The 288,358-nt window shown below is 40.4% G+C and overlaps 1 protein-coding gene, 1 long non-coding RNA gene and 1 other non-coding gene across 3 annotated transcripts; all 3 read right to left on the bottom strand.

Moving 5' to 3' along the window:
- Nucleotides 1-22,049: 22,049 nt before the first annotated feature.
- LOC134211686 (homeobox protein araucan) lies at nt 22,050-128,464 on the bottom strand. The gene is made up of 5 exons (XM_062688814.1): nt 127,657-128,464; nt 54,219-54,590; nt 43,435-43,541; nt 24,493-24,800; nt 22,050-24,367 (listed from the first exon to the last, which is right to left on the bottom strand). Exons 1-5 carry the CDS (start codon nt 127,753-127,755, stop codon nt 23,631-23,633), a joined length of 1,623 nt encoding a protein of 540 aa, XP_062544798.1. The 5' UTR covers nt 127,756-128,464; the 3' UTR covers nt 22,050-23,630.
- An 18,668-nt stretch (nt 128,465-147,132) lies between these two features.
- Trnaa-agc (transfer RNA alanine (anticodon AGC)) lies at nt 147,133-147,207 on the bottom strand. Its single transcript has one exon. It is a non-coding gene; the product is annotated as a tRNA-Ala (tRNA).
- Nucleotides 147,208-215,563: 68,356 nt separating this feature from the next.
- On the bottom strand, nt 215,564-216,787 carry LOC134215914 (uncharacterized). Its single transcript, XR_009980362.1, has 4 exons — nt 216,552-216,787; nt 216,417-216,489; nt 216,218-216,359; nt 215,564-216,159 (listed from the first exon to the last, which is right to left on the bottom strand). It is a non-coding gene; the product is annotated as an uncharacterized LOC134215914 (long non-coding RNA).
- Nucleotides 216,788-288,358: the final 71,571 nt, after the last annotated feature.

Here is a 288,358-nt window from a genome sequence, read left to right on the forward strand (position 1 = left end):
GACTCAATATTTAAGACGTCAGGCTCCGAGTGTAAATGTAATCAGATATGAATCAGATAAGTATGACTTTATCAAAAAAGTAAATCCGTGGTGCGGATTCCTAGGGCCCTTATGAAGTCTTTTTAGAGCGCTCGTAGATGGCTTTACTTGAGTTACCTTTTCAGCTAATCAACGATTCCTTTTTCGTGGCGCTCACGGAGATGCAGAGCATTCCTCGGTTTTTCATAACAATGAGTGTCAAACTAAATTTCCTCTCCTAATAGCAGTTCGTCGAGCTGATTGTAAATAAGGTTGTGGGTCCCGGGTCCCGGGTCCCGACCCTCCTGAAAAAGATCGAATTTGGAAGGAAATGATAGCCTTTTGGTACAACTTTTTGTATGAGAAAGGAAAAGATATTTCTTCATACCTGGCAAACTGTTAACGTGAAAATTTTGCGATCACATTTCTGAAATACAATCTGAAATACCGTCGTGCATATTAGAAAAAAGCAGATGATTCTTCTAGTGAGCAAATGTATGCTATGTATTAACAACCCTCTATCTGCGTACACGCCTGGCAAATGTGGGTATATAAATGAATATCCCACTAGATAAAAAAATATATATGCATTTATTTTCTGGTTTTGAGTTAGCTCAATCCCACAATTTCTATATTTTTATATTCTTACTGATATAAAATTGATCAGATTCATGAACACACACTCCACGATGAATTCCTTTAAAAGCGGCACAAATGCTGGGATATTACCTTTTTCCCAAATGTATAAAAACGGGAATGCGGCAATTTATAACATACTGGTTCTTCTGTTACTGTAACTTTGTTGGTCGCAAACCAGTTATTCGACTTCGAAAAAATGAAATCAGAATTACATACATAACGTAAAATTTTGATTTAAATGGACCTTGATTTCGTTTCGTTTCGAGAGTAGTTCTTTATTTCGTTTCGTTTCGTTTCGAATCAACATAGACATTTTAAATTTCGTTTCGTTTCGTTAGGGAAAATGTGTTATCGCATACCCTTACTAAGTTCACTAAATTTATTAAATTTAGCTGCATTTTACAATACACATATTTCTACACAAATTTCTTTAAGGAAAATACAGAAAGTTATATTTTTGATGTAACTTTTCATGTTTGTTTGCTCAACATGCTGGAGCGACGCTAGCATACTGTCCACAAAACTTGCACTAGAACACTCAGTTGGGCAACAAAACAACTTCTCTCAGTAGTTGATATGATATAAAATTGCTTCCACCTTCAAAAATGTAACGTTTTCCGAAAATATGTTTCACTGGTCAAAACGCCCCAGTGTAGGTAGGCCTACATGCCCTTACCAACTGAACACAAGCACAGCGAGCTTGCAACTGATGCTTCCAAATTATATGAAAGTTATTGAAATGTAATTCAAACTTGTTTAAATGGACTTATGTTGGTTTTTCAATGTCAAGCTTATAAGGATTTGTTACTTTTTTATTATGGGATTGATAAAATACTAATGAAGGGCTTTGAAACGTCGTTGGTTAAGGTGGAGCGTATTGCCAAGGCACTTTTTAAAATCCATTTTTTCACGACTTTTCAAAATAGTTTTATTACCTGTCAGTGGCGTAGCCAGAAAATAGGTCTGGTGGGGGGGGGGGGGGGGGGGGGGGTTCTTAACATTTTTCTTTCGAAAAAAAAAATTCTTCTGAAAATTGTGTCTCTGAGGGGGGTTTAGGCAAAAACCACCCCCGTGGCTACGCCACTGTTACCTGTGTTATCTGTAATATTTTTATATGACTTCTCACGGGCAATGCATTTGCGACTTCCTGGACTATCACAAGTTGGCATAGATTGCGTTGAAAAGTAAAGAGTTATCAAGGAGTTACCTTAGGGGGCATATTATACCGTCTTAGCCTACTATCATTCGAAAACTTGTGCTCCTCATGCTCCTATATTAATTCCTTTCGCAAAATGAATGTTTGGCGTTATGGGACTTCTTTCCCTAATGTTATCAACTCAAGAATCAGTAAATCTATCTAGTGCAGCAGTAGACTATCCTGGACACTCGTGAAAATTAGAAAACGTACATTAAATAAATATTTTTTTCCATTACTTTTCACGCATGAATGAGACATCTTTTGTCTCACAGGTAGGTACCAGATCATTGAATTTCAATTAAAACAACAAGCGACAAAAAATGTTTAATATAACTGTATACGCCTCAGACTCAGTTGTGTCTGCAACAAAGTCAACTTGTATTCAATGATCCAGTTTTCGCATCGAACTCGGATGTCATTATCATCATCGTTGGTTGTAAAACAAACTCGGTCCACATTTTTTTTCCGAATTACCAATAAAATTATCAACCGCATGACAGCCAACGTCGGCTTTGCTTTGGTTTTGAGTCCACTAATAATACGTTGTAAAATAATGTAAATTGTGATTTTATTAGAGGCAACCCAGCCAGCCAGCAGTCGGTCGTCTCTGGTTTGTGCACATTGTCATACACGAAGAACGACAAGAAATTAATAACGTTGTTATGATGAAATTATGAATAAATGATCGGTGCACGGCGGAATATTGAATTCGATTAAAATCCTGACTTCTGCCGATCCAATTCCGATGGCCACGAGAAGAACGAGCCTTGATGGCAAGCTGGGAGATCCTGCTACCTCTTACCCATCAATCGGACAGCCAGAGCTCCTGAGAGCAGATTCGTCCGTAGGTGAATAGCACGGAGATGGACTTGATTGAAAAATCAAACAGAACACTCGGCAAAAATTTAAAATAAAAACTATGACATCAGTTGTTCCGAAATGATGAGAAAACATAAATTTTGAGTAGTTTTTGCTCGTCTTCTGCATCGATACCATGTCGATGAATGAAAAAACATGACATATGTTATGTCGGATGGATGTTCGTTGGCTACTTGGCTGTTCTGGTTCTCCATTCAGTAGTGAGGGCTGGAGTCTTGAAAAATTGAGATTTCAGCGATGGGTAATTTATTCATTGAATATCAATAACAATAATAACCGAGCTCACCGAATACATTCTTGTTGGATGTTCACTGACGACGTACATTTTTCTCAACGATATTTGATATATTAAATAATTTATAGACTTCCTGTCAGATGGCGCCGAAGAATATATAGTGGAGGATTCAGTTCTTTCCTGCACTTGATTTTTTATGATATTTGAAATGCTATTTAGACTGGATCAATTATGAATATATGAAATCGATAGTAATATTATGAGTTTTATCATTCCTTGTGGAATTTTTTTTTGAGTGACCCTCCGCTTTCCCCACACCAAAGCTATCATTTTAAACAAATGGGTGCTTCTAGTGGGTTGTAACCCTTTGAAAAAGCTCAGTTAATATACTAAGTGAATAAACGTAATTCTAATTGATTTATAAACTATTTACTAATTAATTAATCGTATTTTACATAGTGATCTAAATTGTGAAGTGGTGGTATACTAAATCATAAGTTGAGGAATTTGATTTCTTAAAGAATCTTTTGATGATAGTTTTGAAAGAAGTATAGTTATTTATTTCTTGGAGATTTCTAGGCAGTTTATTGTACTTCGTTGGAGCTATAAGGGAGAACCGATTTGGTTAAAATTAGAAGATACACGAGATCGGAGATGAGCCAGCCTCGGGCTGAAAGTCTCCTAAATAAAGACAAAAAAAAAAAAGATACACGAGATCTGACAAGATGGTTGGCTTGTCTGGGATTATGATTATGAGACTGTAATGAATATTATGTTGTGGAAAGTCACAGGATTTGTGTAACATTTTATGTAGCATTAAAAGAGTTCGTTCTTCACATATACCTAAGAATGGCAGTATATTATGAGGAAAGTATGTGTATACTAGAACCGACGGATAGAGGAAAGGTAAGTTATAGATCAGTTTTAGGCACCTATTCTATAGCGTTTGCCGTTTTTTTAGTTTTGACTTGCACGCTCTTCCCTATGATATAATTAGATAATTTAGGTGCGAATATATATGAGCAAAATAAAACAGGAGCAAAGCTTTTCTGGAAAGAAAACTCCGAACCCTGTATAAAATTCCACGAATAGAGGACATTTTGTTTGCGACCTTTTGTATATGATAATCCTAAGATAGAGTAGAGTCCAAATGTATTCCGAGGTATTTAAAACATTCGTCTTTCTCTACTTCGTCAGCATAGATTTCTCCACTTAGGTGTGATAGATTTGGAATACTTTTCCTTGGAGATCTCAATATTGTTGATGTTATGAGATTTCATCATAAAAATTAATTAATATGACGAAACCCGACCGAATTTGGTCGTATATCAGTTATAATAAAACTTATACGACATGTGTGTTGCTCGGGTGTGGAAGTGCTTAATGAACACTAAGCTGCGAGGCGGCAATGTCCAAGTGGGGGATGCCATGCCAATGAAGAAGAAGAAGACAATTGTGAAAAATGATTTTGCCTAATTTTTTTCGTCTTTTGCACCAGTTGTCGCACTAGTAGTCCCATTATGGCCAATCCCATAAGAAAAAATGGGATTTGCCATAATAGGAACCAAATTTAAAAATGGTGCCACAACTGGTATATGCGTTTCTATTATGAAAGCTGTATTGAAAAGCATGATACCGGCTCCGTAATGCTTCACGGAAAATGACTCTTCTAGATAAATGCAAGTTTTTATAAAGAACTGCCAAATCGTATGGATTCTTTCTTCCTCCCTATCCCAGCCAGCAAAAGATGTTTTGTACAACGGTCACAGCGACAATTTTTCTCCGTAGTTCACAACCTTTTTTGTTGTTAACAAAACAGATAAGTCGTTTTGACAATTCGACATTGGGAGGATTATAAGATCAATGGAAACATCTGCAGTTTTTTTGGAGTGAAGAACTGAATAAAAATCATGAACAAATCCACGAGATCTCAATTTCTTTTCACTAAAACATATATTTTTCTTCATCAGTTCAAAGTTAATAATATTTAATAATTATTTATGTATACAAAAAAGTATTCGCGGATTGGCTTATTGCTTCAGAGAATGTTTTATATATGTATTTTTACTAATCCGTATGCAGTTCTTTGTCATTGAAAACATCTTTCAAGTAATTTGGAATTGAGTGCCGACTTTTTTGTATATTTGGATGATATTTTATTCTATTCGTCCATTAGAACCATCTTTAGCTTGCGTATGTTCCGGATTTCATGCTTACGGTCTATTTCTTCAGAACACAATAAATGAGACCTGCACCTCAAGCTGGCAAAGGAGAACTCAGACTCTTTTGACCTATTCCTAAAGAAGGTACAGCGGGCCAAAGAGTGTGAAGCGGATAGGAAGAGGAGACTGCACAAGAAGAAATTGACCATTCTACGAGGGAAATCAGCGACGGAAGGTAGAACGACTAACCCAAGAACAAATGATCGAGGGATTCGTCGTTAACCGTTCGACACAGCAGTTTACGGAGGAACAATTAGCACACCTCAACAAGGGGTTGGGGTATGCGACAACCCAGGAAGCGGACCTAGAGCAGATAATCGTGGATACTGAGACAGCGATTTCACTAAATGTTGATCAACGGGACCAGAATAGTGTGAGAAACATCGTATCAGACGCCATCAAAGCAGGACAGCATGGGACATCGAACAAAGACGAGAGGAGGATTTTAAAGGAGCTGAAGGAGAAACCAGTTTACTACATGAAGGCGGACAAAGGAAACGCAGTGGTGATAATGGACAAAGAGGACTACGATGAACAGATGACGACAAAAATCAACGGGGGACCATACAGGCATTTGAGAGTGGACCCACTACCCGAACTAATCAGACTTACGGGTAAAACGAGAAAGGAATGCAAGATGATCATCGGAGAAGCCCGGGTTAAAATGACGAACCCTGTACAGAGATGCGAGAAATAGTTTCATCAGTGGGATCCCCTACCCAAAACATGGCCAAGTGGTTAGTCAAGGCAAAATGGTAAATGCATCATGAAATATTCATGATTACCCTTGAAAAATTGGAAAATGCTCCTTAAAAAAGTGATAATTTTTCCTTGAATTATCTAACAAATTACCTTGAAATAGGGACACGGCAGGTATTTCCGTCCATAGTCATAGGGGATAAAACCATCGAAAGGAACGTTCTTTAGCTAGAACTCCACTATAGCAGAACGCATCTCCTGAGCTTACGATTTGATACGGATGAGTTTGTCAAAAAAGTTTCTCTTTTATTGGTTTTCGAGACTATGACGAAAAGACGAAAATACCTGCCTTAACCCTATATAAAATGCTCCGTAAACATTCGAAAACCGTACAGTAAAAACGAAAAAAATGTACCGTAAACGATTAAAAATGCTCCTTAAAAAAGCAAAGATTTGCTGCGAAATTAATGATAATTGCGAAGTATATTGACAAAAGAATTATTATAAAATAGTTCAGAAGGTACCTCAAAATTGGCTATCATAAGTCAAGAGTATGCCGAAGCCGTTCCCCAGCAGATCAGTTGTAAACACCCAGGAGCTCACCAGTTTACACCATATTGGAATCAAGAAACATCGGAGGACATGATGGTATTATTCGACGTAGCGGCATTGTTCCCAAGCGAGCGTTCCAGTGAAGGACGCTCTGATCCTTTTGGAGGATTGGCTACTAGCACAAAGGACGGACACAGTATGGCGAGGAAAGGTAAAGATGTATCTCAATCTCAAGCTTGCAAGATTAGTTCTCATTCAAACTACTTTACATTCCGTGGAAGCTTCTACAAACAAACGAAGGGTGCACCGATGGGAAATCCGCTATCACCGTTTTTGTGCGAATTATTCATGACGAATTAGGAGGACAACCTAGAGGAACAGAGAGTACTGTCCGAGAAATGGTGGAGATACGTGAACGATATTTTAATCAGTATCAACCGGAAAAATCTACCCAGGATTTTGGAAGCGATAAACAACGTGCATAAAGACATCAAATTCACCCACGAAGAGGAAAAGGAAGGTAAATTACCTTTCTTGGATCTACTGGTTATCAAGGGACCAATTGCAACATTAGACTTCGAATTCTACAGGAAGCCCACCAACACCATGAAAATCATCCCATACACATCAAATCATTCGTATCAGCATAAAATGGCAGCTTTTCATCACATGATGCACAAGATGCAGACGATCCCTCTAAGCGAAGGAGAAAAAACGAAGAGCTACAACACATCATGGAAACAGCGAAGATCAACGGATACAAGGAAAGAACAATACAAGCAATCATCAACAAGAAGCAGAAGAACCTACGGAATAACGAACTGACAACACTGACACCGATCGATGAACCGCTGAAGAGGGTATCGGTCCCCTATAATCAACACATCACCCACCAGCTACGCCATCGACTAAGAAAATACAGAACATACAGAACAATACTTTAAGAGATAGTGTCCCATAATTGTGCAAAACCGCCTGCTTAAGGGCAGAGTTATGGGACAGTTTTGGAATTAATAATTTCCAATAATTTATTCCATAAACAGAGTGAAACTCAGCTGAATAGTAAAGAACTAACCTTAATGATGACGTTGGTACCATTTTTTCGTTTGGAGGTAAAGAATTTTATTACTTCTTAAGCTCATGATCGTCAGAACCTCTTCTTGAATATGCTTCTGCCGATGAACGATAATTCTTTTCATTCAAAGTTAATTGCCTATGAAAGTAGGAAAAGCACCTGTCTAGATAGCGTACTGATTTCGTGAGATCAAACCCCACCGAAGGAATTGGTTACCCTCCAATACCTTTTCCGAATTAAATCTATCACATGTTGTACATATGCATAAATCGAGTTTCAGACATAGTAAAGTCGAGTCAAGTACGAGACACTGAAGACGGCCTCACTGTTGAGCTCGAAGTACGTATCTGTCAAAGGTACAATAAAGTAGTGGAATCAAATGGAATTGTACAAACTCGTCTCATGACAAGTAAGGTACACTGGGGGAAGTGAAAAAAGGGGGTAAGTGTAAAAATCGACTCGAAAAATTGGAATTGTACATACTTTACAGATTTTACCACATCATAACATTCTGCAAGAATATACTTTGATGCTCACACTAATACTATGTTGAAATTTGTATAATACATACACTAACACGGTTAACGCTTGAACTGTAATTTTAAGTTTCGCGAGAAGTTGGTTTTTGCATTCAAAAAATCAATTCTTGTTTGCACCAATTGTTCTTTTTGCCTTTCTCGTACAACTGAGTTGTACCGAAAGGCTATCATTTCACTCCGCAAACGAACTTTTTATAGAAGCCTATGAGACCCATAGTATTATATACCAATCGACTCAGCTCGACGAGCTGAGCACATGTCTGTTTGTCCGTGTGTATGTATGTGTGTATGTGTGTGCATAAAAGCTATAAAAAACATTAGACAACTTTTCGTATAGTAATCCTTAACCGATTTTCTCGCAACAAGTTTCATTCGACATGGGACAAAGCCTTGTTGATCACTATTGAATTTTATAACGATCGGTCATTGCGTTTAAAAGTTATGAAGAAAATGGTACATCGGACCATATAAACCCCATATAAGGTTGGTGTCTTAACTAAATGCGAGAAAGGCCCCACCAACGCTAGGTGGATTAATCTGGGTTTTTCAAGTGAATTTACATCACAGGTGACCATTCTAATACAATTAAACTAATCCCATTCAATTGGTAGTGGTTTGTACCAAGAAAGCAAATAATTTAAAGATTTTACACTTACCCCTGGTATCAAACACTGCGGGGGAAGTGGATAATGTTCTAATTACGCAATTTTTTCTTCCCTCCAGGGTTTATTTCGATAGCTGTGAATCTTATTATGTTCCTTCTTTGTTATCATTGTGATTCCAGTAGTGGTTAGACTTATATAATTGAGAAAATGCCTGATAAATCCACCTATCGGTATTGATGCCTTTCACATGTTTTACATATGAAAAACCCAGATTAATCCACCTAGCGGCGATGATGCCTTTCTCGTGCATCGTAAAATGTACTGAAAAAATCACATAAGAAAGGTCAAAAAAGCACTTTAGGGGAATAGATCGCATATTTTCTATCATTTTGCATGTTTTTGCATTAATTACTATGCATTCCCACCATCCTTGAAAAACAATTTTTTTTTCGATTTTGAAATTTTTTTTCCAAGGGGGACCCTTGGGAAAAAACAATGATTTTTCAATAATTCCGAAATGCAATGTCCGATCAGGCCAATTTTCAATAGCAAACAATGGGACCGCATTCCCCGTCGAATGCGACTTGTTGCGAGTAAATCGGGCAATGCTAAGTTCCAAAAAGTGTGTCTACAAAATTTGTACACATACACACATACACACACACACACATACATACATACACACAGACAGACATCACCTCAATTCGTCGAGCTGAGTCGATTGGTATATAACACTATGGGTCTCCGAGCCTTCTATCAAAAGTTTGGTTTTGGAGTGAAATTATAGCCTTTACGTATACTTAGTATACGAGAAAGGCAAAAATGTATAAGAAAGGTAAAAATAGCACTTATAGGTAAATATATTGTATAATTCACATTATTTTTTTTCATAACAAGTTTCGCCGTTGAATGCATTTTTTTGCGAACAAATTGGTTAAGGACAAGTGCTTAAGAATAGCTGATAATTTTGTATGTGCTTTGCGCACACACATACATACAAATACGCACATACAGACATCTTCTCAATTCCTTAAACCAAGTTGATTAGTTTATAACCCTGTAAGGCCCATTTTTTTCTTTTAAAAGTTCATCTTTGGGGCGAACATATAGACTTTACGTACATTACGTTTTCGAGAAAGCAAAACCAGCCCTCCCCTAGCTATTACGAGAATTCCTTGAGGATCTATTCCGTTAAGGTAATGAAATTATTCCATAAAAGATACTCAGAGCAATTATCGTATTGATTTAAGTTATATGTAACTACTCATCACTATTGAAGGTCAAGGTAACATGGGTTTTCCACTTACCTTATTCTACTAGGGTAAGTGGAAAAACAACTCCAAATTTTAAAATCTATTTCCATAAATTTCAAGCGACCAAAATGGTATGAATTACCGCACAGTTGATGCAAAATTGACTGTTTTTGATAGTTCATTTTGATTGAATACATTTAGATCATTTAAACGGGTTTTACACTAATTCAAACATGCACTATCGATTTTTCCTTTTCCACTTCCCCAGTGTACCTTAAATACATTCCACTAAAAGCTTAAAATAATTTTCGTATTATAGTAAAGATAATTCATTGACAGCTGCGAAATATAAATTCTATATTTGCACGGAAATAGGGTAACGGTGCTAATAGCGGAGGTATTGGTAGATCCACAGAAGAAAATATTTCAAAAAAATCGCTAATTAAGCGACATTTACAACTTTCATATCTTAAGCAATAGATAAACTAATAAACATGCTTGTAAAAATAAGATTGATGTTATTAAATATTATCTTCTCCTTCTTCTTCATCTTCTTCTTCTTATTGGCATTACATCCCCCACTGGGACATTGCCTTCTCGCTGCTTAGCACTTCCACAATTATTAACCGCGATGTCTCTGAGCCAAGTTACCATTCATGCATTCGTATATCATGAGGCTAACACGATGATACTTTTATGCCCAGGGAAGTCGAGACAATTTCCAAACCGAAAAATGGCGACACCGGGAATCGAACCCAGCCACCCTCAGCATGGTCTTGCTTTATAGTCGCGCATCTTACCGCTAGGCTAAGGAGGGTCCATCAACAACTACCAAATATTGCTTGTACCACTAATGGCTACACTGTTCCTTCAGTGATGACAAAACATAATTTGGGTTCCCATAGTAGTGTTATCCCCTGATTTCTTATGAGACTCGTACAGTTGCTCTAGTGTATGTATTGCAGTTGAAAAATCTCATTAAAACCCCAGTACCTGCACTATTGGTGCTACCACCACTAAGGGTACGGTTACCCTAGTATTTGATTTCCGTCAAAAGCTAAACTGCCGTGCCAAGCATAGTTGTCCCATGTCATTTTTTTTACAATGACATTCTCACTGTGCTGGCGGTGTCGCATTTGCTCAGACAAGTTATTTCTCCATCAGACATCATTGCTAGGCCAGTAATCCTTTCTAGTTCTAAATCCGTTGATGGATTCTTTGGTTGGCCACCAGGGCAGTAAGAAGGCCATCAACTAAAAACTGTAAACTGATTGCAGCAGATGATAGCACAATGATGGAATCAATACCAAATTAACGTCGATTTGTCGAATCTGAGAGCCCTCTCACGCAAACCAACACCATCAACACGTAGACCTCGGCTACCTGTTGGTGGTGTTGGTTTGCGTGGGAGTGCTCTCAGATTAGACAAATCGACGTTTGAATCTTTGTTTACAAAAGCATATAAGTCGTTTTAAAAATTTGGTATTGGAATAATATTAAAAAAATGCATGTGGAAAAAACATCGGTTAGCTATCTTACTTGAAATACAAAAGTGTCTCATATCATTGTGCGTTTAACCCGGTTCTGTCAGACCTCATAAAAATAATACAAATACAAAAGTGTCTAATATCATTGTGCGTTTAACCCGTTTCGGTCTGACCTAGAAATCAAAATTGAAATAACCCGTGTAGGCTCATTTTTCGTCCGATTGCCATGAAATTTTCAGGGAAGAAGCGTCATCATGTCTATTTTTTGGCACATGACTTGATTTGACCATGGTGCCAATCCGGCCGGATTTATTACGGGGGGGTCCTGGGTCAGATGCAGTCAAAAACGGGTCATTTTTTTAAAACCATTGATAAATGAACGAAAGTGACCAGAATGCTGATGCAAACGTGATCAATCATCATTGACCAGCATCAGAAGTTAGTTTTGATACATTTGAATCACCAGGACATGGTTCCGGATGTTCCGGGAACCTGGTTCCTTGGGGTATCCCTGGGGTGGTGGACACTTTTCAAGTGAACAAAACCCAGTCTTGCGACATATCAAACTTCATGGTTTTGGAAAAGAATCCTAATAGATGAGTTTTTGGGAGGTTTTGGACACATTGGCCACATCCGGAAGTGTTCCCGGGATCCTGGTTCCCTCAAGGAAGTGGACAAATTTCGATTAGCACCGAAACCCATCTTGCGACATATCAAACTCCAAGATTTTGAAATACAAGCTCAAGAGATGAGTTTTTGAGTGGTTTTGGACACATTGGCCACGTTCGGAAGTGTTCCCGGGAGCCTGGTTCCCTCAAGGAAGTGGACAAATTTCGATTAGCACCGAAACCAATTATGCGACATATCAAACTCCATGATTTTGAAAGACAAGCTCAATAGATGAGTTTTTGAGAGGTTTTGGACACATTGGCCACGTTCGGAAGTGCTCCCGTAAACCTGGTTCCCTCTAGAAAGTGGACAAATTTCGATTAGCACCGAAACCCATCTTGCGACATATCAAACTCCATGATTTTGAAATACAAGCTCAATAGATGAGTTTTTGAGATGTTTTGGACACAGTGGCCACCTTCGGAAGTGTTCCCGGGAGCCTGGTTCCCTCAAGGAAGTGGACAAATTTCGATTAGCACCGAAACCCATCTTGCGACATATCAAACTCCATGATTTAGAAAGAAACGCACAATACATGATTTTTTGAGAGGTTTTGGACACATTGGCCTCGTCCGTAAGTGTTCCCGAGAGCCTGGTTCCCTCAGGGAAGCGGACAAATTTCGATTAGCACCGAAACCCATCTTGCGACATATCAAACTCCATGATTTTGAAAGACAAGCTCAATAGATGAGTTTTTGAGAGGTTTTGGACACATTGGCCACATCCGGAAGTGTTCCCGGGATCCTGGTTCCCTCAAGGAAGTGGACAAATTTCGATTAGCACCGAAACCCATCTTGCGACATATCAAACTCCAAGATTTTGAAATACAAGCTCAAGAGATGAGTTTTTGAGTGGTTTTGGACACATTGGCCACGTTCGGAAGTGTTCCCGGGAGCCTGGTTCCCTCAGGGAAGTGGACAAATTTCGATTAGCACCGAAACCCATCTTGCGACATATCAAACTCCATGATTTTGAAAGAAACGCAGAATACATGATTTTTTGAGAGGTTTTGGACACATTGGCCTCATCCGTAAGTGTTCCCAAGAGCCTGGTTCCCTCAGGGAAGCGGACAAATCTCGATTAGAACCGAAACCCATCTTGCGACATATCAAACTCCATGATTTTGAGATACAAGCACAATACATGGTTTTTTGAGAGATTTTGGACACATTGATCACGTCCGAAAGTGTTCCCGGGAGCCTGGTTCCCTCAGGGAAGCGGACAAATTTTGATTAGCACCGAAACCCATTTTGCGGCATATCAAACTCCATGATTTTGAAAGACAAGCTCAACAGATGAGTTTTTTAGAGGTTTTGGACACACTTACCACATCCGGAAGTGTTCCCGGGAGCCTGGTTCCCTCAGGGGACCGGACAAACTTCGAATAGCATCGAAACTTATTTTGGGGCATGTCCAACTCCATGATTTAGAAAGACAAGCACAATACATGAATTTTTGAGAGATTTTGGACACACTGGCCACGTCCGGGAGTGTTCCCGGGAGCCTGGTTCTCTCAGCGAAGCGGTCAAATTTCGATTGGCTCCAAAACCCATCTTACGACATATCAAACTTCATTATTTTGCTGGACATTCAAAATCATGAAGTTTGTTACGTCACAAGATGAGTTTCGGTACTAATCTAAATTTGTTTACTTCCTTGAGGGAACCAGGTTCCCAAAAACACTTCCGGTCGTGGTCAATGTGTCCAAAATCTCAAAACAAAATTCATGTATTCAATTTGTCTTTCAAAATCATGGAGTTTTATATGTCGCAAGATATGTTTCGGTGCTAATCGAAATTTGTCCGCTTCCCTGCGGGAACCAGGCTCCCGGGAACACTAACGGACGAGGCCAATGTGTCCAAAACCTCTCATAAAATCATGTATTCTGCGTTTCTTTTAAAATCATGGAGTTTGATATGTCGCAAGATGGGTTTCGGTGCTAATCAAAATTTGTTCACTTTTCTGAGGGAACCACCCAGGTAACCATAAGCAGTAAAATAAGCCATACGTGCGACTATAAGGCTACCACAGAGCTAACAAACTTCATACTGGCTCTATAATAGCCCTATATAGCCGAAAAGGCGAAATAAAGTGCTAATGGTTACCTGGGCCGGTTCCAGGAACACTTCCGGACATGGCCAATGCGTTAAAAACCTCTCAGAAACTCATTTATTGAGCTTGTCTTTCAAAGTCATGGAGTTTGGCATACCGCAAGATGGGTTCCAGCGCTAATCGGAATTTGTTCGCTTCCCTGAAACCAGGCTCCCGGGAACACTTCCGGAAGTGGCCAATGTGTCCAAAATCTCTCAAAAACCCATCTATTGAGCTTGTCTTTCAAAACCATGGAGTTTGATGTGTCGCAAGATGGGTTTCGGTGGTTATCGAAATTTGTTAGCTTCCCTGAGGGAACCAGGCTCTCGGGAACACTTACGGACGAGGCCAATGTGTCCAAAATCTCTCAAAAATTCATATATTTTGCTTGTCTTTTAAAATCATGGAGTTTGACATGCCCCAAAATGGGCAAGATTTCGGTGCTAATCGAACTTTGTCCGATCCCCTGAGGAAATCAGGCGCCCAAAAACACTTGCGGACGAGGCCAGTGTGTTCAAAATATCTCAAAATTTCATCTATTGAGCTTGTTTTTCAAAATCATGAAGTTTGATGGGTCGCAAGATGGGTTTCGGTGCTAATCAAAATTTGTCCACTTCCCTGAGGGAACCAGGCTCCCGGGAACACTTCCGAACGTTCGCGGGAGCCTGGTTCCCGCAGGGAAGCGGACAAATTTCGATTAGCACCGAAACATATCTTGCGACATATAAAACTCCATGATTTTGAAAGACAAATTGAATACATGAATTTTTTTTTAGATTTTGGACACATTGACCACGACCGAAAGTGTTCTTGGGAACCTGGTTCCCTCAAGGAAGTAAACAAATTTAGATTAGTACCGAAACTCATCTTGTGACGTAACAAACTTCATGATTTTGAATGTCAAGCAAAATAATGAAGTTTGATATGTCGTAAGATGGGTTTTGCAGCCAATCGAAATTTGACCGCTTCGCTGAGAGAACCAGGCTACCGGGAACACTTACGGACGTGGCCAGTATGTCCAAAATCTCTCAAAAATTCATGTATTATGCTTGTCTTTCAAAATCATGGAGTTGGACATGCCCCAAAATGGGTTTCGATACTATTCGAAGTTTGTCCGGTCCCCTGACGGAATCAGGCTCCCGGGAACACTTCCGGATGTGGTAAATGTGTCCAAAACCTCTAAAAAACTCATCTATTGAGCTTGTCTTTCAAAATCATGGAGTTTGATATGCCGCAAAATGGGTTTCGGTGCTAATCAAAATTTGTCCGCTTCCCTGAGGGAACCAGGCTCCCGGGAACACTTTCGGACGTGATCAACGTGTCCAAAATCTCTCAAAAAATCATGTATTGTGCTTGTATTTCAAAATCATGGAGTTTGATATGTCGCAAGATGGGTTTCGGTGCTAATCGAGATTTGTCCGCTTCCCTGAGGGAACCAGGCTCTCGGGAACACTTACGGACGAGGCCAATGTGTCCAGAACCTCTCAAAAAATCATGTATTCTGCGTTTCTTTCAAAATCATGGAGTTTGATATGTCGCAAGATGGGTTTCGGTGCTAATCGAAATTTGTCCACTGCCTTGAGGGAACCAGGATCCCGGGAACACTTCCGGATGTGGCCAATGTGTCCAAAACCTCCCAAAAACTCATCTATTAGGATTCTCTTCCAAAACCATGAAGTTTGATATGTCGCAAGACTGGGTTTTGTTCACTTGAAAAGTGTCCACCACCCCAGGGATACCCCAGGGAACCAGGTTCCCGGAACATCCGGAACCATGTCCTGGTGATTCAAATGTATCAAAACTAACTTCTGATGCTGGTCAATGATGATTGACCACGTTTGCATCAGCATTCTGGTCACTTTCGTTCATTTATCAATGGTTTTAAAAAAATGACCCGTTTTTGACTGCATCTGACCCAGGACCCCCCCGTAATAAATCCGGCCGGATTGGCGCCATGGTCAAATCAAGTCATGTACCAAAAAATAGACATGATGACGCTTCTTCCCTGAAAATTTCATGGCAATCGGACGAAAAATGAGCCTACACGGGTTATTTCAATTTTGATTTCTAGGTCAGACCGAAACGGGTTAATAACTCTGGGGGCACTGTACTCTTATGAATACTTATGGGTCATTCCATATGAAGTGACCGAGAAAAAATGCAAACGTGCAATCGACTTTCTTAGAATTGAATGAAATTTTGACCAATTGTTTATGTATGGGTTATATCCCAAAATCCAAAATTTCGTGATGATTGGACCTCCCTCTTTTCGGACAAATGTATGGAACTCATTATATTGTTTTGTTAATATCTCTGGAACTTTGAGGTCTATATTGAAGGTAACTATTCGAAAGAAGATTTTCGAAGGAATTTATAAAAAAATATTTTTTTGATCTGCAGTGTTGCCAAATGAACAATTTTTAAGTTTTGTGAGGAAAAATGCATTTTTTACCCAAAAATTAAAAAAAAAACCTCACCATTCTTTGACCATTTGTACATTGGAAACGCTTGAAATCCCGAGGGACTATGTTCTGATTTTGAGATACAGGATTTAAAAAAATGAAAAGTTCTTTTTTCACTGTGAACATTGAAGATTTTTACTAATTTCCGAACATACACACATATACGCGTTGACACATACACAACTCGATTGGTTGCTTCCCAACTTCCGCATCGCGTTTGAAATTTATATGGAGATTAGTACGGAAAAACGTTTTTTTTTTGCATTTTTGTTCCTAGCAAAAAAAAATTTCGGGGAGAAATCGCTTTTCGGGAAAGAAAAACAGCCTGGAGAGTGATAATCATTTTTCGCCCACTTCGATTGCCGCCAAACGTTGATTTGCTCTTTTTCTTTCATATTCGAGTCTTTTCGTGGCACCATCAATGCAAATGGTAGTAGCTTATGTGGAACAAATAACAAATCACAATAACATCATACAGATAGCGTGGTGGTGTGGCTAGAGTAAGCGCATCCCCAAAGCTATTATTGTTACTATTCTGGGTTCAAATCCCGGCGCGGCCATACAATTTTGTAATTGTTCTGCGATAATTCTCGCGAAAAGTGAGTGAGAGGTAAAAGTAATAAAACGAAAAAGGATTTTCATCTAATAGGCAACATTTTCGTTTATCTTCCCAGGCTAATTCTGGAGAAAAGATTGATGGGCGAAAGATGATCCTCAACATAAACAATGAAAGTATTCTTCCTTGGCCCTAAAAACGCTTGCTTTGGTCTCATTGAAACGAAAAGGCGTGTTACATGTTTTACAATTTATTTTGAGCAAACAATGTCTTTGAATTCTTGGCAATTCCAATAAAACACTCTAGCAAAAAGGGTGAAGGTTAGGTATGCTTAACAAAATTTTATGTGATTGATAAGTTCCATATGAATCATTTAACATTCAAAACTCCATAACTCGAGAACGGCTCATGGTACCTTGAGGTTTCGAGTGTTTCTTATACAATATTTTCTGGAGAACACGATGCTGGTGTTATTTTCCAAATAAAAATATACTCATTTGCAGAAAAATAGGATTTTATACTTAAAACGCAAAAACAATAGAGTTGGCAACACTTCTACTAAAAATCGATATTTTTCTCAAAAAGTTTGAAGAATTCTCTTCAAAATGCATAAGAAGAAGTTAATTGTAGCTTTAAAAATGTCCGAGATATGAGTTGTTCAAAAATAAGGTTTTTACAAATCGTCAAAAACGGGGGTGTTCCGTTCAAACAAAAACGGGCCACTTTTAGAACAACAATCTCAGATGAGGAAGTGTTACACAGTCACATCATTACATTCCTTATAAAACCAGGGGTGGCATTACGTATCTCGATTCGAACGAATTTCTATCGAGTCGAACATGTTTGGCATTACGGCTTTCGATTCGATCTCAAAAACGACTGATCGTTCGTAGATTCTCGAGAAGGTACAATAATATCGAGATGTTTTGGCATTATGGATACTCGATAGCACATTGGAAAACGACTCAAGTCGAATGAAAACGGCTCGTCATCTTTATTCGGAAGCTACGTTGTGCGACAGTTATTCTTTACTGAAAGTTTTAAATTATATTTTTTAATCTTTTTAAAGGTAAAGAGAATAAATGTTCTATAAATGTATCTCGAAGGGAAGAATGTCGTTAGTATACCAACTTTTATATTTTCCTGTCAATATACTATCTCTAATTATCCCGAAATCCGCGTAATAACGACTTAAACACCGCGTAAGAACGACTCTGGGGTAAAGACTGCTTTAATGTCTTAGCTTTAACGATTTTCATGGGTATTTTTACCTCATGCAACAGTTAAACAATATAGCTATCTGGTGCCATCTAAAAATTGTAAAAAATCTTAATCATATTTATAATATTCACATCTCGAAAAAAAAAATGGTGAAATTTCGCTGTCGAAAAACTCATGAGGCCTTCTAATGGGCAGCTATTAGGGATCAACGCACCACGCGTCTGCGAATCAGCATTCTGGTATGGACAGTGCGTGGATACGCGTACAGGGTGTCGACTCAAATTTGAGAATAAAATTCCCTGACTTTCCCTGACTTTCCAGACCATTCCTCAAAAAAATTTATTCTTAGAAACGAATGAAAATCTCTGCATGTGTCAGGGTTTGCAGAAATCGCTCTCAAAAAATAACGAACAACGATAAAAGAGAGGCAAAAACTGTTCCGAATCATAACAAGCCATGATAACAAATTTATCAAACTTTTATACAAGTGCGAAAAAAACAGAATCGGATAGGCAGCCCCCACAGAAAAATGGTGATTCTCGCTTTGTTTTCGCTCCTCTCGTGTTGGTTACTGCACAGCTGTGTAGAACAAGTTGAAATTCATCATCAGAGTCAGTGCTCCCCGCATTTGGAGCTTCCAGAAATCCTTCTAATGCAATAAAAAAATCGTACGGATTAGGTATTTTCGTGAACATCGATAAACCTCCATTGGCTCTCAAGTATGATTACGGAGTAAGCATTTTTTCACTCTCTGTGGAGTTCATAGGCTTCTAAAATTAGTTATGGATCAATCCTTACAAGCTCACATAAATCTATGCGGCACTTACAGTAAGCCCAGCAAAACATTCTAACCACTGCAATACTTTAAATAATTTGATCTGAATTATTTATTTGAACACAGTCTTCAATTTATAGATTCTTTCACGAAGACTTTCTATTCAAATTTGAGCAAATTCCATACAATCTACCAAGTTTTTGGAGCAGAGCTTTTGAAAAAATCTACTGAACATCCATCGAAGAATTCCAGGATAAAAAACTATCGAGACAGCTTTTTAAATCCCTTGGGATTTTTTTATGTATCAGTGAGAATTCTGAGATAATTTCTGGAAAAAAATCTCATAGATCAACCAGAATATTTCCTGATAAAATTGTTGTATAAACATCAGCAGCAAATGTAACACTGAAAAATTACCATTGATAACAACATTATCCGCCTCTTGCGTCCAAGCATGATTATGGAGTATCGAGTAACGTTTAATTGAGACCTTCGCCACCTACGTATATGAGGTAGACCATATGATGCTTTTATCCACTGTCATTCTCTCTACATGACCATTATTTTGACTAACTAAGGACATGAGGATCGACCAATGACTGTATAAGCCCATTATCAAATGGAAGTTCCGGAAATGTTTTCAAAACATTACCTACAGAATCTTGTTTGGAGATGATGCCGATACTGTGGAGTGCCGTCACAGGTCCACAGAGATAGTATTCGTCGTTTTCTTTTAACAAGTTTCCTAGTTGATTGTATGTTGAACGGTTCTGAACTATGGCCTATTTCAGTCATTTGATTCAGTTTCGACTGCTTTCACGAGATAGTTTTCAAACATTTAGGCATTACATTTTCATCAGAAGGTAATGTGATATATAAGGTTTTTCATTAGATTTGGTTATCACGATAGATCGCATTATATGAAATTTACCTATATCATAAGTACATCAACAAAATTTTATAAGGAATGCCTCTCGCGATTGATGATTAAGTATTTGATCAAATTTTCTGAACTTATTTTGTTAAATGGGAACATGACTCAAATGCTACTAATAACGAAACTGCAAAAAATTTAAAACGACTTCGACAAAAAATCACCCAAACTAAATAATCTAAAATATTGAAGGGGACTTTAAAAAAAATTGGAACAGGTCTGAACAGTGACCATTTGAGCAACGTGGCTTTGGACCTCTGTTATTGCTTAGAGATTCATAGAAACAAATTCGATTACCATGGGGAACATAGAAAGGGCTCGAAGTAGACTTTTAGTCTAGAGACTGCCAACAGCTACAAAAAAAGCTTTATAGCTTAATAGTGGAGGTGGTTGTCGAATGTAACTGCCTCGAAGTATTGTTTATCGGCTATGCAGTCTGATGACCAGTTAAAGCGCAATATTAATTCTGATCCGACGTTTCAGTACCTTTATTAGTCTCTTTTCAATAGATTAAAATTGGTTCAAAGTTTCATTGTCATAAGTGTCCTTAGTGTAGTATATTAAAAATAAAATAAAAAATAACACTATGTAAAAAAATAAAAAAAAAACCACTATAAATTATCAATATTGGGTTTGTGATTTTTTTCCCTGACCTCAATCAAAATTCCCTGACTTTCCCTGACATTCCAGGTCCAAAATGAAATTCCCTGACTTTCCAGGTTTTTCCAGGTAGTCGACACCCTGGCGTAGTACATTGTAGGTTAGTTGCCTTAGGACGTTTTGCCTTGCCGAAATGTTAGATGTTTCATCAAAATATGGAAAATTTCGGTTTTTCCAACATTCCTATCTTTTATTTTGACACTTTTTTCACCTAACCTACATAATTTTTAGTCTAGCTTCGTTACAGCCATGTCAAATACGGTAAATATGAGGGAATACCCAAAAGGCGTTTTGCCTAGGAAAGGGGGGGGGATGCGTTTGGGGCATCTCTCCTATGTACCAAAATCCACGTAAAAATAATTGCGTAAAATAAAAAATGCGCAAAAGGTGACCCAAGTGCATTTAAGTAAAACACATTAAAAATCAAGGTAATTTATTATTAAATCTTTCTTTAACTTTTTTTAGTTTTTTATTTAGTTCAAAATTGGATCTGTGACATTAACGCGAGTAAACATTAAATTTATTATGTGACGTAACAATATCTCAATTGACAAAACATATCTGCATAATGTTTAGTTGCAGCCGATTTTGCAACTGCTCAGTAAATATTGCTAAATTTTCTTGTACATATAAATTAACTGCCAATCCATGCGCTGAAGGATGCCTTTCGAACAGGCAACATGCTACATGCACACGGTAAAAATGATTAATACAACTTTGTGTTCCATTCACACAAAACGGGCCTCTTTTGGAACAACACATATATGAGTGAGAGTTACACAGTCACAAAAATGGCTCGTGTGTTGTTATTGAAGCTCGGATTTCAATATTTTCAACAGCATTACATATCTCGTAAAATCAGGGATCTGCACTTACGTTTACTTGATAAAAAGGTCCGTTAACACGACCGTACGAGGCATTTTTGTGGCTGTGTAACTTTTGCTCATTAGAGTGTTGTTCCAAAAGAGGCTCGTTTTGTGTGAAAGGGAGGCAATATTGTGTAAGTCTTTTTAAGCGTGCAGACCAATTAGGACGAGAGGTACGCTTTACACTAACTCAGAGATGAAAAATTCCATTTCGCGTTATTTTAATAATCGTTTATCTACAAATTAGTCAGATGATATAAAGATACTTTTTTCCACATGGCACTTACCACATTATGTACCATTATAAGGGCGCATTTGGCTGAATTCACTACACAACTTACCTTTTCCTTACGGCTGTTCCTGTGAATTGATCATCAAAGCATTTCTTTCATCGCAGCAGTGAAGTAACACATGTTTTAATGTTGTTGACTTTTTTCATTTGTCGTTTTCTTTATTGCAACTAGTAACATTATGATGGTTTTCTGTTTGTTCTTTTTTGCCTTTCCTTTCGGTATGATAATTTACAGTTTACAATTACTTTAATTATTTTACCTCAATAATATATATAAAGTTAAATTTCCATATATACGCTTTCCACTTTGTATTTAGTTAGTCAAATTCACTTAAATGTCGTCGTTTTACACAGTTGTAATTTTCCTGCATTTGAACACTCCACATAATGCTTAAGTAAATTTCTCAATAAAAATAAATAGGATGGTTAAATAATTAACTAATGTAAATTTTATACAGCTCTTTACAAATGTTGTTGATTCGTATTCACGCGTCACTTTCTGGTTGTGTGTGGCTTTACAAGTCTTATTCCTGTAGTCTGTACCTTGAACGATGGTCAAATTATACAAATCACCTTGTTCGTCTCTTTTGCTCTTTTTTTTTCTAGAAATGCGGACTACAGCCGTTCCTATTGCGGTCTAGTGGGCAGAAAACGCTATTTTTGAACTAGTGAAAATGGCTTTAGCGGGATTCCCATGATATGTTCTCAAGTTACACTTCAACAGAGGATTGAAACACAACAACTAGCTAGCGGGAGGTAAAGTAACTGAGTGATAATCAGAAACAAGATTGACTAAGGAAGAAAGGAACCACTTCTCAAATATACGTTCAATAAAAGAACGATTCGCGATAAAAAAGGAAATGAAAAATAACGTCCATTCATTGCGAAACTGCTCGCCTTCTTATCGGTTATTGTTTAATACATTTTAATATCACATACACTATTTCCATTATCTATAATTCTGTTATTTACAACACTTTCGCTTATCCATTCATTATTTGTATTTATACAAACGTTTTATTACAATGTACAAAAACAGTTCCTTTTTTTTATTATTCGACGAAAAGCTCACAGCGACCGAGCTATTTGAAGACACAATAAACTTAAGTGTGGGAGATAGAATTTCTCAACTGAATCTCGTGCGTCTCATGTTTTTCGTACGGCAAAACTTCTGTTTTTATCTCTTGGGCATTTTATGACTAATTCGTTGCACTTTAGTGTTTTTTTTTCAGTTTTTGCATATGGAACGAAATTGCCACGAACAAGGCCGAGAAGTTAGGGGGTTGAAGAAGAGATAAATGATTCCTGGCCGTTATTGTTTGTTTTCGCGCCTCCATCGTCTTCCCATTCGCAACATGTCTCCGAGTAGGTCGATAGATTTGCCGACGGCTTTTTTTCCCTGACACCGACCGCTTTGAAAAGTGGTTTCTATACGTTTGGGTTACCAATCTATTTTGTTCATATTGCCGAAAAATAATTATCGGAAAACTGAGCGTTTGTTGCTGTTCATTAAATATTGGAATTAAATATTTTTGAAAAAAATAGACGAAAATCTTTCGATTTACTCGATTTGTGACGATTGAGAATGGGAAAACTTGTAATCACATTTATCATTATTGTCTGATTGTTTTCGTTTTCAAATCGCCAATTTCTAAAACTGTAGATTGGAATTATAGTAAAATGGCTTACTTGATTTCCAGATGTCATGGCTTGGAAGCATTCGTCACGGGTATCAGTTTGTCGGTGGCGGGCGAGGAAGGAGTCAGGTTCTCTGGGCCGGAAGAGGTGCTGGACGCAGGCGATGCACCCGGTTGCGGTGCCGTAGTTGGATTACCGCTGGTGGTTAAACTGAGGGGTGCAAACGGGGGCCCGCTTCCGGAAGCTTTCGATATCAGCGGGTTGATGCCGACGGGGATTCCGTTGTGGGCTAACGTCGCCCCAAAAGTTCGCTGGTAGGACTCAAGGAGTGACACTTCCGGTGATCCCGGCGTTAGGTGCGGCCCGTAGAGATTGCGATAGAACTCAGGCCTCATGTAGGGATGATGGTGCAGCGGGTTAATACCGCGGCCTGCCAGAGGTGTTATGATTTTTCCTGGTGATGGATATCCAACTGCCGTCGGTGATGAAGATTCGGAATCTTTGTTCTCTTTGCTGGCCATATCGGCTAACGACCATATTCTTGGTTTGCTGGGATTTGTACTTCCGCTGGGGGTGTGGTTTACTTCAGGTGGGGTTCCTATCGTGGATCGCAAATGGGGCGGGAAGTTGGAGGGATGGAGAAGAGGGTGCCCATGCATCGGCCGATCATAGATATCTGGTGAATTCGGACCACTACCATTCCGCGATCCGTTCCATTCACTGTTGCCCGGCCGATCCAGCATGTCAAGCCTTGAAGGCCGGTCACCATCTTCACTCGAACCAGTACCGGAATCTTTGGAATCTATCAAAATGGGAACACAAAAGACATAATATAAGTTCATGTCACATAGCAATGCGAACACACCTTTACGCTAAATTGTGATTGGGTCAACCAACTATGCCATACAAACATCCCAGTAAACTTACCTAATATTTCTTTATCATCCTTCAAGCTCTTGTTATCGTCGTCGTCATCATCCAGGTTGACATCGTCGTCCTCCACCCGGTTGCGGGGCTCCCAGGTCATCTTGTTCTCTTTTTTGAGCCGCCGCCTCGCGTTCGCGAACCACGTGGACACTTGCGTGAGGGTCATTTTCGTGATTATCGCTAGCATAATCTTTTCGCCTTTGGTAGGATACGGATTCTTTTTGTGCTCGTTGAGCCACGCTTTCAGCGTGCTCGTGGTCTCCCGGGTGGCGTTTTTCCGTCGCGCTCCGTTCAGATCCATTCCGTAGCTGTAGATGGCGCGCGAGTTGGTCAGCGTGCAATGGTTGAGAATCGGAAATGAAAAGAAGGGTGGAGGAGGAAAATGATTAATTTTCTGGCTAGAACCACTAATTGCACAATATTGTGTGAGGTGAACAGCCGAGAACGAAGTGAACCAGTGAGCAGCAAAAAGTCAAAATGACCGTGTGGTGTGAAAATTCATATTCTATTCCGTGGTCTGGTCGGTTTCAGGAAGAGTGAAAAACTTTCTATAATTTCAAACAGCCGCTGCCAGCAGTTTTTGGTCATTCTGTGGTGTTTCACCAGCACAGAAAACCGTAATATTGTGGTTTTGTTTGTTCGTTCGGACTTTTTGACTTGCAGCAGTCGCTATGACCATCCGTCCCTTTATTAACGACACAGGCCTAAGAGGTGAGAAACCAAAGAATCGGTGGCACGACGAGTAATTGAAAATGTTCCATGTAGAACATGTTGATTACCGGAGGACAAAAACATTGCAAGCCCTGAGTCTATGAGGTACAAAGACATATGTAGAAGCGATAACCCGAAAGATGGCCATCATAGATGGATGATAGAGTCGGTCACATCCGATTGGTAAAGTCATAGTAGGTGTGAGATCCAGCAATCGGTGAATAAGATTTTTTCATCCAACAATTCAACACCGTTCACTATCCCATCTGATAACTGTGGCAACCGAACCATGGCAAGCTATGATATGCGCATTGTGCCAATGTCACGCCTTGGGCGCCATTTCGTTTCGTCGTGATACAACGACGGATGCGAAAAATCAACGAACCAAGAGAACATCATGTTACCTTCGAGCGTAACAAGCTTGTACTCCGTGTTTTTTTCCAACAAGCTATCGCAAAAGTTTTATCAATTTTCGCTCTTCGCCCGTACAGATTCAGCGAAGAAAGAAAAGTCACACATTTCAATGGCGACGGTGTCGGCGGTGGCGGCGGCCTCGGCGACGGCCGCGACCAAGAAGCGCCCTATTAAATTGACTGCGTTTCTTTTATTACACCCCGAAATAAAAGAAACCAGAGTTCACCGGGACTGAGACAAACGAGACGGTGGAGAATTGGACCACTGGTTCGGCTGCCGCCACCGTAGAAGTGACGCCATGTTTTATGTTCTTCGTTCAGCCGGTCCTTATCATCTCGATTTCGGGCTTCACTTGAAACCATACACCTTCTCGCTCGATACAGTTGCAGAGAGGGTGTACGACTCAGTGCAGGATAGTGAGAAGATGGAAAACCGCAGACTCGATTTGATTCTCAATTGAATAAACATTAAAGCAATTATCAAGCCAGGCATGAGTTGGTTTGGTAAGCACCAACACAGGCAACAAACTACATGCTGCTAACTACAATGCGCTAGCAAGGCCGGGATGGGACCAAAAGTGAACGAGGACAAAATCGAAAATATGCGGCCAGAATGCGAAGCCAAATGAATGATGTATGAAAAATCGTTAAAAGTGGTTTTCTTCACTGAGAAGGACTTGTATTTTTTCTTTTTCAAATCCTCGAGATAACTTCTTTTTGATGATAATCGTGTATTACCTACGCTTAGAAATGTAAAGCAATCGATCTGTTTCACTTGAGATTCTATCAGATGCGTAACTAGGATTGGAGATAACGAACTGTAACATTTTTATATGACAACAAGTTTTTTAGTTCTGCTCGACATGGTATACCACCCTTTCATTTTCATTTGTAACGATCGCTGACTTCTAAAGATTGTTGATAGTTATACAAGGGAGCATACACTTATTACGCTAGGGCTTACTTACGAGATAACAACAATGGATTATTGATATCATAAAATCAACGTTTTCTTTCTTTTTTTTTGGAATATGTCAAATGCACTTGAATTATGTACATGCAATTATTCACATTTATTCGTCTGATAGAATGCAGGAAAAAAGTGCTGAGATAAATTTTACATTTAATACAAGCAACAATAGCTGCACCCCTCTATCTTATGTACGCCAATGAGCATCCGGACGAGCATTCTTCAAATGGGATACGGGATAGAGATCTCATCAAAAGAGTATGGAAGTGCGTAAAAGTCATAATTTGAAGCGTTCCTTTTCTACCCCAATCACCGTCTTTTAGCACTTTAAGCCCCATAATCAAGTGTTTAGTGTTCTGTTATTTTCCAGTGGCTGCGGTTCTCGATGCCTTCTGAATCCATAAACAGACATTTTCTGTCGAATCCACCCCAACAACAGCGACATGTCGGGCCTGCACGGACGGCACAAGACCTAGAAGTTTTACTGTCTCGGTGGGGCATACGATGGCCACGGGGACGACCACGATGATGGCGGCGCAACATGTGAACAGAGAGTGAGCCACTTTTTTCATAAATTTATAATGAATGGTAATTATAACACATAATCATCTATCGTCGCTGAAGCGAGCCAAGTGGTGGCGTTCCTGCCTGTTTCCTCCAGTGGGTAATGGTGAGGTGCTCTGAGAACTCTGGGTAGGCAAACAGTTCGTTTAAAATTTAAAAGCATGACGAACAGGCGAGACCGATGAGATCTTGCAAATGAAGCGAGAAAGTGAGGCAATTTGAATGCGCTGCCGCTCGTTGAAAGCGAGAGAACGCTGGATTCGTGCTCGGTTTGTTAGTTGCCAGCCAACAGAATCGATTCGGTCAGGTTGCAGAACGTCTTTCCCGCCACGCGGCGCGCTCACTGCACCGGGCAAGACTAATGAATCGAACGACTGTATTAGGATGGAGATAGGATTGACTGCGTTTTGCACAGGATGTTTTGTGGCCGATTCAATAGGTAATAAATTGATAAGTCATGTTCGATGAAGGATTGCTCGTTCTTCTGATGCATGAGTTCGATGTGCCACAGTATGAAGCCAAAAATATGTCAACGTCTAAATAATGATAAATATAGCATTAGTATCTTCTATTGAACCGACGCAGACGTATTTGGTTGTAGTAATCAACGAATAAAAGAGAAATGTTCTGATCCTACATATTTTTGACACGAATCAGTAGTTATTCCTTCCCCTGAATTGAACTACGCAGCATGAACAAGGGTTCGCTTTTGTGCGTTACTATGATCTAAAGTCAGTCTAAACTTCTAAACATCTAACTAAACATCTTTATGTATAGAGTTTTACATTACTTGACCCTTAATTCCACAGTTTGACGAATCGAACTGAGACTATTAGTGGAAAGATCATCATTATTGAAGCAACACGAGGGCCGGATCTAGCTTCGTGCCACAATTCAAATGTTGTCCTGGGGTGTGGTACGAAGCCAACGGGGTCAGGACATGAACCTCTCCAAAGCTTCCCTTTCTCTCATTCTGAGCTCTTTCCAACGGCCCAATATATGCCCAATTCACATCAAATCACTACAAAGCATATTCGGAGTGGGGAAGGGTCGAAAGCCATATAGGTCATTTAGCTGAAAAAACATTTGCCGAATAAGTCATTTGGCCGAAGATACCGTTTAACAGAAAAAAAAAAACATTTGGCAGAATGGGACATATAGCTGAAATGTCTTTTGTCCGATTAGGTTCTTTGGGCGGAAAGGTTGTTTGTCCGAAAATGTCATTTGGCCGAACGGATCGTACAACCAAACGTGTAGTTTACTAAACGAGTCATATGGCCAAACAGTCATTCGGCTTAACAATAGTAAATGTCGAAAATGTAAAGTGATGGTATTGTTAATCGAGGAGTGAGATGTAAGAAGTGAGAAATGAAAAGCGAGAAATAAGCAGTGCAAAATGAGAAGTTTCACTCTTCATTTCTCACTTCTCAATGTAACAAGTGAAAAGTACATAGAAGTGAGAAATGAGAAGTGTGGAGTGAGAAATGAATCTTCTTATTTCTCATTTCTCACTCTTCATTTCTCGCTTCTGAGAAAGCTTCTGAGAGATGAGACTTATCACTTCTCACTTCGCACTTTTCACTTTTCACAGCGAGAAATTTCTCATTTCTCACCTCTAACTTCGCAATTCTTTTTTCTGCCTGTGAAAACAAACTTCCCACTTCTCACTTTCCACCGTAAGAAATAATTTGTTACTTCTCACTTCGCACATTTCATTGCTTTATTCTAACTTCTCTATTAATATTAATCACTTCACGCTTTTCATATACACTATTGTTCGACCAAGTGACATTTTCGGCCAGGCCACTTTTTGGACCGTATGGATGGCCTTTCTTTAACATATTAATGTTACCATATGCTATCTTAGGTTTATTAAAAAACAGTAGCTCTTCAGTAAGATTATGATTGGTATACCGACCCTCGACCCATGGTCACATCAATCTTTTACCAAATTAAACTTTTTCGCATTTTTTAACCTGGTTTCTTCAGATTTTTATTGTCAATTTTTTTTCTCTCTTTTCATTTGTCATAATATTTTCAAACTTGACCATTGGAATCGACGTAAGAAGATAAACAGTGCGTCCAGATATTAAAAAACACGAGCTCTATATTGAAGTTGCTTTGTGGCAAAGCTCTATCTTCTTATATATAAAAATGAAATGGTCTGTGTTCGTATCCGCATAACTCGAAAACGACTGGATGGATTTTATTCATTCCTTCAGCAGATATTTTCGTTATCGTTTCCGACGGGTTTATATGATATTTCCCCATGCGAAAATCACGGGTAAGATGGAGTAAATCGTAAAAACCTAAAATTAAGAATCGTATGGAAATTTGGAAATTTGGAAGTTCACAACGCGCATTTTCGCCTACTATGCAGGACAACGTCTGCCGGGTCGACTAGTTAACTATATAATAATATATAACTTATATTGTACGAAAATGCCATTTACACCCTTAGTTTGTTTTATCCTTTCTCATTTCTGGAGATGATCAATAAAGCTTGAAAAATTGAAAAATAAAGATATTTGATGTGATACACGACCTGGACTAATTATCATATATCTAAGCTTCGTATTCAGAGTCAACAATCAGTTTAACGAAACGAACTGATAAAAACGATCAAACGGCATTTTCCAAAAATGGGATTGGGAGTCCACAATTAAAGTCATATCAACAAAGATGTTTCTTTTTCACTAGTTAAGAGAAAAAGTGCTATGGTTTATTCCATATTGATAGAAACTAAGTACTGCCAGCAAATGCTTTGTTTTGTCTAAATGTTTGTTTAATCTCAACACATTGATCGTTTCCCCACCGAATTCTCAAGCCGCAGAAGAGTTTTCACCACGACACAGTTCCATCTAGGCTAGTTAAGGAAACTGGCCATTTCCCTTCATCAGCCATAACAACCAGACGCCACCGGCCATAAAACGCACCGAAAAATAGACACACTTTTGCTGGTTTCTCCTACGTGTTCGTCCCAAAAACGCTTCTCAATCCGGCGAAACCTTCCAGCTAGAAACACGTTGTCTGAAGGGGTAATTAAACGCAGAACAATACCTAATAACCAGCAAGTAATTTAGTGACCATGATGATCAAATTATCATACTTTTATCTTCGAGTTTTATGTTCCAGCCTTCTCCGCCGCAGTGCCCCCTTTCGACTCATTTACATAACCAATAAAAAGCTAAAAGGAGTTAAGTGCAGTGCGGCGAAAGAGCTCGCCCCTAGAAGAAAGGTAGCTTCCGCTTATTCTCACATTCTTCGACTCCACCGGACTACAACCGGTACGGAGGCCAAGCAAAAACGTCCTACGTCAGAAAACCGGCAGAACAATATCGGACAGTTTAGCTGAATGCAGACGCGATACAATCTGATTTCTAGGAAAGTCACGCATCTGCAAACGAATTGTTATTCTTGGGTTTGATCGAACGAATATCAAATGCCAGCAGCAGTTTTTACGATTGGAATGCATTTGTAAAGAGCCGACTCAAACTCGACCGGATGATCAGTTTTGGGAACAGTCGCGTCACGCCGCACCGGCGAGGATACTTCGATGTAGCTAAATTACGCTCAACATATTGTCGGTGTTGTCGTCATTTTCAGTATGCACCGCTTCTAATTAGTAATCCGAGCCCACACCCGGCGAATGGCCCGATTCCACCGCCCTTACACAGCAGCAAACCGCGTCGCATTCCTTCGAAAGAAATGGATTTGTTGCTGGTGCTTTGTCTTATCGGCCAACCCAAATGCGACTTGTCAGCGTTATGTCTTAATAATAATAACGTTTGATTAACAATTAGCCAAACGTGGACACCGGCGATGCACCAAGTTCACCGTCGTCGCCCGTCAGACGGGGAAGTTTCAGCTGAATCGAACAAAAGATATACCTCAATCACGCTGCCCACTAAAAACAGAAACATGCCCATGTCATTTGGTTGAGAAACAAGCTGCAAATAAGCGAAAAATCGATTGTGAATATCAATGAAGCTGCAGCAATCAATTCCGTCCGAATGAAAAAAGCATAAATCAAATATGGAAACAGGGAATCATACTCCTAAAAAAAATACTGCCGAGCTGCGTAGTATGGCCTAACAGGTGCGCAACGTGTTTTCCGTGACAACAACGAACGGTAAGTCGATCATCGTGTATCTACGCGACTACAGCCGGGAGGAAACTATTTTATAACAATCGAATAACCATAAAACACGAATCGTTCGATTTTGCATCGCATTAAAATTGAAATGCGTTGTTCGCCCTTCATAGCAAGATTTTTGGTGTTCTGTTTTTGCTGGACGATACAAAGTTTTCCTGACAAAAATGTGCTATTTAAGCATGTTTGCTCATCAATCGATTGTGCACGTACGACCGTTTACGATTGAATGTGACCCGATTCGATATACATATGGTGCTACGCTCCCGAAACGGTATTTCGTACCTTGTATGGTTAATAGTTTCTGGTGAAATAAGTATGGCCATTTTTATCGCACTATTTAAAAAAAAAACTGCATTTCTTCTTAAGTCTTCCAATATACTACTTCGTCATAGCGTTTAGCTATAGAGTGTGTGAACCATTTTATTTGTAAAATCATTTCAATCACGACTTATATAATCATCCAATCCTTAAACCATAAACAAGAATATAAATTTCTGTTTTTATAAAAAATTCTCAAAAAATGTTAAATAAGTTAGTTATAGCGTTATAGCAAACATCTTCATGCATTACTGTAAACAAATATATTTTTGAATAGGGTTAGTTACTTTGAGAAAATCCCTCACAAAAAATCTAAGATGAACAAACGCTGTCACGGACTGTCAGATGCATTCAGCAGCTTCTTATGTCAAAAGTTTTGATATCTTATATAAATATGTTGCATGATTTATGTTTTACGCAGACATTTCTAGTGTGACGAGTATACCAATACATTCGAGCAGCTAGATATTGAACAATCTTAAATAAGTATTTTATTGCTGATATAAAGATCATTATAAAACATAGTTCCTACATCCAACCGGTGATTGTTAGATTTTCTAACAATTATGTATAAGAACCTACCAAAACCTGTATAAGAACTGGGAAAATGCGAAAATGAGACCATGCTATTTTGTAAGCTTTTCTTACAATAGTTGTTTGTGAGCTTACATTTTTTGTATAAGAATCTAACAATTTCGCATATGTCCAGTTCTTATACAGGTTTTAGTAGGTTCTTATACATAATTGTTAGAAAATCTAACAATCACCGGTTGGATGTAGGAACTATGTTTTATAATGATCTTTATGTCAGCAATAAAATACTTATTTAAGATTGTTCAATATCCAGCTGCTCGAATATTTTGGTATACTCTTCAAACTAGAAATGTCTGCGAAAAACATAAGAACAGAATTGTTAGAAAATCTCTCAGTCGCTAGTTAGGTGTACGCAGAACTTGGGTGAAGCAGTTGATAGTAAACGGTAACAACGGTGACAAAAAGTTTTCAAAAATAAAACAATAAAACAGTCGAAGAAATAAACTGATTAAATTTTTCCTACTAACCCACAATTTGCTAAAACCTACCTAATTTACACATCGTGTAACTGTCAAAGCCACTCCGTCATAACACGGGTGACCTGTAATACGATTCTCCCTTTAATTTACAAATCGTGTCATACCAAATATGAACAAAATTTCGGCTGGCTTCCATTCCACTGCCGCCACCGCCACCACCACCACCACAGACATACAGACTGCATCTGAGCTCATTCATCATCGTCACCGCCAGCTCGTGGAATCGTTTTCCATTATCATGAATTTTTAAGCACATTTCCATCGGCGCGGTAATCCTTTTACTCGTCGCTGCCTTGTCAACATAGTGCTTTTTATGTAACTGGGGCTGTTCTGAATTTCCCTCTGATTAACAACGGGCAGAGCAGCGGTAGAAAAAGAATGCTTTATATAACCAATTGCTCATTTTTTTGTTGCTTTCGTTACATGCTGGTAGTCAAGTTACATTACACAGCAATTACGGAATCGGTGCTGTCGGTTTCATTGAAATCAGGTTTGTACGAAATTGCAGCCACAGAACACTATGAAAAATACGGAAGCGTAATGTCGTTGCTGTGTTTGCTGCATAATTTAAATGTTGCTCTCTGGTTGATGCTTCATTAGACCCATCCAGGCAGCCTTGTGATGGCACGACGCGTTGCCACCGACAACAGCTCCATCCACCAGCTTCGTCCAGATCTGATTGTAAGTCTCGTAATTGTTAGCTGTGTCTAAATTAATTTCACTTTTCCGTTTCCGGATACGGAATCCTCCCTCGCTTTCAAACAAAAGAGAGGCACCATTCTTTTCCATCAAAAGTCAATCAAAATACAGAAAATTTGTCATGTTTGAAATTTACTGTTCAATTTCAATCAGCCATCATTTATCACTGTTTAGAAGTCATCGCCTGCTTTGTTAGGCCGCGAATAACACATAGGAAGCTGCTCATCTCTGATTTCCCTTCTCGCTGGTTCGTTCGTTCGCGCCGCTCGCTGCTGTCTGTGACACACCGCACATTTCCCTATCGTCGAGTCCTTCAATCTAATGATGGCAACGGATGATGGAGCGCAGTCACAATCTCGATGATAGATTTGCGATTTGAACGAATGGTTTCGTCAGAGTAAATGAATCAACTTTTCGATGTTGGTAGCATTGATGATAGGACGTCTGTACACAGATATAGCCATCGGCGATCTATTCTAAACGTACCGAACAATAGTGTCGCTTCCTATTGTATCATGTCCTTTGGATGGCAATCGGACAAACGGTGCGAGAAGCAGACCTCAGCGTATGTTCGGTACCACGACAGCAAAGCAGTGTTGCCAAAACAACAATCAGTATCTTTCTCAAATAACGAAAAGCTTATTGCGTCATTGGTTTTCAATTGTTTGACTTTTACATATTTTGGATTAAAAATGTTCAAAAATCTACTTAACTATTTTGAATTTTAAACCTGGTAAGCAAATTCCGAGGTAGAACTGTAGATCTGGCAACGGCCAATAACGATTGCGAATGTCTCCGTCTGTCAGAACGACGTCGACACTACAACGCGTTCCGATGATCCAGTCCGTCAGTCAGACCGAGTAGTACCTGCAGCTGATGGGGTCGAATTGAGAAAATCAAATTCAAATAAATCATCAAGATGATATCGCGCGGGAAGGATTATTCATCATTTATGTGTTTCTATATTTATATATGCACTATTGAATCGGAAAAGGCAAGCGATTGACCATATTTTCGGCCTGGCGGCATCCGCCGTTGTTTATCTGCCAAGTGCAAGTGGCGGCCCGATGTGCGTTTAACAGTCGACCGGCGCTCAACGAACGATGGATGTCAGCTGCGAAACTCGAAAGTCGCACATTTGTAAGCAACGCAAGACTCTTCATCAATGGGTTATTTACAGCAAAATTAATCCAAAACCCACATTCTTCTTCGAGAGAGCGGGCAACAAATCACATGCATCTCGCATGTACACGTTTACATCACCGCGCCTGAATGGTTGACAAGACCTTTTTTGTAAAGCCTCTTTGATGGTGGTGTAATTTTGCAACAAATTGAACTTAAATCTGTCAGAGTCGGACATCAAGGATGGATTCCGAAACTGTGGGACAACGACTAGGACAATATAGTCGGAAAATGGACAACCAATATTTCACCAACCATTCAGTTTTTTGGTAAGCAGAAATGCAAATCAAATTTCAGGACATAAAATAAGTATTTTAAAAAACTTTAGGGAAGAAGGTCAAATAAAAATCAAACAACTTCTTCCATACTAGCCACATGAAAAGAACTTAGACCGCATATAATGCAAAGCATAATTTCGTTGATACCTTTGCAATTAAAAATGATACAATGCAAAATTGGGCACTAAATGTTTGTCCCACAGTGAAGGGGATTCGGATCGAATGTTGCAGTCCAAGCACTGTCCAGCCTTCCTGGTGCATGCAATAAAACTATCCAATTGATTGGCCTGCCCTGGGAAGCGGTCGTCTGACAGCGTGAAGAAAACTATTAATTTGTAATGTTTATTATCAAATATGTATTAATTTAGCAAAGTCTACATATTTGTCAAAGTACACCACTTGACCGCACTCGCGTGCAGGAAATAAGCCAGTAGAATCGACCAACCAGCCAGCCAGCGCTCGTCTTCCACCCACGCGTGTGCCCGCTTTCGTGTCCCGGGTCCTCCGTGCGCACCGGTTTAACCATCACAGCAGCCAGCGACGACCGGTCACGTTCCGCCAATTTGAGCCATAGACAGAGCGGCAAGACTCGCAAAAATGAGCCCATATGAGACCAGCCGCGTTAAAGAACGTGTAAATTGAGTCAAACTACACGGTGACTAATGCAAATTGTCGACACGGTTCACTCAGTGGTGTCTCCGAGGATTTATGTATGTGTGAATGTGTGTGTGTGCGTTTGCTGCCAATTGAGGAGCGGAAAGCCAGCCATAGTCGGCTCCACTCAGTTTGGCGCGCTGTAGATCGTGGAATGTTTTATTTGCTTGTTTCCAATGTGCATTGTACATGCCGGAATACTAATTTGACTAGTACTAGACGTTAATCAATTATTTTATTTAACAGACTATTTTACACCATCGATTTGCGACGCGCAGCTATTCACTTTCAATTGTTGGCCTGCGTAATGTGGCTTTGTGGTGTGGTGCAATCATTATTTGGATCTATATTTTGCATGTGCGGCAAAACAAACGATTACTAGTTTTATGTGAAGCTGTGACAAACAGCTTTAGATAATACAGCATAGAACCGATTGATTATTATCGATTAAAATTTAAGTCGTCTCTGCCAATCGCCGGAAAAGTCAGCGATGCAAGATCATAAATCCCTTGCCCCAGATTTCCCAGCTCCAGCATCGTAATTGATGAAATTTACGCCCTCGATGTTGTCATAGCAGCACGATTATTCTCATTAGGTCTGGGGTAACACGTTAGGAATTAATTAGATCGAAATTTTGAGATGCAGGTGTGAAATATATAATGACTCGACGGAACACTTCCTTTTCCATCTCTGTGGTGTTCGTCATCCTACCTCTTGTTTGCCCAGTCCCGCCCCATAGCTTTCGTGAGTGTGGCAAGATCGAAACAGTGCGATAAATTTACGTTTGTGACCCGGAATAAAAGAGCAACGCTTCGGGAAGATTGATTTATTCACCTTTCCACATCACAACAACATCGCGCCAGAATGTTGCACGCTTCCGACCCAAACCTGGGATCGGTGAACATCGACAGCACGGCCAAGAAAAATGTGACAAGGTTGCGGGAGTGATCATTAGCTGCGTCCCATCGGGGCAACGTTTGCTTTGATTTATCAACGCTACCATCATCGCCGAGGAAACCATAGAAACGAAAACATGTTCGATATTTGATGTATTTGAGGGTCGATAGAACTAAGCGACGCTTGACTTGAGTATTGGTCCTGTCTTCAATTTACGCCCTTATCGGAAGTGTCATTTGACAGGTCCATGAAAAATTGAAAGGTGTTGCGCCGATCATCCAGTCGAGACAGGAAAGCTGTCTCCATCGGAGATATTATCAGGGATCATTTTCAAATAAAAAAGAATCAACTATTACAACCAATCCTTAGTAGGCGATGCCAATGGATGTGGCAACTTGGATACTTCACCTGTCTGATGGGGATCTATCATCAACGTCAAACAAAGCCGAAATCGGCGGATAGAATTTTTATTATTTTTTCTCGCCTTTTTGTTTCCACCTGGGACGTTTGTTAATAATACCGGCAACGGCGCAGTAGCACGTTGATCGACCGAATCGAGCACGACAAAACGTATGATAGAGATCTCTCTTTTCAAATATGTTTTGATAACATTTCGAACATGCATAATGGGTTCGACACAGTTCATGTCGTGATTTTCGATTGTACTTTGTTTCGAAAAGTCGTGCGCACTGTTACGAAGAATGATTCACTGCACTGTATGAGCAAAACAATTGACTCTGGTCATGGGGTGCAAATGAGGTCCATAGGGTAGCTTCTATCGTGTTTTAGAAAAGTTAGTATAATAGTCAATTGCAATAATTTTAATCTTTCTTATATATAAAAATGAAATGGTCTGTGTTCGTATCCGCATAACTCGAAAACGGCTGGATGGATTTTTTTCATTTCTTCAGCACACGCAAGAAATTTGACCAATTAATTGTATGTGCCAGTACTCATACTTTGCTAAAATATCAATTCTCATCAATTTCATATGATTCTCATGATCATCATTCTTACCGCACATACCCTGTATTTGAACAAGGCATAGATTGAATGATCTTATGAATGCTTCTAACAATTCACCCACCAACGAATCTGAGTATCAAATCAATGAGACTATAGACGAATACGTGCGGAAAAATGGCGCTCGAGAAAAGTTATGGGGTCAAAGCCAGCAAGTGTTTTGTTGGCGACTTTTTTGCTCGAGTTCTTTTCATGCTGAACTGGTAAGTATCTTCGATATTAATTTGTTGGGAACAATTTGAATAATAGGTGCTACATTCGAAAAATTTATGAACAGGTGCCGGCTTCGCATCCGCCGAAATAAAACTTGCGTGGAATTTCCGTAGCAACTGAAGCATCGTCAACGCATCCAATTGAATGAATTTGGATTTTCAACGCGCAGAAATCATTCGTCAGGATTACGTACTTTTGTTCCGGTAGTTAGTAATGCTTCAAAATCTATATTTGCAAGAAAAATAATAACGATAATAAGCGTCGGAAGTGAAAAGTGGAAGCACAGTGGAACGTTGAAAGCTAAAGTAAGGGGCGGTACACATATTACGTAACCACTTATGGGGGGGAGGGGTCGGTCAATATCTTACGCTCCATATAAATAAAAAATCATTTGTATGAAAAAAATCTTACATGGGGGGAGGGGGGTCAAAAACCCAGAAAAAATGCTTACGTAATAAGTGTACGACCCCACGTTATTGTAATCAGCAATTTTTTTGCGGAAGAATGAATCGCATTTTTATTCTTAGTTGCCAAGCTGAATGCATTTCTGTAATCAGTCCCCGGTGTTTCATTTCTTACCTCTGTCGCTTATGATTTAACGGATTATTTTCCTGCGGATTATTTTTCATATTGCAAAATAAATCAAATTACAATGCGCTACTATTATATATTTATGCTGTTAAATATCTGAGAATAAAGTATGCCTTTTCAATTTATTTGTTTTCCTTACATAGATTTATTGTTCTGCAATATTAAACAAAAAAAAACCGAAAAACACAGAAAAATTATCGATCAAATTTATTTAATCAATAAATAAATTTCATTAGTAAATACTATCAAAAGTATGTGCCAACTTTATGGATTCCATATTAGGCACACATTACTTTGATGAAATCAAACATAGGAGAAGATTCATTGGCTTCACACATACTAATCATTGGGAAAACCCCATTGCAAAAATCCATGTGGGTTGGCACATACATCTGCAGAAACATTCGTTATAGTTTCCGACGGGTTTATATGATATTTCCTCATGCGAAAGTTATTAATAAAGTTGAGTAAATCGTGAAAAACTAAAATAAAGATTCGTATGGAAATTTCGCATGGACAGTGAATAACGCGCATTTTCGCCTACTATGCAGGACAACGTCTGCAGGGTCGACTAGTTTTTAAATAAAATGCAGCTAAACCATTAAGAATTCTAAATATAAATTATATTTTTATGCAATATGTGAAAAATAATGTAATACAATTAAGGGTAATGTCTCCGGTTGTTGGCCACTCTGCATTAGTTTTGACTTTTGGGGGGGGAAATGCTTATCTAATCTTCCGGTCAATGTCATCATATAGTGCATATACTCCTGTATATATACGATTGTGATGCATCACCAGTGCTACGATGTGCACGTATTACCTGGCAATCTAACTGCATTGATTGTCTGCCTTTTCAGAATTCCCAATAAAATTCCGTTGAAATATCACAAATGATGGTAATTGTTTGTGGAAAGGAAAGAAAAGTGCAGTGGGTACTGGCCAAGTTCCCTTCTGGCGGTGCTAAAATGATAACAATGCCTAATTCCATTTAAATCTTTTAGTATCATTAGTGATTAGCACGCGTTATTATTTTACGTGGGGGGCATGCATGGAACATATTTTTTAACGCGGGTGTCAGGCGGCTGATCCGTGCTCGACCAAAATAGTAAAATTTAGCTAGAATATTTTAATTTTGTTTGATTGTTTGCTATTGAATTTTATATCAGAAATCGCGAAAATACTTGAAATAAAACTTTGTAAAAGTTTAGTATAATTATCTTTAAAAGGCATGGTTTGATTTTTGTATTCGATGAACCTAGAAGAATCGTTTTGCTCACTGAGCAGAAAGTACAAATTTGGTAAATTTAGATTTGTTCAACGGATATTTGTTGATAGATTGAGGTTAAGAAATCGTCTGTAAATTATTTAAAGAATAAACTGTAAATAAAATTGATATTAGCATACTCTTTCGACAGCCGGCTGGCAAGAGTTTAAATAAAAACAGGTAAACAACATAGTCTGTGGGTCGAATTGCCAGCTTGAGGCAAACCTCCATGACCTACCTTACCCTACCAAACCACCAACCCGTAGAACTTATGAGGGCGTCGCCAAGTCGGGGCCTCTCGTTAAGTAAGTTCTACATCAACATTTCCTTTCCTATCCCTAGTTACGGTAAAGATGGGCGTGGCCGGGAGTAGTAATCCTCATGCTTATGCCATTGTTATCTTAGATTGGAATCAAGGGTAACTCCCCACCTTGATTTCCGATAGCAATCTGGATAAGGATTCCATAAGAAACATGAGTATCACTAGTGTCCAATCTACGAAGTATACCGTAACAACGCTAACGCTAACGCTAACGCTAACTCTGCATTAGTTTTGACTTTTGACAGATACGGCAAATCGGAGTATTGTCAAACTTGTGGTTTGACAGCACACATAATCAAAGCCAATACCGGAGCTTGCACACGCATATGGTTCCTTGCTGCGAGCCAACTAAGAACAATTTGATTGTTTCTTTTTCTTTTTTATACCTTGTGATTTAGTATATTAGGTATACTGTATGATTTGATATCAAATTTCAGTGAAATTTTTGTGTTGTGTAAATTTGCTAAACAAAAATGTCTGCCATTTCCAGTTGTGGATTTGGGCACCTGATTTCTTATGTTTAAAGTATTCGGTCTGCCATAAAATGGTCCAATATCGTCGTTGATGTAAGCGTAACATATTTGAACAGTTTTTTGGGATTTTATTTTGTGAAATTCCTGTCATGTCGACGCCAAAAGCATCATCCGAGTCTACAGGAATCAATCGCTACCATCAATTTAAGCAATGGGCCAACAAACGGGTTCAAAAATTGTTTTGGCCAATAAACATCTCTAATATAAGTGTAGTTTTGGGAGATAAGTTCGATGCTTGTTTTTTTTCCGTTTGTGCAAAACAATTCGGAGAATAGTTAGTTGAATCGGTCCAAAATATGTTTATTATTTGCTACGTTTTGCCATACGTTTTCGTATTTTCAATTCCTTGTCCCAGTGTTGGGAAAAACTCAAAATCTCAAAATGCATGAACGATTCAAGTCAATCGTGAGTTGAAACGCACGCAACTCAGCACCGAAAAACTCATGGCTGAGTTGAATGATTAATTTGAATCACTGCAGGGTTCTGTTGTTCTTCATCGTTTAAACAATGAATTAACGTTTGTCGTATACTACAATGGATACTCTTACTTGTGTAAACAATAAAATGCCCCCAAATTATTTAGAAAATGAGGGAAACGATGGCGTTGAAATTCGTAAACGAGTTTTCTTACGCTCGATAATTGAGGTTGGTGAATGATTTTACTAACACTGGTGTAAAGACAGAGGTAGTAAAGTATTGTCAGAAATTCAATTTTGTTTTTACCACCAACCTAATTTGAAATTTGATGAATTTTATTTAAAATTTGGAAAACACTTTGACTTTGATAAAGTCAACAAATTTCTAATGATGGTCTATTTTAGTAAAATGCTAATTAAAACACAATTTTGTCGAACTAAATCTTTCACAACTTGTTGAATTGCACAAATGGATAAGTAAATAGTAAATAATTTCCAATCCGGTTGGCCAATAACCGGAAAGTTGGCAATTATCTGAACTGACTAATTTGTATGTTATATCTGTTTGTCTGTGCTTGCTTATTAATTGTGAGGTTTTCATGCTATCTTATAATTTTTGCATTAGCGAGGTCAACACACTAAAACTGCACAAACCACTCTGGCCTTAGTCTGAAAAATGATAATAAATATTTCAAGTAAGTTATTTTATATAATTTTAAATAATTTATATAATTACCGTCGTTTTAACATTTACAATGATAGTATGCAGTTCAAAAATAAAATATCTAACTCAACTCTTTGTTTAATATGTATTTTTTGGTATTACCATAGATTATTATCAGTTTAATATCTACCCATCAGCAAACATTAAATCTTAATTCACTGACATACAAAATTAATAAAAGTGATATTTATCAATAACCAGAAATAGCGATTTAAAGGTAAAAAATGTCTAAGAATTCGTTTGTTTCGTATACCAACAATTGATTCCGATTTTAATCGATTAAGTGGCGATACGCTGCGCTATAAAGCGTACAGCGCTGGGCGATTGTCATTGCTCGAATGAAGCAAAAAAGTGCGACATTACCTGGAAGTGGCCCTGGAATGAATATAAAATCCAATACTGTTTCCATCAATAATTCATCGCTGACCAAAAGAAGAAGTCCCATCATGATCGATATGACGAGTGCTGTTGTATCGACAGCAATCGCCTCACCCAACCCACTATGTCCGACCGTATTGTGTGTATATGTTTATGAATAAATATCTATATTAAATAATACATTAGCCATATAATTAAGACACTTTTGATGCGCGACTATTCGTTTGTCGCCTCGGGGCGGCCAAATGTCACCGCAGTCAAAAGACACATGCATTGGCGTTGTCAAACCATTTTCGAACAAGCACACGGAACAAAACGATGAGTAGTGTAGAAAAAAGTTAACATTTCCTGTCCCCGTATGTAAGTTCCAACACCGGCAACAATACGCGGACGCGCGGGTATGGTTAGCTCCGATTGCCATTCTGAGTCGAATTAGCATAAAACAAAATTGAACAAAGTACGCCACACAATTTTCCTATCGAAGTGTACTAAGGAGTGGTGATATGGCGGCAAATCGGCAAATCACTCATCGCCTACTTTGCCCTGTGGGTCTATCGGAGCTGATTTTGCTGCCAACGAAATGGTAAATATTTTGTTTTAACAAGTGTTTTCTGAGGAAAAACTGCCGCTACGTGCCGCCGGCGATGTGTCGCTAGTTCATAGGAGAGATCAATCACTACGTGAAGTTATCGGGTACTGAGTAGCGGCGATGCAAATGACAGGAACTAAGGGAACTGCACAGAAACACGCTGCTGCTGGTGCGAAGTGATCAAAGAGTGGCATCCAAGATGTTTGACGTACTTGTGGAAATTCTTGAATAGATGGCGGCAACCAGACCATACCATTGGCATCGGAACATGTTTGAGCTTCAGCAACTGACCAGGAGTTGATTTTGCTACTCCGAGCTCCCCAATTCTCTGCGGTAGTCATAAATGTGTCATCAGTTTGTTCTTCTCCAAAAGAAACAACTCGGCAAAGATCACAGACGTTTTCCGAAAGTCAAAATATTATGCTTCGCTCTCTGATCATGGAGAAAATGACATATATTGGTGCCCGGTTGCTGTAAAGGCGGATGGAAGGGAGTTTGATTCAACTTGTCAGTTTCATCCTATCTCTGACAGCCAACCTCGAAAATATCATTAAAAGCCAAAGCCTGCAGCGTTTGACGAAATCTGCTGCATTCTTTGACAAGCGAAACATCTTCATAAATTTGTCGTAATTTCGTAAATGAGAAATCGTTCCATGTCTCTCTCGCACGCTAATGAGACTACGACGAAAGGAAATTAATTAATCACAGTACATGAATCTGTGAGGAGGAAACATGTGTTCTCGATTTTTTTTCCCATTAACCTTACAACTTTAGGCCACGAAACAACAAAAACGGAGACGCGCGACGATGCGCCCCTCCGGGCGAATTTCCATACCATCACAGGGAGCACAAGAAGAAGGAAATGTTCCATTAGACGTGCGCGCAAAAGAGTACAAATTTCAATCGCTGACATCAGTCAAGACCGACACGCGGAGGAGCGTAAAATATTGATAAATTTAATTAAAACTTACGAGTTGAAAGGGTAACCGAAGGCAGCATCGTACGGGTGGTAAACGGAGGGGTAAGGCCACGGTGCACCACCTGCTGCTAGATTTTCCTTTAGGTCGATACCGGCAGCCTGCAATAGAGGAAAAAGAAGGTAAAATCATAGACGGATTGTACTTTGCAAGTTGAGAAAACGACTCTGAAATCAAACGGGTGCAAATTAGTCCGTATTTATGGTCGCGATTTTTTCCTAAGTAGATATTTCTGACTCTGATTTCCAAAAGTCTAATTTTGCGCCTCGTCAAGATTCGATTTTAAGATTAGTGTTGAAGTACTTGTTTAAGAATAAAGGCAAGTGTAACTATTTTGAGTCATGTCTCTACGGCAGGTGTAATTAATTGCGCATATCGGATGAAAGTTTAGGTTCGACTTAGTCCAAAGTTCGTAACTGAACTGAACGTTAAAAATGTCGGGGTGTGTCGAAGCGCAATAGTCTGCCGACAATTCCTGTCGTTTCTTCACAAAAAATAATTAAAAATAATACAATGTAGGTATCAGGAGAACGATTAGCTTGATAATGCACAGAATACATTGTACTCATAAGGCAAAAGCTGTAGTTATTAGCTCATATATTGTTGTCGTTTCACTTCACAGTTCACACTGTCCATCAATATTGAGGTTTTTGATAATAAGGAAGGTCATCGATGTCAGGAAAAGACTACCAATGTTTGGTGTTCTTTGCACGAGCAACGACTGATTATCCGCTGCCTACCGTTTTTGTCTCAGCGATAAGCAAGCTGGTGCGCATACGAGGCGTTTACATGGAATCTGACACATAATTAATTTCGGTAATACAAATTATTAACAAGCGCTAATAATTCCGACCAGCCATGATTCTTTAATCTGGCGTTGGAATTACGCTGCAGTCTGATGCTCATGCTAAATCGTATACGGAGGCTGATAATGAATGTGTTCTATTTATTTCTGGTGAAATGTTTGATTTGATGGACGTGACGCTGCAATAAGCATAAATTATCAAAAATATTAGAGTTTGTTCGATTTTTTAGTAAGAATGAACAACAAGAGTGCGAATGATTCATTCGTTAAATTAGCATACATCTGAACAGATAACACTGAATCAACAATTTGACGCAAGGCCACATCTCTCCATCCTCGATTGCGCCCCATACTAGTTAATTCAATCTGTACTTAGACATACCCTGCTCATCGGACCCTTCCTGGTATGGCTACTTTCTGGATATGGACTTTGCCGTAGATATTTTGACGTTGGCTTTCTCAGTCTAACTTAATTAAGACGGCTAGTTATGGCATAGCCCGACGTTTCTGTCCCGTGTATTGGACCTTTTTCAAGAGACATAATGATAGCATATAAAAAACATATTTTGATTTTGATATCAAATTGCAATCATAATTTGTTTTCAAATATGAATCAACATGATTGATTATTGAATATCCACGGTCCACACAGATTAATGAGCATTTATATGAAATAATGTCCACGCTGGGAAAGGGGTCATCTAAAACTGACCAAAAATTGACCAAAACCTGTCCAGGTGGTGTATGGACAGCCCCATATCGAAACATTGCTTCCTATGCGGGCACGTTCCTATTTTCCGCACGGTTCAGTCTACTAACATTTAATTTGTCTTCGAAGCATTCACCACCATAGTCCAAAATTTGCTGCCTCACATTTCAGGCGGGTGTAAAAAACTACCAACATTTTCAAATAATCGTTGTCGGCCGACTATGCCCATAGCCCATTATGTTTCTAGCACCTGCGAAAAAACTGTATCTATTGAAAATTATACCTCGGCTGTTACATCTGGCTTTCTGCATGACACCTTCTAGCACAGCATTGGCATACAGACGCGAAAGTCCATAGTCCTATGTGGGATTCTAACGAACCAGATTGCTCGCCTGGAATATTCACACAGTTTTGTACACAATCCATAGTTGCTTTTAGCAGTCTTATAAGTTTCATGGGAAAGCTGTTCTCGTTCATGATCTTCCATAGCTCTATGTGCCCAATGCCATAGTATGCCACCTTGAAATCGATGAACAAATTGTGCGTTGGAGCCTGAAATTCAAGGTCACGAAAGGATTTTCCGTACAGTAAAGATATGGTTCGCAGTCGAGCGGCCGTCAACGAAACCAGCTTGATAACTTTTCACTAACTCAGACAGACAGATGACAGACGGCGGAAGATGATCTGCGATATCGCTTCGCAGGCGGCATTCGTTTCCATCGTCCGCTGAACTGGCGTAGTCGTCTCCTCTGCTGCCTTGACTGAGTACACTTAGCATCATTTAGGTGTTCCTCGAAGAGCAGCTTCAACATTTCGATCACCATACGTTCGTCAGCCAAGATGCTCCCATCCTTGCATCCCTGCACATCTTGACACGCGGCACGAAGCCTTTGCGGGATACGTGTTTCTTGATAACGGCACAGCTGTTCCGTTTCCTCGTACTCCGCTTTATCCATGCGGCATTTCTTCTTCTGAAAGTCGGTTCCACTGATGACGTTTCCGTCTATAGCGTTTCACGTTCTGACGTGTCCCTTACTACAGCGCGACTGCCCGTGCTCCGTTCTTCTTGTCTAGAATCTCTCTGCACTCTTCGCCGAACCAATCGTTCCGTCGGATTTGTCCCACATACCCTACGTTGCTCTCCGCTACGTCATTGATGGCTGCATTACCTGTACTATAGCACTGCCGTAATCTGAAAAAGTGACGTATACGCCATTTTCCAAAAATGGTGTTAACGAGTACTACTCATCGAGCTCTTTAACAGAAAAATGGAAAACATGCATGTTGTAAAATGGCTGTTACGTCACTTTTCCAGATTACGGCAGAGCAGTGCTCAAGAGGAGCGCAATCGAGCTAACCCTCTTCCTACAGCAGCACTACGATGCCCAATCCGCGGATCTTAAGCACATCGGCGAGTATACGTGTGCTCCCGATGAAGTTGAGAGTAGGCCAGTTCTACGAACCGAGATTCCAATCGATAGTCCTTTTTCATCGCTGTTGTTTTCGCCGATTTTTCTGTTTCGTATTATCATGTTGAGTGTTCTTATGGGCCAAACACAATTGATACGTTTGCGTGCGTTTTGACAGTTTTCCCATGGAAAAACTGTCAAAACGCACGCAAACGTACCAATTGTGTTTGGCCCATTACTTGTTTTTTCATAGCTAGCTTGCAGGGAAACTTTTAACCATTTCCCCTAAATTTCCGGTGGACCATTGTACTGTGCTGAAAATCCCTATCTGGCGCTATGGAGATGATTATCCTCCTCTAACATCCTATTGTGAGCCGTACCTCCTTGGTAAATAGGCGATCGGTTGCTTGGGATTGGGTTAGTGCGCTTTTAGCGGCACACGGTCGCTTTTCCCCCGTAACGCTGGGTAGACACATTTGCGTGGTGTGTTACGGTGTAAGATCTACCACGGTCATATTGTCAGCTACAAGCAAATCCTGATCCAACGTATACTTTTCCCAATATCCAACTCCGTAGCACTTATGAGGGTGTCGCTGAGTCAGGAGCCTCTCGTCAATTAAGTACTTCATCAACACTTCCTTCCCCTCCCAAGTTACGGTGAAGATGGGCGTGGCCAGGAGTAGTAATCCTCATGCTTTTGTGATTTTTAAACTAGATTGAAATCAAGGACCACTCTTGATTACTGATAGCAATCTGGATAAGGATTTCAAAAGAAAAACATGAGTATCAATAGTGTCCAATCTACGAAGTACACTGTAACTATGCTATGTTATGCTATGCTTGTAGCGGCACACGGTCACTATGATGGAGCCTGCTTGCGGATACAAGCATTTTTTTAAAGACGTTTAATAGAGCCCACTGTCCTTGGCATCACATCCTTGGCAAGCCCACAATTCATAATTGCCTAGGGCTTTAAGCCCTTGTACATAGTTCCAGCTGGGCAAAAGATGTGATTTTATCATTTTTAAAATTGTATGAATATCTACAAAATCAAAATTCCAGGTACATAACAAAGCTAGTTCCAAATGGTCGGGCTCTGCAACACAACACCAAACAGCTTTTTGACTGACTTATGATATTTTGTTTTGTTGGATATCCTCACTGATTCCTCAGTTATGGGGTTGAGGGATATCCGATCAAACCAATCGATGAAAAAATCTAACATTAATTTTTTTCATCTCTCTACACACTCACGATATGTAACATGTCGCGAGAGACGTTTTTCGCAAGGAGTTGTACACTGATTACGTAAGCACTTATGGGAGAGGGGGGCTGTCATTTTCTTACGTTCCATACACCCCCGGAAATAATTACAGTAATATCCCGATTTTATCACCCCCTGGTGAATTTTGGGGTGATATAACAGGGTATGTGACAAAATTGGAAAAAAATATTTCCAATTTTTTAATTCATTCCACAAATATGAATCATTTTATGCCAGGCGGTGAAAGTTATTTCATAAAAATCAATGTTGCTTGTGGTATTATTTACGAAAATAAAAAGAATGACAACATTTTTTGGGGTGGCAAAATCGGGTCGAAAACGTTATAAAATCGGGTCGAAAACGTGATAAAATCGGGTCGAAAACGTGATAAAATTGGGGGTAGACAAAATCGGGGAGTGATAAAATCGGGTCAACACTGTATAACACATTCGCTGATTTTCATAAAAATTTTAATGTTTGAGAATCAAAATCTCTATTTCTAGCGATTAGATTGAGGACATATTTGGCGTTCCAGTCTAAAATGACATACATTTTCAATAAATGGTTGTTTCGCATGCATGTTTACTGAAAAGGCACGTAAATAATTATAAAGCCACCACTTTTATACGGAGTTTCATATAAAAGTGGTGGCTTTATAATTATTTCCAACTAAAAATTGCCTTTTCAGCAAGCTTGCATACAAAAACAATCATTAATTGAAAATTTATGTCATTTTGAGCTTGGATGCCAAATATGTCTTCAATCTAATTGCTAGAAATCGAGATATTGATCATAATCATTTTGTATAAAAATCAGCGAAAGTGTTATAATGATTTTCGGGGGTGTATGAATAAAAATCAGTTTGCATGAAAACAAAATCATATATTGGGTTGAAAAACCCAGAAAAATCCCTTGATTAATTCCTTTAAAAAGCGCCAATTTTGTTTAAGCACCGATGTGCTTGAAGCGCCTTTAATCTTGTTTCACACCGCTGTGTGAAAAAAATATGGTCAACAAGGGTATTTGAGCGAGAACAAAGTTATCATAGCTTGTCTGTCTCAGAAGGATTCAGAAGCGTCAACTCGTAATTTGTGTACCACAAGATGAAAAGCGTTACATACTGTAATAAAATTATTTAAACGCAGATAAGCAAGAATTTATTTGTATCGGGAAGGAGGTGGCCTAAAATCCATCATGACCTAACAAAAACAACCTACAAAACACCTATTTTCCGTGAATAAATTCATCAACATTTCAATGATAGATGTTGCCAACAGTTATTATCTCCTGAGCAGGGGTTAGATAAATGTGATGATACGAGTGCGCACTGAGGGCACCTGCACCGTTGTTGTCGGAAACCAATTTGTCAATGAAGCATGAAACGCCTTCCAAAAGCCTCATTCCACTTCCAAACCGATTATCGCCACCTTTTTCGTTCGTGTATGTAAATCACCTTAAAAGCTTTCACGAGAATGCACCTGTAACAAGCCGGTCTTCTGGATTGCTGGATGGTTCATCCAAGCTGTGAGACGAAGCAGATATATGTACAGCTGAATGCCATCGAACGCTGCCGTTGCGCTCGCCGCCTATCCGATACGATGGAAAGATACGCATCTCGAGAGCCCATTTGAACGTTTGACAGTTAGAATTCACGAATCTATCTTCACCGTTTGCTAACACGAAACGACCATAGGAATTTCATTCATTCAGTCAAATTTCCTCCGAAAGCACTTGCTGGCTGCTATTTCCCGAGCAAGACAATGAATGACTCCAATAATATGCATTCAGTCGGAGCAGTTCCGGATAAACGTGGCATTTCGGGGCGACACACGGCTACCAACGCCGTGTGAGAAAGAGATGAAAAACGAGAAGGTAATAAAAATTACTTTTATGTACATATAATTTATCTTAACTACCTTCTTGACGGCAGTTCACGGAAAAGGATCTCCCGGTAACGCGTTCAGAGCAGAACTTCCACCTTGGGTTTCCAGCCTGACGAGGGGCTGTGAAATGCGCACATGCATAATTTATTAATTTTAAGTGAAAATTTTTCGAAATTCGTTTCTTTTGGCCGGTTAAACATCTCTTTCCTCTCATTTTGTGGATAAAAGCATACAACAGCTTACTTTTACAACCTGTTTATGGATGGAGCCAGAATTTTATAGCTCTATTTAAGAAATGGAAGTGAGGGGCTTTGTGCGTGTGTTTATTCTTCTGTTAGGCACTGGTGGTGGCGGTGATAATTGCTACTTGGAAAGTCAGTACTACTTAGAACTCCCTGAAGGGATCAACACAGCAGAGGTGTGCGAGATATTCTATCAGTACTGTGTGACAAATCCTTGAAGAACAAAACAACAAGTCGAACGTCGTCGTACGGAAAGTTTGCTGATGTAAGGCAGATCAGAAACTTGTTATAAAACACATAGAAACGCTTCGCAGCCAACGAGCATCAACAAATCAATCTAAATCATCCGCTAATTTGCTAAACAATCGCGTGTGAGGTCCTCCAACCCGGCGAGTAGCCCGCCCGGTGGTGATGCTATAGGAGTTGATCTTTCATTCGTTCCACCCCGAGAGCTTGCGATCGCGCACCCTGATAAAGCACGCGATTGCGGATGTTTGTTTACTGAGCAGCACACACAGCAAACCCGTTAACATCATAAAGTCTGTCGAACACGGCTTAAATCGGTGTAAACATAAACTATCCTCATTCAGAACTCGCGGTAGGATACTAGTTGTGGTAGGCACTGCCGGCTGTAACGCATCGGGTCGCTGATTGACCGCAGAACGCCGACGCTTTCGAGAACGCCAATCGATTCCATCGTTTAAGTGTCTCTCTCTCTCGTTTGGGGGTTTGGGCTGTTTTGGCACGAAAGTCACGTACTGTATGTGCAGTTCGGTTCAATAATGTTCACAGCTCTTTTTCGTCTGATTTCTTTTTTTTTTACGATTTATGAATGAAGCTTCATTTTTTGCTTGTCAAATTACGCATGAGGTGCATATCTACAGTAATTGATGTGCGTCGCTCGATGGTGTAAATACTACCAAAAGTCAGGTTAAATAAAATAAGCACTTCTATTATTTACATTGGGGCCACTTTTTACGGGGTTTGCTTTTGCTTGTTTTTGCCGTCTGGATTTAATGAAACATTGAGATGACCCCACGAGAAAATCCACACAAAATATGAAAAATCATATGGTGTTCAAAAACATGTAGAAATTGAAATAGACCGATAAGTTGATGAAATCCATTCGCATAAAAAGTGTCTCCAGCGTAATAATATTTTTGTGTTGAAGCCAAAATTTACTAAACTTTATTTTTTTCTCACATCGTGTTATGAATAAACAAGTAAAATGACATAAGGCCGATACACCCAATGCACCTTAGCTAAACTTACGCACTGTGACACTGTGACGTGTGAGCTTCCTCTACATAATTAAGAAATTAAATGAAGTAAATTCGAAGAATAGATAATATTTAGTTCCCTGTGAAGGTCAGGTCTAAAGGGTAACTTCCTTAAATGACGTATATAGCAAGCGCGGAAATAAGTTTTCACCTTCCTATCAAACTTATCAAGCTCACAGTCTTTTATTCAAGTAGTCACTAACTTCGAGTACTTTCTATGTTCTACGTTATCCATGGACACGCCCCGATGAATGTAAAAAAATAAATTTCATTCCGTCATCGAGAAATGTTGAATGAATATGTCTGAATCAACTCCATTGATCAGCACTGCTGGTCACTCAAAGTGGTGGACAAAAGTAAACAAAACGTCAAATATTTATAGTAATCATGAATTTTATTAACACGATATGAAATAATGATATTGTCCAGATTTTCTCCCACCCGTAACCGTATGTCCTCCAAATGAGTGGCGAGTTTGAATTTCAATACCAAAAGCAGGCAATGGAGAAGGAAAAAAGTCGAACAATAACAATCGAATTGAATCATCTGGCCTGCTGAGCCCTACTCGACAACTGTCCCAGGCAAAGCTTGCTGTGATTTCTCGCCCCGAAAGAAGTGTGAATGGAATGCAACACAACGCACTGACTGGCCTGATGCTATTCCCGTTCGGTTTGGTGCGTTATGAAGAATTAATGTGCCAGCCAGCAACAACGACTTCGTTTGTGGAAAAGAAAAAGACCATGCGAACGGCCTCGGCCGAAGTTTGGAATGACAAGCGAAACGATTTCCGTTAAGCAGAAAATTGTCAATTCGACAACAACAATAAACAATCGAGCGGATTGAGTTTAAACATGAACTTACGAGCAGATATTCATAAATTTCTCCTCCAGACAAGCCCCCACATAGGGGCGAGCACGGGACCGGGAGAATCCTACTCGGCATAACCAATAAACAAATAAACATCATATTTTATTAAATTAAGACATTATTTATGCTAATAGATGATAATTTACTTTATTGATTCAATCACCGAATGATGATGGGATATTATATATATGGCACGATTTTCGTCCGATTTGAATTTGAAAAGGCAATCCCAGCAATAGATGAGAACACGGTGGAGAACACAAATTCATAAATTTTTATTTTAATATTTTCATTCTCCTCCTGTGTGCTCGGAACGACCTGGTCTGGGGCTCCGGCGATCGTTCAAATCCGTGGGAGGCTCAAAGTGTGCATAATAAAAATGATACCTGTTCTGTTATCCGAAGCTTCCAGACCCACCCTAGGCATTAACCGGCACGCCGGCTGCCATCTAGTAGCCCGAACGAGAGCTTAAGCTGATACTTGTTCATGTTCATTTCAGATTTAATTTTTTTTTTCGATGGCTCCCTTGATTTTTTGTTGAGGTCCGCGCCGACCGGAGAGCATGCCATGGTGATGAAATTTCTATGTCTCAGTCAAGAGGGAGCGAGATGAGGCACGAAAAAGTTTTTGACCACACAACCGACACATGCGTGCGTGATTTTGTTTAGGGAAAGGGTGGGGGCTCTATGAAGATTATCATGGGTATTTGGCAGCAAAAAATTAACATGTCATCCCGAAATTGTAGAAAAACTCAATAATGGTAATGATATTCACATTTCAAAAACGTGGTAATGTTCTGTTGCCGGAAAACTCATGAGAGCACAACGCTTTCGTGTCGGCTAATCTCATAATCTCAGAGACGCGTGGTACACCCTACACAGATAAAAATATGTTGTGATTTTAAATGTGTTTTCATGCACATATTTGGAGCATGCAAATAAACATAACATTCAATCGATCTCACTATTCTTTTAAATCGAAATAAATGTAAACGGTGCTCGCTTGTAAAATTCAATCAAATTTAATAGAATATTGAATATTAATCCGTTTGATGGGATAAGCTGTAATTTTACACATCGTTGAATTTTCAAAATTATTTGCTGTGTAGGGAACGTTATGGGGTCTCTTCCCATGCGAGGACTTGTACATTGTAGCACTGATAGCATCCCAGAAGCAATCGGTGAATAATGCTAATTGCCAATTGCAGCCTAACATGTATCTTGGAATAACAAATCTATCTTCTTATCAATCAACATTATTGGCTGCACTCATAATCATAAACAACTAATGAGTTACCCCCAATAGACGCCTATGGTTCAACCGCGCGCCCCGACCCCCGACATTCAAGCGCACAAAAGATGGCTTCCGACTGCAAACGAAAACTATCATTTCCAATTTAAAATTCATGCTGCTGACGACTGACCAGAACACTGGAAAAATTATCAGCTCCTGTGTATGACATCTATATGAACATGTTTCGTTAGTCCGTCTCTTCTGGTATTCACGCAGATTCGCGTAATTTTTCTGCGGTCATTCGCGTGTGAATATGAATTTCACATGTTATCAGCAGAATTGTCAGGAAGCGAGAGTTTTAGGCACCCGGGGATATGTAGCCGTATATGTACATATGCCGCCACTCTCCGGTTGAAAGTTTTCCGGTGCTTCCTTTTTTCCGCACGACTGTTTCCGACGGCTGCCACTAGACCATATAGTGCTGCCACCGCACCGTAGCGTAGTGGTGTCTGTGTGCATGGTTAATCCTAGGCAGGACCAAGCGAGATGTGGTCACTGCGATAGAACTGTGTTGAACCGATGTAGACACAATGTTTTTTCTTTGTCCTCGCTCCAGGCAAGAGGCGGCGGGCAAGAGCGGAGGGGATGGATGAAAAGTGTAACATGGCGGACCAGTCAGTGCCATCGTCGGACCATCCGTTTTGATTCATTTACTCTGTTTCCACAATGTTAACATCCCATGTGGTATGTTACATTTTTGATAACGCACACATTGGATGCAAAAACTAGAAAACGTAGTTATGATCCGTGGGGGAACCGGTAGGTGAATTGTGAAAAATGAAGCCCCAAAACGGCATTATATCTCGCTTGTTTCCGGTTGCAGTAAGCGTGAATGATTCCAGAGCACTGAAGTAACGGTGGATGGGCTTTGGGAAGACTCATACAAAAGGAAGCATATTCTGGCTGTGTTTTCCAAAGGAGTGAGCAAAGTAAGGAGGTGCGACGTTTGTGGGTTCGATTATTTCATGTCGATATGCAGCGTATGCGGTCACTATTCGATTCAGTCGTGACAGATTCGATACTTACGGCTGGATTTGCGTAGAACGGCGCCTGATCGGCTCCTATCGCAGGAAAATACGCGGCCATCGTTTCCGGACTGTACGGCGCACTGTACATGGATAAAGGTACACCGCCCGGGCCAGCGATTCCCGCACTCGCTAACCGTTGGTAGTTGATTAGATCGTACTGACAAGAACACACCGTTTGACCCGAGATGGGATCAGTGAAGATTGGTCGACCGGTATCACAACATCGTCCGCTGCCGGACGTGGGCGGGCCGGAAGTCGCTGAACACGGAGATGTGCTGCGGGCTCCTGGAGGCACTGTTGTCGTTACTGCCATGGTCACTGGAGCTGCAGGTGGTGAGGATGGCGCTGAAGGTGCTGAAGGTGTAGTACTCTGAAAGGAAAGAAGGGAGAAACAGCTTATTAAGTTTAATTGAGAAATCAGTGAGTTATTGCTACGATTGTGAGATCTGAGCTCCACACGTATTTTGCATTTTTAGCAAAATGCGCGGGTACAAAGCAAGACCATGCTGAAGATGGCTGGGTTCAATTATCGATGCACGCTAGGAAATTTTCTCTACTTTACTGGGAATAAAAATATCATCGTGTTAGTCTTCTGATACATGAATGCAAAACTGGTAGCATGGCTTAGAAACCTCGTAGTTAATAACTGTGAAAGTACCGTGAGGTGACAATGTCTCAATGGGTATCTTCTTCTTCTTATCGGCATTATATTACCGCCTCGAAGCTTAGTGATCATTTAGCACTGTTATTAACTGTTAGGTTTCTTAGCCAAATTACCATGACGATACTTTATGCGCAGGGAAGTCGAGAGAGTTTTCAGCCCAAAAATTTCTTAGATTGCACCGGGAATCGAACCCAGAAATCTTCAGCTTTGTCTTGCTTTGTAGTCGCGTACCTTACTGTGAAAAGGATAAGAAGGATTTCAAACTTCGATGTGTCGCGTGCAAAAACGCTTACATTATTCGTAGGAATTTGATTATAAAATATTTTCACAAAATGCAACAGAATAAAAAAACTATTTATTGTAAAGTATACGCGTCTTTATTAAATGTACAGATGGGGTCTGTTTTATTATCTCCATTTTATGATAGATCAAACAATTATGTATGACAGTTTTGTTAAACACAATGTAGATACGGCACTAACATTTATTGCGTACTTCCCACCAACAGTACTCAATAGATAACATACTACGAAAGTTCAATGAAGGTGGAATGAACCCAATGTGATGAGGATGGAGCAAAGCACGCACTCCCATAATTCCAATAACAAAGCATCATTCAGCACAGTAAGTAACATACTCGGTTGCGTTCTCTTCGAGTATTAGCAAAACGCGAAAAGTGAAGTGAATACCATAAAAATCACACCGCGAGCTCATCGAACAAAATCGGAAAGAAGGTTGAGGCTCACTGCAATAAAACAATAAAAAACAAGATGAATCCACCTAGTAGGGACGGTATTCTTCGTATGTTTTAAGGAGGATAGTGAAATATATACACATGAAAAAAAAATTGTTGATCCCCGTTTGGCCTTGTGAGCAAATTCTTTTAATTGCCAATCTATAGAAGACGTGTTCAAATTTTTGGGTGAGAAATATGTACATACTGAGAATTACATACAAGTCACATATTCATGGTAGACAAAGAAAATCTTTCCATTTCAAAATCAAGCCACGTTCCAGTTGGAATGTAAAGCCATTCAAAAAGAACAAAAAAAATGGGACCTTTGAAATTCTCCCAACCTTGTCCATAAGGGTACGTGCAAATACGTGGTCTAACAAAACACGACAGCGAATTAATTATTAGAGCTTGAAGAAGAAAAAAACATTTTTGGAGTGATCTTATAGCATTTCAATACAAACAGGGCAAAAAAAAACAAAATAAACAGAATAAAAATCACTTCAATGTAATATCAATAAAACAAGCTCTTTCCTACGTTTACTTAGAAGCATCAGTTTTTGCGGAAAATGTCGACTTGTACAGAACCGTAAGAAATTGTGAAGCGAGGGTAAGACAAATGATGCGCAGAATTGTCGACCAAAGTTTTCGAGTAATCACTGGAAATCAGTGCAAATGTTATGTACATAAACAAGTTTATTGGCACAGATGGCGAAATATCGGTTTTTTCTCCATACACATTGGCTGGTTCTGTCACTCACGATGCGTACCCGAAGTTGACTCTAATGGGTCGTAAAAATCGCACATACGGATTAAAGAGGCGCTTCAAGTGGCTCTGCACCAATAAATGGAAGGGAGAGTTTACACACCCGGAGCTGTTTGTTTGATCAATATACGAGCTCACGCACCACAATGGGAAAATGTGCCGGTTGGATTGGGGACCTCACCTACCCTGCGTGAAGCACAGTGAAATAAAACGCTAAATCAACAAATTACGCTGCCTGTTGAAGTTGTTGGTCTAGTCTAGTTTGACGCGAAGCTAACAAGATACCGTCGGTGAATGTAAAATCATGTTTTGTTGGCATGAAGGGGTCCAAGTTCTAAGTGATTCAAACCGAAACAGATCGCTTCATGTGACGGTCTTTCATGAGGAGATTTAAATATTCAGGATTTTTTGGCCTGAAAGCAATATGTCCCCTTTGAACAAACAATACACGTTGCGTTGAAATGATTTTTCGTTTTTCCGGCCACTATTTAAATCAATTTAACTCAGGTGAAAATATTATGGTTGGTTCTAGCTGAACGCAAACAAATATTGTACAAAATAAACCACGATGCATGTTCCAACCAACTGCGTTACAGGAGACTGTACTGCACAGTCCGGTATTCGTTTTCCACCCACAGTCCGGATTTGGATGCAACACGGTTGTTTTTGCTCCTTTTTTCTACCTTCGCTGGGCATCTGGCACAGCCTGCTTTGTTTGCTTAGATGGTTACAAAACCAACACATTTTAGCACTCCGGCGTCGCCGAAGTTACCTTCGGTCGTTAGCGGCGCGAATGATCATTCCCTCATAGTCCTGTCGGCGCTTTTCTCTCGTTGAAAGGTCTCAACATCAAATCAATATTTATTGTATGCATAGATCGTGTTTACACATCAGCATAGGTTTTTCGCTTCAACACATATTCGAGCTCTTTTTCTCAGCTGCTTGAAGGGTTGTTTCATCAGCTCCACCGTTGTCAAACATCATTCATCAACCACACACTTTGGCATCTGAGTGCTTCTTATCGCTTTGTACGAAGTGTAAGTCCTTCCCTTTATGAGGTCAAGGTATCAAGATTTCAAGATTTGTGTATTCCTATCTTCCAGTCGGTCGGTTGTTCTTTCATTTTAGTGTCAACTTTCATCGTGAGAGGCGTGCAGCAGGGTGCGGCAAAATCTTTTTGATCTTCTTACTTTTATCAACATCAGTTCTCGTTTTGATCGAGACGAAGATCATTTTGAATAAATAAAAACTAAAAACAAGATTTTTATTGAAAACAGCCATTTGTCGATTTTATTTACTTCTTTCCCTTCTTCTGTGATTTCATCGGCGTTTCAGAAAAAGGTCCCCCCACGCCTCTCGCCACTATACCGATGTGTGGTTCGAGGAAAGACACTTTGGGTAAACGACAGATAAAATATTAATACAACACGAACCAGTGCTTTGCTTACGGTCGGACATGGACGGCTTCAGCTTGGGTGCCGCATCATCCACGTCCACTGCTCCATGGTAACGGGGAACTTTTTGTGATATTCTAGACGCCGCCACCTTGGATGTCAGGCACAAACCACGAGAAAGCCACGATGTCTATCAATTATCAAACGGAAAGGTTAATACGAAAATCAGCTGGTTAATTTTTAATGATTCCTCCGTACCGCCCCTTCTTTCCATGGTCCGACATGGCATGGCCCGGCCAATGACAGACGGCAGCTCCAGTTTGAACTCAATTGAAAATTTATTGACTCGAAATTGGATTAAGCTTCTCCGGTCGTAAACAATTGTCCATAATTCATTTGGTTGTCGCGCGACTTGTTTTAAAGCTGTCACCACCATTACGATGGAAGCATGGCGTTTCTGATGGTACCATCATTGTCTCACGTTTCGCTGCATTCTGTCATAATCGACAGCTCGTGTCAGCCATGTTGTCGCCTGTTCTCGTCAGTGTTAATTTAAACTATTAGTTGATGCTCATAAATAAATTTATGCCGCTCTTGTGGTTTGACCAAGATCGTTTCACCGAAAACTGTTGCTTGCTGTCGACTGACTGAGAAGCTTGTTTATGGAATCAGTAATAATAAACCATTAGCAGCCATTTTCCGTTTAGAAGACAGTATTTTGAAACATGAATCTCACACCGTTTATCACGATGTCACCCTGCATGTTTGCAGTCTCCTGCTTTACAAAATGAGCTAATCAGCTTATGCAGTCCGGAACTGACGTCAACCGACAAGCAAAATCGCGTATTCCATAAAATTATCAATTTCCACCAAATGCCATTCTATTCTTCCTCAAACCTCCACTACGATAAGCACCCGTAGACGCGCGCAGAACACTCTCCGGGAAGCAGTATTTATCACCGTTGCGTCGCTTCCGTCCCTCTGATCCTGCGGCAAATTGGAACCGAGTCAACGAGTGACTGATGGCACCTAGTGTGACATCAATGCTCATGAGGATGGGTTTTAAAAGGCAACTGGACTCACGAGCACACTCACACACAAATACACACACCGCCGATTCGCACCCTGTCTGCGCCGTAGACCCAGGTTTATGTATTGTTCTACATCGTCGAACAACCGTTTTTTCCTCATTCCATCCGTGTCGAGTTCTGATGGTCGTAATAGGCTTGCAGCCATAGCGCTGACTCGACACGTTGTATGGATTTGAAAAATTTTGTTTATACCATGAAATAATATGATAATCGGATTACGCTTTACATTTTATGTTCCGCCACTGCTAGGCTTTGCCTCTTCCCTTTTGACGTTCAACTCGGATCGGGCCTAGTGGAAGTCAACGCTTTTTCTGATCCAACGAGTGGATAATCACATTGGACTGAGTTATGAAATATATTACGCTTATTGGATGAAAACGCGACAATTCAACAAATATCTGTATGATTCAGTATAAGTAACACGCTCCTTGAGACATCAAACAAGCTTAATCATTCCGTTATCAGCGCTGCATTGCCCGTGTAACCAAAGAACATCGATCGTCTACAAAAGTGGGAATTTGTTACGCTGGTACGGTGTTGTTCGATGTTCGCGAGGCTTGTCCAAACAGCGTTCCACTATACCAGGCGTAGAATACAGCACTTCAAATGGATATAACAAGGAGCTGGAAGCTTCTCTATTTTTCCACTCGTTGCTTTTATCAGTAGATTGTCTTCGAATTAGATAGCTGTCGGAATATTCGAAACATGTCGGAATGATAGATCGGAAACGGCAGTTGGCCAAGTGTTTGATGTGATGCGCAGTGATTTCTCACTCGATGCATGGCTAGTTGATGGCTTGGCAAATATTTGATAATCGCTGATAAAAAGGAGTACAGCGCTCGTGTAAATAGCCGAATGCATGTTCACAGCGGTGAACCAGAGTCTACCGCGGCATTACCCGTACCTATTGAAACGTAGGTTTGCGCGCCTATTATAGACTACACCCGAGCGTGCGGTAGAGCACAACATTATGGAGCTGATAACAGAATTCTAATGATGTTTAAAATAATGATAATATTATTCTATCAACGAGGAACCCGTGTGCACTGCGGAACGCAACAGAACTTGTCACAAAACATGCGGTAACGAGAACGTGTGTTAGGCCTCGCTTCTGTCAACCAATTTCATTTACCGCACCAAAATCACATCCAACCTGCATTGCGTCCTCTACTGGACCCTGCCGGACAGGGACGGTCGGGCGGTGCCAATAGAGTGCCGTATGAAGTGTGACCCGTTAATGCCGGGCGGCCGAATTCGTGTCATCGACTGCGTTATCTCCGCGGGCTGTGACAGTTTCAACTCGCGCACTAATCGTGATATCAAGCTTTACGGTGCCTTTCACTGGCTTCTGCCGATGGTAGCACATTAGGCTAGTGGAATTATTGGTTTTCATGTTCGAAATCATATCGAAATTGATTTTGTTTTCCAAGTTAGTCGAATCGTATATGTATGCCAAGAAAAAAGGCGGATTACAAGAATAGACAGTCCAATGAGTTTGATTGTGCGACAGAACTCGATGTTTGAAGATTTTGTTTAAGATTTGATTGAGATACAAATTATAGGCGACGATATTTGGCACATTTGACTTTTTGACAATGTCAAACGTCAAAAGCAAAACGAATCGTCTTTTGAAAATGGTATCCCTGTTTTGAATTTGGTCCAGTCAAATTAAAAAAAAATTAAAATTTAACCCATGAGATAGTTGGTGTTTAAATAACGAAACTTAGACTTAGTTGAATAGCGGAACAGGCGTCTCACATAACAACCAATTCTAGATGTGAAGTTTGTGAAAAACAAGTGTTTGCCAGAAACATTCAAGGTAGAAAGTATTAACAATTTATCTGTATATGGTTATGTTTTGCAAGATGGTGATGGTTTTAAAATTAGATTTGAATTTTAAATTATTTCTCTGGTCCAAATATTTTCAGCAAGATGATATCTTTTTTTTCTTTTCTCGTATTTCACTTTCACACGGCTATTACATTTCGAAAATTAAAGAATTGAACTAAAACCATTTGAAGCATATTTACTAGGTAGAAAAACTATTTCTTATTATCATCGTAGTCATAAACACGTTGCTCTATTTCACTACCCTACAGATTACGTTCCTTAAAATAAATTCTATATGCTTTAATTGATCAATTGCGATATGAAGTTGATTTATCGTGTTAATATTTACAATCAACGGTGCTTCCATTTACTTAGCAGTTTGTTGACAATTTGAACAAGGATTTGCTTGTAACATCGATCGAAGGCAAGAGCTGATAATAATCCGATAAACAATCAGAACTGTGGAAAATTCGCGAAGAAAGTTCGATGAAGCCACGACAAGCACCAACAAAAGCCTGGGCATCACGTACGAAGCTGACTGTCCCAGCCGTCTCCATCCGGCAGCAACGTGAGCCAATGTGCTTGAGGAGAATGTGGTGAACCCGAGTGTACACATCAACGCGTTCGCTGAATCGGAAAATATGCCCGATAACAGCGCGAGTCGTGTCAGAACAAAGTGAAGCAAAACGCCACAGACGCCTGACATGATAGTGACATTTAAATGCATTTCTCGTAATTAATAAAACGCCGTCCGAGCTGAGTGAGCGGCGATAGGAGGAAGGCGAAAAATATGCCAAGTACAAGGCGGTTTGGATTTAATATTCTTTTTTTCAGCGAGTCTTGAAGTGCAACTACACTCCTCATTTTAGAGTTGCTGCGTGCGAGTCATCATTTCTGTCTGTTTTCAGATTATTTTCAGACGTAGAAGAAGTCTCACACCTCAGCAGAATTTTCCGCCGGGTTATGGTTCCCATGTACTTAGTGCAGCGGGATTTTTTTTGCCATTTTAGTGCAGAAATCCATTACGGGTTGTAAGTTAGCCTTAGCATTATTTTATAATGTTCAATAGAATGCGGCAACAATATTTTCAACATTTTCAGAATCATTAAAGACATTGTCAATAATTCAACAAAAGTTTTAAACAAATAATAAATTCTGGTAGGATACAAAAAATTACAAAGCGAGAATGAAATTTGAGCAATTTGTTTATTCAATTTTCCAAACATTTATATTAACGATAGTTGACTCCTGCATTTTCTATACCGAAACAGAGAAAGATAATCACCTCAAACAATTACTGCATTTATATGCGCAGTTGGGCTTATGACACCTTTCAATTCACCCATTCAAAAGCTAAGCCAAGGAACGGTCAACCTAAAACTTCTTTTCTAGAGGATCAACACGGACATGGGCAGCTGCAACTGCATCACAGGCCATTCCACTCAGAGTTGTCAAACGCTCATCTGCCAGTTGGTAAGCCGTCCAAAACGAGAAAATTGCTCCTTTTCAATTATGCTGGAAATTAGCAACCCGAAACGAACCATGCCATCCAATTGACATGTTGTTTCAGTGTGACACAAATGGGACCAAACACTGGGCTGCAGGAATCCTATCCAGTTTGCAGTCAACCATTTCTAATCTGCTGAAACCCTGGCCTTCCATCGATCATCGAAAATGAAAGTGGCAAAGTAGCGAACGACAAGAAATTCATCGAAAGAAAGTGAAGCAGAAGAGCTTAATCGTGCGGAACGAAGTCGAAAACAGCAAAGTACTCAGCGCTGACATAGAAACATACGAACAATTAACCATTTTTTTGAGAAAACAAAATATAATTCGTTTAATTGTATTCCGCCCAGACGAACAATGGTATCGGCAAAATTGGCTATCGGAACACTAAGCCAGTATTGATACAACTTTTCACACTGAGCAAACGAACATACCTCGAACATACAGGAAAATTGTTAACATGATGTTTCGATGTGCACGATGAAAAAACGGCTATCGGTCTACACTCGGTGTTGGTTGGTAAGAATCCGCTGGAAAAGCGCGCGAAAATGGCGCAACATGGAAATTAAATAACAACACTATTTACCGAGCTCAAATCATATTTTTGCCGCACTGCCTCGCTGGAATGGCAGGAGCAGGACAGCTACCACGTATCCATTTAACTACATCATTAGCTCGCCGGTTCGGATCAGAGTAGGCTGAATTCGCGCACATGTCTCTGTCTACTCTGTGATGTGCCCATTGGAAGGTTCTGCTTTTTTCGCTGCCCTGCCATCAGGTTGCAATTTGTTTCCAGTCCTCAGGTGCAGGAACGCGGGGCCAAACGATTCGGTTCCGATATTTCAGCAGAGCGTAAACCCATTTCGCAAGTAAAACGTTCTCGCGCTGCATTATGCGATCCAATGTCACTGTTGAGAAAATCTAAAGTTGATTGCGATAAGGAAAATTGTTCCTTACTCAAGCAGATACGCCCTTTTGAAGCAATGCTGCCAAATTTAGAAAAAAAAAACCGTAGAAGGTCTATGCCTAGGACTGCGACTGTACGCGTCAGCGTTGCGGGACAAGCGGAGTCGAAACGGATCGGAAAAATATGTTCAATAAATAGCTTGTTTGTACACGGGTTTATATATGTAGGTATTCCGCCAGTTGCATGGCACGCAAATTTTGACTGACAACTTATTAACTATACAATTGAGGGAACGAACGAGAACGGGTTGTTTTCAATTTAGCGTGCTCTCCGGCTATGCGGCTCGTTATAGCAATGTTCTGCCGTAGGTACTGAGGTTTGTCGGGGAATCGTCGGCGTGTTGCGGGAATGGGATGTGGGTTTCTGAACAGTTGTTGAGTTTGTGTAATGTAACGAATTTACAGGATTTTCATTTTATGTTGAGCCGATAGTGCTTTGTGTATTTGTTATTATTATTTTTATAACTCGCTGACGATTGTCGGTTATTGGTTGACGCACGGGGAAGCGCAGGGGAGAGTGGCATTTGGCGGGTATTGTTTGATGGCAAAATGAATGGCAATTCTGGTTGCTGCATGCAACGATATTCTATGGATAAACTATGTTTGTCTGCGATGGAATTAAAATGTTTTTTCACGGTGTTCGGGTCAGGAACAGGCAACATTCCTACATGTGTCATGTAGGAGTTTTTATCAAATTATATTATTATTTCCTACTATAATGAGATTTTAGCTCGCGTTTTGCATGTTTCCAGTGGATTTTGATTGGTTGATTTTACACGATTCCACGCGATGATACACATGTATTGCTCTATGCTAACATGATGCGAATGACTTTTTGTGTGTCATTAACATAATTAGTTGCGAAGAGTTGACATTGAGTTCATCGAACATTGTATGAAACGTTTAGTGACGCGACAAAATAAAATATAGGTAAAACTCTTAGTTTAGTGAGCCTGTTTTGATTCGTCTTTGAAAATTTTCACCATTATTGGTTGCATACAATGGGCGGTTGTAAAGCAAAGAACGGTACCCTACCGACCTAAATATTCATGGTTTCAACCCAGCTGCAGCAATAAAAAAAAAGAAAGTGTTGATATTCCTCCATATAAAAAATAATAAAAGTTTTGATCAAACATGGAACCTTTTTTTCCAAAATTTAGTATACTTTAGCATTTCGTCAGTTATTAATTGAAAACTTTTCTATGTTAGCTATTGCACGTGCATGTAACTTGTTAGCATGCAAAATGGATACATTATGCTCTGGGTGTCGGGTGTTCCATCCCGAAATCATTCTGGACCGGACCGAGAATCGAACTCGCCTTTTCCGGATTGGCAATCCAGCACTTTAGCTTCCAAGGCTCTCTGGAGTCCCCATAGTCATTTTAAACGTATTTTATTTTGCTTAGGAAACGCCATTTTAAATTTTGCCGATCGGATGAAGGAATGCTTATTCAAATGTTTGAAGTATGCTTATTCATATGTTAAAGATTGGCACCTACAGGCTATTTGAACCGCTTTTGTTTTTTAATGATTTATTCTTAATTATAACAAATCGCGTTAATTATCTATCAATTCAGTAAGTTGGGTTCGATAAAGAATAATACACACATAAATCAAAATTCAAGTGTCGCGACATTGACCATAAGGCTTTTGGTGATCCATTCAGCCCAGATCAAAGACACCTTGTTTATGTTGCCTAGCAACGCGGCCCAAAAATCTGATTAGCGCAGTAGGCTATCACAAATTACTTCTTCCACGTTGTTGCACACGGCCATCAAGTATGCATGGCTGCGTCCGCTAAATTAATAAATATATGGTCGACCATATTTAAGTACCCTCGTCAAAGCTAGGTCTGCTGAACATAAGCGGAGCAGCAAAAAAAATGGAAAGCGCCGTGGTCGTTGTCACCGTATCGCTCGGAAAGTTACCGAGTAGTCATCAGTCGCGCCCGTTGGGGGACATCACCTAAAATGCTAATTTGATCCTTTGCATGTTTCGCACTCTCGCTGCGCCGGATTTTTTGTGCGTCCCAGGCGCTGTTCCCTCTATCGTTTCGTCTCTAATGTTTCCAGTTCCAAATCCGCCGTTGTTACACATGTATCAAAAATTGTGCTCGGTTCACGCCGTTCATGGTCGTTATGATGATGATGAATGATTACAGAACGCAGTCTTGTTATTTTTTACTTTTTTTTGTTTCTGCGTTAATACTCGCTGCTTCGGTTGTGTGTTTTTAGTTTCCTCCTGGTCTCTTGTTCGCGCATCATGGCGAGAGGGGAGGAAACCCTCTTAGCGCTAAAGACCCATGGAATATGCTTTCATTAAAAGGTTGCAACCTAACCCGTCTGAGCATTCATTCCGCTTGCTCATTTTATTAACAAATATCTTGTACGCGCTGTATTTAAGGGCGTGGTTATGCTTAATAAGCTTGCTTCCATTTTTATTCCGCTTTTTTTCATTCTGGTTTATGAGCTGCCTTCTGGTTGGGGTGTTGATTGTTGAACATGCGCAACGTGCTCAACTCGCTACTGGTTTTATTCATACTTCGAGCAAAATGTTGTGACAGGGAGGGCAATAGTTGAGCAGTGCTTTCTTGTGTAAATAGATTCTTGTGTTTTCTATGGCAGATAAATATCATAATTACTTTAGGTTTACAAGCCAGAAATACTAAAGAAAGTATATTGTTGCTCCTTACTGGCAAAACTTTTGACTACTGGAATAATTCCGTATCACAGATTTGGATTCGCACTTCATTTATGCATTGCTTATCATTGTTGCTGGCATGCCAAACGGATTTTCCAGAGAAGTTTAGAAAATTTCTTATTTTACATGGACCAGATCAAAATTCTTGCCCAATATTGATCAACTTTGTTGCCTTCACACAAAACGGGTCTGTCTTGAATATTATTCATTTCTCAGACTACATAAGGCCGGAGTGGCTTGTGCAGTACATAAAAGTCTTCTCCGCAGTTTTCCAATTTTTCCGGTGCGAACAATGGATGATTCCATCTGAACCCTGCCATAGATAGTACGCAACAACTCGACAACTCCAAATGCGCGTTGATCCTCCACGAGCATTGTCCAGGTTTTGTGTGCATAGAGGACTACCGGTCTAATGAGCGTTTTGTAGATAGTCAGTTTAGTACAGCGGCGAACTTTCTCCGATCGGAGCGTTTTGCGAAGTCCAAAGTACGTACGATTTCCCTGCCATGATGCGTCTCCGAATTTTTCTGCTGGTATCGTTGTAGAAGGTCACCAGTGAGCCGTACTTTGGCGAATACTTCAACCACCTCGATTTTGTCACCACCGAAGCTTGTGGTCCATGTGGTCCATTTAAGTCCATTGGGCAAGCTGCTAGAGTACACAGTGAACAGAAGAGCACTCAGGCAAAGTCCTTGTAAGTCTTTATTATGACTGTTTGAAGATATTTCTGACAGGTCTGATGATGAATCTTAATTCACCTATTTACTTCACTGCCGTTCTATGCAGTGTTGGTAGAATAAATCCCAAATCTCAATCATTGAAGCCTTATGCAAGAGCTAACTCTCTTGCGATTCAACAGAAAGAGCGTCACGCTCGAGTTTTATTTCATTTATTTCATCTTTGGTTCTAAACCACACAGACTTAAGTATCCTAATCCTATTTTTGAAGACAAATTTACTAACATTATAATCAAACATATCACATACATCGTTAAACAATCTACAACATCTGTCAAGTGGTTTGTTGTAACCGTAAGCAGTGCGGTGTGTCGGGGTCAGAAAGCAATCGGGGATTGCGTAATCGGCGGCTAGGTGCGTGGAAGTTGATTTCCCGGAGCACGCTACTGCAGTTAATGTTGTCACGGATCATGTCAAAAATAAAAAGTCGTTGTAAATACATTCGGCGTTTGGAGAATGTTTGCAAACCAATGAGCGTACATCTGTGCTCATACGGTGGCAGGTTATCGGGATTGGTCCATGGCAGCTGTCGTAATGCGAATCTGACGGAACGTTCCGGGATGCTTTCTATGCGTGATGCATGAATCGCATGATAAGGAGCCCATATTTGAACTCCGTTCTCAAGAATGCTTCGGACCAATGAGCAGTATAGTGTTTTCAATGCATAAACATCATCGAATTGTGCAGAGTTGCAGCGCAGGAGCCATGCATAGTGTTGGCTTTAGAGATTGTCTTTGAGATGTTCTCGTTGAACCGAAGCTTACTGTCCAAGGTAAGGCCAAGATCCTTCATGGAGTTAACTCTCATAAGCGGTAACTGGTCCTTCGAATAGGCAAATCTGATTGGTGAGTGAACACGAGAAAAAGTAATGATTCTTCATTTGGTGGCATTGGCTTGCATTCCGTTTAAATGACACCACGATGATAAGCGCACAATGTCGGCTTGAAGTGTACAGCAATCTAAAGCTGACTTCACGACTCGGTAAATTTTCAGGTCATCCGCAAAAAGCAATTTGCACGAGTTTAGCTGATCGCAAACGTCGTTGATAAATAGCGCAAACATTAAAGGTCCTAGGTGACCCCCTTGTGGAACGCCAGACGGAATCTCGAATTTATCGGAAGTGGCGTCACGAACCTTAACGAAGGCTTTTATTGAAGTCAAGTACGAATGAATTCAGTTGACGATCCACGATGGTAGACCAAGACGGTTTAGTTTCAAAATAGCAAGATCATGCGGAACTCAATAGTCAATATACACAGCATCAACTTGTTGCCGCTTCTCGATGCATCCAATAACACTATTGGTGAAGCTCATCAAATTAGAGATCGTCGAACGTTTTTGCATGAATCCATGCTGGAATTCTGATGTAACGGATTTAACGGCTGGATAAAGCTAGTCATGCAACAGTCTTTCGAGTACTTTGGCCAAACAGTTCAGGTTCGAAATGGGCCGATAATTTTCCACGCTTTGTATGTTGCCGGATTTGAAGATCGGTGTAATTGATGCGTGCTTCCAGGCATCAGGGAACACGCCATCCGCGAGTTATCGGTTGAAAATTGTCAGGGCTGGGACAGCCAGCGAGGCTGCACAGTTATTTATGAACGACGGTGGCATCTGATCTGGACCAGGTCCCTTCGAAACGTCAACTGCATTAAGAGCGTTTAAAACCGTGTCAAAACTGAGGTTTAGCTGCGGTAGATGGATGTTGAAGCTTCGTAACTCATCTAAATACTGTTGTGGCGGTGAATGGTAATCTGACTCAAACACACTGCGAAAGAACTCAGCAAAGAGATTTGCAGAAATGTTACCGGCGGAAGAATTATGATTACCATAGAAGACGTTATTCGGAATGCCAGCTGACCTTTTGCGAGTATTCACAAAAGACCAGAACGATGAAGGGTTCTTTTTGAGGTTCCGTTGCATTTGTTCAATGTACTCACGGAAACGAACTTCATGCACGCTGTTACACTCAGCTTCCGCAAGTTGAATAGCATACTTATTCTCAGTTGTCCTGGAACGAAAATAACGTTTACGGGCCTTGTGTAGGTTCCGTAGTTTGCGCAGCTGCGGGTTCCATCATGGTTGTTGGCATTTTGTAGACATTCTTCGGGTTTTTAGCGGGACATTGTCACGAATTACTTGGTAAACATTGTCATAAAAAACAGTCACAGCATCATCCACCATTTCGAGGTTTGACAAACACGTCCAGTCCAATGCAGTTAATCTAGCGTTGATTACATCAAAGTCACATCGTTCGAAGTTATATTCGTTCCGTGCAGCTGAATTCGACTGCGGGAGTTGCAAGTCTTCAGAGGAACATTCGAGCGTCAAAACAAATGGCTTGTGGTAAGGATAGACTTTCAAAATGGCAGCAGGTGATTCAAACAGTTCAACTCGATCAGGATTACTGACGAAAACTAAATCGAGAAGCCTACCATTCGCATTAACTAAATCATTGATTTGCTGCAGTCCTGTGGCTAGTAAAGACTAAACTACTGTAAGTTCTTGTTCCGACGAGGAATTGAGAGGCAGAAACCCATGCACTTCATCATCGAATTCCCAGGTCAAATTAGGAAGGTTGTAATCGCCCATGACTGTCATGGTATCACGAGGGTCAGCTAACTCGAGGAGACGAATGAGAGATTCACCATGCTTAGCGTAAATATCGGCGGGACTGCGCGGTCGAATATAGATGCAACACAGACAGATGGACTCATGTGGTAGCATAGCTTTCACAATAACTTGCTCAAGATCATCGCTGCCTTCAAGAAATACGGCTTTCGAATTCAACTCGGCTCTCACTGCGATTAGGACACCTCCCCCACGCTGAAATACACTGGTGCGAGAGTTTCTATCACATCGGTAGATGGTGTAGTTGCTTGACAGTTCGGAGTTCGAGATGTCGGAATAAAGCCATGTTTCTGTGAATACGATGACATCAAAATCACAGGACAGCAGTGAATCGAGAAGAGTGCTTCTTTTTGTCCTCAATCCACGGACGTTTTGGTAACAAGTGGTAGCGGAATGAGGAAGAATAGATACGACAGTAGGAGAGACTTCACGAACGGAGGAAGCTTCTAAATGCTTTTCACGCAGAATCGCATCGTTTCGCTCTTTCGCCGTAAAATGCTTTCGCTTCAAAAAGCGACAAAACTCAACCGAAGTGTATTTTTCGTTTACGTTTGGATTAATTATACATTGTTTAAAACAAAGAATGTTACTTTGATAAATTCTGAGATGAAGAACAAATACAAATCTTGCAATGATACAAATCGAGTTGGGTTTGGTTTTGACTTGCGCTTGATTTGAATCGTGGATGAGATTTGAGAAGTTGATTTCGTCCTGTAACCGTTCGGGAATGTTCATGAGGATTAGCTAAACGGTGGCTTTAGCGCCACTCAAAGAGAGACCACCGGTCGTGTTCGATTTGCCTGACTTTTGGAGACCTTTTCGAACAGGGAAATTCTCGAACGGTTCGCGGAATACTCGTAATCAATTTCGTAACGCATGAACTAACTATGGCTCTTTTTTCGTACGAATTCTAGGGAAGGCCTACGGAATGTTCACTCATTCGAGTAAGGAAACGAAACTGAAACTTAATTTGATTAGCGAGTATGCTTTATTTGCCAACTGGCATTAAACGTAACGTAATTCAACCAATTCAAGAATTCAATCAAAACACTATATTTTAGATCATTCATTCGCATTGGACACGTATTTAACGTACGGAATGGAAAAGAGCAAACATGGCCATGTAATAAAAAGCTCTTCACGTACCTGCGCAGGATTTTGATGACTCGGTGCTGGCGGGAACGATGAGGCTATCGTTGTCTCGATGATGGCGACGATTACTTCGAAGATGGCGGTAACACGATGGCGGTCACCGGCGGGTCCGTACTGCGATTTGGCGCGCAGCGATGGAGATGACCCGTGTGCGATATGGCCGATCTAAAGGTGCGGAGTGAGTGGCGGCTGGAACGGAAGCTTCCGATTTCGATCGGAGAGAGTGTTGTGGCACTTGGCCTGAATCCCAGGACGATCGGCTCCGCCGAATAGAGGCACACGTACCCAAGCGACCCGGCTTCGCGTACCTTTCCGGTTCACCGAGCGGGGAGAGGTGCGTCCTCTATCCTTTGTCTAGGATCGAGGTTCGTGGCGTGCAATTGACGACACGCAGAAAGACGAACCTACACTCTCTAAACACTGGTCCGAAAATGTAACGGAATGGACCTTTCCGTCGGCGGTTAACGACCGACGTGGAATATTCGCTACGATTGACTAGCGATCTCACTCACCTCCGTTTGGCTACCTACTTGAGGCGGGCCTTCGTTGGACACACGGGTCGGACGGTCCTCGGACGGTCAACGGACGAAAGCGTGGTGAAGTACCACGAACGGAATCTCGATGAGATGATGAATGCCGCCAATTAGCGACAGAAAATCCAGCCGTACGAAAAAAAAACGCAGGGCGCTGCGTGTCCAACACGAAATCACATTATTTTAAGAATTGCTCAACTTAATTAAATTTAATTACCTTTTTTCGTATTAATTCACTTCAATAAAATTATCTGAGCAGAAAACGCAATCGATTGGACATCGGTCCACTAAGCTAGGAAGAAAAACACAGAACATTTAACACCACTTATTTTTTTTAAACTCACTCACTAATTTTACCTTCAAATTAAAATTAAAATTACTCAACCAAAAAATTAAACTTTCAAAAACTAAACGTAAGTATTTAATTCGCGCACTTCTGCTCTCCAGCCGATTCGTAGACGAAATGAGCGAGTCTGAGTCGTACTTGCGCCAAGAAATTTTGAATCTTTTGAAATCATTTTACTATTCAACTATTCAAATCTCAAATCATTCAATTTGATTGTAAAGCATATTCAAATAAAATTGCGCCAACCGATTGGCATGGCGATCGGAGGCATGGCGCCTGTTTGCCGCCTATTTGCAGCTCACATGCGTGCCATAATGAGTTGAGCTTTTATAACAAATACTATAAACTTGAAATTGATACAGGAACGAACAGATTTTAGGAACGCAAACGAAACACGACACACGATCATAAATTAAAACTAAATTCAAAATTTATTTTTGACTTATCGGTTCTAATTGAATATTTTTATTTAAATTTTAATCGAAACAAACGTAAAACGTTACAGTCCCAACACTGCTTCTATGCATAATTGTTCCATGTCTGTCTTTATGGATTTTGACTTTTCATCACAGAGCAGTTTTTTTATGTATATTTAAAGATTACGCTTAAAGATTTCGTACTTTGTTCGAACAATAATGATTGAAAACAACACCAAGTTTGATCAATTCCTCCGCAAAATTTGTCTCGATTGAGCATTTTTGCAGATTATTTTTTAAATTTAACCTATGGAACCTGACCATATGCATAACAGCAAGGAGAAAACAACCAGAATGTTTTCTATGCGAAAACGGACAACCAACTATACACGAAGAGAAGCGAGAACAGTGAAGCAAGAGCAAGCAATCGACGATACTAGACAAAGACTTTCGCTAGTGCTGTCTGTTGCTAGTAGTTTTGGCAAGTTAGATACTCGTTTCACGGTCTGGAAAAGTTTTTTATTCGATTTGGAAAGATTCTCGAATTGCTAGGAATTGTGCACCCAGTTCTTTTTTTACACGGGTGAGTTTTAGTCGATTAAGACCTTAAGCGTTAATGAAACTATGAGTCAACCCCAGGAAAAAAATTACAAAAAATCAAAGAATATTCAGGTGGTATTTGAAAAGCTGTGAAAAATCAGGTTAACCGGGAAATTGAAGAATACCAATCGTGTAAAAAAAAAGTTGGGTGTATCATGTGGATGACACACCCCAATTTCTTCATATTGGCAGGTATGGATAGATTCCAATTATTATGCTTTTAAGGACAAGCCTCCCGGAATCCAAAACTAAATGCTTTGGCATTTTAAAGAGCACCCCATTCAAAACGGAAGCCACGCACAACTGTCATTTTTAGTATTCCACGAATGCTGCAACGCAGCTTGTTCTTAAGAGAGCATCCTAAAAGCAGACCAAATTCCTTTGAAATCATGTTCCTGTGGAAATTGTTGGTTCAATATTGTCATCAAGTCTAGAGACAAGAAATAGTTTAACTTGTGTATAATCAAAAGACCTGTAATTACAAAAAATAGCTATATTGTCATTGATTTAATTCTGTCAAACAAGGAGCAAAAAGTATGAGATTGAAACTCGAACAAAGAAAACAAAATAATCTTGTCTATTTGAGCACTCGTTTAATAAAAATATTCTTGATTACTGAGTCGAGATATGTTTGATACAGTTTGTTGATAATTAAAGCCGCTACACGTTATTTTGTGCGTAAAATCGAGTGATTTTTCATTGGCGCTTGATGTGGATTTGGCTGCAGCAATGAAAAAATAAATAAATATCAGATCGTTGAATCGGACATTATAGCTGCCATGTTGGTTTCTGGAAAATTATACCCTAACTACGGATAGGTTAGAAGAAATAATTATCATTAGATATAATTGAAACGCTACTGAATAAAGCATTCGTAAAAGGGAGGAACCGAGTTAGCTTCAATTTTGTCGATACCCTCATTGTGAAACAGTTTTTTTATGAGGTTTGTTTTTCCATCCAACTGATAGTGCATCATCTACACCAGCAGCCGTAAATTGAACCCGGCACCCGCCGCCATGATGAATTCGCAGAACGAGTGGAAGAAATCACCCATTGGAAAGACCCTAATTTAAGCTTTAGGGTGCAGTCTGACGTTTGAACAAGCCGAAAACTTTGTGCGCCATGTTCAAGGTAGGTATTTATGAAAAATGTTTCCAACGCGAATGGCGATGGGAAAGAGATGAGGAAAACAAACTTGCCCCGGGAAAAAGTGATACCGAAAGTCCAACCGTCAGTCAGCAGTCGTAAATCTGTCGCTATAAAATTGTGTACTTATGTACTTATAGGCTTGAGGTTGCGCACAAGCAACCAGTTCTAACCCGAGATAGGCAGACAAGACAGTTGCTCGGGCCGCGTGAGATAGAGAGGGAGACTAACAGAAAACGTAATTACCAAACCATAAAACAACGACGGCCGCTAACAATAATAACGTTGTTTGTTTATGGTTTTAAATTAACCGTATTTATGTATAATAAAATATGATAATATTTGTGCACCTCGAACAAATGTCAACACGTCAGTTTCTAGTGCGCCACCACCGGTGGCAGTAAACATTATCTGTCATTCCGAATTGATTGACGATGCACAACATGCGAGATTGATGCACTGCTATCAGCCTATCGATTCGCAGTGACCTCTATGGTAATGGGTCGAAAGTGTTCGAATGAAAGTCGCTTCTTTGCATAATTTGTTTCGCGGTGGTCTAGAGCTAACACGTCGCTAACAACTAATCTCTTCTGCCTAATGAGAGTCGTGAACAGCGGCGGTTGCAACACAACATCCGATGCGTATACATCGCTAATATAATTTGATATCCCTTTGTGTAGCAGAACCGCAACTAAAACAACAAAAATGCTCACGTTTTCGCTTTTGTGTAGGTTTCGCAGTGTATAACATATATTTTCTGTAAACTTCCCTGTCGCTACCTTGGGCAAATGCAATTTATCGTCGTTTTGTTGCACAAAATATTAGATTTCACTAGTTTCAGCTACATAGGTTTCAACATGGGAGCTTCACATTTTCCTCCTTCTTGGCCCACCGCTGCTAACGAAAACAGAAGCAAGAACACAAAGACGTGAGATAAGAAGAATCCAGCAAGCTTCTACTATTACGGCGATTTGCTCGGTTGTCATTGGGATCCCTTGTAATCCAATCCAGGGCAATCGCGTGCATTGCTGTTCAACATATACGGGAGCACTTGTCACAAGAGCGACGTACTGTCATATTGCTGTCAGAGGGGTGCGTTCATGCATGTGTTCTTTCTGTTTTAACCACAAACAGCACACTAATTAATTAGGCTTTCAACATCTCGTCACACGGCCGTCACAGAGGCGCAACCCACTCGGGTTTGGCATTCGTGACAATTTTTGCACTACGAGACTTTTGGACGCACATTTTACGACTTTTCGCTTTTTATGACTCTCCAGGTGGGCGCTGAACTGTATGGCACTACCGTACAAAATTGTTGGGGATTTTGTGTCAATTTGTCCGGGATCATTTGCTAATTGTTTTATGACGGGAGAAATTGTAGGCAATTGAAAAAAATGTCTAACGTTTGAGCAATTAGACTTATTATGATTGCGGTTAGCTTTTGCTTTATAATTACTAAAATACTTAGTTTTGGAGTCTGGCAATCACATGTTTATAAATTGACATCCACATCATATTAGCAGCAAGATAAGATAAACAATAAACAGCCTTTGAGCAGAAATGTTCGTGAAGTAAAAACTTATAATTTATAAGACAATCAATAAATGGCAGCAGTATTAGCGTAGTTATTACTTTTTAATGCGATCAGTATGAGTATAAGTATCATTTAGGTTACAGTCCTGAAAACTCATAAAAACAATACAAAGCTATACATCTTTTCTGTAATCCATCTGATTTCAATATAAAATAAGGAATTGTCTTACAATTAATAATGGACCATTTTTTACAAAGGATCAACAATAATGTTTTATATCAAATATAATGATGTATTGTTATGAAATGTAGGGACCTGGCTGTACATTTGAGTAATAACGGACCATGGAGCCAATTTGTTCGCCAAAGTTTCAAAGACCACAATTTGCTGGAAAAAGTTCATTCCAATGAAAATAGTTTATTTGCCAGACCTGAGAGTTGACCATAAAAGCACAGAAAGGCGATACAAAAGTGTATCGCATCACAACTATATATGAATAAGCCAGTGGCAGTGGTAGACAATCAACAACCGGTTGGATCCAGAGGGCAATAACAACGCGGTGCGCCAAAAAGCCACCCAAGTAAGCTATTATCGATAAACCACGTGGGACAGTAAGCCCGATCAATGGGAGGAATGCTGAGGAAGCCTACCGCGAACATCAATAAAATATGAGTATTAGTACTATTAACCTGCCACCCCGTTCCCCTGTGATGGACTATCCGCGGTCTCAACATTTTGTTTTGAAGCCGTGGTTCACTGCATGAAAAAAAGTTTGTATTTTTATTAACATGCCAGGTCTGATTTGAATAAAGTCTATGACCACCGATCGGTGGTTTCGTTTGCCCGACGAAACCGGTTCTCGAAACTTGCTTTCGTTTTCTCGCATCCAAAGCGTCTTATAGAAACCAAATCGAAACATATCGACGCAGTCTGCCCAAGCAGTCAGGGAGTCGTTAAACATTCAACACTGGAAGGCACATATTAACAGCCTTGTTACCAATGATTCATTACTATACCGCGTATCAGTTTCTAACAAAAAGGATTACCGAACGCACAGGTCCGGAATGGTGTCGTTTGAAGCAAGGTCAGTTGGTGATGCCTTGCAGCAGATGATGGTACGGTTGGCGTGTGAGCTGCTGCTAATCTTTCGATTTTGTTTTGGTCAGATTTGATGGAAATTTCTCTTTACTGCTCTATTCAACCGCCTTCATAAATTGAAGCGGAAAGGCATTCTAATCCTACCTAAAATGTATGCGACGGAAGAGCTGATTCATTTTCAGGCCATTAAAGAATTAGGCTACCGGATTTGACTGATCATCGATCGAGGCTAAGCACACAAAAAACACAAAATTTGTAACAAATTCCATGCCTTTTTCGGGAATGTTTTGATCGACGATCAGTTAAATTGTAACAATGGAAAGTTGCTTCCGACCATATTGCGAGCATGAAGTTAGTATTTAGGTAACAATGTGTGAATAAAAGTCAAACCTTCGTGCTAGAGAAAAATCCCTTCGACAAATAGAGTACGCAAGAAAATGAAAAGGTTTGTCGTAAGAAGCATTTTCAGCTGGGTGATAAAAACCGTACCAAATCAGATTATCTTCAAATGTCGTGCGAGCTACGTTGTCCTGAGATTGACGAGGGTCTCGCTGCATAAAAGACTGGATTACAGTGACTTCTGCTGAGAAATATTGATGCACATACACGTAACTCAAGCACTTCTAGGAACAAACGTTGTATTCAACCAAAAACGCTTATTTGCTCCCTTTCAATAAAATGTGTTACATCCTCGGAGCTGCAGAGTATACCTTTGCCAAGGATGAGGTCCGCCCACCGGAACTTTCCCGATGCTTAATCACATTAGGTGATGATAGTGTTAATAAACACATTAAACCGGAACGGAGGAGGAAAACAGATTTTCCATAAATAAACAATAAAACTCCCAGCAGCCAGCCAACGGTTGGGCGCCATGTGCGAGTGTGAGATAAAAATCAACAAAAGGATGACGATAATGACTGAACCCGTCCCCTCCGATGAACGAAGGACTAGCAGGCCGAACGATGGTCGCCCTCAGCTGACTGACTGTATTTAAGTGGGTAGCCAGAGATCCCGATCTAGATCTCTTCATGCAGCATAACGCAGCATCGACGGTTGGTTGGTCGGTCGGGGGCGTATGTTGAATGTGAGGCTGTAAATGATTCCATCATCACGCAATATAGATGTGCAACCGATGGTGGTACCCGAAAGGACGGCGGCGATGAGTACCAATAGATGGTGTTCGACCATACGACGACGACAATAAAACGTTTCATTTTTATTCTGAAGTCGTATAAAAATGGTATCAAACACAATGTGTTACCCTCTGTCTATCTCTAGGCCAAAACCTTTCGCAGATGACGATGATGATGATGACAATGCTGTTACTCTTGCCTTTCCCTTTCCGGAACACGACGAAGCGAGACGTATTCAGTTATGTATCGTAAAATGTAATATTTTATTAATATTAATATTTACACTGGAAATGAAATAAATGAGAAAGATGCGAGAGCGATACTCGATGATAAGTTTTGGTTCTTCCCCTGTCGTTTAGTGTAAATAACACATTAAATCATAATAAATGATCAAGCATTAGGTGGTATCCCGATGAGACTTGATTTTGTTTCTTCTCGCTGTTGGTTATCCTCCGGTTCAATGCAGCACAACAAGGCCTAGCCGCACAGGCAGGGGAAACCCTCCCAGGTATTCGTCGTCGCCGTTGTCGGGCATAAACCGAAACGTCACCGTAGATAAACTGGAGTATTATTTTAGGTGTTAGGTCCGGCTTTTGGGATGTGAAATTGGATTGGAATCCGGGTTTTAGATAGGGACAGAGATGTTTCGGGATGGACAGGAAACGGACAACAATGGGCTTCTGCGTAGTACGTGGTAAAGGTGGACTGAAGGTACTGCTGTTGGGATTATAATTAGAGCAAGCAGCGTTTATGTTTTCTCTTGTTTGTAGGTTTGTAGGCCATCAAAATGAACAATATTTTAAACTGTGGCTTGCAACAGAATAACAACTTTTGTGATCATTTTCCAAGGCTCTCATAGATGTGTAAAATTTATCCGCAGTACAAATATCACGTTCTTTCAAAGCATTCATCACTAAAATCAATCAAGTGGCAGCCAAATTTTCAAAAATATCAAATTAGCTTTTTTCTGGAGGTACGTTTTTCTTAGGCGACGATCTGGCGCTTATTTTTCGTTGCCACCAAAAATAAGCGGAGGAGTAGATGTTTATGGGCAATACAAAATTAGAACCGATATTATTGGTACCTTTAGTCTTCAGACTATATGGTTCTTATGTGAAAAAGCAATTTTTACTTTATTTTTACATCAGTATGCTTGCCAAAGCTTTTGATTTTAGATCTGTACCAAGAAATCCGAAGTGAACGTTAGAATGTCGATCGAAATAGAAAATAAACACAGGAGAGCCTTTTTTATGACAAACGATATTTTTAAACGTCAGATTGGAAATGTCCCAAACATTCATGAAATGTCAAAAAACAAACTTTGAACAGTTTTCAAATACTTAGAGTGAAATCAGTAGTGATTCATTTTCATTCTACATTTTCGACCACTATTCTAGTTTGAATCTGGAGCAAAATAGAACAAACTCGCTGGTTTCCCCAGCAGTGTTCTATTCACGTTTTACATTTTTTTTAATTAAATGAAATTATTATGTTGCTACCAAAAAAAGGCGCCATTGCAAAGTGGATTGATGCGTAGATAAAATGACGCATTCAGACACCAAAACAATTGAAAAATATTTTAATTTCGTGACTAAATCGTTGTTCAAATCTACAGAAAATATAACAGAGCGTTATACCAGTTTTATTTTTTTGACAGTTGACTCGTATACAAAATAAATCTAGAACAGCTGCTGGGAAAATTCATGTTTCAGATTCATATTCAAACTGACAGACCCGAACGATTTGAATTACTGCTGATTTTACTCTTAGATTTTTTTCAAGACTTCGTCAACCTAAATCACACTCAATCCTATTTTTTTTTGTTATTGCTTATGATCAGTTGAATGTTGTAGATTTGAGATGAGAGAAATAGAGATAGAGGGTTGGGTAAAATGCGTCACCACGTTTTCTTGGATATAAACCCAAATTTTGTCTCAAAATCGTGAGCGGCTATTGCCAATGGACATTTGCAAGCTGTTACACAGAAAAAACTTTGTCAAGAGGTCTGGTTTTTTTTTCGATGCAATTTTGTTGTTTTCATCAACAATGCATTTTCTTAGATACAAAAAACATTTTCTTTTTATTACAATCAGTCTAAAACATTGAATTCCTTAAAGTACACCCGTTCCGTGTAATAGGGTGCGTTCCAAGTGTAAAAAAGTTTTCAGATCAAACTTTGAAAATTCATGTAAAAAAGTTTTATGATGTCTCGACGAATCACACAAAATTGAGCAACTTTGCAAAAATTTTGTATGGGATTTTTTTGCTCGGCCGTGTAAAAAAAAATCCGTGTAAAAACAGAATCGGGTGTATAGGACTGACACTAATCTTATGCAAAATAGTGTGACTATTTTAGTGAAAAATATTGGAATATTTTGATTATCATTTTTGGGTGGCGTATATTGCCCAGCGTCGTTCATTTTAAATGGAAATACACAATTTTGGAATTAAATCATTTTCTTGTAATATAGTTGATATTACCTGGACCAATGACTTATATGTTAGATTATTGATAAACACTTCGAAACTTCATTGCTTCGGATGAAATCACCATTAAATTAAAAGATTTGCTTAGGAGGCGCATATTGACCATCCTTCCCCATATAGAGGAAATAATGGCACTCGCCACTGTTAGTAGGTGTTTCCACACAAAACGTAGATCTTATCTTCATCATTCACAGAGGCACTCAAAAAATAAAGCGATAAAGAAACCTTCAAGATAATATTGCTCTTGTGCAAATAGTAGAACTCTTGTCGGCATTCTGCTTATAAGTCGCAGGTTTGATTGATACTCTTCATCTAATCCAGTTATTTTCTGAAGTATAAAACATAGCGTCATATATCCAGAGATAAATTCATGTTGATTGGTTTTATTCATTTAAAACAACATCATTTTCTTCAATTTGGCTATATTTCTAAAATTCCACTTTTAGGCAGCTCGGCCAAGTTAGCGGTGCTCAATAAGCAAAATTATTTTTTTCGAAATTAACAATAAACGTGCACAAAAATTCATGAAATATTGGAATTATTCTAATTTTTTAGGAGAGGTTCAGAATTATAATAATCTTAGCACCCCAAAACATCAAATTCTAGAGGGTGTTTAGAAATTCAGTCGACTAAAATCTAATGCAATCTTATTTTCGTATAATTTGATAAAAAAAATCTACGCATTACACTTTCCAGGAATGTACGTGTAGCGCCATGTCTTTGTTTTGGTTTTGAGGTTTGTTCTTTAGTGTCAAAATAACGCTTGCGCTCCACTTCAATAAAAACTATGTACTCGCATGTTTGTCAAACTGTTTAATGAGTTCCACCAACGTTTGTCAACCTCGGGCAACGCTTATTGATAGGCTTTGAGACCTACATAAACTTGCATGTTGTAAAATGGCTGTTACGTCACTTTTCCAGTTTACGACAGAGTTGCCGTATTGAATTCATGGCCAGGATGCTGTTTAAAGTTTATGTAGGTCTCAAAGCCTATCAATAAGCGTTCCTTCCAGCACTAGAAGGGTGGTACATATTTTCAAAAACATACTTTTGTTTCTGAAGTAAAACAATTTTCTCATTATGTTTTATTAAAAACAATAACGTACAGGCTGTGCCCACTGACAGGAACCCGCCTCCACGCTAGAGGACTACACAATTGAAAATATTGTCCCTCAACGTCAAGCAGAACTTGACGAAGACTTGGAAAATGGCTGTGAGCTAAAAGCCCCTGAAGGCTCGGGAATTCGAATTCAAAAGTAAAGAATCTCATTTTTCTTATATTCCATTTTAATTTTATTTGAGTTTAAAAAATCATGTTGGTTTCTTATGAAACCAATTCATTCACATTCTTGTTCGCCCAGATTTGGTTTAAGAAACAAATAACCTATTCAGAACGGTAAGGCCGCTGAGAAGGACGAGATTCCTGCCGAGCTTCTTAAAGTTTGGAGTGTCGAGATGAATGAAAAAAATCACTTAAAGGGTTTCAAGGATTGAAACGGTCGGATGGCCTCATCTGTCCAAACTACTAAAAAAGGACACAGACGCTATTATGCCAATTATCGAGGTAGGACACTTGGCAATACCGTCTACAAAGTAATTTATTGAATTATGTTTAGCAGACTGCACCCGTTTGTGGAAATGTTTGTTGAAGGTTTTCGAGAGGGTCGATCAAAAACGGACCAGATGCTCTGCGATACATTTTTGATAAATTTTGGGAATACAACTTGCGGATTCATTATCTGGTTGTGAGTTTAAGTTTAAAGCAGTGTACGATTCAGTGAAATCAGTGATGAACTTTATAATAATATAAAAATCGTTTTAATAAAGAATACAAAAAAAAGATTCAGTGAAATGGCAGTGGCAGACATCCGGCAATGCTTATTAGGCTGATTCGTTCGACACTGGATGGGTTCAATCGAGCATCAAAATATTTGTTTTGTTATCCGATTTTTTCGTAACATTAGATGGATGCGGAAGGTACAAGTCTAAGATTTGCAAAGAAACGGAACCATCACCAAGAATCTTTTTTTTTTCCTGTTCGGGTGTGCCACTGGGACCTGTTATTAGATCTATTGTAGCGTTACCCGTATCCTTAGTGTTTAAGTGCATGTCGAATTACTTCATTACTATTGATAAGCAACGCAGTATCGGTTTCGATACAGTTGATGTTTTGTTTTCTCAAGAGCACCATGACAAGGTCCCGCTATTTAGACCCTTCACAGAGAGCAATCCCATTGAAGGCGCGTCCTTTATCAATAGGAAATCAATCCTTTCTTGAGAAAACAGAACAGTAATACTGTTAACTCGATTTTCCCAGCAGTCATTGGTGTAGAGGGCAATGCAACTGAAAAGGTCTTCGCGTCTTTTAAACATTAGGCTGAAAGATTAGAGCTGCTCATGAACTCTATCAAAACTAAGTATCTAGTGGCTGTCAGAGAATGGGACAGACTAAACGGCGTTGGTTCCGAATTGGAAACATATGGGACGCGATTTGAGGTTGTCGACGAATTCAAATATCTTAGAACACTCGTTACATGTGATAAAATGGTGTTGGTCGCGAGGTGGAAAGACGTGCTTCGACTGCAATTGAAATTATCTGCGGTCTCTTGGTCTTTATATCATAGCTTCCATGTTGACCCATCAAATGCAAAGCAAAGAGAAGAAATTTGATTCGTTTCTTATTTTAGTGATTTTTTCATTGCTGAACAAATGTCACCAGAACAGTGCTTCTTCTTCGAGATACATGTTGCAGACATTTTGGCAAAATTTGAGTTAGATATGACAAACATATCTTTCGAATTAAAATATTTAAAAATAACCAAAATGCAATCAATGTAAAATAAATTTTAAAATACAAGAATGTCAACAAAATAACAGGCTTTTCGGATGATGGTGTTTCCAAAAAACATATCTGCCGAAAAAATCTTGCACGCTACCAAAAATACCAAGCAAATCATTAACTTTCACAGTCTACGCTATCATCTGCAGTTCTTAGTCTGTTGAGTCCTCTGCAGTTTTTGCTACAGCCATAGTTTGATAAATATTGATCCTTGCCTCTTAGGGGGTTAATACCGGAGCCGGCTGGAAGTGATCATCGCACCTTCCTCCGCCGCCGCGTGGCGTTGACTCTCTCCTCCGGCACAGTATTTATTTAGGAAATGATGTGTGTTATTTTCACATTCATTTCACTCTGTGCACTGTTTGCACAAACAAAATCCCAACAGCAAAAATCGACACAAAACAAGACGGTCGAAGAGAGAGTGAGGAATGGTTGGCAGCATGTTCCACAATAAAAGCACCGAAGAAGATAGATAGTTGTGGCTGTTGCTGGCCTTTTATTGGTTTTCCACCCTCCTCGTTTGCTCGAGGATGAGGTCCCGTGTTTGGACAAGACTTTGTGGTCCTGCTGCGGTCTAGGGGTATCCTTTTTGCTATTATTAATTCAGCCTGCAACAATGTTCTCGGGATTTTTAATGTGCTTATAATTCAATGTGTATGGAAAGTGTCACAACAAATTTTATTTATTGGCTCCTAACGCTTACTCTGCTATTTCTTCCTATGCGGTTAAGCGCATTATTCCATAAATATTAATACTTCCGGCACGGCATGGTCTATCGGTGGTATCGATCATCCCGAAAATTGGTGACAAACTGACTCGAATCCAATCGATTGCGAAAAAGTTCGCTCATGTGAGACGACCTTCTGCGCCGCAAAGATATTCATTTCCGATTGCACTAGTGTCGACGGTGTCAGGTCAACCGGAGCTGCAATTCGTAAAAAAGGTAAATTTTACGAAGAACAAGCCAAAGTGCAGTTTTATAGTCACTTCCAAATATTGTGGATGCACCCCGACAAAAAAAATCGAGGAAGACACGACTGCCGAACTGGACGAAAAGGAATAAAAACTTATACATTCACTATAAATTATTCTATCCAAGAACGAACAAGCTGCACCGGACCAGGACGACCAGGGGGAATATGCGGTTGGGTGCGCAATTTTTGGTGCAACATTTGACCTTTTTGCATTTAAAAAGTGATATAAAAAAGATAAACAAAGGCAATAAAAATAAAACTTGCAACATGGTATGTTCGGTTACGGTATAATGCGAAATAGACACCGGCCAACGACGGCGATCGGAGAGCAGTGCGCGGGTTGCGCCTGGTGATGATGAAACAAATACGAAACCGCGCGTGGTGTGGTCCACCGCCACAGTATCGGAATGGGCACTTGAATGTCCGATTTCGACCGGCAGAAAAATGTTGTAATGTTTTAAAAAGATATTTTATTGCTGCAGTTGGCAGTAAATTAACGGCGCGTCCGAATAAAAACCCGAAACTGATCGAAAGAATTCAGCGGAGACTCAGTTAGCTACTGTTATTGTTTGGCTTTTTTCAGGTTCACTAATTTCGTTAGCGAATTTTCAACCCTTATTTCCTTATCAACCTTTTCTAAGCATTCGTTCCTTCAATCTTCAGCATCTGTCCATAATGCACTTCAACTGTCTCTATTATCTGAATAAAACATGTTTTACAGCACTCACAATACCGGACATAAATAATCGCTTAAACTGCATAATTTAAATTGACATCCAGTTATTATGTACACACGTGAATTGTCACCCAGAGGGCGATACCTGCTGCTGAGAACGCCGCTACTGGTTATCAGCAGCGTGTCGACTGCCGGCCGACCCGCCACAGTCATGTTCCAGCATCACGTGCACCGTAACGGTAAATCATCCCGAAGAAGATGCCAGACCGTCCGTACCACCTGCCCTGCACGTTCTAATTGCGGCCCGAAACAGGAGCAAAAAACTTCCGCATTTCCCCGACCAAATTGCATTTAAATTGATAGTAATTGATTTAACGTGCATACGTGCCTGCGTGGTGCAAGGCTGCATCTGTCCACGCAGTCCAGTAATAACATGAACTGCGCAGACAGGCAGCAAAGTTTTAGTTGTTTACACGCAACTTGAATACACATTTTGGGTATCCGTGAACGATTCTCGACAGTCATTCGGTGACTCCAAAAAAACAAACGGATGATCGCTCGGTGTCCTTCGGCTGATGATTACCTGCCGTGACATGGAACAAGACAAGAGCCTTTAATAACCGTAATTAAGTGCATTTTAGGATTTTCTTGTGCCAATCTTCGTTAACACTTTTTTTGTATGCATAACTCAGCAAACAATTATTTAAAATACATTACGCTATAATGTAATTACAATCGTAAATAATACGGTTTGCCTACGTGCTCCACAGTGTGGAACACGAATTGTGGTATGCGAACAACAGGCGAAGAGTTAGTTCCATTGGTGGCAAAAAAGGAAAATAAACAGAGAACACCAGACTGCCATTTAAAAATTGAAAAGGGATTTCCATAAAAGGTAATGGTGTAAGTCACACTCTAAATGTGTCTTCAATATAGTGTAAATTTAAGGAAGAATAAAGTTAAACATCGAACATTAAACTTAAATTAATTTAAGAGAATGTTTTAATGTCATACAATATGATCCGTATTCCATTGTCCATAGATGTATAGCATAATTCCAAAATAAGTTCTAGCATGGATTAATCCTCTACATAAAAAGCCCTATAGTTTATCACCACGACACGCACCCCAGTAAATTTGCATTGGTAAGTTTTTTTTTCTCTATCCAGCACTCACATGATAAGATAAGTTAATTCGTCTAAAAAGCTTTCAAGTCGGCTGGCTTGCTTCCACGGGCGGCACTGGAGAAAACATGAATTCAAAACTGTTTGTAGGAGCTCAATTAGTGCAGCAATGCTGTATATTTATGCGCACGTTGCGGGGCGGTTTTTGAATCATGTGTAGCTATTAAAGAGTTGCCTTCTGCACGAAATACCGTCGTCAAACTATGACGATGATCAGAGTGCGCCCCGTAGGTACAGTACGTATGAGTGCGGGTAGGTACTACAAATGGATCCCCTTCACGAAGGCTGTTATTTATAATGAAGGGCGTAGTTCGAGCATGGACATCATTTCTCAGGGTTTACACGGTAACAAGATGTGTAATTGCTAAAACTATGGGAGGCAACCACAAAACGGATTGAGCTTGACTAATTTTCGTTGAGGAGCGTTCCAATTTCGAATCGGATATAATAGCTAGTTAGGTGAAAAGTTTGTTAGTGTTGGCCTAGATGGGAAACTTCCTTCCCGAGCGGGTCGGTGTCATCTCTCTTGGGACTCCTGGAAGAAAGCAGGGTGGAACGCAACATAACGAATTACTTTCAGATATTCTTTTGACACATTCACGTGAACCACACTGAAGGTTAGCGCTTGAATAACATTGTTAAAGAGATGCTCGATGGCTCGGCGCGTTCACAGGCTCGTCAGCGGAGAAAATAACTCCAGAAGCCGCAAGAGGCGTCGCTGGCATGATTGATTGTCATGAAAATGCCAACCATATAGAACCACGACGACAGGACCGGTCTCTCACACTTATCGTTTTCACGTTTATGAAGCCGCTGGCGCAGAGGTTGATGAGGATGCAGAAAGCCGAATCCTGCGTGAATGAAACTCATAAGTCAGGGTTGGCTTCGAAGCATAGCATATTCGTTGTGTTACGAATAAATGAAGAAATATACGCAGGAAGAAGCTCTCCTAGGGGATGTAGATGTTGAGAGGAAGCATATCCTCTTCGAAATCATAAGTTGCTGGGGGATATTTACAGATAATAATTGATGTGTTGAAATAAGCTCAATGAAATTGCTGCATTCAATGAATTCTACGAAACTACACAGGTCCAAACGTTTATTACACAATGTTCTTCAACAACTTCAAATGGCAAAGTTCACCTTCTAATATTGCTACTCACTTCCTAAGCGACTAAGCCTGATCGATAGCGTTACTAACCTTAAACTTCATTGAATAAAATGAATCTTACTCATTTTTGCTCAATCAAATGAAATGTAAGCTAATCTGAAATAATTCATATAAACATCATGATTCCCAGAAAAGCACGGAAAATGAATAAATCTATTTATGAAACACGACTTCTGTTAGAGTAAAGATGTGTAAAGATGATGCAGGCCATTCGATTAATGATTTGAAAAAAAAAAACAGCGACAAATGAAATGATTTCGAATTTCTTGGTTGGAATTATTGGATCGCAAATTCTGTACGAATGAATTGCACATGTTTAAAATCCAAGGGCTTGACGACCCCTCTCCAGCTCAAGTAAGATTTTTAGTTTTATAACGGTCATCAAAACCATAATTTGCTCTTCATGACTTCCATAAAACCATCATAAAATTAGAATGTTACTGGGAGGCCACTACGAGTTGATGTGTTTGACTGTGGGTTCTGAAAAACTTCTGTAAACTGCTCCATGCAACCGCAAACAGGCCCATTTAAAGCAGCCGTGTGCCGCAAACAGCGCACCAGCCCAAAACCTAGGCGATAAATTAAAGATCCCGAGAAGTTAAGATTGCGACAGGATAAACTACGATGAATTACATTCCGCAATTTCGACTTCGAGGCGATGCAGGAAATTTGCTGTATAGGGCAAAAGCATGGAATCGAGTAGCTAACTTAAACCAAAGTAGGGATACAATCAACGATACGACTTCATGTTGCTGGACAAAATGCGCCACCGCTGATTGGGTGGCAGCAAATAACCGTAAGAATCTGCAAGCTGAAGATCCAAGGCCGTTTCTACAACTACCGCATCCTTAAAGTGCAATGCCCATGCCCAGTGTAACGAAAGACGGTGATACCTTCGAGGAATTCGTCTACCTTGGATCCTTGCTAACGGCTGATAACAATGTGAGAAGTGAAATACGAAGGCGCATCATCGATGGAAGTCGGGCCTACTACGGGCTCCAGAAGAAACTGTGGTCAAAAAAGATTCACCGCCGCACCAAATGTGTCATGTACAAGACGCTGATAAGACCGGTAGACCTCTACGGACACAAAACATGAACAATGCTCGCGGAGGACTTGCAAGCGCTCGGAGTATTCGAGAGACGGGTGCTTAGGACCATCTTTGGCGGCGTGCAAGAAGACGGTGTGTGGCGGCGAATAATGAACCACGAGCTCGCCCAGCTCTACGGCGAACCCAGTATCCAGAAGTTAGCTAAGACCGGAAGGGTACGATGGGAGAGCATGTTGCAAGAATGCCGGACAGCAACCCTACAAAAAAGGTGTTCGCTTCCGATCCGGCAGGTACGAGACGGCGTGGAGCACAGCGAGCAAGGTGGGCAGACCAGGTGCAAAACGACTTGGCGAGCGTGGGGCCCATTCGAGGATGGAAAGATGCGACCTCGAACCGTGTATTGTGGCGAAAAAATTGTTGAATCAGTGTTATCTGTTTAGATGTTAATTAAATAAATGAAATGAATAATCCTCGTATTTTGTAAAAATAAAAAAAATACGTATTTTGGCAAAAAATACGAAAACAAATTTTTGTTCAGTTTTGTTATGATTTTTTTTATCGTTTGTTCGAGAAACTGCACGCATTTTGAGGAGCAATTATGAAGTACTGCTTACAGTTTGTTTTGCCAAAAACTATTGATCTGTATCGAAGAAACTCAAAGATCCGGCGCCAATTTGTTCAAAAAAGTTCTTTTTTTTTAAGTTGTGTAAAAGGATATGCAGTTTCTCAAACAAATAATTCAAATTTAATGCCGATATCACGTCTGATCATCACCTTCTTATCGGCAAAATACGCCTGATAGGGAGATAGAGGAGCGAAGACGAAGCCAAAGCCGCGATAAAGTGAACAAAACCAGAGGAGCTAGAGTCTAAGCCCATCAACGATACTCGGAGCTGTAGAAGGATGTGAAACGCTCATGTCGACAGGACAAGCGAGCGTGGGCGGACTCTCCCACTAATGAAGCAGATATCTCGCGACGCATAATCGGGGCGAAGATGAATGCAACGATGCTTGCAGACGTGTCAGGTCAACTATTGACCAACCCTACTAACCAGCTGAAACGCTGGTTCGAGCACTTTGAACAACTTTTTCAAGTGCCAGCCACGCCACCACCATCTTGACATGATCTGCCTAGGATCCGACGTATAACACGCGTCAATACCGAAGCTACATCCATGCTAGAGGTTCGAACGGCCATCCAAAGCATGAAATCGAACAAAGTCCAAGGGTTCGGTGGTCTATCAGCCGAGATGCTCAAAATTGGTCCCATGACATCCGCTCAACTATTGCATCGTTATTTTCGTAATATCTGGGACACCGCAACTTTCCCGGTCGACTAGATGCAGGGTATCTTACCCAGTCAAATTGTATATGACGCAACATAACATGCTAAAGAGGAGGTACGTAAATATTGTATGGGAAGGTACCTATATGGCCTCCACTTTAGCATCTTATGTGACATCATATACGGTGACGGTGGCCAAAAAGGGTGGGCTGACTGTATGTAATACCTTGGGATGCATTATGTTGCTGTGTATCGTTCTTTAAGTTCAATGTAAAGTTATGCTAGCCCGGACTCAGGAGAAGATCGATGCTACTCTCCGGCTTCAGCAAGCCAGATTCCGTGCCGGAAGATCCTGTGTGGACCATATTGTCACGCTCCGTATCATTTCGAAGCAGGTCAACGAATTCCAAGAGTCTCTTTATTTTGGGTAAAATATCAATAAATCAACCCCATATTGAGTAACGGTGATTAAGCCAATGAAAAAAGTCTCTTTATTTGTTGAAAACTTCAAATATCTTAGTAGCCGAATAGCATCAGACGGCGGTACCAAGATCGTCATAGGCGAAAGCAAGAGCTTAAGAATTATATGAAAAAACAGGCAGATAGATGAACCCACCAAAATCCGAATTTCAAATCAAACGTGAAATCTGTGCTGCTATACGCTAGCGAAACATGGTGTGTACCAGTGGAGAACACTCAAAGGCTGCAGTTGAGTATCAACAGATGACTGCGGTACATAGTTTGTGCTTGTTGATCTCACAACTGGATTTCAAACAATGAGCTCCATCATCGTTGGCACCAGAGGCCGATAGCAACTGAAATTCGGGAACGAAAGTGGATCTGGGTTGACCACAACTTACGTAGAACCAGAAACGAAATCTGTAAACAAGCAGTAGACTAATCTAACTTAGCCTAACGATATCTAACTTGGTTAAGGCGATAGCCGGACATCGTCCTGGATGGAGATCTTTAAAGGCGGTCCATTGCACAACTCTGGGTGAACAGAATCAATAAGTAAGCCCACACGGAGGGTCACCCGACGACAAGGAAGTAGCGTTTTACAAACAGCTAAAACAGGTATACGATCGATGCCCACTTTGGGTCGTCAAAATCATCACCGATTACATAAACGTTCAGGTAGGAAGGGAGGAAATGTACAGATTGGTTATTGGATAGTCTATATATGTAGTTACGGCTACACATTGGACGGCTACAAGACGGTAGATGAAACCAAGACTTTGCGCTAAATTTGGGAGTGACATTTCCAAAGTAAGAGTAATTGGGTGTAACTTCTCTTGTAGATGGCCGGAGAGATGTTCCAACCGCCATTGGTAGCACTTCTACCACTGGATTAGGCATTGTACGCCGGATCGGAGAAACGGCTGGCATGACGAAGAATGTGAGCAGTTAGTAGAAGAGATGAATGCAGCATGGACGAGACTGCTGCGACATCGCACACGGGCGAAAAAGGCACGATACAGCTGGGAGTGTAACAAACAAAACTCCATTTTCCGTCAAAAAATAGTGAGACCGTGAAGAAACGGAGCATCTGTACCGCACCAATACCGCACGAAAGTTCTATGGAAAATTGACTCGTTTACGTGAGGGCGTGCCGAAGTCTGACATGTGTTAACATAAACAACTTACGAACGAGTGTGATGTGATCTAGAGGTGGCGGCAGCAATGGTGCTGGACCTGGGAGCATACGCGCAGAGCAAACGTTTTCCAGGTCCGGATTTCAAGGGAACCCAGAAGGAGATTGGCCGGCTTAAAAACAAGAAAGTCCCGGAGATTGATCAACTAACAGGAGAGCATGCCGCACACTAGGTATTGCAGGAACGTCACAAGTGCACCATTTAATCATCAACATTAAAGCCACATATGCTACAATCGATAGAGACCAGCTATGGCAGCGACGATGAAGAATTCGTGTACTTGGGCTCACTGGTGACCTCCGAAAACGATACCAGCAGTGAAATTCGCAGACGCATCGTGGCAAGACATTGTATGTCTTTCGGAATATAGTTCGCCGTTATATCAATCTGATTATCTACAAAACGCTCATTAGACCGGTAGTTCTCTACAAACACGAGACCTGTACAATACTCGCGAAGGACCAATGCGCACTTAGAGTTTCTGAAAGAAAAATGTTGCGCATCATCTATGGCGGGGTACATATGGAAGATGGTACATGGATGAGTCGAATGAACCACGAATCGCATCAAAACCAGAATCATCCATTGGTCACACCACGAGAATCGGACAACTGCGGTGGGTCGGATAAGCAGCGGGTGGACTCGATGAAAATGGTTCTCGATAGCAATTCGACGAGTACAAGAAGGGGAATTACTTTCGATTCCTTCCAATATTTAACATTGTTTATATTATATGCCGGGGTATCAAGTAGCCTTGCGAGCAAAGGCATAGGATTTCCAATCCGGAGATGGCGAGTGCGATTCTCGGTCCGGTCTAGGATGTTTCGGATTGGAAACATTCTCGACTTCTTGGACATAGTGTATCCATTGTACTTGCCACACAAGATACATACTCATGCTACGGCACACATAGAAAAGCTTTCAATTGATAACTGAGTAAATGCTAATAGAGGACTTGTTGTTGAAAAGCAGGCCAAGTTCCAGTTGGAATGTAAAGCAATTGAAGAAGAAGAAGTTATATTTTTTTTAAGTGTGCACATAATCGCAATTGGAAAAGTCCGTCTTATTTGTTGCGGACAACATAGGAGAAGAAGGATTGGTCCATCGACTTCCGGTGCTGATTCCTCTGCAATGCGATCTTTGGGTATTTATTTGCATTATCATGAGTTAGATGGCCAAATGGGTGAAGGGCGAAGTACTAACTAAATATCTTGCACTTATTATACACCCAGACGCACCTTTCAACTAACGCTCTGCAGCGGTTTGCATTACTAATAAATAAATTGAAACAAGCTCGTGGTCGGCCGTTCTTGTCTGCAGTGCCGCAAGTACTTGAAATCCGCACAGGAGGCAACATTGTTCAGCCGCTGAAAGCGAACCACTTGCATATCGCCTTGATTGCTCGTATATTAAGTTCATTATTTAATTAGCAAAACATGATCTACTCAAGCTGTGCTCCAAGACAAGGGCCCAATGCCGAAATGCGGTCCAACAACAACCCCACTTGCGGCCAATAGTCAATGATCGCGTGTTCCAAGTCATATTTCGCCCGATTTGCGTGCGCATTCATTCGTTCGTACCAGCACCGTAACCAGTGGAGATAGAGTAACGACAAATTTCCATTTTCATACAAATGAAGTCATCGAGCTGAATCGATGATCCATTGTTTCCCCCTTGTAGGCAAATTCAAGCGATTCCATCATCCGGCCAGCATCGAAATGGCTCGAAACAATGTTCCACCAGAGTTAGGAAGTCATCCAGTGGCGAACGGTACAAGTTTATTGATGTTAATTATAATTTAATTATGTAATTCTTTGCATGGAGAGTGCAAGCAGCCAAAACGAATGTACTTTGTATACAACACGAAACGAAACCTCGAGTTAATTGTATGCTTCTCTCCTCCGAAACAAAACGGTTGATGGCGTGTAATTGATTTTCGCTTATATTTTTTCGCGCTCGCGCTAAGTGCTTGTTGAAACGAAATTCCACCTCGGGCGACTCAGCCGCAGGCTCACAATATGGAGGTAGTTCTCCTCGCTACAATATCGATTGAAACATTTACTTCTCAGTCATCGGTGCGCCCCGCAAGAGTGTGAAACCTGTTTTGGTACCATCATGAAGGTTGAATGCATCAATTCAGATTCAGACGCTATAGTTACAGGATGTGCAAATAAAATTATTCGTTGTCTTCGGAAATTGTATTGAGGTGAATGAACGAAATTGTTCATTATTATGATATTTGCCTGCCAAAATCGCTCCACTAACTTAAGGTGATTATACAATCGTGCCATGTGGTGAATTTTGAATTCACCACATGGATTTCTACTCCTATTATCAAAAGTTCAAATCAAGCGCAATAATGTTCGTACAATGCTGAAATTAAAGTCGATTGTTTAGCATAAGTAAGGAAACGATCTACGAATGTTTCGACCCTATGGGCGTTGTGGTTCTCTCAATTCGTGCTCTTGAAAAGACACTAGAAAAAGCACGTGGTTTCCAAGATAGCCGATTTGTGGCTTTGTTGTATAACCACCTTAAACATTGATATCAAAGAAAATCGCTTTAGGCTGGACGTTTCGATAGTGTGCCAAACCAGGAACTGATTATTTTGTTTTTTTTAAAGAACCTTATAACAATTTACATAAGAATATTTCCATTTTACGAAGACTATAATCCAGTTTTGAACTGAAGACAGAAGTTTCTGAAAGACTCCAGACTAAACTTCTGTTTCGTTCCGACGCATCACGTGATGCGAAAGGATGGAAACCAGCGGCACACCACGACAACAAGCTTGCTTAATGTGGTGACCATAACAATAATTTTCTTAAGCATAATTCTCTCCACGCTGCGATGTCACTTAAGATACAATTTCTATGGAAATGCTGCCGAGATCACAGTGGGAAACCGATCCTTGGAAGCAAACCGAATCGACGAGGGGCGCGATCGTTCACAATGCGTGTATGTTTCTCACTGATAAGGATCTCTGCCCTGCCGGTCCACCGATCGCTTTCCAGCATGTGACTTTTTGTGGTCTTTCATTTTGAGATTTGTTCCTGCTTTAGACTCAATTTTATGTGTTTTAAATTTTGTCCCCGTTTTCGTAAATATTCAACTTAATGTCATAGTAGAATGATAGCAGGCATCGATGTGTATTAATTTCACTATTTATCAACCTCCAATAAACTGAATTTCTCTCTCAGTAGCCGCGACCGACGTCGGCAAAACATTGAGGAAGACATTTTTTACGATTCGATGGGACTCTTCGCTGAAACCGATTGATCGTGCGCTATAAATTATGGCATGGAAAAGAGCCAGCGTGAAACTGATCGCTACCCGAATTCAATAATTTATTTGGCAACAAATGATCGCGGACGGCGATCCAATAATGGGTAGAAGTCGATTTCCGCGGTTTCGGATGCAGTTAAGCAGTTAATCACCTTGTTGAAGTCACATAAAAACTGTGTCCGCGTTGATCCGCGCATCTTGGGCATGGCAGCTTACCTGTAAAAGAAATAACAATATATTAGACGGAATCTTTGGTTATCCATTGTAAATACCAGACATCAAATGCGTATTTTGATGTAATCAATGAAATAACTTATAAAATTTTACACTAATGGAACGAGGAACAAGGTCGCCGTGTTGACGGCACCACGATTTTTTTCTACAAAACGAACTGAACTTGCAGGAAATCGAGTTAGATGACATGAACATAGTTCTTAGCAATAGATATGATTTTATACGAAAAATGAGTTTCCAGTTATGGATTTTGAAGAGCAACATAATACTGAATGTGTCTGTTTGTCTGTGTCATATAATAGATGTTAAAAGGTAAAACATGCATCGGTAGCGCTCCGTCGCTTCGTTAAATCCCATGGGCCAAACTAACTTGAGCGGCATGTTTGTCGCTTATCTGACGAAGTTTATTGTATTCGAACAATAAAATTTTCCAAACAAGCACATAAAAGTCTAACTCTAAAAAAGATTGATCAGCCGAATAATTGGTGACTGTGACGGCGCGGCGGCCGGAGCCGTGGAATGCAAAGCTATCGGCGGCTCCTTTTCACCACATTTGTTAGATCATCAATTATGGGGTCTCTACCAAGGCCTGTACGGACCCCAACGGATGGAGAAGGAAATTAAAAACCAATTCGCATATTCGATGCGACCTCGGATGAGATGATGATAATGATGATGATGATGGTGTAGTGATGACTCTCGCAGTGTTTTCGTTTGCTGTCGCCTACACAAATCCATTGGTGGCAGCGCAATCGAGCTCGACTCGCAGATTCCGATTACAACGTTAGATTGGAGATTATCATAAATTATCCGACGTTTTTCACTGAGTTGTATTTCTTCATCCACCGCTTCGAGGCGGCTGAGGGTGACTGTCGCTTATCAGTCGGTAGCTGATGAGAAATGCCTCTTTAAAAGCTTCGCTCGTTTGCCGTCATCCACATTGCATGTTCATACTAATGTTTTACCTAGTAAACCAATAAACAATGAGCCATTTTTTCTACTGAGTGGCTTCCTTCCGTTCGACCTCTTTCTCCCGCACTCGTCACACTTCTTTCGCACCGGTCACGCTAGTCACGCTGCGCCATTACTTAATGAAATTTATTACTTTACATTGTTCAGCTTTAACATTTTAACAGAATTAAAAATAAGTGTTAATTAATCCACGCTACAATTCCATCTAGCAGATATTTTTCAGCATTTTATTTCATTTTTGTTTTGTTGATACCACGCGAGGCTGCTTTACAACTTATTTAAAATAGGCAGATGCAAAGCAAAAATCATAAAACATTGCAAACAGTTTTCCCTCCGAGAAGAGTAGGCTGGTACAGTAAATACCCCATCAATGAAGCTCCTCGGCTTGTTTTGCTTTGTTCTTTTCCATGGCCTACTAATTATCCCGAGAAAAGTGCCTCATCAACGAGAGACTCTGCAGAGGTGATGTCTTGTACGCGTTGACAGCACGTAAAATCATCAATCTAATTTATTGGCACCCAGAACTACAACAAACGCGGTGCGGTCGGCCGTATCCCTCACAGGCAAAGCTCCAGAAGTGACCAAATTACTCACTACGAAGGAACCCATCGACCAACGTTGTCGACAACGACGACGACGACGGACCACCGATAACTCAAAGAGTCGGCGCGGTCTAAAACAAAGGTGTAAACCGGAGGAAACCATCTGTTCTTCAGGTTTCTCCATGTTTACCGAGGCAGCAACATGAACTCTCCGTAAAAATGTACATTTTTATTTCATGGATTACATTATCGACCCAACAGTGTATGTGTGTATGGTGTATGTATGCGTGTATGCACTTTATACTGTTCCAAGTGCAACTAGTTTCATTCTACGAGGAAACCTTCGTATGTCCTGAAAACTCCTATCTGAATATGTACATTATGTGGAAGATTTTGATTTGAATAATGTATTGATGGTAACCAATTTTCTTCGATGGGACTCGAACCCATGACCATACTGGGGATCGTGAGTTCGAGTCCCATCGAAGGAAAGTGGTTACCTCCAATACATTTTTCAATAAAAATCTTCCACATAATGTACATATTTAGTTTTTTAGAACATTGTAAATAAACAAGCATATCGGGTGGCGAATACCCGAAATATATGCAATTAACTTTTAATGAACTTCCTATGACCCCTTTTTTTTTCAACGAATGAACCCGATTTAACATTATTTGCATAAGTTTTCCTTCTTATATTTTTTTGCTTTTATTTATTTATTTGCCGTCAATCAAATGTAGACCAATTATACTTTGTACCGATTTCAGGGCTGAACAACAATTGGACCAATAGTACATCAGCGTGTACGCGTTAGAGATGGAATCGAGAAGAGCCTTTTTTTAAACAAAAATAAACATTAGAATTCTTTAAGAGAAATTTTGAGATTTGCATAATAATATCAAAATTTGAAATTTCTACACAATTTTTCTAATTTCCCAGGAACGTTTCCCTTTAAGCCATTCACCGGCCGATACGCGGGGGCCTCAGACGCAACAGCAAGAAGATGCCTACAACAGAAGTAGTCGACATTTTTTGGTCGTTTGTATGTTATTTTTAGTCCGCGCAGCTCGTTTCCTCCGGGTCTTCTAATCTTGATCTCACACGCTTCGTAGCAAGGTGTTAAGGTCCACCACCGAAAAAAAACGACAACTCCGAAACAAGCGGCCCCGCTCATTTTCACCAAAGTGTGACAAGAGTTATGAACCCTATAGACAATCAATTTGAAGAATTTGGATCGCCTTTCAACGCCCGCTGTAACTAGATACTTCATAAATTGTGCTCGCGGTGGTCTGCTTCCCAATCAAATGATATTCTGGAGCAACAACCTTCACGAACAATGTCTGCTTTGGCTCAACTCATCGGAGCCTAGCTGGTTCCGAAAAATAGTCACGAAATCAGATACGCGTCAGCCAAACAAATGAAGAAGTGGGAAAATGCTAAAATTAAATGTGTTAAAGTCGCATCTAATGGACACTAATGTGTGATACGGTTTGGAATTTATAAATTTTGGCTCAACTGCGAGCTCGCTCCCACAATCTCCGATTGCTGTTTTTTTATTATATTTATTTTTGTATCGATTTTTTAGCCTGTCCCATTGTAGCACCGATGTTCACGAAGATATGCTTCAAGAATTCAAATTAGCGAATAATTTACTCATAAAACAAGAAGATTCACCATCGGCTGAATTCGCACAATTCCACGGAAATTACTCAAGCCATGTGGACACGATTGACTACAATCGCTCGTTCCAATGTTTAAAAAAAATGGGTGTGAAAATCCAACGACTCCCGATTGATTCTCATCATTCTTGCCGCGTCGTGTTTTTTAGCTGTTCTCTCACGATTGTGCCCCATTGAAAGGAAACGTGTTTCCAAAACAAGCGATTATCAGCAGGCCACATTGAGTTAAGAATCGACGACGACGACGGTGACGGCCGAATCGTATTCCTATTGATCGCCACGGCCCATCAGGAGACCAACGTACAAGATTTTCGTCTAGACCATCGTCGTCGAGGTGTTTTGGGGATGGCATTGGCTGTTTGGGTGTTATTGTGAAGTTTGTCGCAGGTTGAAGATTTATTTACCAAATTTTGGTTGTGTCTGAGGCAGGGGATCGTGCGGCGGTCTCCAACCCGGAGATCTTCATGTGAAATTCGGACCACGCCAATTATTGTTTGTCTTTTAGCTGCTCTGTTGTGGCTGGCCAAAACGTAGTTCATTGAGGAAAAAAATGCTTAGTAGATGACAAGAGATGTTTAAAACTTAAATATGCTTCCAGCTGTTTGTTTCTTTATGGTTCGGTGTTTGCACTGGAACTTGGGCACTCAGATGAATTTGTATTTTTGTTACAATAACAATAATGATGCACTATGCGTAATAAAATGTTTCTTACTGACCCGAAAAGACTACAGTATTATTTTTATGATGGTATTTTTATGTCGCATCTCCTAACCGATACAGTGTCGCCTCTTGGTTTTCAGAATTATTTACATTCGAATGCCAAAAATCTTTTTCAGACTGAGTACTGCATACGAGTTTTTTTTTGTTCTCACTTAGTTATAAAAAAACATTGGAATTTTGTTTTATTTTTATATTTCGGTGTTTGCGCTCCAAATGCTTTGAAAATTGTAATATTTGTAGTCAAGTTTGTTTTCCCATAACTAACCTTTGGCCGATGCCCACTTAGCGTCTTTTCAACACCGCGTGCACGCAGCGTTAAAATATCTTACTATAATATCGAGTGCACGCAGAATTGAAAAGATGTTATGTGGGCATCGAACCTATAATAGAAGGCTTAGGTGTTATGGTACACTTTAAAATATTTCTCTAATTTGTTAGATGGAAATTAAAACCGAAAGTTTAAAAAAACAGATTAATCCACCTAACTGTGATGGAGCCTTTCTCGTGTGTTATAAAAATAGTATTTTGGCAATAACTTTTGAGCCCATTTTTTTCCCTCGTTTGTCGGGTGAAGATCACTGCGTCCAGATTTTAGGACTATTGTGATATACCCTTTTACTGTGAAATACGCAAGTTATCTCAGTAACATGTTTGTCACTGAGATACCTTGGTATCGACTGAACTCAAGACCATCTATTATTGATGAATAGAGATCCTGAGTTACAGTATGTGACTCCCCCATTCTGGCGAGACTAGCTTTATGAAGCCAACCACGTCCTTGGGGGATAAGATCCATATGTCAGCAGGCCCTAAAAAGGGCTTGCTGAGAACTTTGAACCTACGTTGGGTGAGTGCACTGCAATAGCAGAGGATGTGTTCTGATGTTTCTCTCCTCGTCACAGAAGCGGCAATTTGAGGTTTGGATTGCTCCGATCTTTGTAGATGGTATCTGCAGGGCAGTGTCCAGTTATTAGACCGGTGTAGATGTTGAGATCCCTTTTGTTGAGACCTAATAGTTGTTGGGTTTTCTTTGGGTTAATCGTTACGAGCCTTTTGGATTGGCTCGTATGGGGAAGTGCATTCCAGTTTGATGTGATTTGACTGACCATATATTTGTTCAGTTCCATTTTTACAGAGCAGTCTGAGATCCCGCAGAAGGGCTCAGGGCCAATGAACCTTTCATTAGATCCATTCCTGGCTAGCTCATCAGCAATCTCGTTTCCCTCTAGACCCGTATGTCCTGGGATCCAATATAGGTAGACTCGATTGCGTATGGATAAGTTTTTCAAAGCCAGAATGCATTCCCACACTAGCTTTGAGTTACAAGTGTAGTTATTAAGCGACTTAAGTGCCGCTTGGCTGTCAGAGAAAATACATATTTTTGCAAATCTATACTTTCTCCTCAGGCATAATAACACGCATTCTAATATTGCCTTGAGCCCATAGTCCGATATGGTTGAAAACAAGTGCCTGAAAAATGAAGGACAAATTTTTTAACTGATATTTTTGTAAAAAATGATATTTTGGCCATAACTTCCGAGCCCATAGTCCGATCTGGCCAATTTTCAATAGAAAACAATAGGACAGGATACTGCGTCGAATCCAAATTGTTGCAAAGCAAATCAGTTAAGCATAAGTGCCTGAAAAATGAGTGACATTTTTGCCAATTTTTTTCGGGTGGGTGCTCACAGACATTCACACACACAGACATCACCTCAATTCGTCGAAATGAGTCTTTCGATATATAACACTATGGGTCTCCGGGCCTTCTATAAAAAGTTTGTTTTCGGAGCGATCATATAGCCTTTACGTACCTTTGTATACGAGAAAGGCAAAAATCAAATACTTCAACTTTGAATATTTTTTTTAATAATTTGTAATATTGCAAAAATCAGAAAGATATAAAGATAAAAGACATGATACCATAGGAAAGAAAACTGTTGAAACAAAAGTTCGATAGGGTAACGGTACCAATAGTGTAGATCCACAAAAGAAAATATTTTAAAAAAATTGATAATTATTTTACTTTTTTACTGCATTATTATCTTAGTCAATAGATAAACTAATAAATTTGCTAACAAAAATGGTCATTTAACATCAACAATTACCAAATATTGCTTGCACCACTATGGGTACACTGTTCCTTTAGTGGCGGTAAAAATTAATTTTGGTTCCTATAGTGGTGCTATCCATTGGTTTCTTATGAGACTCGCCACTGTTGGTACAGTTGCACCACTATAGGTGCAAGGGAGTCAATTTTGTTAAGGAAAATCATTGTTTTCAATAGTTTATATTTAAAGCACGACGCATCAACTGAAACCATCGTAAAGTGTATAAATATGATAAATCTCATTAAAACCCCACTACCTCCACTATTGGTGCTACCTCCAATAAGGGTACGGTTACCCTATGTGGTATTGACGAAACTAAATTTGAAAGTTGTATTGCACAAAACGTGCTTTGATTGATTTTAGATGGCGAAATATTGATTTTGAGCAAAACCCAAATCTCTTTTGCGTAACCAAATTTGAATGATGTTTTTCCTCCAACTAATTCAATTTTTGACCGATTTGTTTAAAATTTTAAGATACATATAACGGTTCATTTGGTCGAATGTTTGTTCTAGGTCATAAAATTTGTTCGGCCAAACGACCTTTTCGGCTATAGGACCAGGTTGGCATTACATTTCTGACTAAATAACTTATTCGACCAAATGACATATTTGATCTTATAACCTGTCCGGTCAAGCGAGCCTTTCGATCAAATGAGCAAGTGAGCTCATACGACAATGTTTCAGGAATCAGTTGAGATGGTGCCCATAAGTGAAAAATGTGAAATAAGAAGTGGGATGTGAGACGTCTTGCGCATTTTTCCACATTTATCACATTTCAATTCTTACTGCTCATATCCCACTTATCATTTCTCTTTTCGCAGTTCACAGTGAAAAATCTGATTTTAAAACTTAAGACGCCTCGACTAAACGAGTTTTCTAGCCAAATCACCTGTTCGGAAAAACGTCATTTTCGGCCATATTAGATCTGTTCGGCTAATCCTTTTCCGGGGTACGATATGTTCGGCCAAATGACTTTGTGACCAAGTTCGCTGTTCAGTCAAGCAAACTATTCGGCTGAACGAACTTTTCGACTGAAGGGCCCATTAGACCAAATTACAAATCGACCATATACCATTTTTGGCAGTTTGAGCTGTACTGTTAAATGTCATTTTGGCCAAATGACATGTTCAGCGAAACGACATTTTTGGCCAAAAGACCCATACGACTTGTTTGACAACCCAAGTAACTTTTTAGGTTTTAAAACGCTCTTGAAGGCCATAATTTGGTATTCACGAGTGTTATAAAACCAGTATAAAACCAAAATATTACTAGGGTAAATGGCTTTTCCGTCGACTCGTGGCACATTTGAATGTATTCTGATATATGTATGTCCCCAACTAGCGCCCCGAAACCGTTTCCAATTTGCCCAAAACTAGCCATCATGCTTCCAAAATTGTTCAGAGGCATCGCAAATAAGTTTTCTCTATGGATACGAAGACATAATTACTGTTAGGTGGATTAACTATTAGATTTACTATTAGAATGAATGAAATATTCCTTTTCTTAAAATCTGGGCTTTTTTGTGCATTCACGCTGAAAAAGCATCTGTGAATAAATGCAGTAAATACTGTGTGCAAATTCTTGCTTTCATACTCTAGCTTTGTAAATTCGGCAGAGGAGCGGTTTGGCACTTCATCTCATAGCTCCCATTTCCATCCCATCAAAAGCAAAGCAATGAAAAAGAATTTGATTTGTTTTTTATGTTTGTGATTTTTTCAGCAGTATGTTAGCAAAAAGAAGCAACGAAATTGGTGCTGTATTTATTTGTTTTGCGATGAGATGAATATATGTTCAGTGAGATGGAAAACTGAACTGTTCCCATCTGAATGATGTGCCACTGCTTTCGGTTATCCGATTGTGCGTGATTGTCAACAAGCATCAGATAGTGTCCCAAATAGACATACCATGAATGAAAAGATCATTGCAGTAGCCCAAATAATAGATCATACGTAGCACAACAAAATCACACGTCCGCAGCCAAGGTACGGAAAGCCCCAGAACCATCGTCAAAACTGTGCCGAAAACCCGTTGTTGAATATTGACACGACTGCGAAAAAGTTGCCGCTTCATGAAAACACTGCAGTCCAGTAGTCCATCCGTCTACAACGATATTTCATTCATAAGGCCCCGCTGTTGTCAAAACAGTCAAAAAAGTAACGAAAATTGACACCAATTTTTCTTGCGTCCATTTTGGGGAAGGATGTTTAGTCTGTATGGCCTGCCCCTAGTGGTAGTTGTCACTTGGTGCGTATACCAAGTACAACGCTTTTTCCCGGCAGTATCGAATGACACAAAGGTTGAACCTCGAGTAGCAAACCATCGAGTGAAGCTACCCCACGGCGAATTTCAACTCGTTTAATTAATTATGCCTTCGGCGTTGTCTTTGCATTTCTGATTGAGCATTTCATTTCTGTGTTCGTTTTCCAATCGATGTTTGTTTTCGAACGATTTTTATCAGTAGGTACACACATGGACTGCGTTGTGCTAGCTTTGGCACTTTTTTGTTCGATTCACTCAACGGATCCAACAATCGAACGCACATATTGGTCGGCCGGAAATTATTTGGCAATTTATCGTAATTTATGAGCAATCGTTTTACTTTTTTGTTTTTGATTCTTGTCCACATTTGTTTGAACTACAGTGAAGTGTATGTTTCGAATTTTGTCAATCGTCGGCAAAACGTGCTTCATGCTTCGGAACATGCGTTCGCAGTACGGCTGAAAATCCAAGCATAAATTCGTCAAGTAGCTGAAAAAAATGCGCCTATTTGGGTGTTTATAACATCGATATCCGGTCCTCGAACAGATAACAAACACATGTCCAGGCAGCGTCGCACGAAGTGGAACGGAAATCAATCGCAACCAGTGACGAGTTTTTCTGCTTTCATGGCTATTCCTAACAAAGTAGGCTCGAATTTGCTGCAATTACTTCAATTAAATGGCCTGCGATTTTTTTCCCGAGCCGGCCTACACGGTAGAGCTCATTATAGAAACAAATTTAATACAAGTTTTTCTGCGATGTTGGGTCGCTGTATCGCTTACATTTCCATTTTCCAATAATTGATGAATGCGTGTGTATGCTTTGGTACTGCGAGGTGTCTCACCGGGTGCAGAAAGTGCAGTTGCAATAATGCGGACAGACAGAAACCTGACAAATGGTGAAATCTAGCATCAGCGCTTCTTTCTGCATACCGTGGCCAGGTCCACGCGGCATCGATTGCACAGAACGCAAGCAGAGAGAACATGTCAGTATGTGCTCATGTAGGCACAGCAGGGGGGTTTCGGGGTGAAAAATTATCATGCGTTGCATATTACATACTGTTGCGAAGCGAAACTAAATCGACAACTATGGATACGCTGACTGGTAGATCCACGGAATGGAAGTGAATGAAAGCAACCTTTTTTCGATTTCGTTCCATACTGGGAGATAAGTGGAAATGATACGAATGAACTACATTTTAAAATACAACAAGTGAGAAAGGTTAGCAAGCTTGTTTTTCCAAGTACGAACTGTATCCCATCGGCCCATTACGATAATCAGCTAGTCATAACTGACTGCAGTCTGATGTTTTCATATTTCGCGTGATGTTGATAATTGGCAGCATTCGGAATGTATAGCAGACTGTTGCAATCGCATTGGCTGATAAAAACAAAGCTAAACTACATGATCTTTTATTGTTTATAGTGTTTTACTAATTAACCTGTACAGGTATAATGGCACTACTGTTTAAAAGTTCTTACTGAATAATTTGAATTTAATGTAAAAATTTCTTTGAAATTGAAAAGCTGTTAACTTATACATTGATAGCTACATTAGCACGATAGGAGTTTTGGAAATCGAAAATCGTCTGGATCTGAGAAGGGATAGAAACCGAAAGTCTTAACCTTGCGAGTCTTGCAAGACCTTGATCGAAACACGCAATTTCCCTCGTGTTGTGTGCATATGATCCGATAATGGAGTGCTTCACACAACGTCTCGGGTTTTCAGTTCAACACTGAGCTGAGTTGGTGTCCATCGTTAGATTCTATTGTTTGTTGCTAATTGTACATCTTACAAGTCAAGATTTATGTCGAAGGTTTCTGTAAATTTCGTTTGAAAGAATATGCTTTGTTACTGAAACCCTGATTTTGAGTTATTAATGTTTAATCTAAAGCTGTACAAATGGATCAACCCAGCTAGGGAATGTGAAAACAAATTTAATATCCGAGTGACTAGAAACAGCAATGTTAAGCATTTTACATCTATGTATGCAGTGTTTTTTGCCGCTGTCCATCATTCTCAACCCCACCCCACGGTGGCAATTCACCTTTGTGCAGTCAGTTGGGGCTTTCGCATGGTTTCAGTTTTGTTTTTTCTGCCGTTGTTGCTGCGTTCGTTCGTACTGCGTTCGTTCATAGCGTTGTTATTTAATGCATTTTTATTCCAGAGGTGCACTTTGCACTCGTGCCGCTTCTGTGTGTTTGCCATTAGCAGAGCTAGGGCTGCACATTTGCATTCTGTTGGAGAAAGCAAGCTGCATTAGGTAGCTTTAAGTCCACTTTAATTCAATTAGCCCAGCGAGCTTGTTCGCCATTGCTCACATAATTGCATTATGATTGTTACCTGCCTGTTTTGCCCGAGTCGAGATCTTAAAAAGGCAAAAGGGTTTTACCACTCAAAGTCATGTTCGGTTCAGTAGGCGGTGATGGAGCGTGGCCAACGACAGGCCAACTAAGACGCTTTTACCGTGCCATGCGAACTTATGATACATGCGACGAGAAAGTGTGTGGTTGATGAAATGTTACTCGGTGGAATGATTAATTCTACAAAGGTGTTGACATCTTCCCAATGTCTCTGTCACTGTAGTCGAATACGTAAGTGGGGTATGCAAAACTAGCAACATGATACAAAACTTTTTTATGGATGCCAACAAAGGCGCCTACAGTAGAATTTGGCACACCAACAACATTTTCAGCCAAGAGTAAGGAACTCTTGCTCGTATAAATCTCACCCGGCAGGAAAACATAATTAAACGAGTAAAACTTTTGTTTCCCACTATTCTCCGTCGAATTAATCATATAGTACAAGGTGAAGCGAAGACAGCACTCCCAGAAAGTAACAATCGTAGGCGTTCAGGACACGATTCGACGAAAACTTTTCCTATTTAACATCGTAAACACTTGTCGAGCTGTTGCAGGAGGATTTCCCTCAGATCGTTTTGCTTCCCCGCAGTGGCATCGAAGGAGTAACTAACCGTAGTATGTGTTCAACCCGTTCAAGTTTGTTGCCGTAACGTCATCGACTTTGTTCCTAAGAAAACACCGTTCAGTCGAACTGGAGCATGGCTTTGCTAGGAAAAGCCATTGCCTTTCAGCTTCGGTTCGGCCTGCTGCGGTAGGGCAAGAAACTGATGTTTTACACTTGCACAACCATCAACAATACGAATTGGCACTGCTCGTAGTGCCTCTTTGGTTGAATAACGTGAGATCGGTTTCGCTACTGGGAGTTCTGGTTTAGTTTGTTTGAAACGGTAGTGAAACTCGACCCGAACGCCAATTGCAGATGTTCTGGTTGCTGTTTGGCTGGTACATACGTAAGTATGCACTATTTAGATGAAGTGGCAATTTGCTTTACCCGTCCTGAACAGTTGATAGTTTTTCATGTTTGGAAGCTAAAAACAGTTCGAGTGTGGCGTTTTCTCTTGAAATTTGACTGCAAACAATGAGTTAAGTGTGTTTCTGGGTAGCTGGTTTAGCTAACGGGATTAGTTGGAATCCAAGTGGCTACTAGGAATAAAATGTTTCTGTCCGTGCGTTTGCGAAATGGTTTGCTTGGATTGATGGGAAGCAATGATATCGAAGTAAAAAAAAGTTCCACATATTGCTGAAATCCTTCAAACGGGACCAGCTTCTACTTAAGAGACATTAAACACTTCAATCATATTTGGTAGTGACCGTTACAATCCGAAATCGCATAGCACTGGAACACGCATCCACACGTGAAGGAATGTGTCAAGCCTATGGGCAACCATCCGCATTGCTCTATTTTAATTGAGCAATGTCGCACAGTAATAAACATTTTCTGTGATGCTGAGTGCACACAACGATAATTTTGTTCCATGCCACAAGTAAAGCCAATCGCGCAAGCCTCGCAAGCCATGTTCGAAGCCATCATTCAAGATTCCTCTTGTGAGCCTGGAAACAACCCAACCAGCAGTCAAAGGGGAGACACTTCAGATGTGGTTTGCCACAGTGACGATGGTGAGGCTGACAAGAAACTCCTCGTCGCCGGGGCGCGTCAGCGAATGGCCTCAGAGAGCAAAAGTGTGAAACGAGTGTGTTGAAGTAATCGATTTGGAAAGAAAATTTCAAGTGTCAATAAAACTCAATTCTCACTCATTAAAACCGTGGTAACAGACGCTCTTTTCCACTTTTCGACGCTTCTCCAGAAACCCACAACAGCAGACAACAGACGATGATGGTCGGCTGCCAGTAGTGGGCTGGTCCAACGCGAACTCACTTGACGTAAGCGCACTCGTTTAGCTTAACTAGACATATATTATGATAACTAAATTTACGACCCATCCCGATCTTTGCTTGGGAAACGGTGCTTTCTGGCGACGGAAAAATGTTTTTTTTTCTTTTCAAAGTATGCATGCCAAAAGCCGAAGGTTTTGTTGAGTGATTTTTGTGAACGGTCCAGAAAATAGTGCCACACAACTGGTTCGGTGGCAGAGTTTTTATGCTTTGCGAGTGGAAATGAACGGATGGTGAGGGCTGGTCAACACTTAGCGCGTGGTGTACTTCAAATGGAACAATCATATTGGAGAAACAAAGTTGATGTTTCTAGGAAGTAAATAATGACAAACAACTAGCAAATATTGTTTGTTTGAAATATTTTATTAGTACATTTTATTTGATGTGATTGGTTGCCCGCTTTTATTTTGCGAGATTATTGTTACTTGATTTTTTCAAGGCTACTCGTTTTTACGCGATTCAGGCCTGTTCACCGATCTTTCTAAAAGAAATTCATAGGTGGTTAGACAAAAAAAAGAAAGGCAAAATTTGATCGATATCCAAATCAGATTAGCCAAAAATAAACTAACTTAGATAAAACAGAAAACATGGAATGTAACTAGACTGAAAATAGATACCCATATTTTCATAAGTTTGCAATATCTGCTTCTTAAAATTTATTAGCATTGGTGGCGTCTGCAGCTAATTAGACAAAAATTATCGGCCACAGCAGCACTTGAGTGAAAATTTTCTGTTTTTGATAAATGTCATTTCGAAGTAATGGGACTAATTTGCTAATAACTTGTTTAGTTATTTAAGATTGTGTATTTTTTAACATGAAGTCCTTGGACGATCCTATAATTGTATCTAACTGGTCATTGCTCTTATTTTGAAAGTGTAACATGAGAGCCGAATTAGTGTCAAATGACATTAATGTCATGACGTTCCGTGACATTTTTGTACCGATCCGGAACCGATCTTTTTAGTACTAGTAAGTTTATAGGAACGGAATCAAATAGTTCTGCAACTCTCTCTGGAAGATGATTTTCAATAGTTCAGGTTTGGTAGTTCTAAAAAGGACTGTTTGGGATTCGAATGATTATAATTGATTGGTCTTCTGGGCAGCGATGGAATTCCAACCAGGGCAGCGTTTTCGGCATACCAAATATGCGTGTTTTCTTTGAAATGCATACCGGCAGATTTTCGCATACGTCTATTGACGGCAGTGGATGGCGCTCGGAGTCCTTGTGGGTCACTTTTTTCGCTTTCGTTTCTCCTAAGCTGTTACCTAGAATGACTATTTTCCATCGATGCCATCACCAGAATGATGGGTCGATAAATTTTCTTACGGATCCATCGGGGATATTAATTTTCGCGCGCATGTCAATGAGTCATAATGAGTAATAATTGTTCAGCTTCCACTCCCACAAGCGTTTCGTAATGTGTGCACAAATACTGCTTAGTTGTCTCTCATTTTGGGACAATGCGGGAGGAGGTGCGTGGTACATCACTGATAAGTCTCGATAGCGCGTTTTGTCTCGCATAAGGACTAGGGTTTGCAGAAATCGCTCTCAATAGATAACAAGCAACGATAAAAGAGGGGCAAAAACTTCTTCAAATCATAACAAGTCATGAAAACAAGTTTATTGCACTTGTATACAAATGCGAAAAAACAAAATCGGATAGGCAGCCCCCATTGAGAAGTTACAATAAAACGCTTGTTTTTCGCTCATTCTCCGTTGGGGACCTTATTTTATCATGGAGTATAGCCCCTTAAATCAGTTCATTATCGTAACAGCTTGTGAAAAACATCTCTCAAGGTATGCTACATTTTAGATGTTTCACGCCATCTGCTTTGGTTTTGTGTATGTGAGTCGCAATTCAGATTATTAGTGAGCGTTTGATTGTATTGTTGCTCATTATGCAGATATTAGATTTTAATTTATTCGTTCATCGATACGTAACTTAGGTCATCTTGACAACCAATTCAGTTACCAATTTCCTTCCCAATTTTTTTATACATAATATCCAAAAACTATCTTGTCTGTGACAGAAAAGGCCTTTTTCGCCGCTGTAGATCTCAAGCCCTGAACTCAAGTATAGTTTGGATCACCCAAAATGGTTTAAAAATCTTCAAACATTGAGTAACGAGAAACACTACTCATACAACCGTTGATTGCAAGTTCGGAGCTCTAGAATAGTTTGGATGGCCGTAATTATATTAAAGATGGATGTCCCTCACTGGTAAGGCTGGGAAGGGAAGGTGGGTCCTCAGTCCACTTCAGGTATCAACAAGTTTGGTGCTTTGTGTGGTGCTTTCTGTTGCAGGACGAGGAGGTTCCCACAATGCGTGAGAATTTTCGAGGCGTGGAGGGCTCAGCAGTAGGGTTCCTCCTGTAAGGTACACTCAGAACTACTCTGTTGGGCTCTCGATATCCCGGCAGGCGAGTGTTATGGCCCATGAGGTACCGGAGTGTTTTGTGCAATGGATAGTTGGGCGTCTAGTGAGAGCGCAATGTTCGAAAGTCACGCCCTGACGTATTGTTTTGAAGTGTAGCGAAAAGGAGCTGTTTTAATTAAGTCAGGAGCTGTGACCCCAACCTCAAACTATCTGGTTTTCGCCTTTGCTGATAGTTACGGATTTCCTTTACATATTCAAAAAAAAATTATTATGTCAACTTTACCTGCCACAATGTCCGTTGATCTTCCAGAAGACAAATAGATATGGATAACTGATAAAGAGAAAGGCAGATTTTGATCCCAAACCCATACTGAAGAATAGTTTGAACGAATATAGGGAAAAAGACGGCTTTGGCAGGTTTTGTTCTATTATTGTCAGGGGGGTTTTTGTTGACCAAATTTTATGAAATTCGGCCACAATATTCTTTGATATGCAAAGAATTTTTAGGCCAAATTTGTGCATAATTACTTTACTTTACTAATGAATCCTGTACACCTCCGATGGTGCAAAGGGCCGACGGGGGCAGCAGGGACAGCAGGAACAGCATGATGTCCAAGGGCTTGTCACCCTCCCCAGCGCAGCAGAAGTCAGGGAGAACTGCACATGCGTGGTGGGATTTAGCAGTGGCTCTGCTATCCCTAAAAACCACAAGTGCCGTAAGCGGACTCTATCAGCGACTGTGTGCCGCTTCAAAAGCACAAGCCCAGGGAGGAGTGCCAACTGACATGGGGAGTGGACCTACTTCGGTAGGGTAGTGTAGTGTGAAGGCTGCTTCGGCAGTGAGCGATTGATCTGCTTGTTCTGAGGCAGGAGTGTCATGCGAGTCGCCGCCGCTATGGCCACCTCGAAGCAGCAGAAGTCTGAGTATGGACTGCACATGCTAAGGTAAGAGGTAGCGTAGTATCGTTGATTAGTCCCATGCTATCGACACCTCGAGGCATGGCAGGAGTGTTAGAATAAGTTGTGGAGTGTACCTGCTTCAGTAGGGTAGCGCGTGAGCGGCTTCGGCAGGGAGTGAGTGATCTGCTTGTGCTGAGGCAGGAGTGTCATAGCGTGTCTCCGCCGCTATTGTCACCTCAAAGCGCAGCAGAAGTCTGAGTATGGACTGCACATGAGGCAGGAGTCGAGGTATCCCATCGACACCTCGAGGCATTGCAGTGGAGTGTTAGAGTGAGCACCGAGGGTCACATGGAGCGAATGGTCTTTGAGAAGCTCGGCAGGGTAGCATGGGTTGCACCTACAGTTGTGCACATGTGGTGCATGAGTGTCCCTGCTTCGGCAGGGTAGCGTATGGTCTGCTTCGGCAGTGGTGTGATTGATCTGCTCGTGCTGAGGCAGAGTGTCGTAGCGCAATATCTGTAGGCCCAGGCAGTTACTGCTATTGACACCTCGAGGCATGGCAGCGGAGCGTCCGGGAGAGTCCAAGTAAGACTCAAATGGGTGAAGCACCCAAGTCAGTCTCGCGTGGGACGAGTGCCTGTGAGCGATAATGAGTGAGTACGCTTAGTACTGCCGTCCCCCAGAAGTAGTACTGCGAGGTAGTTCCTGGGGAAACGATGGTGGAGCCATGGATCGGTATTACCGGTATGGTCGAGTCCGACACTCCAGTACACTTCCGTGTGGTAGTTTGGCAACTACAATGCACGTGTACTGGGTTAGTGTGTAAATGCATTCTCCCTTGTAAAAAAAAAAAAAAAAAAAAAAGGGCCGACTTGAAATTTCTCTATCCTGAGCGTTGCTCAGCTATCGCTTTAACCTGTTGCCAGGTTAGATTTTGGTCGACTTCTTTTATTTCTTTATTGAGGCTTCGCCGCCAAGAGCCTCTGGGTCTGCCTCTGCTGTGATGTCCCGCTGGGTTCCAGTCTAATGCTTGCTTACAGATTTCGTTTCCGCCCTTACGTAGAGTGTGGCCGACCCAGCCCCACTTCCGATCCCGAATTTCTGTTGCTATCGGCATCTGGTGACAACGACGATGGAGCTCGTTGTTTGAGATCCAGTTGTGAGGCCACCAGGCCCGAATTATATACCGCAGGCATCTGTTGATGAACACCTGCAGCCGTTGAGTGTTCTCCACTGATACACACCATGTTTCGCTAGCGTATAACAGCACAGATTCCACGTTAGAGTTGAAAATTAGTATTTTGGTGCGTTCACTTATCTGCCTGTTTTTTCAGATATTTCTTAAATTCGCAAAGGCAGCCCTTGCTTTCTTGATCCGTGCGCCTATGTCGATCTTGGTACCATTGTGCATAATTGGTTATAGAAAACCCCCCTGACAATAATATAACAAAACCTGCCAAAGCCCTCATTTACCCTATCAAAACTATCTTACGATCAACAGTCAACAGTCAACATTCCAGGAGATGTAATGGAAATGATTGAATACATATAGAAACTTTCTGCAATGAAAAAAACCTTTTAGTAGCTGTAGAACTTAAGTTCCTAACTCATCGAAACTTCGAGCAAGGAAAAAAAATCAGGCCGATCTCAAGTTCCGAACTCACGAACAGTTTGGATGGCCCAGAATATCCTCAACCTATGAAACTGTGAGTGACGAAAAAAGCTACTTTCGCAGTTGATCGCAAGTTTTGAGCTCAAACTGGGAAGTTTAGATGAGCTAGAGTATACCAAAACTATCTTCCAATTTTTGTTGCCCTGTAAGAGATGTAATGCACATGGCTAAACATTGAGTAACAAAAAAGATTTCTTTTCAAGGGAAATTGAAAACTGGTTGTATATAACGTTATCCGGATACGTTTTGAAAAAATCTCATTTTGAAACAGCACTAGTCGCTTCTAGTCTGCTAATTTTTTTTAAATAGAAGTACATACACCCAGGTTTTTTTTACACGGTTTGGTTTTAGTCGTTTAAGTCTTTCAGCGTCAATGAAACTATGAGTTACCCCACGCAAAAATTCACAAAAAATCAAAGAAAATTGAAATGGCATTTAAAAAGCTGTGAAAGTTCAGGTTTACCGAGAAATTAATGAATTCCAACCGTGTAAAAAAAAACCTGGGTGTAATACATTTGTTTCTGAAAACTGTTTCCGATTTCGTTAGAAATGGCTCGTACGATCAGATTTTGTTATGGTTATGCGATCCCAGTGTGGATTAGATAGTGCACAATTGATTGCCTTTCTGTTGTGAGTAGCAATGTAAATTTTCCCTTTTTTATCCGTGTTTCTGAACACTTCGTTTGGTGAAAAACTGGTTACAAAATTCAATATTTAGTCTTATAAAGAACAAAACATGCTCAGTTCGCGGATAGTTTGCGTGCATGCTATTGTTTTATCCATAACGCGTTCGAGAGAATCGCGAAGTGAAACACGGTTGTTGACGAACCGAGTCATTCGAAAAAAGTATTCCAATAAGTTATCTTACCTACAAGACTCCCAATAGATTATTTTTCTTACTGACCTACTATTTCCAGCAGCACTCATGGAATTGCAGAGGATTTTCACACACTTGGTTCTCATTTGCTTCACCACAGGTCTCCAAAATGTACAAACAAGTACTCATCGGTCGAAAATAATGATTTTCAAATTGACGTCATTTTTTAATAACAAACCAATCATAATATAGCCATATGAATAGATTTTTTTAACTTGCTTATTTCTATTTTATTTTTTTGGTATTTATTCTGGATATGAATTTTGAACCAAATTGACAATACATATCAGGTTAGAACCTTTGTACTGAGGCACACAACTCGAATACAAATATTTCATAAGAGATGATGTGTGAAATTCATATGATTTTGTTTTGACTACAACTGACTTTTTATTAGTTATCAATAAGACTTTTTTGGACGTCGCGTCGATGGTTGATTTACCAATATATGATATAAGATTCTCTTATGAAATGCAGTCCGTTAGATAATTTTAGGAAAATCAAGCATTTTCCTCATTTCTTTCATCATAATTTCCCCTATAAAAATATAAGGCATCTATATCCTGATTTCCCGAGAACGGCAAGAACCATGAGGAATTCTCGATTGAATTATCAGAGAGGAATCCCGGAAAACCATCGTATTATCTCGGATGAAATTTCCGAAATATTCCAATCCAACCATCGATGGATTCTCGACAAAAATATTGAATAAACAGATAGAAGCGAGATATATCGGGACCGCTTTGCGATTTGGGCGTAACTTATTTTGTAAACAAACATTGGAATGCGAATTCCTGCTAAAACAAGCATTTCATGAGGAAACCACGGTATGGATCTGAAATATTAAGCTTTCCTCTACCGGATAAGGGAATTAGTTTAGGATGAAAACGCTTTCATTCTCCGGAATCCATGAAGCAATGTTTGTTTACAAAATAAGTTACGCCCAAATCGCAAAGCGGTCCCGATTTATATTATTGGGCGCACAAAAAGACGTTTGCTCAAGAGTGGCCAACATACGAGTCCATGTGATTGAAATTTGAATATTTTAAAAATAATGCTTTCCAATTTAGAACAGTACCAGAGGCAAGCTTCTCGACAAGTGATCAATCGATGACACATGTTAACCAAGTACATACAACACTATGCTAAAAGCATCATGCTGTCAATACGTGTTTCGAACATCGAGAGCTCGAGAAAAAATCAACAAAATCGAAAGATTCAAGGAGAAAAGATTTTACTCGGTGTGTACACAACCATTCGGGCAAGATACAGACATTCAAACATTCCCGGATCATATCGAGTGTAGTGAACTTTTGTGTTTTCGAACAAAACTGTACAACTTTATTATCCGTAAAGGCACTCGAATATGAATTTAATTATTTTGATTGTTATTGTTCGGGAGGCCGGTTTCTCAACGCGTCGAGTGGGCACTCTCTTGAGAGTAATATCTCTATGAAACGAGCGTTTGCGGGGCAGTATGTGGATATGGATACACTCTTTTCTTGTACTGTTTCGCTGTTCAAAATTTATGTAAATTGTTGCTCCAACATCTACATCATCAACAGCGGCAGTAGCAGCAACAGTACCAAAAGCCAAAGTTGTTAGCCTAACCACTTGGTGGAACACGCCAGAGCAACACCGTATCATCGTCGTCGCCAGCCTCATCAGCATCATTACCATCGTAGTAAGCGGCGATGAGGTGGTTTTCGGTTTTGGAGCGATTTTAACGATCCTGTTTTGCTACAGAAACCCCCGCCTCCTATGGCACGCACCGCACAGTAGGCCCTCGACCGCCTGCTTAGTTGCGAATGTGTACGTGCACTTGAGCGTCGTTATAGCTCAATTTCAGAGATAGCAGCTTGCTTGAAACCACCCAACAACGGCGTGTACACTGCGTAAAGTTACATTTATTCAATTTGTTAGCAGCGTAAACTAGTTTTGACGGCGAACTTACCCGAGCTATGTTGCAGCGATCGCAAACCGTAGAGCGTAGTGCGACGGGACGTGATGCTTGGTCGCAAAGAGTGAGCAATTTCGGTGAATCGGCCCCGATTGACAACGCAAACTACACAAAACCGCCTCCTATCCAACTAATTTTATCACGTACACGGTGTGTGTTTTTGATGGAAGCCATGTTGAAACTCGTCAAATGGCACCATGTCATTAGAATATGGCTGCCTACTGAATCTGTTCGTTTAATTGAGCCGTAAATGGAGGAACTGACGCGTGTTTGTGTTGAAAATTACCCCCCTACGGGTCGGGAATTTTGTTGAAGCACGAGCTGCCTTGTCCTTAACTCTCATTCTATGTTGTTTCTTAAAGTGTATTAGAATTAACGAAACCATACGAGGAAATTACTAATGATATAATGAAAATATTTATAAGAATGCTATTGTTACGAAAATTTAATAACAATTAAATCCAGTCCGCGATGATTGTGGCTTTCTAGTCAAATAAAAAAATATCTAAAATATTTAAAAAAAAAACTTCATTGATCCGGCGGTATTGGTGCCTTTCTCGTGCCTTATATGTACCAACAAATATAAATGATATTTTGTTAAGTGTGTTTTGCGTATAAAAATAGTATTTTGGCCATAAATTCTGAGCCCATATTTCAATTATCAATAGCAAACAATGGGACAGGATTCCCCGTCAAATGGAACCTGTTCCGTGTGAATCGGCCATTGCTAAGTTCCGCAAATCGAGCACATCTGTATATGGATGCACATATAGATGTGCTCGACCTGCGGTTAGCGGCAGTTTGGGTCTCCGTGCCTTCTATCAAAAGTTCCGATTTGGATTGACCATATAGCCTTTACGTATACTTAGTAAACGAGAATGGTAAAATTGGTGAGAGGGTGGACCCGAAATGTAATAAATTGGTCATAGCTATTAGAAAAATAAACATTGAATTGACGTTAAAAGCCCGGACTTCATCTCATAGCTCCGATATTCATCCCATAGAAAAAACAAAGCAATGATAAGAAATTTGATTTATTTCTTATTTTTGTGATTTTTTCAGCAGTGAGCACGCAATTTAGCAAAAAGAAGCGAGGAAATTGATGCTGTTTTTCTTTGATTCGTGATGGGATGAATATATGTTAAGTGAGATGGAAAAAGGAACAGTTCTTAGCGTACAATAAAAAGGTTAAAAAAACATAAATGAGAATGAAGAAGCTACAACTAATAAGCCTAGCTAAAAGCCGGGCATTATACAAATATTATTAAAATTCTAAATCCGCTTGCCTGAAATATTCAATGGTATGACCGTCTTTGCGTTACAAATCGAACGTTGAACACAATTGAACGTCCTCAATAAATTATCACACTTGGACCGACTCTCATCATGCGGTTAAACAGGGGTGGGCAGCTCGGCAGCAGCCGTGGCATTCCATGCAACAAAAACTATTTACCGCCGTGTTAAATCGTGCACAAAAGTGAGAAAATAAGACAGAAAATTATAGGTATTTACCGAAAGGTTGAACCCTAGAAGAATGGAAATAAAAGAAGCTGCTACGAGCAAAAGGGCAGCAACAATAACAACAGCCACGCCGGTGGTGATCGAACTGCGCGCTCTACTAGGAGGATCATCAATCTTTTCCATAAACGGCTAAACCTTTTTTTCGGTGTTGCTGTTGCTCTTTTTGTCATCCGGCGAGAGAATCAAACAACTGAATCTTTAATGAATGAATTCGAAATGAATGAGAAACATAAACACCAGGCCCGCCAGGCTTGCTGGCGAGCAGCAGGAAGAAAAGGTGGAAAAACAAACAAAAAAGGCAAGCGTACAGGAAAATAAAACATAAATCATCGTAGGATGGAAGGAAGCGAACGAGAAGTAATGCAGGAAAAAAAGGATCCCAACCGAAAGAGGAGAGAATCTGCCGAACAGATAGGTTAATGAAAAGCGTCTCAATTCAATTGTTCGGAATTGAATTTTAATGTTTTCATTACATTTTAATTACCACATCTTCAGGGTGGTTGTCAGAGCGAAGATGACCGTTGGCTTGGCTAAGGGACGAAGCGACGAAGCCCGGTAGGAGGTAGGGTGGGCGCAAAACATCTGCCCAGCTACGAGAGGGTCACTCGAGAAAGGACGGCCAGTGGTCGGTCGTTAATTAGTGTAAGTGTAGCAAATCAATAAGGGTAGGCTGATTCGGTTTGGGCGATTGCTTTTGAGCCGGAAGTCGTGTCCGAGCAGCACCAGTATGGGATGATCTGTATCTCTGGATCCATAAATAAGAAGTCATTATCCAATGAGTAGTTTTGGTTGTCAGATGAAGTCTTGGGAATTGTCAAATGATTTACGATAGTGAATGTCTGGAATTGCCGGAACTTTTTGGATGTTCATTTAAATCTGTATCACACGGATTTATCACATACTTAATGTACGCTATTTTGTATAAATCGACAAGAATCCATCTACCAGTATGCATATGTTCGTCTTTTGTTACAATAAGAACCTTTTTCCAAACTTTGCCTGTTGCAGCAGAAGGTCACACGAGAACAACCTGTTCCACAGCAGGTATTAAATACGTCCTAACCAAGTGTCAATGATTTTCTGCTTTCATTAAACACAATTCGATGTCAAAAACAGTCTTTTCTTTCAAAACCAATGATTTCCCGCAATACTCTTTTTCTTCCCTTGAACAGAAATCGGTCCTATTTAGTTTCCGAAAATTAAACCATTGCTTAACAAAAACTACAAAACATGTCTCTCCACATTGTTAATTGATTTTCTTGTTTTCTTTTCTAAAGCAGAAGAAAGGCACGATGGTGTTCTGTTGATTAATCAGAGTTTTCTGTATGTTATTTTAACCAAATTGTGGACATTTAGTCACTTTCAGCAATTCATTGCGTTTACAATGCATAAAATTGTAACGTCGCCATATGAACCAGAATTTCGGGGCAGAATTTTGTACCCAATCAGAATTATAAGAATTCTGTTTAAAATCTTGGCAATCTCCTACAATAGTCTTTCCAGATTATGATGAAGCTCGTTTTTAAAGATTGATAATCTTTGAGAGATACTCTTATTATGTTGAAAAGCACGTAATCTGAATAGGTTATAAAATTGTTATAGAAAAATATCTAAGCTTATGAATTGTATAAGAAGCATATGGAAATTCAAGAGTTTTATACCATAATTGTATAACTATCTAGCAATTTTGTACATGTATACATTGTATACATCAAACACCCGCTAGTAAGGCGTGAAATTATTCAACTTATTCAACTCCGAACTTCAGATTTGAAATTTATTACTTTACGAATGTTGAGTATTGCACAGCATTCACATATATGTACAAACAAAAAGGTCCTTTACATTACATCTAGAAGACTCTTATGATAGTTGTACCATTTAAAACAAGATTTTCAGCTAGGCAATAACAACGTGTTGCTCCAACAAATGTTAAAGTTCAAAAATTCATATCAGATAGAGAGGAACTTCAACATGTAGTAACTCGACTACCACTTTCTGCTGGAATCAATATTCACGAGCAAAGCAATGAAAGAGGAAAAACTCGATCCGTCGCTAAAATGTAGTCAGATTTGCACATACACATGTGTACACGTCGATCGGTATCCAAACATGTTCCCACATATTTATGCACGCACCAAAGGGTGTCTACGCAAATTTCCCTTTCCTTGTACCGAACCTCTACCCCAGACCGAACGCTTCCAGGGACTATGTAAGGTACTTCTACCAACTGTATGCTACTAGCGCGGTTGGACTAAGTTTGGGTAAGCACCAAAGCACTCACTCGCTCACGCATGATGCCGAAGTGCTCCGTCTCGTTCTACCCTTTCATATGACTCAGCCAGTCAATCGTTCTGTGTCTCGACGCGGCTGTGGGGGTTGTTGGTTGGTTCCTCACATGGAAGGATATAATTTTTCGCCGGAAAAGCTGACGTCAGGAAAATTGAAAACATTTGAAAATTTCACACTGTGAGCGGAAACGTTACACACGCGCTCCGGCACTCAAAGCAGCGGTGCGGCGGTGTCGAGAATATAGTCGAGGGAGAAAGTCGACTTTTTATGGTTGGGTTTGGTTGTTGAATCCTGATGGCTCGGCCTGGGCCGGGCCGGGAGGAAACACTGAATCTCTATTGAAAAGTGGCGCTCTTTTGAGCGGGAAAGTGCCCCCCTGAGGGCGGGCGGGTGCGAAATAGTATCGATTTTTGCCAAGTTTTCTTTAAAGAACGGGCCCCGAAGTGGCGGATTGCTGCACTTGCTGTCTGCGGCGACGAGGGTGGAAGCGCCTCGGGGGTGAAATAAAAATCTGTTAAGGGGCCGGTTGAATCTGTTTCTTGGCTGGATGTCTCTCCTTTCAATGCTTTTGTAGTATAGGCAGGAAAAAGTTTTCTTTTTTGTCATTTGGTCCACCGCACCGACGCGATGGAGGAACTGGAGAATTGATTTTTGTTCCGGTTGTTTTTTTTTTTCCAAGGGGTTTGGCACGAATTTTTCATGTGTCTTGTCGGGTGATGAAATTTTCCGTTCCAATACGTGACTTGAATGAGTGGATTTGGACCGTGTAGTTGCGACGCATGTAAGCTAACGATGAGGCCGGCGACAATTTCTCCAGGGGATTCTGATACTATTGTGAGGCGTGTATATTTTTTTTACGCAAACCATTGCCAACAAATAGGAAAATGCGATCTGGGTTTGCGGTTTCTTAGGGATCGAAGACATTGTTTGCGTGACTTCTCGGACAGATTGTGACAAGCTTGTTAAGATGCTAGAGATTCAATTACGGTTGCACGTTTCCAAGTACTGGATTATTAAGGAGGCAGTGAAAAAATTTTAATGACACAGTATTTTTTTTTTGTGTTTCAAAACATATTGTCGGTTTCATAGTTCTTGTTTGGGAACTTGATTCTTTATATCAATAATATTTGTATACTGTTACTCAAATGAGTTATTTAATTTTCATTGTGATTTTTATGTGTGTGTCATCTTGTAAAACCAACAAGTTCTGACCGAAGGAAGGGTTGCTTGTGTTCTGAAATTCAATTCAATGTTTTAAAGGCTATCGGTTTAAATCGGTGAAAAAATATTTTTCTATGAATGAAATATCATGAAATCATGAATCATGTCAGTTCATGAAATCATGATTATAATCCATGATTTCAGGAACATTATTCATGGTACTACCCTATCTTCATCAGTCGACAAAATGCATAACCGGTTAAACTTCGATCACTGCCTTCCCAAGCAGTGAGAACGGCTCTGAGAGGCAGAGATGTCCTACACAGTTGGCAAAAAAGCTGCTCTTTTGGTTTTCACAATTTTTAACAATCAAATAAAATTTGTTCAGTGAGAGCAACTAATAGATGGATATTTGAGGTTTCGAAATGTCACTTTGATCTGTCAAAATAATACACGCCGAAGCCACGCGGGCGCGCGCACGTAATACACGTAATACACGCCGTTGTATTTGCTGTGCATGCGTCCACGTGCATTTGGTGAGCACCATTTTGTTAGATTTAAGTTACATTTCGAAAACTCAAATATCCATCTATTAGTTGCACTCACTGAATTTTATTTTATTTTATTGTTAAAAATTGTGAAAAATAAAAGAGCAGATTTTTTGCCCACTGTGTAGGACATCTCTGTTGAGAGGTAGCACGCCGGACTCTCACTCAGTGTACTCGAGTTCAAAACTTATTATATTTTTCGATCTTAACAACCAAATCGCAACGCGTTGGTTGCGTTACATGAAAATAAATCATAAAGTCATGATTCATATTCATGGTGTATTTTCATAACATGAATCCATATTCATGAAATCGTGAATTATTTTTTCATTTCCGGAAACGGATTTTTACCCGTGTAGAAAAATTGTAATTCTTGCATACACTATTTTCAATAATGACTAAAAATTAGATTAAATTTATTTACTTATATCCAAAGATCTACTGTCTTGTTTACTGGAGAAAGCCAAATTAATGCACATTAAGTTCATTAGCAATTTCCAAGAAGTTGACCCGCATTGTACAGCTTAATCAACTATGGATCGATAGCGAAATCTGTTTCCAGAAAAAGAAACACTCAAAATATTTTTACGCAACGTAGAGAGCACACTGTTCGACATGTCAATAGTTACGTAATTGAGTACGATTCATCATGTTTATTCCCCCCTCATGAGTTTTATAATGAACACTATGCAACATATTTGAGTATTGCATTATTACAATACTTATTTCTAAGATGTTAAGAAAGAAAGCTGTTTCAACACACTAACACGAAGTAATACTTTGCCTAAACTTTGTATTGCAGAAATAAAAAATTGCAAAAACACATCTTTAAAAATATACATTACTTAAATTAAATGTTTTAAATTTTTCCTTTCTCGTACACTAAGTGTACTGAAAGGCTATATGATCGCTCCAAAAACCAACTTTTTATACAAGGCCCGGAGACTCATAGTGCTCAGTTCACTCAGTTCTACGAATTGAGGTGATGTCTGTGTGTATGTGTGTGCGCAAAGCACGTGCAAAAAACTCACTCATTTTTAGGCACTTATCCTTTACCGATTTACACGCAACAAGCTGCATTCGACGCATAATCCTGTCCCATTGTTTCTCATTAGAAATTGGTCGAATCGGACTATGGGCTCAGAAGTTATGGTAAAAACACTATCATACTATTTTTATAACACATGAGAAAGGCTCCATCACCGCTATCACACTTAAAATAAATCGCCGAATTCGGTAAAACTTTACCGAAATCCCAACAGCAGAACTTTTCAGAAAATAATTTTACAGATTTTCGGTGATTTTGACAGTTCTGCTGTTGAGATTTCGGTAAAATTTACCGAATACTGTGAAATGAGTTAAGTGTGATAGGTGGAATCATCTGAGTTTGGACGAAATCTTTGAATTGGGAGAAATATCTTATCGAAGTGCCGTTACGTCATTGCTGTTACAGAAAAACTTTACTAACAGAGATTCTGTTGTTAACGCCATGTTGCAGAATATGTTTCTGCGACTAGATCAGTTATTTACTTAGCTAAGAATCGTAGAATGGATTGTGTGTTTATTTCGGTGGCTGCAGATTGAAAATCCTCGCAAAACTAATTGAAGATCCTGTGTGCAGCGCCGTAGCTGCTGTCATGCAGCGCTTTTGGCAAAGCAGTACGCACTTTTCCTTGGAAGTCGTGAAGTGCTGTAACAACCCGAAAAAAGTTATTGCAAAGTATGTTTTCGTCTACTCTACAAGATGCAACATTCGTAGTTTTTATCGTTCGACATGTTCCGATTAACAGAATATTGATGAAGGGACTTGGATTCAAAAGCGAATATCTAGCCCACTAAGCCTAGGGTGACCATATGAAGTTTCCACAAAGAAGGATATTGAGAAATAATCTTGGAAAAAAGAGGACATGGGAAAAAAATGATGCCAAATACAAAAACACTGGTTTTGACAAATTCACTTAGGCTAATTTAATGATTTCCATTTAATTACAATGTTAAGAAAAATACGATAGCCATAAATTTATACAAATAAAAATTGAACGAACTCGTCAGGCTGATATTGACAAGATTCAACTCAACATGTTTGAAATATTTTTTTCATCAACAGCTATGCTGAATATCAATACGTTGATATTTTTGGCGACATCTAACAGAATTTTATTACAATTACGGTATGAATTTGAATACTGTGGTAGAATTGTGCGGAATCTGTGGGATAGATTTTTTTTATGTTCCGTGATATAAATTTTGCGTTTTTCATGGATCCATGGATTTTGCGATTTTCTTTGTTTGGGGCGGATTAAACATTGCGATTCTGGAGCTTCGTGTGGACTTTTCATAAAAGAAAGGCAAAACCTGTTCTGAATCATAACTAGCCATGATAACAAAATTACCAAACTTGTATACAAGTGCGAAAAAACAGAATCGGATAGGCAGCCCCCACCGAGAAGTGATGATTTTCGCTTTGGTTTCGCTCATTTTGTGCTGGGGACCACACAGCTGTGTAGAACAAGTTGAAATGCATCATCAGAACCAGCGTTTGAAGCTTTTTAAAAAAAAATTATCATGAGGTATAGCCTCCCGAATCAGTTCTTTATGACAACTTGCGAAAAAAAACTTTGACGGTATGCGTATATGTATAAAGAGATGATAAGTAAGAGGCTTTTTATTCTCTTTTGGATTCAATCCCTGGTTTCGAGTCAAATACCGAACAATACTTATATTCCGAATTCTCACGTTTATAAGACCATTTCAATTTAATTCGGGTAATTCTTTCTGTAGGATCATGTATTCATTTACAATCTTCGTCCTTTGCGATGATGCCATGCCTTCAAAGATGGCTGCAATAATGGCCGGCTGCTCTTCATTTCAAAAATTCAAGAAAACGTAGCGAGCACTCAGTATAGCGAACTCAAAAAAAATCCAATTCTTGCTTATTTGCAGGATGCTGTAAGAAGTATATACATCATTTGTTTGAGAAGCTTAAATAAAAAGTCCATTTTTTACAATTCCGGAAGGATACCGACCGACAAAATTATTAAATGGAGTAGATTCTTTATATTTCTTCGGCAACTCATATATGTAACTATTTACGTTGGGTTTAATCACCCGAGCAACACAAGTCAGACAAAAATGGTTGCACAACTTGATTATGACCAAATCTGGTCACAAATGAGTTGCCGTAACCTATGTGATACATGTGTGCTGCTAGGGCAGAAGTTTGCTTCAAGGAAATGTTTCCGATAGAAATCAGTTAATGACAAAACATATAACTAAAGATCTCAATAGTATTTTTGAAGACAAGTTTACTAGCATTAAAATCAAAAATACTACATATACCAGTGTTCAGCAGGGCCGATTTTCATTCAAAGGGTGACTTTGGCAAACTAATATTGTACCCCACCGATCGATTGAGTTGAAATGCAGTGAACTACCTTACATAAAGGCTACTGCTCCTGTACTTCATATCATAGCTTCAAAGAGATGAACATATCCCATTAAAAACAAAGCAATGTTAGCAAAAAGAAGCGACGAAATTGGTGCCGTGAAATTACACAATTCTCGCTTAACTTTTCAAAAGGACCTAAGTAAATTTTTTTTCATGAATTAATTTGAATACTGCAATCAATAGCTTTCATGTTGTTCTGTTGATTGCGCTATTCAAATTAATTCATGAAAAAATGTTACTTAGGTCCTTTTGAAAAGTTAAGCGAGAATTGTCCTATTCAAATGTTATATTCCACACTTCGTATTTTTGCCTTTCGAATATACTAAGTATACGTAAAAGCTATAGGATACCAGATATAGATATAGATATAGAATCGACTCAGCTCGACGAATTGAGGTAATGTCTGTAAGTCTGTATGTGTGTGCGTGTGTACAAAAAAATGTGAGTCACACTTTTTTGTACTTAGCCTTATCCGATTTGCTTGCAACCGGTTGCATTCGACGCGAAATCCTCCCTAATTTTTCGCTATTGATAAATGACCCAATCAGCAATTGCGTTCCAGAGTTATTAAAAAAAACATTGGTGGAAAAAAAATCAAAAATTAACAAATAAATTGTTTTTTTTTAAACTGTTGCAATGCATTCAAATGAACGCAAATAAATGTAAATTGATGGAAGTAACAGAATCTTTCTCCCTAAAGTGTATTTTTGACTTCTCTTATGTGCATTTCTTGTTAATCTTATGTGTTTTCTTGTTTTATAATACACGACAAAGGTATCATCACCGCTAGGTGGATTGTTCTGGGTTTTTTATAACCTACTTAGTGGCTATTAGCACCCAAATAGAAGTTGATAACATTTCAATCAATGGTTCTCTAGATTATTCCAAAACAAAAAGTTGATTTTCTGAAGCACGATACTGCAGTCAATGCTGTCACGAATCATGTCAAAAATAAGAAGTCATTGTACGAATCATTCTTTCTTTTCAGAGAGTACACAACAATAATTCCCCTAAGAAAATATCGTCTACAGTTTTGCCTTTTTTCGGAAAATATTCAAAAAGAAGGACTATTATTGTAAAAGGGGACATGTTCTTCTTAAGGATACCATATGGTCACCCTAACTAAGCCACAAGACACACAAATGAATTACTTGCGGAAACAGATTCACTCTGATATTCATTATTTTAAATTACGGCGGGCACATTTGTGAAAAAGTAATTATGCATTCCAAGCTATTCGTTAAGAGCTTTTGATGTGACTAAGGGATTCTGAAAAGCTGTAAAATTCGTTGGAGTTCTATATAGACTAGAACGAATATTTAATATTTAATGGAGAGTTCAAAACCAGTATTTAGGTTATGAAGCATATGGATGTTTCGGTTACAAATTATGTTATTTGTTAGTTTGATTTCTTTAGTTTCACCTCGATTCAGAAAGACAAGGTCATGGAATTCCTGTAGCAGACTTGTGCTTGTGCATTGATCACAAGAAAACCCACGTTTTCTCATGATCCATATACTATTAAGGCTATTTATCTCTTTTCACTGACGTTATGCAATTTTGGAGCAATCGCAAATTTTTGACAATTATCTATTTTAAAGCAATGTGTATTTTGGCATTTCAAATTTTTGGTTTTAAAGCGTTTTTTAGGTGAAATTAAAAAAGTTTTTATTTCAAAATTATAGCTTTTGGACATGTATTTTTTTTTAGCAAATTGATCTTTAATATAAGGCCGTTTGTAATAAATATGTATATACTAGCAGACCCGACGAACTTTGTTTCGCCTAAAATTGATTTATTGTCTGATAAGTTCTCGAGTTATGCAGAAATTGCTGGTTCATTTGTATGGGAGCCCCTCTTTCCAAAGAGGGGAGGGGCTTCGAATCATCTTAAGAACCTTTCCCGGCCCCAAAAACCCCTCCATACAAATTTTCACGCCGATCGGTTCAGTCGTTTCAGAGTATATAAGGGTCAGACAGACAGAAATTCATTTTTATGTATATAGATATGTATATAGATTTAAACATGTGCAAATGCTCATCGAGAAGTGGGAAGAGTGCGTAAAAAAGTTTTTTTTATATCATTATTAAGGAGACTTTCAGCCCTAGGCTGGCTCGTCTCCGAGGAAAAAAATGTTATACTTTTGAAAATATAGAAAAAAAAATCGTCGGATTCAATTCACCAAGTAATTTTTCTTCCATTTCTTTCCCTGAGCTTTAACAATTTATCACCCTACCAGTGGACAGATTTTAATACACTTCTTTAAAAATCTAAATCAATATTACTTATAACCAAATAAATTTAAAGATTTTAATACAATCATCGTATTAAAATCAAGCAATTCTGTATTATTTTGATAGAGTATCTAAATAAATAGGCCAACATTGTTTGTATTGGAACCTTCTTCTTCTTCATCATCTTCTTCCTCTTTGGCTCTACATTCCAACTGAAACTTGGCCTGCTTTTTAGTTTAGTATTCTGTCAGCATTTCCTCAGCTATTAATTGAAGGCTTTTCTATGCCCGCTATGATCAGGGTGTCGATAAAATTTCCTATCCGAAAACATCCTAGATCGGACCGAGAATCGAACTAGCCATCTCTGGATCGGCAATCCTACGCCTTTGCTCGCAAGGCTAACTGAATACCCAGGCTTATAGAATCTGTATACAATATGTATGTCAATATTTTGTACAGAAATGTAAGATTTGTTTCTTGGGTGTAGTTTGTGCTTTATTCGAAGCTAAGAAGGTTTTCAACGTATCAACCGATTGGGACCAAATTTAGTAATGACAAAATCTAACCGTAAATGAAAACTGTTGCAATAAAACTCTATATTTACGAATTCGAATTACTATACGAAACATTGGCATATTTACACACAAATTGGCAGACTTTCGCTCATATATCCTATGTATGGCACCAGTTTTCAATCACAGAATTATAAGAAAAGGTAAAAAAACTGAACACAGTATATCAAGTAATTACCACAATGGTGCTGTATTATTTTTAACAGGTCGCCGAGCACCATTGTTATTATTAGTCGGCCTCGATGGTAATGCGTATCATAGATAACAAAATTGAAAACAATGAATTGGTGAATCCTAGCTAAAATCCTCTGATGATGTCAGGAATTGGAAGTACATTACAAGTAATAATTTGTATCATTGCTTTTAACGCACTTTTTAACGTAACGGATTTTTTTGAAATTTAAGCAGGTTCAGTTAATCCAGCCGAGTGGAGCAGTTATAATATTCAAACCCGTATTTGTGTGGCTTATGTAGCACTGAATAAAATCTACAGGCGGAAATAGAAGCGAATCCTGATTAATACCAGGCATATGAAGCCTTAACTAGAAATCAAAGAAATGGATAAATGCACATTTTTTCGGGTTTGGTGAGATTTTTTTTGTCTTTATTTGAGATGTTTTCAGCGCTAGGCTTACTCACCTCTGAACGAGAGAAAGTTGATTCATACAAATAAAGATGAAAAAACCTTTATCTGAATATCAAGCTATTAAAGGTAATTAAGGTATGTAAGGTGTACAACAAAAACACTCATTGCTTCTATAGCTGACGCAAATTATGCGTAGTTTCACTATATGTTCATCATATCTACAGCCATTTAAGTAACATCGTGCTGCTAATGAACTAATTACAGCCTTGATAGGACTGATAAAATTTGCACTCGTATAAAGTACGACGAATAACAAGCAACACACTAATTAATCCATCAATAATCGTCACAGCCATTGCTACACAATAGCGACAACAGCGGAAAACACTTTTTCAACGGTAAGCAATTATTACTCTTGTACAGTGCAGATAAGCTACTTGTTTTGACACGATTAAGCTTTTTAGATTCGGAGGTGTTGCGAAATACACCTAAAACAGATAAAGGAACACATGTCTTCCTGGGAAACATTGTTCCACACTCCCATTGTCACGGCGATGGCCTCCGATATCGCAACGTCTCCCGAGAGACAAATTTGAATTCTCACACATCAACAGACAGCATGGTCACTGTTATTGAGGCTATCTCTTCTGGTTGCATCATTTCGGCACCGAACACCAGGCGACAGCAGTTCTATCAAACATTTTTGAACGTTGTACCACATGTTTTCCAGGCGCTGTTGCCTGAGCCGTTGAACTATGATGTATTATGGCTAGCAATTGTTCCTCGACCGCACCTCAACTACGGCAAATAACGTTGATAAACCGGCGTGATGGATCACTTCAAAATTGGACCGACGTGTTATCGGCTACCCGTGGTCCGATTGTTACGATTCAGACAGAACGACGACTTCAAATCACACTCACCTGGGTTGTAGGCGATCCTCGGAAAGGAAAATGTGACATGGTTTTCTCTCCGCCTGGAATGCTGGACCGCCGTTCACTACTCGTCACTGTTTCGATCATTCACTCTGTAGTACCTCTTCTTTCCGAAGACGGCGGAAATTGAACTTTTTCGACTTTTATCGTAACACAACCCAGTGGAAACTATGACACAACTTTTCTGGTGGTTTTTGTTTGTTTTCACAATTTTGCCTTTGGCTGGCGTTCTATCACTCAAATCTGCTGAAACAGCATTCCCTCCTACACTCAGCTGAGCCTAATCGGTTGAGGCAAGAACACGTTTGCCCAATGTCGTATAGCTTTTCACTGTCATGATTTCTTCTAATCACTCACAGCTCATTTTCTTTCAACTTGTGCAAATATTAATCCTTCATTTTTGTCCACAGTATATCGAACTGCAACGGCATTGATGCATTGTTAGTACCACGGTGAGAACTCGACAACTGTTACGAACGAATCACGCAAAACCGGCGCACACAACCTGAACACGCTGATCGGAATCACAATCAAAAATCACGCACGTCGAACGCAATCTGACAGCATTAGCTCTCGACACGGTCCTGTGTGGATGCGCCGAAACACCGATCCGAGATACGGTAGCCGTAACTTTACTGCCAATAGCTTGTAATGTCACCTGGTTGATAATTGCCACTACACAAAACCCCGTCGAATCCGAATGAAACGACGGCTGCCTACTCTTGTTCGCTGCTACTGCCTGCTGCACTCGTTCTCGCGCACGACATACATAACAACACAACAAAACACTCTACAATCAGCATTACAACTGTCGCTACACAAAGGCCCGAGACCCGTTCCGAGCTCACAAAACCGGCTGCCCGTCAAAAAGAGGAGGTAATGGTTGACACCTCCTCCTATTTTTCTCGTTTCACCTAACACTTTATTCCAATTCTTTTCCGCGCTCTTTTTCTCTCTCACTCGTTCACGCTACTGGCCCAACTCCACTCAATCGCATCCATCCAAAGAACAAACACAACCACATCCACAGCGGCAACCATTCATAAGAAAGCTGAAATAAAAGTCAAGATCCCCAATTACCGGCCCATTGAGCGAAGCGAGAGAAAAAATTGATGCACCTCTCATTAACTCCCACCCAGCCCGCGAGTGCATACAATCGCACCCAAGCTCGCTACATACAGTCAAAGTCAAGCGGATTTTTTTTCTCACTCTCAATTCTCGCCGTCGAGTTTTCCACTATTCTTATGCGATCGCATCTTTTTCTCGCGGTACAACGGTGCCGCACACCAAGCCGCTTTCCAACCAAAACGCAGTCTGAGAAAATAGGAAAACATCGCCAGTGAAAACATCGACTTTTATGCTCTTGCGTTGAGAGATACCCAGAGAGATGTGCTCTTGGTGTAAGTGCGCGTGCTCTCCTCGGGAGCGAAGTTCGAATTTATGCATTGCTTGCTTTTGCTTCTACAATCGGGTTGGGTGGTGTTGGATGGGAAAAGCTGCTAGATCGGGGCGATTTTATGTTTGGTGGCATTTTTCTTGTTAGATTTTTAATACAGTCATATTCACGCTAGAGTTTATCGGTGTTTGTGCGCGAATTGACTTTGTTTTGTCAGTGATCATAGAGTAAGCTTTTTGTAAACAGTTTAGTTCCGCGAATAAGAGGCAGGGTTGCTGGTTGGAACGTTGTTTTGCAGGCTTTTTCCCAATATGACTTTTATTGCTAAAACATTTAATTGTTGACAAATAATCACTTGTTGCGCACGAGAAGAGTTTAAACAGTGAGATGTGATCCAATAGTGTACTCTTACGTTTTGCAAGTACATATATGAAATATTTTGTAGGACTCATGGCTCTACATTCATATTGGAATTGAAAATTCATTTGTACTGTTTTTCTAAACTTCTCATCGCGATTGAAAGCTTTCTATCTCACATGAGAGAAGCAACATGAATTCGCAATATCGTACGCGCAGAGTCTTAAGTCAACATTGCCGGTACAGAGTGAGATCGATAAGGACGAAGTCAACGTAACTATTGGTTCTACGATGAATGCAAGGAGAAGAACGCAACGTGAGAGTTCGCGCTGCAGTAAGAGATCCGGAAGAACGTAGAATGTTTTAGATTGAAACCTCCCTTATGTTATTAGAAACACACCTTCAATACAGAGTCGGAATATGCTGTCCTTGATACTTGGTTATTTACAACATTTACAGATTTGATGTTCCTTCTCCTAAGCTGGCTGATGGTTGACCATAGGCTACCATACGCTATTGTGCATACGAGATAGTCTCCTATTCTCCTCTGCATCAAACAATTCGTCCATTTCGTTGTTCAATTAAAACAAAGTCAAATTTCAATATTATTTCCAAAATCTAACAGGTGCATTTGTGGCCCCGCGCTTGTTGGTGTTGAGCGTTCAACAAACGACCACCAGTAATTATCTAATAATAAAATCTCCCGCCAAAATGGCAACACTGTTCATTCTGTTAGTGGCAAATAAAAATACTCAACCAGCCAACCAACACCGGTGGTCACATCTTATGGCTGTGGAAAATCGCCAGCGACTGGGTGGCACAGTTAAAGAGCGAGAGGGTAAAATCGTGTGGTTAATTTTTGTCAGTTGGTACATCAGTGTGTACGTGACAAACATGGTAGATTAGGTGTGCTGCGTTGGCTGCTCCTGTACTGTTTGACTGTATGGATCCTTGCGCTGCAGCAGCCTGGGTGTGAGTTTTCTCAATGTTTTGTTATGTTTTCCCGCTGGGTACTCTGCGCTCTCTGTCACGCAGTACCTCCCCCCATGGTTATCCTATGCGTCGCGCGTGACACCAAAGACGACTGTGACAGTCTTCAAGCTGTCCTGAGAAGCGCCAACACCATTCGCGGACACAGCGGGTCCTGTGGTGAGGTGACTCGTACCAGAAGCGGGAAGCTCAGTAATCTCCGCGGGGAGATGCTCATTTACTGTGCAGTTCTCTGTTTTTTTTTCGATCTCAAACTGTCCCTACCACAACCAACCCAGGGCCACCAAGTATACTAATCATAGCCATGTAGTTGGTAAGATTAATGTAGATATGTGTAATATAAAAATTACAATGGATCCTTATTCCCTTGCATCTGATAGATCCTTTGTTGTGGGTGTAGTACCGCAGCAATCTTATGCCAATGGTGTGTGAGCGGGTAATTTTATTTTTTATCGATGGGTCTGCATTACCCCTGTTTTTTTATTTGCTAGTTTTTTTACTAGTGTTTACTCGATGTTAATTTTTAATGGAAGCTTTGTCAATTTTAATGATTGCAGATTATGTACGAACAATTTTATCGTGTATTGTGTGTGTTTACACTAACCTCGCGCGGTGTTTGTGTGCGCTTGGTTTCGCGTTTTCCACGTTCCATTTTCCATCGCAGATATCACTAAATGGGAGAGGATGGAATATCATTAATTCTTGATTTATTATTTCCAGCTTTCAACGATTTTCCCATTCCAACGCTCCCGCAATGCCGTTCATGTTTCGGTTCAGGCAAAAGAAAAAGTGCCATTCTTATTGTTGTTATATTTCATATCCAATTGTAATCATATTCAGTGCATGCCACCAAATTAAAGAAAGGAAAATAAGTATAACAATAATAACTAACAATGGCGCTTGACGTTGGATGGAGGCGGCGTGGCGCTTTCCGCCGTTTGCGGACGAGTGGAGAGCAGGGTAGAGATGGAACCAAGGATGGAACTGACATGAGTATGATGATGCCTTCTTTTGCTACCGTTTGCCGACGGTTGCGGCGGTGACGCCTGGATAAAGACAATGGGATCATGAACACCAACCGCAAATAACAACGAAGCCTGCTGGAGGGGTGTGGAAGGTGCTACAAAGTTTTGGACCGTGAATCAATCTTCTTTTAATAATTCCCATTCCTCTATTCCATCCGCCATTTCCTTACGATATATTCTTGAAACAACACACTGCTAACATTAATTATCCATTGTTGGAATTTTCTGGTTTTATGAAATTATGTTAGGCACTCCCGAGCGACCAACTTTTGCTGCTAGTTTTGTTTCACTTAGTTACTGAATAGATATTACCTTTCGTCACGATATTTGAATTACTTTGATAAGTCGTTTTTGGCTTTCTCGTGCGCGAAATGCGCTGAAAGGTTATGCGTTCACGTCAAAAACGAATTATCGATCAGAGGCCCGTGCATGTATAGTGTATGTTTATCATGTGAACGAGTGCTCCCTTCCTTTGGGATTTAAATGGGTTTTGTTCCGCAGTTTTGATTTACACGATACGTGTCCCCCATGTCCCTCATGGGGCCCTCCTTAGCCGTGCGGTAAGATGCGCGGCTACAAAGCAAGACCATGCTGAGGGTGGCTGGGTTCGATTCCCGGTGCCGGTCTAGACAATTTTCGGATTGGAAATTGTCTCGATTTCCCTGGGCATAAAAGTATCATCGTGCTAGCCTCATGATATACGAATGCAGAAATGGTAACTTGGCTTAGAAACCTCGCGGTTAATAACTGTGGAAGTGCTTAATGAACACTAAGCTGCGAGGCGGCAATGTCCCAGTGCGGGATGTAATGCCAACGAAGAAGAAGAAGTGTCCCCCATGTAGAACCGCCTTCATTGCAATGCATAAATATCCTTGTCCTTGCTCATGTTGAAGTAAAGCTGATTTTTTTCGTATTATTTTAAATAAAATAATTTAAAATTTTCATTATACTGTAAAATATTTTTATTAATCATTAATTCATTGTTAAACATTGAATAAGTACATGATTTTCCAATTTCAATATACAATGATATCTTGAAACACTGCTTCTTGCGGTGTACTTGAAATCAAGAAAAACAGAAACTCCGCCAAGTAGATTAATCTGTTTTTTTTGTTCCGATGTGTTCGAGTTGCTCTCTTCCTTCGACATTTGAAATGCAGATACAAAGCTGCAAGCATGATAGCATTTTAAATTATATTGCAGTTTCAGTGCTTCTCCTTTTTATCATATTTGATAGCTCTATGTTTGATTCTACTGAAGGTTAGCCTTCTTCAGCTTACTGTTCTTATCAGCTTTTCTATAGTTATTGATTGAAAAAAGCACATACATTGTACCACTTACAATGCCATGGATTGGATTATATCGCCTTTATTTTCATCGGAATGATAATTTATTTAAACTCCCTTAACTAAGTTTGTGCAACTAGTTGCAAAAGATGATTTGTTTCAGAATGATTTGTACGTTACTACTTACGAATGCTGAAAAATCGAAATTTCGATGTCATGTTCATCACACTATTTCATATACTATATATACTATTTGAACCAGGCTTCCGCATCTAACTCTCGTAGCTTGAAAAAAGCCACCATGTCTCGGGCGCAAAGTGCAGTGCACATAGACAACTCTGAGTTGCATGAGATGTCAACAATTGTCAACAACACGAATTTATAAGAATGTTACTAAGTAGTAGTTAAGTCTTAATAATCGAAAATATCCACAACAACAAAAGAAACGTAATTTACTTCTAAATTATATTAATGCTGTTCACGTTGAAATAAGAAACAAATTGTTGATCTCGATGCAAGTAAAATCAATATTGATCGTATAGAATAAGTTTTGAATTAGTTAAATTCACAAATCATATTTTTTCAACTCCTGATCATATAATATCTGGCTTACAGTTTGTGTTCGAGTGATAGAACGGCCTACTTTTCCATACCAACGAAATGGAACATTATGAACATTATGCAACGAAAATGAGTTGCATAATAGTAGTTTTTGCAATTCCTGATCATAATACCTGGTTTACAGTACGTCATTGAGTGATAAAACAGCCTACTTTTCCATACCAACCAAATGGGTGCTTTAATGATCATTATGCAACTCAAATGGGTGAGCCTCGATGGATAAACGTAGAACTAGTGCTGAAAAAAAAAATCATCTTTTTGCAACTTTTTGCACAAACTACCATTGTTGCTAAAAGATGATTTTTCCGGCACGAGTTATATATTTCAACGAGGCGAGTTGGATAAATACTACGAGTGCTGAAAAAATCGAGATTTGCACACGCTATTTTTTGCAATGACGAAAAATGGGCTTTAATATGATAAATCGGAACCCAAACGGTACAATCTAATTTACTTTACATGATTATTCTTACCAATAAGTCATGTTGCTCCAGAGAACAATAATATTCCATGTTATCGTTACTTGACAAGCCTTGAATCGATAAATGAACTTGCTTTTGGAAAATTCTGATGTCATGTCCATCAAACTATTTCATTTATTACGCGACGTAGAGAATACACTATTCGAACATTTAACCAAGCTAATTCAGAAAAATGTAGTCATGGAAATACAGTTTTGAGGTTAGTTTTTGATGATACCACCCAAATGAGTGCTATAATAGATTTTTTGCAATTCCTGATCATAATATCTGGTTTACAGTTCACCTTTGAGTCATAAAACGGCCTACTTTTCCATACCAACGAAATGGGTGCTTTAATGACCATTATGCAACAAAACGGGTTGCATAAAATCCATTATAGTACTCATTTGGGTGCTATAATGAAAAACTAACATCAGAACAGTAGTTACTGATCAAGTTTGGGTAAGTGATGAAGTAGTGTATTCTCTGCGTCGCGTAATAAATGAAAAAGTTTGATGGACATGATATCACAATTTTCCAAAGGCAAATTCATCTATCGCTTCAAGGCTTGTCGACCTATGCAATGTGGCACGATAACATGGAATATGATTGTTCTCTGCAGCAGCATGATTTATTTGGTAAAAATGATCATATGGAGTAAATCAGTTTGTATCGTTTTGCGACAAATTTACCATATTGAATTCCCTTTTTTGTCATTGCCAAAAAAGCGTGTGCAACTCGTTGCAAAACTCGATTTTTTCAACACTCGTAGTTCAACGTACAACTCGTGCTGAAAAAATCATCTTTTTGCAACTTGTTGCACAAACTACTATTATGCAACTCATTTAAGATGTATAATGTTCATTAAAGCATCCATTTCATTGGTACGGAAAAGTAGGCCGATTTATCACTTAAAGACGAACTGTAAACAAAGTATTATGATCAGGAATTTCAAAAGATTCATCATAGCACTCATTTGGATGCTATAATGGAAAACCAACATAAGAACTGTTGTTACATGCCCACATTTTGCTCCATTAGCTTGGGTAAGTGTTGTAGATGTAGTAGATGTCATTTAACATCAACAATTGCCAAATATTGCTTGCACCACTATGGGTACACTGTTCCTTTAGTGGAGGTAAAAATTAATTTTGGTTCCCATAGTGGTGCTATCCATTGGTTTCTTATGAGACTCGCCACTATTGGTACAGTTGCACCACTATAGGTGCAAGGGAGTCAATTTTGTTAAGGAAAATCATTGTTTTCAATAGTCTTCCAAGCGAAATCTTAGGATAAGTTGCATTTAACAGGATATTTAAAGCACGACGCATCAACTGAAACCATCGTAAAGTGTATAAATATGATGAATTTCATTAAAACCCCACTACCTCCACTATTGGTGCTACCTCCACTAAGGGTACGGTTACCCTACTATTAATGTATTGATTGAAGTTGCACATGGATCAAAGCTGACGGTAGACTAGCCCAAGACTACGCGCAGCAGCTGGAAGTGGCACTCCTAACGGAAGAGCAGTTAAGCGCAGCGTCTCTTGAAATGGCTGGAGAGTATCTAGATTCGCCATTGGAAGCACCGCAACCGCTGCACTAGGCAAGGTACCCCAGGATCAAAGAAACGACTGGTATGACGGCGAATGTTAGCAGTTAGTTGAGGAGAAGAATGCAGCATAGGCGAGATTGCCGCAACACCGCACGAGGGCAAACGAGGCACGATACAAACGGGCGCGGAACAGACAAAATTCGATTTTTCGGAGGAAAAAGCGCCAACAGGAAGATCGAGACCGTGAAGAGACGGAGCAACTGTACCGCGCTAAAAACGCACGTAAGTTCTATAAGAAGTTAAACCGTTTACGTAAGGGCCACGTGCCACAGCCCGATATGTGTAAGGACATAAACGGGAACCTTCTTACGAACGAGCGTGATCCAAAGGTGGCGACAGCACTACGAAGAGCAGATAATGGCGATGTGGCAGACAACGGTGGCGGTATGGTAATGAACCTGGAAGCAAGCGCGCAGGACATGCGACTTCCGGCTCCGAATTACCAGAAAATCTAGGAGAAATCTGCCGGCTGAAAACAACAAAGCCCCTGGAGTTGACTAACTACCAGGAGAGCTGTTTAAATATGGCGGTGATGCACTGACTAGAACGCTGCACTGGGTAATTGCCAAGGTTTGGGAAAATGAGGTTCTGCTGCAGGAGTGGATGAAAGGTGTCGTGTGTCCCATCTACAAAAGGGCGATAAGCTGGATCGTAGCAACTACCGCGCAATTACATTGCCAAGGGGGGGCAGGGGGGGGGGGGGTTGTCGCCCCCCCTAAATTGTGGAAAGATTGGACGGGTACTGAAATGAATTCCCTCAAACATGTGCACTTTACGATCCAATCATATACAGAAATAGGTGGTTGAAATTCAAAAGATTCCCAAAACTTATTAGGGCATCCAGGATCCATAATATATGAAAGTTCAAAACAACTCGAAACATTTCGGACTCAAAAATTCTCCTTGAAATCCTTCTAGAAGCTCCCCTGGGAACTTCTGAATTCCTCCGGAAAGTTATCTACAAATTCCTCTGAAAATCGTTCGAAAATCCTTCTCATGTAATTGTAATTCCTCCTTATCTAGAAACCCCCCACTCATTTTTTTTAGGAAATTCACGAGGAAATTCCTTGAAGATTTCTTTTCTTCTCTCCAAGATTTACTTCTAGATATTTCTTCGGCTATTCTCTCTTCAGGAAGAATCCGGCATTTCCTTCAGGCATGCATTCGAGAGTTCCGTCAAGAATACATACGGAATTTCTTCCCAAAATTCTACCAGAAGTTTCTTCAAAAATATATGACGGAAATCCTCCGATTTAGCTCCATAATTTTACTTGTAAATCTATAAGAAATTCCTTCGGAAATTCTTCTAGGAACTTCTCCGGGCATTCCTCTCGGAACTCTTTCTTTAATTCCTCCGGGATTACTTCCAGGAAATTTTCCGGGAATACCTCCTAACATTCAATAGCAAAATCATCTAGCCTTCCAATCTGGAATTCTTTTCGCAATTACTTCAGAATATCCTTCAAGAAATCCTCTAGAAATATCTTCATGAATTTCTCCTGGAATTCGTCCAAGTATTTCCCCAGAAATTCTTACAGGTATTTTTTCGGGAGTTTCTTCAGGTACTTCTCCAGGAATTCCTTCAGGAATTTTCCCGGGAGATTTTCCACGGAAGTGTACTAGAATTCCTTCCGGACTTCACTCGGAATTTACTCGGATATCTGCCAAGAGTTCTTCCAGAAATTTCTGCTGAACAATCCGCAGGGATTTTTTTCAGCAATTCATCTGGGAATACTTTCAGGATTTCATCTTTGAATTTCTGCATTAATTCCTCCTGGTATTTTTCTGGGAATTCCTTCAGATATTTTTTCGGAAATTCCTTTAGGAACTTCTCTAAGAATTATTTCAGGACTTCCATTTGGGAATTCCTCCGGAAGTGCTTGTGGGAGTTCCTCCGGGAGTTCTTCCAGGAGTTTTTCCAAGAAATTCTCCGGTAATACCTCCTGGAACTTTACAGGGAATTCCTGGACGATATTTGGCAGGAATTTCACGGGAAATTGGATTTCGGAAGTTCATTCAGAAATATTTTTTCTCTTCCTCTAGGGTGTTCATCTGAAGTTCCACCAGTAGTTCCTTCGGGAATTCAATCAGGCTTTCTTCCAGGTATTCATTTAGCATTTCTTTAGGCATTTATCTACAAATTTCTCCAGAAGTTCCATGGAGAATTTCTCTGGGAGTTCTTACTGGAATTCCTCCGGAAGGTTCTTTTAAGAATTCTTCTTTAAGTTCCTCCTGGAATTCTTACGGAAGTTCCTTTGGGAGTTCATCCTAGAATTCTTACGAGAGTTCCTCCAGGATTTCCTCCGGAAATTCTTCCTGTAGTTCTTCAATAAATTCCTCCAGAAGTTCCACCGGTAGTTCCTCCGAGAATTCCTCTGATAATTTCTCCGGAAATTCCTATAGAAAATCCCCCGGGAGTTCCTCCGGAAATTACTCTGGGAGTTCCTCCGGGAGTTCCTTTTCAGAGAAACACCCGGAGAAACTGCTGGTGGATCTCCCGGAGGAATTCCCGAAGGAACTGCCGGAGGAGCTCCCGTAAGAACTCCCGGAGGAATTTCAGGAGGAACTACTAGAAGAATTCCTAGAGGACCTCCCGGATGAGCTCCCAGAGAAACTATCGGAAGAACTTCTGGAGGAATTTCCAGCTTAATTTCTGAAGAAAGCCTAAATGATTTCCTGAAAAAAGAACTCCCGGAGGAATTTCCGGAGAAACTCCCGGATGAATTGCTGGTGGAATTCCCGGAGGAACTCTCGAAGGAATTTTCTGGAAAAATTTCTGAAGAAACTCCCGGGAGAATTTTCAAAGAAACCCCGGGGAAACTATCAGAAGCATTCTCGGAAACAAGAGAATTCATCTTATAGACAAATCTCGTCCCTTTGTTGGGGTTTGTAGCTGGACCAAAGCCTAAATAAATTCCAATTCTGCCGAAATTCCCGGAAGAATTTTCAGAGGAACTGCCGATAGAACTACCGGAATAATTCTCGAAGGAAATCCTAGAGAAATTGGAAATGCCGGTGGAGATTTTCGGATAAACTCCTGCAGGAGCTCCCAATGGAAATCTTGAAGTTTCCACCGGAATTCTTTCAGGATTTCATTGCGAATTAATCTAGGAATTCCTCCGAAAATTCCATTGTTGATTTCATTTTCGGTATAATTTCTGTATAAATTTCCGGTGAAAATCCTGGAGAAATTCTTTGAAATTTTCACAAGAAATTATTCGAAACAATTCACGTAAAATTTTATGGAATTTACACAAGAAATTCGAAGATTTTTCGTGAAATTCTCAGGAATGTTTATTCTTATTCTTAGTTTCAATTCTGCGAAATTTCCACGGAATATGCTTATTCTTAAAAATTATGGGAAACAGCACGAAATTATTTGAATTATTGCAGGGAAGTTTGCAGAACTTATAAAGAAGTTCGTGAATATTTTCTTGGAGTAAATAATGGTGGAATTTTCGGATCAATTCCCGGCAAAATTTATGGTGAATTTCCTGAAGACACTGCCGAAGAAGTTGCTGGAGGCATTCCTAAAGAATCCCTGATAGAATTTCGGATAGAATGCCAGGAGCAATTGTCGAAGGAATTCCTGGAGAAAGCTTGCATATTGATTTTTCTGCCTATTTTATAATAAATATTATTTCAGAAAGGATTTGTTTAGAAATTCAGATGTATGGTTCTAGTTTTCTTAAACTTATGGAAGAATGCATAAGACAAGACTTATGGAAGAATGCAGGATTTTTATAATAATTGTTATAGCCGATTTTATATTCTTTCTGAATACTAAGTTCGTTAATATTTTTCTCACTTTATTTTAAAATATCTGATGAGCAATAAATCACGCATTTTTAAATCCATTATTGTTTCGATTTGGTTTCAGGTGTTAATATTCATGTGTTTTTATAAAACTACTATAAAACTATGGTTTAGAAGGCCAAAAAAGTTGCCCCCCCTCCTCGAAATCCTAGCTACGCCCATGTACATTGCTGAACGCCGTCTACAAGGTACTCTATCAAATTCTATGCCGCCGACTAACACGTTCGAGTAACATAGTTCGAGTTTCAGGGACATTCTCGCGTCCCTTCGAAACGCGCAGAGGGTTACGGCAAGGTGACAGTCTTTCGTGTCTGCTATTCAACATCGCTTTGGAGGGAGTAATACAAAGGGCAGGGTTTGACACAAGTGGTACGATTTTCAAGAAGTCCGTCCAGTTATTTCGTTTCACCGACGACCTTGATATTTGAGAGAATTAAGGAAGCCTACATCAGACTGCGAAGCCTAACGGATTGGACTAGTCATCAACAGGTCGAAGACGAAGTACATGATAGGAAGAGGCTCAAGGGAGGCCAACAAGCCACCCACCTCGAGTTTGTATTGGTGGTGATGAAATGCTAAGGGCTGAGAGACGTTGCGCGTGCTACTTGGGTAAGGTCAACTCTTTATAGGGTATCTGTTCCATTATCAATAACTGCTAACAGTTGAAAAAAATCACAAAATCACAATCAATTTTTACAATTGAATCGGTGCCAGCAAAAGTGGTACATAAACCATTGTTGTCAATTTTGTGTTTTTATACCAACGGCTTTTGTTTGCAAAGATCTAGTAAGGGAATAACGAAAAAGTGATTTTTGGCAACTAAAGCTGGAGATATGCACATTTTATTTTCTGGTATATATCACAATGGTCATTACGTTGCCAGAAAAAGTGGTACATGTACAGTTCCACCCACTAAAATCAGCTTATTAAAAAGAAAATTCGGTAACATGACTGTTTTTACAACAGATTTTAATCCTATTTTGAATTTCGCTGGCACCGGTTTAATTATTCCTTCCCGAGCAACACACATGTTGTAAATCAGTTTATAATACTCATATATGACCAAATTTGGTCATATATGAGTTACTGTAACCAAATCAACGTGAATTGTGCTGCTAGGGTTTGCTTGTTTTGGAGGAAATCAAAGGTGTTATCGTGTCATATGAATATGTTTTATCGATATGAACTTGGTTTGCGATGATTTGATTGGTCATTTGGCATATAAAACACTAGTGCGACAACTGGTGCTATAGCCACATCTGGTACACCTATCCTATCAGATTGAACCGTACTTCTTTGTAGTTTTTGTCCTGAGTCATTTTTTTTCATTACCGCTATTTAGTGTCCACCCCTCAGTGCTGGAATACGAATACCGTCGGTACGATGAGAGATAAGGACTAGCGGGCGGAGGACTTCGACAAGGATCTGTTTATAAGATAACTTAATGCAGAAGACCTGATGGAAACGCTATCGAGACTGGAGCTAAGAAACAGCCTGCGGCAAGATTATGGAGAAACGACACAATTGCCAATCTTCATGTACCTGTCTCAGATAATTTTACATGAAGCTAGAGCAGCATTCAAACTGGATATTAAAGTCAGCAAGTCCAACTACTTAAAGGAGTTGTGCCGAGAAGTTGACGCTGATCGCTAAAATGTGTCCGGACAACCTAAAGATCATCGTGGACGGTCTTTTCCCGAAGCATAGTTCTACCACGTGGTCGTTTACACCGAACAAAGATGAAGATCAAGTAATCATTATTACAGGTATGCAAGTCTCCAATGCATTGCAATGTCTGTCTGGATGGAATTCCAAATGTGGCTCGCGACACTTGTTTAGAATGGTGCTGCAGAAGTGTTTAGTAGATGGTAACTTTTAGACATTTAGACATTTAGGAGTGATGGTCGACAACCGGTTGAATTTCAACACCCATGTTGACTATTCCTGCGAAAAGACGCGTAAAATGATCAGTACGCTTGCAAAACGTCTCGGAGGTCCGAAAAGCAACAGTAGGCGTCTTCTGGCAGAGGACATAGAGTGCTATCAGCGCAGGGGAACCAGTAATGCTAGGAAAATGTGGTTTTGGGGTCATCCACATAGTACGTCATGTCTCTAAGGGGAGGCGGGGCTCAGAGCAGCGTTACGTTTCATACAAAAATATTAGAGGTTTGTTACCAAAAGCGAGGCGAAGAGGGAGGGGGGATGGTTGAAAATTGAAAATTTTTGGCTTGACGTACTTTATGAATCTTCCCTTATTATTAAGCAGACGTAGTGTTCAATCCCGAATAGTGAACCATTGCATTGTGTGAGTAAGAAGTAATTCCTTGATATTGGCCTTTCTTCATTCCTCAAAATCCATGACGCGTTGGTGCAGTGTCATTGGCATGTTAAGCAGCGGGTTGCCAGCTGCACGTCAGTGGTCTTCTGCCCTATATCTGTCCAGACAGGATATGTTGAGCCACTGAAGGGATACACCTCAACACCGGCACCACACACCCACAGAGCACCGAGTATCATGCGCCCCCTTCGGTTTAATGGAATGGAGCTGAAAAGGTGTCCAACAAAAACGCACAGCTTCGCCATTACTAGTGATTTTCTCTCCTAAAATAGATATTGACTTAGACGTAGACGTACATGTTCATGATTGAATTAGAGGCGAAAGTGTAGATTTGATAGTTCCGTTAGGATACGGAAGGCATGAAGAATGTTTTTTATAGAAGTCGATTTGAAACCGAGCAGAGGGCAAAATTTGTGATGGTAGGTACATATCTCACGACCTTCCTTTCGCCAAACACCCCTAAGGGGGAATATATTAGTCCAATATTTATAAGAACGAATCGTACTTCACTTTTCTTTACTTTTTGACTTTGGTTTACAGAAATCTAAGCCTGCTTAGAACAGCGCTATAAATTCTGTACACAACAGATGTCAAAATCGATTACCATAGTTGATCCGTAGCTATAATAAAAAGCTGGATACAGTTTCTGTCCTGACGCGGCTGTTTCCGTCAATAACTTCACCGGTGTGGCCATGCGTCGTCACCCTTCTGCCCGTAATTCTCACTCAGTCTCACAAGCAGAGAATCCGCACTCAAGCAGATTTTCGCTGAGAAATCGATTTGTGGGAAGAAAAACGGTCTAATGAGAAACAACCATTTTTCCCTCAATTTGACTCTCCATTCAAGCCCCATGGAAATTTGGGCTTAGGGTTGTTAAAACACTGTTATTAATTATATGAGCCAATGTTTAGAATGTGGCTCATAATAATAATATTAAAATTTGGTTAGACTGCGTGATAGAGGTAGAAGCCAAGAATTTGGCATGCCGCTCTTAAAGATGTATTCCCTGTAAGTGATTCCGTGATGAACTTTTATTATTATCAAAATCACGTAAATAAAGATGGAAAAACCTATTAGCGCATACAAGTTTGATGTCTTCAATATTTTATTTACCGCTCCAAATCTGTCTAAGGATACGCATAAAGCCTGTCCACGTTAAATTTCGGACACCCATCATCCCACGCGATTTTTAAAAATTTTCAAAAACCACTGAGGAGGTCAATTTACACGACAGTGGAATCTCTCCGCTCTATGTTATTCTTTCAGCGGGTTTTCCTTCTTGACCAAAGAGATAAAATAGCTACAAATCAGTTGGACATTGTCTCAGTGTCCGAAATTTAACGTGGACAGGCTTTACGAATTCAACGGCATTACGATATTAATTTACTACGGCGTGCATCAACTTTTAATTTAATTCATTGCTGTGTTTGTAAGTAAGTGCTTACAAACTATATCCATGTCTTATTCTATCTAAGCATTTGCATAAAATTGGCATCAAATGTTAATTGCACTTTATATAATTACCCACCTCCTTCGAAACCGTGCCCTCTCAGTTGTGGACTAATTTCTCATACGTGCAAGCTTCGACACTTCCACACTTTGGTTGTACCTACGGTCAATGGACCACTTACTCCGATGGTGGCGTACACATAAGCACTCATGGAAACAAGAAAACAAATTTCAATTTCTAATTCCTATTCATTTTATCCCTGCCACGTCCTCGTTGTCACTTCGAAATAAGTTTGAACATTTTATTTAGTAACACAACTACCGCTTTGTCCCTTCTTGTCCGCTTCTCGTCCCACTTTTGCGAGCTTCAGTCATGAGCAATGGAGCGTGGTTGTGTTGTTTGAATAGGGGCAATAACATTCACATTTTATTCTAAAACGTGCAATGTTGCTTGGTCCGGACTTTGTGTCATCGCCACAAACAAGAGTCTTGCTGTCTCGACTCGAGCTCGCTTCACCGGGGACTTTACAACACACGACCGGCGACCGACCGACTCGAACTGCTAGGGGATGATGATAGTAACACGACAAAACTATATATTTATAAATGGAGACAATCAACTTTTCTGGCAACTGAACATTAATAATCTACACACTCCCCGTTGGTCTGGTCCACTGCCAGAAGGTCTGAACGAGGCATATTGCTTTCGGATGCCACTTTCAGACGATGTAACTATGTTCTGAAGAGACATCGAGATGAAATGCTAATGCTAATATTTTGGATGTAACTGAAGGAACGTATGAATTCAAATTGAAACTGCCGACATCGGTATATGGAGTTTTAGTTTCATTTGGGATAAAATGTTTGCATGGTCAATCATTTTCGATAGGGTATATGGCTCAAACCTTAGCCTATTATGCTGCGGTTGAGCATACTTATTGTTGTACATCAGTATATATTGGAGCTCTAACCAATATTATGCCATCCAACGACTTGCCTATCTTTGCTTATTATGCCGATAATTGTCCACAATTTCTTATCTAAGCTACCAAAAGTGTTGAGCGAAATGGATGAAATTTTGGCTAAATTTCCCAAAATTGCTTTTCGTGGAGCGATGATCAGGAGAGATTTTCATTGTTTCAAAACGTAAATGCTTGTGACGTAACGCATCAACGGAGAAATCCAATTATACACCTTATTCTAGGCATATACTTGCTTATTTACTTTCTTTTACTTACTTACAGAATAAGCGATCCTGATCCATTATATCGTCGGATTATTGTATGAGCAAATGTCAATATAATCGATTAATTTTCGTCGGGTTACCGTTAGGAATGTTTTGATTTTCGATTTTATACTGCTGCTATGAATCAAAATCGCATGCCGCTCTTCGGCAACGAGTGCCGCCAATATAATCCAAAAACAGTTTTGGATAATCGTGTCGCTATACTAAAGGAAATAGTGTAATAAATATGTTAGCTAACATAGTGTGATTGTTATTCATTCATCTGATGTGCAAAAATAGGTTGCCCTGGTTTTCAATTTGTTGGTTTTTGATTATCTTTCGATTATCTACTCCCTCAAACATACTTTGAAAATAAGTAAGTTCATTCAGAAAATTCCTTAATTGAGCAGAAGAAAAAACATCTGGCCTGCTTAAATCGTTCAAACATGGCTGCTAAATACCATCCATCTCAAAGTGATTTTTCACGCAAGTTTATTGCGTTTATCAGCCGAAAAAGTGTAGTGTAACTAAAATGTGCTCAATACACTTTTCTAAAGCAGCGGTGATGAATATTTTCCTACAAAACGATGTGTTATCCCTAAATGATTGATTTATGTGCGTGATGAACCAATACTTTATCCAATGCCAATATTACCTCCCGTAACCCTATGTTTAGGCACGGCAAATGCTGGGTGAAGCGTACTATTGGTACTTCACGTACATGAAATAATAAAATAGACCTCATCTTGCGGTCCTTAGCTTCTTTCCGAGCAACTCCTATCCCTACATACTCGTGACGCTGGCCGGGATACGAGAAACCTTAGGGAAGATCGGGTAACCAATCCTGGTGGGAACTATGGTCGTATGCTGACAGGGAGGGGGGAGTCAAATCTTACTGAGCGTCTGTTCTCCATGTTAGGAGAGACTCTTAACAGCGTCTGTTCTCCATGTTAGGGGCGGCTGATCATCGTCTGAGTGTCAGCGAAGGTCTCTATGTGAAACTGTGCATGATCCTCCGGAAATAAGAAGGAATGGTCCTTCGGAAACTAAGGGGGTTAGGTGTCAGGCAAGCCAGCCTTTTAAAGAGCACACTCAAAGGGAGCGCTCACCGGCTGACGATCGAAAACGGTTTGGTTTCGCCGCCTCCAAGAATGTGGCCATTGGCAGCACTTACTTCCAACACAGCCTTCCGTATCGGTACACCTAGAGATCACCACTGCAGACATAATCACAAATCGACCACGTTCTGATTTATGGACGGCACTTCCCCGACATTATCGACATCAAGACATATCGTTGCGCTAACATCGACTCTGATCACTATCTGGTGATAATTAAACTCAAAACTATCCGTTATCAACAATGTTCGGTACCGACGACCGCCGCGGTACGACCTAGAGCGCAGCATCTCGAGGTAGCGAACGTCGGAAATGCGGAACGAAGTCGACGGAACGATTGGTTCGATGAATAGTGCAGACATATTCTGAAGGAGAAGGACGCAGCGTGGGCTGCAGCAAGGTATCCGGGAAACCGTGGAACGTTTTAGACGGAAGCGGAGACATCAGACTTACCTTTTTCAGGAAAAGAAACGCCGCCTGGAAGAAGCGAAATGCGAGGAGATGGAACAGCTGTGCCGTTCTCAACAAGAACGCAGGTTCTATCAGAAGCTTAACGCATCCCGCAAAGGCTTCGTGCCGCGAGCCGAGATGTGCATGGGTAAAAATGGAAGCATTTTGACGAACGAATGTGTGGTGATCGAAAGGTGGAAGCAGCACTATGTGGCAAATTTAAATGGCGCTGAGAGTACAGACAGTGAAAGTCAAGGCAGAGGAGGAAATGACTACGTCAATTCAGCGGACGATGATAGCCAACCAGCCCCTACCTTGAGGGAAGTTAAGGATGCTGTTCGACCAAAACATGATGGTCATTGCCGGTGCAGAGCTCTTCTGTCTACAGCACATCTAATGCAGTGCCCATCTTTTATACGGTAGTTTTTACATCACACAACGTAGGATAAGTTGATCGTGTCTAGTCGTAATGGTCTTCCGTAATTAAATAAATATGTGAAATGTTTGTGATTTTTAAGTTATTGTCGTGCGGAGAAACCGAACCCTTTCCTACCACCTGATTGATCAGATGCCATCAAACAGGTAAAGATTAATGAAGCAGCTGGTAAGGATGGTATCGGAACTGAGCTCATCAAGCTGGGCTCGGAAAATCTGGCCACTTGGCTGCACAAACTGATAGTCAGAATCTGGGAAACTGAACAGCTACCGGAGGAGTAAAAGGAAGAGGTCATATGTCATATGTCTACAAGAAAAGCGACAAGCTGGAGTGTGAGAATTTTCGAGCGATCACCATCCTTAATGCCGCCTACAAAGAAATATCCCAGATCATCTTCCATCGTCTGTCGCCAAAAGTGAATTTACGGCCGCTCGACAACGGACCAGATCTTTACTGTACGGCAAATCCTTCAAAAATGCCGTGAGTACCAGGTCCCAACGCACCATCTGTTCGTTGATTTCAAGGCGGCATACGACACTATAGACCGCGTAGAGCTAAGGAAAAAAAAATGATAAGAACAGCTTCCCTGGTAAGCTTACCAGACTGATCAAAGCAACGGTGGATGGTGTGCAAAACTGTGTGAAGATTTCGGGCGAACACTCCAGTTCGTTCGAATCGCGTCTGGGACTAAGATAAGGTGATGCAATTTCGTACCTGTGCAACATTTCACTAGATGGTGTGATACGGAGAGCTGGGTCTATCAACCATGGTACGATTTTCAACAGATCCAGTCAATTTACAATGTTATGGAAACTCATATGTGAATATGTACGTTATGTGGAAGATATTGATTTGAAAAATGTATTGAGGTAACCACTTTCCTTCGATGGGACTCGAACCCATGACCCTACAGTACGCTAGACTGGTGCTTTAACCAACTAAGCTACGAAGGACCTCCGTCGGCCTTCGCAACCTAGCGGCTACTGAACGAGCTCGAGATTCCCAAATTGGACGCATAGTCAAATCACTCGCAATCCATTTCTCAAGCCAATACTTCCACATGTGTATTGTACACGTCCACATTAGAGGAGCGTGAGTATTTAGAATGTCTGGCGGCTATACACATTCTTCATCAGCAACGGTACTGATCAAGTGAGGTTGTGTAAGCATTTGCCAGTCGGTCGTCAAGCTCAGACCCGACCGCATTGCGTAGGCAAGAGCACGCAACTCAGGTTCAGTTCAATCAAAGTTAATTGCCTATTTCCGGGATTAAACCACCCGACTTGGACGTTAATTTAATTATGGAAACATATGTTATGGAAGATATTGATTTGAAAAATGTATTGGAGGTAACCATCGAAGGGAAAGTGGTTACCTCCAATACATTTTTCAAATCAATATCTTCCACATAACGTACATATTCACATATGAGTTTCCATAACATTGTAAATTAACGTCCAAGTCGGGTGGTTTAATCCCCGGAAATAGGCAATTAACTTTGATTGAACTGAGATCCAGTCAATTTATTTGTTTTGCGGATGACATGGACATTGAAGGCCGAACATTTGCAAAGGTGGCAGAAGTGTACACCAGCCTGAAACGTGAAGCAACAAAAGTCGGACTGGTGGTTAATGCATCGAAGACAAAGTACAAGCTTGTGGGCGGAACCGAGCGCGACACGGTTCGTCTGGGAAGCAGTGTTACGATAGACGGGGATACCTTCGAGGTGGTTGATGAATTCCCCTACCTTGCATCCTTGCTAGCGACTGATAATAATATTAGTCGTGAAATACGAAGGCGCATAATCTGTGGAAATCGGCCTACTACGGGCTTCAGAAGAAACTGCGGTAAAAAAAGATTCACCACCGCACCAAATGTGTCATGTACAACCAGAGTGTAAAATAATCGAAAATTTTTGGTGACGTGCACCTCTCTTCACTTGTCAGCTCACTTCCAGACACATTCGTAGTCGGCTCTGGACTGTCAATATTCGATTGAATATTACGCGTTGCAAGAAAAATTTGGATTACTGAAAAATCCAAACCACATTGAACGGATATTTCCCTGGTAAATGATCATAGACAGCTATGCCCAACTATCGTAACATTGTTTACTTTCAATGCAATGTGTCATTCAGTGAAATAACTACACAAAGTTGACCGAAAGCGAATAATTTAAAAAATGCTTAACATTAACTCAATCACTTCTATTACTTATCGTAAATAGTTCATATCCTCCGTCCCCACTAGGACATTACCGCCTTGCAGCTTAGTGTTCATTAAAATCTTCCACAGTTATTAACTGCGCAATTTTTAAGCCAAGTTACCATTCTTGCATTTTTATATAATGAATCAATCAGGATGATATCTTTACTCTATTCGGTAGGAATAAGAATTACGAGCTATGTGGATCGACAGGAGGGATAGAATTATTGAACTAGTTACAGTGTCTCTTCACTGTGTTTTTAGGGCTTTTTTTTTTAATTTGAAAAGGTAGAGAGGTAAAAGAGATTATTTGCTAGAATAATGCTGTTATCATATCTCAAGTTCCGTCTAGTATCGTATTCGTTGATCGAATTACAAGCTCCAATTTTCCCATTGTTCGGATTGGGTAAACGCAAAACTTCCGAACTTTACGCCAAACCTCCTAGGAACAATAATTTGTTCAACTGCTAGTCACGTACTGTCAACTTGTCACGTATTTTCAAAACAAGAATTGAAATCAACGCATTCTTTGTTACACTTCTTCCTTGCGGTGCTTGCTCATTGCGCGTTATTCCGCGGAGCCATCCAAATTTTCCTTTTTCTCCGTAATATTAGTCATTGAATATTTATGTACGTTCTACAAATTGATAAATTATCTGAAATCTGAACAAGTTTTAAATGATTAAAATAGTTTATCACATAGAACTGAATCCGATTTTCATCCACGAGGCACTTTCAATGGTAAACATAAATATAAACAATGCTAATTATGTTTTTTCCTGCACACAATAAGCACATTCAGTGACAGCTGAATGAATGAGTTGGTGGAGTAGTCGTCTGACTATGTCATTCTATGTTTTGAATAATCATGCGATGTTTGTAAAAATTCGGACTGAAATTGCTTCATGAAGATGAATATTGTATGCTCTGTGTACAACACGCTGATAAAACCGGTAGTCCTCTACGGACATGAAACTTGAACATAGCTCGAGGAGGAGGTGCAAGCACTCGGAGTATTCTAAATACGGTTAGGATCATATTTGGTGGTGTGCAAGAAGCCAATGTGTTGCGGTAAAGGATGAATCACGAGCTCGCCCAGCTCTATGGCGAACCCAGTATCCAGAAGGTAGCATGGTATGTTGCAAGAATGCCGGACAGCAACCTTGCAAAGATGGTGTTCGCTTCCGATCCGGCAGGTACTAAACGGCGTGGAGCGCAGCGAGCGAGGTGGGCTGACCAGGTACAGAACGACTTGGCGAGCATGGGACGCATTCAAGGATGAGGAGATGCGCACTCGAACCGTGTGTTGTGGCGTCAAATTGTTGATTCAGTGTTATCTGTTTAGATGTAAGCTAAATAAATGAAAAAAATGCCACCTCACTGCTTAGTGTTCATTCAGCACTTCCACAGTTGTTAACCACGAGGTTTCTAAGTCAAGTTACCATTTTTGCATTCGTATATAATGAGGCTAACACGGTGATACTTTTATTCCGAGGGCGGTCGAGACAATTTCCATACCGAAGATTGCCTAGACCGGTACCATGAATCGAACCCAGCCGCCCTCACCATGGCCTTGCTTTATGACAGCGCATCTTACCGCTAGGCTAAGGATCGAAATTCGTCTCTCATGCTTTAGAGTTTTATTTATTTAAGAGCAATAATGATGGCGGCTTCGACGTCACAGTCAATTAGGGATTAGGAGAGAAAATTAGCTCTACACTCATTGTCACATGATACCGAGGAATTCTCTGCATCTCCATGAGCGACACGGGAAATGGATATTTGGTTATGTGAGAAGATAACCTTCACGAAGTAGCCTTGCTAAGCGACTGAATAAATATTTCACGCACCCGCACAAAGCAGATCATTTCGTAGATCTCCCGACCATTCTGCGTCCGAAATACAACACGAGCAAACGCGCTCTAAAGTTTTTCTTTCTGGTCAATTTACTTACCAGCACAAAGCAGAACTCGACACACGTTCAATAGCAAACTTACTACTTTCCGATAAAACAAAACAAAACTAAACAAGCAGATTGAAGGAGATCACAAGGAGATATTTCAAGAGATTCATGAAAACTTTATCTAATTTATTTGTTCTCTACTTCTACATTTATAAAAAAAATACACTTTAGTTCTTCATTTAAGTAGATTTTTATTTAATTTTCAATTCAAAGACTAGGGTAAGCAAACTTTCATTATGGCCGCGGAATCGGTGAAATGAATTTTTATCAGCAAGGCACATTCAGCTTTTCATCTTGAACGCTTGAACCTTTTGATCTCCAGTTGATAGCAAAGCATAAAATGCGTCAACCCTCCCCTTCGTCAATAAAAAAAGTTTTCATCAGACAACTCTGATCACACCACTTGTCGACATGCTTTGTATCTTGTGAACTGCTCCAACGGTAGCAAAAGTAGCCATTCTCACAAAAAATTATGGCACTAAAATCCATTAAAACTCCCAACCCACTGGTGACTGCGGCTGACCCATTCATCCCACACCCGGCTTCACTTCCAAAGAACGAATTACGTTTAGCCGCCTTTTTTCCGAAAAATTAACAACATGACCCAAAGTGTCATCAATTTATTTTTAACGATTATTTTATTCACTTTTATGATTCGGCCATCTCTTTTACCCAAAACAACCGTATCTTGTCCAAAATGAGAAACATTTCATTAAAATCTTTTCCTATTTCTTCCAATTGAATGAATTTTTGTTGTTGTTTCATTTTCCCTGAACAAGCGTATTCTGCTCCCGGGAGGAGTCACTAATGATAGTGCCTGAAACGAGATATCTACTACAAAGTGGGTTGTGTGGTTGTATGTTGTTGGATTTAAAACTTTGATGTAGAGTGAAGCAGCTCCCAGCCGACAAGCCATTTATCGGAGCATCTAGTCGGCGGTGGAATTACAACTCTGCTCATTCGTCGAACGCTTCTTACTCCCTTCTCCGCTATCCGACGTGGTCACATTGTGCGCGGCTACTTCAAAGCCTACTGGTCCGCCACCTTCATTAGGAATGGGGCCGCTCCTCACGATGCGATGGCATCGCGCGTTGTCGTGATGACAACGGTCAACTGAAAACCGGATCAAGCACGCCCGATCAGAAGGGTAGAAAGATAGATGAACCGAACGCTGCTGATGTTTTGCTGCAGATGATTATGATGATGGAATCCGTCACTCAAAGGCGTCTGCGTTCCCAGTTCAATGGGGATGGAATAACCAGTTCTTAAGAGTCATGTTTTGATTTTCTTATGGGCTTTTGGATTTTTATATTTGTAATGGTTCTCACAACGATGTTGGGAAAAATTTAAAAAAATGCCTAAAGCTATGCCGAGAATTTAAACAGAATGCAAAAATATATTTATCATTATTTTAAACGAATATGTATCAAGTTGGTTTGTTTCATGGGCATCATGTCAATAAAACCATAAATATCGTTATAACATATTTTAGAATTTGTTTACTGAAATGAGTTTACCTATCATAAGACGAGTTATATCTATTCTGTCTACAACAATAAGGACGCCGTCAGCGTTATTTTATTCGCATCAAGTGCCTCGTAGTGAGCGTTATTGAAACCGACGATTTTCCCAGAGACTGACCTTACTTCGAACCTATGGGATACATTTACTTGCTCCAGAATGATACGGAGCACGATAATCAGAAGTTTGGGTTAGGAAATGTACATACACGAAGCCAATCGTAAGAATCGAATACTGCAACGGTTTTAGCAACTATTGAGAAAACATGTTGTTAGATTTTAACCAATACCATGGACATTCATATTATGGCCATTTCAAAACGCCTTTTGGGTATTCCCTCAAATTTACCGTATTTGGCATGGCCGTAGCAGAATTAGACCTAAAATTATGTAGGTTAGATAAAAAAAAGTCAAAATAAGAGATAGGAAGGTTGGAAAAACTGAAATTTTCCACATTTTGATGAAACATCTAACATTTCGGAGAGGCAAAACTGGGGCGGAGACTAAATTACAATGTACCACGCGTCTCCATGCACTGTTCATATCAGAATGTTGATTCGCGTGGTGCATTGTTTCCTAATAGCTTCCAGCTAGAAGGCGTTTTGCCTCATGAGTTTTCCGATAGCGAAATATGACCACTTTTTTAAAATGTGAATATTATCAATTTGATTGAGACTTTCTACAAGTTTTAGATGGCATCAAGGGCGTAGCCAGAGAGGGGCCGTCGCCCTCCCCTTCATAAATGGTAAATAGATTAAACGGGTACTGAAATGAATTCCCTTAAATATGCGTAGTTTACAAACCAATCATATTCAGAAATAAGTGGTTGAAATTCAAAAGAAAAACTTATTAGGGAATCCAGGATTCATAATATATAAAATTAACATTTCGGGCTCAAACATTCCCCTTGAAAAGTCTGTAGTATGTTTTTATCCCTTTTTGTGGGCTTCGAAATGGCAACGTATGAAAATTCATGAGATCGTGAAAATAATACTGGCATCACTTAAACTTTTTGCTTGCTTCTTATGGATGCAAAAAGTAAACAAGTCGAAATGGAACCACTTTTGACGGTTCGATTGAAAACAAGATGGCATCTTCGCCGATCTCTTATTCTAGTATTTCCAATTGTTATCTATCTTCTGAGTTACCTGGAACTGGAGTAAGGCCCGATCTTTTATTAGCAAAACACGCGTAAAAGTGTCACTCATTTTTCAGGGACTGACCGTTTTGATTAATATGTTTCATTTTGAAGGTCTTTATCACACAGGAAATTAACTATTTTAATAGATTGTTTCCATCGGGTGACAAAAGAATAGAACTTTCATATAAGTACTTAATAATTATATTTATTGATTGTAATTATCAATACTGGATGGTTTTAATATGACAATCTTTATCTCAAATTCGAAAAACACATGCACTAGTTGAAAAATTTCAACGTTCTCTCATTGTATGACAGTTTTAATATCCTTGATCTGTACAACGTGGAAAACAATACTGACGACCGAAAACATGTGTTTTGAGGAAGAGAATATTTATGAAAAATGAAAAATATCCACTGTCTACCGGTGGGAATCATTAGCATATTGTCCACTTTGTAACAGTGGGCTAAAGACAGAAAGCACGTGGTTGAGAACAGAGCAGGGTTTGCTGAAATCGCTCTCAATAGGTAACGAACAACGGTAAAAGAAAGGCATCAACTGTTCCGAATCATAACAAGCCATGATAACAAGTTTATCAAACTTGTATAGGGCACTGCACGGACTGCTTTGTCTCTTTTTTACTGCAAAGAAATTAGAAAACAACAAGGCCAGTAAACGTCAAATTTCATGAAGAACGAAAGAAAAGTAGATTCTTCCGTGCAGTGCCCTATACAAGTGCGAAAAAACCGAATCGGATAAGCAGCCCCACAGAGAAGTGATAGGGGGGGGGGGGGCTGAGGGTGTTACGTAGAGTAGTTGTCTACACGTCTAACTCTGAATCAGATGGTCATGGGTTCGATTCTCACCCCTCCACAGCCCTTATACAGGGAAAAGTCAACATAACTATAAAAGAAAGTAAAAGTCTACGGACATAAAAAGAAAAATAACAACAAGTCTTATATGACAGAACTTCAAATAAGAATGTAAAAGGTCGATAAAGCAGATCACGAACTCCACGGAGTATAAATAGAAATAGGTTGGACATATAGCCTGCGATGCCAGTCCAGTTAGGTGGGTGTGAAGAGAGAAGAAGAAGAGAAGTGATAATTTTCGCTTTGTTCTCGCTCATTTTGTGTTGGTGACCGCACAGTTGTGTAGAACAAGTTGAAATGCATCATCAGAACCAGTGCTCCCCACGTTTGGAGCTTTCTAAAAGAAATTTATCATGATGTATAGTCTCCCGAATCAGTGTTTTAGTCTTCTGAGACTTCATTCTCTTTTGGATTCAATCCCTGAAATATAGAGTATGGATTCACGTATTTTGTGAATGAGTGGTTCACTAACACAATCACAATTTTGCTAAGGATGGAAAGAGACAGACGATACACCGCCAGTGGTGAATCACTCAGAAAGCTTTTTCTTCGCCCAATTATCCTTGAGCCTTAATGAGGGTAGCATTAGGTTTGCCGTAGCATAGTGGTAGAGCACCCGTCTAGTCTACTAGGAGGTGTGGATTCGATCCCCACCGGTGGGCAGTGGATTTTTCATATTTCATAAATATTCTCCTCCTTAAAACACATATTTTCGGTCCTCATAGTAAACGAGAGTCTATTTTTTTTTCTTCCTAAACAATGGAGGGGGAATATGCTCAACAGACATCCTGGGTTGACCAGGAAGTGCGGGGTTAGGGATCACCGAGGACTACATCCCCGACCCGCTAAACCGTTTCCATTGCCGCCAAGCCCATAGTCCCTTCGGTACAACCAGAAAGTAATGCTTCAAAGGGCACAACGCACCCTCGAGGTTAGCTGCGTGTCCTTGCAGCACCGAACATCGTAACTCGCATTTTTAGAAGAACACCATGGTATCGTGCCAGCGCGTTGCCGGCTTTCCAGGTGGCCTTACCACGCCCTATGTCCTCGGAAGGTGGGAAGGGTCGACTTCGCGCCTGCTTCCCTCTGCACGACTGGTATCAAGAATGATGATGCCGCGTGCACCCCAAATTGACCTTTCTGCGATAGGGCCTATTCGCCAGCACACAGAGGGACTTGCCGACGTGAGGCCTACGCCTGCCCCAGCCTTGACGAGGACCCCTTTCCGTCCTCGGGCTCGGAACCCGCCCGGTTGACTGACGCCGCGAAAGCGACGATACCATGTTGTTCTTCGCGCGGCCACTTGTTCGATAAAAGGATCGAGTTCGACCACAGAGCATGACCACCGGTATGACCCATGAAGCCGACTCCGATCCCTTGGACCACCTCTAGTCTATAACCTAAACTTGTGATCTGTACTACTGCCGAAAAAAAATCGATTATTTATGCAATTATAATAGATAAATCTCCATGTAACGAGTGTTCGGAATATGAGTCGGTTCGGTATTTGAGTCGAAACGGTGTCCTGAATCGATTTGACTACAACAAATTCCCTTTGCCGGGAAATCTTTCCTCACTGTATAATGGGATAAAACGTTAGGAAGATTTTTTTTTGTTTTACACGAGATAGGCGCTATTATCGTTAGGTGTATGAATCAGAGTTTAAAAAATAACGTTTATATTCTGTGGCTATAAAAAAAAACAATAGCAAGTTTAAAAATTGACGATTTAGATTTATCATCTAATATCGCACAATACTACTTGTCAATTGCGAGGTTCTTATTCGATCACTTCTAAGTGGGATCATAGCACGGAAAATGATCTCATCGGGTCGATTTTCCAGCCATAACAGGAAAGCGACACGGCAGCTGCGGTTAAACACAATTACGGTAGCATCAAGCATCGTCTCTTTTTATGCTATTTCGCTATGTACTGGGGGCTTGGGTTATGCAGGGCCTGCTGGAGCGAAGGAAATCCTTTTTCAGACATGGTGGATAGTCTTCCTTTATTATCAGCGATGGCACTTATTTCTTTGACTAGCTCAGCACATTTTTTGTGCTACGCTACCACGACATGGCTCCTTTCCTCACCCTGACTGCCAGTGGAAGCGGTTTCTGCGTGGTGTGCTGGAACGAGGCTAGGCCGGGGCAAACGGACTGAATTATATGGTCGGTGGGTTATATAAATGTTGCGAAACGAGTCTCGTGAAAAGTATCCATTGTGTTATTTAGTCTCGATACAGCATCCCTTAGCCAGCAGTCAGTGGCAACGGAAGAGATGGTCCTTTGCCACTACCACCGTGACAAGTGGATAGAAGATTTCATTCGCTCTGAGGCGGAGGCCGCAGGCGTTGGATGAGGGTTTAACTTGGATCTACATCTAGGGAAGGGAAAACAGGCAGGACAACTGCTCACGCTGTTATTATAAACCGCTGAACCGTGATATGACCAGCTTTAGGGTGGATGCAGGGTTGGTCTGTATTAAGGTTTCGACAAAGTGGATGCATGTAATTAAATTGGATCACGAGCGGCATGTTCATTACGATGAACGAAGTTGGTCGTGATTGACATGAAGTTAATTTGAAATACAGAAGGGTTTATGATGAAATGTGATTTCCAGCTCCATTCTATTTCTCAAAGAATAATAATGTTATAAAAGAGCAGCCCACCCGACTAGTTAGTCATAACAAAATTTTATCATAATTATATCAATATGTGTTACAAATAACAAAACCTGCAATAATTTTGTTATAAATTCTCTGCCAAAGATGGAGGAAAAAAAAAATTCATGATCGTCATAACATGGTTATAACATAATGTGTTATGTTTAATTCTACCGAAAAAAAATTGCCTACATTTTTGGTACATAGGAATTGGAAAAAAAAGTGAGGTACCACCTGCAGTATAACTTGAATCTACATCCAAAGTTGAACCAGCTGGACAAACTTAATTGCCTACATTATGGATAATCATAATCTTTTCAGGAACATAATTTGCTATTGTGCAAGCTATTTTCACCACTTTTTATGTAACACAACGAGTTACATTTTTGTTCAATTAATAACATATTTAGTAATAATTTTGTTAAAACTAGAAGAGATTTTGTTACAATTTTTGTTATTTTAACTACTAATGGTACATGTTTTATAACAACCGCTGTTATAAAAAACTGCTGTAACAGAATAACAAGGTCTGATATAAATCTGTTACTATCTACTGGTCGGGCAGCGATAACGTTCAAACATTGGAATGAAATCAGCTTCAAGTTTAAGTTATCCGTGAGAGCAACTCATTATGTTGCCCAGTTATATGTTGCCTCACAAGATTTTGTAGATGTTTTGAAGTGTATGGGTCCCATAAATGTACTTCTGCTATCAAACATCCAGAACAAGCCAAAAATTCACTACAGCAATGAAACTTCAAGTCTACCCATACCAGTTTGAACTAATCTCTAACGATAGAAAGCGCGTCTATAAAGCATGACTATTGACCATGCTTTACATTGGCTCTGTTCTGGGACACTTTCTGGATAGGAATTTTCTTCAGTTCCTTGGGAATAGGATATAGTTATGTTGAAAAATATATATACGAAAGGTAAACTCGTTGTTACGGTCCCCGTAAAACCCTTCTACTGGTTCTAATCAGAATAGTTACAAAACCAGGAAGTTCAAAATTACCACAGAATGTCATAAGTTCATAATGTCTGTTACCTAACTGGAACTAATCACTATTTTTATGGAACATTCCCACCAACTGATATATGTCCGTGTGATTGTTGAGGAAGGTTAATCGGACACCTATGTACTTCACAAACATTCCGATGGACAGTATAGGAAACGCGTGGTCGACACAGATTGAACAAAAATGGAGATTAAAATAAATATTTCTACTAATGAAGCAGAACAATCATAAAAATCCAAGTAAAAATCCATTAAGACTAATTGAATATTTTGTATAACTTTGCATGTGGTTGAATGAGAAGAAATATATTAACAGCTATTTCTATTAATCTATTTTTGACGTTTTGATCAAGACTCACAGATGTAATATGAGCTTGATAATCAAGCTGTGGAGCCATGAACACGTTTTTTTTACTTTTCGGGTGTGCCACTGCGACCAGTTATTAGTTCTATTGTAGCGTTACCCGTATCCTTCGTGTTTAAGTGCATTTCGAATTACTTCATTACTATTGATAAACAATGCAATATCGGTTTCGATACAGTTGTTGTTTTGTTTTCTCAAGAGCACCATGACAAGGTCTCGCTATTAAGACACTTCACAGAGAGCAATCCCATTGAAGGCGCGCCCCTTATCAATAGAACTTCAATCCCTTCTTGAGAAAACAGAACAGTAATACTGTTTTGGCCATGCCTAATCCTTGTCTTGCTTCTTGAATTTCACCAGTGAAACGAAGAAAACCCGGGATTTAGCTCTGTCTACAAGACCATTTCAAGCAAGAGAATTTGTTCAGTAATAAGAACTTCCGTGTGTTCTTCTCACTACACTACAGCAGTCAGTTCAGCCTAGGACCGGGTACCGAGTTTTTTTTAACTAATTGCCTGAAAAGTTGTTTCCGCTGCATACAGTTTAGCCTTAAACAAGAGGAATTCGAGTCTTTCAACTGTCTGCAGGGTACCCGACCAGTTAGTCATAACAAAATTTTATCACAATTATATCAATATGTGTTACAAATAACAAAATTTGCAATAATTTTGTTATAAATTCTCTGCCAAAGATGGAAGAGAAAAAAATTTCATGGTCGTCATAACATGATTATAACATAATGTGTTATGTTTATTTCTACCGAAATAAAAAATTGCCTATATTTTTGGTAGATAGCAATTGGAAAAAACGAAGGTACCACCTACAGTATAACTTGAACCTATATTCAAAGTAGAAACAGCTGGACAAAGTTAATTGCCTACATTATGGATAATCATAATCTTTTCAAGAACATAACTTGTTATAGTATAAGCTATTTTCACCACTTTTTATGTAACACAACGAGTTATAATTTTGTTCAAAAATAACATATTCAGTAATATTTTGTTAAAAATAGAAGAGATTTTGTTACAATTTTTGTTATTTTAACTACTAATGGTACATGTTTTATAACAACCTCTGTTATCAAAAACTGCTGTAACTGAATAACAAATTCTGATATAAATCTGTTACTATCTACTGATCGGGTAATATTAATTATGTTTTATTTCTGAGACTGCTGTTGGTAGTGGGGACTAAATACGATGAATCCTTAATTACCACAACTTATTGCCCTAGCTAGAAAAATGGATTAAGCTAGGGCTCTGTTTGGTAGATCTTACACCCTAACACACTACGTTAAAGTGATCTACCGTGTTACGGTGCCATCAACACTTATTCATTTATTTAGCTTACAGCTAAACAGATAACATTGAATCAACAATTTGACCCCACAATACACGGTTCGAGGTCACATTTTTCCATCTTCAATTGCGCCCCACGCTCACCAACTCGTTCTGTACCTGGTCAGTCTACCACGCACGCTGCGCTCCACGCCTTCTTGTACCTTTTTTTTCTTGAGCAAGGGTAAACGGAAATCTGCAACCAGACACCTGAGGAGGTAACTCAGGTAGTGTGGGGATGGGTATGTCATGTAACTCTTACCCGACCCACTAAAACCAAAACCCTACCGCCAGTCCGTACCCCCGGCCCGCAATTAAGCAATACATCAGGGGGGGGACTATTGAGAACGCTCACGCCTATGCTAACGCACTTGACGTCAATACACACAACATCGACTTCAAGGGTGGCTACCTCACCACCCGTCGATCACAAGCTATGATAGTAACCTAGCGGTCCGTATCATAATCTCACGTTGGAGACGAGCACCCCGACAACAACCACCGCGCATGAACCGCAATGACCTCTATATCTACAATCTACATACTGAAGTCCCCGCAGCCCACCCGCGACATGTTGGTTGTCGGGGTGAGCAAAGTGTTCACTGCATCACAGGTGCCCTTACTGCACTCGTTGGTTGAAGACGCCACCACCGCTGCAGTTTCGCGGGCATGCGAACATCACATGCTCTGCCGATTCTACCTCACCTACACATTCAGGAAACTCCGCAGAATCCGCGAAGCCAAACCTGTGTAGGAATTTTTTAAAGCAACCATGTTCAGACAACACCTGTGTTAGGTGGAAGTTGACTTGACCATGCTTCCTATCAACCCATTTGGACACATCCGGAATTAGTCTGTGGGTCCAACGACCTTTGACTGCGGTGTCCCATGCTCTTTACCATTTAAGCAACGAAGCTGCTCTCTTGACACGTCGCACTTGCACCGAGTCCCTTTCGTTATAGCACTCCACATCTTCCTCTAGGAGTATATCAATCGACATCATTCCAGCTATAACGCACACCGCATCATATGATATGGTGCGATATGCGCTCGCGACACGTAGACACATCAGCCGGTGTACTCTGATCAATTTCTTTACATTGTACTCGGCTTTTAGTGCTACGGCCCATGCCGGCACGCCATAACGGATGATAGACAATGCTACGCCAGCTATCAGCCTACGCATTTGACTATGCACCGCCGATCTGTTGGACATCATTCGTGATAAGGATTTTATCGCCAATGAAGCCCGCTGACATGCATAATCGACGTGGCTCGTAAAATTGAGCTTATCATCGATCATCACGTCCAGATGCTTGAGAGACCTCACGGAGTTAACTGTGCAGGTCCCTACTCTTATCCTCGCTTGCTGCAACCCATGGCGGTTATGCACTACCACGACTTCCGTCTTGTTGTGTGCAATGGACAACCGTCTCGAGTTGAGCCATTCCTCCACTCTTCCAATCGCGTATGAAGCCTTCAGTCTGACTTCGTCGAGAGTGTCACCTGCTACTTCTAGCATTACGTCATCCGCGAAGCCTTCTATCTTCACACCGGCTGGGAGACTTAAGCGTAATACTCCGTCGTACATAATATTCCACAGAACCGATCGATCCCTGTGGAACACCCGCAGACACTACGATCGACTTTTGACCAGCATCAGTATCGTATAACAGCACCCTGTTCTGAAAATAACTTTTCAGTATCCTGCACAGGTAATCCGGAACTCTCAATCGGTGCAGGGAGTCAGCAATTGCTGCCCAGCTAGCATTGTTAAACGCGTTTTTTACATCAAGTGTAATCAACGCGCAGTACCTAATACCTCTTCTGTTTAAACCTCTCGCTATCTTGGCCGTATCCGTTACCGCTCGAATTGCTTCGATGGTAGAACGGCCCTTACGGAAGCCATACTGGTTGCTGGATAACCCACCAGCACACTCTGTATAAGCAGACAATCTATTCAGAATGACCCTCTCTAGCAGCTTCCCAGCTGTGTCGAGTAGGCAAATTGGTCTGTATGCCGAAGGATGCCCCGGCTGTTTGCCAGGCTTCGGTAATAGCACCCATTTCTGCCGTTTCCATCGATCTGGGAAGTTTCCTTCGTCCATGCATCTCTGGAGGCAGCTCCTGAATATATCTGGATTGGCAAGAATGGCGTGTTTAAGGGCCAGGTTTGGAATACCATCGGGGCTTGGCGCCTTATTGAGCTTAAGTTTTCTTGCGGCTACGATAAGCTCTTCGTTAGTCACTAGCGGTACCACGTCAACTGACTCGTACGGGGTAGCGGGCCAGTCCGATGGTTCATGTCTCGGAAACAATCCCTCTACTATACCGGGTAACATCTCTGGGGATCTTTCAGGAGGTGTGCTATTGGTCCTAGACATCACTATCCTGTATGCATCTCCCCACGGGGTGTCATTCGCCATCCTGCACAGTTGTTCAAAGCAGGCTCGCTTGCTACATTTAATCTCGTAGTTCAGAGCTCTGCTTGCTGTCTGGAATACCCCAAGTCTATCAAGTCAGCGTCTGTTCTAGAACGTCGCAACCTTCTTTTAGCTCTAAGACAGGTTCTACGAAGATCTGCAATCGTGTCAGACCACCAGTACACTGGTTGTCGATTTCCTGGGGGCTGGGTCTTCCTTGGCATCGCCACGTCTAAGTACCTCTGTCAGTTCGTTACCGCTCAGTCCTGTAGTCCTACTCTCCCAGCGCAGCGCCTCCTCCAACAGCTCTTGATTGAACTGTGAGGTGCGCCATCCGGGATCAGTTGCACCACCTCTTCTCGTCATAGTTTTCCGGGTATACTCGACCATAAAACGTACTTCCTGATGGTCGCTAGAAGTATGACCCTCGTGGACCATCCATCCTGGTTCTTCAGTCCATCCTGCGCTGCAGAAAGTGACGTCGATACATGAATCACCGCTCGGTCCTCTAAACGTTGGCACTTGACCTTCGTTCAGCAGAACTACGTTCAATACCGCTAATGACTCTAGCAGGATATAACCTCTAGCGTTAGTAAACCGGGAACCCCAGTCCACTGCCCACGCATTGAAGTCACCTGCTACAACTACTGGTTTGAGGCCAGTTAGTTTCGCCGCAAGAATATCAACTACCCTAGTGTACTGCTCTATACTCCATCTAGGAGGACAGTAGCAGCTACAAAAGTAAACACCGTTTATCTTTGCTGTGACAAAACCCTCATCGTCGGGAGAAGATATTATCTTCTGGATATATATGTGGGGTATCGCCCACAAGTCCAGATTCCCACCATACCGGACTTGTACGCAATCCAGCTACCGTTTCCGGCAGGGATGCGATATGGGTCGGACAGCAAGGCAACATCAGCTTTGCACTCGATAACCGACTGTTGTAGCAGCAGCTGGGCCGCCTCGCAGTGGTTCAAGTTTAGCTGTGTTACTTGCATGTCTGGACCCTTCTAGAGGCCTAGACCCTTCTGAGCACCAGTGAGATGCCTGTTGTCTGCCCCCGGAGAACAGATCAGACATCTCGGTGCAGCCTGGCAGGTTTTCGGCTTCGCACCTACGGCACAGCTTACTACGGTCAGGTCCCTTACAGTCATAGGACTTATGACCGTGGCCAAGGCACCTGTAACAGGCCTGATTGGGTTGGCTTGTGCTCAGCGAGCACACCGACCAACCCACCTTCAGTTGTACCTTATCCAGCACTTTCTTGGCCTCAGCCATAGGTACTTGGAATGAGGCAACCTACATTCCCGCAAAGCCTTTGCGTAACCGAATCGCGGATTCCTGGATCTCGACATTGCACTTCGGTTCGGTTATTCGGATCTCGACATTGCACTTCGGCTTCGGTTATTTCATCCATGCCCTTGCACTGGATGTTCAGGACTGGGCACAGGGCTCTAACCTGAACCCCGTCACCCAGTTGACCTCTTCCGTCAACTTTTTATACTCGGAACTCTTCCGAGTAGCATCCCGCTTCAAGACGAGAATCATCTCGCCTTTGCGCGTTCTTCGGATGCAGTTGACATCCTCTCCTAGACTAGAGAGCTTCTCGGTGCCTCTCATAGTCTTTAGGACTTCGGCATAGCTTTTATCGTCAGCCTTGACAATGATCGCTTCGGCTCTGTCCTTCCGCTTGTCGCTGCCATTGGAAGGCGCGCCCTTTTTCACACGAGCTCTACCCTTCTTAGCGGTGACCGGTTCCGTACCCTTGGTCGCACTCCTTGCGACCTGCTGCCGAATTCTTTTCGCCTTTTTTAGATTCACGACCTCTGTCCATGGCAGGTCTTCCTCCCGGCGATCCTCTGGTATCTTCCTAGGTGGAGGTATCGTTTTCCTCTCGGTCTTATCCACTCGGACCTTCTCTATGGTCCGTGCCGAGGCTTTATTAGCTGCTTTCAGGTGTTACACCCCTGGTTGCCATACGCCGTTGAAGCTCTGCAGTCTGGCTCTCCGCCAGCTGCTTCCCCTCTGTAAGGAGCCGAATCTTCGATTCAGCCTCCTTCGAGGCCTTCACTGCTTGACTAACCGCCAACTCTTTCTCCTCAGTAAGAAGACGGATCCTGTGCTCCGCCTCCTTACTGGCTTCCAGCAAGGACTTCCATTCCGACTTCGCCTCCACGACTAGAGCGCAGAGGGTCAGTACGGCCTGCTTCAAGTCCTTACTATAGTTCACTCGATTGTCCAGGAAGGACATGATTACGTCCGATACGTCCGTAATCACTTCCATCGTCTGGACTCCATCCTCCCCGTGGTTAGTCATCACCGAGTTAATGACTTTGGTCAGAGTGGGGCCGTCCATCTTGACGTCCACCGGCACCTCGTCTGACCCACCACGGGCTCCGCCTTGTTGTACCTGACGGATTGAAAGTGAACATTATCTTTGCAGGGTTGCTGTCCGACAGAATCACCGTCTTCGACCAGAGGTCGTACAGACTGTACACTTAACATCTAGCATGAGACAACGGACAGGATATTAACACAACACTCAGTGGACCAGTAGAGAACTTTTCACTTTACGAAAAGTTTTCTTGTTACCGGGCGGGGATCGAACTCACACCCCAGAACACATGCGTCTGGACAGTTGACGTCGCTAACAAACGGTCACGAAGCCCACATGCAACATACCCTGCAATCGTATCCTTCCGGCTCTAGCTCCCTTTAGATACTGAATTTGCCGTACAGCTGGGCGAGCTCGTGGTTCATCCTTCGCCGCCATACACCTTCTTCTTCCGCCAAAGATGGTGATAGGGTTATCCGTCTTTCGAAAACTCTGAGAGCTTGCAAAGCATGGTCCAAGTTTCATGTCTGTAGAGGACTACCGGTTTTATGAACGTATTGCACATGAAATATTTGGTGATTTTGGTGATGTAAATCTTTTTTGACCGCAATTACTCGTAGAACCCGTAATAGGTCCTACTTCCACAGATGATGCGCCTCTGTATTTCATTGCACGACTAAGCTTATTATTAGCGGGCCTTGTCGCGCTCGGCTACGCCCACTGGCATGTGCTTTGCTTCGATGCATTTCCCACCCGGTCAACTTTTATTGCTTTACGTTTCAGGCGGGTGTACAGTTCTACCACCTTTGCAAATATTCGGCCAACAATGTTCATCTCATCCGCAAAACAAATAAATTGACTTCTTCTTCTTCTTCTTCTTATTGGCATTACATCCCCCACTGGGACAGAGCCGCTTCGCAGCTTAGTGTTCATTAAGCACTTCCAAAGAACAGAATAAATATTACTGGACAAACTGTGGAGTCACCTATACTAGATGAGGTTAAAAAAGCTGTTAAAGAGCTGAAAAACAATAAGGCTGCGGGGAAGGACCAGCTCCCGGCTGAACTTCTCAAACATGGCAGTGAGCAGCTTTATGAAGTTCTGCACCATATTATGTCGAAAATATGGGAAGACAAGGAAATGCCTGTTAGCTGGTTGGACGGCCTCATTTGCCCTCTCTTTAAGAAAGGGCACAGACTGGAGTGCGCCAATTACCGAGGAATAACCCTCCTTAATTCGGCGTACAAAATTATGTCCCGTATTCTGTTCAACAGATTGAGACGGCTTGAAGAGTCCTTCATCGGCGAATACCAAGCAGGTTTTCGTGAGGTCCGATCAACGACGGATCAAATGTTTACCCTGAGACAAATCCTTGATAAATTCCGGGAGTACAACTTGCAGACACATCATCTGTTTATTGATTTCAAGACGGCGTACGATTCAGTGAAACGGAATGAATTATGGCAAATTATGCTTGAACATGGTTTTCCGGCGAAACTGATACGGCTGATTCGTATAAAGTTGGACGGATCGAAATCAAGTGTAAGGGTTGCGGACGAAATATCATCGTCATTTGTTACCTTAGATGGATTAAAGCAATGTTCAATATAGCGCTCGAGGGAGCGATTAGGAGAGCTGGTGTGCAAAGAAGCGGTACCATTATCACAAAATCGCATATGCTCCTGAGATTTGCGGACGATATCGATATTATCGGAATTGATCGCCGTGCCGTGGAAGAAGCTTTTGTGCCTTTTAAGAGGGAGACAGCGAGGATTGGACTCACGAGCAATACCAGCAAAAAAATAAGTATATGGTCGCTGGCAATCATCGTGGGTTCATTAGTGGTGGTGGTAGCGAAATGGTGCTGGATGGTGAAAAATTTGAAGTGGTGGAAGAATTTGTGTATCTTGGAACATTAGTGACGTGCGATAATGATGTTACCCGCGAGGTGAAAAGGCGTATTGCAGCTGCAAATAGGACTTATTACGGACTTCGTAGCCAGCTTAAGTCCCGCAGTCTGCAAACGAAAACAAAACTCGCGCTGTAACTACTCTGATTCTTTTGGTGGCTTTATACGGCCATGAGACATGGACGTTAAAGGAGGCTAATCGGAGAGCTCTCGGAGTGTTTGAGCGTAAGGTGCTGCGGACAATACTCGGCGGTAAACAGGAGAACGGTATCTGGCGGCGTCGCATGAATCACGAATTGTACCAGGTGTATAAAGGGCTGGATATTATTAAGCTTATACAACACGGCAGACTACGGTGGGCTGGCACGTTGTTCGTATGCCGGAAGAACGTCAAGCGAAGATAATATTTAGTAGAGAACCCGGAAGAGGCCGCAGGCTTCGTTGAAGGCCGCGCACACGATGGCTTTTTGTTGAAGAGGACCTGAGGGCGCTCAATGTTCAGGGCGACTGGAAGCGATTGGCGCAGGATCGAGTCCAGTGGAGAAGGATACTCCATTCGGCGTAGGTTCATCGAAGAGCTGTAGCCAATCAATTATCAAGTAAGTATCATGAGGCTAGCATGATGATACTTTTATGCCCAGGGAAGTCGAGACAATTTCCAATCCGAAAATTGCCTAGACCGGCACCGGGAATCGAACCCAGCCACCCTAAGCATTTTCTTGCTTTATAGCCGCGCGTCTTACCGCACGGCTAAGGAGGGCCCCAATATAAATTGACTGGATCTGTTGAAAATCGTACCCCGGCTGTTGGATCCGGGTCTCCGCATGACACATCCTAGCACAATGCTGAACATCAGGCATGAAAGTCCATCACCTTGTGTCAGTGTTCGGCGTGATTCGAAAGAACTGGAGTGTTCGCCCGAAATCTTCACACTGTTTTGCACACCTTCCATCGTTGCTTTGATCAGTCTGAGAAGCTAGCCAAGGAAGCTGTTCTCGTCGCTAATTTTTCTTAGCTCTACTTAGTCTATACTGTCGCACGCCGCCTTGAAATAGATAAACAGTTGGTGTGGCGAGCTCTATTCAAGCGGAACGTTTTACGGATTCCAAAGTACAAAAGATTTCCTGTCACGATGAGTCTCAAAATATCTCTGCTGGTATCGTTATCGGAGGCCACCAGTGAGCGCAAGTATACAAATTCTTTATACATCTCGATTTCGTCATCACCGATACAAACTCGTGGTGGGTGGCTTACGTTATTTTTTCTTGAGCTTTTTCTAATAATGTGCCATAACATCAATGTCGTCGGCGAAATTAAAAAGCTGCACAGTTTTCATGGATAGATGATGGTTCTCATTGTATTAGCAAGATTTCTAAGTTGCATTTCGCAGCATTTACCTGGCGTATGGCGAACATCCGTACCATTCCGTAGAAGCCTGCAAAGGCTGTATAGTTGGACGTTGTCTTTCGATAAGGTGTGCAGAATATCCGGTATGATCACCAAATGTTCTGCTTCGCCTTGATGTCGATGTTATTTATTATTTATTTTCTCATATTAAGGCCGGGATGGCATGGGCAGGTCATAAGAGTCTTCTCCATTCACCTTGATCCATGTCTCGCTGCGCACCTTCCTTTCTTGTGCTAGTCAGATCGCTGTCGAGAACCATTTTCACAGGATCAATGTCCGACATTCTGGCTACGTGCTCTAGGACGTCGAAGTTACGGAAATGTAATTCATTCTGTCATAGATCTTTCCGGAGGTTCCGAATGTATTTGTCGTGTTTACTCTTATGTCGTTCGTTATTATTGGTTTTACAGGGCTTGTACAAATCTCCTATCTCATGTCGGGTCTGTCTAGAGTCCCACCCAACACTAGGCCTAAGGCCATGGGTTAGTGCTCTATGGCGGTATACGGTCGCTTTAGTGGGGCCTTTATAGAAATATAGCAGGGCCCCCTGTTAATTAAACCCCTCCACATTCTAGGCAAGCTCAACAACTTGCAGTGACCTTGGGACTCTTGGGAGGGGTCGTCAAGCCTTTGAACATAGTCTCTGCTGCTCCCAACTTTTTTCTGATCTTAAGTGTCTACTAATTAATGAATTATAGTATGTGAGTTAGATTCAGGAACAGAGACTAAGCACCCACTACTAAGTCCGTATAAACCTGGTGGCTCATTACAGAAAAGCCCATCGTTTGGTGGTCATCCTATGGAGGAAATCAGAGTAGACGCGACAAAAAAGTTTGACAGTTTGTTGGTAATAATTATTATTCCTTCACGTGAGTTGCGTCGGATTTTGCGTTTATTCCGGCACACACCTAGGAATCAGCAAGTTGAAAAACAGGCAAAGTTCCAGTTAGAATGTAGTGCTATGGAAGAAGAAGCTTGCGATGTACTTACGAGATTGACTGATTCACCGAAACTGATTGCTAAACTGTTAGCAAGTTTTGACGTAGGACTACGTCTGTGTTTTTCAAAGTAAATATTATCATACATAAATATAATAACACACTGGAGTCGGTTTCTACGTGGAGTATATGAGCCGCGTAAATTAAAGCAACGTAAAAACCGCGTAAATCCCAAAATATGTCTGAAGGAACCACGGAAATCACGAAATTCGAATGAATAAAAAATCGCATAAAAAGCGATTCGTGTAAAAAAAGCCGCGAAAAAAATGACTTCAGTGTACATCGAGTATGAAGCGTTGACTCTTCCTTGATAGAATGGTCCAAGAAAATTGAAAATCCATCTAGAAACGGCTGAGATATAAACGATCAAAGTCTATCATATTTCGTGACGTTTTTCGATTTTTTGCAATCGTAAAGTGTACCCCAATATACAAAAGACAGACGTAGTTCTACGTCAAAAAATCGTGTAAAAACAGAACCCTGTGTAATTTCTCGAACAAATTATTCATATATTCATACATTTGCCAATATTTTGGCCAACCCCCTTTCAAAAAAATGTCCCACAACTCATTCTGCTGCAATTCACTTTCTACCAAATGTCAATTTTCGATTTATGTTAATGTCATAGAAAGCAAAAATATTTCAACACATCCCCTGTCTCACATAGCCTCAAATTGTTCGAAGCTCAACCCTGGTTTTGGAAACACGTTGTATTTACTATGTTCTCAGACGTTGTATAAAAATGTTTTTATTTCTTAATAATACGACATAGCGAAACGTAGCAAACGAGAGGATTATTTTTTTCTACATAGAAAAAAGCATTATACAAAACATCCGGAATCTCTAGGGGTGGAGGCGGTTGGATAGTCTTGAGTTTTCATGTCATAGCTAGTAGAACCACTTCGTGAGTGCGATAAGCCTCATTTCTAGCGTTTGCGCGCTGCCACAGCCCCCCGAGGAGCTAGACCAGATGAAGAAAAAAAAAACGGTTTGCTTTTCCGACTTCCATCGAAGAACATTTCCGTCCGTGCCAGCCGTCTAGCAGTCAAGTTGGAGCGAGAACCTATGATAGCCATTGTGCCAACGAGCGACAAAATCCTCCTCGTAAATTTCCCGTCGGTCCGTTACTGCTTATGTAATTAACGTGCCCTCGCTGACTTTTCACCACTAGCGAGTCTAATGCGATCCAGGGGTTAATACCCAACTACGCTTAAGAAATTCATAATCGGTAAGTTGACAGAATTTATGCTTTTCCTCAACGGAAAGTCCCTCTAACTGAGGAATGTCAGGTGACATTGCGTGACAAAAGTCCGGCTCTCCTCGCTAATAACACAAAAATTTACATCACATTATAATACTGTTATACAAATTTTCGCTCCTGAAATAGTGTAACACACTATGTAGCTCGAACATAATTGCCATCGCACAGCACTGGAAGTCGTTTGGTTGAATATTTGCTTCGGGGTACTACATAAGTGTATCTTTTCGACCGCACTTGCCCTGAACTCTATTAATACGAACATTTGTCCAACAAATACAGATGTAGGGTGCCAAGTCCTATCGGTCGGTGGTTGGTCTTGTCGTATGTATCACCGTTTCTCGCTCTTTTGCCAAATGGTGGACGCAATATTGCAAGTCAGCGAAGCTTTGACTTGACTTGTCTTATTTACAAGGAACCAAGCTGGCAAGCAAGCAACTTGCCTTCGGCGGTAAAGTTGTTCATGGCTCTTTGGCTTGGTGACTTTTTTTTGTCGAGAAGCAAGAGAGCATGTTTTGGTGCTGTCACAATGGCGGCACCAAAGCGAGACAAGAACAAGTAAAAAGTACTACAAATATCGCAATCTTCTATGCCAAATAAACGCAAATGTGGCGTTTCATTAATTTTTAAATAGAATTATAATAATTGCTGAAGGGAAGTGTTATAAAAAACAGCATAACGTAGCTTATCCTTCATCAAAGTTTTTTTTTAATTTGTTTAAAATACTATTGTTTATTTTAAACAAATAAAAAATAATAATTTTGAATCACCTACATATTTTATACCTGAAAGGTGTTCTGCCCCACTTGCATAATAGTCTCATTTGACTTTTCATCCCTTTTGAGTTAACCTAGTGAACAGTTTTCATTTCATACATGATGATGAAAATTGCGATTTTGTATGTCCACGAGTGAAAAAGATACCAAGTCATGTGCGTCTCATATTGAAAGCATCCGCATAACAGTCCCATCAAGAATTGACATGACCTGATTGCACAAAAATGAACAATATTTCAATCGAACTAACACGTTTCATGGTAATATATCGTATGATGAACAACTCAGCAAAATTTCAACAAGATCCGATGATGTTTCAATTTTTTAATTTTTTTTTTGAAGTTTTATATGGAAACATGGAAACTATTTCGAACTTCAATGGCTATTATCTCAATATGCAAAAAACGGCATGGGACTGATATGCGAGTGGGGGCAGTGTTGTCAACAATCTACTCGGACGAAAACCGATACTAGTAAATGCGGTGGAAATGCCTTCAAATGCTGCGTGAATCAATGATCTTCACAATACTATAAAGCCCGAAAACCATCCGATTGGTCTCTTTATGCCAGGCCTGTCCAACCTTTTCAAGCCACGGGCCAATTTCCAGAATTAACATCTGCTGGCGGGCCAAACAATATCCGGCCAATATTTTTTTTATAAATTTTCAAACATTATTTTTCCAGAAGCGCAAAAAAAAATCTTCAGAGAAACACGATTGAGTTGCGTTAAAAAAATCATTTTTTACGTAACAGGTTTTTTGGTTGAAAATTCAATGTTGCCTACTCTCGAATAATCAACGCATATTGTTTTCGCAATCGGTGACCTGAATTCGCAAACAGGATTCAAATTTTTTTACTGCTTTTATTCTTGAATTGTGCTGAGATGAGAGATGTTTTCTTTCTGAAATTTAGATTTGAGCTCGTTGTTGTATTGGAGGTCGATAATATCCATTTGGAACATTTCGGATGCATTTTATAATTCACGTCATAAAACGGTTTTGAGAAAATGGATAATTCGAAACTATGATCTATAAAATCAATCATTTTTCAGCAACAAACTGTGCCAAAATGTTTCGCTCCAATTTCATTTCAAAAGCTTCAATATTGGATAATAAAAGTTCAACGTGTTGATTCATGCCTTGCAGCTTTATGTTCAAGTCATTGCTAATATCTACTAGAAAAGTTTTGTCACTCGCCCATTCAGGATCATTCAGTTCATGCATTGTGTTTTCTTTATCTTGTCAAAATAGTGCGACTTCTTTTTGAAGAGAATAAAACCTCTCAAGCCTGTTCTACGTTTTAGTCAAACAACTTCGCAATAATACAGCAAATCTCCCTAATCTGCTTCCATTTCCGTCAACATCATTGAGAATTGGTGGCTGTGGATCCCTCGCTTTAATAAAGTTTATAAACTTAATGACAAGCGTCAGTACTTTGGGAATATTAATCGTTTTCGTTTTTGCTTAAAGATTCTCATAGTGAATAATGCAATGTGCGGGGAATATTAACCATACCATTGTGAATGTTTTTCCTCTCTTAAGTTTCTGGAGGAGTGTCCAAGCCCCATCATACAGGGCTTAACAGCTCGTCTCATGTCTTTTCCGGTAGTCGTTCCACACATTGGGATCAAAGCTACCGATTCCTCTGTGATTTAAAGATGATCATAAACTCCCCTTATGAAGAACGCTACCTGCACCATGTTTTCAACATCAGTATTGTCATTGATTGCGAGAGAATTAAATTTGAAGCAGGCAGCTTTTCTACGTAACGTAGTTTTCAAATCTTCTGCAAGAACTTTCACTAACCGTGTTCCAAGGCAAACTAATGCTGCTGAAGGAGACTTTTTCCTACAATAGCCTTTGTGCATTCCTTAACGAGTTCTCCGTCCTAGAACAGTTTAATTCGTTTTGCCAGAATTTCACTAACATCAAAACTGGCCCGTACTGTATTTTCCGGCTTCATGTTTATCACAGTGAAGAGAGTTGTGGCTTCGATAATCCACTGTTCCACCAATAATTTGAATCAATGATGGAAATTTAAATTAAGTGAGCACCTTATCTTTTAAGCTCCCTTAACATTTGTTATCTTCTTAGTTCAGTGTAAATATCGTTTTTCATAGGATTCTTGTTTTCGTAATGTCATTTCAGATCCTATTCCTTCACTGCCGTAATCTGAAAAAGTGACGTATACGCCATTTTCCAAAAGTGGTGTTAACGAGTACTACTCATCGAGCTCTTTAACAGATAAATGGAAAACATGCATGTTGTAAAATGGCTGTTACGTCACTTTTCCAGATTACGGAAGTTCAACACAGCAATACTTTCCGAACAAATTAAGCAAACCGGCTTCCCTTTGTTCAACGCGAAAACGCGGTGTTCCACATCAACCTTTCATTTCATAGGGTCATCTCACTACCCACTTCCCAATGCTCACTTTTCACAGTGACGTGTCACTCCTCACTCCTCATTTCTCACTTCTCGCTGTTAAAAGTGAGAAGCGCGAAGTGAGTAGTGAAAAGTGAGAAATGAGGAATGAGAATTGAGGCGTCCCTCTTCTTACTCCTAATTTCTCACTTTTCAAATGATCTATTCGGCCAAATGTCTTATTCGGCCAAATGTCCTATTCGGCCAAATGACCCTTTCGGTCAAACAACTCTTTCGGCCTAAGGACCCATTCGGCCTAATGGCCCTTTCGGCCAAACGACCCTTTCAACCAAACGACCCTTTCGGCCAAATGACCCTTTCGGCCAAATTACTCTTTCGGCCGAATGACCATTTCGGCCAAACGACCCTTCCGGCTTAATGACCCTTTCGGCCAAATTACTCTTTCGGCCAAATTACCCTTTCGGTCTAATGACCCTTTCGGCCAAATGACTTTCGGCCTAATGCTCTGTTTGGCCAAATGATATATTTGGCCAAACAACTTTCGGCCTATTGGCATTCGGCCAAATGGGTTTCGACCAAACGACCCTTCTCCAAATTATCACTGTTAGCGTTGATTCTCTGGAGCAATGAAGACCTCTTGATAGCAGCTTGTGGTTTTGGCAGCTTCAAGACTGCAACTTTATTGCTTTAAATAATTGATACGATTTTGTAATTACAAATCTACTTACATTTAAGTTTCATGCTCCACTACAAGTTCGACTCCGCTAACTATGCTTCACATAACAAATTCTATAATATAGCATTAGAACTTTCTATGCACTAGATATCTACTATATGTTCTATTTCATATATTGACAACTAGTCAAACCGCATACAATGGGGAGCTCGGGACACACTAACATGCTGCAAAAAATCATCCGGTTATTTTCAACAATCACCTTATTTTACGGTAAAAGTGACGCTCGTATATGTCAGTTTCACAGCACCTAAAATTACATGATTTTTTTAGGTGGGTGGGACAGTACACAGCGACTGTGCATTAGGGCAGTTCAAATTTCAAAAATGTTCGAAAATTCCAACTCCCATATGTCTATTAGCATCATTTTGATAATATAGGAGTCCTGGCAAAATTTCAGGCAATTCGGTGGCCATTTAGGGGTGGCGCGAAGTCAATTTATGTTTATATGGAAATTTGTATGGGAAAAACTTAAAATTTATTCAAATCTCCCTACAACTCTTAAATCGTGATGAATTCAAATAAACATCCCCAACCTCCATTTTTAGAGTCTATTTGAGCTCAACCAGTGGGTAACTCATTAATTTTGATTTATATTTCCACTGCTATGTTGAGGCTAATTACACCATTTTAGCCATTGGTCCCATATTCACACTGTCAAAAAAAATTCACACAACTTGAGATTCTGCCGTGGCATCGCCTTGATGTGTGAAAGTTATTCATGCGATGTTTTAACGACTTTTAGCATGCACATCAAAAACATCTCTTCTGAAGGATTTGAATCCAGCGGGAAATAAAGCCACTGAGCTGAGAGCAGTTAAATGATAAAACCGTCATAACACATTGAATATTATTGCATATGTAATTACTCTCATAGAATCCATCTTGCTCACAGCTTGCTTTATCTGGGCCTACGGTAATCAGCTTATAGAAGATTCTCAACTTAATTTTTCATAGTACTTACTCTGTCACGATGCTGACAGAAGCCTCTGCTGGTATCTTTTATGCTTGTCACCAGTGAGCCCAAGTACACGAAAAAATCGATCCATCCGATTTTATCACCGTCTCAGATGAGTTGATCAACATTGTTGGTGCAGAAATCAGTTTTGGAATGTAATGTAGAACGTAATTTTTTAATACAATGTACAAGGTGGCAGAACTGTACACCCGTCTGAAACATGAAGCAACAAAAGTTGGACTGGTGGTGAATGCATCGAAGACATAGTACATGCTTGTGGGTGGAATCGAGCGCGACAGGGCCCGCCTGAGAAGCAAAGTTACAATAGACGGGGATAGCTTCGAGGTGGTCAAGGAATTCGTCTACCTTGGGTCCTTACTAACGGTTGATAACAATGTTAGTCGTGAAATACGAAGGCGCATCATCTGTGGAAGTCGGGCCTACTACGGGATCCAGAAGAAACTGCGGTCAAATAAGATTCACCACCGCACCAAATGTGTCATGTACAAGACGCTGATTAGATCGGTAGTTCTCTACAGACATGAAACATGGACAATGCTCGAAAAGGACTTGCAAGCACTCGGAGTATTCGAGAGACGGGTGCTTATGACAATCTTTAGTGGTGTGCAAGAAGACGATGTGTGGCGGCGAAGAATGAACCACGAGCTCGCCCAGCTCTACGGCGAACCCAGTATCCAGAAGGTAGCTAAAGCCGGAAGGGTACGATAGGTAGGGTATGTTGCAAGAATGCCGGACAGCAACCTTGCGGCGTAAAGCGCAGCGAGCGAGGTGGGCTGACCAGGTACAAAACGACTTGGCGAGCGTTGGGCGCAATCGAGGATGGAGAGATGAGGCCTCGAACCATGTATTGTGGCGTCAAATTGTTGATTCAGTGTTATCTGTTTAGATGCTAACTAAATAAATGATGAATGAATGTACAACGTGATTTGTGTTTATCTTCTCCTTTTTTTCTTCTTCTTTTTCTATGGCTACATTCCAACTGGAATTTGGCCTGCTTATCAAATTAGTATTCTGTTGGTATCCCCTTAGTTATTAATTGAAAACTTTTCTATGCCCGTCATTTTCTATTCCCACCCAAAAACATCCTAGACCGGACTAAAAATCGAACTCGCCATCTCCGGATTGGCAATCCTACGCCGTTGCTCGCAAGGCTAACTGGAGGCATGATTCGTGTTACCATCAATAATAATCACTATGTACTACATTTGAAAATCCTTTATCGTAGTCAATATTCAGTTATGAAAATCTGGTCATGATACATGTATTTCTTTATTTTTGGTACAGAACTTAATATAAAGGACGTAAGACGCATTTGCTTTTTGCCTCGTGTTCGCCCTTGCTGTCGTACTCAACATCATCCCCCAGAACACTGAGCATATCTTGTTTAACTGCATGCCCCACCAAAGGCGACTTCTGTTAACCCTCTCCCGATTGGAGCACTCTTTTTCCCATTCAAGTGCGGACCACAAACACATGTTGGAAAAGTGTTTCACTGTTATTGCTCCTATCTTTCGTGTTTGTAAGAGTGCACTTCGCTCCCACTGGCACTGTCCTGCTTTCCGATTGCGGACGTCTTCAAATGTTACCAGTGCTATAAGCATCTTTGGAACAAAATGCATTTTACAGACTGTGTTATCAAATATGATTATAATGGGGTCAGGACTTATAGAAAAATGATTCATATCTCAAATTACCAAAGCGCATTAATTGATGTTTGGCAACTTCAGCAGCAGTTGCTTAACAGGTATTAAAATTGTAAAATTCTGCCTAAATTTCCCACTAAATTAGTTTTCTTTTTTACCATCTCCCTCTGTGTAGAGGGAGCCAACTGATTGTAAACTGGTAAAACCATTCCACAGCATAGAAGCACCGCAGAATATTTTTGAGCTATTTTTTTCTCACGAAGCACCAACCATCATTCCATCCACTTCAATGCAAACCTTTGCTATAGAGAGCGTATGCTGTTGGGGAAAACCTACACAGAAGTAGCGGTCTCTCTCACTTTTCAACTTGTAGGGATTCAACACCAACATTAGACGACGCAAGCGATGTGCATGTGTTGCACCCCAAAGAACATCGCGAGCGCGAAAGACGGCGGCGACACGCCTTGCAGTGGGTTTGTACCAAGATCCAGAGCATGGGCTCCAAACCAATTGAGCTGACTGCCGTGGTTCCCACCGACGGCACCGAGAGTGCACTCGGTTTTTATCCACCAACAGAGACGTACCTATGCCGAGCCGTTCAGCATGGAGCCATGTAGGTTGGAAGGTATGTTGCGGACAGAATGAGAGAGGAAGAGCCTGCGAACAAGCGCGAATGACACGAAACGAACGATGTGGGGAGCTTCTCAATATGATGGATGATGGTTTCCGCGCACCAACATCATCTTTGTTCTGTAACGAAGTATTCCTTGTGTGTGCAGCTTCTGTTTCTCCGAGGTTGTGGTTATTTTTCTGGTTCTCATGTACCTTTCCTCAGCGATTCTCAATTTATTCGCAACCATTTAGTAGTTTACCGGAAATAAATACTTTGCGAACGGAATACTAATTACCTAAGGATTTGTTATAGGAATTTTATACTCTCTACCCCTGCAAGCAATTACGATGATAGTGTATTGCCTCTAAGTAACATCAAATATAACTGAAAAAAATATGTTCAGAAATAAGAATAGAATGAAAATAGCAAACCAATCGAAAATAGCGCAAATTTAAAGCTATTGGGGAAAATGAGAAAAAAAAAAGAAAAAAAAATAGGTTAGTGTGTAAAGATTGATACAGTGTTGACCCAGTTTTGTCACTCCCCGATTTTGTCTACCCCCGATTTTATCACGTTTTCGACTCGATTTTATCACGTACCGAATTTATCACGTTTTCGACCCGATTTTGTCACCTCAAAAATTTTTGAAAATTTAGTCATTCTTTTTATTTCCGTAAATAATACCGCCAACAACAATGATTTTTATGAAATAACTTTCTCCGCCTGTAGTTTATAAAAAACTAGTTGACCCAGCAGACGTTGTTCGCATAGTAGGCGAAAATACGCGTTGTGAGCCGCCCCCGCGAAATGTCCATAAGAATCTTAATTCTAGTTTTTCTCACGAGAAAATATTATATAAACCCGTCGGAAACCAAAACGAACATGTCAGCTGAAAATCCAGAAAATCCATCCAGCCGTTTTCGAGTTATGCGACCATTTCATTTTCATTATATAGAAATAAAAGAAGATAACTTCTGAGTATCTGTGAAGTATTCTGTAAGCATTTTCGACAATATATAACGGGTACCATTTAAGCGTTTTGCAATTCCAAGGCATAAAATGATTCATATTTGTGGAATGAATTAAAAAATTGGAAATAATGTTTTTTTCCGATTTTGTCACATACCCTGTTTTATCACCCCAAAATTCACCAGGGGGTGATAAAATCGGGATATTACTGTATTATCAAGCTGAAGGTGGTTAAAAATCGTTTATAGAATTAAAACCATAGGTAGAGAAAATAATCCCGAAACTACTAATTTGATTATAACCTGTAACTGCCCGCACAATGTTATTCCGGGAATTTAGTGTTCATCATAAGAGGCTGGAACTTGAAACTTGTTGTAAGATCCTCATAACGATTGTTTTGTATTGCCGAAAAAAACTAACCTAGATTTGAGAACATCTGCTTCATACTGTATGTTATTTTTATGTCTGAATTCATCATCCGCCGTAGACTGTTTGCTACTGGTACGCACGTAAGTTCAACATGCCTGCCGACCGTAGTCTGCAGTAAGCTGAGTGGGTTGTGCTGCGAGCGAGAAGGAAATAGCCACCCCCTGAACTGGAAAGGCTTCAGCGAAACCGTTTGGTGGTTGGTTGCACCAAAGCACACAGACTTTCCGAATGGAAGGGGTTTCGAGTGCAAGTGGAAACAATAAAAATAAAAAGCTTCTTGGAACATATTACAATATTTGTTTAGCCGTATACATACATACATTCGGTTGGTGGGTTCATGGGGTGTAACATCATTCCGTTTTGTGTTCTATCTAATGCTCTCGCTAGTATCTACAAGATAAGTTGTTTTATTTTTTTTAATTCTACTTTTTTTGTGGAGATAAGTGAAGAGCAATGTAATCATGTTCCTATATGTCTATGAATGACTCAATGAATCTAAATTATGATATAAGGGAAGATCCATTAATTATGTAACGCAAAAATTAAGCATTTTCAATCTCCCACCCCCTTGTGTCACACCTTTTGTATGAAACATCTGAAAATTTTGTAACACTTAGTTTAACCCCCCTCAGAGGTGGAGGCCCCTCTGAGCGTTATGTCATTTGTGAACGTTCCCTAAAGCCTTTGTATGGCTAAATTGGGACATTTGAACCGTTTGTTTAAAAACTGTATAAGTGACATTTCTGGCCGAAATGTTCTGAATTTTCGTCCAAAAATGCGTATTCTGGCAAAAAAAAACAAAGAATCTTTTTTTCGGAAAAGTATGATTTTTTGTTTGTTTGTTTGAGAAAATATATGTACACTTTGAAGAGCAATTACGGAGTACTGCTTGCAGTTCTTGCACTGGAAGTGACCCAGCATGTTGATTTTGCTTTCAGCTATTGATCTTATAATTAAATTATAGAATAACTTGAAAAATATAGTTTTTAGAGCGATTGTATTCACAGACAAAAGAATTGTCAACTAGGAGATGGCGAATCAATTCTCGGTCCGTTCTAGAATGTTGTCGGATGGAAAACATTTACGACTTCCAGGGTATAGTGTATTCATTGTCCCAAGTAACAAAAATAATTTTATGGTGCACTTGACGCATAGGGTAAAGGATGTATTTTGGACCACCCTTACGGGGGCTCTTATTTTGGACCACCAAGAGGAATTTGCACTCAGTGGTCCAAAATATGAGCCATCGAACTGGTGGTCCAAAATACCTCCCTTACCCTACTTCTAAACTAATGCCTCAAAACCACATATAAAACAAATTATTCTACAATCCAATTAAGGCAGCCATAAGACGGAAGAAGCCCACTCTAGAGAAGGTATTCGAGACTATTTTCTTTGGTGCGTTAAAAACTTGTTAGTTTTATGCAAGCAAGTTTACGATACTATGTTAGGCATGGGGGGTAAGCTTGCAAAGGATACATCGATAGAATATTGTGTACGTGACCAGATTTATGAATACGAGCGAAAAGGTTACGCGCACAAGGCGACTCAAACTGAGTTGGACTCATGTGACCGCAGTCGTATGTGTTTTTTACCCTTGGTAGTGGTCCAACATCCAAGAAAGCAGAAAGACTCATCTAGGACGCCACGGCCAACGTGAATGGAGTGTCATTTAATTCGAAGTTGCTGAAAGGGCCCGATCAATTTCCCTGGTAGCAGTTCTTAGTTCATTCCTCCAATTTCCTGTGGCCGTGTGCGGCGACATAAGAGAGATATTCCACCAGGTGCAGATTAGGGAACAAGATCGTCTCTCTCAATGCTTCCTTTGGCGCGACAAGCCGAAGGACAATATACAAGTTTTCGTTGTGGACGCCACCTTCGGATCCACGTGTTCGCCGGTCTCAGCCCTGTTCGTTAAGAACCTCAACACTAAGCAATTCGCATATCGATATCCAAGAGCCTACAAAGCAATAGTAAAGCATCACTACGTCAACGACTTCTTGGGCAGTTTTGAATCAACCCAAGAAGCTGTGGAAGTTGTTGAGGAAATGAAATACGTTCACTCGAAAGGAGGGATCAACATCCGAAATTTCCTCTCAAACTCTTCAGAAGTGATGGAACGAATCGGTGTGACACCAACGAATAGCACGAAAGAACTTGCATTAGAAAGAAGTGAAAATGTCGAATCAGCTCTGGGAATGATGTGGCTGCCGAAAGTCGATTGTTTTAGGTACACAATAACTCTACGTGGGGAATTGCTTTCTGTCCTCGATGAAGATCGGATTCCCATAAAGCGAGAAGTACTCAATATTCTCATGAGCCTATTCGACCCTCTAAGCCTCATTTCCTTCTTTCTAATCCATGGAAAAATTATTATCCAGGGTATTTGGGCCTCGGGTACTGAATGGAACGAAAAAATTAGCCTAAATTCATTTCACCAATGGTGGCAGTGGGTGCAATGCTTCCATCAACTAGAAGTCTTCGCATACCCCGTTGCTATTTTACTTCATCCTTCAATAGCACTCGACAGCTGGAAGGTCATGTATTCGTTGATGCAAGCGAAGTGGCATACTGTTGCGTCGTCTATTTTCGGTTACTAAACTGCATTCAAGTGGCTCTCTTCGGAGCGAAAAGCAAGATAGTCCCACTGAAGACATTATCAATTCCGCGACTAGAACTGAAGGCCGCTGTTCTCGAACCTCAATATCATAAGGCTGTCTTGAAAAATCACGAGTTTCCAGTGTCACGCCCCTATATGTGGACAGATTCGACCATAGTGTAGGCCTGGATTTTCTCAGACCATTGTCGGCTCCAGAATTTTGTAGCAGTTAGAGTAGGAGAAATCCTCACCCTCAGTGATCCTCAGGACTGGAGGAGGATCAACACAAAGCTTAACGTAGCGGATAAGGCGACAGAATGAGAAACGTTCCTGATTTACAACAAGCAAATCCATGGTTCAGAGGTCCAGCCTTTTTGCATGAATTTGAAGAGCATTGGCCTCAGCGCCGTCAGAATATTACCACTCAAGAAGAAATGCGTCCAGTTCATGTACACTGGTTAGCAAATCCGCTGATCGACTTTACTAGGTTCAACCGTTAAGAGAGCATGCTACGTACAATTGCTTACGTATTTCGTCTCATTTCAAACTTACGTTACAAGCGGAGCGGAAAGAGTTTGAAGATTTCCTCTCTCGAACAGGAGGAGTTGCAAAGAGCTAAATAGACTTTGTGGAAAATTGCTCAAAGAGAATGCTTCATCGAAGGGATTTCGATTCTGTCCGCAAGTAAAGGGGCACCGAAGATGCGGCGCGCTTGCGTTTCCAAAGCAAGCCCGAGTTACAAAACGTGACCATACCTCGACGAACATGGAGTTCTTCGTATGCGGAGTCATATTGGTGCTGCAGCGTACGTACCGTTTGAGGCCAAGTATCCTGTTATGTTACCTATAGCCCCCTGCTATAGCCCCCGACGGATTCTACGGGGCACCCCCCAGGATTTTGCCTTTGGGTAAGAAAATCATTCTCTGAAAATTTCAGCCTGATCGGTTATTGCATAAGCTGGCGCAATTGATTTGAAGTTAATATGGGGGTTTCAGCCGAAATATATGGGAAAATACACTTCTGTTACTATTTCGTACAGGAAATTGGATGGAAGAGCCCGATTGAGCCCAGATTTGCAGGAAATGAAGTTAACATGCCAATTAACAATTCGACATAAAATTCTACCATGATTAAATAAACTTTAAATTAGTTTTTGGCTGATTTATTTGGAGCTGGGTTGAACACTTTGAAATTCATTAATTGCCATGAAAACAAGCACATGCAATCAAAGGTGCCTGCGATGCGTGATTTCGCGCGCACTGATACATAAGTAACTGCATGCGCGGCACAACACATATCGCAGCTACCTTCGATTTACATGTGCTTGTTTTCAAGGCAATTAATGAATTTCAAAGTGCTCAACCCAACTCCAAATAAATCAGCCAAAAACTAATTTAAAGTTTATTTAATCATAGTAGAATTTTATGTGGAATTGTTCATTGGCATGTTAACTTCATTTCCTGCAAATCTGGACTCAATCGTGTATTTTCCCATATATTTCGGCTGAAACCCCCATATTAACTTCAAATCAATTGAGCCAGCTTATGCAATAACCGATCAGGCTGAAATTTTCAGGGCCGGATGCGGCCCTTGGCTTCATTTTTTGTGGCCCGCGGCGTGCAAAAGAAAATACTTCATAATTGTCCCAAAAGCTTTTTTATCTGGCTCAAGAACCTCTTTCTTATAATTTATTGGTAAAAACCTACTGATTAAAAAAATAAATCTGGGCGAACAAGGAGTCGAATAATGCAGCACAGGCTAGTTTTGTTGTGAATGAGATTTTGGCAATCCGGATGAAACCTTTCCAGGGCGGAGAACTTGTTAGGGAATGCATATCGGCTGTTAATGATATCTTATGCCCCAAGAAAAAGCATCCTTCAAAAGTATTAGTTTCTCGTAAAGCACGGTGAATAGAAAAGTTCTCACAGAAAATTCTAAAACTATGTTACGTGGAAAAGCCACCTGCTTCTGATTCTACTTCTATACCTGCTTGCAATCGCTGAAAATACTTTATGTAAAAACAAGGCACATGAAGTTTCATAGAAGGATGAAGAAACGAAGGAATGAAGGAAACGACTGCCATTATAGACCTGAGGAAAGGTGTCGAGACCTGTATGAAGAAGTTTTAACTCTTCTTAAATATGGCTCCGGCAATGACGGGGTAGAACACGGGCGTTGTGACACTTGAAAATCAAAGCAAATTGTTTATTTGTTAATCAATTGACCTTTCCCGTCAAAAATTTCATTTCGTTGCATTGTCTCAGCCGATTCTTTGGCTTTTTAAGAGCAACTTTCCCGAAGAACTCAGATTTTTTGAAGCCTGTTGCTATTTTAAAAATCAAAAACAAAAACTGAAATTGTTGATAAAGTTATTTTGAGCTTTTTAGTGGAATGTCTTCACTTGTCATAAGATGAGTTTGTAATCGTCGAGTTAAGCCGAGTCAAGTACGAGACACTGAGGACGACCTTACTGTTGAGGTCGAAATACGTATCTGTCAAGGTACAATTAAGTCGGGGAATTAAATGGGATTGTACAAACTCGTCTTATGACAAGTGAAAAACCGAAAAATTGCTGCACGTGTGAACCGTCTTGGAAAATTCACCCGATGTTCTTTTAAAATCTTAAAATTTTCTTTTAAAATCGGGCGAATGTTAGGCCAATTTTGAAAAAGCACTTTTTCCATTATTTGTTTTAAATTTTGTCAAAAGTCGTCAAAAACATGGGTTATGGGAAATAAAGAATCGATTGAGTGAATACAAATGTTTGACGGGAAAGGTCAATTGTTAATCAGCCACAAAAGTAAATTTGCGATATTTCTCTGCCCATTGCATTTTTCGACAAAAACGGTCAACATTCGTGATCGTGATGTAGTGACGCTTGTTATAAAGAAAATCCGCGAGGAAACTGAATCTCACAACTGATTCCAAATGATGTTGACAGAAATGAAAGAAGAATACGGAGATTTGTTGTGTTAGATCGTTGGCTAACCCATGGTACCTTGCTTGAGTGATTTTGTTCTCTTATGTAACCTTACAAGTTCCAAAGTAGGAGAGAAAACATATATAGCGATTTTTACTATTTGGATAGCGTATGGGAAAGGTGGTGTGGCTTTAGAACCCCATTACGCGGACATGTGCCGGGCTTCCAATTTTCCCGGGAATCAACTTCCCGGGAAACGGGAAATTGAATCAAAATTTCCCGGGAAATAAATCTAAACGCTTTAATCGACAGAAATTGATTCAAAATTATTATCTATCAAAAATAAATTTTGGAGCTCAGATTATTACGCCTTATACCTAACTGTTTTGAAGTAGATTTTGCTGCTGCGTGCTCAATATTGAAATACATTGCAAAAGTAAAAACATGCCAATTTCTTTTTCATATAACTTAGTCTTTCCTTTGTTTATTAGGATGAATAACAAAATTATACAAGTATGCTGTATACTTTATCTCCATCTTGTAGCATATAATTAAGGTATTCCTATCCTTCGATAGATTCTTTTTGAAGCCTGAGAAGATAACAACCAATCGATTTAAGCCACTTTTTGTCTGATTTAGCTGACAAAAATGAAAGCTATGAAATAAAAAATCTAAGAATGAACACAAGAATTAACAAAAAGAAAACACAAAACATAGACTTGAACGATTTTCACAGCATATAGTTGCTGAGAATGAAAATAAGGCTCACATTAATTGGATATGGCCTCATTTAAACATAGAATTGATGAAGATTCTTAACTAGTTTTCCGTCCATATCCAAAAGCATTATCTCGTTTGCACCAGAGAATTTGGAGATTTCATCCTTTTTTGCCAACTCTTGCTCAGCGGTCTGCGATGTCCTGATGAGATCTTCTCTTAAGCCCATTGTCACCTTCTGTACTATGACCTATTCCTAATCGATGTAGTACTCAAAGATCTGTGATATTTGAAACATCTCGCTCTGCACAAGCATCTGCGCTCTCAAAAACACTATTGCTTTATTCCGACTCTACCTAAACGCTTCAGCGTTGCATCGCACAATCTATGCAACTGATGCTACTGATGCATGACTTCATTTTTATAAATATATGGACATAGAGAAATGAAAAAGGATTTTGGTTTGTTTATTGGAAGAGGACATTTCCTCCATCAATTTTGAAAACGAAGTTTTATTAAGAGAACGAAGAGCAAATATTAGTAAAAATATAATAAATTCAGTACCTTAGATTTGTTTAATAAGATCAATATTTGTATAAAATAAAAACCCGTAAAAACATTTCCCGGGAAATTCGGGAGACTAATGTCCATACCCCGGGAATCGGGAATCCCGGGAAATTCCATTTCCCGGGAAATCCTTCCCGAGAATGGAAGCCCTACATGTGCCACCAACGAATGAGGACGACAAACTCCCCAACAGATGGCTCTTGTTGGTAGTTGGGTGACAGATCACGGAACGGAAGTCTGGAAATGACACTAAGAACGTCGGGAATAGAAAAAAACAGTGGGTGACTGTATGGGTGGAGGCAGAAAAAGCGATTTTGTTGGTTCCCTTCGGGGAGTTCGACGTGAAGCATCGTGGTAAGCGGACGTTTTTGAAGTGCAAGAACAAAGTTAAAGATATATGAAACGTGCGTGTGACGCCGATAATCGCTGGTGGTTCCCGACTAGGAAGGCAATACAAGAATATAACATGATTGTAACAACATCAGTTATTTATAACAACCGTTGATATAATCGAGTTATGATAAATTATTAGCACATTTTTTCTTAACAAAATTATAACAGAATTAGTTATGTTTCATTGTTTTGTTAGAAAATTTAGTTATTTTAACAACATCCTGAACCAAGTTTATAGCAACCTATGTTAGAAAAACCGTTAAACTCAGTAACACAACAAGATATAAATTTGTTATTCTCTCCTCATTGGGTAATCACTAAGAACAGTTCATTCCAAGTTTCGGCTGGCAACAGCTTATTGCGGTTCCTGGGTATCATCTAGGCCGCATTCCCGTAACGCCAATGTTGTAACCGATGTTCCGGTCTGTTCCGTCGGTAGCCTGCCATTGAGACCACCGACTATTTCCCCGCCGGCCCGGCTATCGCCTTCATTGGGATTGTCGTTGATCGTCCGTCGTCTGGAAAACCTGCTGGCCTATCTACCTACCAGCCTCGCTATTCTCACCTCTATCACCGCCATCGCGATTGTCGCTGATCGAGCGCGTTGCACAACCAGCCCGATAGTCTAGCCGTCGGCACCGCTATTCTTGCCGTGGTATCAGCCGTTCAAGTCCAGCCTTCGCCGCCCTCGCCGGTGTTCCATAGTCAGCCTGTCAAGCAACTGCTACCATCATGATACTCGTCGATCCAGTCCGTCGTTCTGTCGTCATTGGACCCCCCCCCCCCCAAGTCAGTGAGGCCGATAACGGTCCCACCTAATTTCCGTCATCGCTAAACTTGCCAGTCCACTTACCGACTAAACTGTGGCTCCCTGCTTTAGCGACTCCATACATCGCAATCGTGAGTGAGTAATAAAGGTTCGCAAAGCTAACCCCCAATTCTATTCCGCTAACCAGATCCGAACGCCTCCCCGCTTCCTCAAAACGACCCTGGGACTCGAGGACCAAAAAGAGGCCTTTCGCGCCCACCCCGTTGGCCGCCGTAGGTCAGACCAGTGGCCTGGGGTTTTAATCGGATTCCCCTTCTGGGTTCCGGACTGGCATCCTCGAGGGCTAAAGAGCCGTACCAGTAGATAATAACACTTCGAAAGGAAATCACACTATTGTTACAAGGAAAAGCAAAACTTATGCCCAAGCTGCATGATCCTGAATTAGTCAGTGTCTTCTCTTTTAAAGTACATGTTATCAAACGTCTCAATGACTTGAACATGCTGCAAGGCAGGGATCAGCACGTCGAACTTTTATTATTCAACATATAAACTATTTGAACAAAATTTAAACAATTTGGAACAATTAATTCTCGGATACATTTCAGCAGAAAACAGTTCATGCAAATCTATTGAATATGCTGGTAAGCTCGAAGGCTTTAGACAGAAATTTTCAAGCATATTCGCTAATTTTCGAGAACACAGTTTCTCAACACCGTTTACTGTTGGAAATAATGCACCTCGAATGTTTCAAATGGAGATTATTGACCTGCAATGCGTCACCGAGCTCATATCTAAATTTCAGAAAGACTCTTATAAGATATTTTCTCTCTTTAGAAGTACTTTTATCAATAATGAAAGCAGTAAAAAGAATTTTTTGATCTTCATTATCTGCTTACACATTCGAAAACCGATTGTGAAATCAATATGCTTCGAGTATTAGAGAGAAGCCAGCAATTCCTTAGGACATGAAAAAAATGTATTATACTTTATTTGTTTACGTACAAAAAATATGTACCGAATATTTCCTGGCCCGCCAGCTAGTGGTCATTCTGAAAATTGTCCCGTCACTTGAAAAGGTTGGACAGGCCTGAGTAGAGCAAAATCCCTTCTTCAAACGGGCGCAAAACCTCCTCTTCTTTTAATATAAATTACAATTTCCAACAGATCCAATATTTCTTGTTTCTATACAATTATACAATTTGATAATACTAACTATCCTGACTATCTTCAAAATCAGTCAATGTTTTCGAATGAAATCTGCCTTCTTTTAATCAAATGGCGAAGTATCATTAAGAAAACACAATTATCCTGTTGACCAATTGGTTTATTCATGTACCGATTGTGATAAAACTGCGAGTCAAACTGGCAATTCCGAGCAAGGCTAGGTACATACAGCTAGTTTTAATCAATATTTATTACTGAGCAAACACCAAGATCAGAACCTAAATCAAGTGCAATGTGCTCCATGTCACTATAAGGAAAGATCCTACAGCTCCGGACACCTCACAAAACCGGACACTTGACATGACAATTGACAATTGCAGGGGTCCCTTCACCATATATATGTAGTACAAAACAGCTATTGAAAAGTCTTTTACCTGCATAGAGTATCCGATCCTCATGATTGTCAACATTAGTCATATTTAAAAAACGATCATGATTTGTTAGATACATAATGCAACTATGGTGCAAAATCAATGTCTGTATCCGGTAGCTGTTCCCCGGGTCCGGACCGTGAGATTTTTCATTAAATAGCCATCCTTCAATCATGTTTTGTTAAACTTATTTTAATTCAATTGGGCTGATACAAATATTTAAAAACTATTTTGTCTCCCTCTCGAATTTTTTTTTTTGCAAAAACAACAAAATAAAATTCGGATAATTTTGAGGATTTTCAAAACATTCTTCAACAAATTATTTTTTTCATTTCAATATTTATTTTTTATTATCCCACCCTTCACCTTTCGGAGACCAGTGAGACAAAATGGTAATTAAATATTTGTAACGGCCTTGTTTATTCTTGCCAAGGTATCAGAAAGCCACAAAAATTGAATATGTAACTGAAAACCCAGAATAATCCACCTAGCGGTGATGGTGCCTTTCACGACTATTATAAAACAAGAAAACACATAAAAGTAACAAAAGAAGCACATAAGAGAGGTCAAAATTGGATTTTGGAGAAATTGATTCAGGTATTTCCATCAATTAACGTTTATTTGCGTTCATTTGAATGCATTGCAGCAATTTTTGAAAAAAAAAATCGATTTTGAAATGTTTTATCTAAGGGTGGACCCTTGGGAAAAATGGGAAAAAACAATGTTTTTTTCAATAACTCCGGAACGCAACGACCGATTTAGCCAATTTTCGATAGGGAAAAATTAGGAAGGTTCGGATAAGGCTAAGTACAAAAAAGTGTGTCTCACATTTTGTTGTACACACACATACATACATACATACATACATACATACATACATACATACATACACACGTACAGACATCACCTCAATACTAATCGAGCTGAGTCGATTAGTATATAACTCTATGGGTCTCCGAGCCTTCTATCAAAAGTTCGGTTTTGGAGTGATCCTATAGCCTTTACGTATACTTAGTATACGCGAAAGGCAAAAAGGTGAAAATTTGGAATAAGATGTAAGAAATTTAGCTGGAGAGTCAAATAAATTCTACTAACACATATTAATATCTACAACTTGAAGAAAATTAAAAGTATAACTATTCAAAATGATGTCTTTATTCATGTAGCAGAAAAGTGGTTATATTTGGACATGATGCAATAGTGTCCGATACTTGGGGCCACTTTTTTTGAATGTTGAAATTTTTTACCAAAATTCACCAAAAATGTATCTTTGAAAAATGTGTTCAAATGATCAAATGTAGTTAGTCATCAATGATCATATTTTGTGTATATGGTATTCAAGTGAACATAATTCGGATAATTAGAGAGTTTTTCGTTTAATGGATTGTATGTCCGGCACTGAGGGATCTCCTCCTAATCACATTATGATGTCCAACTTCTACCTTGCGATCGTGTCTTGTACATAATCTATATAATTTTAATCAAATTTCATGATCTAAAACTTCACATGTATCTTAAAATTTGCATTCATCAATACCTGAATATTAAAACAAGAACTCGGTTTGCTTTTTAATTTCAATTACTCGAGAACTTATCTATGTCTGATATTGCATGCCTATGTGTTTCGTGTGCCAATTACAATATATGCAATATGCCCAGAAAAACAAGAAAACATCCTTGAACGGATCGAGAATCGATTTCGCCATCTCTGGATATGCAACTCTACAGCTTTGCTCGCAAGGCTGACAGGAAATCTCAAATCATAAACTGTGGAAACGTAATCGATCATATTTTGTCATACTTCTTTATTGCGGCATTGAGACGACACTGCTTAAATTACTGGACACCAAAATTCTTAGGATAATATTTCAACCTCGACAAAATAACAAAACTCGTCCTTCAAGACAAACATATATACAATGTACATATACATATTAATGTCGACGGCAGGCACAGCATAATCTTGAAAACTTGATAACAGTTTTTCGATCAAAGAGGGTGTGCTACATTGTTCAGGGAGGAGAGGACACAAAACTGTGCGAGGACGACGGCGAGACACCGTCATCGTGAGCGGACAGGAGAAAAGGCCATGCCATATCGAATTGAAAGTGGATAACACACGGATCCCGACAGCCACCGCCGTCGTTCGTTCATCCCCCGTCAACCGTTGCATGCAGACGCCGTCGGTGTTGAGAGTTCGAATGAAGAAAATAAAAGCATATTAGCGCTTCACAGATCCCAAAACGAGAAAATGCTGGAAATAAAGGAAGTGAAGCGAAACAAAATAGGGAGAACAAGTACAACAAGCGCTAACGAAAGTAACAAGAGCACATATGCAAGCATTAAAACATTGGGATTAACATAAAAAGATATCATATAAATTGTTGTTTTATTTTTCCCTTATCAATTATTTTCCTCTTCGCTTACCCTCCAACTCGACGGATCGTTGATTGCTTGTATGTTTGGGTGGATTAACGCAAAAGCCTTGGCATTGCACATATACGCTAGGCGAGCAAGGGATCGACATCCGATCCACTAAGTGGATCAAGCCGAAGATAACATTACAATGAGAAAGCGTCTGACAAAAGCAGACTGTCGTGAGCGCATTTTCCAGTAGAATGCACGAGAATGCATCACGGTCGCCAAAGTTGCAAATGCGCATGGCTAATTAAACCATTTGTATGATAATGTTGTTGCTTCCCGGAGTGATTTTGCTTTCAATTACACCGAAATGAAGGGCGTTCTTTTTTTCAATTGGTATTTGGGTTTAGTAAGCTATTCTCTGAGTATGAGTTTAAAAAACAGTTGTGACTAAAAGCTGTTGCTAATTGTAATTTATATATTTTCTTTAAATTTTGATTGCGGAAATATATTTATTAAAAATGGACGATTCTACTATACTAGAAAAAAGATCGTCACAAGTTAACAAATTTCAAGAATTACACAAGTTTATAAATTCCGACACCTAAGTAAGGGTATGCATTCTTCTTCTTATTGGCATTACATCCCCACACTGGAACAGAGCCGCCTCGCAGCTTAGTGTTCATTAAGCACTTCCGCAGTTATTAACTGCGAGGTTTCTAAGCCAGGTTACCATTTTTGCGTTCGTATATCATGAGGCTAACTTTATGCCCAGGGATACTTTTATGCCCTTTATGATACTTTTATGCCCAGGGAAGTCGAGAAAATTTCCAATCCGAAAATTGCCTAGACCGGCACCGGGAATCGAACCCAGCCACCCTCAGCATGGTCTTGCTTTGTAGCCGCGCGTCTTACCGCACGGCTAAGGAGGGCCCCTAGGTAAGGGTATGCATTAACATACTTCTAATGTCCAAATGAAATATAGAATCTCCATTTAATCGAAACGACATTAGGCTGTTACAAATATTTAAATAAAATTATGTCCTACTGGTCTCCGAAAGGTCGAGGGCGGGGGATTCATGAAAGAAAGTTTTGAAAATCTGTTGGGTTGGGTAACATATTTTTTTAAAATATTTTTATCGGCTAGAGTCCCTCATAAATTAAACCTTACACAACGGAACGAAATTTACCATTTCTCATGCAAATATTTTTTAGCTATATAATTTAAATTTAATATTATTGTTAGCTTAGCTCAGCTGAGTTTGACTGACTGAACATACCCATGATTGCTAGTTGCTACTCCGTGTTTGACTAGAATCAGTGAAAGTGTACAATTGGTGTGAATTGGTCAAGGAACAAGTTTCAGTAACTCAATAGATACAATGATAAAACCCGACTTAATCCACCTACAGTGAACGCAACCCTTCTTACACTCTTGAATGGTTGTGTGTGCCCAGTGCATATTACAATTTCTATGCATATGACCTTCAATTGAATATAAAATAACTGATATTATCATGCTTTTATCGATTTCAAAATAAAAAAGAGAATATTTCTGGAAATTTAACAATTTTGAAAAAATACAAAAAGACTGCAGATTTGATTTGCCGCCTTAAATGGCAATATTACAGCTTCTGTTTAAGCCCAAAAGAGTTCAAATCGGGTCATAGACGGCTGAGATATTGGTGTGACAATTCTTCATTAGTAGTCTGAAAATATGTCTCATATTCGTATTTCACAGATATCTCTGAAACCAAATTTCCGATTGCAGAAAAAATTAATAAGTCCAATATGACAAAAACATAGCTTTCGTTTAAAGATAAAATCGCACAAATCGGTCCAAGGACGACTGAGATCTTGTTGGGACATATTTTACCAATGTGTGAAGTTGATACGTCTAATGCTTTATGTTCGTACTTCAGAGATATCTCCGGAACCCAATGTCGAATTGCAAAAACAAAATACAATGGGTTCAATGGCAAAGTCATAGCTTTTGTTTAAAGATAAAATCATGCAAATTGGTTTACAGACGGCTGAGATATTCATGTGACAGTATTTTGTTAGTTTTCTGAGAATACACTTCATGTTCGTATTTCTCACATATCTCTGGAACCAAATGTCCGATTGCAAAAAAAATTGAACTTGTTCAATGACGAAGTCATAGCTTTCGTTTAGTGTTAAAGTCGTGCAAATCGGTCCACGGACGGCTGAGATCTTGATGTGAGATTTTTGTAACGCACACACATACGCACACACGCACACACGCACACACACACACACATACATACATGTGCTCAGTTCGTCGAGCTGAGTTGATTGGTATATACGACTTGGGTCTCCGAGCCTCGGATAAAAGTCGTTTTTCAAGCGATCTTTATACCCTTCTTAGGGTGGAAGAAGGGTAAAGGGATACTTCTGGAAATTTAACAATTTTTAAAAAATACAAAAAGGCTGCAGATTTGATTTGCCGCCTTAAATGGCAATATTACAGCTTCTGTTTAAGCCCAAAAGAGTTCAAATCGGGTCATAGACGGCTGAGATATTGGTGTGACAATTCTTCATTAGTAGTCTGAAAATATGTCTCATATACGTATTTCACAGATATCTCTGAAACCGAATTTCCAATTGCAGAAAAAAATGAATGGGTCCAATGACAAAAACATAGCTTTCGTTTAAAGATAAAATCGCACAAATAGGTCCAAGGACGACTGAGATCTTGATGGGACATATTTTACCAATGTGTGAAGTTGATACGTCTAATGCTTTATGTTCGTATTTCAGAGATATCTCCGGAACCCAATGTCTAATTGCAAAAACAAAATACAATGGGTTCAATGGCAAAGTCATAGCTTTCGTTTCAAGATAAAATCATGCAAATTGGTTTACAGACGGCTGAGATATTCATGTGACATTATTTTGTTAGTTTTCTGAAAATGCACTTCATGTTCGTATTTCTCACATATCTCTGGAACCAAATGTCCGATTGCAAAAAAATTGAACTCGTACAATGACAAAGTCATAGCTTTCGTTTAGTGTTAAAATCGTGCAAATCGGTCCACGGACGGCTGAGATCTTGATGTGAGATTTTTGTAACGCACACACATACGCACACACGCACACACGCACACACACACACATACATACATGTGCTCAGTTCGTCGAGCTGAGTTGATTGGTATATACGACTTGGGTCTCCGAGCCTCGGATAAAAAGTCGGTTTTTCAAGCGATCTTTATACCCTTCTTAGGGTGTAAGAAGGGTAAAAAGGGATATTTCTGGAAATTTAACAATTTAAAAAAAAATACAAAAAGACTGCAGATTTGATTTGCCGCCTTAAATGGCAATATTACAGCTTCTGTTTAAGCCCAAAAGAGTTCAAATCGGGTCATAGACGGCTGAGATATTGGTGTGACAATTCTTCATTAGTAGTCTGAAAATATGTCTCATATTCGTATTTCACAGATATCTCTGAAACCGAATTTCCGATTGCAGAAAAAAATTAATGGGTCCAATGACAAAAACATAGCTTTCGTTTAAAGATAAAATCGCACAAATCGGTCCAAGGACGACTGAGATCTTGATGGGACATATTTTACCAATGTGTGAAGTTGATACGTCTAATGCTTTATGTTCGTATTTCAGAGATATCTCCGGAACCCAATGTCTAATTGCAAAAACAAAATACAATGGGTTCAATGGCAAAGTCATAGCTTTCGTTTAAAGATAAAATCATGCAAATTGGTTTACATACGGCTGAGATATTCATGTGACATTATTTTGTTAGTTTTCTGAAAATGCACTTCATGTTCGTATTTCTCACATATCTCTGGAATCAAATGTCCGATTGCAAAAAAAATTGAACTCGTACAATGACAAAGTCATAGCTTTCGTTTAGTGTTAAAATCGTGCAAATCGGTACACGGACGGCTGAGATCTTGATGTGAGATTTTTGTAACGCACACACATACGCACACACGCACACACGCACACACACACACATACATACATGTGCTCAGTTCGTCGAGCTGAGTTGATTGGTATATACGACTTGGGTCTCCGAGCCTCGGATAAAAAGTCGGTTTTTCTTAGGGTGTAAGAAGGGTAAAAATGGCATCGGCTACATCTTTTCAATTATTTAGGGAAGCGGAAGGAACATAGGTGATTTTTGCTTTTATAGACCGTGTTTACCTCTGCGTCTCCACAAAAACCACAGGAAGGAACATTTATTAATGGATAGGTATCGTAGGGTCTGGAAACACACTGATAAGCGATGTATCCAATAGTGCACTCACAATCAAACGGACAGTCGTCAACAGATTTACCAGAACACCTAAAGCAAAACCAAAGCAAAACATATCACCGGCTCCTACTCATCTCAGTCACTGTATCTCTAATTTGACTGGAGCGCAATCATCGACCACTTCGCCAATACTGCTGTCAATATCAACGTCGCCGATACCGGGTGCAGGATCCGTAACACTAACAGTTTATTATCAAAACGTTGGTGGAATGCGCACGAAAACCAACGAATTCTTCCTTGCCGCTGCATCCAGCGATTATGACATTATAGTTATTACTGAAACTTGGCTCAGAAGTGATGTGCAATACACCGAACTTGCTGATAATTACAACATCTATCGATGCGATCGCAGCAGCTCGACTAGTAGTCTCTATCGTGGTGGAGGAACTCTTATTGCAGTTAAATTCACTTTGACAAGTTTGTCGGTTCATCTATCGGAGAGTGAAACACTTGAGCAGGTTGTTGTGAAGGTTATGCTGGCCCATAAATCCGTTTACATCTGTGGCATTTACTTGAGGCCGAACAGTGATCCCGATAAATTTGTTGCGCATTCCGACTGTGTAAATCAAATCGTCAACATAGCCACCCCCTGTGACACCGTAATCGTAGTTGGGGATTACAACCTTTCTCGGCTCGAATGGTTATATGATGACGAAGTGGAAGGATACTTGCCAACTAACGCTTCTTCCGAGCAGGAGTTAACTCTAACTGAAACTTTGATAGCTAGTGGTTTGAAGCAAATCTGCAATGTATCAAATTCAAACGGACGACTTCTTGACTTGACATTTGTAAGCGACTGTCACGAAGCTGAGCTTATTGGAGCACCATATTCAATTTTAAGCCCTGACCGCCACCACAACCCGTTCGTTCTACGTCTGGACTTTCGTAACCCAGTTCATCATCTCCAATGTGCAGTGGAAGGAATGGACTTCGATTTTGACTTCTCTCGCTGTGACTACGAGGCTGTGAAGAACGAGCTTAATTCACTTGATTGGTTCCAGATACTCAGTGGAGAAGATATTAACACCTCGATTACATCATTCTACAACGCGGTCTTCGACACGATAAGCAGGCATGTTCCTCTTCGTAGATCTTTACCTCGGAAGACGTACAAGCAACTCTGGTGGAACGCTGAACTACAGCATCGACGTAACATACTTCGTAAAACGCGTCGCAGGTTTTTCCGTAACCGGACTGCGACAAACAGAGCCCTTCTGCAAACCGTTGAATCGGAGTACGAAAATTTCGTGTCGTCTACCTTTCGTGAGTATGTTCACCGTGTACAAAATGAAGCTAAATCAAACCCGTCAGCTTTCTGGCGTTTCGTCAAAACCAGGAAAAAATCGCATGCGATGTTGTTCACTGTGAGTTTTGCTGATGTTACATCAAATGATATCGTTGAATCTGCTGAGCTTTTCGCAAGTTTTTTCAAATCGGTGTACAATACGAATCCTCCTCCAGATTCGGCAGACCTTCTTAACTCTTAACATGAACTTCCCGCGTCCCACATTCTCCGTAGCTGAAATTTCAAAAACATTAGTAGCTGTCGAAAGGTCCAAGTCCAGATAGAATACCTCCTGTTTTCATTCAACGATGTGCTGACGTATTAGGATTGCCGGTTTACATTTTGTTCAACATGTCGCTTGCGGTAAAAGTCTTCCCAGATGAGTGGAAAATATCAGCAGTTACTCCAATTCATAAGGCGGGCAGCTGCCATAATGTTGAGAACTATCGTCCAATCTCGATTCTTAGTTGTCTGGCCAAAACACTAGAACTGTTGATTCATGAACGTATGTATGTGGCTGCTAAACCTGTTATCTCTGAGTACCAACATGGCTTTGTACGAAACTGTAACAAACTGTAACTGTAACAAACCTGATGACCTACACTAGCATGCTGAATTCTAACCTGGAGAAGAGATGTCAAGTTGACAGTATTTACATCGACTTTTCGAAGGCTTTCGATAAAGTTCCTCACGGATTAACTTTAAAGAAATTAGAACGTTTGGGATTTCCTGACTGGATTGTCACTTGGCTGCGTTCTTACCTGATTGGTAGGTCATCCTTCGTTAAATTAGGCACTGCCTCATCCAATACATATCCTACGCCATCCGGAGTGCCACAAGGCAGTCCCCTAGGGAAGATCCATAAAGTACGTCACGCAAAAATTGGCGATTTTCAACCCCCCCTCCCCCCTTCGTCACACTTTTTGTATTGAAACTCTAAAATTTTTGTATGAGTCGTCACGCTGCTCGGAACCCCCCCCTCCCCCCTAGGAGCGTGACGTACTTTGTGGATGGCCCCCTAGGGCCGCTGATTTTCATCATCTTCGTGAACGACTTATGCTGTAAACTTCGATCTCATCGCCTCATGTACGCCGACGATTTGAAAATATTTCGAATTATTCGATCATTGACCGATTGTCTTGCGCTGCAACAAGATCTAGATGTTATAGCCAACTGGTGTTGTTTAAATGGTATGGAGATAAATGCGTCGAAATGCAATTCAATAAGTTTTACCAAATGCAGAACGCAGATAAACTTTCGTTACTCGGCATGCGGAAACGAACTGAAAAGTGTGAGCTCCATAAAAGACCTGGGAGTTACGTTTGACCGCAAGCTGAATTTTAATGAGCATATTGCAATGACTACTGCCAAGGCTTTCGCCGTACTAGGCTTCATGCGCCAGAACGTTGATGACGTTTACTCTCTGAAAAGCCTGTATTGCTGCCTCGTGCGAAGTATACTCGAATATGCTGTGCAGGCATGTGCGCCTTATCACGAAATCCAGATAATGTGAATCGAAAGGGTCCAACGCAGTTTTGTTCGTTTTGCCCTCAGGCGATTGCCGTGGTTACCGCACTACGAAGAGCGATGCAAACCGATTCGACTCGAAACCCTTCGATAACGACGTGGAGATTTGCAGACGGTTTATGCATTTGACATTATAAGAACCACTGCCTTGAGCTCTTGCAGCAAGTTAACTTTCATGTTCCAACCCGTCGCTCCTGCCAACGTCAGCTCTTCCAGTCTGTCCGACACTCCACAATGTTTGGGCAAAACCACCCGCTGGAACGTTGCTTCAACCTCCTCAACGACATTGATTGGTTCGATTTTAATTGTAGCAGAACGATATTCAAAACTAGATTAAGGCAAATTTTAAGTTAGCATTTAAGTTTTAAACCAGTCTGTACAGTTAACACTGAATATGAAGATAGAACGCCGTCGGGACAAGTTCTGCTATACTCTGGTTTACGAGGTGAACACGCTCCCCGGCATCGCGGAGTTGGCTTCCTACTAAGCGTTCAGGCACACTCTGCGCTTATGAAGGAGAACCTATAAGTGAAAGGATAATCGTTGCAAGATTTAGAAGGTCCTAAACCTTGCTATAATCCAATGTTATGCGCCAACCGATGCTACCGATCTGCAAGACAAAGAGAACTTCTAAAGTCAACTCAATGCCGTCGTAGATAGAATTTTGGAGGGTGATGTCAAGATCTGTTTGGATCCGGATCCGACAACTCGAACCATGAGTGCATTATGGGACGCCATGGTCTCGGAGAAATGAGCGAAAACGGAGAGCTGTTCGCAGAATTTTGTGATAATAACGACATGGTCTCCCGTGACAGCTTTACAGAAAATCAAATCGACCACATTTGCATCAGCCGAAAATGGAAACGGAGCCTTCTTGATGTACGGAATAAACGTAGTGCCGATATCGCGTCTGATCATCACCTCCTCATCGGCGAAATCTTCTTCTTATTATTGGCATTACATCCCCACACTGGGACAGTGCCGCCTCGCACCTTATAGTGTTCATTAAGCGCTTCCACAGTTATTAACTGCGAGGTTTCTAAGCCAGATTACCATTTTTGCATTCGTATATCATGAGGCTAGCACGATGATACTTTTATGCCCAGGGAAGTCGAGACAATTTCCAATCCGAAAATTGCCTAGACCGGCACCGGGAATCGAACCCAGCCACCCTCAGCATGGTCTTGCTTTGTAGCCGCGCGTCTTACGGCACGGCTAAGGAGGGCCCCCCCCGCTTGCGTATTGCGCAGATTTGTCGAAAGGAGGAGAGAGTTGGACGACGGTTTAACACAGGCCGACTGGAGGATACCACGATGACACGGTCCTTTATTGAAGAACTGGAGACGCGTGCTGCAGATATTCTGGAAGGTGGCAGCGTTGAAGACCAATGGACCGCCATTAAGAATGCCTTCATCGCCACCAGCAAGACAGTGAGAACAATCTGGGCGAACTTAGAGGTGTGCGCCGGTCCGATATTCATCGGCGGCGGCGTTTGTCAGAATATTGGTCGACGGCGGCGGTGTTTTCGGCGCGACGCTGAAAGCCATTTTAGCCAGCGGCGGCGGCGGCGTGAATCGGCGTGGCGATTTTCTTATTACGTTTCTTAATTTTTTTGCATTTTTTCGGGATATTTTCAAGACATTAGAGAAAGGATCTTTTGAATTTCACATGAAAAATTTAATTAACTTCTCCAGAAAACTCTATGAGTTTTTCCGAAATTTGGAAATTATTTCGGATTTTCCACGTGAACTACTTTGAAGTTTCGATAAATCTTTGGAATTACCAAGAGAAGCTCTTTGAAATTCTTAAATAAGATTGTTTGGAATATCAGCAGAATAAGCGTTGCAATTTACATGAGAAACTTCAACATTTTTACGAAAAGTTGCTCTTAACTTCTACAGGAAAATCTTCGGAAATTCACGGAAAGTTTCTGTTGAGTAAGCTTCGAAGTTTGTATTCATAATTGCATAATAATTGCAGGAGAGTGTTTTAACGTTGACTTTCTCAGTCTAGAATAATAAGGTTTGGCATGGCCAACGATAAAACAGTAAATTCTTAAGAATTTCCGCGGGAGGCTCTAAGGAGTTTTCATGGAAAATTCTCTGGAACTTTCACGAAAAGTTATCCTTTAGTTTAACGGAATCTTCTTTAGAATTTTCGCGAAGGATTGTTCAAAATGTAGATTTCAATAAAAAAAATCTTTGGGTTTCAACGAAAAATTGTTCGGAATTATTGGATTACTAACAAAAATGCTTTCTACAATTGACGTTCGATAACTGAAAGTCATTTAACTGCAATTCGGTAGTTACATCAGTTTTGCAGTTTTCGGACAGCTGAACTTCAAAACGATGTCAAAATCGATTATTTGCATTGCGCTGCAAAATCAGGTGCACTTCTATTGCATCTGACGTCGTTTTACAATTGTTTGACGTTTAGAATGCGTCGCAGTTATCGAACGGCATTCGATAACTGAAACGAAAACATGTTGCAGTTATTGAACGACTAGTAGGCTGACCATACGTACCGTATTTAACGGGACAGTCCCGTTTTTTAGACCTAATTGTGCTGTCCCGTCGTAATCTAAAAAATCCTCAATTTGTCCCGTATTTTTATTGATTCTTTCAAAGAGCTCCAAAATATTATTCAAACAAATACATTATTTTAGGCAATTAATGTTCATTTTCGATTATTATTTTTTAATCTTCCGAAGTAGGAAATTATTTTTTTTGTTCATGTGAACAAAATAAATAGACAAGATTCCCAAGGTGTGAGGCTACTTTAAGCATCATTTAAATCAATTTCGATAAACAAAAACGTGAATAGATAAGATTTGACATCTGGCGGGTTGTTACGGAGATCCTGAAATATTTTCCGCGCCAAATCCGCGCTGACTAAAATCAAATCCGCGCCATTTCCGCGCGACATGAAATCCATTTCGCGCCAAATCCGCGCGACTCAGAACTAAATTTTAAGCAAATACACGTGAAATATCAATTTTGGTTTCCACAATCTACTAAACGTCTTCTCTTTGAGATCGTTTTTCAATATTCCTGATTTTAAATATGATAAAAAGCTTAAATTTTGCACATGTTTGTACAAAATTTAAAATAGGACTAAGAAAATCTCAGTTAATTTAACAACCCCCACCGACCATCTAAGTTTTCACCACTAGAAATACTGAAGCTAAGAAAACAAGAACTAAACAGATGAGATGACGATTTTGACATTTTTTGTTCCGTTATTGTCAGTGGAATTCGGCACAAAGATGCAGATCATAATTGATGAATAGATGAACTTGGCAAAAAACAAATAACAAAAAATCCTCTAAGGTAAAAAATTATGCAACTTTGTTGTAATTATAAAATTGCGTAGATATTCCGTAATATTCCCGAGAATATCTGTCGAAATTCATCCTGGTATTCCTGCAAAAGTTCCCCAGGGAACTTATGCGGAAATTCATTCTGGAATTTTGTTATAAATTGAAGTAAATTCAAGTAAATTATTCAAAAACAACCTGCGGAAAATCTTTAGAGACTACTTGCGGACATCCCTTCGTTAATTTCTGTGGAAAACGGTTTGGAAATTCATGCAGAAGTTGACTGCGGGTGACTTGCTGCGTAAAAACTTCCGAAAAACCTTCAAATTCGAGGCGCAATTTGTAAGGTTTTTTACAGATATTCCTGTGATTACCGCTAACAAAATGTTTGAGAAAATCGCAACGTGAATTCTTGCGGAAATTTCTCTGGGAATCTGGGAAAAAAATCTTCCGGAAATACATTCGGAGTTTCCTTTATGAATTCCTGTGGAAATCGGTTTGGAAATTTCTGAAGACTTCCTCTGGTGAATGCCGGTGAACAACATTCCAAGAATTCTTTCGTAAATTCAAGGCAACATTACATTAATTGCTGCGGTCATTTACGCAGAAATTCCCCCAATTTTTTTATTATAATTTTTTATAATTGCAGAAATCCTCTTTAGGCTGTAGACATTTATTTATTAAATTCATAGAATCCTTGTTAAAATTTCTTAGGAGCTTTCGTAATTTTTCTGTGTATATTCCTGTAAATCATCGGAGTTATCCGAAAACATTGCAAAAATACTCATGAAATTACCGCATTTTTACAGGAATGTCTTTTGAAGATCTCCTTTCAATATTTGAACAAATTTCTGCGGAAGCATTTACCGTTTTGACTCAAATTTCGAATGTGACTGTGATAAACGTCCGGAGAATCCTGAGATCTAGCATTTTATTTATTAAATTTTCACCTTAAACTAAATCCGCGCGAAGTCCTAAAATCGTTATGTAAATCTGCACCAAATCAGCGAAATCCGCGTAGTCGGAACATCCCTACATTTGTTCTAATGCGCCAACAATATTCATGGAAATAATTAAAATTACATTTTCTTGTTTGGATTCTTGTTATTCTTATCTGCAGATTTTTCCCACTTATATTCATGATAACGAGATTTTTGCAAAACCTTAGGCAGAGTACTTTTGCTATTGTTTGTTATTTTCAATTTTTCAGAATTGGAAAAGTTTTTTATATTGATCAAAAATAAAATTCTTAGTGCATGTCTAAGAGTAGATCAAAATAAAATTTCAATATTCTACTTTATTTTAAATATTGAAAATTGCGTAATTTTCTGTTCCTTTGTGTTTTTGTCCGCGTTCCTTTGAAGAGTGAAATATTTGTAGTTACGTTTTTTTCCACAACTAACTTAATTTAATAGAATGTTATAGTGGTGAATGATAATATTTCTGATTTCTTAAACGGAAAATGAAAATTAAGCTCATAGATTTTTTTTCCACAACTTTTAAATTTAATCACAATGTTTATTGAGATGTCCCGTTTTGCAAGCGCGTTTGTCCCGTTTTTTCACCTAAATGATCTGGTCAGCCTAACGGCTAGTGTATTGTCCAAAGATATTCTTGGGAAATTCCATTTGCCGAAAGCGACATACGGCCGAACTGGTAAATTGGCCGAAAAAGTCGTTTGCCCAAATTGGTCGTTTGGCCGAATAGGTCATCAGCCCGAAAAGACCGTTTGGCCGAAATGGTCGGTTAACAGAATGGGTCATTTGGCCGAAAATATCGTTTGGGCCAACAGGTCATACGGCCAAATATCAAAAACTGAACGTTGTTGAACACCCATCATACTTAACAAAGAGCAATCAAACTTTTTTTCCTGAAGAAGACACCGATGTCGAAACGTTGAACAAAATTTTTAATTTGTTCTAATAAATCAGATTGCATAGCCGAAAAATCTCAAAAATGAACGGGTAATTCAGTCAAAAATATCCATCCGTTTGGCATAATGACATTTACTTTGAAAAGGCCTTTTTATCAAACGACCGTTGAACGAAATTTCGTAGCCTCTACTTTTCAAGTCGATACTGGCCTTTAAGTCAAAATTAATCTACACAATTCCCATTAAGCCGAACTGAAAGTTTATCCGAAACTGTTCGCAGGTCGAAAATGCTTTGATTAAAAATGTTCTTTGACCAAAATGGACATTCAGCCGAACTGTTAGTTTGGCAGAAAATATTGTTTCGCCGAATAGATCATTTAGCCGGAAATGCAACCCTGCCGGCCAAACGGATATTTTTGTCAAATGACCTTTTCGGCTGATCATCTTTTTGGGAAAATGATCAATTGAGCTGAACGACACTTTTCAAACAAGGTTGCAGAAAGGACATTCTTTGGCCAAACGGCTTTTTCTACCAAATGACAATTCTTACCAAACGGAATTTTTGGTCATACGACTTTTTCAGCCGAAGGTCATTTTCAGCCAAATGACCTGCTAGATCAAACAACTTTTTACAAGTTTTGCTTTCAGCCAAACTACATTTTCGGTCAAACCAGTTTGACCTGATAACAGTTTTCGTTAAACGTTTAGTTTTGCTATATGGTACTTGGCTAGATGTCTTTTCACTGGCGGCGCCAGCTATTGTTATTTGGTGGGGTACCACTTGACGCAAGAACAATAGTGTGATTGCATCGTGTGGTGCCCCACCTCTGTCTCCGCCAGTGTGTCTTTTGGCCTATGGCCAAATATAGTAGATTAACAATATACATAGTCTACTTCAAAAATCTCCATATATTAGGCAACGGACAGCATAATCACACCATCTTGCGTCACAAAACGATAGCCAAGGGGTGCAATGATTGGAAAAATTACAATAAAATAATATTTTTTTAATTTGGGCTGCAATTTTCAAGATTTTATTTCTAAACTCAGATATTAAAATGGAATCATTTGATGATTTCTAGCACATTATTTAGACATGTCATACTGCGTATTGCATCATACGTTTGAACACCCCTCGTAATGTCTTTTATTTACATTGCTTGCCTTTTGTGACACCGCGGCGCTACTGTGTTGTCTTTTGAAATCAGCCAGAGTGGACTATATTGGTATTAGAGTATATCTAGGAACTTTTTTCAAATAGGCGTAACTGTATTTGACCTTGAAATTTGAAACGGCTAATACTCTTCCAATTCAGCATATTTCGAACAACTGACGTTAATACTAGATAGATCGGAATCTGTGCTTTCTGTTTGACACGAAAGTTCACTGAAATAGTTTGAATTAAGAGCACAATCGCCGTTCCAAAAATCAAGGTTAGAATCAATTACGCCTATTTGAAAAAAGTTCCTAGATATTTCCTATGGGCCAGTATCGACTTAAAAATAGAGAGGCTACGGAATTTTGTTCAATGGTCAATTGACAAAAACAAATGGCCATTTTTGACCATATCACCCGTTCAGTCCGTGACATTTGACATTTCGGCTAAATGGACCATTCTGTCAATAAACCATTTCGGCTAAACGGCATTTTTGGCCAACGATCTTTTCGACCTGCTAGGGCCTAGGACATATGGCTCTTTCGGCCAAATTACCACTTCGGCCGTCTATCGCTTTCGGTCAACGGAATTTCCCAAGAATTTCTTATCAAAAATAAAAAGAATTTTCTGAAGAAATCCAAAGAAAATCCTCAAAAATCCGAGTTCCCGTTGTTTTAAAGTTGGTTATGCCAAACTAGCCGTCCTCTGAACCTCTCCCTGCGAAAAAATCACTCTTATAAAGGATAAAAAGAACTAGCCGTCTTAAATAATCTAGATTGACAAAGTTAACGTTAAAGCGTCCCTTTCACCAGTCACAATTTTCTGTGTAAATTTCAAAGAATACTCAACAGAAACTCAAAAAGAACTTTCCGTGGATATTTCGAATATTTTCATGTAGGAATTTTGAACAACTTCCCGTGAAAACTCTGAAGAGATTCTCATGTAAATTCCATAAAAATTCCTTGGTAGATCCTAAGAGCTACTCTTGGTAATTCCAAAGAGATCTCGAAACTTAAAAGTAGAGAGCTAAAAAATCCAAATGAATATTCTGGAAAAACTTGAAGAATTTTCTAAGAAAGTTCATTAATTTTTTGAGGCGAAGAACAAAAGATTCTCCCGTTAATGTTTTGAAAATATTCAAAATGACCAATTCAGCCGAACGACACTTTCGACCGAATGTCCATTTCGGCCAAAGAGCATATTCGGCTATTAAGCTATTCGGCCAACCGATTTTTTCAGCCAAAGGAACTATTCGACCAAATGACATTCTCGGCCAAATAACATATTTTGATTTTGACATCAAATTGATACATAATTTGTTTTCAAATATGAATTATCATGATTGATTACATATTTTGATCTCATTTTGCTGTAGATTACTAAGGCTGTGAACCAATCCACCGATTCGTTTAACTTTTAGTTAAAATTTGACAGTTCAATGGTTATTTCTCCGTGGTTAAAAATAATTCTGCTCCGGAGCATGGTTAGATTTGACAGTTCGATAGTTAAACTTTGTTAGTGAGAAAATTGGCGCCAAATCCATTTTGTTTCAAATAGGTAACTACCAATCTGTTAAAACTCAAATGGGTCGGCTTCGGGGTAAAATTTTAACCACGTTGGGAAATAACCATCAAACTGTCAAATTTTAACTAAAAGTTAAACGAATCGGTGGAATGGTTCACAGCCTAAATTGAATGACAAACTGTGTACTTATTTCGTTATAGAAAACCAATATTAAAATCTGTTTTCAATTTGCTTTCATCGACAGCAGGGGAATAGTTATTTGATGTCACAGTAAGATTTTTCTGCTATACGTTTTGTTATTTTAACCGTTAAAACGACCAAAAAGATATCAAATAAAGTAAACATAATCGATGATTTCACAACATAAAAAAAAGTTATCGATTTGCTCTCAAGCTATGCTCGGGTAGGCTTCTGCCCAGGGTTTGCAGAAATCGCTCTCAATAGATAACGAACAACGATAAAGGAGAGGCAAAAACTGTTCCGAATCATAATAAGCCATTATAATAAATTTATCAAACTTGTATACAAGTGCGAAAAAAATGTTGGGGTTGTATACAAGATACAACCGCTCGACGTAAACTACGTAAAACCAAATATAGTACACTGAACCAATTATTCCGCTCTATATAGAAAAAAAACCTCGCTTAACTTTTCAAAAGGACCTAAGTAACATTTTTTCATGAATTAATTTGAATACTACAATCAATAGCTTTCATGTTGTTCTGTTGATTGCGCTATTCAAATTAATTCATGAAAAAAGTGTCATTTGGGTTCTTTTGAAAAGTTAATTGGTGGAGAGTTTGCGAATCGATTTATATATAAATCTTAGAATTCCATCGAAAGATAAAGGACCTATTAATGTTACAAATCTTACAGAATTTCGTGATGCCCCAATTTTGAAATTTTCATTTTACACCCTGTATCCGAGTCTTCCCCTTAGACGTAGTTTATGTCAAAAGAGAATCGGATAGGAAGCCCCCACAGAAAAATGGCGATTCTCGCTTTGTTTTCGCTCATTTCGTGTTGGTTACTGCATAGCTGTGTAGAACAAGTTGAAATGCATCATCAGAGCTAGTGCTTCCCGCATTTGGAGCTTTCTAAAAGAAATTTATCATGGGGTATAGCCCCTCCCGAATCAGTTTTCTATCATGACAGCTTGCGAAAAAAATCTCTCGCGGTATGCTACATATCGTAGCATGATAAGTGAGAGACTTGTTCATTCTCTTTAGGATTCAATCCCTGCTTCTACCAAATAGTCTTTTGGTTAAACAACATTTTTGGCCGTACAACTTTCAGCCTTGTGGTCTTCAGCCAAATGGATTTCTGTCGAACGACTCTGCGATTCAGACAACGATTCAAAAATTCAATTTCAATGAGTGTTTTTAAAATTTCAACGGGAACTCCTTCGCAATGTTTACACGAAGTTTTGCTTAGTTTTTACGGAGAGCTTTTCGTAATTTAAACAAGAAATTGTATGGAGTTTTCATGGAAATCATTGGTATCTTCACGGCACATTCTTTGGATTTCATGGTGATGTTAAAGAGATCTACCAGCTAATTATACGGAAATTCCGCTGAATCTTCTGGATGTCCACTGAAAATTTTGCGGACTTCTTCAAATTTGAATCGGCGTGAAAAATTATAGATCAACGACGTGAAAATGTTTAAACGGCGGCGCGCCGGTGCAAAAATGTCGGCGGCGGCGGCGTGCCAAAAACTGTCGGCGGCGGCGCACACCTCTAGGCCAGCGGTTCTCAACCTTTTTCTAGAGAGGTACCCCTTCGAACTTTTCCATGATTTGAGGTACCCCCTCTCGAAAGTAGGCTTCCAATCCTCTTGAAAACATAATTCCGAGTCCTTTGAAGGGAAGCTTTTGATTTCCTTTAGAGTAGGCTTCCGCGCCTCTTTATTAGAGGCTTCTGAGCCTCTTGTAGTGAGGCTTCCGAACCTCTTGAAGGCGGTTTTCGAGCCACTTAAAACGAAGCTTTCGTTGCATCTTGAAAGAACGCTTCTGAGCCTCTTGATAGGGTGCTTCCAAGCCTATTGAAAGAAGAATTCTGAGCTTCTTGAATCGAGGCTTCCGAGCCTCTTGAAAGGAGGCTGTCGAACCTCTTGAAAGAAGGCTTCCGAACCACTTGAAAGTAGACTTCCGAGCCTCTTGAAAGCAGGCTTACAAGCCTCTTGAAAAAAGGCAACCTAACCACTTGAAAGGAGGCTTCTGAACCTCTTGAAAAGAGGCTTCCGAGCCTCTCGAATAGAGCCTTCCGATACTCTTGGAAAAAGGCTTCAGAACCTCTTAGAAGGAGGCTTCCGAGCCTCCTGGAAGAATCCTTCCAAGCCTCTTGGAAAGAAGCTTCGGGGCCTCATGAAATGAGGCTTTTGAGCCTCTTGAAAAGAGGCTTTCGAGCCTCTAGACAGGCTCTTGAAAGGAGCCATCCGAGCCTCTTAATGGAGGCTTCCGAGCCTCTTGAAAGGAAGCTTCCGAGCCTCTTGAAAGGAGGCTTCCGAGCCTCTTGAAAGAAGGCAACCTAACCTCTTGAAAGAAGGCTTCCGAACCACTTGAAAGTAGACTTCCGAGCCTCTTGAAAGCAGGCTTACGAGCCTCTTGAAAAAAGGCAACCTGACCACTTGAAAGGAGGCTTCTGAACCTTTTGAAAAGAGGCTTCCGAGCCTCTCGAATAGAGCCTTCCGATACTCTTGGAGAAAGGCTTCAGAACCTCTTAGAAGGAGGCTTCCGAGCCTCCTGGAAGAATCCTTCCAAGCCTCTTGGAAAGAAGCTTCGGGGCCTCATGAAATGAGGCTTTTGAGCCTCTTGAAAAGAGGCTTTCGAGCCTCTAGACAGGCTCTTGAAAGGAGCCATCCGAGCCTCTTGAAAGGAGGCTTCCGAGCCTCTTGAAAGGAGGCTTCCGAGCCTCTTGAAAGGAGGCTTCCGAGCCTCTTGAAAGAAAGCAACCTAACCTCTTGAAAGAAGGCTTCCGAACCACTTGAAAGTAGACTTCCGGGCCTCTTGAAAGCAGGCTTACGAGCCTCTTGAAAAAAGGCAACCTAATTACTTGCAAGAAGGCTTCCAAGCATCTTGAAAGGAGGTTTTGGAAAGAGGTTTGGAAAGAGGCTTCGGGCCTCTTGAAAGGAGGCTTTTGAGCCTCTTGAAAAGAGGCTTTCGAGCCTCTAGAAAGGCTCTTGAAAGGAGGCTTCCGAGTTTCTTGAGAGGAGGTTTTCGAGCCTTCTGAGAGCAGGCTTTCGAGCCTCTTGAGAGCAGGCTTCCGAGCCTCTTGAAAGGAGGCTTCCGAGCCTCTTGAAAGTAGACTTCCGAGCCTCTTGAAAGCAGGCTTACGAGCCTCTTGAAAAAAGGCAACTTAATTACTTGCAAGAAGGCTTCCGAGCATCTTGAAAGGAGGTTTTGGATTGGAAAGAGGCTTCGGGGCCTCTTGAAAGGAGGCTTTTGAGCCTCTTGAAAGAGGCTTTCGAGCCTCTAGAAAGGAGGCTTCCGAGTTTCTTGAGAGGAGGCTTTCAAGCCTCTTGAGAGCAGGCTTCCGAGCCTCTTGAGAGGAGGCTTCCGAGAGGCGTAAAAGGATGCTTCTAATCCTCTTGCAACGAAGCAACCAAGTTTTTGTGAAAAAAAAAATCATTTTGTTCATTCGACGTTTTGTTCGTTTGATCTTTTGTTCCGCAGCCCTTCATACACTGACAAAAATCCAATCATATCCATTATGAGAGGCACACATAAATTTTGACTACAGCATTTCCCACATAACTCTCATTAAGTAACAACCTTTATGTGGATTCGCCTATAGCGGGTGATTATTAACACACACACATAAAATTTATTTGTAAATTTTCTTTAGATTTTTGCCAATGAAAATTTGTAGATTTTTAATAGTGTACATTGTGCTGGTTGTGGAAGCCAGGATTCAATTGGGATTTATTGATCGCATCACATATTATGTACAACACAAATTTTTGAAATACACCCAGGTTTTTTATTACACGGTTGGAATTCTTTAATTTCTCGATTAATCCGAACTTTCACAGCTTTTAAAATACCACCTGAATTTTCTTTGATTTTTTGTGAATTTTTTTGTGGGGTTCACTCATTGTTTCATTGACGTTGAAGGTTTTAAACGACTAAAACCAAACCGTGTGAAAAAAAAACCTGGGTGTAGAAATACACAATTATCAAAACTTTATCAATGAATTTTGATTGAAATTGTAATATGTCCGCCATTACGCATTTTTGTCCGAGGTACCCCCTAGGGCCAGCGAAGGTACCCCCAGGGGTACATGTACCCCAGGTTGAGAACCGCTGTTCTAGGCGAACTGCGCACCCAGAGAAAACAATGGATCACCGATGAGACCTGGACGAAGATAGTGGAGCGAAGAGAAGCCAAAGCCGCGATAGAGCGATCGAAACCAGAGGAGACAAAGTCTTAGCCCGTCAACGATACTCGGCTCTTCAGAAGGAAGTGAAATGCTCATGTCGATGGGACAAGCGAGCATGGGCAGACACTCTGGCCGACGAAGGAGAGAGAGCCGCAGCAACCGGGGACATTCGCCGCCTCTACGATATCTCACGACGCTTAAGCGGGACGAATATAAATGCAACGATACCTGTGGAAGGCGCGAATGATCAGTTATTGACCGACACAACTGACCAGCTGAAACACTGGTTCGAGCACTTCGAACAACTTTTTCAAGTGCCAGCCAGGCCTACCACATCAGCATGATCTGCCTAGGATCCGACGTATAACACGCGTCAATACCGAAGCTCCATCACTGCTAGAGATTCAAACAGCCATCCAAAGCATGAAATCGAATGAAGCCCCAGGGGTCGATCGCATATCAGCCGAGATGCTCAAAGCTGACCCCATGACATCTGCTCAACTACTGCATCGTTTATTTCGTAATATCTGGGACACCGCAACTTTCCCGGTCGACTGGATGCAAGGTATCTTAGTGAAGGTACCCAAGAAGGGTGACCTGACTCAGTGGCGTAGCCACGGGGGTGTTTTTGGACATAACCACCCCCCCCCCCCCCCCCGGAGACAAAATTTTTAGAAGAAATTTTTTTCGTCAGAAATAAAAGTGTTAAGAAACCAAAGACCCCTCCCCCCACCCCTTTTCTGGCTACGCCACTGACCTGACTGTATGCTATAACTGGCGAGGCATTAGGCTGTGTACCGTTCTCAAAGTTCTATGCAAAATTATCCTAGCCCGGATTCAGGAGAAGATTGATGCGATTCTCCGGCGGCAGCAGGCCGGATTCCGTGTCGGAAGATCCTGTGTGGACCATATTGTCACGCTCCGTATCATTCTGGAGCAGGTCAACGAATTCCAAGAGTCCCTTTACTTGGTATTCATTTACTACGAAAAAGCTTCCGACCGTCTCAATCACGAGAATATGCCCTGAGATGCAGGGGGTTCCTGAGAAAATCATCAGCCTAAACGAGGCACAGTACGAGGCCTTTTCGTGTAGAGTGCTGCACAATGGGATCTTGAAACTGGAAGAATTGGAAAGTCAAAATCCAATTTCTATGATGAAATGGCTTTTCGTACATTTTGTACAGACATTTTGAATCGTGATAATTTGAATATATAACACGAAGTTTACTTGATTAATAGGAAAAATGTTATGATAAAACTGTAGAAAAAAATAAAAATCATTCCGAAGAACCGATTTGTGTACGTAAAAATTGTACCACAAAATTGATCAATCTTTGGTGAGACAAAGTTTGCCGAGTCAGCTAGTAATAATATAAAATAGTCTTATTGTAGCTTGTTCCCGAATAGCACAGTTGTCATATATTAGTCACTGTGACTCATATGAGACTAAATCCAGTCACATTGGAGTTGCTGCAACCAAATCGATCTTAACTGTGCTACTAGGGTTGAGTTTGCTGTCGTGTTTGATTGTCGGTGGATTGAAAATTCAGAGAACCACTAGCTGCTCAATATTTGGTATTTTCGGGTTCCGGGTACAGACAATCAAAACTATGAGAAATATTTGATTTTTGAATGGTGTGAATTTCATCCCTATGTTTGTACCACGAATTGAATAAAATTAGGCATGGGTGTACAAAGCTACAGTAGATCATGCAGGAAGGAATAAAACATGAGTATGTCAAACTGCGGTACTTTGCTTCTGAACTCATGTAATGATATTCACAATATGATTCCAAATCCACGCTGTCTGTGTGAACGAACTTGACGAACATATTCAAAATTGCATCGATAGTCGTCGTTTTTCCACGGATAACATTCAGAGCAGACAACGAAAAAAAAATCTGAACAAATCGTAAACCATTCGATAGACGCGAGTAACCCCGCGGCAGATATCGACAACTTCAACAAGCTACAAGACATGAATACATAGAAGATACATGGCGGCGGCATCATAGAGAATATACTTCAATCAGGTTGTTGAGGGTTGATGTTTTTTTTTCTCGTGCTTCTGAACATTGCCATATGCACCTACCACAAAGGTGTATGTCATCTCACTAGCTTGGAACTAAATTCAACATAGTAAAATGCTTGTTTCATTTGAAGTCCCTAATATGTAAGTTCACTATAATTCATATGGATAATGCACCCCCTCGAAGAAGTCCTGATAGTGCCTATGTAAACGGATGCTGATATGATGCGATGTTCAAAAATGTTGCACCCATGTTCCGCGCTTCAAGGCAAGAACGAGCCGGGAGCCCGTGCTTTATTTGTATGCAATAGATACGAATGACGAGCAGCATCGACCTTCGACGGATGAAGGAACACTGTATCTAACTTTTTGATGGCAACACACATCTAGCCGCGGGGACATTCTCTTTTCCGCGTGGTGCATGGTCTTAAACCGAGCTTGTGCGGTGGGTGTGGATGAAAAACTTCAATTCGTTCGGCTGAAAGTGCACAACACATAGCCAAAGCCAAGCACAAACACAACGTTCACCAGCTGCCGCCACGAGCTGGAGAAGGTCGACACGAGCAGGGATAAGCCACCGAGGAAAGCCATTCGTTTCGCAAGAGCACGGCGAACGCACCAGGAATATATCTGGGAAGGTTAGGATGCCCGATGAAAAGCGGAAAGGGTATAACGGAACAAGACAAAATCCGCCAGGCGGTATCGATTTTCTCTTTTCATATTTTTTTTCTGTTATTCGCTAGTCGATTTTCCAATTTCAACATGATGCAACACTGTTTTCATTTTTATGCGATTAAAGTGGATGAGTCGTGAAGTCATATTATGGAAGTGCCGACTGAAGCCAGAAACAACGATGATTTGAGTAGAATATTAGGAAATCATAATTCTACCAAAATCTCTTATATTTTCAGAATCTTAGGAATCTGAGTCCTTAAATGGTTTGATATTTCTAAATTGGAATACTGGTACAATAATACAAACGACCATTGTGATTCGTGCTTGCCATAAACCGACAGGCGGGTTCAATCTTTTTCACAAAAATAATGTCTACGAACTACGATTGATACTGACATGGGTAGTTGCATGAATCTGGATGTAATTAAATTCAATCCTCTTGTGTTGAAGACTAAGAAGTTCAACAAATTGCATATTAAGCTTCTACCTTCTTGTTTTCCCACCGGCAAAGTGAGGTGTTTTGCTGTTTATGGTCTTATTGTTGTAACATCTTTCTTCCCGAAATTTTCAGCCAAGAATACTCCAAGCCTAAACATCAGACCACATACAGATGCATACACACACAAACATACAAAGTAGAAAGTCGAAGTCGTTGGGAACATACCACGCTCGCATCATCCACTACTTGGTTAGCGATTCTCCTCGTTTGTAGCCAATCTCATCTCTACTAGCAATGTGCTACAACTTGTGGAACAGCATGTCCTTAATATAATTGTGCGAAGCATAAAATAATCTCAAAGACTTCATTATAAAGCAATTCTCTGCATACAGGCATGGCTCTGTCGTTGTTCAGTGGATTTGCTTGGGAGAGAGCGTTCCGATATAAGCATCATTGTCGTCGTCCTATGTGGGTGCGAAAGTGAATCGTTATCGCCACCTTGCTATCGTTGCTCGTGCCTGCTTATGACTTGAGCAAAGCAACATCCTGCCTTTCAACTGGGTGGTATGCAAAGTCTCTCAAAGGGGGAGGTGTACAGATTCAAACCGATGTCAGTACACAAAAGTTCCCTGTTCACCAGTCTCAGACACATTAACTCCTTTGTTCAAGCCGACATTTCTCCATAGGAAGTAACAAAACACCAAACACACGAAATAAACTATTTCATGCTTGATAGCAGAAGGCGTTCATTAGGCTAGATATTAGCAGAACTTGTACAGGTTGGTCTCTAAGGGGAGTCCATCAATCGCGTCACGCAATATTGGACAAAATGAACCCTTCATTAAAGTTAGTAGGATGCTTATGAAATTTGTATGTGTAGTCATTTTTTCGGAAACTCCCTTCCCATCGAAGCTTGACGTAATTTATAAATATTCCCATGTGTTATCCGAGAAGTTGTGCGTACGATTGAGACAGGTTGTTGAAAATTTGGATGTGACACAGCCTTCAAGAGCTTCCTCTGTTCAATATTGAAGTTACGTTACATATTGTACAGTGCACAGTAAAAAGTATTAGAAACTCAATTACATTAAAAAACTGCTGTTCCCCTAAATAAAAAATATTTGATGTTCAATTAAATTAGGATTAATTTTACAAGGTAATTATTCATTTATTAGATTACATCTGAACAAATTTGTTTACAAAGAAGAATCATTTGAATTCATTTAAATTTAAAATAATTAAAATAACAGAAGCTCAATTCGATATTGCGTTTAATTGCATTCCTTAAAACAACAAAATATTTGTATCAACATAATGTTGTTAATGTGATTTTGTCCCATTTAAATAATTTGTTGACAATATTTTGTTTATTTATCCGATCAAAGTTTACTAATTAATCTGCATTTTGATCGTTCTGCATGCTAAGCGAAAACACGAGAAAACGTCATCACCAATACCTTCCTGGATACCTGGTTGGCTACAGCGTCGATACACCGATGCCTGGCGTATTATAGAGCTTCATAATCGTCGGTCTTGGGCGATGTTCCTCCAGTTTCCCCGAACGTTCAGGGTCCCCAGGTCCGATACCACCGCGTGCAGCCAGCGTGTTCGTGGCCTGCTATGAAGTCGCCGGCCCCAATCTGATTCTCTTCTGAATATTGTTTTCGCTATTCTTTCTTCCGACATTCGCACTAAGTGACCAGCCCACTGAAGTCTGCCGTATTTTATACGATTCACAATATTTTCTTCTTTGTATACTTGGTACAACCCATGATTCATGCGTCTGCACCACACACCATGTTGTATTCTACGAAAACCCCGAAAGCTCTCCGGTCCGCTTATTTTAACGTCCATGCTTCATGTCCATAAAAGGCCACTGGTAGAATCATAGTTTTGTATAGAGCAGATTTCGTTTCTGTCTGCATGTTGCGGGACCTAAGCTGGTTACGTTATCCGTAAAAGGCCCTATTCGCAGCAGCAATACGTCTTTTCACTTCACGGGAAACGTCATTGTCCAAGCGTTCCACGGTAAACAAATTCTTCAACAACTTCAAACACTACCTCAACATCAACACCAATAGGTCTTCCTCTACCTTTACCTGCCACCATGTACTTTGTCTTTGTAGAGTTAATGGTTAAGCCTATTCTCGCAGTCTCCCTCTTCCGTGGGACAAAAGCCTCCACTACTGCTCTGCGATCGATTCCATTAAAGGTCTATGTCATCCGCAATGCCCAGGAGCATATGCTACCGTGTGATGATAATGCCGTTCCTCTGCACGCCAGATCTCCTAATAGCTCCTTCGAGTGCAATGTTGAACAATTAATTCGAAAGTGCATCACCCTGCTTCAATCTGTCTAAGGTCACAAACGAGGTTGACACTTCATCAGCAATCCGAATACTTGATTTCGAGCCATTCAGCGTTGGACCTATCAGTCTAATCAGTTTCACCGGAAAACCATTATCTGCCACAGCTCATTTCTTTTTACTGAATCGGACGCTGCTTTGAAATCAATGAACAGATGGTGAGTGCAAGTTGTACTCCCGAAGTTTATCTAGGATCATCTGCAGGCTAAACATCTGATCCTTCGTTGATCGCCCCTCGCGAAAACCTGCCTCGTATTCGCCGACGAATGGGGCGGTCTCAGTCTGTTAACCCTTTATAAGGCCGTGGCAACTATATTGCCACCAACTAATTATATGTTTTTTTTCTATTTATTAACAAGAGCTCTACTTATTATTTCCCATGTAGTGGCTTTATTTGCTTCCAAATAACACCCCAGATGAATTTGAGCCGTACCATCCGCTGTTTTTATTCCCCACGTTGGGCGCCAGTATTGCGAGTTCTCCGGTAGCGGGTAGAGCAGAACTACCTAAAGCGGATCAAAAGGCCACAAAACTGGAGGGCTAAAGCACCAACCAAAACAAAACGCCACAAATCTAAGTTTGATACATATATTTAGAGCATTTGCCCTTATTCATTCATCTTGCCTCTTCCTATCTGTCCCTAATTTTCTCTATGCCTCTCCCTCTACATATTCTTAACAACTAGACATTTGGGTTGCTACTCACGGGACCGTTAGCACTCAGGGTACCTTCTTGCGTTCGGGGCGTCCCCCTACAGCGATACTTCTTGCCGCAGTCGGCCACTCGCCGCTGCACCACGCACGCCTGTCGACAGCATCCTGCTGCACAGTTGACTCTCCCTCGCTCCGCAATGCCAATCCCTCTGCTGGGGACCCCTCTGGCCGTCCAGTGCGACCGGGTAACTGGATGGAGTCCCTCCGAGGGAGTTTGCTGCGCCCGTCGTCGATGATGACCTATTCGCCCGCTTACCCGGCAACAGTGACGAGTCTGTGCCGATCCTCGATCGCGTTCGGTCGGTGACGCCCCCCGGGCCGCTTCTGCCGGGCTCTTGCGGAACGATTGCGTACACTTCTAGCCCTGGGCTATCGTTCACTCGCCGGCTTTCCACTTTTGCTGCTCGGTGATGGGTTTCACGCGTTGGTCGGAGTGTTCCGGATGGTAACAAAGGCCCTGTTGAGGCAACAGTAATGAAGGTCTAACTTCCCACAGATTTCAAGAAAAAACTCACCCTTCGGGGCCTTTTACTGGTGATTTGTGAGACGCAAATGAGATGGCCACTTTTCCCGCAATCCAATGGCTCCCTTTCCGTCGATAGCAGTCTCCGTGATAATGACGATTCTGGGCTGACGCTTCCAAGTCCGTGCTGGCACCTATGTGAACATCCCGTATTAGTTTGGAGGTTAGGTTGTCACGAAAACGCTACTTACAACCGATTCCGGTGTCCTCGCGTTTAACCGGCTGCGTGTTTCGTGTGTGAACCTTCGAATCGAACGGAACGGCCTGCAATTAATGCGTTGTAGTTGATAGATGCAAGGAGATAAGAAGCATCATTTTGCACTTACGACTCCCGGCACTTATAGGTTCATTTGCCGCTTGATTCACCTGCCGTTGGACCGTCTGTCAGGCTTTTTTCACACGATCACTACCAGCACAAATCCTTATTACTGCTGGATCTAATGTGGCTTCACCAATTTCTTTTTTATTTAATAAATTGAATTGGGTGTCGTCCGCTTCACTGCGGCACCGCGCGACTTTTCTTCTGTTATGCCGTCCGTCTTGTGTCGCTTCACGGTGGCGGAAACCGCAAATGTCACAGCGAGGGATTGGTAACGTTGGTCGAATTTTTGTTCTCGTTCTCATTGCCACAGGGGTGGACTGATACTTGCGCACTTGAAGTGACGGTTGATTTTTGCGCTACTAACACGGAACGGAATAGGGTGTCGTTTCTTTTGAATTTGCTGATCCAAAATTTGACGATGCGAGGTATTGTAATTGGCGTGCGTGGTAACATCAATTGTTATATTTGCTTAAAGCTATTTTTCCATCACTTTGTGACTTATTGCTGTTCAACAAGACTAAACGTAACATTGTAGTCACAGCTTCGTGGATATTTTCCCACAATCTGTTGACGTCGCCAGATTCGGTTGCATCTCCTATCCGCTCATCCAGCTTCTGGTGGCACTGTTCAGCAACTTCTTCAACTGACAAGCGTTGGTTATTGAAACGCATCGTTTTGTTGTTTCGTGAATTCGTGACGCTGGAGAGTCGCGCCTGAATTTTTGCAACTACAAGGTAGTGATCCGAGTCGATGTTCGGACCTCTGAAGGACCTTATTTCTATAACATCCGAGAAATGTCGTCCTTCGACCAGCACGTGGTTTATCTGTGAGCAAGTGTCTCCACTCTGATGTTGCCAGATGTGTTTGCGGATATTCTTACGTGCGAAGTAGGTACTGCTATTATCGTTGGTAGTGGAATGAAGGCTTTCCGTACCAATGACAGGTCGAAAGAAACTTTCTCTTCCGATCTGCGCATTTGCATCCCCGATGACAATCTTTACATCGTGTGCAGGGCACTCTCCGTAGGCCTTATCAAGGCTCTCGTAGAACTCATCCTTCACGTCATCAGCCACCATGAAGCTCTGCTCTGTCACCGCCGCTATAGTAGATGTGGTACTTGAATGAAGTGTTCGCTATGGGATCCACCGCCCGAATTTCATGTTCTCCAGTTCTGGGCCACCGTATTTCCTGGACTGCTGTCACACTCATGCCGACCTTCTGCAACTCACGAGCAAGGAGCCCAACACGTGCGGGCCCATTCAAAATTCTCACGTTCCAAGATCCGACTTTCCAATCGTTGTCCTTTATTCGTTGCCGCGTCTGTTGCCGTTGAATCAATCCGTTTGCTCTTTTATTTATTACCAGACTAAGGCCGGAGTGGCCTGTGCAATACATAAAAGTCTTCTCTATTCAGCTCGGTCCATGGCTGCACTTCACCAACCAGTCTGCGGAGGGTCCGCAAATCGTACTCCACCTGATCGATCCACCTTGCCCGCTGTGCACCTCGCCTTCTTGCTCACGTCGGATCGTTGTCGAGAACCATTTTCACCGGATTACTGTCCGACATTCTGGCTACGTGCCCGGCCCACCGCAGTCTTCCGATTTTCGCGGTGTGAACGATGGATGGTTCTCCCAACAGCTGATGCAACTCGTGGTTCATTCGCCTCCTCCACGTACCGTCCGCCATCTGCACCCCACCATAGATGGTACGCAGCACTTTCCTTTCGAAAACTTCCAGTGCGCGTTGGTCCTCCACGAGCATCGTCCAGGTCTCGTGTCCGTAGAGAACTACCGGTCTAATAAGCGTTTTGTAGATAGTCAGTTTGGTACGGCGGCGAACTCTATTCGATCGGAGCGTTTTGTAGAGTCCAAAGTACGTACGATTTCCTGCCATGATGCGTCTCCGAATTTCTCTGCTGGTATCGTTATCGGCAGTCACCAGTGAGCCCAAGTACACGAATTCTTCAACCACCTCGATTTCGTCACCACCGATAGAAACTCGTGGTGGGTGGCTTACATTGACCTCTATTGAGCCTCTTCCTATCATGTACTTCGTCTTCGACGTGTTGATGACTAATCCAATCTATTTAGCTTCGCTTTTCAGTCTGATGCAGGCTTCCTCCATCCTCTCAAAGTTACTTGCCATGATATCAATATCGTCGGCGAAACCAAATAACTGGACGGACTTCGTGAAAATCGTACCACTCGTGTCAATCCCTGCCCTTCGTATTACTCCCTCCAAAGCGATGTTGAATAGCAGACACGAAAGACCATCACCTTGCCGTAACCCTCTACGCGTTTCGAAAGAACTCGAGAATGCCCCTGAAACTACGCACATCACCCGATCCATCGTCGCCTTGATCAACCGTATCAGTTTATCCGGAAATCCGTTTTCGTGCATAAGCTGCCATAGCTGGTCCCGATCGATTGTATCATATGCGGCTTTGAAGTCGATAAATAGATGATGTGTGGGCACGTTGTATTCGCGGCATTTCTGCAATACCTGACGTACGGCGAACACCTGGTCTGTGGTAGAGCGTTCACCCATAAATTCCGCCTGGTACTGCCCCACGAATTCTCTTGCAATTGGTGTTAGTCGGCGGCATAAAATTTGGGAGAGTACCTTGTAGGCGGCGTTCAGCAATGTGATTGCGCAGTAGTTGCTACAATCCAGCTTATCGCCCTTTTTGTAGATGGGACACACGACACCTTCCATCCACTCCTGCGGCAGAACTTCATCCTCCCAAACCTTGGTAATTACCCAGTGCAGCGCTCTAGCCAGTGCCCCACCACCGTGTTTAAACAGCTCTCCTGGTAGTTGGTCAACTCCAGGGGCTTTGTTGTTTTTCAGCCGGCCGATCTCCTCCTGGATTTCCTGGAGATTCGGAGCCGGAAGTTGCATGTCTTGCGCGCGTGCTCCTAGGTTCATTACCATACCTTCTCCGTTGTCTGCCATACCGCCATTCAGGTGCTCTTCGTAGTGCTGCCACCACCTTTGGATCACCTCATGCTCGTTTGTAAGAAGGTTCCCGTTTATGTCCTTACACATATCGGGCTGTGGCACGTGGCCCTTACGTGAACGGTTCAACTTCTCATAGAACTTTCGTGCGTTATTAGCGCGGTACAGTTCCTCCGTCTCTTCACGGTCTCGATCTTCCTGCTAGCGCTTTTTCCTCTGGAAAATCGAGTTTTGTCTGTTCCGCGCCTGTTTGTAGCGTGCCTCGTTGGCCCTCGTGCGGTGTTGCAGCAATCTCACCCATGCTGCATTCTTCTCCTCAACTAACTGCTCACATTCGCCATCATACCAGTCGTTTCTCTGATCCGCAGCAACCGTGCCTAGTGCAGCGATTGCGGTGCTTCCAAAGGCGGATCGAATATCTCTCCAGCCATCTTCAAGAGACGCTGCGCCTAGCTGCTCTTCCGTTGGGAGTGCCACTTCCAGCTGCTGTGCGTAGTCTTGGGCTAGTCTACCGTCTTGTAGCCGCCCAATGTTTAGCCGCGGCGGACGACTTCGACGCGTGTTGTACACCGTCGAGAGTTTTGAGCGCAGACATACTGCAACGAGGTAGTGGTCAGATTCAATATTCGCACTGCGGTAAGTGCGTACGTTCGTGATGTCGGAGAAGAATTTACCGTCGATTAGAACGTGGTCGATCCGTTTGCTCTACTTTTGCCTTTATTAGTAACTGTAGTCATCACCAATACAAACTCGTAATGGGTGACTAACATTATCTTCTCTGCAGCTTCTTCGTATCATATTTGCGACGTGTTGCCAATTATCCAGATTCCGATTCCCTCTGATTAGAGTTTCCAATTCCCTGCCATTTTCGCTGTCCGGGGATTTGGGATGATATGTTTCGTATAGCCCGGAGAATTCCGTGATTTATTGATGTTTAAAAAAAGGGTTTTTTTCATTTTTTTATTCAGGGTTCATACTTTAAAAAGGTTTGATAATACAGAATTTAAATTGAAACATGAAGTATTTCAAAAGAGTCCGAAAAGACGGGTTCATTGTCGGTTAAAATTGGCGAAATTGATTGTATTGATTGAATATGTATTAGATTTAGATTTATTTGCTGGGTTTGCATTCCATAGCCTGTAGACTGTAGACGGAAGATACGAAGCGGAATCGTACTGGGAGCATAACCTATTGGAGATAGAGACACATTAAAAATAGAATTTTCTTTAGTACATGGCAGACTACTGACTTATACTTCTGCCTAGAGCTGAAGCTTTCCCTTACTTTCAACATATTATAAGCCCAGGATGGTTTCGGATCTACAACACAGTCGATTTAGAAGGAATTCTCGCTTAACTTTTCAAAAGGACCTAAGTAACATTTCTTTCTGAATTAATTTGAATTTTGCAATCAACACACCAATATGAAAGCTTTTGATTGCAGTACTCAAATTAATTCATGAATAAAATGTTACTTAGTTCCTTTTGAAAAATTGAGTGAGAATTCCAATGTTGTTTTTGTCCCTATTGAATTATGACAGCTCAACTAACTGACCTGTATGTGGCAATTGATTTGCTAATTCTCCAAAATCCGTACTGCCGCGCTATACCCGGGCGGAAGACATGAACTAACTAACGAAACGTGATATAGACTTGATAGGGACACGGCAGGTATTTTCGTCTGTTCGTCATAGTCTCGAAAACCAATAAAAAAGACGCTTTTTTGTAAAACTCATACGTACCAAATCGTAAGCTCAGGAGAAATGTTCTGCTATAGTGGAGTTCTAGCAAATGTACGTTGCTTTCGTTGGTTTTAGCCCCTACGACGATGGACGGAAATACCTGCCGTGTCCCTACATATAAGAGATAAATGAGCTGGCAACAATATACGAAATTTGCACTGAAATATCTTTTCAGCGAACTTTGTCTCACCAAAAATTGTTGAATTTCCTGATACAATTTTTTGCGTCCACAATTTATCTAGAAAACGAATCGGTTCCTTCATAATGATCTCTCATTTTTTTTACAACTTTATTTAATATATAGGAGAAATGACGGCTTTGGCAGGTTTTGTCCTATTTGTGACGACAAACCCCTTGTTGCGGCGACGCTGTAGTACTCGCAGTCGAAGAAGAACATCCCTGTTCGCCGTTGACGTAGAAGGTCATTTGAGAGAAGTCAGCGTGTTGACGATAGAGGAAAAATCATGTTGTACAAAGTTGAGTTGGTCGTATAAACGTTTCTTTCTCGAATAATTGAGTAACTAAAAGAGATTCAGACCCTAAAATTAACTGAATTTATTCTTTTATCCTTCTTAATCCTAGTAAGTAAAAAATCTATATGCACAGTGAACTGAAAAATATAAAAAAGTGTAAAACAATATCAAACTTATAACCTATTGTATTACTTAGGAATAACATCATCTTAAGACTATTATCACAGACATATCTTTGGTTTGGTTTCGGGTACAAGCTGTAAGTGTACTATGTGCATTCTAAAACAGATTTCAACATCAGTTGTTTATAGGCAGGCAAACAGGCATCGCATCCATCGCTCAAGAAACGAATCTTTATAATCGACGGTTGTCACCAAACTATGTGAGTCATATGTTCATTCCTTATAAAAACATGCTAAAATAAAATTTTTCATAGCTTTAAGCAATACACCACAAACCTGTGTTTGCTCTGAGGAATTTGGCCCCCACCCCTCACATTATTATTATTGTCAGAGGGTTTTCTATAACCAATTATGCTTAAATTTGGCCTAAAAATTCTTTGCATATCAAAGAATATTGTGGCCGAATTTCATCAAATTTGGCCAACAAAAACCCCCTGACAATAGTAGAACAAAACCTGCCAAAACAGTAATTTCCCTATATAGATGATCAAAATTAATTTCATGTAAATTGTACAAAAAACCATTTCATCGGAAAGATTGAGTTTTGATTTTAATAGCATTCCAAGTTCATCATAACGTTTTTCCTCGATAAAAGAAGTTAAAAGAAGAAGAAAACGAATATAAATTAGCAAAAAGTGGGCTGTCTATTCCTGTGTGATGCGCGGTCGTACAAATGCCAGCTTTGTTTTATATATATAGAAGAAGATGCGATAACAAACCAATAACACAAGATGTTGATCTTTTGTCTCTTATATCAATCGTGTTCATATCTCTATTTGCTGTCAAATCACGATTTGTTATTAGAGTAGAGTGGGGCAAGAGTGCGCGTGGGGTAAGAGTACGTTTTTGATTTTTTGAAGTAATAAAAATAGATAAACTAGCAGCACTGCATCAGTTTGACAGGTATTCTGTCCAACTGTCATCATGTGTAATTGTAAACGATTTGAATAAACAACAAGGGAGATATGAAGTTAGATATTTTTTTAATTATTTTGCTAAAAATAATTGTGTTTCCGCAACTAGTATTTCATTACTATATATACGTTCAATCATGTGAACATTATACCATTTCGATAACATATTGTACAGAGTACTCTATGGTGCAGAACACCAATCCGGTTGGTTTTCCAAGAAGTCAAAACCATTACTTGCATAAATTTTTGGGACTGTAAAGTACGCAGGAACGGGTGGGGCAAAAGTACGCATGTGAATCTTCAAGTTCTGATGTCAAACCTCGTTGGCCCTCGTGCGGTGTTGCAGCAATCTCGCCCATGCTGCATTCTTCTCCTCAACTAAAACTGCTCACATTCGCCGTCACAAGTTCTGATGTCAAACCGAAATAAGACTACTTCCAAAGCATAAAGATCCACATTTATGGAAAAAGGGACAGAAATCGAAAATTATCAAAAGGATTTCAAGGATAAGTTGAAGTAATTTGGTGTTAGAAAGGCGAACAAACCACTGAAATAATGAAATGCAATTAGCACTTGTTGTACACATAAACATAGTAGGAAAACATAATTTCATCTAAATGATAATTTCATTCAATCAAAAGAAACATCCATAAATTACGCAACGCTAGCTGGGAGGGGTTGCGAGTTGTATGACGATCCATATAATGTTTAGAAGATTCATACAAAAAGTGTAAGATAGGGGGCAGGGGTGATGAAATAGCCAAATTTTACGTTACGTGATTGGTAAACTTTCTTTAAGGAAAATTCCTTTGTTTACGCCACGTGAAACCTGATATATTTTTACCTCTGTAGTTTTTTGTATATAAAAAAACCCTGATTAATCCACCTAGCGGTGATGGTGCCTTTCTCGTGCATTATAAAAATAGTATTTTGGCCATTACTCTTGAGCCCATAGTCCGATCTGCCCAATTTTCGGTAGGAAGCAATGGTAGAGTATCTTGCGTCGAATGCAATTTGTTCGGTTAAGGATATGTACCTGAAGGATATGTACCTGAAAAATTAGTGACATTTTTCTACTCAATTTTTCTATAAAAAGTTGGTATTTTGTCCATAACTTCCGAGCCCATAGTCCGATCTGACCAATTTTCAATAGGAAACAATGGCAGAGTATCCTGCGTCGAATGCAACTTGTTGCGAGTAAATCGGTTAGAGATAAGTGCATAAAAAACGAGTGATATTTTTTTCTGTAATAAAAGTGATATTTTGGCCATAGCTTCCGAGCCCATAGTCCGATCTGCCCAATTTTCAATAGGAAACAATGGCAGAGTGTCCTGCGTCCAATGCAACTTGTTGCGAGTAAATCGGTTAAGGATAAGTACCTGAAAAATGAGTGACATTTTTTTTGGGTGGGTGCGCACAGACGAACACACACACACACACACACACATACACACAGACATCACCTCAATTCGTCGAGCTGAGTCGATCGGTATATAACACTATGGGTCTCCGGGCCTTCTATAAAAAGTTTGTTTTTGGAGCGATCATATACACAGATAAAAATATGTTGTGATTTTAAATGTATTTTCATGCACATATTTGGAGCATGCAAATAAACGTAACATTCAATCGATCTCACTATTCTCTTAAACCGAAATAAACTTAAACGGTGCTTGCTTGTAAAATTCAATCAAATTTAATTGAATAACGAATGTTAATTCGTTTGATGGGGTAACTTGCAGTTTTACACGTCGTTGAATTTTCAAAATTATTTGCTGTGTAGCCTTTACCGTATACTTAGTATACGAGAAAGGCAAAACAATGGTTTTTCGTATGAAAGTGCACATTTCTAGGACCCCCTCTCTCTTTAAGAGTTACATAATCTTTAAACATTCCCTAATATATGTTCATTAAACGTCAATTAAATGGTATTAACCCTTATTTGTGTTAATATATACTTAAAGCACATGATTGGATAAATGCGTACTCTTACCCCACCGGTGGGGTATGGTCTATGGTCTATGGTTGCACGTTGCCAGCCACGTAGTATTCGGAGAGTCGGCAAATCGTCTACTATCCACTATGTGAATTACAGTAAATTCTAAATTTACACGATCTATAATTGAATCATTTGTTTGAGAAACTGCATATATCCATTTTACACAATTTCTAGAAAACAACAGAAAAATGTTTTTGAAAAAAATAGTCACCGAATGTGAACAATCTTTTGATTTCTTCGGCACAAATTAATTGTTTTGGCACAAATCAACACCCTGGGGCACTTCCAGTGCGAAAACTGTGTTCAGTACTCCATAATTGCTCTTCAAAGCGCGTGCACATAAGTACTGTATCAAAAATGAGTTATCCACTTTCATAGTGATACTATTCAAATTCTCATGAAGGTATTGGTTTGTTTTATCCGGCATTCGATGTATTCATATGTTAAGTTTCACATCAGAATTTTTTGTTTGTTGAAAATTGGTTGTTTCCGATGTATCGCAAATTGCAAGTGATATTGCAATTCGATTTTTGGACACATGACTCCGTCAGAAGGGCATCGAGATGGATAATTTGACCAAGCGTTTCGCTATCCACCCCGCAAAGGTAAAAATTCATGGTCAACAAGCTTGGGGAATGTCACACGTTTGCTAACCTGTCGGAAAAAGGAAGAAAATCAAAATCAAGTGTCCGAAATTTGGACCACATACGTAATCTACTATACTACTATACTATAAAACGAAGCAATTTTATGCCGAATGACTAGGAGAAAAAGGCTCAGAAAAATGTTGGAAATGTGCAATATTTATTCAGTATTATATTTTTTTTATAAAACTAAACAATCAGAATTAACATATATGGCTAGGCAATTTTTAATGAATTTTTGAAATTCATTAAATTTTATTCGAATAAAATAATGTGGATAACTTATTTTCAATACAGTCCTCATGTAGTCTCCCATACAAACGAAAATTTCTTCATACATTCCTAAACAATTTTTTTCTTATTTCGATAAACATACCAACGGCGACAGAATCGCTGTCGCCAAGCGATAGAATCGCGTCGCAACTGTCGCGTCGCGTGTGTTTGGGGGAACCTTAAGATTTGATGGATGTTTGTCAAAACAAGTTAAGATTACATCTTTAGTACCACAAGGGTCCCACCTTGGTCCATTGTTCTTTATCTTATTCGTCAACGATGTAGATCATGTTTTGAATTACCTGAATGTTTCAATTTACCTGTATACAACCTGATCTAGTAGGGGTTAGGGACCTGATCTAGTAGGTCTAAAGGCAAAAGGTCGAAAGGACAAAATGTCGAAAGACAAAACGTCGAGAGACAAAAGGTCGAAGGGACAAATGGTCGAAAAGGACAAAAGGTCGAAAGGACAAAACGTCGAACGGGACAAAAGGTCGAAAAGGACAGAACGTCGAACGGGATAAAAGGTCGAAAGAAACTAAAAATCAATAAGATCAAAAGTTTGAAAGGGACAAAAGGTCGACAAAAGGACAAATGAACTGAAACGGAGAGAGTCTATCCAGCTCCAGAGTTGCCCTACACAGTTAGCAAAACTCTACTCTTCTATTTTTAACAATTTTTAACAATTAAATAAAATTCATTCAGTGAGAACAACTAATAGATGGATTTTGGGATTTCTAAATGTCACTTCGATCTGTAAAAATGGTGCACGCCGCACATCAAATGCACCGGCGTATATTACACGCCGGTGTATTTTTAATGCGTGCGCCTGCGTGGCTGCGGAGTGCACTATTTTGACAAATCGAAGTGACATTCAGAAAACCTAGATATGCATCTATTATTTGCACTCATTGAATGAATTTTATTTAATTGCTCAAAATAATTTAAAATAAAAGAGCAACTTTTTTGCCAACTGTATAGGACAACTCTGTCTCGCGCAATACAAGTTTTATTTATTTCCTAAATCAACAATCTTTTTTATCTCTAACAGAACTATCTAGATATTCATAATATTGTTTCATAGTAATTACTCCTTCTTTGAAAATTGCTCATTCTTCAACTTTGATTGATGTGATGAGTGTGTTATTTCTGCTTGAAGTTAAATGCATTTCATAAATTCTTTTGGAATACACCCAACTTGTTCTTGATCGACCTTGTCCTTTTCGACCTTTTGTCCTTTTCGACCTTTTGTCCCGTTCGACCTTTTGTCCCGTTCGACCTTCTGCGCCTTTCGACCTTTTGTCCTTTCGACCTTTTGTCCTTTCGACCTTCTGTCCCTTTCGACGTTTTGTCTTTTCGACCTTTTGTCTTTCGACCTTTTTTCCTTTCGACCCTTTGTCTTTCGACCTTTTGTCATAGATTCATCTAGTAGTGCTTTAAAATGAAATCAACGATTTTTATAAATGGTGTAAGAAAAATCTGTTAAAACTGAATGTAAAAAGTGCCATTTAATCTCGTTTATAAGAAAGAAATAACATAGGCCAGAAAACAGTTGAAAGGAACATGCTAATTAGAGATATAGGTATTATTCTAGACTCCAAATTGTCGTTCATAGATCACTACAATCATACTATTTATAGAGCAAGCAACATGCTTAGTTTTATCAAAAGATTCAGTTATAATTTTAATGATCCTTACACAATCAAAACTTTGTACGTTGCACATGTTAGGCCTCATTTAGAATACTGCAGTATAGTTTGGGCTCCGTATCAAGAAACACATGTGAACCATATATAATCAGTTCAAAAAACAGTTTTTACTCTTTGCGCTTCAAAAATTAGGGTGGACGTCACTACCATTGCCGTCTTATGAATCACGGTGTTCATTAATTAATCTAGAAGAACTCAAAAAACGAAGGGGATTCTCAATGATAGCTTTTATAAACGATATTATCGCACAAAGAGTGGATAGTAGTGAAATTTTGAACAATATTAATTTTTACGCTCCTATCCGTCCACTTAGAAATAGAAGTCTATTTTATATCAATAATCAAAGAACAAACTATGGCAGAAATGGCCCAATAAATAGAATGATGTCATGTTATAATGCACATTGTGAAACAATTGATGTAACGATGAGTAAAACTGATCTAAAAAAGTGTTCTTCTCTAGACAAGTTAGGTAATGACTGAACTACACATAGACTAGATAATAAGTATTTATTGTACTAAGTATAATTGGTCTACATTTGATTGACGGCAAATAGGCCGTTACCAATATTTAATTTAAATTATGTCCTACGGGTTTCCGGAAGGTCAAGGGGGGGATAATAAAAAAAAAATATTAAAATTTAAAAAAAAATCAATAATACACCTCGGATTTGTTGAAGAATGTTTTGAAAATTTTCAAAATCATCCAAATTTTTTGTAGTTGCCTCCTCAATATATATTTTTTGGGCAAAAAAATCCTAGGGGGGGAAGACATAATTGTTTTTAAATATTTGTATCGGCCTAAATAAAATAAAATACGTGTTTTTGGACGAGGATTCAAAATATATGTATAAAAATCTCATTTTGGCCAAATACGTTACATATGCAGTTTCTCAAACAAACGGTTCATTTCTTCTTTCAATTTTGCACACCATCTATATATTTTCCCGATTTCAATTACCGTATGGTTTTTGTCTTTCTCGTACAGTTTCGTGCAATACTAGCATATCTCATTGTTTTTCGTTTTTGACATTTTGAGCTTGAGCTTGATGACCGTACACTTCGTAGTTGTTACTCCGTGATGGATTAGAATAATCGTAATTGCATAGGGAGCCAATGGATGGAGCATTGGTTTCCAACCTCAATGTGCACAATCCGAGAGTTCTAAACTTTTTCAATGGTCAATTACTGCGCCGACCACGTCCTTACGGTCATCGGGGATGGGGAGGAAATGATGATGCAGTCACTCGCCCACTGCAAGCCGAGTATACCTCTGCACTTGCCACGAGTTTATGCGAATTTTATGGATTAAACGGTATGAATTCCATTTTCTAGTTCTAGCGATTGCTAGAACATGATAAGTGGCATTGGAAAAGATTCAAAGTAGGAGAATGGAACGGGCCTGGGATTGACATAACATTCGTTTTTGACATTTTGATGAAAAATATATCAATATATCATAATAAAATATGAAAATATATCATAATATACCAAAAGTAATGTGCGCAAGATGTTTCGAAAATTTCATATAAATTCATAAATTTGTCAATTTTGTAAAGATATCTCAGGGAAAAGCACAAAACTAATCTATTTGTATAACCACATGTAGAAATAACCATGAATAATGAGCCTGTCCACCTAAGAGTGTTATTTTAGACTTTTCTTATATACATATAATTTTCCTCACGATATGCTAGGTGGATTAATCAGGGTTTTCAAATTGTTTATAGGTTTTTTTTTCAAGCAAACATTGTCTCTGCAAATTGAAGTCACACGATCAAAAATTCGAGTGTCATGTAAAAACAGAATTCGGTTTATTTTAATTTTAATTGAATCTTTTTAATGTATACACCGTTCGGTAACTTTAAAAATATATGTTAAATTACACAATATTTCTTATTATGTATGTAATACTATGGTTCTCCGGATTTTTACGTATATTTAGTGTACAAGAAAAGCAAAACTACGCAAATCCTTTGTTTAAAAAACACAACTTCGAGAAAACAGCAAGTACACTTTTTCAGAGCATACTCGCACATTGAATGTTCTTTTTGGTTTTTCAACGAGGATTTATTATACATCAAAAAACTTTCGGTTTTCGCCAAAATGGGCACATATGTCACACCGTTCAGGATACCGCTTAATTGTCCAATTTTACGCATCTGCACAGAACCACAAGAAGGATGGTGTCCAGAAATTGTCATGCCTTGACAGGAAACTGCTCTACGGTATGTGTAATTTGTTGAACAATGTACTCCTAGCGTGTATCCCAGGCGAGACGCACTCTGTTCGGCAATATCATCCATTCCAATCACAATGCCTGGGATCCATCCTCACTCTTTCGACAAGTCTTGCCAGAGTAAATGAGCATAAGAATACAGAGCTTATGATGGTGATAGTACAAAGCATCGAGAATCTGATGATAGTCAAGTGCTGTGTTTTTCGGGTTTTGTAACGTTGTTCGTTACCTCATTGTTCCTGTATCCATTTTGGAGAGAGAAGTGCTGAAATTTTGGGTGTCAAATTTAAGTTTTCTTGTACCAGACCCTTCTAAATACCTCCATCGGGCTTACTACCAACTAGCTGAACGGACATGAACATCTTACCTCAACCTGCTGCTCCGTCTCTTGGGAACGTACGTCGACAGTCTAAAAGCACCGGAAGAAACAAACCATCACAAGGATTTATGGATAGGACAACCGAATCTTGTGGGCCGAGAGCACCATTCTGCAGCTTTGGTGTGAATACAACAACGACGAATGACGGTTGGACCATTGTCGAGGAAAGGGAAATCATTTCGGTTACAGTACATTTTCGTGTACATGGCAATTTAAATACACACTACTGACTAGTCTTGTAGAACTAGATGGACCGTTGTTCTGGCGCCAGCAGGGTGGACGTAACACAACCCAAACAGATCCACCCTTTTTGAGGGGTAACCAGCATGACATAACGCAACATGACAAATTTCGGTGTGATAAATTTGCTCTATCTGAAAACACCATTCTTTGTCTGTACTGTCCCGATTAATGACAAAGCTTCCGGTGGTAAGACGTAGTTGGAGCTAACAAATATGATTGACAGCATGCTTGAAGTTATGTTGGGGTAATGGGTTAAGCATGTTTCCATTTTCATTATATAACTTCGGCAAGGTGCATTAAATGGTCTGCCATAGAGAATAATTGAACATTTATCATACCTTATATGCAATAGATATAGTTTTATCAAACAGCATATTATGATTTGGTTAGAACAAAAAAAAATCAGTGCAATAAAACACATATAAGTCCACCTAACGATGATGTTGTTTGTATTATTGATGTACTACGGGTTAACGATTGAAGATATCAATGAATGATTAAATTTGTTTTGATTAAATCTTTTAACTCTATGTTTAAAAATTATTATTATTGATGAATTCATTTTTGAGAAAGATTAATAATTAAGATTACCGTAATCCGTGTTAACATTTTTTCAGTTTCATCATTTTCAAGAAATGAATAAAATATTATTTCCTGTTATCACAATTACTTATTGCGAGTAAGGTATTTTAATCTTGACTAATTTGTTGCTGAATGATATAAACTTCGGATTGAACAATAAAATCAACATTAATTTTTGAACACACAGCAAGCTGCCAAAAAACAGCATTCAAAACAAGTACCTATAATAAAAAAAATTAAACTCGTACCTTTAGTCATGTGATAAGCAATCCTATTTTCTTGGTTAATCCATAGTTTTCGTTTCGATTTTTTTTTTAATTTTTTTTTGGAGGACCAGTTAGGAAAATGACGGCTTTGGCAGGTTTTGTTCTATTATTGTCAGGGGGGTTTTCTATAACTAATTATGCTCAAATTTGGCCTAAACATTTTTTGCATATCAAAGAATATTTTGGCCAAATTTCATAAAATTTGGTCAACAAAAACCACCCTGACAATAATTGTTAACTTGCCAAAGCCGTCATTACCCCTAATTCCACTAACGGTGATGATGTTTTTCTCGAAACAATCGATGCACATCGCTTCAGCGTAAGAGATTCTAACTTGAATTGCCTCCTCGTTTGTCGGGTGAAGATCACTGCGTCCAGATTTTAGGACTATTGTGATATACCCTTTTACTGTGAAATACGCAAGTTATCTCAGTAACATGTTTGTCACTGAGATACCTTGGTATCGACTGAACTCAAGACCATCTATTATTGATGAATAGAGATCCTGAGTTACAGTATGTGACTCCCCATTCTGGCGAGACTAGCTTTACGAAGCCAACCACGTCCTTGGGGGATAAGATCCATATGTCAGCAGGCCCTAAAAGGGCTTGCTGAGAACTTTGAACCTACGTTGGGTGAGTGCACTGCAATAGCAGAGGATGTGTTCTGATGTTTCTCTCTCCTCGTCACAGAAGCGGCAATTTGAGGTTTGGATTGCTCCGATCTTTTGTAGATGGTATCTGCAGGGGCAGTGTCCAGTTATTAGACCGGTGTAGATGTTGAGATCCCTTTTGTTGAGACCTAATAGTTGTTGGGTTTTCTTGGGGTTAATCGTTACGAGCCTTTTGGATTGGCTCGTATGGGGAAGTGCATTCCAGTTTGATGTGATTTGACTGACCATATATTTGTTCAGTTCCATTTTTACAGAGCAGTCTGAGATCCCGCAGAAGGGCTCAGGGCCAATGAACCTTTCATTAGATCCATTCCTGGCTAGCTCATCAGCAATCTCGTTTCCCTCTAGACCCGTATGTCCTGGGATCCAATATAGGTAGACTCGATTGCGTATGGATAAGTTTTTCAAAGCCAGAATGCATTCCCACACTAGCTTTGAATTGCCTACCTTAAGGCATTTGCATACGCTTTCTCTATAGATAAATGATTGATCAAAGTTATCCCAAATTGAAAAATCAAAAAAACTCGACAAAAAACATTTTTAAAATAAGTTTAAAATTATCAAATGATCAAGAACAACAACCTTATACGTTCTACATGTAGCAGTACTCGTTTTAAAAATATGAAAAAAGCTATAATTCCACTTACGAGGAAAATATTTACAAATTAATTGGAAAAATTATCAATGTTACCCCGGATTACGGTAACGATTGAATTACTTTTAGACAATGAAGAACGATTATGATCAATGGACATTTTGAAGTATGATTAACGAATTATGAACAATTGGAACAATGCATTTTTAATGATTTTTATGATTAAAAATAGATGTGCGTAGCCAGAAAATTTGTCTGGGGGGGGCTTTTCTGAACATTTGTTTTCCAATTTGAGAGGGTTCCAAAACAAAAACAAATTTTCTTCCAAAAATTTTGTCTGTGGTGGGGGAGCGGGGTTATGTCCAAACCACCCCATCCCCTCAAGTGACAAACATTTAGGTTTAAGAAAAATATGTGCAATATTGCTCTATATTTTTTTTGTTTCAGGGGTTTTGAATCACCACAGAAACATATCGTCCCTTCCAAAACCTCCACATGTTAGATTTGGTTCTATTTGCTTGATTAATTCTTGAGTTATGAAGAAATTGGTATTTAATTTGTATGGGAGACCCCTTTCCAAACCATCTCGAACCATCTTAAGAACCTTCGCCGGCCCCAAAAACCTCCGCATACTCATTTTCACGCCGATCGGTTCAGTAGTTTCCGAGTCTATAAGGGTCAGATGACAAACAAAAATTCATTTTTAAGTATATAGAAGAATAACGTATAAAGGATATTAACATATTGCCGCCAAGCTTTAAAATCAAAGCATTGTTTGCTGTAATCAATTCAAATTTGGTCAAAATATCACTAACACTTCTTTGCTTCTAAGCCCTCCAAATATGATGATTGATAAATAATTAGGATTAAAAAAAAATAATTAATTTATTTTCGTGATCTACTCTACATGATTCAATAAAACCAAGAACTATGATAACATTAACTCCGCTAGCAATGATGGTTCTCCGTAGTTGCATGTCCGAAAGATTGTGAAACTATTGAGAACTTGAGCTACAGGTCCTAAGCCCTGGTAAAGGAGGAAGGTTGCGATGGCTGTTATTCATGGCCATCGTGTAAAGCAAAAATGGATAAACCCCAATGCCAAGGTGTCATGCGACCCGTGCCGAGGGCTGAATGGTTGAGGGGTTCTAAACATGCTCAACCGCGAACGGAGCCTGGGGTGCACCAGAGCGAACACCCCAGTAAGCAGCCCTTACTGCACTACGGCGAGGCACTGGTGCAGCGGACATTTATTTCCCTAGCTACTCGTGGGACCAAAAATGAGTACAAATTCTACAAACAACCCTCAAGGTGACGACTGCCTCTCTCAGTCGTGTGAGAGCGAAGTGGAGAATACTCTGAGTCAGCTGTCAACGCCTATCTCCCGGAGCAGCACATGTTTCGACAAAGCTGATCCAGATCTACAACCCCCTCATCGACCGACTCCAACCTGCTGGACATGGAAGATAACGAAGATGATGGTATAAGGATCGTCATCAACCCCCAAAAATCTTTAGCAAGTAGCAAAGGATCCGAAGATAACAAGGGTTCTACGGTTCTGCTCCGAGAAAGAAAATCCCCACACTCACACGCTCGCAGAGGAAGCAGCTTAGAACTCTCCGGGAGAAGGGAAAAGACCGGAATGAGGCCTTGTCCATAATCTTGAATAAGGAGAGCGAGCCCACTTCCTCAAAACGCTCGAGAAACGACCTAGGCAAATCCGCCACAGAGGACCCCAAACAAAAAAGGGTGAAGCACCATCTGGATCCGAGAGAGCGCGCCCAACAGTCCTCAAACCGCGCGCCTCAGAAAAACGTGTCTGGACAACAAAACCCACCCATGAGGAAAACAGCTGGTATCAGCTACAGTGATATGGCCAAAAGCGTGAAGGTCGGGATAATACCCAAAGACTTTCCCACCGTCCAACTCACTACAGCCCAGCTAGACCTTCTACAAGAAACACTCCTGCTCAGAGTAGTTCAACAGCGAAACGAGCCAATAAAACCCAAATTCAACAACCTCATCTACAAGTCCGGTTACATGGTTCTAATCTGTAAGGATCAAGAGACTGCTGAGTGGTTAAAGAGAATATCCCCATCCATGAAACCCTGGGAAGGTGCAGAGCTGATGGCAATGGACGAAGTGGCGATTCCACGTCCAAAGATGATCCGAGCATTCTTCACACAAAGCTCCAGCTATGATGACGACCGAATAAAGGCTCTCATAGAAAGCCAAAATGACATCACAACAACTAATTGGCGTATTGTGAAACGATCCATTCTGAAAGATATTCATGTTGAATGGATCTTCACAGTAGAGGGTGCGTCGATTACACCCTCAACTACCGATTTGGTGAAATCCAACTAAGGAAGATTACAGATCAACCGACTGCCGCTACCGCCAATCCGACTGGAAGGCCGACCCAAGAGAAATCTGAGGAAGCCTCCGGTTCAAGGCGAGGTTAGTAAATCTCACCCCAAAAGCACCATAAAGGCTAGTCTGTCCGCCTCTAAAGGAAAAGCTCGAAGCTTACATGCGACCCCTGCTCTAGTGGTACCAAACCAAAGGTATCTAAACAGGGCAAAAGGGTGCAAAAGCGACAGTTTGACCACAGAGGCGAAACTGGCGGGCCAGGTTGCTTCAGGAAGAGAGAAAACCCAAACTGTAATATCAAACGACATCCTGATGATCCGCAACATCCAAAGCCGGACAGTCGTCGTCCGGAAAAAGCAGGGACCCCGGAAATGGCGACTAAAGTTCTGCAAGTGAACCTCCACCATGCTGAGAGCGCCACGGGTGTGCTCTGTCGGAGGTTCACCAAAGAGAATTTAACCGTGGCCCTCATTCAAGAGCCATGGGTCAATAAATCCAGAATACAAGGTATTCCACAACACTCATGTAAGTTGGTATATGATGACAGCCAGCTTTCTCCTAGAGCGGCTATTTTGTTACATAACAACTGTAAATACTTTCCAATTTCAGAATTCATAAAAAGGGACATCGTAGCGGTCAGGATGGAGGTACCTTCCGCCAGAGGGAGTATAGAGAGCTTGGTGGTCTCGGCATACTTCGCAGGTGACGTGGACGAAATCCCTCCTCCAGAAATAGCTGCGCTCGTAGCCTACAGCCACCGACACAACATCCCCTTCGTCATAGGGTGCGACGCAAATGCACATCACACCGTATGGGAAGTACCAATATAAACACCAGAGGTGAGTACCTGTTACAGTTTCTCTTCCAAGAACATTGACATTTGTAATGTTGGTGACAAGCCCACGTTTGAAAACTCCATTCGTCAGGAAGTTTTGGACTTGACTCTATGTAGTCGGTCTATCTCTGATAAAATAAAAACTGGCATGTTTCTGAAGAAATATCAATGTCAGACCATAAACACATCATCTTCGAATGGGAAGGGGTCTAACGATGGAAAAACGTTTAAAGATCCTAAGAAAACTGATTGGGAATCCTACTCAGCTATCCTACGATCCGAAGAGTACATCATAGAAAGTCACATCAAGTCCATAACACAATTGGAAGATGCGTCCAAATCCATTAAAAACAAAATCCTTAACGCCTACCAAGAGAGCTGTCCAACTAAATCAACTAGTTCGAGTAGAGACGTTCCATGGTGGAATAAAACTCTTGAGAAGCTTAGGAAAACTGCGCGTAGGGAGTTCAACCGTGCTAAGCGAACCGGCGATTGGAGCCTATACAGAAAGGCCCTGACGAACTACAACAAAGAAATAAGGTCAGCCAAACGGAAATCGTGGATTCTAATGTGTGAAAGCATAGAGAATACACCCGTAGTGGCCAGACTCCAAAAAACTCTTTCAAAAGACCACTCCAATGGTGTGGCTAGCCTCCGAAAGACGGATGGTTAGCTCACTGTAGAGCCTAGCGATACACTGAGCGAATTGTTAAAGATCCACTTCCCTGATTCAATCCCTGAGTCGAGCATCGGCGACCAAGGCACTGGAATTGCTGTCTCAGATCCACAAGAGATCCAATCATGGGTTTCTGGATCTAAAAACTCAAAGGTGCAGCCCAATCGGGTTGTACGCAAAGGTGACGTAGGACTACGTATCTATTCAAAATTGATGGTATTTGCCATAATAATTTGTGTCGTTTTGTAAACTGCTCGGAGGCCAACTGAATCAAGAAGTTGAATAGTTGTTCCCAGTTGGATGGACTTTGAGTCTCTAACCGTGGAATTAACATGACTCATCGGCTGCTGAAGCCACTCGACTGGCTTTCAGTCGGGGACATCACAATCCTTTGCCACGTATACATCATAAATATATTTGCGTTTGGTTTCACGCCACTTATGATTCTGCATATTTCTCCTTTATTTCAGCCATTTTTGAGGATGGTGTCCTCCAAAAAGGTCTTTATACAAAAGAAGGTTGATCCGACAATCCGGTATGAATTTTCTTCAAAGGGCAAAACTCAATCGTAACTAGCAAATTTGATAGCGCGGCGGAAGGAGATGATGCAATTAATTTGAACGGATGGAATCACTAACAGCAACCAAGCTACCACGTTTAACCCGATGCCGCCGAAACAATACATTTTCGCAATTAATTCTTTCTTTCCATAAAATGCTGGTCCTGAGAAGAACCAATTTTCTTTTCCCAATAAGTCTCTCCAATAACTAACTGCATCCAAACGTTTGTCAGCACCCTGCGTTGAAACTGTCCAACCGCCACTTTATGATTTTTCGCCAAGCTTTCACCATTTGGAATAAATTTTCAGCATTGCCACTGCTATCCACGCCTTCGTGCTGCTGTGTCCGCTCCTCTGCATTACATTTTGTCCAACCGCTCATTCCGCGGAATCCCGATCAAAATGGCTCGTGCGCGCCGGAAAGCAGCTTTATTCTTCGTTAGATATAAGAAAGCTGCTTTTCGGCGCGCGAGCCATTTTGATCGGGATTCCGCAGCAGACAACGGACCGCTCGGAGAATGACAAATTCTAAGAATCCTATGAAATTTTCTCGCAAGATTCTGAATTTGGTTATGATATGTTGGTTATCTAAGATGCGCATTAGAGTGATTCAAATTTTGACTTTTTTCCCCTATGCTTAAACGATGGCATTTGCCATTTTAATAATCGTCCTAAATTTTTAGCTAATTTGGATGTAATTTGACTGAGCACAAGCAGTTTGAAGCTTGTATGAAAATTACTATGAAAACAGTAACTTTTGTGAAAAACCGTTCCCTATCATTGCCCATTAAGCTCTAAAAATGTATGAATACGTTAGCAACATAGGAATTTTAACAAGGGAAAATATCGTCGTTGTTGCTAAACGATTTGATGCTGGCAACAAAAGTTATTAGGGAAATACTGAATTGTGGGAAATTCAATTTAACACGTAAAAGAATAACATCAATATCAATAATGAGCCTTTCTGTTTTCTTTATAATTTTGCTCACAAAAGTCAGATTGCTTCGCAACAACAACTGGCTTTCGGCTTAGGATCTATTCTATGATGGCAATGCGTTAAATATATTCAAATAGATTCTGGGCTGCTTCACGAAACGATCCTTTACATAAGTGGCAATTCTCATAGTAATTTTCATATAACCTTCAAACGGCACGTGCACAACCAAATTACATCCAAATCAACTAAAAATTTGGGAGGACTATTAAACTAGCAAAAACAATCGTTTAAGCACAGGGGAGCGAAAAAGACAAAATTTGAATCACTCTAATGCGCATTGTTGCGAGGAATAACAACAGAAATTTGACTCAAGACGAAGTTTCCTTATTTTACAAAACATTATCTCTTGGCATCTGTCTGTCCGAGCGACGTTCACCGATGGGTGGTTGATGTGAATAGTTTCCACTGAGGTGGTATCTTCATTGATTTTATACAAAAGCCACCATTTTATACAAAAGGTTGATCCGACTATCCGAAATAATCTTTCTTCAAAGTACAAAACTCAATCGTAAATAGCGAATTTGATAGCGCGTCGGAGGGAGATGATGCAGTAAATTTGAATGGATGGAATCACTAACAGCAACCAAGCTACCACGCCAAACCCGATGCCACCGAAACAGTCCATTAACGCAATTAACTCTTTCTTTCCATAAAATGTTGTTCCTGAGAAGAACCAATTTTCTTTTCCCAATGCGCCTTTCCAATAACTAACTGCATCTAATCGCTTGTCGAACCCTTGCGTTGTAACTGTCCGACCGCCACTTGATGATTTTTCGCTCAGCCTCTAAAATTTGAAATAAATTTTCAGCATTGCCACACTGCCACCCACGCCTTCATGCTGCTGTGTCCGCTCCGCTGCATTGAATGACGAACCGCTCTTTGTGGAATCCCGATCAAAATGGCTCGCGCGCGCAGAACAGCAGCTTTCTTGTATTTAATAAATTATGCAATGGATGCAATCACTAACAGAAACCAAGCTTCCACGCCAAACGCCGATGCCACCGAAACAGTCCATTTTCGCAATTACCTCTTTTTGCCTTTCTCGTATACTAAGTATACGGTAAAGGCTATATGATCGCTCCAAAAACAAACTTTTTATAGAAGGCCCGGAGACCCATAGTGTTATATACCAATCGACTCAGTTCGACGAATCGAGGTGATGTCTGTGTGTGTGTGTGTGTGTGTGTGTGTGTGTGTGTGTATGTGTGTGTGTATGTGTGTGTGTGTGTGCGCAAAACTACTCAACAAAATGTCACTCATTTTTCGGGCACTTATCCTCAACCGATTTGCTCGCAACAAGTTGCATTCGACGCAGAATCCTGTCCCATTGTTTCCTATTTGAAATTGGCCAGATCGGACTATGGGATCGAAAGTTATGGCCAAAATACAAAATCATACGAAAAAATCGCGTAAAAATGTCACTCATTTTTCGGGCACTTATCCTCAACCGATTTGCTCGCAACAAGTTGCATTCGACGCAAAATCCTGTCCCATTGTTTTCTATTTGGAATTGGCCAGATCGGACTATGGGGTCGAAAGTTATGGCCAAAATACAGAACCCTACAAAGACATCGCGTAAAAAATGTCACTCATTTTTCGGGCACTTATCCTCAACCGATTTGCTCGCAATAAGTTGCATTCGACGCAGAATCCTGTCCCATTGTTTCCTATTTGAAATTGGCCAGATCGGACTATGGGATCAAAAGTTATGGCCAAAATACAAATTCATACAAAAAAATCGCGTAAAAAATGTCACTCATTTTCGGACACTTATCCTCAACTGATTTGCTCGCAACAAGTTGCATTCGACGCAGAATCCTGTCCCATTATTTCCTATTTGAAATTGGCCAGATCGGACTATGAGATCGAGAGTTATGGCCAAAATACAAATTCATACGAAAATATTGCGTAAGAAATGTCACTCATTTTTCAGGCACTTATTCTCAACCGATTTGCTCGCAAACAAATTGCATTCGACGCAAAATCCTTTCCCATTGTTTCCTATTGAAAATTGGACAGGTCGGACTATGGGATCTGAAGTTATGACCAAAATACCTTTTTTCATAAAAATCACAAAAAATGTCACCTATTTTTCGGCCACCTAACCTTAATCGATTCACACGCAACAAATTGCATTCGACGCAGAATCCTGTCCCATTGTTTCCTATTGAAAATTGTCTAGATCGGACTATGGCAGTGGTGCTCAGCACTTTGGGCGTTTTTTCCCTTAATTTACTTCTCACACCATAAAAATGAGCTTAACCCATACAAATTAGCACTTGGTCGAAAGCTTTCAAATATATCTATCTGCTGAGGGTAATAATCCGTACGAAACGATCAAAGCAAAACAAAAGTGCGGCCCGCGGGCCGCAGGGTAATTTTACTTTGATCAAGTCGTACGGAATGATTTTACCACCAATATTCGTTTTAATATCCTCTGCTGATAGATATATTTGAAAGCTTTCGTCCAAGTACTAACTTGTAAGATGAAAGCTCATTTTTATTGTGTGATAAGCAAATTAAGGCAAAAAACACACAAAATGCTGAGCACCACTGGACTATGGGATCGGAAGTTATGGCCGAAACACCATTTTAGCCTTTTTATACGAAAAGGCTGTATGTTCGCTCCAAAACCAAACTTTTACAGAAGGCCTGGAGACCCATAGTGTTCTATACCAATCGATTCAGCTCGCCGCACTGAGATGATGTCTCTGTCCCTCCCACTTCATACGGGAGTTTGGCCGAAAGACGGTCATGAGATTTATATCATTACAAATATTGCCCTCCGCTCGCGTGATGGGAATGACATTTTCGTTTTCTTTTGTGTAGTCGAAGCTTCAGTTCAACTAACATCCAAAAGTGATATCCTTAAAATATATGACTGGGTGAAATAAAACAGGGTTATGTACGTCAAAAAGATTGGAAAAGGAAACAAAAAATGTCGAAATTCTTATTAACATATTGTAGATCAAGCTGAAAACCGATCCGAGGTCCCGCGAAATCGCATTTTCTCGCACTTCCGGATGTTGCAACTGCATCGCGAGTAGTGCGCAACTGTGCCATAGTCGGGCACCACTCGCGATGCAGTTGCGACATCCGGAAATGGGACAAAATATGGTTTTCGGTTTTCAACTGGATCTACAATATCTTTGCCATAAATAATCTGATTTTCATAGAACGGACAAAGAAATTTGTCTTTTTTACTCCTAGCCACTAGCTCATCTTTTTTCAAGCACACACATTTTACGAAGGTCGAGAAAGGCACCATCACCGCTAGGTGGATTAATCTGGGTTTTTCATAAAATGTTGGTCCTGAGAAGAACCAATTTTCTTTTCCCAATTCCCATTCCAATAACTAACTGCATCCAATCGGTTGTCGACACATTGCGTTGCAGCTGTCCGACCGACACTTGATGATTTTTCGCTAAGCCTCCAAAGGTTGAAATAAATTTGCAGCATTGCCACACTGCCACCCACTTCATGCTGCTGTGTCCGTTCCGCTGCATCGAATGTCGAACCACCTTCTGTGTAATCCCGATCATAATGGCTCGCGCGCGCCGAACAGCAGCTTTCTTGTATTTAATAAATTAAACCCGTAAGCCCCGCCCCTTTGTGAGCTGATATGGGTGTAAATATAATGTGCACTCATAACGATTAATGAAGGGGCGGGGCTAATGGAATTACTTCATTAGATATAAGAAAGCTGCTTTACGGCGCGCGCGAGCCATTTCGATCGGGATTCCGCAGACAACGGACCCGACAACGCAGAATGACAAATTCTAAGAATCCTATGAAATTTTCTCGATTCTGAATTTGGTTATGAGATGGTGTTTATCTTAGATGCGTATTGTTACGAGGAATAATAGCAGCAACTTCATTCAAAACGAAGTTTTTCCATATTACCAAACATTATCTCTTGGCATCTGTCTGTCCGAGCGACGTTCACCGATGGGTGGTTGCTGTAAATAGTTTCCACTGAGGTGGCGTCTTCATTGATTTTATACAAAAGAAGGTTGATCCGACTATCCGAAATAAACTTTTCATAAAATGTTGGTCCTGAGAAGAACCAATTTTCTTTTCCCAATGTTCCTTTCCAACTAACTGACACCACAATTTGTAATAAATTTTCAGCATCGGCACTGGCGGTGCGGGATCGCCACAGTGCTATTTTTATGGTCAACCCTTTCTTCATATGAAATTCTGCTTCGTTGAGGTTGAATGATATGCAGCAACACATCGAACACCACCACCAATGCGATGGATTTTCTTTGAAAATGTTATTAGTGCCTCCGTGATGCTGTGTTCGCTCCGCTACGATCGCTTTGATGCGTCTGCTATGCGTAAAATCTCGTTCAAACTGAGGATTTAATCCAAACCCGCAAGTGATTGAATTTTGATGTCTGTGCTAGTGATGCATGTACGTGATTGGTTAGTTTACCTATTTCTAAACTTTTTATCAATTATCAATAATGAATAGTTAAAAATCAGTATTTTCAAATAAATGCAAAGAAGCGTTGACTCATCCTTGATCGAATGGTCCAAAAAAATTGAAAATCCATCGAGAAACGGCTTAGATATTAAAGTTTAAAGTCTATCATATTTTCGTGACGGTCCCCAATTTTCGCAATCGTAAAGTGTACCCCAATATAGAAAACACAGACGTAGTCCTACGTCAAAAAGACGCAATAAAGGTTGCAAAGGAAGCTTTCACTCGGGCCAGGGTTGAGAGGGCTGTGAGATCTTTCGAGCCATTTAAGTCTCCTGGCATGGATGGAATATTCCCAGCGTTGATCCAAAAGAGGAGAAAACACTGGTTCCACCCTTGGTTGAGATTTTAAGGCGAGTCTGATTTTGGGGCACATACCTAACGATTGGCGTCAAATCCGGGCTGTCTTCATTCCGAAGGCAGGCAAGAGAGATAAAACCAACCCCAAAGCATTCAGGCCGATAAGTTTATCCTCTGTAATGCTCAAAATTATGGAAAAGGTACTATGCGAGTACATAAATCACAAATTTATGAAAGCAATGCCTTTGTCAAAAAACCAATTCGCTTATCAAAGTGGAAAATCTACGATCTCGGCACTACATACGGTAGTTCAAAAAATCGAAAAACACTTAATGCAAAAGAAATTGCTCTTGTAGCATTTCTTGATATTGAGGGCGCATTCGATAACGCTTCTTATTCGTCTATAGGGTCAGCAATGTTGAGGAGAAAATTCGACCCATGCATTGTTACCTGGGTACATGCTATGCTAGCTAATCGGAAAATCTCCTCTGAGCTTAGCGGTTCATACATCACTGTTAAAGCAACAAGGGGTGTCCGCAAGGCGGAGTGCTTTCTCCTTTGTTGTGGTCACTGGTGGTGGATGAGCTTCTAGACAGCTTAGAGAGAAGAGGCTTCGAAGTGGTTGGATATGCTGATGACGTTGTCATTATTGTACGAGGCAAATTCGAAAGTGTTATCGTGGAAAGAATGCAATCTGCCCTAAATCACACTTTTTCCTGGTGTCAAAAGTATCAACTAGGCATAAATCCTACAAAACTTCCATTATTCCTTTCACCAAACGGAGAAAGGTACAACTGAAACCCCTTTTCTTGAATCAAACACAATTAGTTTATTCAAGTGAAGTAAAATATCTAGGTGTCATACTCGACGCAAAGCTTAATTGGAACTCTCATCTCCAATCAGTTGTGTAGAAAGGTCTCAATACACTTTGGGTTTGTTCAAAAACCCTTGGTAAAAGATGGGGCCTAAAACCAAGTATGATCATGTGGATATATAAAACCATTGTCCGTCCCAGGACAACTTACGCTTCCCTTGTCTGGTGGCCTAAAACTAATGAGGCTGCTGCAAGGGCTAAGCCCAACAAAATCCAACGCACCGCTTGCATAGCCATCACTGGTGCAGTTGGTAGTACACCCACTTTGGCCCTAGACGCAATGCTTCACCTGACCCGGCTAGATCAATCCATAGAGCTGGAAGCGGACAAAAGTGCTCTAAGGTTAAAGAGAACAAAAACACTGCTGTCGGGAGACCTTACGGGTCACCTCAGCATATTAAATGAATTTGCCATAAATCCCGCAATAGGAATTTGTAGTGACTGGATGGAAACGGTAGTCAATTATGACTTACCTTACGATGTGTTCATTCCTTCCCGCCAGGAGTGGGAAGGAGGTGGACCCAGCGTTCCAACAGGCTCTATAAATTTCTTCACAGATGGTTCGAAAATGAATAATCTGACAGGATCCGGAATCTATGGCCCTACAACAAAAATTTCTGTCCACTTAGGACAGTGGCCCACAGTATTTCAGGCGGAAATATATGCAATATTAGAATGCGTGTTATTATGCCTGAGGAGAAAGTATAGATTTGCAAAAATATGTATTTTCTCTGACAGCCAAGCGGCACTTAAGTCGCTTAATAACTACACTTGTAACTCAAAGCTAGTGTGAGAATGCATTCTGGCTTTGAAAAACTTATCCATACGCAATCGAGTCTACCTATATTGGATCCCAGGACATACGGGTCTAGAGGGAAACGAGATTGCTGATGAGCTAGCCAGGAATGGATCTAATGAAAGGTTCATTGGCCCTGAGCCCTTCTGCGAGATCTCAGACTGCTCTGTAAAATGGAACTGAACAAATATATAGTCAATAAAATCACATCAAACTGGAATGCTCTACCCCATACGAGCCAATCCAAAAGGTTCGTAACGATTAACCCCAAGAAAACCCAACAACTATTAGGTCTCAACAAAAGGGATCTTAACATCTACACCGGTCTAATAACTGGACACTGTCCCTGCAGATACCATCTACAAAAGATCGGAGCAATCCAAACCTCAAATTGCCGCTTCTGTGACGAGGAGAGAGAAACATCACAACACATCCTCTGCTATTGCAGTGCACTCACCCAACGTAGGTTCAAAGTTCTCAGCAAGCCCTTTTTAGGGCCTGCTGACATATGGATCTTATCCCCCAAGGACGTGGTTGGCTTCATAAAGCTAGTCTCGCCAGAATGGGGAGTCACATACTGTAACTCAGGATCTCTATTCATCAATAATAGATGGTCTTGAGTTCAGTCGATACCAAGGTATCTCAGTGACAAACATGTTACTGAGATAACTTGCGTATTTCACAGTAAAAGGGTATATCACAATAGTCCTAAAATCTGGACGCAGTGATCTTCACCCGACAAACGAGGACAAAATGATAACAATTAGAACTGCTGAACACTTTGTAGTCGATTTATAAAAACCAAAGTCAAATAGAAAATGCACATCATTAAATATATGACATATAGAACAGATCGGATCATTAATAAACTGACAACCTCAGTAACATTCTGTTTTATACTGGTTTAATGAAAGTCGTGAAGATTAAATTATGGTTTTGAATCGTTAAAAACCATGTTACCAGCGCAGTCGTCCAATTCTCGCGGTGTAAATTATGGATGATTGCGACTCAACAGTTGATGCAACTCGGGATTCATTCGCCTGCTCGTAGTGCCGTTGGCTTCTCTTGAGCCTCTTCCTATCATGTACTTCATTTCGACGTGTTGGTGGCTGCCCTTTATTTTACTCCCTTCAAAGCGATGTTGAATAACAAGCAGGAGAGACCATCACCTTACCGGAGCCCATTGTGTGTTTCGAAAGAACTCGAGAATGCCACTGAAACTCAAAACTATGAACATCCCACCATCCATTCTCGCCTTGACCAACCGTATCAGTTCATCAGGAAATCCGTGCTCGTGCATTGGCTTTTCTCGATCAATTGTATCATAAGTCGATGAATAGATGAATGTGCGGGCAAAGTTGTATTTACGGCAGTACGATGAACACTTGGTCCGCGATAGATCGTTTGCCGTTGAATCACGCCTGATACTGCCCCAGACTCCCCCACAAACTCTCTTGCAATTGATGCTAGTTGACGGCATAAAATTTAGGAGGGTACCTTGTAGGCTGCGTTTAGCAGTTTTATTGTGCGGTAGTTGCTACAATCTAGAATATCGCCCTTTTTGTAGATGGGACACACGATCTTCCATCCATCTCTGCGGCAGCATCTCCTAAATCTCCTAATATTGCTAATTGCCCAGTAATTAAACCCCGTACCCCGTAATTAAATAGCTTTCCTGCTAGTTGGTCAACCCCACGAGCTTTGTTTTTTGAGCAGGCCAATCTTCTCCAAAATTTCCTGAAGATCTGGAGCTGGAAAACGTTAGGTGCTCTTCGTAATGTTGTCGCTACCTTTGGAACATCTCTTGCGTTCCCGTTTACGTCCTTGAACATGTCAAGCTGTGCCACGCAGCCTTTACGTGAACGGTTCATAGAACATTCATGAGTTATTGGCGCGGTACATTTTCTCACGGTCTAGATCTACCTACTGGCGCCTTTTTATCCGAATTTTGACTCTTGCGAGCCAGTTTGTATCGCACCTCGTTTGTCCTCCTGTGGTGTTGCAGTATTCTCGCCCATTATCACATTCGTCGTCGTACTAGACGTTTCGCTGATCTGTGGGCACCGGGTCACGTATAGCTCCAGCAATCGTCAAGAGAAGCTGCACCCAGTCGTTCTTCCGTTGGAAGTGTCACTTCCACCTGCTGCGCGTAGTCTTGGGCTAGTCTATCGTCACTTCGACGCGTATTGTACACCGTCGAAGTTTTGAGCATAGGCATTCTACAACGAATTTAGGTCGAATTTAGTATTCGTACTGCGGTAAGTGTGGAGTTCGTGATGTCGGAGAAAAATTTAACGTCTGTTAGGCCTGGTTATGTGATATCCATGTGACGTTATGAATATTCCTGCGGGGGAAAAAGTGCTTCGAACTACCATTCCACGGGAAGCTGTAAAGCTTATGTATCGTTGGCCGTTGTCATTCAATACGGTATGCCGACTGTCTGGTCCAATCAGTAGTCTGTTCGTTTCCTCCCTTCTTATCTGAAGGTTGGTATAGCCGAAGACGATTTTGACGTAACTTCAGCTTGCACAACCTTCCGCTAGTTGGCTGGCACCAACTCTGGCTACGCGTGTAGACCTTACTCCAAGGTTTTCATGGCTGACCAACATGGCCGTTATGGGATTATTGTATAAATAAATTTCTAAAAATAAGATTGATCATAAACTAATTTTGTCAATTTAGATTGGAAAATAATTTACATCTTTTTAGTAGAAAGTTTCTATTTCACCAAATATTACGTATTTAGACTTCAACAGTAAGGCCGTCCCTAGTTCCCTAGTATCACGTACTTGAATTGACTAGAGTTCAATTGAATGGAATAAAAATAACTGGTACTGAAATATAGCTTAACCTTTCAAATGATTCTGTATCGTTCATGCAGAAATGATCGTGCTAAGTATCGCAAGCGATACTTTTCATCAGTATCGTACAAAATACAATATCGCGCATGCTCGAGTTTTTATACGACTTCAAAACAATATCAAAAATGATTATGGGGTTTGCATTAAGCGATTTAATCGATACAATAGTGCACATATCATGTAAACCATATAAAAAGTACAACACCTTCGAAAAAGCACACTCTCGCTCACTACATATCTGAGGTGGAACTTCGTGAGCGATCCATTGCCATACGAGTCCCGGAAGGTTGATGCTATGATCTTTATTATCAAATTTTATCTACATGCCATATACATGTCAAGATAATAGATAACATTATCATCATGAAACATTAAAAAATATTTGAGTGTGGAAGTGTCAGTACATTTCATATATCTTTTTGATATCTAGATGTGCTAATGTGGAGTGCATTGGGTTGCCTGGGCATTTTGCGGTAAGCTTTTTTAGGGTGCACATTCTATATCAATGTTTGAAAATGTTTTTAATTATGGATATAAAATATACTTAAATAAATATAACAAAATAATGCTTGAATTTTTGTTTGCTCATAATTAGCCCTCCACAATTAAAATATGATTAAAAAATGTCGACACCTGCATGAATCGGTTATCCCACAGGTGACAAAGCAGTTAGTAAAACTCTTTTATTTTATTATGACTATGAGTAATATGGCATATATATCACTGGAATATTCTCATAGGGATTTGACAATATATCCGTGCTGTGCTAAATTTCTAATTTCAACAAGGGCAACCGCAAGGCTACGGACGTATGCTAATGTACATTGCTTTATGTCTCTTCCCAAGTCTGCACACGTACGAAGGCAACAGTGAACCGCTTTCAGACAAGCGAGATGACATATAATCAGCTTATTCCATCATATCAGCGTCTCAACATTCATAAAAACATCGTCATCACAATAAAATTAATTAAAAAACTCTCTCATCCCCACTGGGTTGAGAATAAGAGGGATTCAATTTAGAAATATAAAACATATTTATGTTTAAAAAATATAAAACTCACAGCCAACGCCAACGTGAGCATGGGTAATATAAACAATAGAGTTGGCTTCCAACAATAGAGGAAAAGGCAGCTCCGCTGAAATAAAACTTTTTCCAATTTCTAAGAGACTACTAAACGATATACACTTACACTCAATTTAAATAAAAATTGTTTACGAAACAATTGGACCAAATTAACATGTAGAAATGTGTGCTCTTGCATTCAGACGTCAGCCGTTGGAAAATGTGGGGGAGTAACATCATCAAGTGTTGCTTCTTTTCATACCGTTGCCCCCCACCATGCCCCCTCCGACACAGTCCTATAACTTGATTGTGGCAGACTCTGGGGGAGCATTCGTCTTACCCGACAATGCACAGCAGGAGATTTATTTTAAAATCATGTCGAAAACTTCCGTTTTAACCCACTTTTGATTAACTAAAACAATAACTACTAGGTACTAATAATATAAACAGAAATTTTATTTTCATATCGTCAGAATCATGTTTTCAAAGTTTTTTAAATTTCTTTTTCTTTAAAATTCATCGTTGTCGTGTCACTCAACATGAAGTAAGTAGAGTACAAATAACTCGTGGTTGTATAGAATGAGAGTATTCTAATTAAGGCCACATTTGTCATGTTCGGCGATTTGTTCGACGTATTTAGACCGCGTCGAAATCATCATTTTTGAAGTAGAGGTGTTAGGACAATATTCTGTTCTGTTGCTAAGTAAATGCTGCCGTACAGTGTCGGGAAGGCAGTCATGTTGTAAATAAAGTTGGAAAATCCGTAATAATTTTTTATTATTATTTATAGTTTATGCCACTTTATATGACCACCGTGCGTCATCTCTTTCGGTTGCCATCAACTATGCTTTGCACATGATTGTGAAGAACAAGGGCAGCTGATATAGTCGAGTCGGCATGGACTGATAGAAAAAAACACAACACAGAAGCAAACGGTACACGGGAAGAAACCCCACTGCAGCATCAATTTTAATTAATTAATAAATGAAAATCGTTTCAAACATGACATTTGAAGAAAAAATTACACTTCTTTCGCATTTTCCTTCTCTTGGCACAAGATGTGTATATAAACGTATCCAACCAGTCTCCTGGGTAGCAAACCGCTTTTCACCATATCAATCAACGAAATGGGAAAGACAGCTTAGATATACATCATAAGACCGATTTTGTAGCGACAAGAGGGCTTGGCAAAGAAGCGGTTGCACTGATCGTGTTTGTTTGATCGAAATGTGTGTTCGTTTTGAAGCAGCACAATAATATTGAATTATGCTGGCTTGTAACGCAGATATGTCTTAAATTATTGCACACTGTTCAACATCATACCTCAAATCCATTAATGTTCGAATCAGTGAAACGTAACAAATCATTGTAGCAATTCAAACGGATGCTTAACAATGCTTAGTGCCTACGAAAATATCATAATTATTAAATGATAATAGGAATAGTGCTTCTTCAGTGCATAACATGTACACATATATTAATAACAATCGAAAATAGGGAATTGGAGCACGTTTGGTGGGGTAAACATCGGCATAGATCAGGACTTACCGTGGGCATCAAAATCTATACACTTTAACACCCCAGTATATGAAAAATTTACTACAAAATTGTTATCGAATGCAAATGAAACGTTTTCATTGATTCAGAATCTCGTAAAAGTGTTCAAAGGGTTAATTTTTTTTAGAGGTTTGTTACAATTTAGAGGTTTGTTACAAAAAGCGTGACGTACTTTATAGATCTTCCCTCACTTTTGGTGGTATTATGTTCTACACGAAAACAAATGGCACCAGAAACTCCCCGTTTGGTGGGTGGCGATTTGTTTTTGATTGTTTTTTTTTAAGCCAACACAGTATAAAAATGTTACAGCGTATGTGATGTAACAAAAAGACTGCGTTCGGTTCGACTCATTTTCGCATCACTTTTTTTTTAAATTACAGGTCGAGCGTACAAGAAAAAGTTGAATGTAAAACTAGAGGCTATTGAACACAAACATATACGTTCAAATATTTCCAAAGCGCGTAATTTTAAGAATTTTTAACTGTGCACTGCTCATCTCATTGACTTAGAAGCTTACTGTCAAGTATATAAACAAGATTTAATAAATTATTCATAAATTAATTATCCTAAGACCTTTTCAGTTGATTAATATCTCATGAAGTGGACTTGTCGCTGTACGGATATCGGTCCCCCACGGTTGATCTCTACACAGTTCTGAAATGTACACGCTATGGAAATATTTGAATCCAGAATTTTGGGTTCATTCTTCTTTTTCTTCTTATTGACATTACATCCCCCACTGGGATATTGCCGACTAGCGAGGTTTTTAAGCCAATTTACCATTTTTGCATTCCGTATATGGCCGGGGTTCTGCTAATTCGCACCAAGCGCCAACAAAAAAAAACATTTTTTTGCCCAAGCTTTCGTTTAGCAGATTCAATCGATCAAAAATCGTATTGGATATCGCTCTTCCGCATAACTAAGGATATCCTACAACAATGTGTGGATGAATTGATTTCCGGTTTCCTTTTACGATGGCAGGACAATCAAAAAACCGCTTGGTGCGTTTTGGCAGAACCCTGACCATCATGAGGCTAATATAGCTGGAGCCCGTATTACAACAACGGCGTAGAACGTATTGAATCTATTCAACGGCGTTTCCTGCGGTTTGCGCTTCGAAGACTAAACTGGAGAATCCCGCTGCATCTTCCTAGTTACGAGGAACCTTGTCGCTTGACTGCCTTAGACTCACTGCGTATCCGCCGAGATGTGGGCAGAATCCTATGTGTAACTAATGTACTTCAAGGAAGAATAGATTGCGATAGAATTTTACAACAAGTCAACATGAACGTTCAACCAAGACCGCTACGGAACAATTCGGTGCTGAGGCTCCCCCTTCGTCGCACTAACTACGGTGCAGAAACTGCAATCTACTGCCTCCAGAGAACGTTTAATAGAATTTCTTCCTTGTTCGACTTCAACTTGATGTGGAATATTCTTCATCGTAGATTTTCTGAATTTTTGATAAGTCTGCAATTTATTTGTTTTATTTTTAATCTTGACAATGCTTCTATGTTATATTTTCTTGACTATGTGCGTTTATGTCATTAGTATTTATTAATATATACATACATCATTAGGGCCAATTGTAGTTGCTAAATGGACTAGCTGCACATAGGTAATTACGTTCCGGTGTTGGCGATAAAAAAACGAAGACTGAAGAACAAATCGTTCCTCGAGCGGCAAATCAGCGGGATGGACAGTAGCAGCTTACAATGATTGAAGGAAGCCAAGGTACCTAGTCAAGTAAAGTATGACAAGAATATATGTCATGACATGGTATGTGACGTAGTACGACAGTTCCAGGATAAATATAGCTAAAATTTTACCGGATCAGGTAAGTATGGAACAAACAAGTACAACTGTATGTTATTACGCTTAATTTATTGAATTTTCAATATTTCCACTAACAATCTATCCGTACTATTTGACATTAATCCGTCTCTTCGTATTTATGGTTTTAATCGATAGAACTAACCTTTCCTTTCGTATTGTAGCTCTTGAGCACCACTTCTCAATTCGTATGCTAACCTCTGCCTCAACTCTTCATTAGTATGCTAACTAAGTATCTTTAATGTTCAGTGATCGTTTTGAAAGGCATAAAAACAGCACTGATCAAGTGAAATACAAAGCTGGTGTCAAAATTAACCCTTTTTTGATCTCCTAATTTACTAACTGACTCGCATTTTTACAATGATGCAACGATGCAAATTCTCAAATGACAAAAACATTTTCATAATTTTCATTTTAAGATTTTTGAAATATCTCAGAACAATAAGTAATAAAGAAATACATAATGCACATGAAAAATGCTATTATTTGAACCTAGAACGTACAAAAAATGGCCGTTTGTTTTTAATTTGATCAAATATCGTTATGTTCCAGTGGAGCTTCTGGCACCATTTATTTATTTTTTTTTGCCTTGATTAGATCATTTTGGGACAAATACCCAACTTTTACACCATCTGACTTGCGAATTCCCACGAGTAAAAGTGAGTTGCAACGTAGGTCAGGCATGCTCAAATCATAGGTACGTTCCGTTGCGTTGGGTCTATTGATACTTGATACTTGATACTTGATGGGCTACAGCTCTTCGATGAACCTACGCCGAATGGAGTATCCTTCTCCACTGGACTCGATCCTGGGCCAATCGCTTCCAGTCGCCCTGAACATTGAGCGCCCTCAGGTCCTCTTCAACTGCAAAAAGCCATCGTGTACGCGGCCTTCCACGAAGCCTACGGCCTCTTCCGGGTTCTCTACTAAATATCTTCGCTTGTCGTTCTTCCGGCATACGAACAACGTGACCAGCCCACCGTAGTCTGCCGTGTTGCATAAGCTTAATAATATCCAGCCCTTTATACACCTGGTACAATTCGTGATTCATGCGACGCCGCCAGATACCGTTCTCCTGTTTACCGCCGAGTATTGTCCGCAGCACCTTACGCTCAAACACTCCGAGAGCTCTCCGATCAGCCTCCTTTAACGTCCATGTCTCATGGCCGTATAAAAGCCACCGGAAGAATCAGAGTAGTATACAGCGCGAGTTTTGTTTTCGTTTGCAGACTACGGGACTTAAGCTGGTTACGAAGTCCGTAATAAGCCCTATTTGCAGCTGCAATACGCCTTTTCACCTCGCGGGTAACATCATTATCGCACGTCACTAATGTTCCAAGATACACAAATTCTTCTACCACTTCAAATTTTTCACCATCCAGCACTATTTCGCTACCACCACCACTAATGAACCCACGTTGATTGCCAGCGACCATGTACTTCGTTTTGCTGGTATTGATCGTGAGTCCAATCCTCGCTGTCTCCCTCTTAAAAGGCGCAAAAGCCTCTTCCACGGCGCGGCGATCAATTCCGATAATATCGATATCGTCCGCAAATCCCAGGAGCATATGCGATTTTGTGATAATGGTACCGCTTCTTTGCACACCAGCTCTCCTAATCGCTCCCTCGAGCGCTATATTGAACAGTAGGTTCGAGAGTGCATCACCCTGCTTTAATCCATCTAAGGTAACAAATGACGTCGATATTTCATCCGCAACCCTTACACTTGATTTCGATCCGTCCAACGTTATACGAATCAGCCGTATCAGTTTCGCCGGAAAACCATGTTCAAGCATAATTTGCCATAATTCATTCCGTTTCACTGAATCGTACGCCGCCTTGAAATCAATAAACAGATGATGTGTCTGCAAGTTGTACTCCCGGAATTTATCAAGGATTTGTCTCAGGGTAAACATTTGATCCGTCGTTGATCGGCCCTCACGAAAACCTGCTTGGTATTCGCCGACGAAGGACTCTTCAAGCGGTCTCAATCTGTTGAACAGAATACGGGACATAATTTTGTACGCCGAATTAAGGAGGGTTATTCCTCGGTAATTGGCGCACTCTAGTCTGTGCCCTTTCTTAAATAGAGGGCAAATGAGGCCGTCCAACCAGCTAGCAGGCATTTCCTCGTCTTCCCATATTTTCGACATAATATGGTGCAGAACTTCATAAAGCTGCTCACTGCCATGTTTGAGAAGTTCAGCCGGGAGCTGGTCCTTCCCCGCAGCCTTATTGTTTTTCAGCTCTTTGACAGCTTTTTTAACCTCATCTAGTGTAGGTGACTCCACAGCTTGTCCATCGTCGCTAATATTTATTCTGTCCACCGATGCACCGTCACTTCCTCCATTCAACAAAGTCTCGAAGTGTTGCTTCCACCTGGCAGCCACTTCAGTTTTATCTGTCAGCAAATTCCCTTGTTGGTCGTTGCACATGACGGGAGATGGCGCTGTCTTTCTCCGCATGCCATTGACAGACTCATAAAACCTCCGCATATCGTTCTGTTCCATTTTTCCCTGCGCCTCACTAATCACTTGTTCTTCGTACTCTTTTTCTTCCTGCGGTGGGTTCGTTTTTCGGCTGCTCTTGCTTCCTTGTACCGATCTCTATTCGATCGGGTACCTGACACCAACATCCGGCTTCTGGCAACGTTCTTCTCGTCTGTCACTCTCTGGCACTCCACATCGAACCATCCCGTCCTGGGTCGCCTCTGTGCAGTGCCTACCACTTCTCGTGCTGTTGTGCTCACCGCTCCATGGATCGACTCCTATAGATCGTTGATGTTGTCGCTAACGTTGATTGTACTTATCCGTTCGTCGAGCTTCTGGCGGTACTCAGCCGATACTCCTTCCGCCGACAATCGCTGGATATTGTAACGCATCGTTCGCTGTGATCTTTCGTTCGATACAGTTGACAACCGTGATCGAATTTTACTGACAACGAGGTAGTGATCAGAGTCAATGTTCGGACCTCTGAATGTCCGCACATCGATAACATCCGAGAAATGGCGCCCATCCACCAGAACATGGTCTATCTGGTTGCAAGTTTCACCATTTGGGTGTCTCCAGGTGTGCTTTCGGATGTTCTTTCGTGCGAAGTAGGTGCTACTGATGGCCATCCCTCTGGCAGCAGCAAAATTTACTAGCCGTAGGCCGTTGTCATTGGTAGCGGAGTGAAGGCTCTCCCTACCGATTATGGGACGGAAAAGTCCTCTCTACCGACCTGAGCGTTAGCGTCTCCGATAACAATTTTCACGTCATGCTTTGGGCACTCTCCATAGGCTTTATCAAGACATTCATAAAACGTGTCCTTCACGTCGTCGGATTTATCGTTTATCGGTGCGTACGCGTTGAGTAGGCTGTAATTGAAGAATTTGCCCCGTATCCTCAACACACAGATTCGTTCGCTAATGGGTTTCCACCGCATCACTCGCTTCATCTGCTTGCCCATCACTACGAAACCAACTCCATGCTCTGGTTTTTCACCGCCGCTGTGATAGATGTTATACTTGAATGCAGTATTGGTCGTGGGGTCCACGGCTCGGAATTCACGTTCTCCGGATCTAGGCCATCGGACTTCTTGAATAGCAGCCACGTTCACTCCAACCTTCTGCAGTTCACGAGCCAGAAGGCTCACTCGTCCAGGTTCATTTAGGGTCCTGACATTCCAGGTACCGAGTTTCCAATCATAGTCCTTATTTCGTTGCCGGGTCGGTTGCCAAAAATAACGTTCTCTTTTTCTTCTATCTCCATTTTCGTGGTATTTGAGAGGCTTCAGTAAGCTACCTTACCGGGGTCGCGTTACCTACATCGCGATGATGGGGCTGCCACCTTAGGTATAGCTGACGCGATACAGCATTTCGTTAAGGACATAGATGGAGGAGTACCACGATGGCCGTCAATATGGCACCGAACCTCCCACGGGTCAACCCCACACCTACCGCACTCCTCTCCCACCAACATTCGAATGCATCGAACAAAAGTTAAATATTCAAATTACTAACCTGTTCACAGCATATTTATTCACTTCCCGTGATAATGAACATGTTTATCCAAAGAGTTTTATGTATTTCAGCTCGAATAATATCATAAATCAGCAATTTCGTGCCGATTTATTAGCCGTTCGCGATTTGGTGGGTTCATCACTGCACTTCACTTCTTCTCAAAGGGCACTGACAAAATCAAGTTTTAACTCACTTCTCCGCACATGAGCAGCCCGAAATGTTGATGGAATGCAAATTAAACATCACTTTTCGAAATCAGTCACTTGTTTGAACCGAAAACTTAATATAAACTGCTATTTTTGCCCAAAAAAAAACATTAAAAACTGATCGCGCAGCGAATGTAAACAACGGCACCGGCAGCAGCAAACTAATAACTAGGGTGGTTCAAAAAATAATTTTGCTCCGACACGCTCAGTCGATTATGATTTATAATTTGGGTGTCATCCGATGGTTTGGGCTGGTTTGAACAGAGGCTTACCGTGCACAGGTCGTTACAGGTTTGTATGACAGTTGATATGGCGAGGTTGAATTTTACATTATTCTGATTGTGGCGCTCCGTCATTGGGTGCTGGCGAGGGGGGAGACCATATGAATGGATAAAATATTCAAGAGCTTTAACTCTGTAGACAATGCATATTGAATGGTCGTTCCAATAGTTAGAAGTCGATTTCAATCGAGGTTGCGTGTCTTTAGCATGATAATTAGGCTTAAGACATGATAACTAGGCTCAGAAGGCATCAGTGTGGCAACAGAAATGTGTGCTTCAACAAAATAGCCAAAATTTGTCTGTGATATCTATTGCACCAGGGGCAGATACTTCATACAAAAAGTGTGACATGGGGGTGAGCGGGGTATAAAATGATATTTTTTTGCGTTACGTAATCAATGGATCTTTCCTGCGGTGCGATTTTCGTTCAGTGAAGTCTTTAGAATGTTGCTTTCAGCTATGTGGGTTCTCTTTTCGCCAGCGTTCGGAGGGGAGGCACTGTAGCCAGTGTAATGAAAGGTTTTGTTTCCCATACTAGTTTTCATACAAACTTGAACTGGCTTGTGTTCAACCAGTTTTTGTTCAATTCGGTTTTTGGAGGACATTCGGAGCATGGAACGAAATCGAGTGAGCGTGTTGGAGCTGGGTCGTTTTTTGAACCACCCTACTTATATTTTATGTTTTTTTTATAAATACGATACCAATATTACTACAGTATATGACAGTTTTATTGTACCAATACTGTCAAAGCTTTGTTTTGGTACTTAACCCACCTTCACCTTAATCAGCCGCTGGGTACCAGGCAGACGCTGTTTGAGCCGCACCTCCTGGTGAACAGACGCTCGAGGCGTAACTTCTCACTCTAGCTGATGTCAGAAGGACAACAGTGCCCAGGCTGCACTACCAGCTAAGTACACAACCCTTAGCTGGCGGTCTTTTGTCATCGGACGACCCGTGGAAGCGTGAGATAGGGACTTGTGGGGACCAGAGCTCTGTTGGGCGCTCCTTCCTTGATGTCAACCCACCATTTTGCAGCCTATTGTTGGGTCTATTGATGATTCATATTTCTGTTGTTTCTGTTCTATCGCTAAGAGAACTTTTGCAGCTGCCAAATCAGCCACAGTTGGGCGAACTGTTGGGCAATGCGATCACGTTTAAATGGAAGCGAAGGAGGATCATACAGAACTAAATTGGTGAGCACGTTCCAGTTCTTATTGCTTCGCCAACATATAAATTTATTGAATTGAACACTAAATACGTACAGGGCATCGTTTGCTGCTATTGCCGCGGATATTGTGGGAGTCCCAGGTATCCGGTTCACGCTCCAGTTAGCAATGGTGGCTCTTCGTGGCCGTGCGGTTAGCGAAGTCAATCGTTTAAACGCATGTGCTGTGGAGTGTGGGCTCGATTCCCGCCCCAGTAAGGAGAAAACTTTTCGTAAAGCGAAAAGTTCTCCACTGGTCCACTGGGTGTTGTGTAAATGTACAAGTCCGTTGTCTCATGCTAAATGTTAAGTGTTCAATCTGTGCGACCTCTGGTTCGAAGACGGTGATTCTGTCTTTTTTTTTTTATTCTCGACCTTCTACTCCCTGAGTAGTTAGTACGAATAAGGGCGTCCTTCCCATGTACAGTACATCCCATGCCCTACACTTCTGAAGACACTTTTCTTGCTTTAGAAGTGAATCCTTTTCGTAGTACTAGTCTTCGTAACAAAAAGGGCACCATTGCGGAGCATGAGATCTGATCAAATTATTCGTAGTACTACTTAATCAACACCCCCAGCTGGGTGAGGGATAGAGGATGAAGCACACACACACATTAGGGCCAATTGTAGTCTGTTGATGAAATCACACAATAAACAATACTAAACAATACGATGATACTTTTATCCACAGAGAAGTCGAGACAATTTTCAAATCGTGAATTGCCTAGACCGGCATGCACCGGAAATCGAACCCAGCCACCGTCAGCATGGTCTTGCTTTGTTGCCGCGCATCTATTTGCTAGGCTAAGGAGGGTGTTCAATAACATTTAATATTACATCCAACTTTTCTTGTATACAATATTTCATGCAAGCTCCATAGTAATGTAATGCAAAAGACGAGCCAATTCTCAAACCGCGAAAAACGTGCGATCGTTTACATCGTATCGCTTTCGTTCACAAATCGATTGCAACGATGTAAAGCTTTCGGCACGAATTACGAATCGATCGATGCGACCACTGACGAGCATATACCGCCGGAAATAAGTATAAAGACAAGCATGATTTTCATACATTTTCATCATGATTGAGGACCGATATCTCGATTCGTAGCGATTCGATTTGGCTGAAATTTTACTAGGCACCTGTTTTTAACTTGAACTTTCGATCTTTGAGTAAATTGTATACATCTCTGTTGATTTTGACCTCAAAATCTGGAAATAATTATAAAGACACCACTTTTTTATATGGAGCTCCATACAACGGAACTGTCTTTATAATTATTTCCAACAGAAACGCGTATAACCAGAATATGCATGCATGAGCATGAGCATGATTGACCGCCCACGGTTGCTCCTCCGTTATTGCCAGGTCAGCTGTAATTACACAGAGAACCAACAGATGAAGTTTGGGACTAACATCATCTTCAATGTGTAAGAACTGGTGACCCAAAAATAAGCAATACCAGCGCCGGCCGTGTCCGAATGCAGGTCAATTGAGGAATGGGTAGGAGTATGTTGACATGATTCTCGCTTTGATAGAAGCCGACGAGTCATCTGCACTTCCACGAGAAATCACTGGGATGTTGGATATATGGGGTAGGGAGTGTGGCAGGGTTCGTTTTGGTAAACGGTATGCCGTGTATAGCGTGTAGTTTGATCGATAAAAACAAAACTAGTAATTTTAATTTAAGGCCGCACAAAGCAGAACAATATTTCGGTGACCGGCTGATCGTTCTGCTTACCGCACAAAGCAGAACAAAGTTTCGATGACCGGCCGATCGTTCTGCTTCCTGAAGAAAACATGTCTGGACGCGATCTAAACTTTAACTTTCTAATTAATTTACTCACCTGCACTACGCAGAACAAAATTTCGGTGACCGGCCGATCTTTCTGCTTACCGCACAAAGCAGAACACAATTTTGATGACCGGCTGATCGTTCTGCTTAATAAAGAAAAAAAGGACGCGATCTACGTTCTACAAAACACGTAGAAACCTTCACTGATTGTTTCACTTTCTTATTAATTTATGAAACGCGTATAACCAGAATATATGCATAAATGTAACTATCATTGAATAAAAATTCAAGTCATTTTAGGCTTGTTGACAAAAAATCAGCCCAATCGAATCGCTACGAATCGAGATATTGATTTCCCAATATGGCCATTTTGTATGGAAACCGAGCTTGTCTTTATACTTATTTCCACCAGTGTATGCTGGTCTTAGCAAAAGTCACTCCAGGAAGCTTCCATTAGGTTCTATATTAACAGTTTGTAAACTAAGCATTCTTGAGGCCTGGATCGCCCTATAAATAAGGTCCTTCCAGCCAGAATAAATCAGTTCAGTTTTTGGTTTCTTCGGACCAAGTGTTAACCCGGTCTTTAAATGTGACTAGTGATTATCACACCATCCTTCGTCCTCGTGGTGCCAAGAAGATCAACCCAACAAGCTGAACAGCAGGACCATTACAGTAATGAGAACCTGTAATTTTAAAATGTGATGCAAAAATGAGTCAAATCGAGTTGAGCCTTTTGTTCTTCCCGTAAGAATAATGGGTAAGCTGTACTCGAACGTGTTTATTGGAACGCGGAATTCCTGCTTTTTAAATAACATTTTTGCGAAGGCGGAAAAAATTTGATTGAATATTTTCGTATCTTGGAAGTGCTAAAAAATCATAAGGGTTGTGTACAAGACACGACCGCCCGACGTAAACTACGTAAAACCGTTTGGTGAAATGAAGAACCTAGCAAGACCCATAATTCATGAATAGTACAAAATTGTTCTTTTGATTACTTTTGAGACAACACTGGTGTCGAGCAATATTCAAAACATAAAATTTGTTGGATACGACAATTAAAAATTTACATTTTGAAAGTAGCTGATATATTCATGTACCTTATTAAGTCAAACATTTTTAATTCTCGAGTTTTATATAATATGAGAAGTTTAGTTTTGTTTGTTTAATTTGTTAGGGGTTTCACTTGAAAAAAATCAATTTCATTGTTGTTTTTTCTTATTTTTCGAAAAATATTCTGAATGAGCTTAATTTAATTTGGGTATTTCTATTGCAAATGATAATTTGCCCTTTGTATAAAATTAGTTTCGGTTAATATTCTTTTGTATAAAATTTTGGTTCTATAAAGAACCAATTAACCTTCGATAATGTGCAATTCCAATCCCTAACAGCAAAAATGAAAATTTTAGCTGACTGCTACTGATATCATCCTTGCATTTAAATTTCCTTACTAACCGAAGTTCTGCGTAACTAACCGAAGATTGTCTCCAATTGACCAATTTTATATTGTTATTTTTCTCAATGGTACGCATTGGAAATCACTGACAGCACATAACCAAATTCAGTATCTTGCTAGAAGATTTTACTGAACGCCAAGAGTGTGCTGGTCACAAGTTGTTGCACTTTGGAAAATCCTCTCAGCTTAACACCATTTTTCCACGGTAATGATGGTAATCCAAAGAATTGATTTACTTTAAATGACTCCATTCACTATCAGCAATTACCGCAGCTCCACCATTGACGACGCGACCAACATCAACGCGGCAGCCGTTGTCGCTTGGACCGCAAGCGGGCAAAATTTTCACTCCAGTGAGGCTGCCGTCCCGACCGTCGCTCCACCATCGTTGACTGCCGCCTATCGCTATGGGATGCCTTTGTCTCCTTCCGACAATCGCCTCCAATGCTGGCTCAAGGCTACAAATGAAGTATCGTGTCCGCTCTCTGAGAATGCTCGAACGAAAATGACGTGCGCGTATGAGACACGAGTCTTTTATGCATAGAAAAATGGAACGATGGGCGAAAAGGACCGTAACTTATAACAACCTCATGTCCGTGTTGGGGTTGCAGGATTATTGATTGGGTCTGAATTTTTACTGGGTTTGGAAGGAATTGAAATTTCCACTAGTTTAACGTTGATAATCAAAAATTTCAATAACATTTGCAAATTGGTGGAGAGTTTTCGATTCATTTGATATATAAATCTCAAAAATCCATCAAAAGATAAAGATTATCTTTTAAAAACTTACATGACTACGTGACGGTCCCCAATTTTGAAATTTTCATCTCATACCCTGTATCAGAGTCTCCCCCGTAGTTCACGTCAAAATGCGATCATATTACTAATTTTCCATTCATATGAATATATTTACTCCAGCAACTCCCTCCGACACACGCTTGTGATTCACTTCCGACATTTTTCACTTAGCTGCCACTGATGCCATTCATACGAATTCATATTATATAGAATCTCCCCCCGGGGCGCAATCGTGATTCTGCTACGGACGGCAACATTATGGCGTCGCCAAGTGGCTAATTTGCTCTTTGAATAATATTCGCCTCGCCTCTTCCTTTGTATAGAATGGTGGCCCTGAGAAGAACCGATTAATTCTCTCAGCAACTCCGCCGATGCTGGAACCGCTCTCCACGACATTTCAAATGAAATGCCTCGCGCGCGCGGGAGAGCAGTTTTCTTATAATCAATAAAGATGGCTCATTAGTCCCGCCTCTTTGTTGTCCGGTATGAATGCAAATATTGTGCAACCGTCACACACTCACCAAAGGGGCGTGGCTACAGGTTCAACTTTATTGATTACAAGAAAGCAGCTCTTTCGCGCGCGCGAGCCATTTCGTTTGAGATGTCGCGAAGAGCAGACCGTGGTACCACCTTTGGCATCGGCGGAGCACCTACCAGAAGTTTTATTCCCGGCGATGGTGTGGGTCGCGCGGTCGTCGTCATTAACATTAGCAGCGCTCAGATTAAATTTCATTGTATGAAGTAGGGGGAATGACGGCTTTGGCAGGTTTTGTTCTATTGTCAGGGGGTTTTTGTTGGCCAAATTTTATGAAATTTGGCCACAATATTTTTTGATATGCAAAGAATTCATTTCATTTTCATTTATTTAGTTAACATCTAAACAGATAACACTGAATCAACAATTTGACGCCACAATGCACGGTTCGAGGCCGCATCTCTCCATCCTCGGATACGCCCCACGCTCGCCAAGTCGTTCTGCACCTGGTCTGCCCATCTCGCTCGCTGCGCTCCACGCCGTCTCGTACCTGCCGGATCGGAAGCGAACACCATCTTTGCAGGGTTGCTGTCCGGCATTCTTGCAACATGTCCTGCCCATCGTACCCTTCCGGCTTTAGCCACCTTCTGGATACTGGGTTCGCCGTAGAGTTGGGCGAGCTCATGGTTCATTCTTCGCCGCCACACACCGTCTTCTTGCACACCGCCAAAGATGGTCCTAAGCACCCGTCTCTCGAATACTCCGAGTGCTTGCAAGTCCTCCTCGAGCATTGTCCATGTTTCATGTCCGTAGAGGACTACCGGTCTTATTAACGTCTTGTACATGACACATTTGGTGCGGTGGCGAATCTTTTTCGACCGCAGTTTCTTCTGGAGCCCGTAGTAGGCCCGACTTCCACAGATGATGCGCCTTCGTATTTCACGACTAACGTTGTTGTCAGCCGTTAGCAAGGATCCGAGGTAGACGAATTCCTCGACCACCTCGAAGGTATCCCCGTCTATCGTAACACTGCTTCCCAGGCGGGCCCTGTCGCGCTCGGTTCCGCTCACAAGCATGTACTTTGTCTTTGACGCATTCACCACCAGTCCAACTTTTGTTGCTTCACGTTTCAGGCGGGTGTACAGTTCTGCCACCTTTGCAAATGTTCGGCCGACAATGTCCATGTCGTCCGCGAAGCAAATAAATTGACTGGATCTGTTGAAAATCGTACCCCGGCTGTTACACCCGGCTCTCCGCATGACACCTTCTAGCGCAATGTTGAACAACAGGCACGAAAGTCCATCACCTTGTCTTAGTCCCCGGCGCGATTCGAACGAACTGGAGTGTTCGCCCGAAATCTTCACACAGTTTTGCACACCATCCACCGTTGCTTTGATCAGTCTGGTAAGCTTCCCAGGAAGCTGTTCTCGTCCATAATTTTCCATAGCTCTACGCGGTCTATACTGTCGTATGCCGCCTTGAAATCAACGAACAGATGGTGCGTTGGGACCTGGTATTCACGGCATTTTTGAAGGATTTGCCGTACAGTAAAGATCTGGTCCGTTGTCGAGCGGCCGTCAACGAAGCCGGCTTGATAACTTCCCACGAACTCGTTCACTAATGGTGACAGACGACGGAAGATGATCTGGGATATCACTTTGTAGGCGGCATTAAGGATGGTGATCGCTCGAAAGTTCTCACACTCCAGTTTGTCGCCTTTCTTGTAGATGGGGCATATAACCCCTTCCTTCCACTCCTCCGGTAGCTGTTCGGTTTCCCAGATTCTGACTATCAGTTTGTGCAGGCAAGTGGCCAGCTTTTCCGGGCCCATCTTGATGAGCTCAGCTCCGATACCATCCTTACCAGCTGCTTTATTGGTCTTTAGCTGTTGAATGGCATCCTTAACTTCCCACAAGGTGGGGGCTGGTTGGCTTCCATCGTCCGCTGAACTGACGTAGTCATCTCCTCCGCTGCCTTGACTTTCACTGCCTGTACTCTCAGCGCCATTCAGATGTTCCTCGTAGTGCTGCTTCCACCTTTCGATCACCACACGTTCGTCCGTCAAGATGCTCCCATCCTTATCCCGGCACATTTCGGCTCGCGGCACGAAGCCTTTGCGGGATGCGTTGAGCTTCTGATAAAACTTGCGTGTATCTTGAGAACGGCACAGCTGTTCCATCTCCTCGCACTCCGCTTCTTCCAGGCGGCGTTTCTTCTCCTGAAAAAGGCGGGTCTGCTGTCTCCGCTTCCGTCTATAACGTTCCACGTTCTGCCGGGTACCTTGCTGCAGCGCAACCGCCCGCGCTGCGTCCTTCTCCTCCAGAATCTGTCTGCACTCTTCGTCGAACCAATCGTTCCGTCGACTTCGACCCATATACCCGACGTTGTTCTCCGCTGCGTCGTTAATGGCTGCTTTAACTGTACTCCAGCAGTCCTCAAGAGGGGCCCCATCGAGCTCACCCTCTTCCGGCAACGCTGCCTCGAGATGCTGCGCGTATGCAGTGGCGACATCAGGTTGCTTCAGTCGCTCTAGGTCGTACCGCGGCGGTCGTCGGTACCGAACATTGTTGATGACGGATAGTTTTGGGCGCAGTTTAACCATCACCAGATAGTGGTCAGAGTCGATGTTAGCGCCACGATATGTCCTGACGTCGATAATGTCGGAGAAGTGCCGTCCATCAATCAGAACGTGGTCGATTTGTGATTCTGTCTGCAGTGGTGATCTCCAGGTGTACCGATACGGGAGGCTGTGTTGGAAGTAGGTGCTACGAATGGCCATATTCTTGGAGGCGGCGAAATCAATTAGTCGTAGGCCGTTTTCGTTCGTCAGCCGGTGAGCGCTGAACTTTCCAATAGTCGGTCTAAACTCCTCCTCTTGGCCAACCTGAGCGTTCAAATCTCCTATGATGATTTTAACGTCGTGTCTTGGGCAGCTGTCGTACTCACGTTCCAGCTGCGCGTAGAATGCGTCCTTATCATCATCAGTGCTTCCGGAGTGTGGGCTATGGACGTTGATTATGCTGAAGTTGAAGAACCGGCCTTTGATCCTCAATATGCAAAGAATGTTTTGGCCAAATTTGAGCATAATTAGTTACAGAGAACCCCCTGACAATAATAGAACAAAGCCTGCCAAAGATTGAATTTTCTTGTCTGAAATAGGGGGAATGACGGCTTTGGCAGGTTTTGTTCTATTATTGTCAGGGGGGTTTTTGTTGACCAAATTTTATGGAATTTGGCCACAATATTCTTTGATATGCTATGATATGATATGATATTTGATATGAAGTACTAACGATCGGCTACCATCAATGAAAGTGGCTCTTGGGAGCGTCCACAAATTACGTAACGCTTAGAGGGGGAGGGGGGTTGGGCGAAGTGTGACGACCCATACATAATTTTTAGATGCTTCATACAAAAAGTGTGATATAGGGGGGAGGGGGGTGTTGAAATGCCCAATTTTCGCGTTACGTAATTAAAGGATCTTCCCTTAAAGTGACTCGGGGAGGCACTACACACTGTGTTATTTTTCCTATCTTTTATCTCTTTCTAACATTGTCACCTCGTAATTTTGGAGTGGCGTATTTCGGTTTTCAGTTGTTTTATGTAACTGTAAATGTATCAGCATGTAGATTGTGAGTAGGCACGCGCCGGTGATACTTTTTCAAAATCATATTTGTTGTAGTAAAAATTAAGCATTAATGATAATCAATAGTATCAATAGAATTGGCAAATTGCTGAATGGTTTCCGAATCGATTGATAAGCAAATGTCGAAAATAAGATAAAGACGCTATTAGCGTTTGAAATCTATCCTAATTTTTGTCTCGAATTTGGAAATTTCCGTTTTAAGCCATGTATCTGAGTCTTCCCATTAGACGAAGTTTACGTAAAAAAATCTGTAGCAAACATCAATACTGACGTCATACAATTTTTCAGTCATAATGCGAATCAATTTTTTGCATGGTCTCCTTCCGATACTTGCTTGGGATTCAACTACCGACGTTAGCGTTGCGCTTTGAATAAAGTTCATCTCGGAACCGATTTCTTTTTCAATCAACAGGAAAAATACAAAATTAGTCTCGCGGGAAAATTTCATGTTGTGCCGACAACATCCAAATCGTTGCAAACGCCACGTTAGTGAATAAATTGCTGTAGCAATCTTCCGATGACAGCCTATGCTCGGACCGGCACTAATGCTATGATTCCGCTACCGATGCCAAACAATTATGCTTTGTTCTATTTAGAAAATTCGTCTAATATCAAAATTCTCAGTCACTAAAATCATACAACTCCGAATTACGCTAGAAAATTTCACCGAAGAATTTTCCAGTTCCTAACGGTTACACTTTAGGAAAATTATTTCAACTTAACCTTCCTCCCAAATATAATGATGGTCCTGAAAAGAACCGATTAATTGCCACTTACATATGTGCAACCTCTGGGTTGCGCGACCGCCATCCGATGATTCGGCTCAACGAACGCCGTCGATTGCCAGATCCGCCGAAGATGGGACACGGATGAAAATGATGTGCTGCTGCTTCCACGACCGCCACCACCATCGACCGAAAAAATTTCATCCGCACCACCACACCGCTGAGACAGCCGTTGTTACTGGGACCGCTTCTGGACGCCCTGGGGTGGCATTGTGCATCTCGATTCGAACGTAATTCTATCGAGTCGAACATGTTTGGCATTACGGGTTTCGATTCGATCTCGAAAACGACTCATCGTTCGAGTATGCTCGAGGAGGTACAAGAATAACGAGATGTTTTGGCATTATGGAAACTCGATAGCACACTGAAAAACGACTCAAGTCGAATGAAAAACACTCGTCACCTTTATAGCTTTCGAATGTTGTTCGAGAGTTATTTCTTGCTGAAAGTTTTTAATTATATTTGTTATTATTTCTCTACGGGAGGAGAATAAATGTTTTATTATTGTCTCTTGAGGAAAAGAATGTCCTACTTTCCTAGTTTCCAGACAATATGCAATCTCTAATTATCCCGAAATCCGCGTAAAAACGACTTCAACTAAAATCGGGTTTTCACGTATTTCTTGATGATTTCGATAAATCGCATGAAAAATCTATGAGGAAAATCTGCGTAAATACGTATATATTCCAAAATCTACGTAAAAATAGATGAGTTAAATAAAAAAAACGCACATGAGATGACCCAAGTGCATTTAAATTTAACACAGGAAGCATCAAATTAATTTATTATCGAATACTTCTTTAGCTTTAAATTATGTAGCACAAAATTGGATCTGTGGCATAAACTCGAATTAACATAAAATTAATAATTTGTGCCGTATAACAATATCTCAATTTACAAAACATGTTTAATGTTTAAATCGGTTGCAACTGCTCCATAAATAATATTGCTTTTTATAGTCATTGAGTACAATTTGCTTGTTTATAAATTAACTGCCAATTCATGCCCTGAAGGATGCCTTTCCAACAGGCAACATGCTACACGCAGATGAAATTACTCTTGTTCTCTCTGTTTACTCACATTCGCCATGCGCTGAAGGTTGTCTCTCCAGCGGGCGGCATACTAAACACGGAGACAGCTATCTCTTATTCTCTCTGTTTACATTTCGTTTGACAGAACATACTCGATTGAACTAGTACAGCACCATTCGAAATCTTGTACTGCGACTGAATGAAGTCGAACGAAATACATAATGCCGCAATTTTTTCGAAACGAATCCAAAAACTTACGAATCGAGTGATTCGATTCGAGATGCACAATGTCACCCTGGTTCGCTCGCCGTGACATCCAGAGTGAAAATGACGCGCGCACGCGAAACACGGGGCTTTTTATAGACAGGAAATCGAAGCAGTGGATCAGAAGGCCCGAACCTTACTGCAATCTGATTTCCGTGTTGGGGATTTATGAACGGAATTGAATTTTCCACCCGGTTTGGAAAGAAACAACATTTTCAATAGTTTAACGTTGATAATCAATAGTATCAATAGAATTGGCAAATTGCTGGAGAGTTTCTGAATCGATTGATAAGCAAATGTCGAAAATCCATCGAAAGATAAAGACGCTATTAGCGTTTGAAATCTATCCTAATTTCGTGACGGTCTCGAATTTGGAAATTTCGGTTTTACACCCTGTATCTGAGTCTTCCCCTTAGACGTAGTTTACGTCAAAACCACCAAAGGTAAGTTCAGACTAATTTACTTTGAGGAACCACAAGAAGAATCGGTAACGTCATATTTTTTCTTTGCTACAGAAATTGCATGTGCAATAATTTTTGCATCAACTATGAGGCGCTGGAGTTTTGGATTCACCGGAACTTGATTAGTAGTATTCAACCTATCATAGCTTAATCCGAGGCCTAATCGGATTTGAATGATGTCGGAAGTTCCGAGTTTTGTATGCTCCCGAATGAAGCAGCTGGGATGAGAATATGGTTGCATGTTTTTCTTAGCTTTTGTGCACACACATACATACATACACAGGCTGCGAAATGGTGAGCTGACATCTGGGAAGGAGCGACCTACACAGCTCTGGTCCTCACAAGTTCCAATCTCACGCTTCCACGGGTCTTCCGATGACAATCGACCGCCAGCTAAGGGTTTTGTACTTAGCTGGTAGTGCAGCCTAGGCACTATTGTCCTTCTGACATCAGCTAGAGTGAGTGGGTGCAACCAAAGGGACCATCGTCCCTAACCCCTAATCCCAAGGCTTTAAGCGACCCGTGCCGAGGGGATGCATGGCCAGGGGGTGAAATAATGAGCTAGGCCTCTAACGGAGCCTGTGGGGTACCTGGGCTGGGGGGGAGCTCTCGATACTACACATCAAATAAACAAATAGTACGCATTTTTACGGATTTATTGTTGTGAGCTGACGGGTTGAAAATACCCATTTTGTGAAGTTTCATTCGAATACCCATCAATGGGTAAAAGCGATTTACCCATTAAAAGAGTAACGCCGCTTTTCTTCAAAATGGGTATGAACGTACCCATTAATGGGTACTGCAATTGAACATGGAAAAATTAATTGAACATGTAGTAGTTCAATAATTACCTGTATTATTTTCAATGAACGTTTCTCTATATATTCTTTGAATAACATTGCATACTTGAGAATGTAAGTACGAATCAATGCACAATAAGGACTGAAATAAGCTCAATATGAACCGCGAAACAGTTTGATTCAAGCTAATTATTATGTTACCATTTCACCAAATAGGAAATAAATTATTTTCCTGATTGATTGTGCCTGAAAATACAGTTTGAACAGTAGAATCCATATAAATTAAAAACAGGCTGAATTATGTTTGAACCCACACGTTTGTTGATAACCATGAACATTTTACTTTGAATCAACCAACAATATAGTTATACTGTAATACTTTCATTAGGGTAAAACAACTATATCAATAAGTTTGCTTTAAACAAAATTTTATAGTTGAAATAACAAAAGTCGGTTTATAAACAACAATGTTATAAGTTTGGAAAACATCCAACATTTAGGTTGTTTCAAGCTAGGCTACATGTACCAGTCGTGGCTATAGCACCAGTTGTCGCACTAGTGCTTTATATGCGAAATGGCCAATCAAATCACCACAAAACAAGTTCAGATCGATAAAGCATATTCATATGATACGATAACACCTTTGATCTCCTCCAAAACAAGCAAAGCATAATTGTAAAAATTGATTTTGCTTAATTTTTGACGTCCTTTGCACCAGTTGTCGCACTAGTGGTCCCTATTTGGCCAATCCCATAAGAAAACAATGGGATTTGCCAAATAAGGAACCAAAATTAAGAATAGTGCCACAACTGGTGCATGCGTTCCTATTATGGATTAATCAATTTTGAGGATTATAATAAATTTTATTGTGGTTTTCACAGCTGTTCTAAGGAGCAGGAAGTAAAACCTTTCGCTTGATATATAAAGTCGACCCGCATGCCTTTTACTTATTATTTTTAAAACAGTTGTTCTTATGTATGGCCACAATTGGTACACCCATTTTAGTTTGTTTTTGCTCCGTGTAGTAAATTAATGTCCAAGTCGGGTGGTCCAATACCCGGAAAATAGGCAAATACCTTTGATTGAACACTCTTCTAGTCTCATCAAAGAGTGGCTGTTGAAATGCTGAATCAACGCTCCCGCAACCTTATTAAATCTGGTTGATGATTGCAAATATGTGTGTTCGAGAACACACGATACAGAATTTAAACCAATTGCAGAAGGTACTCGTGGAAAAATACCAGAATATCTCTCCGAAACCATCTAAAAAACTGGCAAAATCAATGAAAAGTCGTTTTCAGAACGTAATTGTAGCCAAAAATGGCCATTCGAAGCTTTGAACACTTTAAACAATGTTTTAAATATTGTGGACAACTTGTTGACGTTGATTTTGCATTTTTTTACTATTGTTGAGCTTAATGAAAACTATTGTTGAATTCAACGCTGAAAACACATAAACATACATTATACTTTTTCCTAAAACATATGCGTCGTTTGTTTTTAATATGAAAATGATTTTATATCAGAGCCATCTCTGTACGGACATTTTTTTTTACACAGTGTAAATGGATAGTAGACCCACCCACCTACCCCCCTTATCATTTAAGTTCTGCGTGTAATACTTGTCTTACAGTACACAGATGTAAACCAGAAAACTCCCGTCATTGTCTTATCATTTTGCATGTTTGTTTCCTTTTTCAATCTGATTCAAATCAACCACATCCTGTTGGAAGAAAAAGCTACTTCCTACTGTACTTCTCTTCTAAAATACTGTTTTCAAATCTATAGAGATTAATGTATGAAATTTCTGCACATATTGAAACTCTTTTCTGTAGCAGTTTTGAATTCACCATGGTTTAAATTTTCAGCTCTTCTAGAGATCTGTACAGCAGGAACTCTACAAAGCAAATGATTTGAAGCCTCGTTTCCGTTTCCAAACAGACTGTCGTTTGATCTGAATAATTGTTTCGTTATCCACTCACAGCGCTGCCATCATTAAAGAGTTATCTTTTGACCTTTGGTTGTTTTTTTCCTTATATTTTTTGTATCTAATTAATATACACTCAACCACAACCATAACGTACTTCCGGTGGAAGAGAAAAAGAGATGAGAATACTGATAAAAAAAATAAATAGAATAAAAAACCTTCGCTGGAGGGGAAAGCACGAATATTCTCCAACCTGTTGTTTGCTGCGCAGAGAGCCCCATCGTGCAATGCAACACTGCACAAAGAGCGAAAGCTTCTTTCAGTTGAGCTTTTATTTCAAACTCGTTCGTACTCCCACTAACGCAAAGCTTCTAAGATTCTCTGAATTCATTTTGCTTTCTCCGAACTCGTAGACGACGTAAACATGCTGCGGGCCCAAATCTGGAGGAGAAAATGGTCCAACAAGTACCTCAGCTGCTTTTAGAATATTGTCTTTACTTTTGAACTTATGTAATTTCATAAATAAGAAGCCACTGTCATCCACATCTTACTTTGTATTTAATTAGTTTGCCTATGATGAGAAAATTATGCCTTTACTTGTCATAAGGCTTTTAGTGGAATGTCTTCACTTGTCATAATTAACTTTCATTTAATTCCACCACTTGATTGTACCTTTGACTTATACGTATTTCGACCTCAATAGTAAGACCGTCTTCAGTGGCTCGTGCTTGACTCGACTCAAGTACGAGACACTGAAGACGACCTTACTGTTGAGGTCGAAATGCTTATCTATCAAAGGTACAATTGAGTGATGGAATTAAATGGAACAACTCGTCTTATAACAAGCTCGCCCATATTTTGTAGACTTTTCTAGACAGTGTTAAGTGGTGTTATGTAAATTTTTATTAGATTGATTGTATTCGTCATATCATTTTGTGTGACTGATGCGATTGGACCACTCCCCCAATACGTTGCCCAACCGTACCAACCAATGTTACTAAATGGGAAGCCAGACCATATTCGACGGGGCAGCCCTCTCGCAGCGATAGTAACGCAAAGGATGTGTGTAAGGATTTGTGAATGAACAGCATGCTATCGTGCGAATACAAAAAGTGGCTCCTGTCAACTGCCGAATTACGTTGGTGTTGTTTCGGAGCCTGTCAGATGGGATGCTATGGCAACGTGTTTATCAAGAAACGATATGCGTTCGATGCGGTCGAATATACGACACTGTGTTGTTGCTATGCTTTTGGCAGCCAGCTCTCACGTACAATGGGATTAAATTTATCGATTTTTATATTCATTGATTTTTGCTCGTCGGTTTTTAAAGGTTGATTGTATATAGGAAAAGGATGCAGGCTTCAACTCAGTATATTATTTTATACAGATGGAAGGGCACTTTTTGAACGGAAAACCAACGAACAAACTACGCCAAATTCAAATTTTAAACCGATTGATAATCATTTGTAACAAACATTGCAAAACCATGTCTCTAAAAAATGCGAAACGTAACAGAGTTATGGTAGCATATTTTTTACCTTATATGTCAAATATATATATGTCATATATTATCATTGAAACGCATTAGCAACACAGAAAATGGTTTTGAAAATTCAACGATGTGTAAAATTGCAGCTTATCCCAACAAACAAAATAACATTCAATATTCAATTAAATTTGACTGAGTTTTACAAGCAAGTACAGTACAGTACGACACATCATTCTAAGTTTTCTGAGTTCTAGATTCTTAAACGCAGTTTAATGAAGTTTCTTTGCATGAAAAAATAGTTAGTCTTGCATATGTAAACACAAAAAAAGTGTCGATAAGTTTTCGACGAGCTGTACATTCGATTGCATTATCTACTACTATACAAAGTTCAATTGGCTTGTGCACAGTCAAATCACGGACAGTATATGCCATAACATAACTTAAATCACTTTATTTACAAACTAGAAATTATCTTTTTTGTCAAAATTCGTTACAAACACCGAAGACACAGCGTATCATTGACCATGACAATGTACAAACATTAGGAAAATATGGTTCAACATTCATCATCATTAGTTACATCTAAGTTGAATAGACTACTAGGTGTTACAATCTACCAAATTTATGGAAGAGAAGATCATGATGAATACACCACTACTGCCGTAATCTGAAAAAGTGACGTATACGCCATTTTCGAAAAATGGTGTTAACGAGAGCTACTCATCGAGCTCTTTAACGGAAAAATGGAAAACATGCATGTTGTTAAATGGCGGTTACGTCACTTTTCCAGATTACGGCAGACTAGGTGTTCCAATCTGCCAAATTCACTCAGCCATCTTGGATGTTAGTATGGGAGAGCGAGTTTGTTTACCTTTTGCACTGAAAATTATTTTTTCACCCCGCCTTCTTCTTTTCCATAAATTTGGTAGATTGGGACACCTAGTATTGTATATGTTTGGGCTCGCCCCCCTGTGTACACCAGTGGTTTTGCTGCTATCTCTAGCAGCAGCTAGATTACGTAAGGCATTATAATCTGCAGTGGATCTATCGCCCGACGAGCAATGGATGTTGTTGTCGGCTAGTGCTCTACCAGCGATAGCACTATAGCAGATCGTCTATAACGCGGCATGGATGGAGCGAAGGGAGAACAATGCTGTACGCTGTTGGGACGATCGTTGCTGCTGTGCCATTCTTCCTATGCCGATAGCAGCTGACCAGCCGACGGGTAGAAATGCTGTAGACCACAACAGAGCAACCGACGGAGATAAGCTCTCACTGTCGGACTATGATCAGAACGATGACGTCACTGATATCTTCATCAGAGAACGGAGGAAGGTTGGATTGCTCTGATGAAGATACCAGTGACCAGTCCACACTACAAACAAAATCGGTTCGGTCGGTTATTTTGGATACCGTATTTTATTGAAATTTTAGTAGCAGTTTAAGTTAGATTTTAATATAGTTCTTTAATAACAAGCGGTCGATTGTTGAAGTGATTTAAGCAAGAAAGAACTGTGCCCAAGGATACGGGTGATTTCGGGTGATTTTCAAGGAGTGAACGGTGGTCTGAGTTTCTCGTGGATATTGCCCGGGTGGGATTTATTGTTCGCGCTGAATGGTGGCTGTTTGACCCAGTGGTGGTATTTTTTGGGTGTCGTTTGGAAAACTAATTATAATTGTGCGCTTACGGAGCCTAGGCTAGACGTAGGATATTCCTAGCCAGTATCGGAGGTAGGTTCCGGAGTGGACATATGGTCCTTCGAATCAGATAAACGGAACCAGGATATTTACGAAATCAAGCGATAAAAATCTCCGCCATTGGGAGGGCAAAGTGATCTTCTGTATTGTCATCACGGGACAACAGCGAATCGCCATCACGATCGGCGAAGAATACCCAGCAAGGATAAAAGGACTGAAGGATAGTTATCGTCTTCGCGCCAAGTCGAGCCCTGTTGGATTCCAATTGGAATCGGGGTGGATACAGCCTGCCTGGAACGGTTTGGAGGACAACACTAAGTTAACACAACCTGCTACTTTCCAGGTAATTAATTAAGGATACTTAGTGTATGTCTTGCCGTAGCTAGGCCTTCTATAAACTAACACCGACTTTCAATCCATTGCTGCACGGTACGTCGCCATCACGGAGCCGTAGTCAGGCTCATCAACAGGGGTTGATTGGATTTTCGACCAAACTGGAGCTAGCTGGATTACACTGCCGGACCCCGAGAATTTCGTTGGTGCAGTTTCGGGTGGACTCAAGCAAGGAGGCAGTGACGTGGTTCGTCTTCCAGGTTAGTGAACACATAGTGTATGTCTTCCGAAGCGAGGACATTGGATACTCCACGTTTTACATAAAATTATCCTCCTTGGCTTTCATCACACTACCTTCACGATTTACACACTGACTGCTACTGTTGATATCGAGGCTATCATAATCGAGCCTTATTTGAATTGAACGTTTTGGATTTGGATACGTTCGACTATAATTTGATACGGGCATTTGGTACGCCGTTGTTTTCTCTGGGTGAGTTGCACGGTTTATGTCCCGTCGAAGCAAATATTTTGGTTTACTACATACATTATTCCTCCTCTTCACGTCATTCGATACATACTTCTTATACGTGGACCAAATCTTGAGCCGTCAAGCCAGCGATTTGGAATTTGAACTGCTCCAGTGACGCTGTTCACTCGGTCAGGTGAGTTGAACAGTATATGTGCAGCCGAAGTGAAGACGTTTAGGATACTACAGCCTCATTTCTCCTCTCTCTTCAACCGATCAACTATCGCTCGACTGCTGCCATGTCGAGGAGCCAAGCTGCGACGTATAAGTTGCTGGTAGCCAAGCTGACGGAGGTGCAGCAATCTTTCAACGATATTTGGGGCTTCGTTGGAGATGTCCCCGGGGATGCCTCACTCAATCAAGTCACGGTTCGTTTAGAAAGGCTAGACGAATTGCGTGAGAAGTTCTCCGAGTACCTTATCGAGGTCAAAACGCACGATAACCACGACGATAAAGCGAACCCTTTAACAAAGGAGAGGCAGGAGTTCAACGAACGCTTCTACCAAGCGAAAGCATTTTTGTTGGACCAGGTCAAGCTGAAGCAGGAGCCAGTGGACTTGAATCAGACTAATGCAACTGGTGTTGGAAACCTTGATCATGTCAGGTTACCGCAGATCAAGCTCCAAACTTTTGGTGGAACCGTGGAAGAGTGGCTTAGCTTCCGCGATCTCTTTTCTTCCTTGATCCATGGCAAGGCGGATCTCCCTGAGGTAGAAAAGTTCTACTATCTCAAGGGGTATCTACAAGGGGAACCGAAGAACTTGATCGATTCTCTCCCGATCACCAGTGCCAATTACAAGATCGCTTGGGATCTCCTACTCAAGCGGTATGACAACAGCAAGCATCTGAAGAAGCTCCAAGTGCAAGCGCTGTTCAAGCTTCCGTGTTTGACGAAGGAGTCCTCGTCAGATCTGCACACACTCGTCGACGGCTTCGAGAGAATAGTGCAGACCTTGGACAACATTGTTCAGCCCGCGGATTATCGAGATTTGCTGTTGGTCAACATGCTTACTACACGCTTGGATTCGGTCACGCGGCGGGGATGGGAGGAGTTTTCGTCAACCAAACAACAAGACACGGTGGAGGAGTTGAGCGATTACCTTCAGCGGCGCATTCGTATGCTGAAATCTCTTCCAGCGAAGGCAGCAGAATCAAGAGGCGCTATCCAGTGGCAGCAATCTAGTAAATCCAAGGCTTACAACATCAAGAGTAGCTTCAGCGCTACTCAGACGGTAGGAGGACGATGTGTAGTATGCGGCGCCAGTCACTTGCTGTTCCAATGCAGCGTTTTTCAAGGGATGCCGCAGTTTGAAAGGGAAGGAGTGCTCAGAAGCCACTCGCTGTGCCGCAATTGCTTCAAACCTGGGCACCACGCAAAGGAGTGCCAGTCTAAATTCTCATGTCGTTTCTGCCAAAACCGCCATCATTCGCTGGTGTGCTTTAGGCCTGGTAGGGAGAGTTCATCGAAGCCAATGGTGATTACAAAGATGGAGTCGAATTGGCCGATCCATCGTTCAATGTGTCCATGGGTGTGGACATGGTTCTGGGAATTGAATCATTTTTCAATTTCTTCAAAAGCGGGCGGCAGATTTCATTGGGAAATCGACTGCCGGCCCTTAATGAGTCCGGTTTCCAACCAATCGCTGAACATCAGCTGCAACGTGTCGGCTTCAGAAGGTCTTGAAGAATTAGTAGCCCGATTTTGGACCTGCGAGGAGGTCGGAGTTACCGAAAACTATTCGCCACATGAAGCGCGTTGTGAGGAGCACTTTGTTCGAACGGTCCGACGTGGGGAGGACGGCCGTTATACCGTTTCGTTGCCGAAGGATGAAGATATTTTGGGTCGAATTGGCGAGTCAAGGGGCATTGCAGTTCGTCGTCTTCAAAGCACGGAGCGCAGGTTAGCGAAGGATGCAGAGCTCCGTGGCCAATACCGCTCTTTCATGGAGGAGTATCTTCAACTCGGCCACATGACCAAGGTCGAGTTAGCTCAAATTCAACCGAAACGCTGCTATCTACCACACCATCCGGTAGTTAAGCAAGCCAGCACTACAACCAAGGTTCGTGTTGTGTTTAATGCTTCAAGCGAAACGTCGACTAGGGTGACGTTGAATGCACTGCTAGTGGGACCCATCATACAAGACGATCTACGATCGATTATCATGCGGAGTCGGACAAAACAGGTGATGCTTGTGGCGGACGTCGAAAAAATGTTTCGACAAGTCCTGGTTTGTAAGGAAGACAGACCCTTGCAATCCATTTTGTGGCGCTCATCACCGGAAGAGGAAATCAGCGCGTTTCAACTGAATACTGTCACGTACGGCACGAAACCAGCACCCTTCTTGGCTACAAGGGTTTTGAAGCAGCTCTCAGACGACGAGGAAGAAGGGTTTCCGCTCGCTGCCCAGGCAGTACGGGAGGACACGTACATGGATGACGTGATAACTGGCACAAACGAGGTGGACGAAGCGGTGGAGTTGAGGAAGCAGCTACAAGGTTTAATGGAGTCTGGAGGATTCAAGCTCCGGAAGTGGGCGTCCAATCATCTGCAGGCGCTGCATGGAGTTTCAGATGTAGATTTAGCATTGTCGTCTACGGTGATTTGTCTTGATCCAGATCCGTCGGTAAAAACGCTTGGCCTAATTTGGATGCCGGGTACTGATACTCTACGATTCCAATTCAACGTTCCACCGTTAGATGAAGCAGAATCTCTGACCAAGCGCAAGGTTCTGTCTATTATCGCGACCCTTCTCGGTCCGCTAGGACTCATCGGTGCTGCCATAACGGCCTGCAAACAGTGGTCCGAAACCGATAAAATGGGGGTTATTGCAATCTACTTTTTTACCGTGTGATTTGAAAAGGGAAAAAAGTGAACGAGTTTCTAAATGATTTCGTGATAGATTATTTGCTTAGATGGGACAAAAGAGGGAAAGAGAATTTTTAATTAGCTAGAATAAGCCGGTATAATATGCCCCCATAAGGCAATACTTCAATAACATATCACTTTTCAACACAATTTTGCAAACGTTGTGTTAAGCCGTAAATACATAGCCTGTGAGTTGTCATTATTAAAATATTTCAGAAACACTTAAAAAAGCTTTCATGAAAAGTCATGAATAAATGGGTTTCAACATCAGCCTGGGCAAAACGCCCTACCATCATGTATACCACTACAAAGACGTTTATTAGTACATATGTTATCCACCTCATAATAAAAAGGTTACTAGTTCCTATGTGCTAGACATTAAAAACTAGTTTAAACTAAGGACACGCCTGTGGTTCAGTACCATGGTAAAGAGAACAAGAAAATTATAATTAATTGCATATTATTCGGCCGCACATATGGCTGCACATATGCACAGCACATGTTTCGAAATGGACAAATTGAAATGAAATTTTGCGAAAAAGAATCCACGTGTCTTGGAGGGACTCGAACCCTCAACCTCCTACTCTCTAGATAGGCGTGATAACCCCTACACAACAAGACCACTTAAAGGTCACGTTTGCGGAAAAGCCATCAGAATACGAGTTCCAACCTCCACCGCGGTTAGCTCTTTTTTCCGATCACCAATCTCACATGTGCTTTACTTCTGTATATCCACAGTCAAGCGAGTGCACATTGTTTATTAAACGAGAGGATCGCACTCTATGCCCCCAACAACGGGCTGGGCGGATTTGTATAGAGTGCGAATCAATCACACTCTGCTGTGCCAAAGGCCTGCTTGGCTAAAGCATTTGATGAGTTTGATTGCCCTACGCATGCGGTCGCGTGTACTCAGACGACTAATGACAGTGTAAGACCGACACTTGATTACAATTAATTGCAAAAAGAGCTAACCACGGTGGAGGTTGCTGTGCATATGTACAGCCAAGGTATTCAACAAGAAAATTATTCCAAGACTAACTTTGAAAAAGACAATAATTGATATGGTACTCATTTCAAAACTCTTGTACCATGGTAGTTATACCACCAGTAGTGTGTCATTAGTATTGAGTAAATGAACTGGAGCAGATTATGAATTTCGATAGTGGTAGTAGTTGTAAAATTCATCTTTATGTGATTTTTTCTGTATACTTCCAACTCGAATTTCTATTTTTTTAATTTAATAATTTTTAAAATATAAGTTTACTTTATCATGACGGCCTTTTGGAGGCGATAGTGTGTTTCACAATTAGATAACCTAACTACTTTTTACACTAAAATTACATTTTGATAGTTTCCATATAATTTAGAAGCAACTGTTGCTGGGTACGCCGCGCTTGTGTACAGTTGGTATAGTAGGGTATATCGTCCTGCCTAAATGGGGACGATTTAACCAATGAATCATATTTTCATTAAACGCGATATTTTTGAAAATGAAAGAAATTTTATAACATATTTAATACTGAGGAAAGTTATTTAGTTACCCAACTGAGGGCTGCAGTGCAAGTTTTGCGAACAATATACAAGCGTCGTTCCATAATGTTGAGCAAACAAACATTGAAAATTACAACAAAACTTTTTGAATTTCGTTAATGTTTTCATTATGTAATACAAAAAAACTTCCACATTCACATAGTATGATGGTGTTACAAATATTTAAAGGTAGCAACTAATTGTAGACCCTAGTTAGTACTAGTTTTTTCCCCGGTTTTTCTCATGGATGGCGCTGTCAGTTAATATGTCTGTACTCTCGTTTGTCGTTATTCAAATTCAAATTAACAGCCGCACAGCCCTAGAAGTATAGAATTATGTCCCCGCTACAATATAGATTACAAAACTTGGCCAGAAAATTCAGTTTTCGCGACCTCATGGCCTCTGCCATTTAAGGGGTCGGTTTGGGAACATTCTCCCATACAATCCATTAACTAAGTCATTGTCTTAAGCTTAATTTCTTAACATGACCGTTTTACCCACATACTATATCTATTTCATCCGCATAATTTTAAACAGGGATTTTTTCATCCTGATTATTTTTGTTATAAAAATCACAAAAATCTGATTGTTTTCCACTAAATTGACTGCAAGCCATCGTAATACTTCAGTTTAAGATTCACGTAAGTGGTTTAGGTCCCCAATATACTGCGAATCGTATGCAGAACTTCTTGGTAACACAAAAAGCACAAGAGGTGGTGTCAATTTACAACATCATGCGACAATAATGAAAACTAATAAAAAAAATGGATCTGTATCACCGTACTGCAATGTCTACTTCGACAGTCTACTTCCTATCAGTGCATCAACAGAGTGTTGTCCCGAGAGATATTATTGACGCTGATAAGTTTACTTTAAATGCTGAGGACCTGTCCAGGGACGGGAACGGTTGACATTTCTTTTTATCATTCATTCTGCCACGTAGTCACAGAAAAACAAAACCACGGCAGCCGCAGCAGCAGCCACGACCAAGCAGACGACAGTCAGCACATGATTTTATTATTTTCTCTCCCCATAATTAATGTTTCTGTACGCTCATTTCACGACGTATGACTGTTTTAGGTGGTAAATGATAATTTCATTATTCCTTGGTCATTTTAGAGACTAGTACTAATGAATTAGTACCAACGGCTAGCATTCTTTCTAGGCTTTGCACCACAGGTAATTAAACTCGATTCTGTTCTGTTTGCGCTGCGCACGAACCGAAACAAGAAAATCTCATGCAAATGCTGACCGCACCGACGGCTCGACTATCACGCAGCAACAAACAAACAGTTTGCCTCATCGACAAAAAAATGTCACAATGAGGCGTACATTTTTTTTGGAAAACCGTTTCGGTTTGTGCGGGGCGTGAAATTTGACCGGATAAAATGTAAACATTCGCATAATCAAAGTGTTTTACTGTACATTTCCCAACACTGGACCTGTCAAATGCACTGTCTAAATTAAAAATGTCTTAATTAATTGCATATTATTCGGCAACTCGGCCGTACGAGAACCATTTTTTTTGTTAAATATCTTGGCTGTGCATATGCACAGCACATGTTTCGAAATGGACAAATTGATATGAAATTTGCGAAAAAGAATCCACGTGTCTCGGAGGGACTCGAACCCTCAACCTCCTACTCTCTAGCTAAGCGTGTCAACCCCTACACAACAAGACCACTAAAAATGTCATATCGTACGCTGCTTTGAAATTAATGAACAGATGGTGAGTCTCCAGGTCGTGCTCTCGGAATTTATCGAGGATCATCCGCAGGCATCTAATCCGTCGTTGATCGGCCCACACGAAAACCTGCCTGGTATTCGCCTACCAGAGACTTATCAAGCGGTTTCAGACTCTTAAGGTCACTATGACGGAATCCAAGTTTCAAAGTGCTCGCGTTTTCGGGGGCACACCACTCGATACGGAGGCGGCGAACAATTGTCATTTTTGTTGATTTAGCTTTGCTGCGTCGCAGCATGCGTGAAATAATAAAAATGACAGTTGTGCTTTGCTTCCGTATCGAGTGGTGTGCCCCCGAAAACGCGAGCACTTTGAAACTTGGATTCCGTCAGGAGTGACCTTAAACAGAATATGCGACAGAATGTTGTACGCCGAGTTCAGAAGGGTGATCCCTCTGTAATTGGTACACTCTAGCCTGTGCCATTTCTTATAGATTGAGAGATATGAGGTAATCCAATGACCCGGTTGGCAGTACTACGTCTTCTCAAGAAAATATTGAAATAAAATACAGTAGTGTCAATTAGTGAAACTTTGAAATTCAAATTATTACTAATCCTACTAAAACAGTGAATCAAACACTTCGACACTGGCGTTAAAAATGTGATCAATTATCGAACCCATAATCGTGCACCAAATATCGTGAGCACAATTAAGCTGACAATTCTTTCATTCCGGTTTTGAAAATCCAACCAGCTTTGCCAGATTCCTTTTTACGATACAAGCATCACTTAATAAAACTGACACGCTCCATGTCCTTTGGTTTCAATCGGCTGAATGATTGAAGAAGCATTTTATTAGACGTTGTCCTCGCTATCCCCGGCCAGCAGCCACGTCTGACGCACCCCGCCCCGGCAGGACTTCATCAAACAGGTACATTGAAATCACATCACGGTATCCGAGTTCAATTTATCTTGTCCGCTTCTAATCTCCGGCTTCGTTCCACTTTGGTTGAACCCTTTTTACCCTTCTTGCCTCGGTCATCAGACTATCAGGCCGGGAGATGGATTCCTTTTTCGGCTTCGTCTTTGTGGCGTCGATAAATGGAGACCGTGTTAATGATTTATTTGCCATGCCCGAGTGGGAAAAAATCGTTAATGCCTTTTATCGATGTGCATCTGATTCGTTGGGACGATGGAGTAGGAAAAATCTAGTGATGGTAGTAAAATGCAGGGATGAAGGGTAATGGAAGACAAAGGTGCATTCCACAAGCTAACGCTCACCGGATTAGAACGATTGAAATGACAATATTCATGACAAAATAAAATGTAATTTGTAATAGACTTTATACTATGGGCTTTAAATTTATGATCAAAATGCAATTTTTTTATGATTCGCGAGAAAAACTCATATTCTATAAATTTGCATCACATTTTACTGCGAAATGGCAGAAACCTTTGCCGTTAAATCAATCCTGTATTTTCAATTGCATTTTTCGGGGTTGATTGTTGGTTTTTCGGTCTGCCGCCCTATCAGAGCTGAAACCGTTTTTACCTATTATTGTTAGGCGGATTTATTGAGTTCAAATAGGCCGGTAATCAATCTTTTGGAAGGGCCGAATACCGTTCCGCCGAATGCTATTTGGCCGAATGCCACTAGGTCAAAAGTTGTTAGGCCGAATATACCTTTGGTCGAACAGACCATTAGGTCGAGAGTGATTTGGTCGAAAGGGTAATTTGGACGAAAGGGTCATATGGTGGAAAGGGTCATTTGGCCGAAAGGGTCATTTGGATATTTGGCTGAATAAGACATGTGCCCGAATAGGACATCTGATCGAATAGGTCATTTTAAAAGTGAGAAATTAGGAGTGAGAAGAGAGACTTCATACTTCTCACTCCTCATGTTTTACTTCTCACTGTAAAAAATGAGAAGCGCGAAGTGACTAGTGAAACGTCTCACTATTCGCGCCTCTCACTTTCTACATTGAGAAGAGAAAATTGAAGAGTGAGAAGTGCGACGTCTCACTACTCACTTCTCATTTTACACTTCTCACTGTGAAAAGTAAGTAGTGCGAAGTGGGTAGTGAGACGTCTTACTATTCATTTCACGCTTCTCACTTTCTTACAGTGAGAAGTGAAAAATGAGGAATGATAATATAGACGTCTCACAAGACGTCTCACGTCTCATTCTTCATTTCTCACTTTTTACTGTGAAAAGTGAGTGGTGTGAAGTGGGTAGTGATACGTCTCACTACTCACTTCGCACTTTTCACAGTGAGAAGTTAGAAATGAGAAATGAGAATTGATACGTCACTCTTCTCACTCCTAATTTCTCACATTTTAAATGACCTATTCGGCCAAATGTCATATTCGACTAAATGACCTACTCGGCCAAATGACCCTTTCGGCCAAATTACCCTTTCGGCCAAATGACCCTTTCGGCCAAATGACCCTTTCGGCCAAATGACCCTTTCGACCTGTCTTCCAAATGACCCTATTCGGCCAAATGTCCTATTCGGCCAAACGACCCTTTCGGCCTAATGGCCCTTGACTTGACCTAATGACTTTCGGCCAGATGGGTTTCAGCCTAGTAGCATTCGGCCAATTGGTTTGTTCGGCCTAGTGGCATTCGGCCAAATGGCTTTCGGCCGAATTGGTTTCGCCAAACGACCCTTCCCCTCAATCTTTGATATACAAAGGTTCAGGTCAAATTTTGACGTAATATTCTAGAGCTAGGTTGCAGAGGATAAGCATGTCCTGAGTGCAGTTTGTAATCGCTCTCTTGCTGACCTTCGTTAGAGTAGTCCTGTCTAATTTGCCATCGACGGGCGCCTCCAACGACATATCAAGATCATCCATACCATGTAAAATCCACCTTTGAGATGACATGATCTACAAGTCGTCTCTAGCGAAGGGATTCTCCATCGTCACAAACTTAAAGTTTTTTTTTTGTTTTTTTTTCCAAATACTGTATTTTGAAACCCTCGAGTTGCACGGAAAAAAGCGTCCACCGCGATAAGGGATAGCTTGCTGTGGGAATACTCTACAGGCTCCTTCCTGAATAGAAGAGCATAACAAAAACTGAACACAATTTTAACACAATGTAATATTTATAACTTATTTTGTTCTTAGTTGCCTTCATCTTTCAAATTTGTAATAAGATTGTATCATAATATGATTTAAAAAAATACTGCCTTTTTTGCCTTTTAGTAGGCAAAAGGATGTAGGAAAGTATCCCAGCCATACCCGAGTAAAGGTCATATCAACATTATATCAACATATGTTATTATGTTATTCTAAATTTCATTAACAAAATGTGTTTCAAATTTGGTGCAGGATGTTGTAAAAATATCTTAATTTATAACAAAAATTAAGCTTGTTAAAACAAAAATCTTTCATATTTTGTTACAATTTTATCAAAAAAATAACTTTTTTTTTATAAAGTTATGGCATACCGTGCGGGACCGAAATCCGTACAGCACCGAAATCCATCCACCTCATGAGATACCAATACATTAAAGGAGGATAAAGGTAATTAACGTTAGAATAATTAATCTTATCCTGTTCAGATACTTGACAGTAAGCTTTTAGGGCATAGAATTGGAAAGAAGGTTTTGAAATTAAAAACACAAAAATCGAAAACAAATCTCCACCCATCAAACGGGGAGTTTCGAAATCGAAGGGATCGCTTCTCAAGGTGCATATCGAACTATTTACAGTGGTAGTTCAGTCAATCAGGCTGTTTCAATTTAAATTTTCAGTTAAGAAATAGCTGTACGGATTTTGATCCTTTGATTCAAAATCCGTCCACGGTGGACGTTTTATTTACACTCGATTCCTATTTTCTAATGACTTTTTCATATACTAAGGTGCTTAAGTGTACGGATTTCGATGCCCCACGGTAATCAGTTACAAAATATATTGTTTACTGAAAAGTTTTACATGTTGTGATAGGTCTCCAGATTGTGACCGACAATAAAACATTTCTGTTTTTGTCTGAACAAGATTGTGTTTCAAGAACATAAAAATAAGCCCTTTACAAATTACTCAAACTTTTCAAATTACACCAGCATTATTTTTTTTAGATCTTTAGTAAGGAGACTTTCAGCCGTAGGCTGGCTCGTCACCGAGATATCAGCGTAGTGATATCTATGGCTAGAGGACTTCTCTACATTAATTTTAGTTGAATGCATTTAGGCATTTTTAAAATCATATTATGATAAAATCTGCTTACAACATTTGAAAGGTAATGGCTACTAAGAACAAATTTAAATTAAAATGAATTATAAACATCACAATGTGTTAAAATAGTGTTCAGTTTTTGCTATGCTCTTCAAGTCGGGTAGATATATCACAACGCTATATAATTTGAAAAGGTTGCCTAATTTGTAACGGTCTTAGTTTCCTGTTCTTGAAAAATAATCTAATAAAAATTTTAGTTTCCAACTGCACAGTAAACAATATATTTTGTGTCTGATTCTGTTATAAATTTCTAACAAAATATGTTAAATTTGTGATAAAATTGTAACACAATTTGAAAGTTTTTTTGATTCAACATTCGACAACAACAACATTCGACAACATTCGACATCTAGTTTGTAACAAATCTTGTTAAAGAAATTTAGTATAACATAATAACATATGTTGATATAAATTTGATATGACTTTCTACTCGGGTAATATTTGGTTACATATTCGCCTCCTTAACTCTATTTGTCTCCAGGCCTTTTTAAATTTTTATTTTGCAGGGAATATATAGCCTTTACGTATACTTAGTATACGAGAAAGGCAAAACATGATACAAACCCGATCAATAGACAGTAACAGATTTATATCAGAACTTGTTATTCTGTTACAGCAATTTTTTTTATAACAAGGATTGTTATAAAGCATGTACCATTAGTACCAAATAACAAAAATTGTAACAAAATCTCTCCTAGTTTTAACAAAAATATTACTAAATATGTTATTAGTTGAACAAAAATATAACTCGATGTGTTACATAAAAAGTGGTGAAAATAGCTTATACTACAACAAATTATGTTATTGAAAAGATTATGATTATCCATCATGTAGGCAATTATTTTTTTTCAGCTGGTTCAACTTTGAATGTAGGTCCAAGTTATACTGAAGGTGGTACCTTCGTTTTTTCAATTCCTATATACCAAAAATGTAGGCAATTATTTTTCGATAAAAATAAACAAACACATTATGTTATAATCGTGTTATGACGATCATGAAATTTTCTTTCCTCTATCTTTTAGAATTTATAACAAAATTATTGCAAGTAGTGTTTTTTGTAAGATATGTAATTGTGAAAAATTTTTGTAATAAGTAAATGGTCGGGAAGAGTCGCTTGAAAGTATCACTCATTTTTCAGGCACTTATCCTTAACCGATTTGCGCGCAAAATATTTCACTTGATAAGGAATTTTGTCCCATTGTTTCCTTTTAATAATTGGCCAGATCGGACTATGGGCTCAGAAGTTATGGCCAAAATACACTTTTTTGCCTTTCTCGTATACTAAGCATACGTAAAGGCTACATCAGCATAAACATTTCAAAAGGGTGAAACTGCTTTTGACGTAGAATTATTCGGTAAGATAGGGGGTCATTCCAAAGTTTCAAATTTGAGACCGTCACGAAAAGAGGTCAGGAAGTAAGAGTCAATAACTCAGCCGTTTTTCAACGGATTCTGCACGGAAACAAATGCATACCCACAATCATGAATAAAAAATCATGAAATCATGAATCATTCCAGTTCATGAAATCATGATTATAATTCATGATTTCAGGAACATTATTCATAGTACTACGCAATCTTCAACAGTCGACAAAATGCATAACCGGTTATGCTTCGAACACTCCCTTCCCAAGAAGTGAGAACGGCTGAAAGGTGGCACGCCGGACTCTCACTCGGTGTACTCGAGTTCAAAACCCCTGTTGAACTTTTTTTTTATTTTTCGATCTCAACAACCAAATCGTAACGCATTGGTTGCGTTACGCGAAAATAAATCATGAAATCATGATTTATATTCATGGTGTATTTTCATAAAATGAAAACACGTTGGATTCATGAAATCATGAATTATTTTCTCATTTCCGGGAACGGATTTTTACCCGTGTGGCTATTTTGGTATGAATCGCTCAGGGTGCGTGGGCGGGCTCAAATGTGCCCGCCACGGCAGGAAATTTTACCATGGGTGAAAACAAGTGTAAAAAAAACTATCCCCTTATTAGTGCTATTTTAGACTCTGCTTTTAGATGCTTCTCAACACTTTTGAACGACCGAGAAAGACATTATCACAGCTAGGTGGATTAATGAGGCCGATACAAATATTTAAAAACAATTGTGTCTCCCCCTTCGTTTTTTTGCCCAAACATATTTTGAGGGGGCAACAAAAAAAATGTATAATTTTGTTTGTAATTTTGTAATTGTATTTTTTTAAATTTAAGATTTTAAAAATGGGAAAGTAAAAACATGTGATGAATTTGACATTCACCACGGGATCAATTGTATAATCACCTTAACAAATCCGATGAGTTTATTCTCTATTTTTCATTTTAATATTTATTTTTCATTTCCTTGATCTTTCGGAGACCAGTAGGCCATAAATAAGATTGAATATTTGTAATGGCCTTCGGGGTTTTTCGATTTATTGTCGTGCATTCATTCAAATTTACATCGTTTGACTCCATGTGAAATGGGTTTGATCATCTTGGATTCATAGAAAAAGAACAGCTAATATCAGACTGACTTGATAAGGGGGAACAGTTTTCACCTAGTTCAACAGGACGTCAGTAGTCATCACTTTTAATTAATAACTCTTATCATACATTGTAGCATGAAGTTATATCAGAAAAACAGCCTTCATCATACAATGCTAATTATCCAACCGGTGCTCTTTCCAACTAGATTCACAAAGTCATTGTAATGCCAACTTTAATGCGAAAACGCGTTTGTTTAGTTCCGGATCGTCTGGAGCAATCTATCACGTGTGCACAAAACTGTTCGATAAACTCAGCGAACGAAAACTAACATAAATCATAAGTGCTCTTTTATTCGTTAATTCGCCAAGGCAAACAACAAAACAACACATAAAAAATAAGATCAGTCCCACATCATAGCATTGAATGGCACTGTTTTACTCTGCTCCGGTGAGCGTGTGTGCCTCTCTGGATCTGTTACTGTTAACTTAACCGTATGCAGTTTTGACTCCTCTGCATATGCATATCTCGTTCATTCAGTTCTTCGTGCTTGAAAAAAGGGAACTAGCTGCGTGTACAACGTAAACCACTTTATAAGTTAAAGGAAAAAAACTTTCACAGTCAGCATTATTCTGAGAAATTGGTTCCACGTATCTTTCAAAGCGCTTAGCCCGAGTCGAACGGCTTAAGCTGAATGGGTCCCTCGCCCAATGTTTACCTCTATCTATATTAAAGCTACAGGTGTTTCCCCGTTGAACAGAATATAAG

Source organism: Armigeres subalbatus, chromosome 2 (assembly GCF_024139115.2).
Source record: "Armigeres subalbatus isolate Guangzhou_Male chromosome 2, GZ_Asu_2, whole genome shotgun sequence".
In the NCBI taxonomy this organism is placed as follows: domain Eukaryota; kingdom Metazoa; phylum Arthropoda; class Insecta; order Diptera; family Culicidae; genus Armigeres; species Armigeres subalbatus.

Excerpts from the sequence above, each read along its gene's own strand:
- LOC134211686 (XM_062688814.1), bottom strand. The coding sequence starts at position 127,755 with ATGATCGAAACAGTGACGAGTAGTGAACGGCGGTCCAGCATTCCAGGC. Across the intron at positions 54,591-127,656 it reads GAGGATCGCCTACAACCCAG|AGTACTACACCTTCAGCACC; the intron begins GTGAGTGTGATT and ends CTTTCCTTTCAG. Across the intron at positions 43,542-54,218 it reads CGTTCTACGCAAATCCAGCC|GCTGCCGGTATCGACCTAAA; the intron begins GTAAGTATCGAA and ends CCTCTATTGCAG.